The sequence below is a fragment of the Cricetulus griseus genome, chromosome 7, assembly GCF_003668045.3.
Source record: "Cricetulus griseus strain 17A/GY chromosome 7, alternate assembly CriGri-PICRH-1.0, whole genome shotgun sequence".
Taxonomy (NCBI): domain Eukaryota; kingdom Metazoa; phylum Chordata; class Mammalia; order Rodentia; family Cricetidae; genus Cricetulus; species Cricetulus griseus.
This window is the reverse complement of record NC_048600.1, coordinates 9,204,785-9,493,142: the sequence shown is the minus strand read 5'-3', so window position 1 is coordinate 9,493,142 and position 288,358 is coordinate 9,204,785. Positions and strand designations below refer to the sequence as shown.

At 40.6% G+C, this 288,358-nt stretch overlaps 7 protein-coding genes and 2 long non-coding RNA genes across 20 annotated transcripts; 5 read left to right on the top strand and 4 right to left on the bottom strand.

Annotated features, from left to right (window-relative positions):
• Positions 1-29,739: 29,739 nt before the first annotated feature.
• Memo1 (mediator of cell motility 1) lies at positions 29,740-126,844 on the bottom strand. 4 transcript variants are annotated; one of them, XM_027426098.2, is made up of 11 exons: positions 126,705-126,844; positions 126,025-126,102; positions 104,203-104,295; positions 83,293-83,374; positions 79,518-79,586; positions 67,453-67,565; positions 64,510-64,621; positions 53,416-53,558; positions 44,856-44,932; positions 34,639-34,743; positions 29,740-33,193 (listed from the first exon to the last, which is right to left on the bottom strand). In XM_027426098.2, exons 2-11 carry the CDS (start codon positions 126,083-126,085, stop codon positions 33,062-33,064), a joined length of 987 nt encoding a protein of 328 aa, XP_027281899.1. In that variant the 5' UTR covers positions 126,086-126,102; positions 126,705-126,844; the 3' UTR covers positions 29,740-33,061. The 4 variants fall into 4 exon arrangements, with proteins under 4 accessions (XP_027281899.1, XP_027281900.1, XP_035304234.1 ...); XM_027426099.2 differs by lacking the exon at positions 104,203-104,295 and having other exon boundaries at positions 126,705-126,841; XM_035448343.1 differs by lacking the exon at positions 126,705-126,844 and having other exon boundaries at positions 126,025-126,389.
• A 3,864-nt stretch (positions 126,845-130,708) lies between these two features.
• On the bottom strand, positions 130,709-142,252 carry Dpy30 (dpy-30 histone methyltransferase complex regulatory subunit). Its single transcript, XM_027426097.2, has 5 exons — positions 142,111-142,252; positions 141,816-141,888; positions 141,677-141,724; positions 137,414-137,556; positions 130,709-131,030 (listed from the first exon to the last, which is right to left on the bottom strand). The coding sequence occupies exons 2-5, from the start codon at positions 141,849-141,851 to the stop codon at positions 130,958-130,960; spliced, it is 300 nt and encodes a 99-aa protein (XP_027281898.1). The 5' UTR covers positions 141,852-141,888; positions 142,111-142,252; the 3' UTR covers positions 130,709-130,957.
• Positions 142,253-154,433: 12,181 nt separating this feature from the next.
• Spast (spastin) lies at positions 154,434-201,537 on the top strand. Of its 4 annotated transcripts, none has more exons than XM_027426089.2 (17): positions 154,434-155,158; positions 166,084-166,167; positions 167,630-167,713; positions 172,318-172,413; positions 177,772-177,959; positions 179,378-179,511; positions 180,293-180,386; positions 180,834-180,908; positions 181,878-181,949; positions 183,613-183,688; positions 183,885-183,976; positions 184,354-184,433; positions 187,937-187,979; positions 190,022-190,101; positions 192,796-192,866; positions 197,243-197,283; positions 198,536-201,537. In XM_027426089.2, the coding sequence occupies exons 1-17, from the start codon at positions 154,750-154,752 to the stop codon at positions 198,656-198,658; spliced, it is 1,842 nt and encodes a 613-aa protein (XP_027281890.1). In that variant the 5' UTR covers positions 154,434-154,749; the 3' UTR covers positions 198,659-201,537. The 4 variants fall into 4 exon arrangements, with proteins under 4 accessions (XP_027281890.1, XP_027281889.1, XP_027281892.1 ...); XM_027426088.2 differs by having other exon boundaries at positions 166,081-166,167; XM_027426091.2 differs by lacking the exon at positions 172,318-172,413.
• Positions 180,890-189,242, bottom strand: LOC118239127. Its single transcript, XR_004770690.1, has 3 exons — positions 188,119-189,242; positions 185,007-185,096; positions 180,890-181,768 (listed from the first exon to the last, which is right to left on the bottom strand). It is a non-coding gene; the product is annotated as an uncharacterized LOC118239127 (long non-coding RNA).
• Positions 201,538-207,800: 6,263 nt separating the features above from the next.
• On the top strand, positions 207,801-232,807 carry Slc30a6 (solute carrier family 30 member 6). 5 transcript variants are annotated; one of them, XM_027426092.2, is made up of 14 exons: positions 207,801-207,946; positions 213,972-214,058; positions 215,696-215,780; positions 217,885-217,927; positions 219,881-219,946; positions 222,152-222,232; positions 222,697-222,732; positions 223,455-223,549; positions 225,744-225,792; positions 226,078-226,197; positions 227,927-228,029; positions 228,972-229,019; positions 230,074-230,142; positions 232,154-232,807. In XM_027426092.2, the coding sequence occupies exons 1-14, from the start codon at positions 207,944-207,946 to the stop codon at positions 232,649-232,651; spliced, it is 1,383 nt and encodes a 460-aa protein (XP_027281893.1). In that variant the 5' UTR covers positions 207,801-207,943; the 3' UTR covers positions 232,652-232,807. The 5 variants fall into 5 exon arrangements, with proteins under 5 accessions (XP_027281893.1, XP_027281894.1, XP_027281897.1 ...); XM_027426093.2 differs by lacking the exon at positions 222,697-222,732 and having other exon boundaries at positions 232,154-232,651; XM_027426094.2 differs by lacking the exons at positions 207,801-207,946; positions 213,972-214,058; positions 217,885-217,927 and having other exon boundaries at positions 215,701-215,780; positions 232,154-232,651.
• Positions 215,787-216,632, top strand: LOC103163959 (guanine nucleotide-binding protein G(I)/G(S)/G(O) subunit gamma-5-like). The gene has a single exon (XM_035447300.1). The coding sequence runs from the start codon at positions 215,988-215,990 to the stop codon at positions 216,204-216,206; it is 219 nt and encodes a 72-aa protein (XP_035303191.1). The 5' UTR covers positions 215,787-215,987; the 3' UTR covers positions 216,207-216,632.
• Positions 232,808-235,418: 2,611 nt separating the features above from the next.
• Positions 235,419-259,200, bottom strand: Nlrc4 (NLR family CARD domain containing 4). The gene is made up of 8 exons (XM_035448303.1): positions 259,089-259,200; positions 254,914-255,174; positions 251,664-253,658; positions 250,998-251,090; positions 246,381-246,551; positions 244,103-244,195; positions 241,535-241,702; positions 235,419-235,838 (listed from the first exon to the last, which is right to left on the bottom strand). Coding segments are annotated over exons 1-8 (3,099 nt in total). The 5' UTR covers positions 259,090-259,200; the 3' UTR covers positions 235,419-235,521.
• A 9,261-nt stretch (positions 259,201-268,461) lies between these two features.
• Positions 268,462-280,999, top strand: Yipf4 (Yip1 domain family member 4). Of its 2 annotated transcripts, XM_027426081.2 has the most exons (6): positions 268,462-268,717; positions 270,834-270,993; positions 273,025-273,196; positions 275,280-275,357; positions 278,194-278,307; positions 279,821-280,999. In XM_027426081.2, the coding sequence occupies exons 1-6, from the start codon at positions 268,639-268,641 to the stop codon at positions 279,956-279,958; spliced, it is 741 nt and encodes a 246-aa protein (XP_027281882.1). In that variant the 5' UTR covers positions 268,462-268,638; the 3' UTR covers positions 279,959-280,999. The 2 variants fall into 2 exon arrangements, with proteins under 2 accessions (XP_027281882.1, XP_027281883.1); XM_027426082.2 differs by lacking the exon at positions 275,280-275,357.
• A 1,083-nt stretch (positions 281,000-282,082) lies between these two features.
• On the top strand, positions 282,083-284,519 carry LOC107979652. The gene is made up of 2 exons (XR_003487196.2): positions 282,083-283,510; positions 284,239-284,519. It is a non-coding gene; the product is annotated as an uncharacterized LOC107979652 (long non-coding RNA).
• Positions 284,520-288,358: the final 3,839 nt, after the last annotated feature.

Below are 288,358 nucleotides of genomic sequence, written 5' to 3'. Positions count from 1 at the left end.
TCTACAGCTGAAAGAGAGAGCGGGCAGTTTTCACACGAGGTAAAACAAATAAATCACCCTAAACTCAAAGCCCTGTGACTCACTGGGAATGCAGCACAGCACAATGCTGAGTCTGATAATGTGAACCAGACTGAGCCAATCTGGAACCCAATAGAAGTTTTGCCAAGAAGATGAATTTGATTTGAGGAAAGCCAAGTTAATCTAGGCATACTAGCCTGAACCATAGGCTTAGGAGTTCTGGAAGTATATGTGCTTTACTCGCCTATGAAAACACGTAACACTGTAGCTACCTGTTCTTCAAAGGTCGAGGTTCATCTTAAACCCTATATTGTGTGAGTGCTTGCATGTGTATGTGTATGTGTGTATCCATGGGCACTCTTTGATAGCTCGGCAAATAAATAAGCCACTTGCAGAGAAAATTGCTTTCTTGGATAGGGTTAAATGAACACACGTCAGTTAATTAGAATGGTGGGTGGGAATGAAGTGCTAGTAATGATTGGATTGTATACTTAGCTATATTAAAGATGCCGATGGCGTTGGTGCATTTAGTCCCAGCATTCGGGAGGCATAGGCAGGCGAATCTCTGTGAGTTTGAGGCCAGCCTGGTCTACAGAGCAAGTTCCAGGACAACCTGTCTCAAAAAATGGAAAAAAAAAAACCTGTAACGTTAGACACTAACAGCCACCTATTCTTTTTTAAAGTCTCTTCTTGGGATTCATGTTATTTCTTTCTACTCATTCCTTTCCCTTGTATTGCTCATCCTCTGGTCATTACTGTTTCTTACTCTTCATCATTCTTTTCAGTATTTACCAGACTGCTTTCCTTAGTAACTTTTCTCTGTATTCAAGTGATCAATCGTTCACATGACGTCAACAATCAACTCTGTAGGAACAGCCCAGTCTCTAAAGAGTAGCCATCATGGTGGCCACACTGGAGAAGGAAATGAGAGAAGAGAAGAACAATGGAGGTGGAGAGACCATTCACTCCTAAGCTCTTTTTCCCAGCTTTGCACCCCAGGTCCAGAACCCCCCTTTCCAGCCCTAAGCTGGAAATGCACCCCTAAAAAATTCACCCACACCTAAAATACTCCAACATGTTGTTGCAACTGTATCTTTTTTTTCCCCCAAAGTCTTCTTGAATTATTTATGTTCTCTAGAAGAGCGAACAGTTTGTGCTCTTAACCTCTGAGCTGTGCCTCCAGCCTGGCTTGTCTTATTACTGCTGAGCTTCAAGGGTCCTGTCCGTATTCTGCATCCAAGCCCTTTACAGTTGCTGAAGACTGATCTAGCCATCTTATTTTCTCACTCCCTGATTCAGCTGTTTGTTCTGTGAGATAGGCTCTCACATAATCCAAGATAGCTTGGAATTCATTATATACTCAGTGGTGACCCTAAACTCCTAATCTTCCCACCACAGCCTCCCAAGTGCTCAGATAACAGGCTTGCACTACCATGCCTGTTGCTTTTCATTCTTTCTCATTTTAAAAAGATTTGTGGCTTGTAGGAGGGCACCAGGTCATGATACAAATATGGATGTCAGAGGACAACTCCGTGGAGTCAGTACTTTCCTTTCCACTGTCATGTGGGTTCCAGGATTGAACTCAGGTTGTCAGTCTTGTGTGGCAAGTGCCTTTATCTACCTCCCCACCAACTCCCTCCTCCCCATCTTTCAACCTCCCCTCCCCCCCTCCACCTTCCCTCCTCTCCACTCCCCTTTCTTCCTCTCCTCTCTACCTCCCCTCCTCCCTACCTCCCCACTCCAGCTGTTTCCATGCTCCTAATGGTGTCTTTGAAGACAGAATTTTTAAATTTTGGTAAAGTCAAGTTTAACAATTTGGCCTTCTATTGATTATAATGTCAACATCTTATTTACAGGATAATCCCCTAACTCCAAGTTACCAAGATTTCTTTTCCTGATGTTCCTGCTAAGTTTTATACTTGAATATACGATCTACTCTGAATTAGTTCCCAAATTCATATTATATAGAGATGGCCAGTTGCTCCAATACCACTAGTTGAAAGTCTTTCTACACCTCAATGCTGCTGCACCATTGTAAAAAGCCAAATGTCCATGTATGTACTGGTTCATTCTAAAACTCTCTGCTCTATTCTTTTAATGTAATTATCTATTGTCGTTCCATTCCCACTGTCTTGACAAATACAGCAGCAAGCACAATATTTATATATTTATATTTAACCATTAGTAATAATGGTTAAAATCAGGTAGTAGAGCCTTCCAATTTACCTCCACTTAAAAGGCATCTTAAATTTGTTTTGTTTTGAGTTGTTCTGTTATTCTGGGTATTTTTGGAATTCTCATGTGTTATGATCACCTGGTTGGTCTCTCAACTGCAGAGATGTCACTGAGAGCCAGGTGTGGTGGCTCACAGCTAATTGTAGGACTCAGGAGGCAGAGACAGGAAAATCACAAGAGAGCTGTGCTGCATAGCAAGAGTGAGGCCAGTGCAGACATGAGGTGCCCTCTCAGCCTGAAGAAGAAACAGAAACTGAAAGACATGTCTGCTGGGCTTTTTACTGAGATTACACTGAATCTACAGATCACTCTGGGGAGAAATGTCAGCCATGCTGAGTCTTCCAGGCCAGGCACAAGGCCTATTTGTTCATTATTAAAGCCTTCTTTAATTTCTGTGGACAATACCTTGCAATTTCCTTCATCCCCTTATTCAAATGTGAAAGACAAGAGGCTAAAGAGTTAAAGGGCCATTGCTGCTCTCCCAGAGGAGTGGAGTTTCACTCCCAGTGCTCCACATCAGACGGCTCAAACCTGGCTGGAACTCTAGCTCCAGAACATCTTCTGGCCTCTGTAGGCACCTGCACATGTGACATATACACAGAGAAACACACACCCAAATGAAAAGAAAATAAATCTTGTAAAAATTTCTGAAGGCCACTGAATCTTTTCAGATTCAGCAGCCCCAAAGGGAGAATCCAATGGGGTCATTTGTTCATGCATCCATAATGTTCCATTTTGCTCAGAAAAACGATGAAGGAGAAAGAAGCACTAAAAAAACCTAATAGATACACAGAATTAAACAGTGGGCACATTTAGGGGAAGGTAGGACCCACTCACCTTTATAAGAAAGACAGTAAGGGTCAGAGAGAGGGGGCAAGGGGACATTCCAGCTCACATGGAGGATGACAGCATTTGGCTAGCTTCCCTTCTGTTTTTAGACATGAATCAGAGCAGAAAGCACATTTTATTTGGTTGGGTTTTTTTGTTTGTTTGTTTGATTGATTTGTTTTTTGTTTTTTGTTTTTTGTTTTTTTGCTTTTTGTTTTTGGTTTTTTCGAGACAGTTGTTAAGTAAGAGGAAGAAAGCTTCCACTTTCCACTTCCTGAGAAGACAATTATCCCATCTAACACTCAGGGATGTTAAAAAAGATGAAGAAGTTCCCCTTTCCTACTAATAGCAATTTAGACTGGAAAAGCAGTCACTTGAACCCCAAGCCATCATAGTAGTACAACTACTATGTTCAACAGGACACATCCAAACTATTTTTAAATTACACAGCATGTAAGAAATTAAATGCAGAATGTCTGTCATGCTAATAAAAGTTCTCTATTGTCTCTTTTTTTTACTCTGTATCAATATTGTTCTAAGCACTTTACTAATTTTTTAATTCATTTATTATGCTTCACAAGTATAGTAAATTGGGGCTATTATCAAGCCCAATTTACAGGTGAGATTATGTTTAAGACTTGCCTGCAACTATACAGGTAATGTGTGCTGGCTGTCATACCTACATTGTCTGAGGCAAGCAAGAGTCTGTTCTCTTGACTACCCTACTCAGTGTTCAAGCCACAATGCCGGTTACTGTATGGCAGCCTCCAAAGCTAAGTAGCTGATAAACTCCAGCAATAGCTGATTAAATAGTGCTAGGTCTTCTAAAAGTGTAAGAATGGAGATAGCTCAATGTTCAATCTAAGCATGGTCAGCAATAGGAAACATTATTTCCCAGGAAAAGTGGATTCCTACTTACTTATTATTATTAAAATATTTGAGTATACATGCATATTTTTATATACAGTTATATGGCCATATTGCATATGTAATCAGCAGAAAAAATAATCTCAGAGTTTCTATGTGGTTTTAAATTTCAACCCTATACCTCCTTCTGCTAGCAGAACCTGGTACCTCAGTATTAAAGGTCAAGATGAACTGAATGAAATCTTTGAAGGGGGAAAATTTTAAACTACAAGTGGGTAGTAGTCTGCTCATGTCCTAACCTGCATATCAGATATTTACATTATCATTCATAACAGTAGCAAAATTAATTACAAAGTAGCAAAAAAAAATGACTTTATGGTTGGGGTCAGCACAACATGAGGAACTGTATTAAAGGGTCACAGCATTGTGAATGCTGAGAACCACTGCTCTGGACAGTGGTGAAGTGAGCCTCTGGCTGTGGGGGATTGTCTTGATCATGTTAATTGAGGTGGGAAGATCCTCCCACTGTGGGTGGCACCATTATCTGGACTAAGATCCCAGTCTGCATAAACTGGAGAATGTGAGATGAGCAAATTCATCACTCTGCTTCCTTTATTTATCTATTTTAATGTGTTATTGTTATGTGTGTCATACATGTGTGAATTCAGGTGCACACATGCTCCTGCACACATATGGGGGTCAGAGGACAATTGTCAGGGGTCTAGTCTCTCCTTTTACCTTGGTTTCCAGGGGATCAAACTTAGATCATCAGGCCTGTACAGCAAGCGCTTTAACCAATGTGATGTCCCAATGTCTCACTCTATGCTTCCTAATTATAGCAACGACTTTGACTTCACTCTCTTGCTGTCTTGGCCTCCCACGCTCTACCAAGATGGATGGAACTTCAAACTGTGAAGTGACACACACCCTTCCTTCATTGTTCTGCTTTTGTCAAGGTGTTTTATTTTAACAGAAAAGTCACTAACCCAGCTTAGTGCAAATTAAAATTGTCTCTCTTTTTATTTTTTAATTTCCCTCTTCAGTTATCCAGCAGCTCCGAGCTCATCCAGCAAGCATTTATGGAGTAGCCATTATTATAAGTAAATGGATTTGGAGTCAGGGACTCGGGCTATAAGCCAGCAGTTCAATAAATGTTACCCGTGTCCTGTGTGCCCATTTCTACTCCCTTTGCCAGTTCTCACCCCTGCTTTGCATGGCTCCTGTTACTATTTGTGAACACACCAAGAAGCACTCCCTTCTCCAGATCCCCACAACTGTTGTTTTTGCTGCCTTCAATAATCCTCTTTTGAGGAACGATGCTCAAATATCTGCCCCCAATTCTTCTGTATAAAATAATACTTGCATATTCCCTACCTCCTTCATCCACTTTTCTGTCTGTCTCCTCCCCCCCCCCTTGTTTATTTGACCTATATTCTCAGTGTTGTCTTAGAACAAGGCATTGCAAAGTCTATTGAGGTGGGCATGGTGGTGCACACCTTTAGTCCCCAGCACGTGAGGCCAAGGCAGGCTGATCTCTGAGTCTGAGGCCAGCCTAGTTACAGGGCAAGTTCTAATCTATAGGCTAGCCTAGGCTACACAGAAAGACCCTATTTCAAAAAAAAAAAAAAAAAAAAAAGGCTGTTGACTAAACACAGTGAATTAATGAGCACTCCATACACACCTTCCCATCTAGTTTGTAAGGTTACAAAATTCAAATGAACATACAAAAGTTTTTGTGGAGTGCTACATAAATCAAATACTCTGTACTTTTAAATAATATTTATATGAAGATGCATTCTCTTCACAAAGCCAAATAATTTCAAGTCGAAAGAAATAACTGTATTTCATATTTTTCATATTTAATGCCTAGAATAGGAGCACTGACTAAGACATGAGAAGCCCATATAATACCAGCACTCAGAAGATTGGGGAGAAGGAGTCTGAGTTTGAGGTCATCTCAGGCTTCATAGTGAGAACCTATCTCAAAATAAAAAATAAGGAAATGAAAACTCAGTCACAATACCCCACAAAACTAAATATTTTAGAACACTTTCAGATCTCTAATATTAAGAATTAACTAGAGCCAGGTCTAGTGTTGCATGCCTTAGTCCCAGCACTCGGAAGGCAAAAGCAGGTGGAGCTCTGAGTTCGAGACCAGTCCAGTCTACAGATCAAGTTCTAAGACTACACAGACAAAATCTGTCTCAAAATCAAAAATCTTTTTTTAAAAAAAATGAAAGAATAAAAGAATTATTAGATATTTTTTCAGATCTTCAAACTATTAATGTTTCAAATTTTTTTGTTCTACTATAAAACAAACGCACAAGAAAACTCATCCTTGAATTAGTAATTTCTTGCTGGGTGGTGGAGGCTCACTCCTTTAATCCCAGCACTTGGGAGGCAGAGGCAGGCAGATCTCTGTGAATTTGAGGCCAGCCTGGTCTACAAAGTGAGTTCCAGGAAAGCCAAGGCTGTTACACAGAGAAACCCTCTCTGGAAAAACTAATAAAATAATAATAATAATAATAATAATAATAATAATAATAACAACAACAACTCACTATCCCTGGGGAGGAGTTGGGGGATGGGATGGTGGGAAACATGGGAGGATGGGAGGGTGAGGGAATGGAGGGGATGGATATGTAAATATGAGTAGTAATTAAAGAATTTAAATACAAAATAATAAATAATGATAATGCTTGCTCAAGCTGGTGGAGATGGTTCAGTGGGTGAAGACACTTCCTGCAGAAGCCTAGTGGCCCATGTTCTAGGAACTCATGGTAAGGAGGGAGGAAGGAACTGACTTGACAAAATTGTCCTATGACCTCCACATTTGTGCTATGGATTCTGCACACAAGCATTCACACCCAAAAAATAAATAATTTTTAATTAGCAATTTCTCACACCCCTCCCCTCAAGGCTTGGAGATCTATCCAGAAGAGAGACAAAAAGATGGTAAGAGTCTATGACACGACAGTGAATGACATCAAGGAAACAGACTCTTACCATGACAAAAATGACATTAGGAAACACTCTTACCATGACAGAGACGACATTAGGAAACACTCTTCCCATGACAGAGATGACATTAGGAAACACTTTTACCATGACAGAGATGACAGTAGGAAACACTCTTCCCATGACAGAGATGACAGTAGGAAACACTCTTCCCATGACAGAGATGACAGTAGGAAACACTCTTCCCATGACAGAGATGACAGTAGGAAACACTCTTACTATGACAAAGAAGACATCAAGGAAACAGTGTTTTCCAGACACAACAGTATTGTAGAATTTATTTTAACAGGGCAAAGATATACATTTGTTTATGCTGCACTCTTTTAATTATGAAAAGTTGTTTTTACCTTGCTTGCCTAAGGCACCAGATTGGTCCAATAAAGAGCTGAATGGCCAATAGCTGGGCAGAGAAAGCACAGGCTGGCTGGTGGGCAAAGAGAATAAATAGAAGGGGAAATCTAAACTTGAGAGAGAAAGGAGGAAGGAGGAGGAGAGGACAAGGAACATGCCTGGGGCCAGAAACCAGGCAGTCATCAGCCAGCCAGACATAGAGACAGCAAGAGAGTAGAAAAGGCAAAAAGCCTTGAAGCAAAACGTAGATAAAGAGAAACAGGTTAATTTAAGTTAAAAGAGCTGGCCAGAGTCATGCCTAAGCTAGGTGAAGCATTCAAAACTAGTAAGTCTCTGTGCCATGATTTGGAAGCTGGCTGGTGACCTAAAAGAAAAAGCCTGGCACCCAACAGGACAGGTGCACATACAAACTCACAGAGAGGCATAAGATTACACATGCTCAAGCCAGACAACGTTCCAGCATGAAGGCAAAGAAATGTGCACAAAGGCCCAGCCCTAGCCAAGAAGCTACTTCCCACTGACAGGTGCTGGGAGAGGGAAAATCCATTTTCTACACTGGAGTGACACTGGGTATATCAACCACACTGCAGGACAGACATGGTCTGGAACAGTTGGCCAATACAAATCAGATTCCACAGTTTTGGATTTGGTTTGGTTGGCTGGTTGAAGGATTTGTTTTGGTTTGTTTTTTAAGAACATGAACATGAAGTTAAGTGGGGAAGATTTGGGAGAAGTGGGGGGAGAGAAAAGAATCTAATTGAAATATATTGTAGCAGGAGCTAGAGAGATGGGTCAGTGGTTAAGAGCACTGACTGATCTTTCTCAGATGACCCTGCTTATTTCTGAACACACACATGACAGCTTACAACCGCCTGTAACTCCATTCCCAGGGTATCTGACACCCTCTTCTGGCCTCCTCAGGCATCAAGTATGCACACAGTGCACAGACATACATGCAGACAAAACACTCATACACACAATTACATATACAATATATACATACATATATATACATACATATATATATATATGTTCAAAGAAAAAATTAAAACATTAATTCCTCATTAAGATCAAAGTTACTTACCTGATTGGTATGTTTGAAGAGCAGGACCCCATGTTAATCAAATTCTTGTACTGGCAAATCATTTTTTATCACAACTCATCTTTAAAAGATTTAAAGGAGTGATGAAAGTTCTGAACAGCATCATTTTCTGTTAGGTGGATTAACAACTTTAAACCTCACCTCTTGACTTACTTCATCTATTTATTGGTTCTAGTCTTGTGCCAAGTAATTAGATGATCTAAGGAGTTCCTGCCTTTTTGTAAGAAATATTTCATTTTCTTTGACATTTTGAGATCTCTGGAAGAGTGTTGATGAGACTGAAGCCCTTGAAGTTGTTTCCAGTTCCTCTGGCTGCCAGGACTTATCTCAGTATGAAAGGTTAAGGACAACTGAATGACATCTTTCAAGGGAAACATTCAAATGAGCAAATAAGTAGGAGTTAGTCTTGTCTTTAAAGACCCTGTTGTTACCCAAGAGGTTTTCATAAATACAAGCCCAAAAGACAGCAAGCAAGTTGACATTCTGCTATTCTCAGCATACACTTCTAAAGCAACTATTACTATTCTCGGGAAGCAAAATTTGACTTCTTAGGCCAGTCTACCAAAGAACCTGTCAGAGTCTTACTATGTAGTCCTGGCTGACCTGGAACTCACTGCCTACCTCTGATTCCTGGGTGCTGGGACTAAAACGATGTGCCACCACACCTGGTCTCTTTCTCCAGTGTCTAGTATATAATGGATCCTCAAGAACTGGGATATACTTGTTGGCTTTCTTCACATGCAAGTTAAGATCCATGAGTCCACATAAAAAGGATGCTATGCTAAATATCAATGCAGCTAGGCCAAATACTCAACTTGATATTAATTTATTAATGATTGGCAGTCTATGTTAAAGAATTTAAAGGTTGGGGGATGGGGAGATGGCTCAGGGGTTAAGAGCTCTTGCTGCTCTTCCAGAGGACAGGGTTTAATTCTCAACACCAACATGACTGCTGGAGTCTGTTAACTCCAGCTCCAAGGTATTCAATACCCTCATATATCTGCTCTTTCTCAGATGACCAGTCTACCAAAGAACATGCATGTAGGCAAACACCAATGCACATATAAAAGAATAAACCATTAAAAAGAATTTAAAGGTGTTTTTTCTTCCATAATCACTCCATAAGCATTGTGAAATAGATGCATGTTTACTAAACTGAAGTTTAATCCTATTGTGGGATAGGATCTAAACAATGTTTAAATCATTTCAATCCATTCACTTTGTCTTATTCCTGGGAAATTTTATTTTTAAAAGTTGAGGCTTGGGGGGCTGGAGAGATGGCTCAGAGGTTAAGAGCACTGACTGTTCTACCAGAGGTCCTGAGTTCAATTCCCAACAACCACATGGTGGCTCACAACCATCCGTTATGAAATCTGGTGCCCTCTTCTGGTGTGCAGATATACATGGAAGCAGAGTGTTGTATACATAATAAATAAAATCTTTTAAAAAAAAAAGTTGAGGCTTGGGGCTAGGAGGCAGGTTCTGCCAGTCATGTGCTTGCTTCCCAAGCAGAAGGACCTGAGCCTGGCTCAGGTACCCATGTGCTGGGCACCTGTACTCGCAGCACTGGAGAGGCACAGGCCAGCAAGTCTGCTGATCGGTGAGCTCCAGGTTCAGTAAGAGATCCTGTTCCAAAAATTATGGGGAGAAGCAAATGAGTAAGACACCCAACTGGGGGGCTGAGGCACATGAGTGGGGCTGTGTGCCGGGCTGCGGAGCCCTGGAGAGTCACTGAAGAAGGGAAGAGGAGGTACACACTGGATGAGCTAAGTAATCTCAACACAGTAGAGAGAATGGGAGTGGAATTCAGAACATTCAGATGTGGAGTTACCGTGCGTCACTGCTGCCAGCCCCTGCTGCCAGTGATAGGTTCTGTGTTTTTCCAGTGGGAAACTCTGACCCACAGACTGATGCATGCGGACCAGCACTCCTCGAGCTTTGCTGCTTTTCTCCCGGTTGTAGCTTATTCTTTCAAACATCAGCTGACTGTACAAAGCCTCTGTGGAAGCAGATTTCAGAACAAAGGTGATCTGTGTAAGCAGCACGAGGACATACTAAAGAACTGTGCTACATTCCATAAGTGCCGGCTAAGCGGAAAGTTGGGATGGAGAAATTGGTGTATAGAACAGGGCATGTGTTCATGCAAACTAATAGTGGTTGTGACAGAGAATGGGAACTCTTCAAGCTCAAGCCAGACCACATCCCAGCATAGAGGAGGGAGTTGGCCATGGAGGTTGGTTACAGTCCATCATTAAGGAAAAACCAAGGAACTCCAGGCAGCAGCTTGTATGCGAATCCAGTGGAAATATGCTGCTTGCTAGCCTGCTCCTCGGGCTTGTTCAGCTACCTTTCTGATACAGTCTAGTCCCACATGCCCAGGGATGTCACCACCCACATTGGGCTGAGACCTCCTACATCACTTAGCAGTAAGAAAATGCCCCACAGACATGGCCACAGGCCAATTGGATAAGGCCAATTCCTTTAAAACAGAGGCTTTAAAATTCCTTCTTTGTACATATATCCAAGTTTCTATGAAGGTGACAAAAACTAACCATGACATTCACATTACCCAGAATTTTAAGACATAATTTGCATGCTGTAACTGCATAAGAAGTAATTGTAAGTAACAGTGTGCATTTCTTCTGTGTTGGTTTGACATGCCTAACTTTTGGCCTGAATTTAGCAATGTTATTCAGTTTGCTTTAAAATCGTCCTTTATCTTTTGCCATAAAAAAAAAAGACACCCAACTGGACCCCACAGGCACACCCACAAACATATACATGCAAACTATATACACACACAAAGGTGAAGCTTCAAGGGAAATGTGGTGGTACATGCCTCTATAATCCCGGCACTTAACTACGTAGTGAGTTCAAGTTTTCAGAGCAACTGAATTCTAAGTCAAATCTTCTCCCTCCTTTTTTCAGGTGTATGTGTGCACATGATGTGCATCCATGTGAGAGCAGAGGCACCTGCATGTGGAAACCCAAGGTTGGTATCAGCAGCCTTCTTCAATTGCTCTCCCAACTTATTCTTTGAGGCCAAAGTCTCTCAATCGAGTCCAAAGCCCCAGATACAGCAGTCTAGATAGTGAATTTGCAGGGGTGGGAGGGAAAAGGGCCCCCAGTCTCAGCCTTCCAAGGCTGAAATTAGAGGCGAGATGCCATACCCACCAGGCATTGCATGGGTGCTGAAGACCTAAACTTGTCATCGTCCTTGTGCAGTAAGCACTTTTTAACTCTTGAACCATCTCCCTAGCCCCTGCCTGCTTTTTCTTTTTAATGTTTTCCAAATATAGACTAGCATTTGTTTCAGGAAGGCTTTTTTCAAATGTGTAGTTTTTTGAACTGACATTCCAATAAGATGAACTCTACCACCTATTTGATAAGTAGTCAAGACGTGATTCAAACATTTCTCCCTAATGAGTGCCTGTAATACTTGAAATTTAAAGATGAGAAAAATGCTGGCACCCAAGACAAAGCTCAGTCTTAACTCCTGATCTGGTAGTGTCTAAAGACAGCACATGCCAAATGGGGTAGGAGGCTCATTTGCAACAAACAGCTGGTTTGGAAAACTAACTGGTGCTTAGTAGCCTAAGCCAAGACATTGCGGTGTCCTCCTTTCGAAGTTTTAGGTTTCTGATTTCCCAGCTCTACTTATTTTTCTATTCTATGCTACTTTGTCTTGGATGTGCTTTAAGTAAAATTAGAGTAGGCACTGAGCACTTTATAGGAAGCACAATGGTGACACCTAGTGTGGTCACTGATTTCCTTCCCTCCTGTCTTTTCCCTCCCACTGCTCCTGCCATCCTCCCTTGTTCTCCCCAGCCCTCCCCTTCTTCAAAGGCCCTTGGGGTGTAGTTCAGTAATAGTGAGTTTTTGTGGAGAACATACTCGCTAAGTACTGGGATCCCATTTTAAATCCATCAGCTTATTTCCAACTACCAATATCACTTTATCACATTGTTCTTTGTCATGAATAATAGGAGTCTTACAAAGAGTTTAATCAAACTTTATTTGGAGGAAACTAGAACTTAAATCCCAATCTACCTGATTTTGGTCTGATAATGATCTACACAATCATTATTTTTCAAGGTATCGACTATGGTCATGTTACTGGATAGCTTAGTTTGTATTTCTACAGACTTCAAAGTTGCAGATACGGCTTCAGGTAAATAAATACCAAAGACCTGAGGCATGTAGCTTTGAGCCACCCTCTCCTCCCTCTCTAGACAGGATGTGAGCCTTCAGAGTTCCCCAGGCTGTTTGCTTTTTCGTCCTCTCTCTGAAGGCAGAACAGTGTCCCTGGGAAGGTTATGGAAACATTTGTTAGCAATATATTTCAGAAGGTAGTTCTTGGAAGGGTTGGACAGTCATTCCCAGTGTTTCCTTGTTTGCTCTTTTTTTTTTTTTCCTTACAAAGGAAGACATTTAATTGAGTGGCTTACAGTTTCAGAGATTTGTTCCATTATCATCATGGTGGGACAATGCAGGATGCAGACAGATGTGCTGGAGGAGCTGAGAGTTCTATATCTTGATCCGTAGGCAACTGGAAGTGAGCTGTGTCACTGGGCATAGCTTGAGCATGGGAGACCTCAAAGACCACCCCATCAGTGACACATTTTCTCCAACAATACTGCACCTACTCTAACAAAGTCATACCTCTTAATAGTTCCATTCCTATGGGGGTCATTTTCTTTCAAACCACCTCATCCCACTCCCTCGCCCCCAAAAGCTTGTAGCAATATCATAATGCCAAAATGCATTCAGTTCAGTTTCAAAAGTCCCCATAGTCTATAACAGTCTCAAACTTATTTAAAAGTCAGTTCAAAGTCTCTTCTGAAATTCATGTAATCTCTTAACTGTAATCGCTGGTAAAATCAAAATAAAAAAGATCACATACTTCTAATATATAATGGCACAGCATATGCATTACTGATTCAAAACATAGGGAAGGGAGCATAGTTAGGAAATACTGGACCAAAGCAAGACCAAAAACCAGTTGGGCAAAGTCAAACTCTGTGTCTCTAATTCAAATCACTCTTTAGATCTCTAACTTCTTTCAGCTTTGTTGACTGCAACACAATTCTTTTTCTTGGGCTGGTTCCACTCCCTATTAGCAACTCTCCTAGCAAGTACCCTATGGCACTGACATCTCCAACACCTTGGTGTCTCCAAGGCAATCCAGGCTTCACCTTCACAGCTTCACACAATGGCCTCTCTAGGCCTGTTTGCTCTTTTAAATGAAATGCACTGGGATAGGCTGAGACTCTGTATTTATGTTATTGCCCTTGCACTCTACTTAAGATATGTGGTATGTGGGTTTCTAAGTTCAGCTGTTTACTACCTAATGCTGCCCAAAGCCCAAGTGGACTAATTAGCTTCTCTGTGAGAAAACAAGCCCTTCTCTGGGGCTTGACAGTGTCTCCCTGCCGACTCTACCCAAGAGCTCTTTCAAAAGGCACTTATTTCTCTTCTATAAAAACACGTATTAGTTAAGATAGAAAGGGGAGAGAACAAGTCTACAACATATTATTAATGTGATTAAGTGGCTGAGATCCTTTGAAGGCCCCTCTGAGCGTCCTTAGGTTGTCCTGTAATTAAATTCTTGTTCTCAAACCTTATGAACCTGTCAAAAATCCCTCTAGTTTTTACTGTCCATGTCTAGTTTGTAGTATACAATGGATTCTTAATGAATGAGATTTAATCTTGAGAGAAATAGTAGAAGGTAACACTCAACAAACATTTGGCATATGCAAATTCCACAGACAGTACATACATGTCTTTTCAGAACACAAAGGAAGTGTAACATACTATGAAAGATTCAGAGAAAATAGCTCATCCAAGATGAGGTTTCACATTAATATTGGGCTCTACACCAACACTTTTTACATACATGAATCCAAAGTTCCCAGAGAAGCCTTCTTCATGTTTCTTGGTTTGGAGAAGCAATTCTTTTCCAGGGATCCCCAGGACTACACTACAGTTTTGACATTATCCTCTTAATAACCAAATGCTTAGGAAGACTAAGTATATCACTATTCAATGAGGCTCAGGTAGGAATTCCCCTCAGAGCAGTGTTTCTCAGCCTGTGGGTTGTAACCCCTTTGGCAAACTTCTATCTCCCCCAAATATTGACATTATGATTCTTAACAGCAAAATCACAGCTATGAAGTAACAATGAAAATAATTTTATGGTTAGGGTAACCACAACATGAGGAATGATATTAAAGTGTCATAGCATTAAAAGGTTGAATCACTATCTACACAAAAGTCTCCCCTAACCTCAATATGGAGCATCTTGTGACCCCCTTCTCCAGAAAATGTATAATATGTTAACTCAAATTAAAATGTGACAATTGTTGTGTTTAATATATGGACTTTTATGGAAAGTGAAGGACATCCAGAGTTAATTTTAAATACTATATCTGAAAAAGTTGGATGAATCAATACTTAGAAATATGTGTCAGAGGGCTGTATAAAACAGAGAGATGACTCAGTAGTCAAGAGTGCACACTGCTCTTGCGGAAGACCAGAGCTCGATTCCCAGGCCCCACATCAGTTTAGTCATAACTGCCTGAAACTCCAGCTCCCAAGCATCCAATACCCTCTTCTAGTGGCGGCACACATCTGTACACATGTGCACACTGCCACAGACACCCCCACCCTGTGCATACACAAATTTTTAAAATAATGTCTTCAAAGAAGAAATAATACAGAAAGTCAGATTTGACTTTACATCAGGAACTTCTAAGTCTGCTCCAAGGAAGTAAATTCCATTGTCTGTTACTGCCCATGTTAGACACTCCATTCTGCGCCCAATTGAACACATTTTTCAACTTCTATAGTTCTCAAACTTTAATGTGCAAATTCACACAGGAAGCTTGCTGAAAGTTAGGATTTCAGAACAGTGAAACCCAATGTCTGTAGTTTTTGAGCTTAGAATATAGCAAGCATAAGTGCCAAATGGAATTCTGAAAGTGGTCCTTGAGTCACATTCTGAAATTCTTGGAATAAAATTCAAGTAAACATTTGAGAAATTTTTCTCAACAGTTAAGAAATATGGCCAAGAAAATGTAATTAAAAAAAAAAACTAGGTACATCACTACCCTTAAAATGAAAGTTTTGGTCACTTTATTCTGTCATTTAAAAGACTGGCCTACATAGCCTGGCATGATAATACAAGCCTTTAATCCCGGCACTTGGGAGGTAGAGGCAGGTGGATCTCTGTGAGTTTGAGGTCAGCCTGGTCTACATAATGAGTTACAGGACTGTCAAGGCTATGCATAGAGACACTATATATATATATATATATATATAGATAGATAGATAGATAGATAGATAGATAGATAGATAGATAGATATTAGGCAAGTCCATATATATATATTTTTTGGCCTAATTTTTAAGGCCAAGACATACAGCCAAGAGTCTGCTATGTCCTCAAAAACTTTGCAGAAATAGTGGCCAAATTATTTATGTGATTTATGTGAGCAAAATTTAGGACAAAAATATTGCATAATGACTTTTAAAGGGTTAGGATTGAAAAGAAGTGGGAAAGGGCATTGCCTGAAGATGGCCAGCCACCCTACGGTGTCTAAATGTCAGACACAGGGACAAGAAAATAGCTTCACTTTTAGGGCCCTTTCACTGAAAGCTCATAGTAAAAAAAATAAAATAAAATAAAAAATGTGCTTAATTTCTGCCGTGGACTCCCATTCTGACATTTTGGGGACAAAATGCCCCACAAGGAAGATGGATATGGAAAAAAACACCATTCAGATGAACCTGCTTGATATATTGGGAAAACTAATTCATAAATTCTTCAAGTAGAGAAATGCCAGGAGATTTAAGTAACAATAGCAAAAAAAAAAAAAAAAAAGAATCAAAAAATAACAAAACAAAACACTGAAATCAGAAATACGGTTGGTAAAGTATGGACCAGCTTTGGAGACAGGACTCTGATGTTACACAACAAAATTCACCATGGTTGCCAAGGGGCTCTCCATCTATGCCTGCCTTGAGATGAGCTATCTTTTAGCCAGAATTTCTCTAACTTGCTTAATCATTAGTCTTACCCAAGGGAGGTGCTGAGGAGAGGTGAGTTCATGTTCTCAGGCACAGCATTCAGCTAGGAGAGCCTGGAAACCAGAGGCAGCTCTATAAAAAGTTGTGGGAAATGAGGGCTTCACTGGTGTTCAGGTAAGAACGGGAAGTGGAAGCCTGAATGTCAAGTTTCTAACCAACTTTTTGGTGTGATAACTTCAGATTCAGACTCCAGTAACTCTCCTTTGTCTTATACTCCAGAGCTTCCCATATATCAACACTTTTTAACCTATAACCTTAAGTCCAGTGGGGGGAAATGCAAAGAATGTCTGGTCCATTATCTTTCTGACATCCTTTTATAAACTGCTAGTATAAACATAAACATGATTTCTTTGGGGGTTTTGTTTTGTTGTTTGTTTTGTTTTGGAGACAGGGTTTCTCTGTGTAGTCCTGACACTCAAGGAACTCGCTCTGTAGACCAGGCTGGCCTCGGGCTCAGAGATCTACCTGCCTCTGCCTCCAAGTGTTGGGATTAAAGGCATGCACCACTATGCCCAGCCAGAGTCTTTTAAGATAAATTTTGTCTTAATAATCTTTATATAAAAAACACAAGTAAAAAATGTTAAAAATGTTCCTAACTCCATGTCTCATTAACCCTTGGTATATCGTACCTGTCCTCTACTGCAAAACAGAACTATGTGTTACATGCTGTTCTGCTCCTACTTAGTATGCTGTAGTATTCTTAATACATAAAACCTTTACATATGTGCACACTGTATGAATGTGCCATAATTTATCCACTGCTCTGTTGTAGATTTTTACCTTTCCTATGACAAATCTCCAGTAACAGCCTTACAAAGTATCACACTTTCTTGGTCTTATCACTGTATACAATAAAAATAAAATTCTCTCCAATTGAAATTTTTCACTTCCATCTTGCTGCCTTCAAATAACATGATTCTTCTATTCAGAAAGCCCATTATTTATCTCTCTAAATATTTTACTCAGCAATAAAGAGCTTTCTTTTGATGGGTCAAAACTACACATCTACTCGTGTCAGGCCACGTCTGTTCTAACTTTCAAATGGACTGCCTCATCATACTACCTAAGCATCTGATGTGAAAAAAATCCATCTTCTCCTATGTGCCACAAAGCTGGCCAAATTATATGCTTTGGCACTTATTTCTCACCTGAAGGCCTTTTGTTCAAATTCTTCTAAAACATAACAAACTTTGTCGTCCTTTTCTCTGCCTCCTTCACACTTACTCACCTTCCTGCAAGAAAACATTTAAAACAAAAAACAAAACAAGCCAAACCTGACCTGACAGATCTCACAGATCTCATCACCTTCCTTCAACTAACCACACAGGGAAGTCCTTTCCTAACAATAAGGACACTAAGCTTTCTCTCACGTTTTTTAGGTGTGTAAGGTTTAGATCTACACTTCATTTTAGTACATATGATGGGAGGTTGTACCCAAGATAGTTCTTTTTTCTTTCTTCACATTAATGCTCAATCATTACAGAAACTGTTAGATAGGCATTGGCTCCAGGGAACTTTGGCACATTTGCTGAAAATCTAAAGTGTAAGTCTATTTCTCAGTCCCATTATAATTTTACAATATATTGACTAGTCTGGAATCAGGTAGAATGTGATCATTTTAATAAACATTGTTTTAACTATCCTGTCATTTTGGTCTCAATGCTGTGGAATCACCCTGTCAATTTCTATTTTTAATAGAAGGGCTGAAGTCTTGTCTAGTAATCACAGAACGCTTAGGTTTGAGGCCCATGACTATAAAAGCAGTTAACCAAGAAATCCATCCTGCTAGGGTACGAAGAATGCTTTGATTTGTACATAAACTTTGGTAGACTTAACATCTTTGTAATACCATCATCGAATCCAGTATTTTCGTGTGTGTGTGTGTGTGTGTGTGTGTGTGTGTGTGTGTGTGTCTGAATTTCTACAAGTTAAAAGCCATGTTCAGTGCAGAGGTTTTGCACCATCGACTTTACCACAAACATTTTGTAAAATAAAACATTTCATATTGACTTTGTGCCCTAAACATTTGGTAAACTGTTCATGGTAGTATTTTTCCCAAGATCTCTCTGGATTTTCCAGATGATTTGATTTACAGAGAAAGACAATCTCCCTCTTCCTTTGCAATCTGTATGTATTAACTCTCTGTCTTACTGCATCACTAAAAACAATGCACTAAAGAGACGGCGTTTCACTGTGCGTTAGTGGTGCATGCCTTTAATCCCAGCACTCAGGAGGAAGAGACAGGCTCCAAAGCAATGCAGAGAAACCCTGGAGAGAGACAGAGAGACAGAGAGAGCAGAGAGAGACAGAGAGAGAGAGAGAGAGAGAGAGAGAGAGAGAGAGAGAGAGAGAGAGAGACTTTCTATGCAGCCTAGGCTGATCTTAACAGCCTCTCCACTGTTGGAAATGCAGGTATCAGCAGATGCCCCCAGCTGTGGCCTGAGTTTCTTCAAAAGACTTGTCCCTTTTAACCTACCTCGACAACTTACTAGGATGAACTACTTGCATGCGCACACGCACGCGCGCGTACACACACATACACACACACATACACACACACACAAATTAACTATCAATCATAATTACATTTTAATATGGGGAAGTAGCCAGTCTAAAAAGGCTGCATACTGTACAGTTCCAGCTGGCACAGGGCCAAGTCTCATTACCTCAAATCATCAATCCTGCCATTCACTTCTGAACTTTTATTGTGTTTCTATGTATGGGATCCTAAACCAAGCACAAAACTGTTGACCGTGATAAATGGGCACCTTGCAAAACACTGACACCATGGCCATTTTCCCAATATACATATACTGCTGTATGATTAGCTCATGCAGTGGACAGCAATTAGCAAAGCTCCTCTGCAAAGGAGTTGCTTCTCTTTTGAGAACTGCTTTAAAAGTACATGAGTGACAATACATCACAGAGTACATCACATCCATCATAGTACATCAGTAATGTGACAGTACGTCAAAGTACATCACAGGCAGAGACAACCAACTAGTCATCAGTTCTAGAGTTCCAACAAATAACCTTGGTGGTCGGTCAAGGGACAGGGTCTAGCCAAAAGAAACATTTAAAACAAACATTGTTACTTAAAGGATAAGAGGACACAGTTATATTTCTTTGGATACAGAATAAAAGAAATCCACAAAGAAATACTGTTTTAGGCTCGAGAAATTTGTTGTAGCACACACAAAACAATCTCATTCAAAATAACTTTAAAATTATTTTATTAGTAATTATAGAGGTATACAACAGTTAACATGTTTATAAACATTCTACAAAAAATGTTCTTTAAAAAATTTGACAAAACATTAAAACATGATTTACTGTAAGGAATGAAACCCAGTATGAAAAAAAAAAAAAAAAAAAAAAAAAAAAAAACACTTTATTTCCTTGGGAGGCAGACATAGGTGGATTTCTGAGTTCAAGGCCAGCCTGAACTGTAGAGTGACAGACAGGGCTATACAGAGAAACCAAACTAAACAACAAAAAACCTCACATAATTTCTTCTTTATCTTATTTGTTAAATCCAATACTCTATCGGGTAGAGCTGTTTAAAATGACAGTGACGTATGGATGGCTTACACTGGAATGATGGATCAGGGGCTGTTCTGCCAGGAGAGAGTAAAGTCAGGAGTGCTAATTAAGAGCATGAAATTCAATTGCATACCTGAGTTTTTCTCTCTGCTGTATTTCAAAGAAAGAAAAGGGAGAAATAGAAACAGGAGTGAGAAGGAAAGGGGGAAGGAAGAGGTGTTTATTTGGGTGGAACAGGAAGCACAAAGCATCCTGGATCTCTACTACAGGGGAGAATGTACCACAAACTCTCACACACACAGAAAAGCCATGTATGATATCCTTATCTACTGTGCCCACTCAAGTAAGTCAATAAGGGCGGACACCAAACAGTGAGTGAGTTACCGATTCTCAGAAACTAGACTTGGAACTAGCTTTACAAGTGAAGACCCAGCTTAGATCATAAAAGCAGACTTCTGCTGTTGTTTCCACTGTCTTTCATATCCAAGGGGAAAATACAACAGAGAGGGAAGGAAAATAGAACGTGCTGTTAACAGGTAATATACTATTCTTCAAAGCATTTTAACCTGTGTAAATTAACTTAGGGGTGCTAAGATATATATCTTGATATTTATTGCATTAAATATAAAATCACTCAACTGTTGTTTTCCAAGGATATGTAATTCAATTGATCCTGCTTAAAAAAAAAAAAAACAAAACACAGCACTCGGGAGGCAGATGCAGGCAGATCTCTGTGAGTTTGAGACCAGCCTGTTCTAAGAGCTAGTTCCAGGACAGGCTCCAAAGCCACAGAGAAAGCCTGTCTCGAAAAAATAAAATAAAATAAAATATAAAACAAACAAACAAACAAAAAAAACCTCAACTGTTTCTATTGTTACTACAAAAGTGTTCCAAGGCTGGCAAATGAGTACACAACTTGGTAGAGGTTCATTTTATTTCCTTTGGGAATAGTCAATGTCATGGGGAAAGTAAAATGTCTCATCATAGTACTGTTCATCTTAGAAAGACTAAAACTTGCTGTTAAAAAGAAACAAACCCCCTCACTTTCAAAACTTGGTCTGAACTTGTAGACATGGCAATGGCAAGGCAGCCACCAACAACTGGAGACCGGGCAGTGGCAAGGCAGCCACCAACAACTGGAGACAGGGTTAGGAGATGGAAGGGATGCGAGGAAGAACAAGGTAGAAGCTGGAGGTGGGGAGAGCTACTGTTTTCAAACAGATAACGGCTTCTGTTATCATGAAGTACTAAAAATACTCTAAAATTTGTTAAGATGCATTTGTCTAAACCACTTTATTCTGTTATATTCAGTTGGCTCTTCAGTTAAAAGTTTAAAAAACATAATTTTACCATATAAAAGCTATTATATACTGAACCAAGCAAAGTGCCCTTCAAGTAAGACATTAATAATGGCTTAAATATTACATATATGTCTGTATTTCTATAACCGAAAATATTAAACATGCATTTAAAAATAGCATAAATTTTGAAAATTAAAAAAATTATAGCTGGACATTACAGCACATGACAATAACTCTAGCAACCGGAAGCTAAGGTGGGGGATCACAAGTTTAAGGCCAGCTTGGGTTTACAGAGTGAAAATACAACCCCCTCCCCCCCCAAAAAAAAGCAGTGGAAGAAACCTACTTGTAAATTGGGTAAATACCTCATTACACTTAAGATTCCATTTACAGTATAGCAATGCTGTCCTTTAGATGCAGGCACTAACTCCACATACAATGCCTTAAGTTTCAGTCTCATATCTCAGTAGCCGTCTTATATACAAATAATAAGAATGGTAAGAAATCTGCAAAACAACATCATTCACTACTGCCTCAAAAGAAAACAAAAACTACTTGGAATAAACCTAAGGAATCAAAAGAGTCCACAAAATCCTTACAACGCTGAAGGAAGAAACTGAAGGACACACTAGAAGATCGTAATCAGGTTAGAAGAATTAATGTTGTGAAAATTACTATACTACCAAAACCAATTTTCAGATTCAGTTCAATTTCCATCAAAACTATAATGCTAGTCACAGAAACAGAAACACACAAGCACACGCACACTCACATTGAAATGCAAATATCCCAGAGAGTAATTCTGAGCAAAATAACCATCCTGAAAGCGTTAGTACATCTCACTCCAAGTATACTGCAAAGCCACAGGAACAGATCAACAAGGCAGCTGCAGAAGACAGGTAAATGACCAATGGAGTAGACTAGAAGTCACAGCCACCAGATCTTTTACAAAGACAGCATCTTCAACAATGGGAATCTAAACACAGAATGAAATGAGACTTTTATCTCCCTAGGACCTCCACAGAAGCCTGGAAAGTCTGAGGCTAACAGGGAAATGGAAGAACAAGTGAGTGTGTACTGAATAGGAGGATTGCAGTTTCTCTGCAAATAATGAAGAGCAGCAAAAATGACACGAAGAAGCTTCTATATAGCAAAGGAAACAGTTAACTGAGTGAAGAGACATCTTTACATATACAACAGGAGAAAATCTTGGCTGGCTATACATGTGACTGAGGACTGACAGAATATTGCAAAGAACTCAAAAACCTAAATAACAAAAATATCAACCCAATCAATAAATGCTAAATGAGGGTGAGGAGATATCTCAACTGGTAAGGCACTTGCTTTGCAAACAGGACTTGAGCTAGATCCCCAGAAGTCACAGTTTAAAAATTAAAGCCCAGGACAAAGGGAGTCAAAGATACAAATTCCTGGGGCTCACTGTACAGCCTAGCTTAGTTGGCCGGGTTCCAGGCCAGTAAGAGAGTCCATCTTAAACAAGAAAAGTAAGGTCACCATCATCTGAAGAATGACACTAAGGTTGGTTACTGGCCTCCACAAGCACATACACATGAGACATGGGCTACTGAGCTGGGTGTGGTGACTCATGCCTTTAATCTTTAATCCCAGCATTCAGAAAGCAGGGACAGGCAGATCTCTTGGAGTCTGAGGCCAGTCCTGGAGAGGTGGGAGGGATGGGCTACTGAAACCAAAAACACAATCTCACAAAAATGGGCAATAAAAGTATTAAAAGGTCTTCAACCTCACTAGCCATCAGAGAAATAAAAATTAAAACTACAGTGAGATTCTACCTCACCTTTCAGAAAGGCAGTCATGAGGAAAACAAGCAACCAGCCTGGAGTGGGATCCATGCCAACAATCAACTTTGGAGGACCTGCCGAAGGTTTAAGGTTAGCCTGGTCTACATAGCAACTTCCAGGCCAGTTAGGGATAGATAGCAGGAAGCTGTCTAAAAAGGCGCAAAAAAAAAAAAAAAAAAAAAAAAAAAAAAAAACAACAACAAAAAAAAAAACACCAGAAAGACAAACAAATCAACAACAAAAGTTGGCAAGGATGGGTAGTCTCACATGGTGCCTGGGGCAATGTAAAGTAGTCTAGACACTAGGGAAATCAGTTAAGTTCTTAAAAAAACAAAAATAGATCCACTGTATGATCCAGCTATGCCATTTCTGGGCATTTAACCAAAGGACTCTAAATCTACATATCACAAAGACATCGTCACGTCAATGGTTACTGTAGCACTACTTACAAATGTTTACTTGTGGAATCAACCTAGGTGTTCAAAACAGATAAAAGAAATGAGGCATAAGGAATTTTTTCAAGTATAAAGAATGATTATCAGAGATAACTGTGCTAAGTGAATTAAGTCAGTCAAAAGAAGACAGAAAACCTATTCTCCCTCACTTCACTTCATTCACAGATTTTAAATACATGTATATATGCATGAAAGTGGGAAAGGAGGCAGACATACCCCTTGAAACACTATTATTCTGGGCTGCTTTTCAGAAGTCATCATCAGACTGGTCACATTTAAAACTTAACATTGTTGACACTTACCACTTAAAACCTTAGCTTCCTGATAAATTTTTAAAAGCCATTTCCTATTTTTAATGAATGGGTCTTAATATTTCCTTATAGAAAAGACTTTAGTGTTCAGACAATGGGCTAACCCTATAGATAAGTTTTTAAATTCATGTGTGGTTCTTATCAGATTTTTGTTTGTTTGTTTGTTTGTTTGTTTTGTTTTTTGAGACAGGGTTTCTCTGTGTAGCTTTGGAGCCTATCCTGGCACTCCCTCTGGAGACCAGGCTGGCCTCGAACTCACAGCGATCCGCCTGCCTCTGCCTCCCGAGTGCTGGGATTAAAGGCTTGCGCCACCAATGCCCTCTTATCAGATCTTTGCTGTCCCAAAATGGGATACTTGAAATGCCAAAATCCTTAACTATGAATTTTGCAATAAATCAAGTAGTTGCTTGGATTAAAAAATCTGAAAAGCAACAAGTTTTTTTTCTACTAAAGGTACAAAGAAGCAACGACTTTACCAAATCATAGGACTTATTCTAATGTGTCAATATGGGGGGGAGGGTGCTTTTTATTCTTTTTATTTTTAGCAGTGTGACATGTTCCAGAAGAAAAGCAGATTTCTTCCTTTAAAACTAGTTTGTTGCCAGGTGGTGGAGGCAGGTGGATCTCTGTGAACTGAAGGCCAAGCTGGTCTACAGAGTTGAGTTCCAGGACAGCCAGGGCTACACAGAGAAGCCAGGTCTGGAAAAAAACAAAACAAAAACTCATTGTTGTTCTCCCAAGTTGTATTACCTAGCTCATCTTTGATCATTTCTATCAAATACAACCTCAAAGTCAAGAAACATCCTGACTTTATTCAAAAGTATAGGACAGAATCTCAAAGGGGTCAAAAGGCAAATTAGCAGCATCTAATCAATATTTTCTGGTATTTCTGATGAGAGATTGACAGATGGAAAAACAGGTCTAACATGCCAGAAAAATCAATTAAGACATATTTACCAATGCTCTCTTATGGCTAAATTTGTGTTCAGACTCAATGGTCTATACATTGAACTAAATATTTACTTAAATTTCATCTATTATATTGATAATATATATTTAAAACTTTTTACATAAATTTTATAGTAAAAAGATTTAACTATGTATCTAACATAAATACAAACTTTCTACATATTCTTTCAATCACTATAAAAATCAACATTCTAACTTTTAAAAGATGCTATCAAAGAACTGTAAATGATGCAGGTAACAAGCAAAGGCAGTAAAAGACAGAACAGTACATTAAAAAACCTTAGAATTGACTCTTTTTTTGTACCTGAAATATTTCTGTAAGATTTATATGTATTTTATGTGCATAAATGTTTGTCTGCATGTCTATATGTACACCACATGCATGTCCAGTATCAATGGAGGCCAGAAGAGGGCACTGGATTCCCTACAGCCAGAATTACAGACAGCTGTGAGCTGCCACATGGTGCTAGAAACTGAGCCAAGTCCTCTATGACAGCAGCTGGTGACCTTATCTTACCCTTTAAGTCATCTCTCCACGCCCTTAAATAGCCTTTAAATTAAATATAGAGCTCACTAAATTTCTAAAACACATATTCCTTTTCTTTAATAAGCCTATAGAAAGTCTCATTCTAACTAAGATCACAGAATAATCTTTATAAAAACTGTTTAGGTACTAAACTCACCATCATAGTCAATGCTACACAAGGCCAGGCCTTGGTCCCTGGTTGTATATAGCAGTGAAAGATGTGAAAACTGGATCCAACTGCCACATTCTGTCTAACTGGGAACATACCAAGTTCTTTGTTCTACCTTCAATTTCTAGCAAACAATCCACTTTTGTCCACATTTATATAACCCCACAACACCCTTTGAAAAGCACAAGTAGAAAATTTTTTACTTTTGAGTTCTAAATTTGAGTCTTTTGCATTATAAAACTAAGGAAATTAAATTGAATATGCATGTGATAAACTAATTAAGATGTTTTAGATCTTTGTCCAATATAATTTTTTAACATAACCCATATACAATACAAACACTTTAAGTAAATCCCAGAAAATAAGACTCAGAAATACGAATTAAAAGATAAGAGGCTTGTTTGGGAGGTAATCCAGTAAATGCCCTTAAAGGAATGTAAGTATCAGAGGAGGAAAAAAAAAATAAGAATTTGTATTTGTTGTATTTAACAGTTTCTTGTTGTGAGCAATGAGGGCCAGTCCTCTTCTGTGAACTCTAGGAGGCGGCATGAAACAAGCCTCCAGACCACTCAGAGAGACAGAAAGTCTGGACAACTCATCCACCAATTCCCTTCCACCTCTGGCTAAGAGCTACTCATCTGACATTAATTTCCAAGGACTCTACTGTGCTCTGTAGGCAGCTGAGAAATTCCATAGAGTAGCAGGTGCTTGGAGAACACTTTATAAAGGGCCAGAATTGATGAGTTAAGCATCTGTTGTCATCTTACTGTCACCAAGACTAATATACACAATTTTTGTCATTGTCCCATTACAGAAAAGCGGCATGTCACACATAACCACTAGAGCACAATTCCAAAGTTGTAAAATAATCTCCCATTAGAGAATATAAATGTCTGCAGTTAAGGTATATGAGTCCACAAAAGAAATCTACTTTTATAAATTGAGAGGCATCTCTATAAATTATTTCATTAAATCTGCAAAACCCCTTGCTTTCTAAATGCAATAGCTTACAACAAACAGCCAGTGCTAAAACCAAAATATGGAATATGGTATAATATTCAAAATCACAGAACTAATGAAACAAAACCAAATTCTTGTCCTAGTCATGTCCTGGAAGTGGTACTCGTTGTCTAATGATTTGTTCCAGGAAACAAAGCAAGTCAACTGCAAAGCTGAAATGGACTCCAGTCAAATGCTTCTAGCACTCCAGTATCCTACCACAGACATAGCTGGTGGCCCTGGGCAAGCAGCCAAAGCTATCTTAACTAACTTTCAAAGTTTTTCCAATATCGTGAGATAAGATCAACACCATGGGATACTGTATAAAAGCAAAACAAACCAGTAATCACAAACCAAAGGTTCTGAATAAACCAGGACAATTAATTATCATTCACTCCACTTGGTATTACACACATTTAGCAAAATAAATTCTACCCTCCTTTGATTTAGTTAGGAACTTGATTCCCACATTAAAACCAAAAAATGGAAAAAGCTTCCAATTAAAAGGTTTGTACTCCATATTGTAGAAAACCCTTTACTGTATTCTTTTCTTCTTAATCCTTCAAAATTCAATTTACTATAACAGAACAACACCAACTGAATGTCTATTTTGTCCTATATTCAGATGAATAAATTCCAAATAAAAAATTCTCAAAAAGAATTCCATTTATAAAAGCTAAGTTTAAAATACCTTTTATTAAAACTGACTTTAGTTTTTAAGAATTTAATTTTAAAACACAAAACTCAGTCAATATATTCTACTTTGTCTCCATTGTGTTTTAGTTTTACTTAAATATATAACATCACACTGAGTGAGGAATTCAGAATATCAGTCAGTAAATTTTGAATATTTTCCAGAATTTTACATTGGCAGATTTAAAGATCAGCACTCATGCCTGCTTATATGGTTGAATATAGTTGGCCTTCAACTGCTTTTTAATAATGGCATTTATGTGTTCTTTGGTTTCATTATCTGGAATAACATACATGATCATATCAAACACAAATTTGACTTTACATTAAGAAATGTACACTTGAATATAACTTAGTAACAAAAAACTTAATTATACTATATTATCTATGGCTTTCAAAAGTAGAAGAACTTGTTTTAAATTTTTTCTCAATATTTTATAGGGCAATAGCCAAAACCTTGTATTGAAATGTAAAACACGCCCGCCAACCCATACACACACAGGAAGGAAAGGAAAATAGAAACACATAGACTCTAGATATAAACCAGTCTGAAATCACCAATGTACCCAAGAATAAATGCTACTGGAGACATTTGACCTCTTAACACAGTCTAAGAACTCAGGAAGATAAGGCTAGGCAAACAGAATTTATCCACAACAATTTTAAGGAAGCCAAGGTCTCAGGTACCAGCATTACTGGAGGGGCCATTTATAAAACAGAACGGTCTCTAGTAATAACATGCCATGCAATGTGATCTTATTTGCAGGTATATGCTGGCCATAATAGAAAATGAAAGGAAAATTTATCTGCCTGCTGCTGTTAGTTCCAATATTTTGACAGTGTTAGGTATAAAAAAGAGCAACCTCTCTCAGTTCAGTACACCACCCTGATATAGCTGCTCTTCATCAGTTTGACAAAGTACCTGTTTGAGAAAGCAGCCATTTAAAAAACAAGAAAACAACTTCAATGTGTATTAGGGACTGATAGAATTTTGCTTTGTAATGACATCTTTAAAGAATTAGCCAAAAGCTCTAAGCATCATTTTAACAATTCATAATCTGTTAAGTTAATATTGTTTAAAATCTACTTTGATTAAAAATAAAATCACACTTCATACAAACTTCTATTAAGTTATACTAATCCCACTGGCTTTTGTCCCTCTAAGGGGTGGGTGGGTGAGGGTGTGTGTGTGTGTGTGTGTGTGTGTGTGTGTGTGTGTGTGTTACATACACAATTATTCACAGAACGGTTTCAGTCGGTATCCCCACTACTTGGGAGAATTACTGATCTACTTGTTTGAATATTTCCAGTGATTTGATGAGAATAGAGCCAATTATCATCATCAAAAATTTTCACAATCACATTTAATGTGGACCAGAAATTTATGCTTCCTACTCCTCTTTTTTTGGAGATAGGGTCTTACTACTTTGTCCTGGCTAGCCTGGAACTTGCTACATACACCAAACTGGCTTCTAATTTATAGAGATCCAGTTGCCTCTGCCCTTCATGTGCTGGGATTAAAGGCAAAAACAAAAACAAAAACAAAAAAAAAAAAAAAAACACAACTTAGAACAATACAGAACAATTTTAGTCCTCTTGAGTGGCAGTCACAAAAAATATTTGAAGACCTCTTCTCCTTAAACATCCTCTTCAAAAATAAATGCTACCTATTCCTTTAACTACATCATGTTCCACACAGGTCTTTCTGTTTCTCCTGCTGTGTAGATCTTCAGATATAATCCAATGATGTACAATTCCCAGTCTAACACAGGAGCATGAATGTAGTTTATTAATTCTCCTCAGTACAGTTTCTAATAACTAGTTATTTTGGCAACTATAAACAACATTTTGAAAATGCCTAGGTCTGCAGGGCTGACAGTACCACCTGTGTTCTGTCTCAATAAAGAAATAGTAGTACAACTACAATTATTTGAATTAAATTTCTCTCATTTATTCTGAATTTATTAGAGGTCACTGTCTCAATAAAAGAGTGATAGAAAAGGGTACTTTTTTCAAGTCTTTACATGGCAAAAGTCAACAACATTTTTAAAGTATCTGTCTGTTATCCTGAAATGCGTATGTGAAACAGTTCACTTGTGACAGGCCTAGGGATGCATACCTGTAATACCAACTCTAGGGAGGTTGAGGACAACCTTAGCTACACAGCAAAGCAAACAGCAGCAAAATAAACCCAATGTACTTCTGCAAATACAAGGACTTCAAGGTGCTCTGACATTAATCTCTACGAGTTCCTAATTCTCCCTACTTCCCACTTACCTTTGTGGACATTCAGTAAGAAATCCAGCCACTGACACAGCATCAAATTAAAAGAAGGCTCACATGACAAAAATATATAACCACCTGTGGCAGACTATTGCTAGATTACTAGCCAATTACACCATCTAGGATAAGAAATGTTAAATTATGGTCTGCAGGCCAATTCCAGCATTCCATCTTAGTATAAATTAAATTTTATTAAACATATACACATTTGTTTGGTTACATGTTGTCTATGGCTGCTTTTGTTTTACAATGGCAGATCAGAGACCACTGTGGCATATAAAGTCAAAAATAATTATCTGGTTCCTCACAGAAAACATTTACCAACCCCTAATCTAGGGGAATGAACTACATGCTTCCAAAGCAAACTATGATAGCTATAATAAAACCATTAATTAGAGCTCAGGAAATAACATCCATACTGGAATATACAAATATAAGCACTGGACTTTCACTGGTTATTTGTTTTTTTTTATGCTGGCCTGTTATTTCCAGGGCAGAGTACTTTACTTACCTGCTCAATTAGCTTATTTCTAGAGTAACATTTCTTAAGGATTGACAAGTGGGAGAGAGGGGACTCCACAAATACACTTTTCTGTATGATCTAAGATAAATAAAAGCTTGCTGAAAATGATTCATAAGTTTTTAACAAAGGAACTGTATTATAGAACATGATAATTTCACATTTTATATTTGAAATACAAAACTTTAAAGGCACTTAAAATAGGAAGGCTAAGTCCAATAATTTAGATGGTATCATTATATTAATAGTCAATTAAATTCCGCTTTCTCTAAAATAACAAGGTTTTCACTTTCATTTTCATATGTAGAGATGAAATAAAAATATCTAAATCATATACCTATCTAGTGTGTTACACCAAAATCTATTAAAAACTAAAGTCGAAAAACCCAGCACTCTGAAACGAGAAGGTGCTTAAGAGACCATCTGCACACTGCACAGATGAGGGAGCTTCAGCAGGACAGGGAAAACCACTTCAGGAAACTGGTTAGTTATTGGCAGAGACAGAATTTGAACTGAACACAGTATCAGTTTACAACTATTTCTACTCCAAAAACAGGTAATAAAAAATTTTTTAAAAGACTGCTTATTCTAAGAATAGGCAAACTGATGCTGGAATATTCTGGTTTTCAAAATGCAGTACACGGTAGACCCAGTACTACACACCTGCAATCCCAGCACTTTGGAGGCTGAGGAAGGAGGCTCATACATGAGTCTGAGGCCATGTATGGTCTACACAGGCAAACCATGTCTCAAAGCAAATAAATGAGGAAACAAAAATGTACAGTATAACACACTTCTAAGACAGATATCTCTCTTATGTCATTTTTCAAAAACCACCCTAAATTTATAGAAAAACAATAAATTACTAACTAGAAAGAAACTCCTAAGAAAAAAGAAACAACCAATTATTTGTTTAACAATTTGTCAAAAATTAGAAAAAATGATGCTGATGAAGGGCACTGTTAATTTGGTGAAATTAGAAATGTAATTTGGCGTATTTTAAAGAGCCTAAGAAATTCTTACCATGTAAACCACTTATTTCATTTTCATGATTATATCCTAGAGAATGGGTCTAATAATAAGAGTTCAGATTTTACATAGAATGTACATCCATTATAAAATTGTGGAAGAATAGAAACTGCCTAACATTCAAAGAGAGAACTGATTATTTTCATACAGTGTAACACATTAGGCAGCCATTTTTAAATTGCATTTTCAAAGACATAGGTAGTAGGTACTTAGGATAACAGGGCATAATGCAACTGTATGAGCACTATAATCTCAATTCTGTTATTATGCACACACAAACACATACACACTCATAAACAACACAAGGACTAAAAATACAGAAAAACATTTAACAGTGTATCTCTGGGTAGTGAGATTATAGGTAATTTTTTTTCTTCTGACTTTTCAGTATTTTCAAATTTTATACTCAGAAAACATTATTTGAAAAATCACTATTGTCAATTCAGAAATTTTTATAATCTGTATTAAACAAAGAATATTTATATAGTACTCAAAAGCATATCTAAATAATGGAAAATAAATCATTGATATATAAGAGTATAATCCCTACATGTATAAGTAGGTAATTTAGAATCTAAAAGGTAGTATTTTCTCTCATTCTTGAGTATATAAAATTGGTATTTATTAAATAAGAAATGCAAATCTCCAAAGAAAATTGGTGCAAGGCATCTAAAAATTGTGCTACTTGGGCATAAGACTGGAGATATAAACACTGTCCAAAGTGATATAGACACCCAGTGTTACGTTAAAATAGGTATAATGGAGAACATGCATGATGGCTTAATGAATTACACTTTTTTTTTGCCAAAATGACTAGAATAAATCTATGATAAAGAAATACAACACCATACCATTATTTTAGTTGGAAGAGCCGCACCAAAAAATCATGCCCCCACCCCAAAAAAACAAATTTTGCAGGACTACTACAAGTCCAATAGGCCTTGTTACTGTTATTGTCAATGATTTCTTGCTAAAAATTCAAGTAAAAGAGTCAAATTGCTTAAAGCAGTAAAAAAACATAGTGGTGTATGGTCTGCAATGACTTGAAACACACTAATAACACTCTTCCATGTTTCTTCATTTGCAGACTATCAAACACAACATTTGAAGGACTAAATCTATTGTTTTTAAAGCATCCTTGAATTTATATTCTACTACAATATAATCATGACATGAGGGTATGTCAGACACAAAAAGGCAAATGACTATAATTCTGAAAGTTAAACTTTAAAATTATATGACTATAATTTGTGATAAAAAAAATCACATAAATGTAAAAATATAATCTAGTGTTCTTACATAGGAGCTGAGGCTTGCCATTTCAACAAAAATTCTGAGATGGAATTAATAAAAAAACAATTTCCATTTATACCACAAAGCAATAAGTTTAAATCAGACTATTTTGAGTTGTGTAGCCCTTTATTAGCAACTAAAATAGAAGGTATCTGTTGTACAACATGGGTAGTAATTGTCTATAACTGGAGATTTCTTATATTCTAATACAGATCATTTATAAATGCAATTTCTTTTATTAAAAAGCTTCCACCCTTTTTTGTCTGTGTACAATCTGCAAAACTATTCTGAAAGCGGAATATATGTGCATGAGTCTGCAAAGAGTGCAAATTTCAGATATGCTAAATGCTTTACAAGTCATTTTCAAAAACTGTATGCCAATTGGGCCTTTACATTGTCATCTTTTTTTTTTTTAAATCAAAATATTCTGATTCCAGCCTTCCTTCCACTGCCCCAAACTATAAAGCATTTTTAAATGAGTTGAAATTAAGGAGGACTACACCTACTAGAAAAGAAGATAAGAGAGTTCTATTAGTCTGAGGTTTCAGGATCCCCCCACACCAGAACCAACATCTTGGTAAAGGCTAGGCTGGACCCCGGACAGAGTGTGAGTCTGTGCAGGTGGCGTCCCTGAGGGTCGGAGCTTCAGTGGACCGTGAGTGCTCCAGCTGCATAACTCACTGAACTGTCTTGCCAGCTTCTACACTGGCTCGACTGGGCATAATTCAAGAAGGAAAAGCTCATATTCATTCCGTTCTTCTGGAGCTCTGTGATAGCCTAAAAAAAGAAAAAGTTGATTATGACACACATCATATAAAAAATGAACACTGTAAACGTTGGGAGCTTGACTTTACACATTTCACAATCAATTTGTATGACCCTTTCTTGAATGTCTGCTGCCTCAAACCAAATTGAGAAAAACTTTATTCACTCTCACAGAGTATGTCCTAATCTAGCTTCAAAATAATTGACATATGTTTTTCTCTATTCTCTAGATCTTGGCCACCCATCTTAATGTAATAAAGGCTTTTATTCATCTGACTGAGTCTGAAATGTCTATTTAACTCACAGATATAAAAGTATGGTATAATTTTTACTTTTAATTGTGTACTGGTTTGTAATTTCTTTCATACAAAAAAAAACTAAAATAACTATTTGATTCAATGCAAACTCTAGAAAATTAGTGCAGCATATGCTAACCTAAGTTCCAGAAATTAATTTAGGTCTTTGACTGGCTTTCTCTTCAATCAGTATGAACTACTTTAACAAGATAAAAAGGCTTCCTAAAAGTCCATAATATATATGCAACTATCAAATCATGCTAAAAGAACAGCTACTTCAAGCTTCTTGTTTCACCTGCTGGCTCCTCCTGTTCTATACCTTTCCAAACAAATTAAACGAGCACACCACATCTTCCTAAGAAGACATTTTCTCATTCTTCTTAAAGAGTGTTACATTTTCTTTAAGAAAATTCATATTTATTAGGAGGTAAACAAATGCAATTTGGCTTTCTAAAATCCAACTAAGCCAAAACTTCTCTCTTGGAATTCCTTTGTTTGTTTGTTTGTTTGTTTGTTTGTTTGTTTTGAGACAGGGTCTCAACTATGTAGCTTTGGCAGTTCTGGAACTCACTATCTATTCCAGGCTGGCCTCAAACTCACAGAGATCCATCAGCCTGCCTCTGCCTCCCCAGTGCTGGGATTAAAGATGTGTGCTATTATGCCTGGCTTCTCCTGATACTTTGTAAACAAAGTTAAGTTTTACCACTATAGTTTAAGAGAAAATGACACACATGATCTACTTTGCAGTATTAGATCATGAGGAGCATCCATTTAATTTCTCATAGTGTCTAGAACATTCATGTGTATATATATATGTACCTATATGTCTACAGACACACAAATCTGAAACTCAATCTTCTGAAAAAGAAAAGTGAGTATATCAGCATTGACTGAGTCAAGAGAAGATATGACAATCTTCAAAAAAAAAAAAAAACTGTTAACAGAAATTATTGTTCTGTATTCCAGTGATAAATTTATTCAAATAAACAAATAATAGAAACCTACAATTATATTAAGTTACCAGAAGAAACTGATTCTACATACACAAAGCCCATAATGATATTAGAGATATTAGAGATGTACTGAAATGGTAACAGTTTAGATATCTTGAAATAGGACAGCATCAGATATTAAAGGTCAAGGCTTCCTAAGGATACTCACATTTAATAATACCCCGATGGGATGTCTTCCACATATAGTATTATGATATTTCTTCAAATAATTGCTAAAAGATACAGGATCTAATTGTTCTATAATACTCATACCCTAAAAAAAGAAGAAATAAAAGACAAAATTTATTATTTCTTAATTATATTTTAAATTTACTTAAAAATTTTTCAATTAAAAACAAACTACATTAAACAATCCTTGGAAATTATCAAAATCATTCATGAAATACAATCTTATAATAATTAACCATTTGTAGAAAAGGTTCTACCTTATTTTCTAAGTTTAGATGCTTATAAATCACCTTTACCAGTGGTCATTTACCTCACAACACATTTTACAATGTTATATTTTCCCTGAATAAAGAATGGTTACAAAAGCAAATCTGAAAAATTTTCACACAAAATTATGAAAAAATTTGAAGCTGTTTAAAGCTGTAAGTTGATTTATAGCTGTGTAACATTTTAAACAGTCAGTGGTTATCTAGGTATCTGATATAAAACACAACAATCTAAGAAAATACTTAGCATATTTTATTCAGCATTCCTAAGGCTGATGAGGAGTTTAGTGACAGGTAAGTGTCTCTCTAAAACAGAGCTTTTCACTCTCTACTTTAAACCAGCATCTTGGAAGATTGTAATCAGGACATTTAGACAGTGCTGCTAAGCAAACCACCCTGAAGTGAACACTGCTCACACTCAATTTTGCAACCTCCAAAAGCAGCCGCATCATTTAGTTGTCTGATATTTACTTGTATGTGTGCATACATGCACAGGTAAAAAACTACAGCCGCTCACTTGCCACGGCACAAGTTAGAGACCAGGGGACAGTTTATGGGAGTCACTCTCTCCTTCCACCATGTGGGTTCCAGGGACTGAACTCAGGTGGGAAGACTAGGTTCCGACATCTTTACCCACTGAGTCATTTCACCAGATCATATAACATCTTTAATCCATTAAAACAGAGCAGCTTTGTTCACTGAAATAGCAAATCACTGAATCTAATTTGTACACCCAACCATACATTATTTTATCTAGATCAACCCCTTTCTATATTTGTATTCAATATACTAGATTAATGTCTTCTGAGAGAAATGTAAGTGGTCATTTCAGTGGCCTTAACTGACAAATTCTATGTGATTGCTACAGGCTACTCGTGCCTTAACAGTCTAAAAGCACAGAAAACACCAGACAAAGGACTAAATAAAGTCATCTGGAAATGGCAGTTGTTAATAAGTGACATAAAGCTTTATAGTAGAAACTTCAAAACCTTAACTGTACAAGAAACTTTTTCAAAATACCCACATCTTCCATAATCATTTTCCCTTCCATAATCATTATCTATTCCAGAATAAGACTTGAGAACATGAGTGTAGAATCACTTTGCTTATACACTAATTAGCCAATCCGTAACTAGTTTTTAATGCTATATTGGTTTTCTCCTGACAAGCAGGGGACTTTTTCAGGTCAGCAATAACATTTGGTACAAGCTTAAAGAAATACTAAAAGCTAAGCCTAAAATACACAATATGATGCAAAGAAACTGTAATTCTAAACCAGCAAGTAGCAATACTAAGATGGAATTATAACTCTTCCAGAAATATAGTCAAGATATAACTTTCCTATGCATGAAAATGGACATAAAAAGTTCCTAATCCTACACGCCATCTCAATAATAACTGGCTTTATCACAGTATAACAAATATTACACTAATGATTCTTCAAACATTGACATAACTACAACTGGTACATGAATTATGAGAAGTTTAATGCTCCTGAATGAAGGCTAGAACATCTATACATAAAAAGAACCACTTTTAAAAGCTCTAGGATGAGAAGTTCCAACATACAACTTTAGTAATAAAATCTCTGAGCACATTTGGAACAAGTATCATACTTATATACTGATATGAATTCTAAGAGAAGAAAATGAATTATATTTAAAGCAAGGAATCTAAGTAACTGACCAAGAAACCCTTAATGAAGAGATAAAATACTACAAATGTAGAGAAGATACCACTAAATAAGCTCAAAATAAAGATTAAACGGATAAAATTATAAAGACAAACAGGAAATTAAAAAAATGAAACCAATGGAAATCAAGAGGTAAAATGTATCAAAAATTTTAATTCTTTAAGTGTGTTAAATGTCTACTAGATAGAAATTAATTCCATTCCACTCAAACCTATGACAAACATGATGATTTAATCGCATGTCTTTATAAAGAGAAGATAGAGGGAATGGGAGCTTTTCTCATGAGTGAACCTCTCCAACACAGAAAATTTACAAAGTACATAAATAAAAGTATGAGGATAAAATTATAAAGTGGGACATCCAGTGACTACTACAGAATACTGACAAACATATCACATATAGTTGATAAGTGTAAAATTACAGGTACCAAGATTCCAAAAGGACAAAAATGTTAATCCAACACTATTATCCAAATTTCAAGACGTTGAAAAAACAAAATGCTTCCCAAATATGCCTAGGTAACTTGCCTATTCTTAACAACCCTGAAAGATCTGATTAGTGAGTTAAAAATCAGGCAATAGAAAGCTCCCTAGGGCTTCATATATTTAAAAACTTGACTATTTACAAAAACCCCATATGCAATGAAATGAGTCAACACATTTCAGCTTCAGGTTAGAAAGACGTACTAGAAACACAAAAGTATGTTCCCTCAAGAGTATAGAAATACTTCATAATTTACCAGTTTTTCTAGAAATCTGCAGAACACATGCTAAGGTCCTAACTTTGGGAGTGTATGTATCAAATTTATCATTTTGCTGACACTCCAAGCAATGGCTAAGAACCCAAAGGTCAATCTGAAACTGAACAGGTGATACTGAAAGAGCTGCAAATTCAGAATTCTGATAAGTACCTCTCCACTTTTAAAACAAAACAAATTTATCTACATTAAACAAAAAAGCTATTATAACACAAGTAAAACATATTAAAATAGCAAACACAAGAGTAACGTATATTTTACGTGCATTTATAAATAAGAAAAATCATGCCTTTTTAATAATGACCACATAATTAATCAACACATAAAGTATCAGAACTGTAATCCATTCATTTGAGGATAGATATATGTTAAGGAAAAGAAAATGTCCTAGTTTCCTGAAGAGAAATCAAAATAAAACTTTAACAGTATAAATAATCCCATGCCAAAAATAAACCAAAACAAAACCCTATCGTAAGGTAGCAATGTAGAACAGAGAATTCAGTCAATTAGTAAAGAAGATACGGTATAAATTCAAGAGAAAGAAGCATGACTTAGTAAATTGTAACTAACAATTTCTCCTTTCAACATAATAGGAAGGAAAGTAACTGCTTTTTGAATTAAAGTTATTAATAGCTTAATACAATGAATGGCTGCAATGGCATTTTCAGATTCTTTCTACCAAATAACTTGCCGGTATCAGTAATGAAAACTCCCAAAAAATAGCATAGTAAAAGTGATACCACATACTACATATTGAAAACACATGTGACTATGGCTAATATTTCAAGAAATCAAAAATTACAAGATCAGTGTCTTAAAATACATTCTACTTGTTGGCATAAACATTGAAATTACAAAATACTATTTACCAAAAAAAAAAAAGAAAACCAATAAAACCATAAGACTCCCAAAGTCTACAATTCTATACTATAGTTATTTTTATACTATAACATATATAAGACATAATTTTCCTATAAACATTCGTCTTTCTGTGTATTTTCATAATTAGTTTCTAGACATTCAAAGCTTACAGCTGTGAATATTTTTCAGAAAGAACAGATGTGTTCTTTTGCAACTTAAAAGCAGCTTACTTTCTAACATTTTAAGAATAGTAAGATTTTTTCCAATTAAAAACAAAACCAAACTTGATTAACTCAGTAATTCTGAAAAAATACAATTCAAAATCTTATAAACTTAAAGGCTTTTTAGCCTACTGACTTTGAATATGGATAGCTCTTATAGGTTGAACATGCTCTATTCAATATTTGACAACAGAAATGCTTCAGATATGTTTCTGATTGATTTTTTTTAAGTATTTGTATGTAAATAAAATATTCAGGGGATGGGCCCAAAGTCCTAAACGCAAAATTCATCAACACTTCATACATGCTTTACACATCTCACTGCCTGAGGTGACTTTATATAATTCTATTAGTACTCTTTTATATGTCACCTGTCACATGACCGCAGGTGTGCAATTTTCACTTGTGGTATCAAAAGTTTTGAATTTTGGAGCATTTAAGATTTTAGATTTTCAGATCATCAATACTCAACTTTTAGTATATTCAGAAATACTAAGGTTTTTATATTTTTAAACAAAAAGGCACTTGAGTTTATTGAGAGGTAACCATTATTTTTATTCATATATCCTAAAATTAGCTTATAAATCAAACTAACAATATGCTAATAAAGTAAGACACATTTATGAGCCTTTCAAAAATTCTACATATACTTCAGTAAGTGCACCACAAAAATCAATCCAAGTAAACATTACTACAAATACTAAGTTCAGGCACACCAACATACAACAAATACTCTATTTATTTTGATTTTTAAAAGAAAAGTTTCAAGTAAGGGTTTTGGTAATTGGTCATCTAATGGAAGGAAATCTGGGGCAGACTTAAAGTCAGCCTGGGCTTACTGGTTCTCTATATACAAGCACTCATGTAATAAACACAGCTCTCCTTTCTGAGCTACACAGGAAAAGTTCTAAGAAGCCTGCCCATGATCTACATCACCAGACCAGGGAGTTAACACAAACTCACCAACAGAGTTAGTGAGGAAGATGCTGAAACTCTAACACTACAGAAGGGGCGAGGATGGACAGCTCTATTCTCAGGGTCCCATGTGTAAATTCAGTGTAATGACAGGTTGTTTAACTATTCCCACCACAGGCCATCTCTTCTTAGCTGCAGCCTTACCATCATTCCCAAACTCACATCTCCCTGAGCTGCAACCAGTAGAGTCTATTAGCAAAGGTCCTCTGCCTCCTGCTCATAAATCTTATTTTGATCCATTTCTTTCCAACGCCACTGCCACCATCTCCAAGTTATCATATCTTCCCTAAAAATGCCAAATGGCCTGCTGTTTGCCACGCCTCATCTTGTAGAATCTGCTTTCTATACAACCAACAGAGTGATCTTCAAAACCATGTAAACTACATCAGTACACTGTACTTGACATAAACTTATACTGTAAATTACAACACAGGCATATAGATGATAGACAGACAGACAGACAGACAGACAGACAGACAGACAGACAGACAGATGATAGACACATGAGAGTCAGTCACCAAACAAAATAAAGAAATGGTAAGTCACATAGCAGAAGTATTAAAAATAGAAATAAGCCAGGCAAGCTGACATAGCTGTTCACAGGAAGACCATAAGCAAATATTATGAACATATTTTTGGCTGTCCCCAACACCAAGTAAGTTTTGGTAGGATCGAAAGATGCTGAAACAGTAAAATTTTATACACAAATAACTGCTTTCTACCTATAAGGCTTTAGACATGTAACTTAGGTAAAACTCCTAATTACCCGTACAATTTCTACCTTGTATAACAACAGGAAAAGTTTTGCATGGTTTTAATAAAGAATGAATTTTCTAGGGATGGAATCACCATCTAAAGTGAGGAAATATTGTAGTTTCTGTTATCTACTAGGAATTATTCACTTTTTGGGGGAAAACAATCAAGTCATCCAGCAATGCCAAATAGTAATTTGAGTAACAAAGGCATCAGCCATGTAGAAGTCTGTGTTTACTACTATTTTACTGATACTCTATATACACAAGAATCTAACTACTTCATTGTGCCTTCTAACATAGCTGTGTCTGAACACTGACATTTAAAACATTAATGTATTATAAATTACCTCCCTTTTATTTCACTTTAATATTAGTGTGTTCATTTTTTAATTGTGTATACAAGAAGATTATTATATTCATTCATTTTTAGAATATTTGAGTTTTTATGTTCTAATCACTATCCCAGGCCCTTTGGATACATCAGAGAAAGAAAAAAATTGACAGGAAATGTGGTTCTTACAAGTTAACAGTGAAACAGACTAAGGCAGTTAGGGAACAAATGCTGGAAGGATGAAGTGCAGGATATAAAACTAAACAAAGTGGGCCAGTAGACCCTACTAGAAGGATCAGGAGCTAGATAAGAAGCCAGGCATGGTGGGCATGCCTTTAATCCCAGTACTGGGAAAGCAGAAACAGAAGCAGAAGCAGGCGGATCTTCTCACATTCAAGGCTAGTCAAGGCTACATAATTAGACCCTGTTTTTAAAAAGCAAAATCTAAGCAAAGACTCAAGATATGATAAGCAATAGTTAAGTACAAAAAGAATCTGGAAACATGTGTGGCAGTTTCAACCATGGTCTGTCCACAGCAGAGTGAAAGAAGTGGAATAGAAAAGAGGAAGTAGGCTTGCAAATCATGTTGATCCCTTTAGGTCATTTGATGTAAACACATGGATTCTACTGAAATAGGACAATATTATAGATTTGGGCCAGAAGAATAATACAACCTGATATGAGTTTCCATGAATCTGTTTGTGGCCAGGAGGTGGTGGTGCACACCTTTAACACAGCCACTGGGGAGGCAGAGGCAGAGGAATCTCTGTGAGTTCAGGGCCAGTCTGGTCTACAGAGCAAGTTCCAGGATAGCCAGGGCTACACAGAGAAACCCTGGGGGGAGGGAGGTAATCTGTCTGGACTTTATTTCCAGCAATTTGAGACTGAAAATGATAATAGCAGCTGAAAAGGTGTAAGCTACCATCAAATGACTTAGAAAAGTCTGTAAAAAGAAACTTTTGTCAAGAGAAATCAGAAGTTTTAATTGTTGCCATGTTGAGTTTGAAAACTGTTTATATGACATTCCAGTGAAAATACTAACCTGGTGAATGAGGAGTTTGAAAGAACAGTACTGGATCAAGATATTTTACTTGTTTTGGTGCTAAAAGTACTATTTCATAAAATTAAATACAAACATACACACGCATTACACACACCCCTACCTTCCTACCTACTTCAAGGAAGGCTACTTGCTTTGGAACTTTTTGAGTGCTAAAGCACCTTTGAGCCTGATGTTGAGGCAGGGTGTTCTGGCATATACCAATCAGGATAGGGCCAGGAGCTTTGCAAGTCTGAGGTCAGCTTGGAAATAAACAAATGAAGACAATTCTAATGAAAAAGAAATCTCATGCATACCATTAACAATTAGTTCCTAATTCACACATGCAACAGTCATTCTTCCTTACAGATATCTATGGACAAAAGCACACACTTGAGCCTGTGCACACTAAGCATGTTGCTCTACTACTGAGCTACCAAACCCCAGCCCCTATATAGTCATTCCTAAATGAACAGAAGAAATGAAGAAATAAGCCTGGTGGATTGGGAACCACATGAGTGATTAACATTTTGAGAGTCAAAGATAGATAGATAGATAGATAGATAGATAGATAGATAGATAGATAGATAGATAGATAGATAGATAGATAGATTAAAAACCCCTCTGAGATTTAATGATTAATACTACCATGGATTTTGAAATGATCTCAAATTCCATCCTGATTTACAACACAAAGTTAGGTATGAGTGGAGATAAAGTTTTATATCACTTATATAAAGGGTGGGTATTGTCCAGTATATGAAGCAGGGAGAAAAGGGGAAAGACCAAGTTCTCCTCTGACTATGCTCAGCAGATCAGCTCATCCCAGCCGGTAACACTCAGGTAACACTCAAATATTGTTCCTCCGACAGAGAACATTCTTGCCAATTGGACACCCCCCTCTTTGTTCCAAATTGAACTTCTAACTTCTAATTCTTCTGAAACTATTTTACAAAGTTCTTAACTTGATAGTCTTGTCCCTGGTAGTTAAAAAGCTTTCTCCTCTCATCACTCATTCTTAGTGCCCCTAGGCAGAACCCTTACCGGCTTTCCTCTGACTTCCTCACCACTTATGCCAGTGTGTCCTCTGACCTAACTACCCTTTCCCTCCCCTCCATTCTCTCTGGACAATGGCAATATAGTAAGACCTACCTCTCAAAAGATCTTAAAGAAAAAAAATTTAAAGTTTACTACCATCCAGACATACCTTTGTGTTCTAACCCAGAAACGCACAATGAAAATATTATGTAGGCCATACATTTAATTTAAAATTTTTAGTGTCTGTATTAAAAGATAAAATGAAAGTGAAATTAATTGTAAAATATTTAACACAATCTATTACATTTTAATTTCATGAAACAATAAAGATAAAAAATCATTACTGAGGGAGTTTTGTTTGTTTCATTCTAAGTGAAATCAATGTATATTTTATGCTGCCAGTAATAGCAAGCCACATTACCCATACTTCAGTGCTCAACAAATATATGTGACTAATGGATACAGTTTTGAAAGGTATAATCCTATGCCATACCTACTCCTGTATGTATATTCAAACCAGATTCCTTACTTAAATATATTAATTGCTTTTGACCAAATTTATCCTCTACTAAAATGTGTAAAGCTGATAAAACAAAGCACAGATTTGCAAACACAGAGGCTCTAACAGTAACTTAGATATCTAGTCCAGGGTCTACTGTTGGAGACAAATGAGGACTAGAAAACTGAAATGACCTTAGAGATCACAGAGCAAATGAGTGACTGTCCTGCTACACTGAATATTCCTTATGTGACTTTTTAATAAAGAAATATCTCTTTAATAATAGTGCACATTCAGGTCTGACTAACGCTCAAAGAGGAACTAGCCTGGGATAGCTTTACTCACTGATACACTTTAAGGCTCCTGCATTCCACATACCCTACTACTATCCTTAAATCACTTTCAGGTCCTGGCCCCAGATCACACCGGGAACAATTTAATGGGGAAAGGAAACTGCAAGTCTAACCGCATAGGCAGAGGGGAGATTTATACCCCACAGATATTTTCAGAATCATTTCTCTGTTTTAATTTAAACTATAACTATCAATACTTTACGAAAAATAAGAATTGTGCTTTTTAATTTTGCATTTACAAATACAAGATAAAATTCAACATTGGGAAAGCCCAGTGGCCAAGAAAAAAAAAAAGTAATCTAAATAGCTACAAAAAAACAAGCAAAAGACAAAAGGGGAGAAAAGCAAATTATTGTACTTATCAAGTAATCCAGTTTTCTTAACATACTTTCAGTAGTTTCCTTAGTAGACACAGGCTAAAGACCACAGACATTTCAAGTTCAAGTTGAATATGATAAATGAGAAATGAAAATACAATTCAATATATAACAATAGGACTTACAAGAGGTTTTATAGAGATATACCAAAACTCAAATTACAACATTTTTAAGTTATTAATTTCACTATGGTAAATTCACTTTAGTAGGAGGTTTTTTTAAAAAATCTGTAATACACTATTAAATTCCTAACTAAATATTTCTAGAGTTTTAAAAACTTAATAACATTAAAATGATATAGTTGTAAAAATTCCTGTAGTCCAGCAGAAAAAAAAAATTAAGTTTGGTAAATTACTAAATCCTGTCACAATAAATATGCCGTCAGACTTGGAATGCAGCTTAGTGGGAGAGTAGTTGCCCTGAGTTTAAGGCATAGGAATGCAAAAACATAAAATGAAAGGGCTAGAATGTCATAACTTCCAGAAGAAAAAGAGTGATAACTGAAAAAACTGGAGTTTCAATCAGACACTTACAATTTTAGGTTATATATACTTTAGTTCATAAAATCTTTAGCATCACTCAAGAATAAGTTTAGCCTATTAAGAAACTATCTAAAAATTTAACACTAAGTAAGGTATTTAATAAATTTCAAAGAACAGTAACATAGTTCAAAAAGACTCAAAGTTACTTAAGATGGCCAGCAAGGAATTATAGCCATGTATGCCACCATCATCTACTGTTGCAGCTTAACAGAGTATGCTGCAGCCCCTTAAACCAAATACTTCTCCAAAAATATAATTAAAATCTCTACATGACTGCTCTTAAATATTCTCACTAATCAAACAGAAGTATGATAAAGGAAAGTTCTTAGAGGAATTATTCACTGGAGGACACACTGTGCAGTTTGTACTTTTAATTCAAGAAAGGGAACGAAATGTTAGCCCATTGTATATGTTAACATATTGAGTCTCAATTACTAATCTGGAATAAAGAAAAGATTTTAGACCATTAACCCACACCTGAAAGACTTACCATTTTATCTAGATGTTCAATGGATCTATAAATCTCCCCCTGGGATTCATCATAGTAACTGTAACGGAACCTTTGACCTTGAAACAAATATCATGTACAAAATAAAATAGGGAAAAATTAGAAGCTAAAAAGAAAGCAAGTGCTTACTAAATCATTTCAGTTCTCACAAAAGGCAAAGTACAGCTTAAGCCTCTGCAAGAATCAATTCCCAAGAGCCCTCAACATAAAAATAAGAGGCACATTTGGGAAGGTAATACAGAAATGACACATCACCAGAATTTTAAGATGTTAAAAACTATTTCATACTGCGGAAACTTTAAAATCATCAACAATACAAGAATAAGGAAACAAAAGAGCTTAAAATTAGAAGCATTGTTAAACATTCTAGCAGTCTATAATTGATGGTAAACCCAAAGACTAGGACTCAAGAAAATCTAAACTATGTGTGTAACAACTCAATGAGTTTATCACTGCCGCTCTTCCTGACAAAAGCTTGTGTGATTTTTATGGCCATTACTGTTTTAAGCAAAAGGATTGCTACATGGGTCTTATGCAACGTGAACAGACTTAACAAAACAATGAATCAACTGTCCTACACTGACATGAAATTCCAGCTAAGAGTAAAGCACAAAATAGTCAATGCTCAGCTGTTCTTCAAATAGCAGAGGTTAAAAAGAAATTAAAAGAAGAAAAAGAAAACAAAGATTTGGAAAATAAATTGCTTCCTACTGTAGTAATATGAAATTCAACTTTTAGTATCTATACCTAATTATAAATTATTTAACTATAGTATACTTGAGATACCTCTAATATAGCTTTCAGCAGTGCCATTCTTTACTTTTATGTTTCCTTTTTAAATTTTAATTATTTTATGTGTGTGGTTGTTTTGCCTGCATGTATGTCTGTTTACCACATGCATGTCTGGTGCTTGTAGAGGACAGAAGAAGGTGTCAGATCTCCTGGAACTGGAGTTACAGTTGGGTGTCAAACACCAACTGGGTGCTGGGACTCGAAGCTGGGTCCTCTGGAAGAGTAGCCACTGCTCTTAACAACTGAGCCACTTCAGCCCACATTTTCCTAATTTTTAAAGCTTTGCCAAAATGCATTTCTAGTGGTGTTAGATATATTCATCAGGTATACAAAACTATGCCTTAGGCATCATATCTAGAACTAATAATAAGTCAAACTTCTAGCCTCACAACTGAGAAAGCAGATTTGGTTGGATTATTATGTATTTTTAAGTTTCCTGTTCATCTTATTCAAAACAGGATCTTACATATATAATGGTCAGTTCAAAATTATGAAATTTTCTTTGATTTCCTTTTAAAAAAACATACCACAGAACTCAGCATTTCATCTGTTGGTGCTAATCTATTTTTTATGCATACCCTTCCATACCCCATATTCTTTAACTTTCATATTTTAACTGTTTACATTATCTTCTAATGCCGCTCAATATAATAACTGTTAACTTCCCACAGAGTTATTATTAAAGATCTCTTATAACTGGTATCCTAGAATTGAACAGGCTGTAAGCTACAGTCTGCTCTCTGAATGAAATGACAAAGGTGATGCATCAGCTAGCCATGGTATGATATCTACTATAGTCTCTGAACTAGAAGGATTCTTAGAGACAACAATGATCACCTATCACTCAATGCCTCTATATTTTAATTTATTTTTATGTAGGTACATGTTCAAGTGCATGCACATGCCACACTGTGTAAGTGAAGGTCAGAGGACCACTTGCAATGTCGGTTTTCTCCCACTTCCTGTGGTCCCAAGGACGGAACTCAGATTTCAGGCTTGTTGACAACCACTACTACTCATAAGGTCGTCTTGAGAGCCCTCAATGCCTTTTTAATAAATAATGCACCAAGTTTCTCGTTCACATCTTTTTAAAAGTAGTTATAGCTTTGCTTTTTTTCAAAGAATGTGTATTCCACACTTGCCAGGTAGTTGTAAGAAGACTACATAAAGCCAAATGTTCATCTCAGTCACCCTTGACTACTGACTCAATTCATTGCACTACATTCATATCTATTTCAAACTTCTTTTGATAAAACTGCACATCTCTTGTGAAATAATTAAATGCACACCTTAGACAAGGAAATTCTGCTTCCTTGCCACTATTCTAAAATAAATATTCTAGAAGAAATCAAAGCACTCTGCCTTAATTCTTTTAAACCTGGACTATTTCAGGTTTATACAACTGTAATCTCTTTTCCCTGCTTCTGGAAACAGCCATTCCTCTTAGCTCCTATCTGTAAACCTCGTGTCTGTAAAAGACTGCTATTTCTAAGTGTTTAATGACAGTTATTTGCTACTCCAAAGTCCTTGCTCACTTCCAAGTGAGGAACTGTTTTCGAGTAAAAACCCTGCCGGGAAAGCAAGAAAGGAGTGTAACAGTATGTTTATGTGACATTGTATCATACATATAACCTTCCAGCTAACTTTAAAGTATTTCTGAAGAAAGGCACAGATGTTTGAAATACTTTAGAATACTGGAATCATCACATAATTTAATGCAAATGAGAATATACACAGGAAACCAATTGGAACAAATGTTTAGTATTTTACTACCTGTTATTTTTTGTGACCAACTCACAGTAACATAAAAGTTAAATATAAAGATGAATAGCTCATATCAATAAAGAAACTCAATTTTCAGTACATGCAACTACTGAATATTTTACTCATAACATCTCATAATGTTTTCATGATAATTCTTAAAATTGTACAAATATTTTCAAATTATTTGATCAACCCATCCTAGTCAATAGAGAGATACAGCATCTAATCTGAAGTAGACAGTTGCTTTCATCTTACGTTAGCCTGAATGTGTATATATGGATGCATGCACACCAGCACATACATGCATGTGCATACACACACAAATAAATACACAAGTCAACCGCTGCTGGGAAACTGAGTCAAGATACTTATTTAAAAAATAATTTCTCAAGATTTTGTTCATTTGTAAAGGAAATGACAATATTAGCATAATACACTGATCAGAAATGCACTTTTATTTTTGAATTGTTCATTTAAAGTAAATTCTGATTGTATGTATCTCATAAGAAAATATATTTATTCTGAAATTTTTATATTTCTGACTTTCAGGGAAATTACGAAGCTGACTATAAACAAACAGCTGTCTCCATAACTGGAGGACGGGAACTGTATATCCTTTTCTAAGTATGAATAAAGCATATCACATAGTAGAGAAAATTACTTACCTGCAACTTATCCTTTCAGAAGGTACACTGGGAAAATGGATTCTTTGAGCCCCTGTTTCAACTTCAAGTATGAGCTTTCTAGCTTTAAGAGCCATGGACACCGCCCTAGGGGCAGGACAAGCTCTGGAACTCCCTAGCGAGTATGTCAGTGGGTTCTTCAGGTGCCTTCCCTCAGTTCTTTTCAAATTCAAAAGATGAGAGGAAAAATAACCCAAGGAAAAAAAATCCTGTAAAGCAGAAACCTTACTCTTTGAGGGAAGGAGGGTAGCTCATTTGTGAATCCATTCCAGAGCACGCTTTCTGAGAAAAAGAAATACAGGTAAGTAATTTTCCCATCTCCAAAGGTGACTGGTGATTAATGAGTGGATTCACAGAGTGTGGAGAGGAAGCTCCAAGGATGTCTGTTTAACACACAACAACCAACTAATGAGGACAAACAACAATGAATGTTTACAAGAACCAACACTATGTTTTAAGTATCTCAAAACAAAAAGAAAAAAATCAAATACCTCAACATTAAGCTATGCTGAAATATTGCTGAAATAAGCAATGACCTAACAAATGTTAATCTACAAAACCCCCAAAATATCAGTCAATAGGAAAGCCTTTCAGATATATGACCAATAAAAGCTGTTCTGTGTACATTTACTCATCAATCTGCTAATGGTGAGCCATTTTTCAAATGTTTAAACCCTTACACAAATCCTTTAGGGAGATTAGCAGGCCATTCTACAAGGGGGTTCTAAAGCTAGAACACCTATAACTGAAATCACTGTCAAAGAAAAAAACGTATTTCACAAAGAAAATACTATCTGTGATCTATCAAATAAGATCATCCTTTCTAACAAATAGATGCTATATCATCCATTCATCCTGGATTCTGTTACAATGCAAAAGTATCAGCCTTATCCCAACACTGCAAAAGGTCAAAAGCCTAAACCTGTGATGAAGATGTACAGAGACTTGAGAAAACAAATGTATAGGCTTCGAATAAGATACATTTTAGGAATTACCACTAAGAAACTTAACAGGAAAAAGAGTACATATGAATCATTTAATGAACAGTACAGAAGAAATCTGAACATAGTATAAATTTCATAAATACTTTGGATAAGGTCACTTTGAATAAGTAGCTCAAGCTGATAAAAAAAAAGAACTAATATAATTCTAAGCAAATTTTAAATTGCTGAAGAGACTACAGTAGATAATATTCATATTTTAACAAAACAGTGTCATAAATATTTACTTAGTAAATTTATTGGAACTGATTTGTAAAACCACCATGAAGGCAAATAGATCACTTCCAATTTTTTAAGTCTAATTTCGCTTAGAAGTTTGTTAATAGTTTGCTAAAAATTATGCTAATGAAAGCTATCAATCCGAATTTGGAAACAAATTTCTGTGAAGACATAAAACAAACAATAATAGTATATATGGGAAATATCAGAATTGAAACTTGGGAAACAGAATAAAAATTTACTAATTAGATAACTGAAAGAAGTACAGACAAGTCCCTCCTACATAGAACCATCCCCCAGGATGTAAAACCTGGTAAGTACATTATGTACCAATAGAACTTGGTTAAGTATATTAAGTATTAATAGAATTTGGTAAGTATGTTAAGATAAAAAAATCAAAAGCTAGTAGCTATGGTGAAGAGAAGATTACTATTATTATTATTATTATTATTATTATTATTATTATTGTTATTATTATATACTATGGTGCTGATGCATTTCTCTTACGTCTAATATGATGACAAGATTCAGCACAGAGACTAAAACAGAGTTACATTTTAGGGAACTCCACTGAGGAGACAGAAAGAACAAGATAACAGAATATAGGTTCTTGCCACTCACATGCCTTGTTTCGTTGCAAAAGAATACCAGAATATTTTAGTCTCTCTACTTTTATTCCTCTGATGTCTCTCTAAAGTTGAGTATCTATTAAAACAAAATATATTTTTATAGAAAGAACTCATTTTTATAAAGGGCACTGGCTGATAACAAGGAGACTACAGCTTCCCAAGCATCTGTGTGAGCAAGGCTGTCACTATTTCCACAAAGTTGGACAAGAAACAAAGAGAACAAACACCTAGGAAGAAAAAGGAGTCACTAACAGTTGCCTAATTCAATTAAAAAAGGTCCATTATGTATATCTAAGTAATTTGTGAAGTACACCATAATCAATGAAGTAATTTTACTTCAAAAACCAGCTACTTGAGATTATGAAGAGCCTAAAGCAACTAAATGTTTAAGGCCTATGTACTGAAGAGATGAATCATTCCTGTGAAATTATTGAGAATTCATCTATTATGATTGTTTTTTATGGTTTTAAATTTAAAAAATCAACATGTACCATATCTTTACAAGTAGGAAAAAAGCATGCTGCAGTGGTACATGCCTGTGATTGCACTTAGGGGGACTGAGGCAGAAGGATGCAAATTCAAAAGCAGCCTGAGGTGGCAAGATTCGACAAGAGGGGGAGAAAGGAGAAAAAACAAGAAAAAACACATCAACCTTCATGAAGAGCGAAAGCACTGACATGGAACATAAATTTGAAAAAACATGAAATATGATTCTTAAGATAGTTTAATTTGTAGTTTGCTAATGATCCAGCTTAATAAACATATAAAAACAGAAAGTGTTGCTTTACAAAGTGACAATTACTATTTCCTGTGATATCAATTTTCAAGTATTATCCATGTCACACTTCACACTGCTGGCCATGCTGCCAGCCAAATTACCCAGAAAGAAATCAGTGCTTCTGTAAGTTAAGTGAGCACTTAGTGAAATTCAGTGATGATTGTGCCGGCTAAATGCGGAACACTGGGAAAAGCTCCATCACTTAACCACTGAAGAACACACAGGCCTGATGGTCTTCACTGCTAGTGTTTACCAGCCTGAGAAATTTTTACAGGGTTTTGTTTTCTTTTTTTCAGTTATTGCCTGGAAATCCTATATTACAACTCAAATATTAATTTTTTTTAGAAAAGGAGAAAAAAACACCTTATAACTTTCTAAGAATCTTAATTAGCTATAATAAAAACAAATTAATTTTTCTCTCTCAATTGTAGAATAAGGTTTGTGTGCATTAAGAATTCCTTATTAGCCTGACGGTGGTGGTAGACTCCTTTAAGCCCAGCACTCAGGAGGCAGACGCAGGTGGGTCTCTCTGAGTTTGTGGCCAGCTTGGTCTACAGAGTGAATTCCAGGTCAGCCAAGGCTACAAGGAACGGCCCTGTTTGAAAACAACAGCATTTGGTGACAAATGCCTTTAATCCCAGCACTCAAAGGCAGAGGAAGACAGATTCTGAGTTTGAGGCCAGCCTGCTCTACACAGAGTTCTAGGACAGCCAGGGCTACACTATAAAAAACCCATCTCAAAAAAGAAAAAAAAAAAAAGATAATAATAATAATAATAATAATAATAATAATAATAATAATAATAATAATTTACTGGTGAGGTAAGAAGGATGATGACCCATACACATGTAAAGCAGGAATATTACATCTATTAACCAGGCATGGTAGCTCACACCTGCAATCTCAGCAGATGCAGGAAGACTATGAGTTTGGGCTAGCCTGGGTAACACAGTGAAAGCTTGTCATAAAACAAACAAAAAACCCCACATTTTATGCAGGTTTATGTTGTGGTTGCCTATGTTGCTAACAAGAACAATCTGGAGAACAGCATCAAGAGAACAGTAGCAAGTGATTCATAAGAGCCTTCAAAAGGAAAAAAGTAAAAATTACTTGCTTCAAAATTTTTATTTCCAAAACATGAGCACGTCTTGTTCCTGAGAGAAACTCAGAACACTGAGAAAAGCAGGGCTTTTTAATAACAGTACTCTTTACTTTCAAGATCAACTATGACTAAAGTTCTAATCATGAGACAGAATTGAATTCCCTTCTAAGACTCTACTTTAGCCCCAGCATCTAAGTAATGTAGTGACATGAATAAACAATTACTTCTGCCAGAAAGAATAATGCAAACTAGATAGTTGAATGAGTTACTCAAGAAACCAGAGAAAGTCTTCAGAAGGGAGCTCAGCAACCCTCACACCCTAACAATGGGTTTCTGACCTCAGCACTATCCACACTTTGAACCAGACATTTTTTTTCACTGGGTGGAGGTAGAGGATTGTTCTGTACACTCTAAGATGTTTAACAACTTCCCTGAACTTTACTTGTCTGCTAACAGAAGCCTCTTCATCCTTTAAATCCCTTCCCAGTTGTGACAATGAAATCTAAAAGGTCTCCTGGTATTTTCAAACTTTCCCTAGGAGGAAAATCATACTCGTGGAGAACTAGTGCAAACAGTGCTAATAGTTTACACAATCTAATAACTCTGTCATGGAAGATAGTTGAGTTTCTAATATACCTTAAGAATTCTATTCAGAGAAGGATGCAAGAGAGAAAGAACCCAAGCAAGGCAGATAAATGCTGACTCAATTCTCGAAAGAGAAAGCAAACAGCTCTCTAGATAACTCACTGAGGAGGTTTTACCTTAAAAAGTATGGTTTTATGTTTCCTTCTAATAAAAGCAGAAGAGAATGAACAAATGGGTATGACTTAAAATAGTGAAGAAATGAGTCAAAGAGATATCCTAAAATGAATGGAACTTAAGAAATATTCTGAGACAGTTAAGATAAATGAAAGCAAATAGCATTCAAAGAATGAATTATCAGTTTACTGGGAGACAAAATCCACAATGTATCACTTCTCAATGATCTAGTCACTGTAAAATATCCTTTCTCTTAATTTACAATAATCACAAAACCCACCTAGGAGACCTTATTTTTATAAAGTATTACCAATGAAAATCACAGTGCTAATAGCCTCTATCTATGTTCTAGCATTAGAGGGCAACTTAAAAAAACTGATAGAAATTGTGGAGAAAAAATATTCACCAATAAGAGAGAGACTAATTACAAAAAAGAAAGTCAGAGAAGGACTAGTACAGCACACAGTACTCTTCCACATTGTGAAGAATTTGTTCTATCTACCAAACCTGACCTCCAAGACCCTACACCATATGTATACACACAAATAAGGGGCTAACAGGTTTTAACTCCCACTATCAGAAGAATTCAAAGTAAGGATGCCCTCACAGTGTGAATCCAACTGTACCAGTCGCCTTTGGAAATGTGCCTATATCCCCTGCTGATGCTTTTTAAATGACCAAAAGGCTGCTTTATTCACTTTTAAACATGGCTACTACAAAGAGTGATAAAGAATTGAGAATCAGAGATTGAAACGAAAAGAACCTTTTAACCACAAATACATAGCATCCACTGTATGTTAAAATCTAGGACTTACCCCAGTGGCAGAAATCAGAAGAGACCACAAAGAGATTACTAGGATCCGCTAGATATTTACTGAAGAGTTTTCCGAATTCCTGTTCTTTTGACTCACTCAGAGCTCCAACCAGTACAGGAATAATGGTAAACTCATCTTTATGGCTTAAAGAAAACAGAAAAAATAAAAATAAAAACAAAAGTCATTTAAGTTGTTTAAAATTAAAAAAAAATATTTTTCTAATTGTGTTGTCATTAAAAAGTGGAACATTTATTAACAGTGATAACGATAACAGGTATAATATTTTATTGGTGAATCCTAAAAAAAATCTACAAAAGAAATTTTGAAGGAAGCCTATTTAAAAACAAGTACAGAATACTAAAAGTATCTATTTAAGTTACCAAAATGTATACTACTTTAAGTAAACAAAGCTATTGCACTGCCAGGTATAAAATATGTTCAAAAGTAAGTCCTTCAGACTATCCCCAATTACTCACAAAGGCTATAGCCGCCTATCCAGTCCTCCCATTTTCAGAGCATTAAAGTCTTCCTCTTCTACTTCAATTTGATCCTGTAAACACAGACCATTTCTGGCACTTATTCTATAAGCCTGCCAAGCACAAACTACAGAACTTGAATTTGGCTCCTGTGAGATTCGTCAACTGCACTCTTACAACTTAACCCTAACAGTCAGATACATGCCAGCTTCGATACAACTCAAATTTCATTGACATCCAGGGTAACAAAAGAAGTAAAGGATATATTCATCTCTAGCATACCCCATAAAAGACACACATGCCACCCATGTCATTTATGATATACCCAGTTCCATTTGACTGACAAATCTATTGAAAAGAAACAAAACAGATTAATAACTATGGTTTAAGTGGCTATGGTTTACTTCACTTTACAAAATACTCAAAATTTTAATAATGTATCAATGGTTCTATAGTTAGGAGTTTTAGAAGCATAAATTATGTTTGTTTAACTTGTTTTAAATAGGACTTTATGAATTCAACATTATAATTACTTTTTTTTTCCTTGGTTTTTCAAGACAGGGTTTCTCTGTGTAGCTTTGGAGCCTATCCTGGCACTCACTCTGGAGAACAGGCTGGCCTTGAACTCACAAAGATCTGCCTGCCTCTGCCTGCCTCTGCCTCCCAAGTGCTGGGATTAAAGGCATGTGCCACCAACACCCGGCTTATAATTACTTTTTAATGTTAAAAACCTGACACAGGACAAACAGACTTCATAAAAGGGTTTGTTTTGTTTTAATACTAAGTTTAAGTAATCTCAAACTAAATGCTGGCTAAGCTACATACCACTACTTCAGGGTACCCAAACACCTCCCCCAGAACAGCCCCCTTACCCTTGTCAACTGCGCAATTAACAGATCATACAGACCTCCAGTCCCTCTGCAATGCAGGGGCTTCTTGGGCAGAATCTGCATCTATGGTGTAAGGGAAAAAAAAAAAAAAAAAAAAAGCTGGCAGAGGAAGCTGCCATGGGACATCTCATTCTTTGATTCTTACTAGTTTGCTAAGTAACTACAAAGAGCAAACAAGAGCTTTTTTTAAAAAAAATCTGGTTAATTATCAATTGAAAGAATTTTGGCTTCTAATAAAAATTTGGTAACTGTCATGAATTATTCCAACCTCAAAAACTACCTCCAAAAATAAATACACAAAGATCAAAGAGATTGCAAATAATTATGATATAGTAGGGAAGCAGCTGTTATGCAAATTATAAGGAACAAAGGAAAGTGAGGGAGATGGGTTTGAGAACCATTCCTATAGCATTCAAAATGATTGTCCATATTTTTTTAGAAGGAACACACCTACAAGAGCTATTTGATGAAAGTTATCACATGGAGCATACAGTCATAAAGTGTCAACTACAGATGACTTGCTCTGCAAAAACCACAAATCTATTCTCCAAAGACCCACCAAACCTTCAAAAAATCTGACTGAGCATATAAATCTATCTCTACAAAGAAAACGTCCAGTCCTCCACAGAAACCAAAGGAGGGAATCATGGCTCTTCACTTCAGCCCTTCTTGCCATTTTTTAAAATTTACTTTTCTCTATCTCCATGAGCATGAATTAGGGGGGAGGAAACGAACATCTGACTTTGAAACATGAGTATTAGGACTAGAGAGATGGCTCAACAGTAAGAAAACTGGCTGCTATTCCAGAGGACCCAGGTTCAATTCCCAGAACCCACATGACAGCTAACAACTGTTTGTAACTCCAAAATCTGACACTCTCACACAGACATACATGCAGGCAAAACACCAATGCACATAAAATAAAAACAAATTACAAAAATAAAAAATAAGTACTTTTAGATTTTAAAATGCATGTTTGAAGCTAGGTTTTCCAGTAAAGTACAGAAAAAAATCATAAAAGTTGATAAAGCTTTTAAACAATGATTTTTTTTTTGCACATAAGTTGACTAAAGAGGAGGAAACCAGCAACAAGTGTCTTCATGACAGTTAACAACTTCCTGTTAAGATCAGTAGGCTATCTACATCTCTGCCCAGAGCCAGAAGCAGAGAAGACCAACCACAGCAGAATGCTGTAGATTGCCAAATTGGAAACAGAGAAGCCTACATGTTCCTTAGCCTCCAGTCAACTGAGCACACCAAAAGCCTCCAGAGACAGACCTTGGTGGTGCTTGCCTTTAATCCCAGCACTCAGGAGGCAGAGGCAGGCGGATCTCTGTGAGTTCAAGGCCAGCCTGGTCTACAGATTGAGTGGCAGGACAGCCTCCAAAACAATACAGAGAAATCCTATCTCGAAAAACAAACAAAAAAAGGCCTCCGGATTAGCCACAAACATAACAGGGAGATCCTAGCAATGGAAGGACCACACATTTAATAAATTGTCTTCAAATCCTAAGGGAAGGGACTTTCATCCTCCACATAACTTTGGCTGACTCAAAAGTTCAGAGCCTCTGAGTATGAGACAAGAAACTGGACATTTGAGGTGAAGCTAATCACATATGCTATGCTGCAAGACTGGGGCAGTGGCTCAGCTGTAGAGTACTCAGACAGGAAGACATAAGGCACCCCAAGAGAAAGTCAGAGGTGAACTAGAAACATACTGGGCTTGTTTGACTATGCTCTCCAAAGTATACGACACCTCCTAATAGACTGTGACAGCATCCTGGGCTCAGGATGTTTAGGTACAACCCATAGGCAATCATTTGCTAAATACTAGACTACAATCACTGATGAAGTCCTTGAAAGCCAACTGAAAACATAAGAATATTAATTTCTTAAAAGCTGAGAACTCTGAAGCACGGCATTGGTGGCACTCGCCTTTAATCCCAGCACTGGGGGGGGGGGCTGGGGGCTCTGAGAGGTCTGATCAATGGAAGTACATAGTGGGAAAACATCCTACAGCTGTAACACACATGAAATGCTAAATAATAAAGCCTGGAAGGAGAAAATGAAAACCAGAATTACTACAAGACTTCTTAAAATACACAGTTCAAGGAAAAAATATAACCCATGTTTAAAAAAACAGTAAACTATGACACTCTAGAAAAATAGCCCATAAATGTTAAGAGCAATGCTTAGATTTAGTAGATTTCAAACTTGTTATAAGAAATATAAACAGAGAATTAAAGGAAGTTATTTAAAACACTACTTTAAAAATGTGCATGTGTGTGTGTTTGATAAATAAATCAATAAGGAATATCCTAACTAGATTAAAGAGCAGATGAAGGTTTACAATTAAAAATGGAATCAAGAGGCGGGGTACGGTAGTGCACCAGCACGAGGAGGCTAAGACAAGAGGATCACGAGGCAAGACCAAGACCAGCCCAGGCCACATAAAAGACCTTGTCCTAAACTAAGGGGATAGGGAAAATACCGAAGAAATATGAAGAGAACTGGAGAATTTAAGACAATATGTAGCATCCAAACTAGCATCAGCCCCAAACAGACAAAAGAAAGAAGAACAGTTGCTGAAAATGTCCTAAATCTCATGGAAAACATTAACCAAACAAATCCAATAAAGCAGAATTAAAAAAGGGTCTTCATCTATTCATCCAACTAAAGACCAGCCCCCACCACTCACCCAAGAAATTTACAACTTCTGCCTCACACCAGTCACAAAAGTTAATTAACACTGAATCCAAGAATTTTAAGAGTTAAAACACAACTCAACTAATCCAATGGATCAGGAAACATATTTTCTCTTCTCCCCCTTCTCTGTTTTGCAAGAGACAGTTCTGGCTGTACTGGAACTCATAGAGCTCCACCTGCCTCTGCATCCCAAGTGATGTGATTAAAGGCATGGGCCACCACCGCCCAGCCGCAAACATCTTTTTAAAGAGTCCACAAAAAAGTTTAGGTTTTCTGGGCCATACATTATCCAGAACAAAAATATTCAGTATTAATTACAGAAGGACAGTGGCCAAAGACAATATACTAGTTAGTACCTAGGTGTGGCTGGTTGTCAATAAAATCCTACTTACAAAACAATGTATGTCGACACACAGACTTGTACAAGAAATGTTTATTAACATCATAAATAATAACCACAAATAACAGCCTTCACTATTTAAAAGGACCATGCAAAAATAGGGTTTTTATAAGAATCCCCAAAAAGTTATCAAATCCTAACCATGAAGAACTTTTAGGATTAGAAAGAGCTAATCAAAGCAGAGGGATAAAGAGCTAGGAACACTCTCCAACTTTTCCATGTCTAAAACATGGAATAACAAAACTAACACATGCTTTAAAAAACCTGAATATTTGATGACTTTTGTGTTTTGGTTTTGTTGGGAGACAAGTGCTGCTATGTCATTGTCTTTCTAATACTAGGATTTCAGGCACTCACACACAACCCCATGTCCAGTTATAAATGGTTTTTTTGTTCGTTTGAGTTTTTTTTCATCTTTATTTATTCTTATTTTATGTTCATGATGAGTGCTTTGCCTGCGTGAATGTGTACATAGCTTGAACATGACATGCCCATGGAAGCCAGAATAAGATGTTGGATCTTCAAACATTGGAGTACAGTTGTTTAAGGACACATAAGTGCTGGGAGCTGAACCCAAGTCTTCTGTAAGAGCAACAAGTGCTCTTAACTGTAAGCCAGTCCTCCAGCCTCAAAACACTCTGTTTTTCAATCAAATACTTTCAATGCTTCTTTTCTTATTTCTGCACATTTTTTTAAATTAAAAACTTTAAGTAAAAAATCCCAAATAAAGAAAAAAAGAGTAAATATGGAAAAAAAGGTGATCAAACTGTAAGCTACAAACTAACAAACTACCACCAATAACAAAACCACTCCCACAGGAATTATGATTTGATAATCTGAAGTTCATATTTTCAAGATATAATTCTTACATATCCTACTTCTCAAAATCAATTAACTGTGTTTGATAATGAAATTTATTATGAATTACACTACAAAAGAATGGGGAGATTGGGGCTGGTGAGATGGTTCAGAGGTTAAGAGCACTGGCTGCTCTTCCAGAGGTCCTGAGTTCAATTCCCAGCAACCACATGGTGGCTCACAACCATCTGTAATGAGATCTAGTGCCCTCTTCTGGTGTGCAGGCAAACATGCAGGCAGAACACTGTAAACATAATAAATAAAAAACAAAAGAAGAAAAGGAAGGGGAAAGGGGAACAAAACATGTAGGTTTATAATCATTACAAATTGATGGCTGGAATTAAAGTGGACAACAGCTATCCTGGGTTTGTTTGGTGACTATGATTTCAGAATTTCAGGTCTTGTTATATTGTGTACATTCAAAAGGAGAGAAAAATATATATAATAATCATTTTCACTTAACTAATTTTTATTTCCAGCAAGTAAATTAAAAATCTGCAATACTGCCTTGGAAATAAGATCCAACACAAAATATTCCTTCTTTCACTAATGGATAAGATGACAATAAAATCATTCCTGGTTTTTGTCACAGCAATCACCAGTTTCTCAAAGCATACTGTGAGCAGAATAGTGACATCCCACAAAATGTAGGTAACAGTGCAACAGTACCTGGACATGAAAAAGGCTCTCCTAATATTCCACATTCAAACTGAAGAGGAAAATTGAAATCTCTAATGAAGCTGCTGTGTGTATTTATGAGCATTAATGAAAAGAAACTGCTTGGATGGTTTACCAAAAATAAAAATAAAAAAAAAATAAAAAAATAAAAAAAATAAAAAAAAAATACTGGCTGGGAGGTGGTTGTAGTGCAGCATTCATGAGGCAAAGGCAGGCAGATACTCTGAGTTCCAGGATAGTCAGGGCCACACAGAGAAATCTGTCTCAAAAAACAAAACAAAACAAAACAAAACAAAACAAAACAAAAAAACCCAAAAGAGAAAAAAATCTATGTATATAAACTTATATTCACATGTTGGTGTATTCTTAACAATTTTCACTGGTTAGATATATAGGTTAGATGGGACCAGAGAGATTTCCACTGTTCATTTTATTCTTCATGATTCTATTTACAATTTCAAACCATGTATTTGTATTTTGTTAAATATCAGAGGAATAAGCTGAGCAATAGGATAAGTCACTTTATATTCTCTTCCTTATAGTTTTTTTCTAGCCAGTGTAGACTTGAACATACTAGGCAGACATTCTACTATTAGTCTGCAGCACAGACATCCAATGTCTTAAATGGCTCCAGGAAGGGCTACGGAGACAGCTTGGTCAGTGGAGTACTTGATACAAAGCACAAACACCTGAGTTTCATACCAAGTAAAAAGTCAGACATGTGACACACATCTGTGACCCTTGGTTCTGGGGAGACAAAGAGAACAACCCCTGAAGCTCACTGGCCAGCTAGTCTAGTCACACAGTGAATTCAAAACGAAAGCTGAAGAACAATCAAGAAAGACATCAGCCTTTATCCTCCATATCACATGCAAACACCTGTACAACACATGTATAGACACACACTAAACATGTAAAATAAACAAAAAGCTCTAATGGATTACAGGTTTTAAAAATTTAAGATAATAGAAGCAAGCCACTAGTAGGTAACTCATGCCTTTGATCCCAGCATTTAGGAGGCAGAGGCTGGTGGATCTCTGTGAGCTCCAGGACAGTCAAGGCTATGCAAAGAAACCCTGTCTTGAAAAACCAAAACCAAAACAAACTATATGAGACACAGAATTACAAATAATTAAAAAATGAAATAAAATTATAAGTAATACATTAAGATAGTCACTTTAAAAAAAATCATATAACATTTGTAATAGTAAAAACTGTGGGGAGTTAAAAGTTAAATGTTTAAAAAACTGATTTAGAGGCTGGAGAGATGGCTCAGCTATTAAGAGCACTGGCTGCTCTTCCAGAGGACCTGGGTTCAATTCCAGCACCCACATGGCAGCTTATAACTGTCTATAAATCCAGTTCCAGGAGATCTGGCATCTTTACACAGCCACACTTGCAGGCAAAACACCAATGCACATAAATAAAAATAAATGAATCTTCAATAGACTGATTTAAAAGCAAAAAAAAAAAAAAAAAAAAAAAAAAGCAGGTGTGGTAGCTTACACCTACAATCCCTGGAAGAGAACCATTCTGAGTTCCACGTCATCCTGTGGACAAGAAAATACCCCTGTCTCACAAAACAAAGACAAACACCAACAAAACTCACAAACATTATGGTTGTCCCCCCTCAGCCTCCCAAATGTTATGATCGCACGTATGTGTTGCTACCATAACTGTATACCAGTAACTCTTGTGTGATCACATGAGTAAGAAAATAACATGCATATACCTCATGATGTGAAAACCATTTTGAAAGAGCATTTGATTCTATATTTAAGTTAAAAGTCTTAAATCAATTAATAACTATCTATTTTCAATAGCTAATAACTAAAATTACTCAGGCCAGGGCTTATACTGGGCACAGGAGGTATGTTATAGACTAGTTGCTGTAAGCAGAGAACTTACTAGAGATCTATTATGGAAAACAGAATTATCGGTCATCCAAGTGCTTTCAGCTTTATCATCTGCAAAATATAGCCATTCAAAATGACTTCCACCTCCTGGTTCAAAGTCCTTCCCCCATCGGATGTGGAGACTGCATTCCCACTCCCTTGAATGCAGACTTGTAGACTGCTTTGAACAGTAAAACATGATGCAGGTAAAGCTGTGCCAGTCCCAGACCTAGATTTACTAAGTCTTGAAATACCAGCTCTGCATAACTGCTACCTTCAACTGCCAACTTAACAGAGTCCAAGACCAGGGTGAAGAGGAGGCCCAGGAGAGACACAAAGCCTGCAGAAGGAATGGCAGGTGGAAGCAGATGAAGACCAAGATGAGAACTGTGAGCGTTCAAAAGGTCCTCAGCACCACAGCTCCAAGTCAGGAGGGCATTCTGCAGCCTCAGCCAAAAAAGGAGCAGACAAATCATCCCAAAGCCTCTGACCAAACTCCTAACTCAAAAACAGTAAGAAGAAAGAAGACATGCTACCATGGGTCACTGTGCACAACAGACACAAGGGAAACACAGCTCTGATCTGGGTGTGGAGTTTAATTAAGATACTAAACATCCCACACAGGTCTTCAGCACAGAGCAAAAAGAAGCTGGAAGAAAAAACTGACTGTGGAAACTGAAGGAGCAGTATAAGAACTGCTACAGGAAGCTACCAGTGCAATGTACACTATACACTGGCAGAGTGACTCAAAACTGTCACATGAAGTAACTGAGAAGATTTTCCATTAAATATTCAAAGTGTTAGTAGCTTTTGTGGGGGAGAGGGGTTTCTCTGTGTAGCTTTGGAGCCTGGCCTGGCACTCATTCTGTAGACCAGGCTTGCCTTGAACTCACAGAGATCCGCCTGCCTCTGCCTCCCGAGTGCTGGGATTAAAAGCAAGCACCACCACTGCCACTTATTGGCTTTTTTTATGCGCACATACCAAAAGGTATAAAGGAAAATCATGAGCTTGGTAACCTGTTAGAATTCACAATCAGGGATCAATGAACTGGAAGAACTCATCACTAGCTTCTTTAGATGGCAGAAGACTAATACAGAAAACATCATAGAGGCATGAAGAGATGGTTCAGTGGGCAAAAGTACTCACTGAGCAAGCAGGAAAACCTGAGTTCAAATCCCCAGCACCCATGTCAAGAGTCAGGCACAATTTCATGTACTTGTAACCCTAGCCAAAATGGTGAGCTTCCAATTCAGTGAGAGAGCCTGCCTCGAGGATATAATAAACAGATGCAGAGAGGAAAACAGTATCCTCTCTGGCCTCCTCATGTGCACTGGTGGCATACATGCCTGCACACTCACATGCACACACCACATATACACAAAAAGAAGAAAAACTGGGTAGAAGGAGAAAGAGAGAAGGGGAGGGGAAGCAGGAGGAAGGGATGAAGGGAAAGGAAAGAAGAAAAGGGAAGGATAAAGATAAAAGGAAATGAGGTAGGGAGAACAAACAGCCAGCATGGAGACAAGGACTAAATGCAAAGAAGAGCAGTAAACAGAGTAGAGTTCCTGACCACCAAATGAAGTGCATCTATAAATTTCTTTCTTAAGAGCTGAGGAACACATGTTAGCATAGTCTTTCAGCCTCAAGAGTTTCCTGACAACCATAACTTAGAGTCCAAAGGAGAGAAAAGCCAGCCTCAAAAAGAATCTCAGGTGGCATTTATTCTTAATAGAATACAGTTCTTATTTGATATACAGAAAACCCATAAAGTACTTGATCAGTCTGAACTCAAAACAGTGAGTGAGGCCTGTAGGCTTTCAAACTAACACACAGTGAACCAAAATGAAACTCAGGTACAAAACAGAAATACATACATACATACATACATACATACATACATACACACACACACACACACACACACACACACACACACACCTTTTCTTTTTTCTACTTTTGTTCTTTTTCAATTTTCTGATTTGGAATTGTTTTTAATTTTTCTTTTTGTGGGGAACAGGGTCTCACTCTATTGTCCACACTGGCCTTAAACAATGATCCTCCTGCCTCAAGCCTTATAAATGCTAGGATTATAGACCTGTGCCATGCCAGGCCTGAAAGCCTATTCCACCCAGCCAAACAATTAAAAACAAACAAATGTGGCACCAAAAAAAAAGAAAATCCTAGAGACAGTTTATGCTTCATTTTACCAAACAAATCACCTCCTCTGTGTTGGGCAAAAGAGTGGGCACTGAAGCACATGGCGGAGAGCAAAGCAGATCCTGCCCCTCTCTCCTGTTACTTGTCATCCACGGCACCTTCCACGGGAAGACCCTTTGCAGGCTCTACATCATCATCCTCATCAGTGAAGTGCAAGAGCCACATGTACTGCTGGACAGTAGCAGGGCACGCCTTTAATCCCAGCACTCAGGAAGCAGAGGCAGGGGGATCTCTGTGAGTTCGAGACCAACCTGGTCTACAAAGTGAATTCCAGGACAGCCAGAGCTGTTTCTCAGAGAAACCCTGCCCTTGAAAAACCAAACCAAAACAACAACAACAAAAAAGAATCTCATGTACCTTTACAAAATTCTGAAGAGTGACTTTCAAAGATATTTCCAAATTTAAAGTTTTACAATTATAGCACAAAACGATGATTATCCTAAGACAATGAACTGTCTATTGGCTACCAAGCAAACCAAGAAATATCAACCCCAACAAACATAGTGGTGGTTGTTTTCATTTCCAACTAAAAAAAAATTTTTTTTAAATCTCATCAATTCCAATGTGCAACCTTAATAGGCAACTAGTTAAACATCAGTTTTAGTCCTTAAAAAGACATTGCAACCGCCAATTTTATTTCATTTTAAATAAGAAACTTTTAGGAGGGCCTAGGCCCGGCCCAGGATGATGTGGTGGACTTTGGGGAGGCCCTATTGAGGGCCCTATCCTCCCTGGGGAGTGGAGAGGAAATGGGGTGGGGGGGGGTAGGTAGGGAGTTGGGGGAAGGGGAGGGGGGAGGGGAGGGAGAGGGAGAAGGGATTGACATGTGAAGCAAGCTTGTTCCTAATTTGAACTAATAAAAAAGAAAGAAATTTTTAATCTTTTTGCTTCGACAAATTATCCCAGACTAAAATAATTCCAAAGACATTAAGATCTGTGTCTTCTCTGAGATTTCTTATATTAATCAATATACCTTTCCATGGCTTTAGCTGTATAAGGCAAATGCATTTCAATACTGTGTTCATCTTCATCTGTCTGCAGAGACATTCGTTCAAACATTCCTGTCTTCCATAGCTCTCCGTAAACTAAAGAGATTTCAAAATATATTAAAACAAATATTAATGCATACATGTATTTCATGAGCTTCCACCCAGCAACACAAAACTATAAGCTATAGCAAGAAGCACCACATACTCCATTTTTATTACAAGTAAAAGATACAACAGCTAATAAAATAATGCATGTAAAAGCTTACCATTTGGACAGTAACATAGCACATTTTTCATCAGTTCCTTTTAATATTTCTAAAATAAACTGAGTCTAGGCCATTCTTTGAATTTTAATATAAATGTTCTAGCCCAAACAGTTTATTAGAATTATTACTATAGCAGAAAAAAATTACCATCTATTTACATATAAGCTTAATAATATCTTTTTTTTTTAGGTTTGCTTTGTTTTTATACTAAATTGTGTGGTTTTATTATTTCACTTCATGTTTCTACCATACCAATAACATAAAATTCTCTTCCAATACTATTTTTCACAAACTTCAAACTGTGGCAGAAATCATAAATCCAGCATGGTATCATGCCAACTTAAAATGATCTAGCTATCTGGATATTTCTGATGAGCTATACTTAAACCTGAAGATTGCAGAGCAAGACATGAAATTTAGTATGTAAAAACAAAATGGAAAAATAACTCAGAGCCTGGTCTGATGGCAAACACCAATAACCCCAGCTATACAGAAGGCTAAAGCAGGATGATCACAGATTCAAGAGCAACCTGGGCTACAGGAGAGTCAAGGTCTGGTTGAGTTGATTTAGCAAAATACTTTCTCCCCACCCCACCCCCCCCAAAAAAAAAACAAAGAAAGAAGAAGAAAAGGGGGAGGGAGGGAGGGAAGGGGGAAGAGGGAAAGAAGAACAGAGAGAAAGAAACAAAAAGCAAAGGGGAAAAAAGGTAGTTAAGACCATTTTTACAAAATACCAAAATTACCCCATGTATTTGCTTGCACCAAACAAAGTGCTTAAAACTAAAGGGTGAGTGGGGCTTGACAGATGGCTCAGTGGTTGAGAGCACTTGTTCTTGCAGAGAACCAAGTCTCAATTCCCAGCACCCACATAGTGTCTCATAACCATCTACAGCTCCTGTTGCAGAGAATCCAAAGCCCTCTTCTGACCTCCTCAGGTACTAGGCAGGCACATAGTGCACAGAGGTGTATGTGAGTAAAACACTCATACCCATTAAATAAATCTTAAAAGAATGAAAAATAAGAAAAAAGGAAAGTGGGTCCCTTAAGTCATCTCAATCAGGAAGGCAATATTCTATTTTGATTAATAATAAATAATAGGTTGTCTATGAGACAACCTCAAATTATAAAAATTAAGGCTTAAAAGAGACCTAAAAGAGCTAACCATTTCTTTTACATTACGCCTCAGTCAATGTAAATTACTGCAAACTTTAACAAAACAATTGCATCCCTGATATACTTAAAATATAATTTAATGAGCTAAAGGATACACTCCCAAATTCATGAAAGGTGGTTATTATGCAGAGAGACAGAAGGGAAAATTTAATGTAAACTGTGAATAATGAATACATCAATATATTTATTGTTCTACTCTGGGTACTGTTTTGTACATTTTTATATTACATATATTGTATAAACAACTAAACAAAAACATGACATCTGGCAACTGGGAAGATGACTGCTCAGTAGATCAAATGTTTCTCAAGAAATGTTTCACAAATCCACCCAAGAAAGCTGACATGGTGGTGTTCACTTAGGATCCCACAAGAAAGACAGGATGATCCCTACGGCTCCTTGGCCGGCCAGCCAGCCTAGTCTTCTAGGGGAGTTCCAGGCCAATGAGACATAGTCTCAAAAGAAAAAAAAAAAATAGACAGCACAGAAAAAGGAACATACAGAACACAAACACGAAATATGCACTCACTCACAGACACACACACACACACACACACACACACACACACACACACACACACACACACACACACACCCCTCTGGAACCCTAAGAGGAAATTCAAAAAACAGACATGAGAACTGGGCAGATGTTGTAGCAGGTAAAATGCTTACCACACAAGCTTAACAGCTGGAATTTGGAGCTGAGGATCCATGTAAAAAGCTGGGAAGATATGGCATTCCAACTGTAACCTCAGTGCACAGAGACAGAAGGGAATCCCCAGATATATTCGTGCGTGCGTGCGTGCGTGCGTGCGTGCGTGCGTGCGTGCGTGCGTGCGTGCGTGCGTGCGTGCGTGCATCAAGACAGGTAAGCCAAAATAACAAGTTCTGAATTCAGCCAGAGACACTGCTCAGTATATCAGGTGAAGTGATCAAGGAAGACCCCTGACATTAGCCTTAGGCCTCCACATAGCACACACATGCATCTTTACACACACATGCCCACAGACATGCAAGCACATATGCATGCATACATACACATACACAAAAAACACATGTTAAAACAAAAGGTATTTAAGTTATACCACCTTTCAGAGCCTCAAAACCCATAGAATAGTTTTCCATAAAAACAATGAAAGGAAATGAAAGTATTATCACCACTATTTAAAGTGAAAAAAGTGATACATTATAAAGACGGTTAACCTGCAGAGTTTTCATCAGGTTGACATGCATACTAATTTCTTGCTTCATGGCATGACACAAAGTATTTCTCAAAATATAAGTGTACCACTATGGTATGGAGCCAACTGCCTTCAACAGATTTTTGTTGTTATGAGGAAAACACTACTTTTTCTGTCTGGATTATACAGATTAATTACAACAAAATTTAATTGAGATGCTATTTATGTTTTAAATTTTTTAATAAATTGCAATCTTTATTAAATGAGCTTTAGCTATTTAAAAACTACATGATTTCTATATACTTACTCTTTTGGTCAATACGAAGGTCATACAGAGGAGTCCTATATATATCCACACTGGAGAGCGCACATCGAGACAGGGGCACATGATGGGAAGGCCCAAGGATGAAAATTCTCCGGCTGGGAGATACACAACAGAAACACAGAACAAATGTACTTCTACACAAATCTTATTAAGAGGAAAAATAATTTTAAATTTTACTTGCTTTTCCATGCTGACTACCTACTTTTACTACATTCTATGAACATAAGAACTAAACTATGTTCTCACCAAAATTCATATACTGAAGCTCCAGCTTCTGATATCTATCTGACTGCCAATTTGGAGATAAATTTTTCAAGAGATAAAGAAGTTAGAATGAGGTCCTTATCAGTATGCTGATAGACTTCAAAGCCAGGAGTGGTGCCCCATATAATCCCAGAGCTTGGGAGCCCTGAGGCAAGAACTCCTGCAAGTTTGAAGCAAACCTGGGCTACATAGTAATTTCTAGCCAGCCAGGATTACATAACAAGATCCTGGGGTGGGAGATGGGGGACACATGGGACACGACCACAATACATGATTCCAAGGACATGCCTAACAGTCATGCATTATAGGAGGCCTAGTAGCCAAGAGAAAAGCCTCAAAGAAAGCAGCCCTACCCCACAGGCCATGACATCGGGCTCCACCCTCCCAGAGCTGTGAGGAAGTAAGTTTCTGTGAGCTAAAACTACACATCCTTGAAATTCCACAACAGAAACTGATTTGATGGTTTGCTCCTCAGTTTTCATCTGAATTTATGTCCAATAATTGGAAATACCAGTTGTACCTTTTTATAATAAACATGCTATACATAAAATCATTTCTACATGTACAACTAGACACATTTCAAAATGAGCTATTGGTTTAAATATTTTAGCTTTAAAAATTTAAAAATTCTAAATTTTTAATAAAACTAAGTATAGCTACAAATTTATAACTATGGCAAACAGTATTACAAAGAAGCATTCTGAAAAAGCTATTTTGATCTATGGTAGTAAAGAAATAAGACATCTTGTTGAAAAGAATTCTATGTAATCAACTCTATTTTCATTCAAATACAAGTCATTCTCAAACACAAAGAAACTTCATATTATATTACTTGCACTATAGACTAAAGAAAATAACTGGGCTAAATCCTAGCTACAATCTTCATAATACTTTTGTCTCAGCATCAAAAATAAAAGTAGCTAACTTTTATTTAATATTAAACATCCAAATTTGTTCCACAATTTAAATTCTAAAACTATGCGTTTTCTTTTCTAAAATTCAAATAAAACAATCTTACCATACCATATACAAACGTAAGTAAGTTACAGATCCAAAACATGCAAAACTGTGAGAAAGAAGGAAAGAGGCAATGGGCTTATGTACCTAGGAAAAACACCTAGTTCTTTCACTATCAGATATCTGGAGGACAAGGACTGTGAGCTGTAGCAATATACTGACAAAAGTCTATTACTGTACCAAGTGTGACACCATTCGCTACATTCCAACACTTAAGGATCTAGGATGACTGGGAATTCAAAGCCAGCTTGATCTACAAAAATCAGACCCTACCTACCTCTAAAAGAAAAACGATACCGGGTGTGGTAGATACATCATTAATCCTAGCACACAAGAGGCAAAGCAAATGGAGCCCTGCCATACACAGTGAGACAATGCCCATGAATGAATAAAAGGAAGGAAGGAAGGAAGGAAGGAAGGAAGGAAGGAAGGAAGGAAGGAAGGAAGGAAGGAAGGACCAAAATCTATTACTAAGGTAAGAAAATTAATTTTTTCTTTTTTAAGACATATCACTTAAAGTTGAGGAAGGAAGGAAAAAGACAAGGAAGTTTTAGATTGTTATTCTCAGAGTCCCCAAACTGGAAGAAATCACATAGGAAACTATTTTATCCTTAGGCCAATGTGGGAGAGAAATAATCTCTTCTAACATCTCTCTTCTCCATCTTTTTAAAAAGATTTTACTTATGCATTTTATGTATGAATGCTATGTCTAGCTGTATGCCTGCACAACAGAACACAGCACAGGATCCCATTATAAATGGTTGTAGATGCCATGTGGTGCTGGGAACTGATCTCAGGACCTCTGGAAGAGCAGCCAATGCTCCTAGCTGCTGAGCCATCTCTCCAGCCCCTTTCCTCCATCTTTTCAGCACTGTAATATGTATTTGTATCATCGCATATACCATCAGTATCATGGAGGAGGGTCAAATTCAGAATATTAAATGAACAAAAGCAAGACATACCATTGTTCTATCATAGCAGAATACAAATATTAATAAATTCTTTTATTAATGTCTAATATGAAATATTATAAAATGGTAAATTAGGAATGTTTAGATCACTTGATTAATGCCAGGGATTACATGAACTAAGAATCAATGATATTTAACCAGGCACAGTGGTGCACGTCTGTTGTCTACATACTCAGAAAGCTAAAGAAGAGGACTCAGTTGACAGCAGGAGCATAAGGCTAGACAAAGCAACACAGTAAGACCCCCCACTTACAAAAGAAAAAGGGAGAGGAAGAGAGGATGGGCAGGGAGGGAAAGGGAAAACTCAACACAAAGGGATGTGGTTCTCGTTGAGGAATCAGTTTCTACAAAAAAAAAAAAAAAAAAAAAAAAAGCTTTTGGAAAACTCTAGGTACATAGTTAAAATATAAGTGATATTTTTAAAATGTCAGTCTCAGGCTTGGCCTCGTAGCACACACCTTTAATCCCAGCACTCAGGAGGCAAAGCAAGCAGATCTCTGTAAGTTCCAGGCCAGCCTGGTCTACACACTGAGTTCCAGGACAGTCAGGGCTTTACAGAAAAACCCTGTCTCAGACACCACCATCTCTAAGTCAATCTGAAGGCATATATTAATCTAATAAGAAACAATGAGCACTGCTCCAGAAACGAAACAACGGTGATCTTCTGGGAGCCTAATGACCTTCAACTAAAGCCTGGGTACTTTCTTTGCTTACCTTTTATCAAGCCAGCCTATACAGAAGAGCCCCTCCCAATCAGAATTAGCCAGATGCTTTCCCAATAAATTCTTTCCAGTTCAGTAAAAATTCGCCCACAATCAATCTACTCCAGTTTCAGAACTGATTTACAGAAACAAGAAAAAACTGCATCATCAGCACAAAATCCTTAAAATTGGCATACACAAAACACAGAAGGATAGCTATTACTGAAACAGTGGGAAGGGGGAATACTAAGGTTATAGTGACCTCAAAATAGACCTCTGTGTTAGCTAAAGTGCTAACAAAAGATTAACAAGGCACCGAAGTTCATGTATTTACCCCTTGTTTCCTTGCTAGATCCATAAACAGCACAGCCACTACATTAGTTTGGAGTGAAATGAGGAAGCAAGCCTATGTCCCTTCCCTTTAATCAACAGCAAGGTGTTCTGCCTTTAAAGAAGTAACCTCAGTATTAGTATTCTGGCTGTTACTAGACAGGTAAAAGAAACCTTTAATACTAAATATCAGGGTGATGGTAGGGAGTCATATTTTCCTAGAAACATAGTCTTCACACTGAAGTTCCTGAGAAGTCACCTCTGCGAAATTACTGTAATGAATATGGTCTATGAGCACTTGCCCTCATATTTTTTCAACTACCTATTCCAACTAATGGAACATAAGTAACTGAAAACGATGTCTCACAGGGATGAAAAATACATTTAACTAAAGACTAAAACTGTCATGAGTTTTTACTCTTTTTGTCCTGCAAAGCTTTTTGAGAAATGTAAATTTAAGCTTCTAACTGCTAGTTGAATTTCAGATTTTAGTTACTAGTTTTGTTGGAAGCCAGGAAAGACTACAACTGTGGACATGAAAAGGAATTTAATGAAATGTCCCATTTTTAAAATTTTCTAACAGTCCAAAATAATCATTGAAACACAAATCTGATCATTTCACTTTCTCTTGCCTTTTTTTTTCCCTCCTGGTTTTGAAACATGGTTCCTCTGTGTAGCCATTGACTGTCCTAGAACTCGTAGACTAGGCTGTCCCTCGAACTCACTGCCTCCCAAGTGTTGAGATTAGAGGTGTGCACTACCTCACCCTTGCCCTTATTTAAAAATCCATCCTGAGCTGGGCTATGGTGGTGTACTCATCCCAGCACTCTCTAGGGAGGCAGAGGAAGGTATCACTGAGTGTGAGGACAGTCTGCCTTACAGGACAGCCAGGGCTACAGAGAAAAACAAACAAACAAACAAACAAACAAACAAAGTCCTTCCTGACTTTACATGGTTATGAAATCAAGTAAAACCCTTAAAAATAAGTGGGATTGTGGGGAGGGGGGATTAAGAGGCATAGATACAGAATGTAGGCTCATGTGGAAGCCAGAGTTTGACATCAGGTGTCTTTCACAGTAGCTCTCCACTTTATTTTTTGAGACAAGGTCTCCAAGCTGAAACTAGAGCTCACTGTTTAAACTGGACTATTTAACCCAGAGTCCAAAGGTCTTCCTGTCTCTGCCACTGCAACAAACACTACCCACTGAGCCATCTTCCTGTCTCTAAAATGGGTTTTAAAAGCTCAAATGAAGCTGGGCGTTGGTGGTGCACGCCTTTAATCCCAGCACTCAGGAGGCAGAGGCAGTCGGATCTCTATGAGTTCGAGACCAGCATGGTCTACAAGAGCTAGTTCCAAAGCCACAGGGAAACCCTGTCTCGAAAAAAAAAAAAAACTCAAATGAACTTGCTACTTCTGGTACTCCTTTTGCCTCCCCTTGATAACATTTTATGAATACACTCGTCTTACAGGTCCTGGATTAAGTAACAAGTTCATCTATACATTGTCATTCCCTTTGGTTGGTTCGTTGGTTTAACTTAAAAACCAGTTCCTCAGTGAGGTTTTCCCAATGCCTTTCCCATGCTTGAAATCAAATCACCCTTTCAGGTCTTATCAGCTGTCATAGTGTGATCTTAACAACATTCGAGACCGTGTAAAGGCATATACAATTCAAACTCATCTCCAAATAGTGAAAAGGGCTGTCCCTGTTTTCTCGATTGCTGATCTGCACCTAAGCTACAGAAATGAGGGTAAGAAAAACTGTTGGCATGACCTTCATGGCCGTCCACTGCTACTCTTCTTTTGTTTTGTTTTAAGGCCAATTCACCAGAATTGTTAACCCTTGAGAATACATCTTAATATTGCATGACAAAAGATATTCAAACATGGGAACAGACTCATAAAGTATTCTGCAGACAAACATTATATCTCAGGAAAAATCACCTGTGTGTTATGAGCTGATACATTTTTCATGGAATACAATTTTGACTTCAAAAAAATAACTATACAAATAGATATCTGGCAGAAACTCTCTCCAAAAAAAAAACAAAAACAAAAACAAAAAAAAAATAATAAGCCTGCCATTTCAAGCACAACAATTGACTTTTTTTTGGTTTTTCGAGACAGGGTTTCCCTGTGGCTTTGGAGGCTGTCCTGGAACTAGCTCTTGTAGACCAGGCTGGTCTCGAACTCACAGAGATCTGCCTGCCTCTCTGCCTCCTGAGTGCTGGGATTAAAGGCATGCGCCACCACTGCCCAGCAACATATTTGTTGTATAGAATAAAATTGAAGCTTTCAAGTGAAAATTAAGTCCAGTATACTTCAGATGGTGGTATGAACAAACCTAATTTTTAAGATTGTATAATGAAGCATCATTTGAAAGACTTGCATTGACCCTCAGGGAACTCTTTTTATTATGTTCTGGATTAGTATCAAAGAAAACATTTCCAGTTAATGGGAAAGGTGGTGGAGCTGCTCCCCCCTTTGAAACTATATACCTGTGTGAAAAAGAAAAAAAAAAAAAAACAGATCATAACAAACTGGATGCAGAAGTAGACATGAGCTACCTTCTACTGAATCAGATAGTAAACCAATGTCTGGCAAGGTAGCACACACCTATAATCCCAGTACTTCAGAGGCTGACGAAGAAAGATTGCTGCAAATTCAAGGCCATCCTAGGCTACAAATCCAGACTCTTGTCCCAAAACCAAAAACTAATAAAAGATGTATAGCAGATTTATATATAATGAACATAAATAAATTTAACATACTTTATAACATATAAGTAACATAAAACTGTATACATATATGTTTTGAGACACAATCACTCTGTGTAATCCTGGCTGTCCTGGAGCTCACTATCTAGACCAGGATGGCCTGGAACTCTCAGATATCCTCTTGCCTCTGCCTTCCCAGTGCTAGGATTAAAGTATGGGTCACCAAGCCAGGCTATATTTTGTATAAGAAATGTAAAAGCAATGCCTCTTTTCCCACTATCTTCCACTATGCTATGTAGAAATGTACTTAGCTCTCATTTGATGTTTCATTTAGCTCATGGTACTTGGGGACGAAGGATACACTTCTATTTAGGGGCCTTCTTAGCATGTCTAGGATCTGGATTTGATTTGGGGACAAAGGATACACTTCCATGGTAGAGGCTTTCTTAGCATGTCTAAGATCTTGGATTGGATTTGCATCCCTACATAGAAAAAGTCTCATCTGTTAATCCCAATGTTTTTGTTATTTTGATAGTTTGATTTTTTAATCTAATTTCTTTTTTAACTTCTTTATGTGTATGATTATTTTTGTCTGCATGTATGTATGTTCACCACCTGCATGCATGGTACCCTTGGAGGTCAGAAGAGGGCATCTGAGGTCAGAAGAGGGCATCAAATGCCTTGAAACTGGAGTTATAGACAGTTGTGAGCTGCCAAGTGGGAACTGGACCTGGGTCCTTCAAAGAGTAGCTACTGCTCTAACTGCTGAGCCATCTTCTAGTCCATACAATTATTTCTGCACCTAGAAATTTCTATTTTTCACCATGAAAATGATTTCACAATTCCTTTATAAATTTAATATTACTGTTAATAAAGTTTTATTTAAATTAAAAACATTCTTATTTTACATACATACCAATCCCAGTTCCCTCTCCCATGCCCCCCCCCCAATCAACCCCCATGGCCAATCCCCCATCCACTCCCCAGGGAGGGTGAGGCCTCCCATGAGGGATCATGAAAGTCTGACACATCATTTGGAGCAGGACCTAGGCCCTAGGTATCTAGGCTGAGACAATACCCCTCTAAGGGGAATGGGCTCCCAAAGTCGGTTCATACACTAGGGAAAAATACTGTTTCACTATCAGAGGCCCCATAGACTGCCTAAGCCTCCTTACTGACACCCACATACATGCAGGGGGCCTGGTTCAGAACTATGCTGGTTTCCCAGCTGTCAGTCTGGGGTCCATGAGCTCCCCCTTGTTCGGGGCAACTGTTTCTGTGGGTTTCCTGTGCCTTGTCTTTACCCCTTTGCTCATCACTCCTCCTTCTCTACAATTGGATTCCAGGAGTTTGGCTCAGTGCTTAGCTACGGGTCTGCTTCCACTTCCATCAGCTACTGGATAAAGGCATATAAGGTAGATGGCATATAAGGTAGACATCAACCTCATTACAGGGGAAGGGCATTTAAGGTAGCCTCTCCACTATTGCTTAGATTGTTAGTTGGGGTCATCCTTATAGATCTCTGGACATTTTCCTAGTGCTAGATTTCTCTTTAAACCTATAATGGCTCTCCCTCTATTATGGTATCTCTTATCTTGCTCTCCTCTATTCTTCCCCTGACTCAATCTTCCTGCTCCGTCATGTCCTCCTCTCTCCTCTTTCTCCTAAACTCCCTCTCCCCTCCCCCACCCCATACTCCAAATTTGCTCAGGATATCTTGTCCCTTTCCTCTTCTCCGGGGGACCCTATATGTCTCTCTTATGGTCCTCCTTGTTTCCTAGCTTCTCTGGTGGTATGGACTGTAGGCTAGTAATCCTTTGTTCTATATCTAATATCCATATATGAGTGAGTACATACCATGTTTGTCTTTCTGTGATTGGGTTACCTCACTCAGGATGGTTTCTTCTAGTTCCATACATTTGTCTGCAAATTTCAAGATTCCGTTTTTGTTTCTTTTTTTTTCTGCCGAGTAGTACTCCATTGTGTAAATGTACCACATTTTCTCTATCCATTCTTCAGTTGAGGTGTATCTAGGTTGCTTCCAGGTTCTGGCCATTACAAATAATGCTGCTATGAACATAGTTGAGCAGATGCCCTTGTCATATGAATGTGTATCTTTTGGGTATATGCCTAAGAGTGGAATTGCTGGATCTTGTGGTAGACTGATTCCCATGTTCCTGAGGAATCACCATACTGATTTCCAAAGTGACTGTACGAGTTTGCACTCCCACCACCAGTGGAGGAGTGTTTCCCTTTCTCCACGTCCAGCATAAACTGTCATTGGTGCTTTTGATTTTAGCCTTTTTGACAGGAACAACATGGTATCTCAGGGTTGTTTTGATTTGCATTTCCCTGATGGCTAAGGATGTTGAGCACTTTCTTAGGTGTCTTTCAGCCATTTTAGATTCCTCTATTAAGAATTCTCTATTTAGTTCTGTACCCTACTTTTTAATTGGATTCTTTGGTGTTTTGGTGACTAACTTCTTGAGTTTTAGTATATTTTGGTCAGATGTGGGGGTTGGTGAAGATCTTTTCCCACTCTGTGGGCTGCCGTTCTGTCTTGCTGACTGTGTCCTTTGCCTTACAGAAGCTTCTCAGTTTCAGGAGGTCCCATTTATTAATTGTCGATCTCAGTGCCTGTGCTACTGGTGTTATATTGAGGAAGCAGTCTCCTGTACCAATTGAACCTCTTCTAAGAGGTTCAATATGGCTGGATTTATGTTGGGGGTCTTTGATCCATTTGGACTTAAGTTTTGTGCGTGGTGATAGATATGGATCTATCTGCAGTCTCCTACATGTCAGCATCCAGCTATGCCAGCACCATTTGTTGAAGATGCTTTCTTTTTTCCATTGTGTAATTTTAGCTTCTTTGTCAAAATCAGGTGTTCGTAGGTGTGTGAATTAATATCAGGGCTTTCCATTGGTCTGCCTGTCTGTTTTTGTGCCAATACCAAGCTGTTTTCATTACTATAGCTCTGTAGTAGAGCTTGAAGTCAGGGATAGTGATGCCTCCAAAAGTTCCTTTATTATTATACAGGGTTGTTTTGGCTATTCTGGGTCTTTTGTTTTTCCATATAAAATTGAGTATTGTTCTTTCAAGGTCTGTGAAGAATTGTGCAAGGATTTTGATTTTGAAGATTACATTGAATCCGTAGATTACTTTAGGTAGGATTGCCATTTTTATTATGTTGATCCTACATATCCAAGAGCATGGGAGAGCTTTCCATTTTCTGGTACCTTCTTTAAAGACTCAAAGTTCTTGTCAGACAGGTCTTTCACTTGTTTGGTTAGAGTTACCCCAAGATATTTTATGTTGTTCATGGCTATTATAAAGGGTGATGTTTCTCTGATTTCTTTCTCAAACCATTTATTGTCTCTATAAAGTAGAGCTACTGATATTTTTGAGTTAATCCTGTATCCTGCCACTTTGCTGAAGGTGTTTATCAGCTATAGGAGTTCCTTGGTGGAATTTTTCAGGTCACATATGTAAACTATCATATCATCTGCAAATAGTGAAGGTTTGACGTCTTCCTTTCCAGTTTGTATCCCCTTGATTTCCTTTTGTTGTCTTATTGTTCTAGCTAGAACTTCGAGTACAATATTGAAGAGATATAGAGAGAGTGGACAGCCTTGTCTTGTTCCTGATTTTAAAGGAATCGCATTGAGTTTCTCTCCATTCAGTTTGATGTTGGCTGCTGGTTTACTATATATTGCTTTTATTATGTTTAGGTGTGTTATCCCTGATCTCTCCAAGACTTTATCATGAAGTGGTGTTGGATTTTGCTGAAGGCTTTTTCAGCATCTAGTGAGATGATCATGTGGTTTTCCCTTTAGTTTGTTTATATGGTAGACTACACTGATAGATTTTCATATGTTGAAACATCCCTGCATCTCTGGGATGAAGCCTACTTGATCATGGTGGATGACTTTTCTGATGTGTTCTTGGATTCGACTTGCCAGTATTTTATTGAGTATTTTTGCATCAATGTTCATGAGGGAGATTGATCTGTAGTTCTCTTTCTTAGTTATGACTTTGTGTGGTTTGGGTACTAAGTTAACTGTAGCCTTATAAAAAGAGTTTGGCAATGACCCTTCTGCTTCTATTGTGTGGAACACTTTGAGGAGTATTAGTATTAGCTCTTCTTTGAATTTCTGGTAGAATTCTGCACTGAAACCATCTGACTCTGAGCTTTTTTGTTTGTTTGTTTGTTTGTTAATTAAATATTATTGTTAAAAGGCTTACTTTTAACTCTAGTTCATTAAGATCTTTTTTAATTAAGATTTTTTTTATTCATTATATTCGGATCATGCACCTTCCTCTCCCCAACCCCTCCCAGATACTCCCCATATCTCTATCCACCCAACTTACGTTCTTCCTCTTGGGGGGGGGGGACGAAGAAAAGAAAGATACCAACAAAACACAGAAATGAAAATCAAAACAAAGAGGCAAATGACTAATAAGATAAAAATAATGTCATGGCAGTTGTTTTTAATATTTTATAAATTTGTTGAGAATGTCATACATTTTTATTACATCCACAACCCCCATTTCTCCCCAATTTGCCCATTCTTTATATAAAATAAAATACACAAACATCCACTATCCGAGGAGTATTATGGTTGTTATAGACCGATATTGATCTCAGGGAAGAAGCAATCATCCTCAGTGATATGATCACTGCTAAGTTACCACACACCAGCAAGTAAAACACCCTAGGTGTTTCATACAAACACCCTAGGTAAACTTAGTTACTAAAGAGAAGTGGCTTAGTAGGACTGGGGTAAGAGTACAAAATAAAGAGTGAATATGATCACAAGACCTTATATACATGTATAAAATCAAAGAATAAAAACCCTAAAGGAAAACAAACAATAGATCATCAGTCACTTCTTAAAAAATATTCTCATGAAAAATTTTACTTAATATAGTACATACTTTCTCAATTCTGCACAAATGTATATCCTCCTTTTAGTCTATGATGTAATATTTTCTAAAATTACTACAATGCCTCATAGTATATTTCATTATTGTATTTAATAATGGTCTCACAATGTAGCTCCAGCTGGCCCCAAACTTGTTATCTCTTAGCTCAGCCTCCTCACTGCTGGGATTACAGGTGTGCATCACCATGCCTGGCAATATTCATTTTCAATATCTATAAAATATTACATTAATTAAGCTGTCATATTTAATTCACTATTCAATATTGGATATTAAAACATAATGTTATTGTTGCAATCTTAAAGCACTTAACCTTATTTTTAGGACTCATTAAGATAGTCTTAGAACTTACTTAAAATTCAAGGCAATAGTTATATATTTGATTATTATTCAGTGTATACTGATCACTAAAATGATCTAATTGGTTGCTAAAATGCTAAAATACAATTAAATATCAATTAAACTTGTCTAAATACTTTAACTCCCTCCTCCTCTATGTCCTTTACTCTCAGGTTTCCCTTTATCCTTTTTTCCTCCTTTCCTTTCACTCTAACTTCCTATCAGTTTGCTTAAAACCCACTTTGTACTTACCCCAGCACAGACTCTATGCTTATTTACATATTCCTAAGCCAAACGGATTCTGAGGCATGCCTCTAGCATATAACACCATCAATAAAAATTCTACCAGAGAAAAGTTTAGAACAAAGTATTATTTCAAATAATCTTGATTATTGCTGACTTTCAGACCAAGGTCAAATAAAAAATCTTCTCAAATCCTCTCAATTTAATTTCTCTTTACTGCTAAAGAATTTTTGCTTTTAGTAATTACAAAGGAAACTTCATTTTTCTTTAAAATGTTCGAATCTCGGATTTTAAATGAAAACTAAAACTCAAATATTTAACTTTGTAGTAGTTTCAGAATGAAACATTTGACAACTAAAGACAAGGTAAAAGGCAAATGCTCAAAGAAAAGGTATTAAGGTATTTTGCAACCAACACAAGCTCTGACAGAATTCCTGAGAAGTCCAAGAAGAATGAATTATCACTTTTATGACAAAGCAACCACTATGACATTCCCAAGCCATTCGCAATTAACTGTTTACTTACGTAATAGCTGGATCCACTTGTTTATAAGCATGGGCAGCACAAGAGCCACAGTATGTGTATCCTGCATGGCTACAAACAAAACAGTTCTTAATTTAATCTCCAGGTTCAAAATCAAGGTAAGCCTAAAGAAAATAAAACTTTTAGAAAGAAATGTAAAAACTATGACACATGTAACAGACTTGAATATATAGATTAAAAAGCAATGTAATTAATGATGCAACTTCTAGAAGGTAATAGGAAACGCATAATTGTTTCATACTATATTCCAATTATAAACTTCCAAAGTATTTTTTGGTGTCAGTTATGTAGCTCAATGTTAGAGTAGCTGCTTAACATGTTTAAAGTCTTGTGTTTAATTCCAGCACCAATTTGGGGTGAGGAGAAGGGGGATCAAATGGGTGGGGAAAACATTTGTAGATAGTCAAGGGTCACTTAAGTTGCTAGTTTTTGATACTCCTCTGTAGTGACATTAGCAGAGTATTATATAACAGCATCAAAGCAAATATCCTACAATGATGGTCCTCCCCTCTGCCCTTAGCAGTAAAGAAACTGACGTAGCTTCTGTGTATTATGCTTCTCACTTTCTCTCCATATCTTTCTCTTTTCACCCTCTAGCTTCCATATTCAGTCAATTCTCTTATCACCTATAGAACAGCTTTGTTCTCTGATCATTTTTCTTTCTTGAATCACTCCTGCTACATGAGTCTAGACTCACTTCTTTAGGCAGTGTTACAGAAGGGCAAGAGGGACTCTAGGTAGCCCAAGCATAGCAAACATGGCTCTTGGCAGGCCTTGCCCTTCCTCCCCCATAACCTCTGTCCTCCTAAAAACCAGTAGATTACATTCCTAAAGCTAGACACCAAGGTCTATTCCCTTATTTGTCCACTTCCTCCTCCTGAGGCTGACTGACTACCACAGTCCAGCTATCAAAGTATTGAAGTCGAACACTCAAAAGCCGCTTTTGGCTACCTTAATTAACATCCCCAATTAAAATTAAATACTTCATCCTAACACCAGGTTTCACCTTGTACCTTTATAAACTGCCATGTGCCAACGGTGCACATGTCTACTAACTAGCCAGAGGTAGTCCTTTGTGTTCCCACTCCCACACCCTAATTCCATTCCCCTTCTTCATTGCCCTCTGTCTCATGTCTTTGTCTCTTACTCCCTGCCCTTTGTCCCTGTGAGGCAAATAAATCTCTTTTGTGCTGAGAACTTAGTCTTGGGGTGTCCTGAGCCAATATCAGTCCTTTTCAGGCACATCACATGGTAGACCATGAGGTAAGTGTTTTAACAACTAACTCTGAAAGAAGTGAAAACTGCGCATTCATATGTATATATGCTTTTATACAATGTTACTGAGATAAAACAGAAGTATCATAATTTATGTATAATGATAAAAATATGTAATCTCTATTATAAATTCCATATAGCCTACTGATTGTATGATCTCTGATATTATTTGCTGAACTCACATAAACAAGCTATGACTGCAATAATAAAGAACGGAGGACTGGGTGTGATGGCACATGCCATGAATCCAAGCACTACAGAGGCAGAAGGCAGGCAGATCTCTGGGTTAAAGGTCAGCCTGGTTACATAGTAAGTTACAGGCTATCCAGTACTACACAGTGAAAGCCTGCCTCAAAAAACAATAGAGAAAGAAACAGAAAAAGAACGGAACAAATCCAATAATCCCACATCTGGTGATTTAAATAAAAGATGGAAAACCAATATATCATAAGAAATGATTTGGCCAGGCTTTGGTGGCGCACGCCTTTAAACCAAGCACTCGGGAGCCAGAGGTAGGCGGATCTCTGTGAGTTCGAGGCCAGCCTGGTCTCCAGAGCGAGTGCCAAACCCTGTCTTGAAAAACCAAGAAAGAAAGAAAAAATAAAAAAAGAAATGTCTTATATTCATTTTCACTGCAGCACCACTCACAACCAAAGGAGGTTATGGAATCAACCTGGGTGTCAGTCAACAGATGAATCTATAAAGAAAACTTAATACACAGATATATTCTCCCTTAAAAAAGTCACAAAGACTTGCCAGATGGCTCAGTGGGTAAAGCTCATGTGTCCAACTGTAAGGACTTGAACCCTGATCCCAGAGCCTGTGCAAACCCAGTATAGTAGCACACACAATCCCAGGAGTTCAAAGCAAGTTTGCAGGTGGACACAGGAGAATCCCCAGGAGCTCCAGAACCAGGGGGCTCAAATATAAGCAGCAGCAAAAGAGACCCTATCTTAATGGACAGTCAGCCCAACAAGTAGGAATGTGTGTGAGGTAGTTTCTTTGTTAATGGCTGACTTGGCAGGGCCTCTAGGTTGAGTATGAAAGCAAACCGGTAAGCATGAGTTCCTGCCCTGACTCAGCTCAGTAATGGACTTTGGTGTAGAAATGCAAGACAAAAGAAACCTTTTCCCCTCCAAGTTGTTTTTGGTCACTGTTTTATCATAGCAACAGAAGAAAACAAACTAAGATACTATCCCACAACATACATGGATTTTTCTAAAACCACAGAACTCAACTATTGTAGAAGCATAGTTGCGGGGAAATAATAAAAGGGTAGCAAGGGTGCCAATGCCTCAGTCAAAGGACTATGTGATAAATATAGCAACAGTTGGATACTTTGTGTTTCAACTTCACTTAGGACAGACATTAAGTATTACCAATACAGACGTCAGATGTTAGAAGTGATGGATAGATTGACTGGCTTGGTCATCTCATGCTGCATTCAAAACTGTAACATTAGTCTACAACCCCCCCACAAATACATATCATTTGTCAACTTCAAACTTAAAAGTGAATGGTGCAGTGGAGACATACACATGAAGTTCAGTTGTTATAGACAATTTTGCTGATCAGATAATAGTTTTCCCACACTATAAAAACTTTGCCATGGACTAGAAATGTGGCTTGATGATTAAGAGAGATTGTTGTTCTTCTAAAGTACTGGAGTCTGGCTCCTAGCACCCACATGCCAACAGTTACAGAAGATCCAACACCCTCTTCTGACCTCTGAGTACATGGGTTTGATCCCAGCAACACAACAGGGTTTCTCTGTTTAGCCCTGGCTGTCCTAGAACTCACAGAGATCCTCCTGCCTCTGCCTCTTGAGTGTTGGAATTAAAGGTGTGTGCCACCACCAGCAGCCCCAGCAACACATATTTTAAAACATGAAATAAAATAAATTAAAAAAAAAAACCTTCAAGGAGGCATTAATTAGTACTGTATGAGGTGAAGATCAAGAGATTAAGAAACTTACATGATACAGCTTTTTAAGTGGTGGGTCTGGCATCAACTCAAAAATGTCAAAAATGTACAAAGTATTTGGTAGTAAAATACTTACATCCAAACATTAATCTGGGTTCTTTGTGTGGGGTGGGGCAGGTGTACATATAAGTGCATTCAAATGTGGAGGCCAAAGGTTGTCTTCCTCAATCACTACCCATTTTTTCGTAAAGACATATTAGTTCATTTTAGTGTGTGTGTGTGTGTGTGTGTGTGTGTGTGTGTGTGTGTGTGTGTGTGTATGTGTATTTGAGTGTGCACAGATGCTCATGAAGGCCATAAAAGGGTGTTGGACCCTTTTAATATAAGCACAACACAGGTGCTGAGAACCAAACAGACCCTCTGCAAAAAAAAGTTAGCAGTCCTAACCGGAGCCATCTCTCCAGTCCAACATTTGGCTTTTAACTTTTAGCCCAATATACACTCATTTTTTATCAATAATAAACATGCAAAATATCTGGCAAAAGACCTTAAAACTTACGGGGCAATAATGGCTCTAGCAGGTCTTTTCGTAGACTGAACTTGTGAAAGCCAACCTTCTAGCTGGGCATTCAGCTGAGGTCCTATGAAAGACAAGTGGAAAAAAGAATGTATTACAGATAACATACATGTTGCTCATGTTCATCTTCACTGAAACGCCATAGTAGTAAAATGACTCACTGGGCAATAACATCATCAATCCCAATGTTTAAAGTTTCGATTTATCATAAGTCACTAGCAAACCATATAATGGGGCTAAACACTGACAAAGTAAAATTTGCTTTTTCCATTTACTTCTTAGAAATATTCTTCTTCATAAAGATCAACAATTTATAATTTGAGGTGGCATTTAAACAAAATACAACGAGTAGAATAATCTTAAGTAAATGAAAAAAGTGTAATTAAGTGAATTTGTTTTTTCACAACACAAACCCTGACTTTACTTGATCACTGAAGCAACACCCATGTAGTTGGAAACTCCCACACTCAATGATCCACCCTCTTACTCCTCTATCAGTAACTAATAACTCCATCACCTCAAAAGCTCAATTTCCAACAACAACTCTCTTCACTTCCTATCTTTCCAGTTTACTACTCAAGGACTCCACTGACTTCAACAAATCTCAAGACTTTCTGCACATCCTTCATCCTCTTTGTTCACTTCTTGCCTTATCCAAGGTGAAACAGTCCATCACTATAGTCATCCACTTTTAGATGGAAGTGTAAATATAAATAATATAATACAAATGTAACAGTCAACTTCACTTAAAACAGATTATCTGCACAGCTGGAGAGACAAGTGCTTGCCACACTAGTGTGAAGAACCTGAGCACCAAGCGTAGGACCCACGAAAGAAAGCAGCAGTGCAGTCCTTCCCACTATCCATTCTCTTTTGAAGTGCTTTTTCTTTTTTCTTATGTGCATTTTCTTCAAGGTGTGTTTTGTTTACACACACACACACACACACACACACACACACTCACACACATCTCTCTCACATGACTGTTTGGAGCCCACAGAAGTGAGAAGATGGCATGGATCCCCTGGAACTGGAGTTACAGATGATTATGAGCCACTATGTAGATGCTGGGAATCAAACCCAGGTCCTCTGCAAGAGCAACAAATGCTCTTAACCTCTGAACCTTCTCTCCAGCCTCTTTTTAAACTTTTGAAATCAGTTTTACATATGCTAGATCTGTATTCTAGATAAGGCAATAGCAACAAAGCAATTGAGTTTTCTTGAATACACAAGTTACCAGTACTCAGAGAACAACTACCATCTGTCTTTAAAAGGCAAATCTATTTCAGCACCAACCCCATTACACTGCATTATGCTTGTGTTTTAAAGTATCTTTTGTTAAGAATTTTGGATGTTCTAACATTAAACCTAGCAAATTAACTGGACATGGTTGGTTTTCCTTTTACAGAATCCTAATTATTCTTCCCAAAATAGTCCAGAGATAGTCCACACATTAGAATCACCTGACTTGTTCACTTCAGAAAAATCTGTGGGTGTTGCCAGGGTTAAGTTGTCAGCATGACCTCTAGGGATGGTGCTAAAAAATGTTAACAAGCTCTCCAGGTGACTAACAGACATTGAAATACGAAACATTCTTCCAACAAAGAATTTATTTGCACATGCAACAATGACTTCATCTAAAATATCTGGACAGTTTATGGCTGAAATTTTTTACTATAAATCATAAATTACAGATCTTTTAAATTAACAATAAATTAGCACACACCTCTAAACTATGCTGAAGTCTGAAGTGACCTACACTAGTTCTCAAGATTTACATGTTCACTTTTTCTTTCCTCCTGAGACAGAATCTCACTATACAGCCCTGGCTGACGTGGTTTAAAAAAAAAAAAAAAAAAAAAAAAAAAGGTAAAATATTAATTAATAGGAGGAGGAAGAGTGGTCCAGGAATAGAGTGGTGAAAATTCCAAGTGCTTGTGAGAACACACAAGAAAACAAGAGTCTTGTGGACATCAGTTTCTTCAAAATGTGGAATTGATCTTGGAATCTGTTTTTGTGCTCCTCCTATCTGTAACAAGATAGGAGTGAGTTTACTTCAATCACTCATTATTGTTTGTGGTGTTATTCAATTAAATGTTTAAACTATCCTTTAAATGCCTTTATGGGAAAACACATTTGGCCACACACAGCTTTAACTCATGAGAACTTTTCGTAGGTGATTTAGTTTTTTAACCCTCAGAGTATACATCGTCTATGCTCTGAATAAAGCTGGCTACTGCATGAGACTCCAGTCGGGCTCATTTATCGGCCCAGTTCTCCCAGGTCCCATTAGTTGTAAATAATGTAAGACTAGTTGTAAACAATGATGTTGTAGACATTATCCACGCTAAGTTTGTTCTACAATAACAACTTTGGGACTGGAGAGATGGCTTAGTGGTTAAGAGCACTGGCTGCTCTTCCAGAGTTGGGTACCCAACACCCACACAGAAACTAAAAACTGTCTTCTAATACCAGCTGCAAGGGATCCAACACCTCATCCAGTTTCCATGGCACTGCAATCACATAATACACAGGCACACATGTAGGCAAAACATTAAAACACATAATAAAATAAAAAATAAATTTTAAAAAATAAAGGCCAGGTGTTGGTGGCACACACCTTTAATCCCAGCACTCCTGAGGCAGAGGCAGGCGGATATCTGTGAGTTCAAGGCCAACCTGGTCTACTAAGTGAGTTCCCAGAAAGCCAGGACTGTTAATATGAAGAAGCTCTGTCTCAAAAACCCAAACACTAAAATAAAATAAAATAAATTACAATACATAAATCTAAATGATGTTCTGGTAGTAAAAAGTAAGAATCTTTGGGACAGGAAAGGGAACTGAGAATGAACCAAAAACCTGAGAGTCATTTAAGGTGGTATGGTCAAGAGAATGGTTAAGTTGTGGATATACAGATGATAGCAGCACAAAGAAACTGAGCATCATAGCATGTGTCTGCAACCCTAGCATCAAGAAGGCCAAACAGAAGAATTATGGACTCAAAGCCAGCTTAGAGTACATAGAGTGATCCTGCTTCAGAAAGGGAAGGGAAGGAGAAGGAGGGGGTGGGGAGTGAAGGAGGGAGGGACAAGAAAGCATAAAAGATTGACACCTGGGCACAGAACCAAGAAGATGTGCCAATGAGGGAGGAAAATGATGTAGGAGACATGGGCAGAAGAAAGTAGGTCCAAAAAGCCTTGTTCAAAGCCTTATAAAATTAGCATATAAAAAAGAAAAAAAGAAAAAAAAAAAACAAGTAGGCAAAGAAACAACCTGGAAACCAACCTCAGATGACTAAAACTACCCAGTGATACAGATGAGAGGCACTCCAGTGTGTCCGAGGATGACCTTGACACACCCTTGAGTAGACAGTAGTAAGCTATGCAGGAAGTCATGCAAAGAACTGCAGGTAACAGCATGCACAGGAATAAAATTTTCATCAACTAATGAGCCAAAGCCCTGGCTAAGCTGGTACAAAGACACCAGCTCTGTACACTGGCGCCCTGGGAGCTGCTGGAATCTAGAATCTACCCCTGGCTTGACACACTTCCTCAGACACAGTAGTGTGATATACCTTGATTAACTGTGCCTGTGCTCAGCTCCTTGCTCAGAAACAACAGAATCTGGAACTCCTCTAGAAATGCATATCTGGGTTATCAGCTAATATTAAAAAGCAGCAATTCCAGAGATAAAGGGAAACACAGTACAAGCAAGGCAAAAATAAAAGATCTTCAGAAAGATTAAAAGCATTCAAAACTCTGTAATGAACAGCAACACAGCCAGGATTGGGGAGGGAGCATCACTCATCATGGATTTTGTGATTATGGAAAAATCGGTTAACTTTGCAGTGACTACTTTTAAGGATTAAAAGCTCTATGTGCTTTAATCCCAACACTTGGGAGGCAGAGGCAGGTGGATCTCTGTGAGTTCGAGGCCAGCATGGTCTACAGAGTGAGTTCCAGGACAGCCAGGGGTACACAGAGAACCCCTGCCTCCAAAAAAAAACAAAAAACAAAAACAAAAGCAAAAAAAACTTTGATAGGACTGGAGAGATGGCTCAGTGGTTAAGAACACTAACTGGTCTTCCAGAGGTCCTGAGTTCAATTCCCAGCAACCACATGATGGCTCATAACCATCTGTAATGAGATCCGGTGCCCTCTTCTGGCCTGCAGGGGTACATGCAGACAGAACATTACATACATACATACATACATACATACATACATACATACATACATACATACATAATAAATAAATAAATACTTAAAAAATAAACTTTGATGACTGCAACACTTCAGGTAGAACCCATGCCTTTAATCCCAGCACTCGGATCTCTGTGAGTTCGAGACCAGCCTGGTCTACAAGAGCTAGTTCCAGGATAGCCTCCAAAGCCAGAGAAACCCTGTCTTGAAAAAAAAAAAAAAAAAAAAAAAAAAAAAAAAAAAAGGAAGGAAGGAAGGAAGGAAGGAAGTGCCTTTACTTGCTAAGCCATCTCATCAGTTCCAAAATATAAAATCTTTAAAGATAAATTTTAGATATAATTATTCATCACTACATGTGGGAGTGGGCCAAGATCATTTAATAAAATTCAATGCCCATTCCTATTCAAAATTCTTTGAAGAGAAGGGAATGTCCTAAATAAGGTAAACACCTCTATGATAAATCTATAGCTACCACCATATTCAACAGTGGAAACCTAAATTCTATCATCCTAAGATCAAACAAGGATATCTACTCTCAACACTTCAGTTCATCTACCCATTGGTAAGCAAATGGATCTTGGATCTATGTTTAGAAATGATAAAAAGTGCATTTCTGACAGACAAGCACTTTCTATAATTTTCGCTACATATTCACATTAAGTTTGTATTACAGGCTAACAATCCTATAGTTAGCTCTACAGAACTCAAGCCAGTATTTCATGTTAAGGAGAGTATAATTACAAATACCAGCATTTGGTTTTAGTAGCAGTTTCCATCTATGGATATCAAAGTAGCTTTTAAACATATTAATTATGGCCTTTCTAAACTATGCTGTTTACTATTAACAGAATACAAGCATGAACATGATTCTACTTTACCAAGACTAGACACAAAATATAAAGTTAAACTGTGAAAGCCCATAATTAACGCTATTTTTTATGAAGTTCTGAGAGAGACCCAGCTTTCCCTGAGTACTGAGCAGTTAGTAAAACACTACAAAAAACAAAAACAAAAACAAAAAAACTTAAAATCACTACAAGTAGGGCCAAAGACGGAGCAATTGTTATGAGAACTTGTTTGTTCTTGCAGAGGACCCAGACAAAACACCCATACATATAAAATAAACCTTAAAAGAAAAAACTACTAGTATTATTAATGTTCTTTGTCTTCATACTATTAGTACAACACTTTCTGATGTTCATTTCCCTACAAATAAACAAGGACACTAGGGATGGGCGATTGGACTCCTTAATTAGCAGCTGCTGGACACTCCCTTTCTGCCCTGGCTGCCTTGAAAAAAAGATTATCAGTCTAACAGCCAGTTGGACTACTCTTTTGCCAGCACCAGCCATCCTGAACAGTCCATGGATACCTTGACACAATATGAAAAGACTGCAGCTGACTGCCCTGGTTCCTGAAGGAACAGCCCCAGCCAGCCACAACGGTGTGAAACAGTTTGCACCAAACTTTTCCTTTTACAATCCTGAATGAAATCTAGATGACCTTAAAATTATTTCCAGTTTGGCCAGAAGGGAAGCACTTCCCCCTCACAGAGGGACCAGAAGAAGCAAGCCATGATTGGTCTAACTCAATGACTATGACAGGTACTAAGAACTAATAACTAGCTCAAGCAAGTGGCTATGAACTGTCCAAAACAAATGGTTACAATCGGTCCAAACATCCCTTCTGGGGCTATATAAGGCAGGTCAGGCCAAGTGAGCTAGCTGGGAGACAGTCTCCTGTGCTGCTTTCAATAAAATGCTTCTTCTCTAAGTGGTCTTCTCTTACCTGCTTTCAGTAGTGTGTCTGACCCACAAAGAAGGAAATGGGAGCAGGAGAGCAGCAGCGAGCACACGGCACAGGCACCAGAAGGGCAGTGGGGGTGATAACTGAAAGCCTGAGGGATGAAGAGGCTTAAACTACAGCTGAAGAAGCAACTGCAGTCCTGCACGGTGGCTGTCCTGGGGGTGTGCTCTTGGCTCCAGTCTCCTGGCTTCTGAGGAACTCTCTCCCAAACAGCCCAGTTCACCCCCACCCTAGTTCATAAGCTACTCCCAACTAGCCCAACTTGCATGGGAGGTTTGGGTTTGGGTTTTGTTTTTGTTTTTGATTTTTTTTTTGGGGGGGGGGGCAGGGACAACTGAAGAAACAAATGAACAATTCAAACGGACAGGAAAGAAAGAAGAGAAGAAGAAACATAAGTGAGAAGAGAAAGTAGGGCATAAGGATAAAAGGTATGGAGGACTAAAAAAGAGATACTACAGGTTATCAGTTTTCACAGAGTTTTAAGTCTTCATAGTCCAACTGAGGATTGTATCAATGACGACTGAAGGGCTAAGGCCTACATGGGGACTGTAAAATTTATAGGGCTAAAGCCTCCAATACCCCTGCTGCTTCCTAACTGCCACAGTTTGCAAATGCAAAACACCAATGCAAACAAAAGCTGCTTAGAGACCAGCACCTGAAGAGTTTCCCTTTGCCTACACACAACTTCTATCTGGGTAGAGAGCAAAATACTCCTCTACCACTGGTGACAGCACTTTACTATGAAAAGGAAGACTGGTGGTATAGTCAACATCCTTGCTCAGCATACACAAGAGCACCACAAAATTAAACAATTAGGTAGCAAGGGCCTTCATAACAAAGCAGCATGACAGCTCAAACTTGTAACAGTGGGGCTTGAGCCGGGCGTTGGTGGTGCACTCCTTTAATCTCAGCACTTGGGAGGCAGAAGCAGGTGGATCACTGTGAGTTCGAGGCCAGCCTGGTCTCCAGAGCGAATGCCAGGATAGGCTCCAAAGCTCCACAGAGAAACCCTGTCTCAAAAAACCAAAAAAAAAAAAAAAAAAAAAAAAAAAACAGTGGGGCTTGAGAGCTGACAAAGGAAGAGTGCCCCAAATTCAAAGTCAGCTTGGGGTATACAATGAGATGAAGGCCAGCCTAAGGCATCAGCTAGACTACAAACTATAAAAGGGTGGGGGAGTAAAATCTTCTCAACTTAAAGGGCTGGACAACTGGCTCGATGGTTAAGAATGCTTGCTGTTCCCGCAGAGAACTAGAGCTGGGTTCTCAGCACCAAGTTCAATGGTTTACAACCACCAAAAACTCAAGCTATAAGGGATCAGACACCCTCTTCTGGCCTCAACAGGTACCAGCATTCACATGCTTATACCCTATGCAGACATACATTTTTGTTGTTGTTGTTGTTTTTTCTAGACAAGGTTTCTCTGTATTACCTTGGAGGTTGTTCTGGAACTCACTCTTAGACCAGGCTGGCCTCAAACTCACAGAGATCCACCTGCCTCTGTCTCCCACGTGCTGGGATTAAAGGCATGTGCCACCAATGCCCAGCCCAGACATGCATTTTTAAAAAGTATTTTTTAAAATCTCCTCAGTTTAAACTTCAGTAACTGTCATCCAGAAAAACTTGGAAAAGGACCAATTTTCTTAATTCTATTAGGTAAAAAAGTAGGCTACACAAATACTATGAACAAGTCATCAAATACAAAAACAAGCAAAGTATTTTTTTTCAACTAATTTAGATAGATCTGACATTCAAGAGTGCTAAAAGCAAAAAAAAAAAAAAAAAAAAAACTAAGTGGGAGTGAGGCAGACTACAAAGGCACAGAGAATAAGAGGCAAAACAAACCACAAGGTCTACAGGCCAATACAATCCAAAAACCACCCCAAAGTACCCGGGACCAGGCCAACAGAGATGACTAGCCCAATAAAACTGACATTCCCAGGATGAACCTGATGACATGGCATTATCTGTAAAACTTCACAGAAGGAGAAAGATGAGGGTAAACCCTATTCTTGGGAAAATCCCTATCCTTTCCTAGAATTACACACACACCCTCCTATTAGCTCTGAGTAAACACACATCCCCATTTAAGTATGTTCACAATCAACCACACCAAATCCCAACTCTCTAGTCAAGGTATCTCACCACCCAAAAAACAAGAATGTCAACACAATTAACTGCTTAAGGTCTTTCTCCCTTTTCAGCTATAGAACTTCCATTATTTAGTAATCTCACCAAATAATCAATTTGGTAAAGGAATATACAAACCCCTGTGCTTCCCCAGTGGCTTCTGAATTCCCATTATTATTTCATTCATAGCACCTCCAGAGCCATCTTTTAAACTTAAAAAGGGAAAGGAGCCAGGGGATTGCGTCACACGCCTTTGATCCCAGCGCTTGGGAGGCAGAGGCAAGCAGATCTCTGTAAGTTCAAGGCCACCATGGTCCACAGTGAGTTCCAGGACATCCAGGGCTACACAGAGAAACCATGTCTCAGATATAAAAAACAAAAGGAAAAGGAAAAGGAAGCCAATGAGATAGCTCAGTAGGGAAAGGTGCTTGTCACCAAGTCTGACAACCTGAGTCTAATCCTCAGGTTCCACATATGGTTAAAAAGAAGAGAATCAACTTCTATGAAAAGTCCTAGGGTCTCCAAATACACCTCAGGACATGCAACCACACACATACACATACGTACATACATACACACATATACATGCATGTAATTTTAAAGAGGAGGTGGGGAACAGATTATCATTTTTCTCCATTGAAGTTGGGCCAAGGCATCCAGACTCCTTACCAGAGGCTCACAATGTGTTCAAAACTGACCAGTTTCAGGACTGGAAAATGGCTCAGTGGAACTGCTGTTTTTGCAGAGGACCAGGCTTCAGTTCCCAGCACCTATATAAAGTGGCTCACAGACATCTGTAAATCCAGTTCCAATGGATCCACTGCCCTCCTCTAGCCTCTATGGGAACTGCACACATGTGATGAACTTACATACATGCAAGCAAAATACCCATACACAAAATTTTTATAATTTAAAAAACAAAAGATTAAGCTGGGCGGTAGTGGCTCATGCCTTTAATCCCAGCACTTGGGAGGCAGAAGCAGGCAGATCTCTGTGAGTTCAAGACCAGCCTGGTCTACAAAGAGCTAGTTCCAGGACAGCCTCTAAAGCCACAGAGAAACCCTGTCTTAAAAAACAAAAAACAAAAAACAAAACAAAACAAAAAAAAAACAAAAAACAAACAAACAAAAGACTGGGCTGAGAGATGGCTCAAAGGTTAAGAGCACGGGCTGCTCTTTCAGAGCACCGGGTTTTAATTCCCAGCACCCACATTAAAGCTCACAACTGTATGTAATTCCAGTTCCAGGGGATCTGGCATGCTCACACAGACATACATGTAAGCAAAGCACTAATGCACAGAAAATAAATAAATTAAAAAAAAAAAACTAACCAGTCTCAATAAAGATTACTTCAGGCTCCATCCAGTTCCTCTAAGATCCTTAAAAGGCCAGTGGGGAAGGCAGCATTGGTACTCCTCCTTTGGAACCTCTCCCATCCTGATTTTTCTCCATTTAACAAATGTATTCTGCTCATTCCTTGTCCAAATTCTCCTTAATGATGAAATAATGAATTTGGAAGCCACTGACCCAGGGTGGATTAGAGGCCACTGATCACTTCGCACCCTAGCTGAACAAGTTAAGCTCACCAAGAGCCAAGAAAGGCCTGTCATTCTTTAAAATAAATAAGCAGATAAATAAATAAATAAATAAATAGGTTAAAGAATAATTGGAAATGTTGTAACCTTTTGCTATTCTGTCTTAGGAAGCAAAGCCACATTTATTCTATCTTTCTTTCTGAACACTTCTTTCTCCTTAGCCATCCATCACACATGAGACCATATCATATCTTTAATATAATTCCCAACTCTATTTCATTATGCTGGCTAGATCTGAAATTATTTTTAGCATTGTAGCCAAAATTCAGTTTTGTATAAACTAAGGTCCAAAGGATTAAGGAACTCCTCAGGCTGCAAGGGATAACAGCATGAGTTATGTCTCTGTCCCCTCGTGTTTAGCAAATTAACAGTAACACATGATTTCCTCAAGGTTGTGTAGCTGATAAATAACAACTATGAGATGTTGAGCAATGTCGGTGTGTCTCTGAACTGTGGTACACCCACTACTAACAATGACCACGAGGCAAGTGACCCAGGTTCTAGTCCTTGCCCATTAAGCAGATGAGTGATTCTCTGCTATAATTTATTAAGAGGCAGAATTGTTTAGGTTGATATTGGGAAGAAGGGACATGCAGCAAAGTTCAATTAAGGGAAAAACCAAGTCCTTTTAGTCCTGGTCCTTTGAGTTTCCTTACTCTTTCTCTAAAGGTTCCTTCCTACCATGTGACTGATCTCCATGAGAGCTTACCTCAAATGCTAGAGCTGTTCCCTTCTCTTCCCTATTCTCCTCCCCCAGACAGTTGCAGAGATATACAGCTTGCCTGCCTGATGTTTTTCTTTTTAAGCTCTTATTAAAAACTGTCCTTAAGCTCCCATTTGAATCTATTTTAAAGTTATTTTTACTAATGAAATTAATAATCTGAAGATAGAGCCAGTTAGTGTTGGCATACACCGTTAATCCCCACACTTGGGAGGCAGAGGCAGGCAGATCTCTGTGAGTTCGAGGCCAGCCTGATCTACAGAGCTATACAGAGAAACCCTGTCTCAAAAAAACAAGCAAACAAAAAGACTCTGAAGATAGGATTCTAATTTCCCTGACATCATCTAGCAACCCCTCTGGATACCCTTTCACTAGGAGTCTGCTTCTCTACTTGGAATTGTCACTTTGAATAAACGTTAGCACTGCTTGACTTTCAAATTTTTCATGCCTTTGATTGAATTCAATCAGTGGAGAAAATGAACCTAGAAGCATAAGTATAATAATTATGTGTGTATGTACATATCTTTTCTAGATAATTCCATGTCACTATTACTAAGAAAGCTGCCTAGGGTGATCTAGTTGGATTTTTACCACACCCTAATCTTATCTATCTTAGGGGTGAAAATGCCTGTAGGCCATTTCAGGTAGGCTTGTCACAACTGTTTAAACTAAAATACCAGAGTGACTGCCAGACCACTTCTAACTTCATTATAACTCCATCTCCATGATAAACAATACAGCCACCCACTGTTCTGACAGTTGACAACTGCCAGGGCAACCACTGGGGGGGGGGAAGGAAAGGGAAAGGAAGAGGGAGAGAGGGATGGGGGGGGTTGGACCCTGTATCCCTGGAAATTTTCCAACCATTTCCAGAAAAAAAATATATTCCTGCCATTTATTAACCTATCCCTCCCCTTCATTTTTCACTTGGCATTTATAGCCTCTCAATCCCCAAGAGCAAAAAAGTTGATTTGCAAATTTATCTCCCATTTTGTGGTCAAGAAAAAAAATTCTACTTGCCTATGCAACTGGTGCCCAGTTATGTTACTGATTCCACAATTCTGAGAGGGAATAAAAGGGCTCAGTTTGAAGGCAAAACTGGTAACAAATGATTCTCTCAAGCTATATTAGAAACTAAGAAATACCATCATGGCAGTAACAGGTATACATATAGAGCAGGAAAAACTGGCTTCAAGTGAGAAAAGATGTAACAACATTGCCACTTTAGATATTCTAATGACTTTCATGTAAAAAAAAAAAAAAAACCTTAAGCAACCATTCTGACATAAAGCTTTGAAAAGTACTGATTTCAAAGTGTTTCATCATGAAAATACACCAAGCGATACTTCGTGATTTTCAAAATTGAGACTTTTGTTTTTTTAATGTACAGTGATGTTTTGCCATGGAACTGGAGTTACAGACAATTGTGAGTTACTATGTAGGTGTTGGGAATTGAACCTAGGTCCTCTGGAAGAGCAGTCAGTGCTCTTAAGTGCTGAGCCATCTCTTCAGCCTAAGACTTTTTTTTTTTTTTTTTTTTTTTTTTTTAGTAGTAAAAATGAAGAGTTGCTTGGAAAAATGATAGATTATGTATCTATGACAGAAAATATACAAAATGAGCCCGGTACATTTAACTGGAAGTGACAGCTAATTTTTTATATAAACTGTCTAGACCACCCAGTATATCCAGTATTTGATCAAGCATTATTCAAAATCTAGCTTCAAGGGTGTTTCTGGATGAGGCTAAAATGCTCTTCCTAAAAAGTGAGTGACCTCCAACCAATTAGGTCTACACAGAACAGTGGTTCTCAACCTGTGGGTTACAACCCCTGTGGGGCTTGAATATCACATATCCTGCATATCAGATATTAACATTACGATTCATGACAGTGACAAACTACAGTTATGAACTGTAAAAAAGTAATTTTATGGCTGGAGGTCACCACAACATGAGGAACTTATTAAATCATCACAGCATTAAGAAAGTTGAGGACCATTAATATACAACAAAAATGTTGGCCTTCCTCAAAGTAAGAGATTTCTCTAGCATAAGTGCCAAAAAGCTGGAGCATCAGATTTTTCCTACCTACAATCAACTGAAACAACCATGGAGATATATATATATCAAGACAGGGTTTCTCTGTGAGCTTAGGAGCCTATCAAGCACTGGGATTAAAGGCGTGCACCACCAACACCCAGCTACAACCATGGATCTTCCAAGCCTGAGTTAACCAGTCTTTGGACTAGAGCTACATGATGAGCACTCCTGGGCTCTTCCATTCTCAAGGACTCTGACTCAGGCTAAAGCAACCATTGGCTATTCTGGGTATCCAGCTGGCTGACTACAGACCTTAAGAGTTGTCAGCCTCAATAATTCTTTATCTCAATGATTATCCATAGATAGCTTTGGGGCTCTTTTCCTTCTGTTGGTCTGTCTTTTTTAATTTTATTTATTCATTTATTTATTATGTAGACAGTGTTCTGCCTTCATGTACCCCTGCATGCCAGACTAGGGCACAAGACCTCATTACAGGTGGTTATTACCCACCATGTAGGTGCTGGGAATTGAACTCAGGACCTCTTAACCACTGAGCCATCTCTCCTGCCCCCCCAATTGCTCTGCCTTGTACAACTTCAATGTGACAGTTTTTGTTTTATCTTATATTTTATTTTGTTATATTTTAATATTAAAAAAAAGAAACACCAATCTTCTTCCAGAGGACCTAGGTTCAGTTCCGGGCATCCACATTGACAGCTAACAACCTGGAACTCTGCAGGCACCCAGTATGCGCAAGTGATGTATAGACATGCATACAGAAAGCATCAACTCAAGAACATAAATTAAAAACCACACAAGAAATTCTTAAGTCATGTCAAACTCAGAGACAACTTAAAAGGTTTCAATTGGTTAACGATGACACAATTATCAAATCTTAAATCAGTGAGTTTACAGAACACTAGGAAAAGTATTCTCAGCCAGACATATTAGACAAACATTTAATACCAGGGATTAATTATACTCAGGAGGCAGAGGCAAGTGGCTCCCTGCTACTTTGAGGCTAGCCTAGTCTACATAGCAAGTTCCAGGATAGTCAGAGCTATATAATGAGACCCTATCAGAGAGACAGTCACAATTATTCAGACTATCAGTAAGGATATTTCTGGACAAGATTAACATTTAAATTGCTCTCTCTAAAGTAAGTGGCCCTCATCCAAATAGGTCTAAATAAAACAAGATTGATCCTCTTCAAAGTAAGAGAAACCTTAACAGAGAGATAGACTGACAGATAAATTAAAAAACCTACATAGCAAAGCAAACAATTAAGTAACAGGATAGCATTTGGAAAAATCTTCACTAGCTATACTTTTTCATATCTACTTACTCATAAGGAAAAGCTTATAGTGCCATAGCATGCAAAGAAATTACAACAAAAAGTTTAAATACCAAACAAATTGATGAGTTTATCATCTTATTTAATCTTAAATAAATGTTTATTTATTTGTGATTTTACATTAATTTTAGAGATAATTTAATTTTCCTAGAACAGCCATTCTCTTGTATCAGAAAAGTTACTAGGCCCAGTTAATCAATTAATAAAACTATATTAGATACACAAACTTTCTAGCAATATTCCTAATCTCTAACATTTAAACTGCAAGTTGCACATTAGACTTACTGTTAAGTGAATAGGCAAGCTACCAAGCTATATATAGAATGATCGAAAGTTTATACACAGACACAGAAAATTATAGGCATCATGTTTACCTATATTCTATAAATCTATAATGTGGGTTACTTTTTATATTTTTAATATTAATAAATTATAGGCAGTTACAAAATGGTTAAGAATCGGCCCCATGTGTCCTTTGCCAGTTTCTCCAGTGGCAACATTTACATAAGTATACAACATTAACAGCAGGAAACTGACATTGGTCCAATGACTATGGGGACATGTGCCACCTATGTACATGTAGGTCCAGCTGAGTAAGACACAGGACTCCTCTACCACAGAAACCTTCATCATGCCCCTTCAGGTTACACCTGTTCTCCCTGCTCCCTTATCACTAATACCTAACAACCAGGTCTGTTCTCAGTCACCATAATTTTGTTATTTGGAGACTATTCTTAAGTAAAATCATAGAAAATGTTGACTTTTTTGGGGGTGGGGGTTCAAGACAGGGTTTCTCTGTGTAGCCCTAGTTGTCCTGGAACTCACTTTGTAAAGCAGCTGGTCTGAACTCACAAGAGATCCACCTGCCTCTGCCTACTAAATGTTGGGATTAAAGGTGCTCACCACCACCTCCAGCTAGAATGTGAACTTTAAAATTGCCCTTTTATACTCAACATATGGGAGCTTTTTTGTTGTTGTTGTTGTTGTTTGTTTTTCAAGACAGAGTTTCTGTTTTGGTGTCCTGGAACTAAAGTTTCTGGGTATCCAAATGTTAAAAATCACTTAACATGTGATTTCTGGCTATATTTAGCCTCATTTTCTAACACTGTGTTACCTATCAATTTTGTATTCAAGTTCCAAATATTTTTCCTTGTTTTTAAAAATGATTTATTTATTTTTAATGTGCATTGGTGTTTTGCCTATATGTCTGTCTGTGTGAAGGTGTCAGATCCCCTGGAACTGAAGTTACAAACAGTTGTTGGATCCCATGGGGGAGCTGGGAATTGAACTTTGGTCCTCTGGAAGTGCAGACAGATGAGCCATCTCTCCAGCCCCTTTACTTCTTTTTTTTTTTTTAATTTGGGAATCTCACATCATGCACTCCAGTCTACGCCCCCCCTTCCCCCCCCCAAAAAAAAAATAAGAAAAAATTTCATTTTTTGTTGTCCATTGGAGCATGGTCAAACTCCTAATGGCAGCCCCCCAAGGAAAGGTGTGTCTTTCTCCACCTGCACCCCACCAGAAACCAGCAACTGTGGAGAGCTCTACATCTGGATCAACAAGCAGCAGGAAGAGGTAGAGACACTGGGCCTGGCTTGAGCCCACCCCCAAATGACACACTCCCTCCAACAAGGCCACACATCCTAACAGTGCCATTCCCTACCCATGCAAATATGAGTCTGAGGGGCCGTTCTTACTCAAACCACCACGGGCAAACAGCCACATTACCTGATTTATATTTAAGTTTTACAATATAAATTTATGAGACAAGTACAGTAAGAAAACATGATTTAATACATAAACTAGCAGTAACTTTTGCTATCACTTATTCAGAAAATTGTTATCAGACAAATAGCATCTAGTCAGATGAGTCACTGTCATTCACGAAGCATTCTGTGAACTCTTGCTCTGTGCAGAAGATGCTACAGGCGCTGGGAATACAAAATTCATAGTGGTGATGTAACCTTCTACTCTGAGCAGTAAATCTTTAAAAAATAATAACCATGACCTCATCTTCTACTCTCAATAGTCCAGCTTTCTTCCTTGAGGCTCAAAGCAGTACACAGACATCTAACTAACTGTGCTGTGTACTACAACTATTTTTGAGTTTTTCTTCAAAAGCTATCTGGGTCTCACCTTTATATAATTCTACTTCAACAGGTTTCTGATAATTCTTTACCTCAAGAAGCTAGGAAATACATCAAAATCTGCTGTGACATAAATTACTCTTCCTACAACCCCCTTGAGAATTACATCAAAATAAGTCACTGTAATTAATGGAAAGGATATGTAGGAACTTGCACAGGATATGCTGAGGAGGGAGGTACAGAGAGAAAGATTAAAACTGATAACCATGGGCTGGAGAGAGAGCTCAGCAGTAAGAAACACTGCTATTCAAGGACCCAAGTTTGATTGCTACCACCAATATCAGGCAGCTTACTAGTGCCTGGAACTCCAGCTGAGGGAAACCAACATATTCATGTGCATATACCCACACACAGATACACATAATTAATTTTTATTTAAATACCTAAAAAAAAACAAACCTGGTAACCACTACTATAATAAAGAGCTCTAGCCGGGTGCAGTGGAGCATGGTTTTAGTCCCAGCACTTGAGAAGCAAAGGCAGACGAATCTGAGTTGGAAAACAGCCTAGAATCCCAGAAAAGTAAATTCCACAACAGCCAGAACTACAAAGAGAGACCCTGTCATATTAATTGGTTGTAATTTGATGGCAAGCTGCTGCCTTTGAATGGGTTTCAATGAGAGATGTCCCCCATAGTCTCAAATATATGAACACTTGGTCCCCTAGTTAATGTGCTATTTGGGGAAGATTATGGGACCCTTAGAAGCTATAGCCTTCCTAGAGAAAGCATGTCACTAGGGGTGGGCTTTGAGAGTATACACCTCACTCCACTTCTAGTTCTTTCTCTCTGCTTCATATCTAAGGTTCAAAGTGTGAAAATCTCCTGCTGCAATGTCAAACCCCAAACCCCACCATTATAACTTCTCCCTCTGGACTCATAAGCTAAAGTATTTTTTTTTTATTTCATAAGTTGCTTTAGGTCTCAGTGTTTTATGACAGCCAAAAAAAAAAAAAAAAAACCAACTAATACACCTATTATGGATAAGGCCCTAGATCCAATCCTTAGCACTCAAGAAAGAAAATGCTAGGAATGGTGACATGCTTTTGTAATCCCAGCACTCTAGAAGCTGAGGCAGGAGAATTACCAAGAGGTCAAGGCTCAAAGTCAGCCTGGGTTACACAGCAAGACTTGTGTGAAAATAAAAAGAAAGGGTTTGGGTTGTTGCTATTGTTGTTGTTTGCAATGATGGATTAACCCATGTCTCACACATTCTAGACAAGCATGCCACCACTGAAGAGTATCCCTAACCCAGCTTTCCTTCTGTGTAACTGCCAATAAAGAAGTAAGCTTTTTTTTTTTGGGGGGGGGTGTTCAAGACAGTTTCTCAGTATAACACTCTGCAGACCAGGCTGGCCTATAACTCACAGATATCAACCTGTTTCTGCGTCCAGAATGCTACAATCACAGGCGTGTGCCACCACCACCCAGCTCAGAAGTAAGCATTTTTAAAGCTCAGAGGACATCTCTTCATGATCCCCAAGACCCTTTTACAAAGCACAACTTTTGTAATTATACTAATGTCAATTTTTTCATAATACTGAAACATTGTTTGCTGCCTTCACTGGACTGGTATTTCCCCTGATGTTTCCTTGACAACCTTGGAGGACATATGAACTTCAGATGCCCCATTAGCAGATGCAAAACTGTAGTAGCACTCACTGCATCCTTCACCACTCCACCTTCAACTAAAAGTTCATACAGAAAATGTCCTTGGCAAAACTGTAACTATTACACAATAAATCTCAATCCTTGGGTGCCCAGCTTTTCATACTCTGCACACTAAAATAGGTGATGGCTATGTCAATGAAGCGCATGACTGAGCTGCAAGAGAACTAACCACTTACAAACAGAACACCATTTTTCTTGAGAAAACAACTGGCAAATAATGATTACTTAATCTTGGGTATTTAGCAGACATTTCCTTGGAAATGAACAATGAACTTGTCACATCAAAGGCAAAGCTGACAATATTTATTGCTAAATTATATATTTCAGGCTTTTCAATTTTGCAAAACTTGCTTCTACCACTACAGTTTAACAGCTTCCTAAGTCAAAAAAAAAAAAAAAATGTTCTGAAGAGAATGGTGATATTAAAAAGAGTGGATCTTTGACAATGAACAATGAAATGTGCAAACAATTAGTAGATCTTATAACTCAAGGAATAAATATTTTCCAAATGACTAATGCATGGTGTTTAGTACAATTTTTAAAGGAAAACTACCATTTGTTGAGTTTCAGGGTGGCATCAAAAAACACCTGTAAGTATCTGAAGTCTCTGAACATGCTTTGCCTTTTCCAAACACTTACTTACATGGAGCCAGATACTACTGACATGCCTCAAGAAAAACATATATCACCAGAGGGTCAACATAGCAGAAGATACAAGAATCCAGATGTTTTTTATTGAACAACACATTAAGGATATTTGTAAAAATATAAATTAGGCTGGGCGGTGGTGACACATGCTTTTAATCCCAGCACTAGGGAGGCAGAGGCAGGTGGATTTCTGTGAGTTTGAGGCCAGCCTGATCTACAAGAGCTAGTTCCAGGACAGCCAATTCTCTGAACCAATTCTCTGGCCCCTAGAATACATTTTTTTAACTTTTATATCTTATTCTGGTTTCAGACAAACAAAGGGTATAAATCTTCCGCTTTTGTAGGATATGATGCAGAACTCCAGTGCTAGCAACTTAATACTTACAGCAGAAAAGGGCTGGTCAATCTGAGTTCTAAGGCAAAAGGGAGAATATTTTGTTCTGTTTTTGAGCCAGGGTCTCACGTATTAAAAGCCAGCCTGAAACTCTATGCTAAGAACTTCTGATTCTCTAGTTGCCACCTCCCAAGCATTGGGAGTCCAGAACCTTGCGTATGCATGCACTCTAAAAACTGAACTACTTTGCACAGCCACACAAGGAAAAAAATTAATTATATCATAAATCAGTCATGAAAAGCTCAACACATTATAAATTAAACAGTAACTGACAAAATAAGAAAAGTGGTAAGACGAAAGATTTTTATTAACTTTTACTTTTTAAAGTTGTACTTTTAAAGTTGTAGAGAGCGGGGGCTGGAGAGATGGCTCAGAGGTTAAGAGCACCGACTGTTCTTCCAGAGGTCTCGAGTTCAATTCCCAGCAACCACATGGTGGCTCACAACCATCTGTAATGAGATCTGGTGTCCTCTTCTGGTGTGCAGGCATACATGGAAGCAGAATGTTGTATACATGATAAATAAAATCTTCAAAAAAAAAAAAAGTTGTAGAGAGCACTTGTCTAGCAAGAACCAGGCCCTGTGTTCTATTCCTAAGCACCATGAAGAGAGGAAACTACATTGTGCTCTGTGCCTTCAGTCACAAAAAACTTCATCTCTGACCACTTTCAGATGAAGCTTGCATAATATAAGTTTTCACATCTTTCTCTCAAAGTTACAATTAATTTAATTCTTAAAATCTTCTGTCACCTTTCTTAGTAATACAATTTTAAAGGGTATTATTTCTTTCCATAATGATTAACATCCCATACTAAGAGATATTGTTATTGCTGTACCTTTTTTTGCAAATAAAGTTTTATTGAAAAACTGCCACCTATTCATTTACATAATAACCACAACTATTTTCATGATGCAAAGATAGAACTGAATAGGTACAAAGGCATATATAACACAGCCTGCAAAACCAATGTATTGACAATCTGAACCTTTAGAAAACACTTAAAATTTTAATTTCGCCGGGCAGTGGTGGCACATGCCTCCCAGCACTAGTTGAGTTCGAGACCAGCTTGGTCTACAAGAGCTAGTTCCAGGACAGCCTCCAAAGCCACAGGGAAACCCTTCTCAAAAAATAATAATAATAATAATAATAATAATAATAATTTCAACTCAAGATGAAAACCCCAGGACAGATCTTCTCACTGCTTAGAGCAGTGTTTTCTCAATCTTCCTAACCATTTAGTACAGTTCCTCATTTTGTGCTGAGCCCCTCAACCATAAAATTATTTTCATTGCTACCGTTATGAATCATAATGTAAACATCTGTTTTCCCATGGTCTTGTGACCCAAGGTGTCATGACCCACAGTTAGAGAACAACTGGCTTAGAGTGAAAATTATACCTTGCTCTTCATTCTCACTCTAGAGGGAGGGAAAATAGTAGAGAAAAAAGAAAACAAATTCCCTTAGAAAAACCTTAGGGTCCACTCATAAGTTATTATCTCTGGGAAATTGAGAGAGAGAGAGAGAGGCTGTCCCTAAATCAGATATAGAATCAAAAAAGGTTATTACAGGGCTAGTGACCTGAGTTCAACCCAAGACTTCCATGGTAGGAGAGAATAGATTGCTGCAAAGTATCCTCTGATCTCCACAAAAGTACTTTGGCACATGCACACACACCCATAAATACATACTTTTACACACACGAAAATAAATGCAATAAAATTTAAAAAGAATGGCTATATAGTCTATGTAAACAAAAGCCCTGTTACAAATAACAGATGAACATAAAAGCAAATCCATTACTATCATTATCACCGTTAAACATTACTCTCCAGGTAGGTACTAACCAATACTATTGGAGAAGAAAATAATTAAAAACTAAAGGCAAAAAACTTGGTAAATAAGCCGGGCATTGGTGGCACATGCCTTTAGACCCAGCACTTAGGAGGCAGAGGCAGGCGGATCTCTGTGAGTTCGGGGCCAGCCTGTTCTACAAAGCGAGTTCCAAAGCAATACAGAGAAACTCTGTTTCAAAAAAATCAAAAAACAAACAAAAACCCAAAATCGTGTTAAATAAGTAAAATTATCAGTGAATGCAAATATGACTATATTCCTAGAAAAGTAACAAACAAATACACACACCAAAAGCTTCTATGCATGCAACAATTCAGGAAACCTAATAAAGAAAACTGACCATGTAAGTAAGCAATACTGAAGGGCTGGCAATCTTGCCCAGTGATGGAGTGCTTCCCTAGTACACCCAAAGCCACGGGTTTAATCCCCAGCACTGAAAAAAAAAAAAAACCAATTAGGAAATCAAACATCTGTAAACGAGAGAAGGGAGAGGGAAACTTTAAAAATACAATTTCTCTCAAAGTTTCTTTATAAACTAAGTAAAATATGAGTAAAAGAAACCTTCAACAGGGGGCTGAAAAGATGGCTCAGCAGTTAAGAGCACTGGCTGTTCTTCTAGAGGACCCAGGCTCAATTCTCAGCAACCACGTGGTGGCTCACAATTGTCTGTAACTCCAGTTCCAGGAGACATGACAGCCCCACACAGATATATAAGCAGGCAAAACACCAATGCACATAAAATAAAAATAAATAAAAACAACACATCAACAGTGCTTTCATTTGGGTTTTAGTTTTAGTAAGTAGAAAGCCTAATTTTAAATTCATATGTAAAATAAGCAACCAATAATTAAGCTCATAAAACAAGTACACAGGGAATAATTGCAAGGCATATTGTTGTACGTCTGATGAACCCCGTATGCAGTAAGTAAATAAATGGAAAGTATCCAGGAAATTCCTGAAACAGAAGAGAAGTAATAGTAACTCTAAAACTATTATAATAAAAACTGTATTAACAGACACAAGAATGAGTCAACGAAATCAAATTGGCTGTCTGTCTAGAATACTAGAATTCAATATAATCATAAACCTAAATTTTTATATTATGTTCAAAATAGAATATAAAAGGGATATTATAGTAATGGCAATAAAGTAGGTTCATATCTCAAATTTAATTATCATAAACTCAAAATGGATAAAAGATGGAAATGTAAAAAAGTGAATGAAACAATTAGAAGCATACACTGGGAAGAAAGCCAAAAGCACATAATGAGAGCAATTCATACAGCAGCAATGAAAAAAACATTACTGAACATCACAAACTTCTTAGAGTCAGGCATCTTTGCCCATGTCTGCCCTAGAACTCAGGAGACTGAGGCAGAAGGCTCACTTCAAATACAAGGCCAGTTCCAGGTGAGCCAGCAACACAGTAAGAACTCACAAAACCAGGAGGCTGGAAAGAGGGTTCAGCATGTTCTTCCAGATGAACTGAGTTCAGATCCCAGCACTCACTCAGGTGGTTCACAACCACCAGGGGAGCCAACACCCTCTTCTGCCTCAGGTACTGAACTAAGGCGCCCAAATTCATTCATAGACAAACATATGCACATAAGTACAATATTTTAAATGAATTTAAATGAAAAGGGAAGGCCAGGCGTTGGTGGCACACGCCTTTAATCCCAGCACTCGGGAGGCAGAGGCAAGTGGATCTCTCTGTGAGTTTGAGGCCAGCCTGGTCTCCAGAGAGAGCGCCAGGATAGGCTCCAAAGCTACACAGAGAAACCCTGTCTCGAAAAACCAAAAAAAAAAAAAAAAAAAAAAGAAGAAGAAGAAGAAGAAGAAGAAGAAAAGAAAAAGGGAAGCCAGCAGTGGTGGCTAGATGAAGTCCATCTAGTCTTCAGGAGGCAGGAGCAGGACTGGTGAAGTGATTCAGTGGGTAAAGACACTTGCTGCCAAGCATCATAACTTGAACTCAATCCCCAGCACCCATGTGGTAGAAGAAAAAGACAACCAATCTCCAAGTTGTCTCCTGAGTGCTGCCACACATATGCCATGGCATACACAATAACACAGACAGACAGACAGACAGACAGACAGACAGACAGACAGACAGACACAGACACAGACACAGACACAGACACAGACACACACACACAAACCAAACTTCCAAAAATGTTTAGAAAATTTAAGGCCAAGATTGGTACTGTACTTTAATCCCAGCACTCAGAGGCAGAAGCAAGAGGATCTCTCTGAACTCATATTCAGTCTACATAGTGCTTGAGTTCCAGGCCAGCCAAGAGTACATAGTGAGACTCTCCCCCCACCCCACCCACCCCCAAGCAACGTATTTTCAAGAGACACAGTAACACAGTCAAGAAGACCACTCCAGTGGGCATGGTAACATATACCTTTATTCTCTAACACTCAGGAGGCAAAGGCAGGTGGAACTCTGTGAGTTCAAGGACAGCCTGATCTATATAGCAAGTTCCAGACTAGCTAGAGTTATGTGGTGAGATTAAAAAAGAACATTCCTGCAAGGTGGAGGCACAAGCCTTTAATCCCAGCCCTAGGGAGGCAGAGGCAAGGGCCAGCCTGGTAACAACATGGCCAGGGCTACACAGAGAAACACCTGTATTGAGGGGAGGGAAAAAAAAAAAAAAAAAAAACACTCCAAGATGGAGGCCAACCTGCTGGTTTATATATTGAGTTCCAGTCCACAGACCCAAAGTAAAAATAAAATAAAAATCCTGACTCGAAAAACCAAAATAAATAAAATAAAATGGAGCTGAGATTACAGCACAAGCAAGAATGTGCTTAAAAATTAAAATGTACTGTCTGGAGATGGGTCAGCAGTTAAGTATGAAACTTAAGAAACTTGAGCAGGTAAGACTGAAAGAGCATGTCAGGTGGTGGTGTCACACACCTTTAATCCCAGGCAGAGGCAGGTGGATCTCAGTGAGGTCAAGGCGAGCCTGGTCTACAGAGCGAGTTCCAGGACAGCCAGGACTACACAGAGAAAGCCTGTCTCTAAAACAGAAACAAACAAAAAAGACTGAAAGAACAGTTAAGAGCTCTTGCAAAGGACCCAAATTTGGTTCCCAACATCCACATAAGGAAGTTCACAACTGCCTGTAATTTCAGCTCCAAGGGGATGCCACGCCTTGCCCTCCCCAGGCACCTGGACTCACTTTGGGTCCAATCCCCAGTATCCTTGCCCAATACTCCTACTTGAGTTATTGTTTCCTTAAGCAGGCACAGAGTGTAACATCCAGGGGCTGGAACAAGACTCAGTGATTAAGAGCACTGGTGGCTCTAACAGAGGACCCAGGTTCAATTCCAGTGCCCACATGGTGGGTCACAACCCTTTATAACTCCAGTTCAGTGGCCACCAGGCACACAATATGCACAAATATATATACAGACAAAACACCCATACATACAAGCACATATAATAACTTTTTTAAAAAGTGTGACATTCCACAAAGCAAAACAAGGAACAACTTCTGTAAAAGAATAATTTCCAGTCCTCAAAGGCTATAAATCCCTGAAGCTACTACACTTCAAGGCAGAAATACCTCACTCGCCGGGCGGTGGTGGTGCTCACCTTTAGTCCCAGCACTCGGGAGGCAGAGGCAGGTGGATCTCTGTGAATTTCAGACCAACAAGAGCTAGTTCCAGGACAGCCTCCAAAGCCACAGAGAAACCCTGTCTTGAAAAACCAAAAATACCTCACTCATATTATGTGTCATTCAAAAAAAAAAAAAAAAAAAACCCAAAACATAATATTTGATAGAATTAAACAGATCGGGGGAAAAATTCAAATAGGAAACCCAATGTGGTAGGTAGTACATGCCTAAATCCCATCGTTCAGTAGGTGGAGGCAGGATTATTGTGAGTTCAAAGTCATTCACCCACAGAGCAAATTCTAGGTTAGTCTGGGATACATAAGACTGTTTCTATTTTTCTTTATTTTAATTTTTTAAATGTAGATGTGGATGCAGTTAGTTCAGTGATAGGCCCTGGGTTCAAGGCCCATCATTAGAGAGAGAGAGAGAGAGAGAGAAAGAGAGAGAATGAATCATGACCCACGGCAGGAGAAAAATTATTATACCGAAGCTCAGCTACCATTAAAAAGACATGATTAGGATATGAAAACAAAAGAAAAGCAACTGGAGGGGCTGGGAAGATGGCTCAGTCGGTAAAGGGCTTGCTGCACAAGCAGGAGGACCTGAGTTCAATCCCTATAGCTGTCATTAAAAGCCTGGCATAGTGGCGCAGCTCTGGGGAGGCAGACAGGTGGATCCTTGGGGTTTACTGGCCAGCCATCAAGCGTAATTAGCAAGCACCAAGCAGTCAGAGACTCTCAAAAATACAAAGTAGACAGCCTCTGAGGAATGGCATCAAAGCTGACTTTCTGGACACCATGTACGTGTACACACACACACACACACACACACACACACACACACACACACACACACACACAGAGGCAGGCGAGCTGGAGAGCACTATAGTTAAGAGACATTGCTAGTCTTGCAGAGAATTGAGTTAGGCAGCACACAGCTACCTTTAACTCCAGCTCCAGGAGATCATTTCCACTCTCCAGCATAGGCACCTATGTAGGGAGTAACCCTAGCCCCGCCCAATAGTCCTGGGGCAGGTACCAGGTGGACCTGGGGACTCGCCCATAAGGGTGGGGTGAAGGAAAGCCGGCATGACGTAAAGGGGGCTTCTTAAAGGACTGCACGTGGGGACCGGGCTCTTTGTTCTGGCCGCGCTGGCTGGGTTCTTAACCTAGCTCTGGCCTGTGTTTCACCCGGTTGTGCTTGGAAATAAAGAGACCTTAATCCAATACACCTACACTCACAAACATACATACATGTAATCAAAAATAATTAAAATAACCTGGGTGGTGGTGGCACACACCTTTGATCCCAGCACTGTGAGTTAGAAGCCAACCTAGTCTACAGAGCTAGTTTTGAGACAGGCTTCAAAGCTACAGAGAAACCCTGTCTCGAGAAGAGGAAAAGAAAAAAGAAAAAAAGCATGCACACACACAAAAAAAAAAAAAAAAAGAAAGAAAATAACATATTTAACCACAGCACTGGAAGTAGATCTCTTTGAGTTTGAGGCCAGCCTAGTCTACAAAGTGAGTACCAGGCCACCCAGGGCTACAAAGAAGGCCCTGTCTCTAATAACAATTATTATCATTATTATTAATTAATCTTCCAAGGCAAGATGTGCTCACTGGTACAATAACATGGCTGTTATAGGAGCAATCAACCCCTTTCTGACTAAATAGGTGGCCTGCTACACTCAGCCTTCTGATGTTCCTTGACTCCAAACTTTCCTAAATAAAGGCAAAGCACCCCAATCAGAACTTTGGGAAAAAACAAAAAACAAAGAGAAGCCCCTACTGTTGTTGTTTGGGCAAAATGAACTGGTGTCCAGCTGTGCCCTCCATTTTTCATGTTTACAGTCATGAGTTAGTGCTACTCTCAGCCTTGACCAGAGAGGCTTCTGTTTGCAGCGGCAGCAGTTCATTCAGAGTCATGACTGAGAGTCAGTGACTGCTGAGTGCTCAGCCCAGAACAGGGCACCTAGATCGCCCCTTATAAGGCTCAGAGAACATCACAAAAGGTGGTGGGGCGAAAAGTATTAGGCAGAAGATAGTAGAAGTGATAAGAAACACTAGCTTCTGGACTTGACATGGCCACTGTCCTCATGAACTTACAGCAAGTGTGGTTATCTGCACTCAGTGGGGCCAGTCAACCTCCCATCATGGATGGGGAGGGACTCCTTGACAATTATTGGCTGCTAGTTCAAGCAGTCATTTTCTTCAATGATAAAGCCACCAGTATTAAGCTGCCCAGTCTCCAGTAAATAACACCCCGCCCACACCCTTTCAAGGAACTCTAATTAAACTCAGTGGATCACAAAACAAACAAATAAAACAATAGGCATGAAAATAAGAGTTAGGAGCTGCAGAGGTGGCTCAGTCATTGGGAGCACTGGCTGCTCTTCCAGAGGACCTGGGTTCAATTTCCAGGCCCCACAGGGCAGCTCACAACTGTCTGTAACTCCAGTTCCAGAGGATCTGACACCTTTACACAGACATACATGCAGGCAAAACACCAATCCACATGAAATAAATGAATTTGTTTTTTTAAAAAAGAGGCATTTGTTGGGAATAGGCTCAGGGTGAGTGAGATGAGAGAAGGTAATGGGAAATGAAAATTACCAAAATACACAATATTCATGTATGAAGTTGTTCTTAAAATATTTAAGTGAAGGAAGTTCTCGGTGTGCTACAATATGGGTAGATTTGAAAAGCACTATACTAAATGAAATATAACAAAAAACAGAGTAATTGCTGGGCTGGGGAGAACAGGAAGTCCTTGTTTAAAGGACAGTGTCTTTCACCTGAGGAAGGAAAGCCCATGTGGAGGTGGATGAGGCAATGGCCACAACAATGTGCATATATTAAACACCACAGAACTTCACTCAGGTACTGTTGACAATGGTAAAAGTTAGATTACACATACTTCCCCAAATTAAAAAAAAAAAAAAGTATCTTTTTATACCTAGGGCCTTAACAGTTTTTTGCCATCAATGTGATTTTACAGTGAACTCATTTTTATTTTAAAGGTATGTTGAACCATAATGTACCACCCTGAGGGGTGGAAGGGAGTGGGTAAATGAATTGTTCTTTCAGGTAGATGAGCCCCCACCTACCTGAGTAAACTCCAGTAAACATTTTTTTAAGATTTTTATTTATTTATTATGTTTATAACATTCTACTTTCATGTAAATATGCACACCAGAAGAAGGCACCAGATCTCATAACAGATGGTTGTTAGCCACCATGTGGTTGCTGGGAATTGAACTCAGGACCTCTGGAAGAGCAGCCAGTGCTCTCAACCTCTGAGCCATCTCTCCAGCCCCCTCCAGTAAACATTTAAATACCAACATCTAGATGAGTTTCCCTGGATGGCAGTACTTCATACATGTCACATACCACAGTAGAGGAAAGGATAGCAGACTCCATCTGATTGTCCTGGGCACCACCCCATGAGATTTTTTTTCCCCTCTGCTAATTTTAATCTATATCTTTTCTCTATAGTAAATCATAACCTTAAATATAACCACTTTTCTGAATTCTTTGGTCCTTCTATCCAATCATCACATCCTAGGCTAATCTTAGTGACCCTACAGACAGCAAAACATGAATTATTGTCCTAGGTAGCCTTAACTGTCAACCTGACAGCCTGGAGTCATCTGAAAGAACCCTCAACTGAGGGACTGTCTAGCTCAAATTGGCCTATGGGCATGTCTGGGGGTGGGGGTTGACTACTAATTGATATAGGAAGGTGCAGATGACGTGCCACCACTGGTCCTTGGTTCTACAAGCAAGCTGAGCAAACCAGAAATGCAAAGCAGCATTCCTCATGTCTGCTTTAGTTCATCCTGAGTCGCTGCCCTGACTCCACTCAGTCATGACCAATACCGAAAAATGTGAGATGAAATAAGCCTTAGGCAGGGATCCTGGGCTAAATAAGAAAACATGAATCCGGGAGAACCCAGAGAATGAGCCAGAAGGCAGCATTTCTCCATGCTCTCTGCTTCAGGTTACTTTATGAGTTCCTCCTGCCCTGACTTGTCTCAATGACATACTTGAATAAAGTCTTTCTTCTTCTCCTAAGCTGCTTCTGGTCAAAGTGTTTTGTCACAGCAACTGAAGAAACTGAGAATAGAATAAACCATAAGTATTAACCATAAGAAAGCTGAACTGGTAACAGGCCACATCACCCAGAGCACACCTGCTCCCATCTGATCTCAGAAGCTATGCAGGGGTGCCCCACACCTCAGGCATAAACTTATTCTGGAAAACAGTAAGTGAAACCAAGGTGGGGGGGGCAAGCCCCAAGTATACTTGGAAATTTCAACAGAGCTTCAGAAATACTTAGAAATAGTAAAGAAAATCAACACACATCTAACAATCCAACTTTATCTAATTAGAGAGCATCCAACCACACAATTAAAGAAAAGATACATTGTTTCCAAAAGAATATGGCAGACTCACATAACCAAATGTGGTGACCCATGCCTGTAATTCCTGAACCCAGAATGTGGACGTGGGAGGGTCAGAAGGCCAAAGTCACCCTCAGTTACACAGTCAGCTGAAGGCTATTCTGGGCTAAATGAGACCCTGTCTCAAAACACAGGGAGCTGGAGGGTCAAATGGCTCAGGTGGTACAGGTGCTTGCTGCAAACCTGACAACCAGAGTTCAATCCCAGGACTCAGAGTGGAAGGAAAAAACCAACTCCTCCTTCAAGTTGTCATCTGACCCCAGCAAGTTCTCTATGGTGCTAAAAAAAGGTTTTGTTTTGTTTTGTTTTTATTTTTGTCAATACTTATCTGAATAACATTCAGCAAGTATGGTATGCTTTCATATCCTCTCTCATCTTTGATACTTTGTAATTCAAGATAATTACTTTACAACTATAAAAATACTTTTAAAATCATTTTCTTTATAGTTATAAAGATGCATATTAGCTGGACAGCGGTGACATACACCTTTAATCCCAGCACTCGGGAGGCAGAGGCAGGTGGATCTCTGTGAGTTCAAGGCCAGCCTGGTCTACAAAGTGAGTTCCACAACAGCCAGGGCTACACAGAGAAACCCTGTCTTGGGGGGAAAATGATGATGATGATGATGATGATGATGATGATGATGATGATGATGATAATAATAATAGGGCTGGAGAGATGGCTCAGAGGTTAAGAGCACTGGCTGCTCTTCCAGGGGTCCTGAGTTCAATTCCCAGCAACCACATGGTGGCTCACAACCATCTGTAATGAGATCTGGTGTCCTCTTCTGGCCTGCAGGCATACATGCAGGCAGAACACTGTATACACGATAAATAAATAAATCTTTAAAATAATAATAACGATGATGTAGGTAGGTAAATAAAGATGCTTACTGATTCCAAATAGTTCAAACCCCTAAGCTCATATTTCTCTAAGTGTGACTCATAAAATGAAGTCCCCTCCAGTTTCTCAGCTATAAACTGGCAGGATGGGAGTGATCAAAGGCCTGTCTACTGTCATATACCTAGCAACAAGATTAGTTAAAATTAACATATAAGCAAGCATGTTTTATAAGCTATAAAAATGATACATAAGTATAAGCTAGGTACTCACAATATCCTGTGGAACTATTTGAAATGGAAAAGAGAATTTTCAGTGTTGGGGCACCTAGCTCAGCAAAGCTCTCCGGCCCTAACATTAAATTCTACTTTTATAGTCAAACCGGCTCTTCCACTTAATTACACCTTAAACAAGTTACTCAATCTCTCTGAGTCATATCTATAAATGGAAATAACAGCAACTTATTGTCATTGGTTAGAGATTATACACAAATACATGTATGTAGTGTACCAGTAAAATAAATCTAATGAAGGATTTTTTTTTTTTAAGATTATTTCACTGATTTTAATTTTCCCCGTGAAGACCAGGAGTGAATGGGAATCAGAATCTGGTCTTCTGGAAGAGCAGTACACATTCCTCACCCTGAACTATCCCTCCAAGGTTTACTTTAATGTGTATATGTATGCGCCTGTGTAAGTTTAAGCACACTCCTGAAACTGGAGTGGCAGGAAGTGTGAACAGCCCAATATAGGGACTAACTGTCCTCTTCAAGAGCAGTATGTGATGCCCGGCTTTGGGGGGGTGGGGGCACACCTTTAATCCTAGCAGGCAGGGCTGCTGTAATTTAAGAAAATCGGCTCTGGAGAGAAAGACGCCTTGGGGCAGGGTTCAAGCAGAGGGGTTTTTCTATTGGGGAAAGGGAAGGGGGGAAAACAGGCCTCTAGGGACAGGAGGAGCAGGAGAAAGGAGAGAGGAGAAAGGGGGAAGAGGGAGCGAGGGAGGGAGGGAGGGAGGGAGGGAGGAGGGAGGGGAGAGACAAAAGGATGGGAGGTGGGCAGGGCCCTTTTAAAAGGGAACATAGTGAATGTGCACAGGAGATGCTCAGTGGCTGCAGCTGAGGGCATATCCTGTTAGAACCCCCAGGACAGCCAGTACAGATGCCTGAATACTGACAAGAGCTACACAGAGAAACCCTGCATCAAGAAAGGAAACAACAAAAAAAGCAGTAGTGTGTGTGGTCTTAACTGCTGAACCATCTCCCCAGTCCCATGAGGAATTCTTTTAAATATTTGTTTTAACTGCATGTAAACAAGTGTACTAGGTACATGCCTGGTGCCTGTAGAGGCCAGAAGAGGGTGTTAGATCCCCTGGAACTATAGTTACCACCATATAGCCACCAAAGTGGGTGCCAGAAACCAAACCAAGGTCCTCTACAGGAGCAGTGAATACTCAGCCACTGAGCCATCTCTCCAGCCCCAAGGACATTTTTAATTACTTTTATTTTTATTTTGTGTATGGATGTTTTGCTTACATGCATAGGTATGCAAACCATGTGCATGCTTGGAGTCCACAGAGCCAAGAAGACATTAGATCAGCAGAAACTAAAGTTTCAATGGCTATGTGCCATCATGTAGGTGCTATGACTCAAATCCAGGCCCTCTGGAAAAGTAACAAATGTTCTTAACTGTCAATCCCTCTCTCCGACCCCAAGGACACTTTTTTTGTTTTTGTTTTTGTTTTTCAAGATAGGGTTTCTATGGCCCTTGCTGTCCTGGCACTCACTCTGTAGACCAGGCTTGCCTCTGCCTCCCAGTGCTGGGATTAAAGATTAGCACCACCACCGGCCAGCAGACATTTTGATTTTTATTTTGTTGTCATTTACATTTTCTTACATTTTCTTCAAACTGACAAAAGTGCAGAAGCAGATAAATACAAGCCACACCACTGAGGCAGAAACGACTATGTTCACTTAGAAACTGCAAGTGAAAGGATAAGAAGAGAAATAACTAGCAATAACCAAGCAGCAACAGGAGTTTGACTATTACATTTGTTCTTGTTTGCCTGCTTTCTTCTAAGGTGAAATAATAGGATGAAATGGTGGGGGGGGGGGGTCAGCATACAAGAGTTCACTTTGGGGCTAGAAAGATGGCTCAGCAGTTAAAAGAACTAATTGGTCTTCTACAGGACATGGGTTTGATTCCCAGCACCAACAAGGGAATCAAACCATCTGTAACTCCAGTTTCAGGGAATCCAGTGCCCTCTTCTGAATTCTGTGGGCCCTAGGCACAAAGTGCATACATATATATATAGACAAAACACCCATACACATAAAACAAGAAAAGATTGTCTGCCAGGCAATGGTGGTACACACCTTTAATTGCAGCACTGGGAGGCAGGCAGATCTGAGTTTGAAGCCAGCCTAGCCTACAGAATGAGTTCCCAGGGCTACACAGAAAAACTCGGTCTCAAAAATCCAGAAAGAAAAAAAAGAGAATAATAATTAAGAGCCAGGTATCATGGCACACACATTTAATCCCAGCACTTAGGAAAAAAATGAGTATTTTTTTAAAAATACAAATTTTTAAAATATGATTTTTAAAAAAAATTTTAGAAGTTCACTTTAAAACTGAACATTTGGCCAAGTGGTAACAGCACACACCTTTAATCCCAACACTTGGAAGGCAGAGGTAGGCAGATCTTGGTGAGTTCAGGGCCAGCCTGGTCTACAGAGCAAGTTCCAGGACAGGTTCCAGAGCTATACAGAGAAACTGTCTCTGAGGAGGAAAAAACAGTATTTGTCCTTTCAAAGAAAAAAATTAAAGTTCAAAAAAGAAAAAAATTAGGACATCAAAAAATCTAAGTCAGGCATGGTCCTGTATGTCTTAATTCCAACATTAGAATTTGAGAGAGGAGGCCTACATAGTCAGTTCATGGCTAGTCTAGCCTACCAAGTGAGACCCTGTTTCAGAAAAAAAAAAAAAAAAAAAAAAAAAAAAAAAAAAACAACCTAAAAACCCAACCAACAAAAAAGGTATTTTAGGAACTAGAGTCATGGCTCAGCAATTAAGAGCACTTGTTACCTAATCAGGACTGAAGGTCTGATCCCAGTACCCACAAAACAAGAAGGGTGTCTTGTGCTTCAAGGAGGACAGGGACAGTAAGACTGCTGGCCTGGCTGGCTTCCAGCCTAGCTGGGAAAGCACAACCCTGGACTTCAAGGACTGATCCTGCCTCAAAGAAACAGGTAGGGAGTGATAGGGGAGTCACCCAGTGCCTTCTTTTGGCCTCCATGAGCACACCAAACACATGTACCTGCACCCACACGTGTGTATACAAACACTAAACACATACACAAACAAATCTTTTTTAAAAAACATATTATGAGGGCTGGAGAGTTGGCCCAGAGTTTAAGAGCATCAGTCTTGCTCTCCCAGATGATCCAAGTTCAAGTCCCAGCATCCACATTAAGCAGTTCACAACCACCTGTACCTTTAGGTCTAGAGAGAGCCAATATCTCTATGGGTATCCACATTCACATGCACAGACACACACAATTAAAAATAATAAAAGTCAAAGTACACAATTGTGATACTCTACAATGAAAGGGAAATGCCCAAAAACTATAGAACTCTGATATAATTTTGTTTTTAAATTATTTCATTTCATGTGTATGACTCTTTACCTGTATGTATGTCTATGAATCAAAGATCTCTGCAAGAGCAAAGGGTGCTCTTAATCCCTGATATAACTTTTATTGTATCTAGCCCCCTGATATAATTTTATTCAAATATGTTTTAAAACATAGCAGAATGAAAGAACTTAAAATTTAAACCTAACCAAACATGGTGGAAAACACATTAATCCTAACACTTGGGATGCAGAGGCAGGGGGATCTCTGAGTTTGAGGCCAGTCTGGTCTACAAAGTTCCAGGCTATATAGAGAAAACCCTGTCTGGAAAAAATGAAAAAAAAAAAAAAAAAAAGAGTTAACCTCATTCAAAACATGGATCATAGGCCAGGCATGGTAGTTCAGTGTTCAGAAGGCTAAGACAGTAGGCTGGCCATGACTTTGAGGTTACACAGAGTTTCCAAGTCAGCTGGGAGTTGGTGGCGCACGCCTTTAATCCTAGCATTCGGGAGACAGAGGCAGGCAGATCTCTGTGAGTTCGAGGCCAGCCTGGACTCCAGGGCGAGTGCCAGGATAGGCTCCAAAGCTACACAAAGAAACCCTGTCTCGGAAAAAAAAAAAAGAGAGAGAGAGAGAGAGAGAAAGAAAAAGACATTCCTGCCTCTACCTCAGGTGCTCAGATTGCAGTGGCATGCCACTGCTGTCAATTTTGACCAATCCCAGGGGTTCTCTATCAAAATCAGCATCGAAAATTGTTTATTGTAATAATACACCGCACACATACATATAAAGTGACCAATCAGATAAATCAGATATCTGAATATGACATATAAAAACACTCTTAGAAAAAAGAAAAAGGAACCCTGTAACATTGAGGTAAGTTGAGATAAACTAAAAACAAATGGACTTGTGTAAAGTTAAGAAATGATTCACCTAGACATAGAGCCTCCAACCAAGAGAAGATACTTGCAACATATATAATAAGAGACTGACTGTATTTACAACAAAGATACAAAATCAACATGGAAAAAACTAAACAACCCAGGAGGAAGGGGGGGGAGAGATTGACATTTCAAAACATCAGAAATGCAAGGGACAGTCAAGTTGGGGTCCCTAACCTGAAAAAAAGGTGTGCAATCTGATTAGTCATTAGAGAAATACAATTGAAATTACAATGAAATGTCACTACCCTTCTATAACTGAAAATAAGCCAGACAGTGGTGGCACACCACTTGGGGAGGCAAAGGCAGGCAGATCTCAGTGAGTTCGAGGACAGTCAAAGCTACAGAGAAACTGTCTCAGAAAAACAAACAAAACACCCATTGAAAATAAAAGGCCAACAATACTGTCTTAGGTGTACTATTGCTATGATGGAATACCACCACCAAAAGCAACTGGGAGTTTATTGGCTTACATATCCTGAATTGTGACTATGGTCCACTGAGAGAAGCCAAGGCAGGAACTTAAACAGGGCAGGAATCTGCTGGCAGGAACTGATAAGAGGCCATGGAGGAGTGCTTCCCATGGCTTGCTCAGCCTGCTTTCTTAGAGAATTCATGACTACCAGCCCAGGGATGACACCATCCACAGTGGTCTGGGCCCTCCTCCATTAATCACTAATTTTAAAAATGCCCTATAGGCTCCCCTACATCCGAATCTTCTGGGGGCATTTCCCAATTGATGTTCCTATCTCTCCATGGACTCGAGCCTGTGTCACGTTGATATCAAAGTAGCCAGCACTGTGGCCGGCTTTCTTAAATCATGAGACTTTTCGAGACAGGGTTTCTCTATGTAACAGCCCTAGCTGTCCTGGAACTCCCTATGTAAACCAGGCTTGTTTCTAGCTAACCTGAAGCTCGATTACCTCACATAGGTACCTCCATCCTGCTTTCCTGCTTCTTCGATGTGTGGCTGGCTGCCTCCACTCCTCCCCCATCCACAAGCCCCACCTGTCCTTCTTCTGTCTGGTTATTGGCAGTTCAGCTTTTTATTAAACCAATCAGGTGCCTTAGGCAAGCAAAGTGAAACAGCAACACATCTTTACATAGTTAAACAAATATTCTATCCCACAACACAACACAAATACAAGCATCTAGAACAACAAACTCTCACTCAGTACTGACAGGAGTGCAAATTTGCTTCAGAGAGATCTACTAAAACACTATGTATACACCATTGCCTAGTAATTCTCTCAATTATATAACCAGGAACTCACATACACATCCAGTCAAAGCAAATACAAAAGTATAAAAACATACAGAGGGGGGCTGGAGAGATGGCTCAGAGGTTAAGAGCATTGGCCGCTCTTCCAGAGGTCCTGAGTTCAATTCCCAGCAACCACATGGTGGCTCACAACCATCCGTTATGAGATCTGGTGCCCTCTTCTAGTGTGCAGATATACATGGAAGCAGAAGTTTGTATACATAATAAATAAATAAAATATTAAAAAATCATTTCAAAAAAAGACATACAGAGCAGGAAAACTATTTAAAAATGAAATCTCCATCAGTAATAGAATGGATAAAACATATTTGCTGGGTGTTGGTGGTGCATGCCTTTATTCCCAGCACTCAGGAGGAAGAGGCAGGTGGATCTCTATGAGTTCCAGGCCAGACTGATCTACAGAGCAAGTTCCAGGACAGCCTCCAAACCAATACAGAGAAATCCTGTCTTGAGGGGGAAAAAAAAAGGCATATTCACATAATGCAGTAATGAGAATGAATTTATCTATCTTTCAAATGCAAAGTACAGCAATTTCAATGAAGTACTACATCCGTGTTGGAGCCTTCATGAAGCCCCAGCTGTCCTTTTGTCCTTCTCCTGGGTATTATCCTGACTTTAGTCTAGTCTTCAACCTGTGGTGGCTTTCAGATGGTTCAAGTCCACCAGGCCCCCAAGGAGGCCCCTGCCACCTCTTCATCCTCACCCTCAAAGGCAGAGTTAGCCTCCTGGGTTGAAGTAGGCTCAACTTGGGATGAAGTACTTAGCCTGAGTATGAAATGAAGCTGTCTGTTTGTGACTCACTAACCACTTAGAGCCTCCCTGTTCTCTCTCCCTGGGCTTGTGATCTCACCCTTATGGTATCCTCACTGCCATCCTGAGAAGGCCTTCCCTCCCTTAGAATACCAATTGCCATTGCCACTGCCACTGGGCTGCTTCTGCCATACACAGGGCACAGAGAGGACAAGGAACCACTAGAGAAGCAGTGTCCAAAACTGGATTTGAAGCTGCTTTCTGGCTGGTAGTCATGCCCCAAAGTGGGGTGTACCATTCTGAGAAGTGCTGTGGGCCAAGAGACTAGAATGAACTGGAAGGACTGGCCATGTTCTTCCCATGTCTGCTAGAGCTGCACTAGCATACAGTGCGCCCCACTGCCCACGCTGGGCCCTGGCCCACAAGGTCCGCAAGGTGTGTACCTGCAGAACAGGCCTCTGGTACAAGTTCACAGTAAGGTGAACCCCACTTGTTTCCAGCCCTAGGGAGTCCTTGTGCTAGTGAAGGGGACCCCTTAGATCCCAAGTATGAGGAACCCATCAGAGCAGCTGGTACCAACACAGAGCAGATGACTATTTCAGAATGCTGGCATGGGCCCTTTGCAGCCTGCCTCACCCCTGATCCACCTGACAAGTCCACCCACCCCCTGCCTCACCCCTGGTCCACCTCACAAGTCCACTCCCTGCCTCACCCCCTGGTCCACAGGCTCCTTTGTAAGGGGCTCCCTGGCAGGAAATAAAATTTCAAGTAAAAAAAGAAAAAAAATTTTTTTGAAGAAAAGAAACTCAATGAACATGTTACAATAATGTAAATAACATGGGTAAACTAATGTTTCCTGTGCTAGGTGCAGGTTAGACTGTGTCTGTTTTCAGAGAGCTCACCTAGCTGTACATTATTCTACTTTCCTTCACATATGTCACACATTTTGGGAAGGGGTTTGAGATGGGGTCTCACTATGTAGCTCTGATTGTTCTGGAACTTGCTCTGTAGACCCTGCTGGCCTCAAACACAGAAATCCACCTGCCTCTGCCCCCCAAATCACTGGGCTTAAAGGTGTGCAACACTATGCCCAGCCATAATTTTTGTTACATTTAACACTAAATGGGTCTACAACTGGTATCAAGATTTCTATGCCAGGCGTTGGTGCCGCACGCCTTTAATCCCAGCACTCAAGAGGCAGAGGCAGGTGGATCTCTGTGAGTTCCAGGCCAGCCTGGTCTACAGAGTGAGTGCCAGGATAGGCTCCTAAGCCACACAGAGAAACCCTGTCTCGAAAAAAACAAAAAAACAAAAAACAAAACCTGTGCTTCAGGACACTGACACGGCTCCAAAGGTAAAGGTACAGCCAAATTTGTCAACTTGAGTTTGGTCCCAGGACACACACACGGTAGAAAGAATGAACTCCCACAAGCTGTCCTCTGCCTCCCTCCCTCCCCACACTCTTCATGGCATGCATGCCTACACAAATGCACACACCTGCACACACACTAAATAAAATGTAATAATTAAATAAAAAAAAACTGTGCTAGGTTATTTGTAGAATCAAAAATGAAAACAATTTCCTAGCTTCAAAGAGTCAATAATCTTATATATAAATAATAACAGAAAAGCACAAAGAAACTCCCTTGGTGCTACAGGGACAAAAATATCAAAAAAAGGCAAGGCATAAAGTAGGGGTGAAGGATGAGTAGGGACTATCCTGTTAAGGGCATTTCCACAGAGGGAACCATCTGAGCAAAAGGCACAAGCTAAGATACAGCATGCTATTATTTCAGGAAGCAATGAACAGCTGCTAATTGTTGCTTGAGGCTAGTAACACCAAGATGGGCCAGAGTGAGGTGAGCTGTCAAGGCAGGGAAAGAAGACTAGTAATCAAAGGGCTTTAGCTTCATCCAAAGGACATAGATCAGCAAGGAAATGATCAAAGGAAATGATTCTGTCAAAAGATTATTCAGGAAGCAATGTAGCGGGTAGAATTAAAGGGTAACCCTAGAAAAAAAAGAAGTCTAGCTAGAAAGCAATGTTAACTGTCCTGACAGACTAACACAAAAGCCATACCCAGATGGGTGTGGATTCCAGTGCTCAGGAGGCGGAGGCAGGACTGTCTCTGTGAGTTTCCAGACCAACTTGGTCTACATAGCAAGTTCCAGGACAGCCAGGGCTACTACATAGCCACCCTGTCTCAAATGGGGGTGAGGGGGAGAACCACATACCTAACCTGAAGGAAAACTATATATATATATATATTACAGTATTTTATATATATATGTGTGTATATATATACACATATATATATATAATACTGTTGCCTTCAATCCCAGCACTCGGGAGGCAGAGACAGATGAATCTCTGAGTTTGAGGCCAGCCTGGTCTACAGGACAGCCAGATACCCTAGAATAAGCAGATTTTCTTTTTATAAGGGACCAAACAGTAAATATTTCAGCTTTATGTTCCACATATAATCTTACTCTTGTTTGTTTTGTTGTAAGACAGGGTTCCTCTGTGTAGCCAGCCCTGGCTATCCAGGAACTCGGTATGAAAACCAGGCTGGCCTAGAACTCACAGAGATCCAACTGCCTCTCTGTAGGGAGACACCGTAACCACGCCTCCTAAGTGCTGGCTACTGGTATGCCTGACCAAGCCTGTCAAGGCGTGGTCAAGGTGAGTTCAGAGTGAGGCAGCATGGGCTCTTAAGGACCGCAAGCACATGGAACCCTCTCTTCTTCTACTGCTCCCTGGCCTCACTGCTCTGGCTTGCATTTGGCTGGTATTTATCTGAATAAAAGGTATCTTGAATCTACAAGCCTTCCCCTTCACCTCTCTCACACACATCTCTCGTCTTTTTGTTTTTTACAAAACCACTTAAATATTAAAACATCCAGTTACAGGGGGGATTCAATGCCTCTAGTTTCAGAGGGCACATGCACTCACGTGCACACAGTCCCACACAGACACACAATCAGTCCTTTTTAAAATAACATTTAGCTAATGAACTCTTTTTCTTTAAGGTTTACAGGGTGCACTTGGGTGTGAGCCAGTTAGTTTGTTGACCCTTGTTGCACCCTGGTAAGGAAATGAGGATTAACCTTCCTATGAGATTAGTCTTCCTAAAATGACACCGGCACCACATTAATACCCTACTCTAAAACCTCCACCAGTCCTCGCTATCATGTGCTAGCATTTACAGGTATCTCCAGCTCCTATCTACTACCCCAGACTTCCATCTGTACCCTAAGAACTGCCCATTCCTATTAAACTGAACTACTTACACTTACCTGCTTTTCTCTCTGTGTGTGTGTGTGTTGTTTCCTAGCCCAATGCTCCTTCCTTCTGCTCCTAACTTGACTAAATATCCTTCCTTAAGAGAACAACTCAAATCCTACCTCTGCATGACTCAGCCCTCCTCAGAACTTCTAAATGCACCTTCTCAACAGATATTTAATTGCTGCTCTGAAGTTGTAATTTACTTCAAATAAACGCTACATTTGTTGAAGGCAGGCAGCAGTTTACACCACCCTCAGTCAATGGATATAACAACATATAACAAGGGTAAATAAGATAAAGATACATGTGTATGGATGTATGTAATAAGTGTACAACAACTTTTTTTCTGAACTAGCTAGTTAACTGAAGACAATGTGGTTTTACCCTTATTTCTCTCAATAACTGAATACTTTAGTTCTGGGTACACAACCTGAATACTAGACAAGACACAAAATGACAATCAACAAACACATTTCCTCAGCTCTTTTGTTTTTTGTTAGTTTTGTTTATTGAGACAAAGTTTCTCTTCATAGCCTTGGCTATCCTGGAACTCACTCTGTAGACCAGGCTGGCCTCAGACTCAGATCTGCCTGCCCCTGCCTCTCAAGTGCTGGGATTAAATTCCTCAGTGGTGTGGTGTGGTGTGGTGTGGTGTGGTGTGGTGTGGTGTGGTGTGGTGTGGTGTGGTGTGGTGTGGTTTTTTTCAAGACAGTGTTTCTCTGTGCAGTCCTGGGTGTCCTGGAACTGGCTTTGTAGACCAGACTGGCCTCTAACTCACTGAGATCCACACATCTCTGCCCTGCCTCCCCAATTCTGGGATTAAAGGCAGGTAATTTCCTCGGTTCTTTTTTTTTTTTTTTTTTTTTTTTTTTGAGACAGGGTTTCTCTGTGGCTTTGGAGGCTGTCCTGGAACTAGCTCTTGTAGTCCAGGCTGGTCTCGAACTCACAGAGATCCGTCTGCCTCTGCCTCCCCAGTGCTGGGATTAAAGGCGTACGCCACCACCGCCCGGCTCCTCAGTTCTTTATGGACGAGCTGCCTAGAGAAACAATAGTAGAATACAAATAAAAACTCCCCAACAGTAGATCAGTATTTCAACACAGTACATTGTCTTTACACTGCAGGTACAAGTGATCAGAACAATTTACATTACATTCCTATAATTTTGCTTCATTCATTTTTAGGATACAAATTAAGCTTCTAAAACTAAACAGCTTTAAGTTTTCCCTGAATTTCCTCAATATTAGTCAAATTAAAAAAAAAAAGTCTCAGCCAGGCACTGGTGGCACACGATTTTAATCCCAGCACTCAGGAGGCAGAGGCAGGTGGATCTCTGTGAGTTCGAAGCCAGCCTAATCTACAGAGTAAGTTCCAGGATAGGTTCCAAAGCAATACAGAGAAACCCTGTCTCGAAAAACCAAAAAAAAAGAAAAAGTCTCACACACCCCAAAAAGTCATACGTCTGAATTCCAGTAAGGTAGTTCACTCAGATTTTAGAGAAGAATATAATTACTACTAATAAGTATCTATAGTCAAGATTTTTTTGAACCAAATTAAAGGCTACAACTTGTGTTTGAACTCTAAGGAATTCTAAAACCAAAAGTGTCAATTGTGTCCAACTTTACTACCTGTATAAATATTTAACAATCTAAAAGATTCTCTCCAGGACATTTGCACACATTTCAATGTAAACTACAACGAAAGTTTAAAACATTTGTAACAAATGTAAACTGGGCAGTGGTAGCACTGGCCTTTGTCCTTTGATCCCAGAGGTGGAGAGGCAGAGGCAGGTAGATCTCTATGAGTTTGAGGCCAGCCTGATCTACAGAGCTCAACTAGAGCTACACAGAAAAAACAAAACAAAAAGTATAGAAATACCACAATAAATAAATGCCAAAAGACAACCATGATATGAAAAAAAAGTGTGACTGTAATTCTCCAAAACGTACTGGGGGGGGGGGGCGGCACACTTATTTACAAGCCTGCTATTTAGCAATGAATAATATTAATAGTGCATTGATTTAGAAAGGGAAAATTCAGGCTTGTTCGATTCCTATTTCACCTCTGGCCTAGTCTTGGGTGCGGCACTAAAATTTTGTTTCCCCATATACTGACACAAGAATAACTTAACTGACATTTTCAGGTTGTGAGAACTGATTAAAAGTCTATGAAGTACTTCAGGACCACAAAGGGAACAACACTTTAGGCAAAAAAAAAAAAAAAAAGGCATACTTATCTAAGGCAAGAAACTACAGCTACCTGTTAGCAGTAGATCCAAAACCCAACCATAATTCCTTTGTGTCTTAGTAGGGCGAATCCACTGTGAGCCTGTAAGGTACATGTATTTTCAAGAGCTGGTGGAACAATCTCAGAAAACACACTAACTGCCTTCCACATTTTCTGTTTTCTAAAAAAAAAAAAAACAAAAAACAAAAACAAAAACAAAAAACTAGTACTTGCAAAGGAACACATGAAGTTTAGGGCCAGTTGTTTATAAGCCAAGCTGGACTAGAAACCAACAGGAATCACAGAGGAACTTTTCCTTTGTTACCATACCAGAAATGTGACCCCTGAAAATCTCAAAAAGCAATCCTTGCCACGAGAGTTGGACTAAAGGGAAACGGCCCTAGCCTTTCTTACCTAAAGAACTCCACATGGTTTTTAAGAGAGTGCAGACAAGAAGGCAGAATTCTCTCAAAACGTAAGCTAACTGGACAGGTAGTCCAGCACTCGGTGCTGAGCGCTGGGTACTTTAGAGGTTGCTGGGGAAAAGTGCTGATGCCATCTCCAGCTGCCCCTGGATGACAGTAACAATGCAAACACTGACAAAAGAGCTAGGAGGCTACCCATAGCCCCTGCCTGGCAGCACCTCTGCCAGAGCCTCCACATACAAAGCGACAAATCCCCGAGAGGCCCTCGGCTGACAGATCTTTCAAGCGAGACCTAGAGTGGCAACATGAAGTGGGGGACAAAAGTAAGGCTTGTCACTCCTTCCAGGGGCGCGAGGTGCCTCGAAGATGAGGGCAAAGGCTGCTGTGCTTTCGACCAGTCCCTAGCACGAGGACCGCACCGACTCGTCCTTCCCCGCGGCAGCCGCTGTCCGCGAAGCCCCGCAGCCCGCGCTCGCCCTGGCCCTGCCCGGCCCCGGCCCGACCCGGCCGGCAACTCCTCGGCCAACTCCGCGGGCGCCAGGCGGCCAGCCCGAGCGCCGGGTTGGGGGAGGCGACACGGCCCGGCCCGGCCCGCTCCCTCGGCACGCGGTCGCGCCGCCGCCCGCGCCCGCCGCCCGCGTCCCCGCCCGCCGGGCCCCGGCTGCTCAGCTCGACCGCCTGGCGGCCTGGATCCCTACCTGAGGCGGTGTACCAGCTCCCGGCGTGGCTGGCTTCCCGGCAGACCACTCGGTTGGACATCTTGGTGCCTGTGCCGCCTATGGTGCACGAGGATGAATGAGGAGGCGGCGGCGGCGGCGGCTCCGCGAGGGACGAGACGCGCGGGCCCAGAGGAGGAGGCGGCCGCGGGGAGGGGACCGGCCCGGCCCAGGAGGAGGAGGAGGAGATGGCAGCCGGGGCGGGGGCAGTAACAATCACCACAAACTCCGCCGGCCGCCCGGCAGATGGGGCCCCACGGCGGCTTGGCCCGAGCCGCGCGGCCGCCAAGTCGCCGCCGCTGCCCTGACCGGGCTGCTTCCGCGAGCCGCCCCCGGCCCTGCAGCGCGCGGCCTGTCGAGCCTCCCGCTGACCCCACCCCCGTGACTCCGCGCCCGCCCCTCCCCACCCGCCCCGGGCGCCCCGCCCCGCCCCCACCGCCAGGCCTCCCCCCCCCCCCCGCCTCGCGCCCGCCGGCCCCGCCCCGCGCCTCCGCCCGCCGTGCGGCGCGCTCAACGGCGGAAGCGGGACGGGCCCCGCGCCATCCGGGGTCGGGCGGCCGCGGGCGAGGTGGCGGCGGTCGGTGCCACTCTCTCACCCCTCCACCTCCCCCCACCACAGCCCGGGGCCGGGGCCTGAACCCGGGGAGCCCACGCGTCCTTACTCTCCGCTCTACCGGGTCCTGCCCACTGAGCATGCCCAGCGCCGCGGCCGGGCCCGCCGAGGCTCAGCGTGCACGCTCCGCTCTCCGGGGTTTAGCGCCAGCAGAGGCTGGGGGCAGGGCGCGGGGCGCAGGACGCAGCCGCGAGGCGGGGAGAGCCCCTTCCCTCCCGCCCCCCCCCAGCCGCCTGGCTTGTCCCCGCGCGCCACCGGCTCAGCGCGCACACGAGGTCTAGGCTCGCCCTGCCCGGCCGGGGTTCCCCCTGCCACCGCGTCCTTGGTGGATTCCCACCTCGGGGTGTCGCCCAGGAATGCAAGTCTGGGGCGGCGCCGCAAGTTTCATTTGCAGAAACTCGAGCGCGGCGAAGCGTACGGGTGGAGTGGGGGGGATGGAGGAGGGGCGCTGTAGCCGTCGCTTTCCAGACTGGTCCCTACCTCCTAATAGTGTCGCTTTGACACAGTTATGTTAACTTATTGTATCATAGCTGTAACTGCAGTGTGGCAAAGATCGTCTCAGTTATTTCCTGTGTAAAATGGGAGGGGGGGTGACATTCCGGAGAGAGGGGTACCTAATGCTTTCGAGGAGCCGGACAAGGTAAGGCATACTACAAATGTCACCCTTCACTTGCCTCATTAAATCTCACGTAAGTATCGGCAGCAAAGAATTCCTTTACAAGTTGGGAAGAGTCACAAAGGAAGTGAGTTTGGCTTTAAATTGCAGGATTCCAAAACTAGGAAGTGTAACAGTGGCGCATCTCCTAGAAAAATATTTGGGGCCGAAGTCACACAACGGGTATATCTTAGTTTCACTTTAAACTACGTCCAAAGTAGATGTCTAGCTGTCTAATACCGAAATGCTGTGTTCCTTAATGCCATAACAATATACTTTTTGTTTGCTTGGGGTTTTTGGTTTTGGTTTTTTTTGTTTGTTTTTTGTTTTTTTTTGCCAAGTTCTCAAGTGTTGTTATGAAGAAAGCTCTGTGGTTAATGTCAATGACAAGAAAAAAAGAAGGTAAATTGTTTCTCCCAAGAACTTGTGTCTCTTACCAAACTTAGCGAAGACCACACTGATGAATAAAATACGGGCTGTTGGGCTAAAGAAATGGCTCAGAAGTTAAAAATATGTACTGTTCTTGCAGAGGACCTGAGTCGAGTTACAGCACCCACATTGGACAGCTCCCAAACATGTTAGTCCCGCTCCAGATCTGACGCCCTCTTCTGGCCCCTTCAGGCACCTACGATTCCGTGCACATACCCACACACAAATATACAATTAAATCTGTTTTTAAAGATCTCCAGAATGCTTTCAAGTATAGACGTTTCCTTTTTAAGACCAAATTTCACTATGTAGCTCTGACTGACCTAGATGAAACACCCAATGTAAACCTGGCTGTGTTCGAACTTACCTGACCCTGCTTTTGCAGGGATAAGTGGGAAGGCAGATGTCACCACAGCAGCTGTTTGAGACAGGATCTCCCTATATATCCCTGTCTGGCCTAGGACTGTGTATGTAGACCAGGCTGGCCTTGAACTTGCTGGGAAACCACCCACATCCTCTTGAAAGAAGTCAATTGAACCTGTTCACTTCCACCTCCCCTAAATGCTAACTTTGGCTCGGCTCTGCGCTGGTGGTGCACACCTTTAAACCCAGCACTTGGGAGGCAGAGGCAAGCAGATCTTTGTGAGTTTCAGCCCAGCCTTCCACAGAGTTAGTCCCAGGACAGCCAGAGCCGTTACACAGAGAAACCCTGTCTCAAAAACAAAAAATGAAAACGAAAAACCTAATTTTGTACTCCAGAAGTTTATTAGACATATTATACAATTTCCATTTTTATTTATTATAGTTTATAATTATTATTGACAATCTTGGTTATATACACTATTGTTTGTGTTTGACATTCTGTAAAGGTTATTCACAGTAGAGGGCAAGGAAAAAGTTAATAGTCCATATGAAGCACAGAACAGAAACTGTCCCAGCACCTAACACTAGTGCATACAGCTTCCAAAACAGTGTATCTGATCTTTGTTGTTGTAACTAAAAACAATACTGCCCACTGTTATAAGACTTATATTTGGTTTGATTTGGTTTGAGACAGGGTCTTTCTAACCCTGGTTTTTCTGGCCACAGATCTGCCTTCCAAATGTTGGGAGTAAAGGCATTGTCACTACACCCAGCCATCTTCCCTTTATTTAAGACAGGATCTCTCACTCCAACTAGGATTTGCTGCTTAGCCTCAATGGTCCAGGCAAGCCCCTAAGATGCTCCTCTGCCTCCTCAGCATTAGGATTATAGGAAACACTTGTTTTACATAGATGCTGACTACCTCAATTCAGGAATTCATGCTTCCAAAGCAAGCAATTCACGGACTGAGCCATCTCCCCAGCCCCGTGGAGGTTGTTTTGATCGTGCATATGTATGTGTTTGTAGCACATGGATGTAGGTGCCTGCAGAGTACATAAGCTTCGGATCCCATGTGGGTGCTGGAAATAAAACCCAAGTCTTCTGAGTGCTCTTAACTTTGCAACCATCTCTCCAGGCCCTGGTTCTTTAGATATAAATGAAAACTACGATATTACTTACACATCAATGAAATTCTTTAATCCCAGTATCAAGGGGCATAGGCAGAAGGATCTCTCTGTGAGCTTGAGGCCAACCTGGTCTACAGAGTTCCAGGATAGCAAAAGCTGTGTTGAGATCTCAAAAAAAGAATGAATGAATGAATTGGTGATGTGGCTCTGGTTGGCCTTGAACTCATGAAGATCCACCGGCTTCTGCCTCCCAGTGTTGGGATTAAGAGTATGCACCAGCCAGGCATTGATGGCGCATGCATGCCTTTCATCCCAGCACTTGGGAGGCAGAGGCAGGTGGATCTCTGAGTTCAAAGCTAGCCTGGTCTAGAACAGTAAGTTCCAGGACAGCCTTCAAAACTACAGATAAACCCTGTCTTGAAAAAAAAAAAAAAGTATGTACCACTGTGCATGACCCTCAAGGAGAGTTAAAAGGTCTTAACATTACCTTTGAAAAGGCTTTTAACCTAAAGACAAGATTAATATGCTTCCAGTACATGGTTTCTCAACGTTAATATTACTTTTAGTTTGAACTGGGTGACTCAGCGGAAGCAATGGGTAAATACACTGTCCAGTACCATCTTAGATACTAAATATCCCCTGCTCCACCCTGAGGACAGCAGAATGTCACCTCATTCATTGTCCATTTGCCAACAACTGTTCTAGTGAATTGTGTTCCCTAACGTTCATCAAATTTTATCAGAGCCAGTGAGCTATCTCAATTTCTTCATAGAGGACACTAGGAATACATGCAAAACAAAAATACTACATATTTTAAGTTTTATATGTATAAATGTTTTGGCTGAATATACGTTATGTGTATCTTGTGTATGCCTAGTCAGAAGAGGGGGTCAGATCCCCTGAACTGGAGTTACAGACAGTTGTGAGCCACTATGTGGGTGCTGGGAATCAAACCTGGGTTCTCTGAAAAAGCAACAAGTACTCTAAGATGTCACCTCTTCAGCCCCCTATTGTTATGCAAAGATACAACAATACTATGCAGCTTGTACTTGTTGCTTAGCTCTTAGAACATTGGTGGGACTGGGTTGAATGCCCATCTCCACTTATCAGCAGTGCTGTCCTAAGCAGCTTTTTAACCTCTGCAGGCTGTCTTCTTGTCTGCAAAATGGAGAAAAGAGCTCAACAGAGTTCAATTTCAGAGATCATTTAAGGAAAAACTGCAAATTTGGTGGCTATTAAGTGATTACTACAAGGCCATCGCATTCAAAGCCTCAAGCAGTTCATGGAAACAAACATAAAAACTGTAAACTAGCCGGGAGTTGGTGGCGCAAGCCTTTAATCCCAGCACTCAGGAGGCAGAGGCAGGTGGATCTCTGTGAGTTCAAGGCCAGCCTGGTCTCCAGAGCGAGTTCCAGGATAGGCTCCAAAGATACACAGAGAAACCCTGTCTCGAAAACCAAAAACAAAACTGTAAACTAATGGTGTTTAAACAGTTTATTTTGAAGGTCTTTTTAAAAACAAAGTAAAAGACAATCTGAGAAAAAAATTGCACAGATGATACTCATTAAATAAGTCTGGTTGATTAAATCAGACAAGGGGATGTGTTCTCTTCTGCAACTCCAGAAGTCAGTGAAGGTTCCAGAGGGGGAGGGAATCACGGCAATGAGAGCTGCCTCGTAATCGTGTAAATCTACAGTAGCAACCAAGTGTGTCTTTCTTCCCAAGTAATCAATTTCTATCTTCAAACTGTGCCTTATTTTTTAAAAGATAAGATGCTAGAAACTCAATGGGATTTGGAGGTCTGTAAGGGAAAAGAAATGCAAAGGTTAGAGAGATGTTCTGTACATACATAAATTTAAACATACCATTTTTAAAAATGCATGTTTGACTTTCATTTCACACTGAAAGGCTATTTGTAATAAATATGGTAAATGAGACGACAAGCTCAGAAACCAAAACTACAGTTTAAAAGGACTTAAACTGTTTTATAACTTAAAACCAGCTATACACTCAATTCTAAAAACACAAGGGTTCTTGTTTACTCTTTTCTTACTATTATCGCATGTATGCATGGGGGGAACAGATGTCTCACTCACATGGAGGCCAGAAGACAACTCTGAAGCCCATTCTTTCCTAGCATCTTCACGTGGGTTCTCGGTACTGAACTTAGGTAACCAAATTTACTCTGCTCGGCAAATGCCTTTCTTTACCTACTGAGCCCAAAAACACAAGCTGAGGAAATGAAATTCTGCTTGCCTCAGGGAGACTTCTAGGATACGAGCAGTGGTCAGCTTTATGACCTTAGTGCACATAGCACAGGTGTTTACTTTCAAGTTGGCCCATAATGGTGACAGTTTTAATTCCCAGCAGTCTATATGGCCAGTTGTAGGCCAGCCAGAGCTACACAGTGAGAACCTTTATAAAAACAAAAACAAACTCATCAAGCTGTGTGCCTAGAGCAGGTGTAGGTTCCCAAGTATTACCCTTCAGGAAAAATAAGTAATGGAACTGCCATTAGCAACATTAGCACACATGACCTCACCGAAGACTCATCAAAGGCATCAAGATTCATTTAGACAACCTGTTCCTTTTTAAACAGACACTTCAATTTTTCTTTGAGTCTTTCATTGCATTCATTTTGTGGGAGGCATGGCACTTGTGTGGAAGTCAGAGGGCAATTCATTCTACTATGTGGGGTCATGGGGAATCAAACTCAGGCTTGGTGGCAAGCCTCAACTCACTAAGCTACCTCAACAGTCCAAATCTTTTAAATTAGTATTATGCTACAACCAGGAACTCACACCTGAGAAAAACACTGATAAATTTAAAATATTTATCACTTTTATGCAAGTTATTCTTGAGGAAAATCTGTCTAAATATTAAAAATAAAGGAAATATCTCAATTTTGGTTTTGTTGTTGTTGTTGTTTTTTCAAGACAGGGTTTCTCTGTGGCTTTGGAGGCTGTCCTGGAACTAGTTCTTGGAGACCAGGCTGATCTAGAACACACGGATCCACCTGCCTCTGCCTCCCAAGTGCTGGGACTAAAGGTGTGCGCCACCACTGCCCAACACTAAAAACTGAACACAGTGACATGTATGTAATCCTAGCTCCAAACCAGCCAGACTTATGTATCAAGTTCAAAACCAACCAGTACAAAACAGCAAAATTTTCCCTCCCAAACCATCCCACAACAGCATACTGAATGGGGAGTGATTACCTGTGACCAGTAATCCCAGGATTAGGGAGACAAAAGCAAAAGGGTAACATCGAGGGCAGAGGCAGCCTCCACAGAGATCGGAGCTGCGGCTCATGTGTGTAATCCCAGCACCCAGCACTATTTTATATAGTAAATCTGAGGCCAGCCTGGACTACACAAAGACACACTATCTCAAAAAAAAAGCCAAGTAAAAAGATGGGAAGTCAGCAGAGAGCGTGCCTAGCATGAACACATACAAGGGTCAAGCCCCAGCACTGCACACACTGGACAAGATGGCCTCACCAGTATCCCATTTCACAGGGGAAGCAGAGGCCACCAGGGATCGGACAGTAGGACAGAGAGGAAAGGGAAGAAGGGAGGTTAGGTGGAAAAGAAAGACAGAATGGGGCCAGACACGGTAGCATATTGCTATAATCTCAGTACTTAGAAGTCAGAGGTAAGCAGATCTCTTGAGTTCTATACCAGACTCTTGAGTTCTATACCAGTTCTATACATAGCAAATTCCCGGCCAGCCAAAGGAACATGGTGAGACCCTACTCCAAAAGGCGGGGTTCGGGAAAAGAGGAAAGGAAGTCAGGCAAGTGAGCATACGGAAAATTGATTTACCATAGTTAAAAAACATATATTCTCCTGTTCTAGGCATGATAGCACATGCTTGGGGGGGGTGTTAATCAGTGGTACATTGGTCTTTAGTTCTAGCACTGGGGAGGCAGAGGCAGGAGGATCTCTGTGAGTTTGAGGCTAGTCTGGTCTATAAAGTGAATTCTAGGATAGCCAGGACTACACACAGAAAAACCCTATCAAAAAAAGAAAAAGGTTGGTGGTGGTGCACTCCTTTAATCCCAGCACTTGTGAGGCAGAAACGGGGGGCTCTCTATGATTTTGAAGCCTGTCTAGTCTACAAAGAGAGTTCCAGAACAGGCTGCAAAGCTAGACAGAAAACCTGTCTCAAAAGATTTATTTATTTATGCATCATACACACACACACACACACACACACACACACACACACACACACACACACACACACACCACACACACACACACACACAGAGTCTGCATGTACACCTGCATGCCAGAAGAGGGCATCTGGTTGGGTTGCTAGAAGTGAAACCAGAATCCCTGAAAGGGCAGCTGGTGCTCTCTTTTTTTTGGTTTGTTTGTTGATTTTTCAGCTGGAACTCTTAACTGCTAAGCCATCTCTCTAGGATTTGCCTTTTTGCTTGTTTTTTGAGACAGGGTAGCCCCTGGCTATCCTGGAACTTGCTCTGTAGACCAGGCTGCAGGCACTAGGAAGGAAGAAACAGGCAGAACTCTGTAAGTTCCAAGATAGCCAGGGCTATGTAGAGAAACCCTGTCTGAAAAAATAAATTTTAAAAAGTTTCCCTTTGCACTTTAAACAACATGCAAGGCAAGCACTCTACCACTAAGCTACAGCTACCTCAGCCCTAACCCTTTTTCTTTTCTATCTCTTGAGAAAGGTAATAATTACATAAACAGGGCTGGAGAGATGGCTAAGAGCACTGTCTGCTCTTCCAGGTTTTGAGTTCAAGTCCCAGCAACCACATGGTGGCTCGCAACCATCTGTAATGAGATCTGGTGCCCTCTCTGACCTGCAGGGATACATGCAGACAGAACACTGTATACATACATACATACATACACACATACATACATACAAGCAATAATTACATAAACCAGTCCACCAGCAACTCTCATTCCTCTGGCCTCAGCCTCCCAACTGCTCACACCAACACACCGTACGAGTATAATCTTCTGAGCTGCCTATAGACACCACTTTCACCAACTAATTAGGCTAACCTTATGACTGACTTTACAAAAACTCTTTGCTTATATTTACAAACATAATAGTAGTTAAAATTGCCCTATTTTTTTTTCTTCTAGCATTTAACAGTAGTATTTAGAATTTTAATCAGGCATGGTTGTGAGCACCTATTATCCTAGCACTCAGGGAGCAGAGGCAGAGGATCAGAAGTTCAAGGTCATCCTAGCTACAAAGGAAGGTTGAAATCAATTTAGGCTACATGAGACCCTTTTCAAATAAAACAATAGTAATGATTTAAATTTTAAATTAAATAGAATTTCTAACATACCAGCCTTCTTGGGAAAAAATGAAAATATATAAAAGATTACCTTTTTGGGGTGGTGCTGGAAACTGAACCTGGGACCTCAGGCCTGCCAGGGCAGCACCTAACCATTAAGCTCTTACTCCAGTCCAACCACATTGCAGTCATCAACAGCAGAGATGTTGATAAACTTCATAAACATAACCAAGCAAAAAAATATATTTATTGCATTCATTTATTAACAGCCTTGTGTATTCCAAGCACAGGCTTTAATGGGTACCGTGTGGGGGGGGGGTGTGGTGTGGTGTGGTGTGTGGTGTGTGGTATATATGTATGTGAGTGGTGTGTGTCTATTTTTTTAAGCCATGTATGGGTATTCTGCCTACATGTATGTTTATATCAAAAGGCCAAAAGAGGGCGTCAGATGGCTTGGAACCAGAATGACAGATGGCTGTGAGCCTCCATGTAGGTGTTAAGAAACAAACGCAGGTCCTCTGCAAGAGCAGCCAATGCTGAGTCATCTTAAAGACAGTGTCTCACCACATAACCCTGGCTGGCCTGAGACTCCACCACCTGAACCAGAAGATCTGCCTGCCTCTGCCTGTGAGATGGGACTGAAGGTGTGTGCCACCACAATCAGGACATGTGACTTTTATATAAACTAACATATCAATCTCACACCATCCATTAGAATGACTTATCAAGGAAGACCACTGCCACCACGCCTGACACCTAAATTCAGTCCCTATAACCCACATGTAAAAAAGAGAAAACCCACTCCCCAAAGTTGTCCTCTGACCTCCACACACACCTACGCCTACATACACATGCACACACCCTGGGATACACACACACACACACACACACACACACACACACACACACACAAAACTAAATGTAACAAAACTTAATCTATGTCCGTCTACTACAGAGATTATTACTGTCCGAGGTTTCAAACATAACACACACCTAATAGAAACTAATAGTTTACAAAACAAATTTACTTATTTGTTTACACAAAAAAAAAGTACTTGGGACACAAAGTATGCAAAACTGTGGAGTCCAAAGCCTTCTTCAGCTACATGGCTAATTCAGTCAGCAAGAACTAAATATGCCCCTCCTTTGGAAAATAAATAAATACAGCTAGAGAGATGGCTCAGTGGTTAAGGACACTGGCTGTTCTTTCAGAACCAAGTGTAACTCAAGTTGCAAGGGATCCCATGCCATCTTCTGGTCTCTAAGGGTGGGATCTGGGGATCCACATGGTGCACAAACACACATGCAGGTGAAAACACACACACACACACACATTAAAAAATAAAACAAAACACAAAAAAAGAATTCATGTAAAGATTATGGAGATACATGTAGGAATAAGAGAACTGCTCCCGAAGGAAGAAATAACTGCTAAAAAACAAATGTACTGGCAAGAAGAGCCCTTTATAATACCTGGGAACAGCTTAGTGATGGTATGCTTGCCTATAGTGAGCAGTTTGAAGCCCAGCCACTATCAAAAAGAGTTTATAATAATCCTGTACTTGAAACTACAATGACACTAGGAAAATTTAAGGAACAAATTTTTAGACAGAAATACAAATTTCAGCAAATACCACAATATGGCAAATACTATATATAGAGTCAAACTACATTAAACTAGAAAACTAATCCTTGATAATTTGCCATTAAAAAAATAAGCAAGCACGGGCAAAAAGGTACGAAGTAGATAAATTATAATAACAAAGGAAAATGGACCTAATGTTCAACAATATGGAAAACGGATCTGGGTGAAACCTAACTGTAATCCTAGCACTTAGGAGTTAGAAGCGAAAGGATCAGAGTTCAGGTCAGCCTGAGCCTGAGACTGTCTCAACAACAAAAAGAAGGATATAACTGAGCAGGCAGAGTGATTATACAGCATACTCAAGGCCCTAGACTCAATCCCAAAACCCACATAAGCCAGATATGGTATCATACTTCCTGTAATCCAAACACTGGACTGGAAATTCAAGGTCATCCTTGGATACACAGTGAGTTCAAAGCCAGCCTAGGCTACAAGTTTAAAAAAGAGCAATGGTAAATAGGCTAAGTTTACTGTGGTAGTATTATAATTTCAATTATAATAATTAGTTGAGCAGTGGTGACATAAACCTTTAATCCCAGCACTCAGGAGGCAGAGGCAGGTGGGTCTCTGAGATATATATGTATCAATGAAGACTACCTAGAACAATGTTATCCTTAAGTAAAAACTTTACAATATTACCTGCAGACTATGATTCCAAGTCTGTACACAGGAGTTCAAATCCCAGCATCCCCCCAACATGATGGCTCACACCCATCTGTGTAACTGCAATCTGGATGCAACACCCTCTTTTGGCCCACGTGGTGCACACACACACACCCAGAATAAATACCCACACACGTAAAATGAACAAACAAATAATTTTTAAAAAGTAAAAATTTTGGGGAGCCAGAGGCAGGTGGATCTCTGAGTTCGAGGCCAGCCTGGTTTATAGAGCAAGTTCCAGGATAGCCAGGGTTACAGAGAAACCCTGTCTCAAAAAAATAAGTAAATAAAATGAAAATCTAACAGCAATGGGCCAGTAAGATGACTCAGCAGGTAAAGGTGCTTGATACTAAGCCTGATGACCTGAGTTCAATCCCTGACTGGAACTGGATGTCCAAAACCTTAACTCCATAAGTCTATCACAGAATATACACACACACATGCATGCACATCATATATAAATATAAAAATAAAATGTCAAGCATGACATCGTTGAACACAAAAATTATAGCAAAGAACCACCACACACAACTGATGTTATTTGGGGTGTGGAGGTCCCACTGTGTACCTCCACTCACAGACAACTTTATCTCACCTTTCCTTTGCAAGCACAGCAAGACCCTGTAGTAAGATAGGCACAACAGTCTGATCCAGGTAGGCACGGGTTGGCAAAGACTGCAGATCCACCTTCTGTTTTGATGATTTTTCTGCATTAATCTTCTCATTTTCGACTATCCGCTAGTGATGTTAAAAAAAGAAAAAGAAAAAAAGCATGAATATCCCAAAGTAAAGTTTATTTTGAAAGCAAACAAAAACTAATAGGAAAAGAACACTAAAAGGAAAGCAAATCATGACCACAATGACACCAGATGGCAAACCTCTCCACCAAAAGAAATTCAAGCCAATCCCTAAATTCCTTTTTTTAATTCTCTTCTAGATTTTATTATTTCATGGGCATGAGTATTTTGCCTACATAGATTTATGTAAACCATGCGCCCAAGAAGGCCAGAAGGCGGCATCAGATCCCCTGAAACTGGAATTACAAGATAGTTGTAAACTGCTATGAAGGTGCTGGAAATCCAACCCCAGTCCTCTGCAAAAACAAGTGCTCTAAACACTTGCCACCTCTCCAGCCCCAAACCCTAATTTTATGGTTTTTCAGGACAGGGTTTCTCCATGTGGCCCTGGCTGTCCTGTAACTCACTCTGTAGACCAGACTGGCCTTCAACACAGAGATCTGCCTGCCTCTGCATCCTGAGTGCTGGGATTAAAAGCATGGGCCACCAGCATCCAGCAACAAATTCTTCCTTTATTTTTAAAAATTATTTCTTTTTATTTCATGTGCACTTGTGTTATGCATGCATGTATATGTGTGAAAGTGTCAGATCACCCAAAACTGGAGTTAGAGGCAGTTGTGAGCTACCCTTGGGTGCTGAGAAGTAAACCTGCATCCTCTGGAAGAGCCACCCAGTGCTCTTAATCACTGAGCCATCTCTCCAGCCTAACAAATTCATCTTAATCATAGTAAAGAGCACAATCCTAACTTACCAGTTTGTATATTAAAAAAAAAAAAAAAAAGGTTGCTCATTTACATGGTATTGCAATGCCTCCAAAATAAGGAACATTAATTCCAGGGAGAGAGTGTGTGTTTGTGTGTATACACATATATATGCGTGTTTATGTGTATATATATGCATATATACATATACATACATACATATGTGATGCCATAGGTAAGTACTTACCTAGGATGCTTGAAGTCCTGGGTTCAGCCCTAGCATTAACTGGGTATGGTAGTGCATACCTGTGATCCCAGCACTTGGAAGGTAGAAGCACAAGTATCAGGAATTCAAAATCATTCTCCACTACATTATGAGTTCAAACCCAGCCTGAGCTACAAGTAACTATCTTTTAAAGGGAGGACTGAGCTAGGCTCTCTTCAACATCAGCCCTCAGCAGGCAGAGGTAACCACATCTCTATGAATTCCAGGAATACATAGAGAGACCATCTCAAAAAAATTAATATACAACTTAAGAGGGCTGGAGAAATGACTTGGTGATTAAGAATGAGTACTCCTGGCCGGGCGTTGGTGGTGTACGCTTTTAATCCCAGCACTCAGGAGGCAGAGGCAGGTGGATCTCTGTGAGTGCCAGGATAAGCTCCAATGCTACACAGAGAAACCCTGTCTCAAAAGTAAAAAAAAAAATTTTTTAAATGAATGAATACTCCTACCAGGCAGTGGTGGCACACACCTTTAATCCCAGCAGTTGGGAGGCAGAGGCAGGTGGATCTCTGTGAATCTGAGGCAGTGAGGTCTACAGAGTTCCAGGACAGCCAGTGCTGTTGCACAGAGAATCCCTGTCTGGACAAACAACGAGCATTCCTCTTCCAGGACTAGAATTCAATCCCAACACCCACACCAGGCGGCTCACAATGCCTGTTATTCCAGCCCCTAGAAAGCCTGACACCCCTATAGGAACCTATACTCCATGCACATACACATACATACAATTAAACTGTTTTAAATAAATCATTACCAAAAGAAACAATTCCTATACTACCCTCCTTAAGTAATATCACTCATGCACGTGCCAATTGCTAAGCTTCATTTTAAGTCAATGTGCCAGTTAATAATATTGGTAATCAACTTGACACAATCGAGAATCCTGTAGGATTAAGACTCTAAGCACACCTGTAAAGGATTACCTGATTAAGTTATCCTCTAGGCAAGCCTGTGAGGGATTATCTTTCTTAGGTCAATGGGGGAGGAAAAGCCCACCATAAAGGAGGGCAGGGCAGCATCCTTCACATAGCTTCTGTCCTGGACCAATGAAAACTGGAGGGGCTGGAGAGGTGGCTCAGTGGTTAAGAGCACTGGCTGCTCTTCCAGAGGACCAGGGTTCGATTCCCAGCACCCACATGGCAGCTCACAACTGTCTGTAACTCCAGTTCCAAGAGATCTGACACCTTCACACTAATGCACATAAAATAAATAAGTTAAATAAATGAATGAAAGAAAGAAGGAAAATTGGCTGGGTGGGAGCATTGGTTGTGCTTTTCTACCTGACTGTTGACACAGGTGACCAGCTGCTTCAAGCTCCCCTACTCTCTCCCTACACATAACAACAGCAAAAGGGAGAGAACTGAGGTGACATTAATGAGTAAAAACACAAAAGAGTTATTACAGTGGTAACACATACCTTTGATCCCAGCACTGGGGAGACAGAGGCAGGTGGAAGTCTATGAGTTCAAGGCCAGCTTGGTCTACAAAGCTAGTTCCAGGATACAGCCAAGGATACACAGAGAAACCCTGTTTCAGGATGGGGGGAGGGGATATATTATTACAATGTACTAGTTACAACAAAAGGGGGACATAGCTGAGGCCCACCCTGATTGCTCCCTGCTTGCTACCTAGAAAACTCACAGGATACAGCCTCAAAGGGGACTTAGCAGTCACCCTGAATTGAGAAGACGGGTGTTAGAAAATTGTGAGAAACTAAAATAGCTCCAATTTACACAGCAGAGTACTACAAGGAAAAAGTTGTGTGGACAGGAGGGATACACAGAAATCGACAGTTGAGGCTCTTTCGGGTCTAGATGAATACAGTTGCCAAAGACCACAAGGAAAATCACCTGGTAGTCACAGGGGTACTTCTGCAGCTCACACACACTGGGAACACTTGGTGTTCCCATGATCCAGAGCAGCAGACACTCAAAAATAAACAGAAAGAACCAGTAGCTCTTGCAAAAGACCCAGATTCAATTCCCATCACACACGGTAGCTGACAACTGTCTTAAGTCAAGTTCCAGGAGCTCTGTCATCATCTTGTCATGAACAAACACATAGGCAAAACACCCATATACATAAAATGAAGTATTAAAAAGTAAATACATAAGCCGGGCATGGTGGCACATGCTTTTAATCCCAACACTCAGTATGCAGACCTAAAAGTGGATCTCTGTGAATTCAAAACCAGCCTGCTCTATCTACATAGTGAGTTCCAGGACACAGAACAGTCCTAGTGAAATCCTATCTCAAAAAAAAAAAAAAAAAAAAAAGCAAAGAAACATACACATTGAGAGAGATCATACAAATACAATACAATCCTTTTGCAAAAAAAAAAAAAAAAAAAAGGTCAATCTGACAACAGTGAAACACAGAGCTCTAGGTTAGATAAGATGGTTCAGTGGGTAAGGTGCTTGCTATATCAAGCCTGATGAGCTTCATCTCCAGAAACCACCAAAGGGTGGAAGGAGAAAACCAACTCTGTAAGGTTGCCCTGACTTCCACACACGTCCACATCCCCGTCGCCACACACACACACACACACACACACACACACACACACACACACACACAAAGAAAATACATTAAATTAAAAAAAAAAAAAAACAGCACTTGCTAGTGTCCTTGAGCAAGTTACTGAATTTTAAGCATTCTGGGGCTGAAGATATATTCAAATTGCTCGGGTGTGTATCACACAGACAGCAAAGCGATGAATAAATATCAACACCAGTTTGTACAACTGCTTGGAAACTCTCCAGCCCTCTTTTTTTTTTTTTTTTTTTTTTTTTAACCCAAACTTAATCCCTCGAGTCTCCTATTCACACACAAATTCCCTCCAGGAAGCCTCTATTTTCCTAAGCAAGCCTACAAAGCTCTGGTTCCGGGATTTAGTCATTCATTTACAAAGTACCTTTAGTTTTAGGCAAGTATTGGCAAGCTAGTAAAAGAAACCGCGTATAATCTGATACTACAGAGATCACGGCAGCCAAGTGTTCCCTCGTGCTTCCCTCGTAAGTTTTCTCCAGCTCTCGAGAGACCCATAGATGGGGCAGAGGAACTGGGCAAATTACCTCAACGTTGTCTGTGAGGCCGTACTCGGAGTGAGGGTTTTCTGCAACCTAGAAAACAAAAATACAGTCAGAGGGACATCCGCCCGTCCGCGCTGCCTCCCTGCACACCGCCACTCTGGATCCAAGGGCCTCCTGGTACCTGCGTCTGTCCCTCCAGCATCTGCTCTGACTCCATGGCGGACCCTGCAAACCGCAATCAACCGGATACCAGTCTTGCAAAACAAGAAGAGCCGCGAGTTAGTTACCCGGGAGATTTCAAGTGGAAGACGCCAGGATGCGGTGCAGCCCAGCCCGGGACCCCGCCCCTCACCCCCGCGGGCGGCAGACGCGCGGGCTGGGACGGTCCACGGACTGGCGGTCCGCGTCGCATCGCGAAGCTCGGAGGTCGTCCCGAGGATCTAGCAGTGGGAGGAGGAGGACAGGGAGCTGATTACCCGCGCCAATGCTGTCGGTTCCTAAGTGCCCTGCACCGCGCAACACCGACTCCCAGCGCGAACCGCTTCGGCCGTAAGTGAGGGACGTCGCGCTGCGGCCGCGCCTGCGCAGAGCAGCACCGCTGGCAGGAGTGCCGGAGCCCGCCCGAGAAGGGCCTGCGCCGCTACGGTGCGGCGTGCCTGGCCACCTGCCGGCTCCTCCCTGCTGCAGGCCTCCTGGAAGCAGTCCCTGGTGCCGCCTGAAAGTGTCTGTTCCCGGGGAACCGGGAACATTCCCTTGCTGAGTGACTCTTACTAGGAAATCGTACGCCCAGGCTTTTCATCAAAGCCCAAGAGGAGCTGGAGAAACCGCCCAGGGGTTGAGGACTTGCTGCGTTTGTTTGGTTCCCAGCACCCACGTGGTGGCTCACAACAATTACAACTCCAGTTCCAGGGGTCTGATGCTTTCTTTTGACCTACGCAGGCACGAGGCACGCAAGTGCTTCACATACATGCAGGCAAAACACGCACCAAAGAGAAGGAGCAGTGTTTGGGGATTCTTGAACGGAAATCTATGAAGAGACCACGCTCAACTCTACGTTTATGTCTACGTTAGCACAAAGAAATAGACTTCCCAGGGTTAAGGGACACGGCTCAGTGGTAGAGCACTTGCCTGAAATGATCAAGGAAATGAACAAGGACTTTAGTTGAATTTCCAGAAAAGAAGTTAAAATAGCTTTTCAGGATATGGTACTAGGGGAAACCATTCTGGGTTTTGTTTGTTTTTACATTTTAAAGCCAGGTGTGGTGGCTCGCGGCTGAAATCCCAGCATTTGGGTGGCTGAGATAGGGACCGTAGTATACCAGCCTGAGCTTCCGGAATGTGAGTTCCAAGAAAACCTGAGATCCTGAAAAGAAGCTGTGACTACGAAGGCTGATTATTGATTGAGTAGGATTTCTTTTTATCCATATAAGTGCTCTATTTGCATGTATGTTTTTATTCCTGAAGAGGGTATCAGAATCCACTGTATGATGGGGACTGGAGAGATGGCTCTGGCTGCTCTTCCAGAGGTCCCAACACCCACTTGGCAGCTCAGAGCTGTCTAAAACTCCAGTTCCAGGGGATCTGATGCTTTCACACCAATACACATAAAATAAAGTTAAATGAATTTAAAAAAAAAAAGAATCCACTGTAGATGATTGTGAGCCACCATGTGGTTGCTAAGAATTAAGTGTATGTTAGTGTGGTATATGTGCGCCTGTGTGAACATCCAGAGAGGACAGAGGATATTGGGCATCCTCCTCTATCACTTCTCAGACTTGTTCCTTTGAGGCAGGGTCTCTCTTTCAACCTGGAGCTCAAGATCAAGATTCTCAGGCTGGTAGCCAGGATTCCCCAGTGATCATCCTCTCTGCTCCCTCTGGTTCTGGAGTTACATCCATGCATGAGACCAACACTGACCTGTTATGTGGGTGCTTCCATCTGAACTCCTGTCTTCATAATTATACAAGGGTGCTTTTAAAGACCTCTGAGCCCTTTGGGTCAGTAGTGGCGCCCACCTTTGATCCCAGTACTTGGGGAGGAAGAGACAAGTGGATCTCTGTGAGTTCAAGGCTAGCCTGGTCTAAAAAAACAACTTCCAGGACAGGCTCCAAAGCTACAGAGAAACCCTGTCTCAAAACAACAACAACAACAACAAAATCTCTTCAGACCCTGATTTACATTTTCTTTTCTGTTTTGGGGGAGGTGAGGTGGGTTTTGTTTTTTTTTTTTTTTTTTTAAAAAAAAAAAAAAAAAAAAAAAAAAAAACAAGGTTTCTCTGCAGACCAGACTGGTTGCAAATTTAGGGACCTGTATGACTCAGCATCCAGAGTGCTGGGATTAAAGGCATGGGCCACTACTGGCAGTCTCCACCTTAGTTTTTGAAATGAAGTCTCTTGTTGGCACTTGGTTGGGGGTCACCAAGTAGGCTAGGCTGCCTGACCATCAAGCTACAGGGATCCCTTGATTCTCTTCCTCCCCAGAACTGTGATTACAAATGTTCCTATTTGTATACATTTTTGTATAGTGTTGGTTGATTTGCCCTGTAGTGGAATTTGATATTTATTCATCAATACTAGTGATGAAGAATAAGGGTATTTTGTTATTTTGTTTGGTTTTTGTTTTGTTTTGTGAATTATTTTGGTTTTTTTTTTTTTTTTTTTTTGCTTGTTTGTTTTGGTTTTTGGTTTTTCAAGACAACGTTCTGTGTAACGTTCTTGGCTGTCTGAAACTCACTTTGTAGACCAGGCTATACTTGAACTCACTGAAATCTGCATGCCTCTGCTTCCCAGGTGCTGGGATTAAAGGCATACACCACCACTGCCCAGCTTAGTGATGAAAGTAAATAAACAACAAAAATATTAAAAATAAATAGCCAGGCATGATGATAAATGCATACCTTTAATCCCAGCACTCAGGAAGCAGAGGTAGGTGGATCTCTGTAATTTCAAATAAACCCTGTGATACACAGTGAGACATTGTCTAAAAAACAAAAAAGTAGGAAATTAGGTAAGATGATTCTTGTAATCTTGTAATTTCAGCACATGGGAGAAAATTGCCATGAGTTCAAAATCAGTCTAGGCTAGAGTGAGACACAAACAAAGAAAATGTGTGTGTGTGTGTGTGTGTGTGTGTGTGTGTGTGTGTGTGTGTGTGTGTGTCTGTATGTGCATGTATTGGATTCATGAGTGGAGGCCAAATGTCAATATTAGTTACTTTTCTATCTTCATCTAGCTCTCAATCTTATTTTTTAAAGATTTTTAAATGTTTTATTATTTTTGTTTTGTTGTTATTATTTTATGTATGTGGTATCTAGTCTGCATGTATGTCTGTGTGACTACTTGCATGCCTGGTGCCTGTAAAGGCCAGAAGAGGGCATTGGATTCACTGAAACTGGACAGTTAGTTATGAGCTACCATGTGGGGGGTTGAGTATCCAACCTGGGTCCTCTGGAAGAGCATCCAGTAATCTGAACCATTAAGCCATTGCTCCAGACCCTCAACTTTATTTTTTTTTTAATATTATTTCTGTTGATCATTTGAAGGCCAGAAGAGGGCATTAGCTCCTTCAGAAGTAGACTTAAGGCTTTTGTGGATCCCCAGCTTGTTAGATACATTCTAATCCAACCTCTGCTTCTCATGCATGCACACCAAGTGCTCTTAACTACTGAACAATCTCTCTAGCCCCTCCACCACATTCTTTTGAAACAAGGTCTTTTACTGAATCTAGAACTTACCAATTGTTGAGACAGGCTGGCCAGCAAGCCCCTAGGATCTCTCCCAACCTGTCTCAGCCTTGCATCATGCCATCATACTAGGCTTTCTACATAGCTACCGGGAGACTGAGGTTGGGTCCACATGGTTGTACAGCACACTTTACTATCTGAGCCATCTGCCCAGCCCAGACCATTAACTCTTACTTAGATTTGAGGCTCCAGGATTTGTTCAAAAGTAACCCTTCATCTGCCTGGAACAAATCCTATAGTGGCACCTACCCCATTTTGTCTTCTATTTTCTTGATGGTTAAACACAATTAAATTTTGAGTTCTTTGAAGGCAAAGCTCATATCATTATCTTTGTGTTTGTCTGATTCTTATATTCAGCAGATATGGTTAGAAGGGGGATGAATTCCTAGAGAAAACAAACACTTCCACAAAAGTAATTCTCTCTACAGTCAGAGATTCTAGAACTAGAATCATGGAATTCAAATAATAAAGAAGGCCTTCAATGTTGTGGTGGTTTGAAAGAAAATGGACCCCCAAAGGAGTGACACTATTAGGAAATGTGGCCTTGTTGGAGGAAGTGTGTCACTGTGGGGGTGGACTTTGGGGTCTCTTCTCTCAAGCTTTCCTCAGTGAGTCAACTTCTTGTTGCCTCAGAGTCAAGATGTAGGCCTCTCAGCTCCAGCACCACATCTGCCTGCACACCACCATGCTCCCCATCCCGATGATAATGGACTGAACCTCTGAAACTATGAGAAAGCCACCTCAATTAAATGTTTTTATTGATAAGAGTTGCTGTGATCATGGTGTCTCTTCACAGCAATAAGAAACACTAACTAGACATATGTTTAGGGGTTGGAGAAATGGCTCAGTGGTTAAGAGCACTGACTGCTCTTCAGGAGGTCCAGGGTTCAATCCCCAGCACTCATATGGCAGCTCACAACTGTCTGTAACTCCTGTTTCAAGGGACCTGACAAAACACCAATGCTCATAAAATAATAAATAAATTTAAAAAAATGATCAAACAAGATAATAAAAACTGCTTTGAAAATGAGATTATATAAACATAAATGAAATTAGTCTTGTATTATCTTCACCTAAGAACTTCAGTAGTGCCGGGCAGTGGTGGTGCAAACCTTTAGTCCCAGCACTCGGGAGGCAGACGCAGGTGGATCTCTGTGAGTTCGAGACCAGCATGGTCTACAAGAGCTAGTTCCAAGACAGCCTCCAAAGCCGCAGAGAAAGCCTATCTTGAAAAACAACAAACAAACAAACTAAAAAGAACTTCATTAGTACAGTAATGTTCTATTTGGGGAGAGAAAGGGAGCTATTGCTGCTTTTAAGGAATTTGATGGAAGAAAAGTGACCAGAGTGCTGCACAACTTGAAGTCAGGTCCCCTGGCATTCTCCTCTCCCCCAAATCTATTGTGTTTATAACCTTGGGGGTGGGGTAGGACGTGTGAATCTTGTAACTTTCCAGAGCCTAATAAATTATGTAATCTTGGTGGGAAGGGAAGTTTCAACTCAGAGGACACAGCTACCTGTCAAAGGGTATCTAAAGGACACAAGTGCAAAAACCCTGGATGATGACTCAGGCCTGTGACCTTAGAACTAGGGAGACCAAGGCAGGAGGATGAAGATGAAGGTGATCTTCAGATCAAGTTCAAGGACAGCCTGGACTACACAAGACCCTGTCCCGAGAGAGGGGGGGTTGTTTTTTGTGGTTGTCATAATACAGATAGGATTAATGAAAAAAAAGCTGAGTTTATTTATTTATTTATTTATTTATTTATTTATTTATTTATTTATTTTGAGACAGGGTCTCACTATGTCCTAGAACCTACTCTGTAGACCAGGCAGGCCTCAAAACTTATCTTTCATTTTAAACATTTTTTTTCATGCTTTACAGCTTCTCTCTGGAATACAAATGTTTGAAGTAGGTCATGGATTACTAAAAGGCATGAAAAAATAACTTTGAAATCTCAATTTTAAGATGTCCCAGGCCAGTGAGATGGCACAGGAGCTAAAACTGTTTGTCATCCAGCCTGACTACTTGGGTTGGATGCCCGCCCGAGATTCCCCACTGTGGAAGGAGAGAACCAGCTCCCACAAGTTGTCCTCTAATCTTCATATGTGCACCCACACACATAAATATATGTAACTTTAAAATAGAAAGATGCCCAGAGCTATTCTGTTATGTAGAAACTAGTTTTCCTTTTTGTAAGATTTATTATTTAATGTTCATGGGCATGATGTGTGTGCAGTGCCCGCAGAGGCCAGAAGAGGGCGTCAGATCCCCTGGAAGTGGAGCTACAGATGGTTGTCAGCAATAAAATATAAATTGAATTACATCACCTAATTTTAAGGGAATAGTTTTTAAAGCTTTTACTGAATGAAGCTTTATTATTCTTTCATCATTGTGGCTATGATCCTTCTACAATTAATTCTGACAGCAGAAAGTATAGACAAATTTTTCCATATGACTGATATATTTTTATTATATCTTTGAAAATATTTTAAATTTATTTGACATTCTTAATTCCTCTCTGCATAGATTTTATAGTTTTTATTACAGAATCATATACTTTTTTCACTATACTTACTTGGGTTTTTATGCTTAGGGATTTTATATACATTTAATATATATATATATATATATATATATATATATATATGCTTTTAAAGTGGCACCAAAAATTACCCATACTTATGGCTACTATGATGTTTAAATCTCCATTGTCAACTTGATAGGATTTGCAGTCTACATGGAAACAAGTCTCTGGGCATATCTATGAGAGAGTTTCTACATAGGGTTAATTAAGCTGGGAAGACCTGCCCTGAATAAAAAGGAGACAGGACACTGAGCACCACAGTATGTGACCTGTGACCATCCACAGCTCTCCATCATGGCTTCCTCATCATGAAAGAAAGTTCCCTGAGACTTCCTTCCTTAAGTTGCTTTTGTCAAGAATTTTCCTCCTCCTATGTAGAAAGTAGCTAATGCACTTTCTACCATGTGGCAAGTTTTGTTTCCTTGTTTATTTATGTATTATTTGTTTGAGACAGGGTCTCTCTGTGTAGCTCTGACTAGTCTAGAACTATGTAAATAAGGTTGACCTTGAACTCACAGAGATCTGCCTGATTAAAGGTGTGTGTCACCATGCCCCAGCCCATGTGATGTTTTAATACATGTATACATTCTATTTTTTTTTTTTCTTGAGACAGGGATTCTCTGTGGCCTTGGAGGCTGTCCTGGAACTCACTTTGTAGACCAGGCTGGCCTGGAACTCAGAGATCCACCTGCCTCTGCATCCCCTCTTCTGGGATTAAAGATGTGAGTCATTATCAACCAGTTTACATTCCATAATATTCAAATCAGGGCACAAATAAGTTTGGTTTGGTTTTACGAAACAGTATTTCTCTGTGTAGCCTTGGCTGTCCTAGAACTCACTCTGTAAACAGGCTGGCCTCCAATTCACAGAGATTCCCCCTCCTCTGCCTCATGAGTGCTGGAATTATATATAACTTGGCGCCCATTGACCACTTTCCCCAACCCTTACTTTGCATGTGGAGTATATAAGCTCATTATGGCATAAATATAGAAATGTAAGAATACACTTAGATACCCACAGTCTTCTTTTGTGTGTTTTGCAGTGCTGGGGAGTGAACTCAGGACCTTTTGTATGCTAGGCAAGTACATTACACCACTAGACTTATCTAGTTGACCATGCCCTTTTGTAATATAGTTTAAAATTCTGTACTAGCTGGCTACTGTGTTTTCATGGCATCATAAATTCAAAAATCAAGTCAAGCAGGTCAGGTAACAGTTTATACTGACGCCTACTATTCAAAACCCTGAGCTCATTTACTTTCATTGAAATGACAGATCAAGTGCAAAGAAAAACTGGTGACTCACTGTTTTATTTTTGGTTACTGGCTGATTGGTTTCTGATTTTTGGTGTGTGTGTATGCATGTATTGCTGGAAATTGAACCTAGGGCACTTTATCACTGATTTATATCCCCAACTCTTTTTGTTTTGCTTTTGTTTTTCAAGACAGGGTTTCTCCTGAGGGTTTGGAGGTTGTTCTGGAACTAGCTCTTGTAGACCAGGCTGATCTCAAACTCACAGAGATCCACCGGTTTCTGCCTCCCGAGTGCTGGGACTAAAGGTGTGGGCCACCACAGCCTGTTATCCCTAACTCTTGAGCTCATGTTTCTCTCTTTATGTCTCTCTGTCTTTCTCTTTGTCTATGATTCTTTGCTTGCATGTATGTCTGTGTACATGAATGCCTGGTGCCCACAGAGGTCAGAAGAGAACATCAGATATCCTGGACCAGAGTTACAGATGGTTTTGAACCACCATGTGGCTGCTGGGAATTGAACCTGGGTTCTCTGAAAGAGCAGCCAAAGCTCTTCATGGATCAGCCATCTCTCCAGCTACCACCTCCCCAGTTCTCTTTTTACTTTTGTTTTTGTGTTTTGTTTTGTTTTTTCAAGACGGGGTTTCTCTGTATTGCTTTGGAGCCTGTCGTGGCACTCACTCTGTAGACCAGGCTGGCCTCGAACTCACAGAGATCCATCTGCCTCTGCCTCCTGAGTGCTGGGATTAAAGGTGTGTGCTACCAACACCAGGCTTTTTTTTTTTTTTTTTTTTTTTTTTTCATTTTGAGATAGACTCTCCTTAAGATGTCTAAGTTTACCTTGAACTTACTCTTTAAACCAGGCAACCTTGAACTTCCAACCAATTCTCCTGTTTTGGCTACCCAAGTAGTTGGGGTTAGAGACCTGTACTCCAAGACCTAGTAGGATTGGTTTCTTTCTCTTTTTTTGAACTAGTATCTCACAGAAAATAGGCTCCACATCAAATCTTGCATTATTGGCTAGCAAGATGGTTCAGCAGGTAAAGGTACTCACTACCACACTGCCTGTTTGCAGAACTTACATGTATATGCCACTCTAGCTATTTGAGATTTTAGCCACTGTATTAGATTATAAATTTAACCTGTTCTCTGCTATAATCTTGGTACCTTCCTCAGCACCTAATATATTGTCAATGCATAACATGTTAAGCAGATGAGTGAATATGTACCATATTCTAGGTACCATTTAAGGACATGATTGCATGTCTGCTCATTAACAGAGTGATAGGGCCATGGTTCCTTAATTGTGACATCATTCCTTTCCTCCCTCCTCTGTGTCCATACCTGGTTTTCCTCTGCCTTTTTCCGTCTTTTTAATATATATATATATATTTTCTGTATGAGTGTTTGCTTGCATGTATGTCTGTGCACCAAAAGGCCAGAAAGTGTTGAACCCCCTGGAGCTAGAATTATAGACAGATGTGAGCCACCATATGGGTGCTAGGAATCGAACCCAGGTTCTCTGCAGGAAGAGCTGGTGCTCTTAACTGCAGAACCATCTCTCCAGCTTCATCGTCCTTTTTCAGAACCCAATCTTCTCCCCCTGTAACTCTAAGTACCTTACTGTATTTATATTTTAGTTGAAAAGATATCCTTAACAGCTGCCGCCCGTCTCTACTTCAAATAATCTAAAGTTAAAGTTCGGAGACTTCCTCAATAGGTACATACAGCAGGGGGAAAAGCAAGCAACAAAAACAACCCCAAATCCAACACACAAACAAAAGACCCATCTGCTGGTAGGCACTTGGGTGAACAGAGTAATGGGTTAAAGTGACAAGGTGACTGGGTGTCCAGGCTTAGTTCTCAGCTCCTCCTTCATGTCCTGGGGAAACTGTTCCAGATTCAATTTGAGATTAAGTGTCCTGAAACTTTTCATAACCTAAAAACTGGGAGGCTGTCACACTGGCTAAAAAGGCTTAAGGTCTTCAGTCCAGGCAGATGTGTTAGGTCCAAAGGAAACTCTAATTCCCTAAATTCCAGATATCCAGAAACAGCTCAGACTTGGAAGAACTCAGAATTTTAACAAGACAAAAGGGAATATTGTGGCACTGTTTTTCTCAAGAAAAATTTAGGAACATATTAATTCACAAATTGAGTATAATTCCAAGCACAGAAGTTATGAGTTAAGATTATTAGAAAGTAAGATATCTGGGCTAGAGAGATGGCTCAGTGGTTAAGCATACTAGCTGTTTTTCCAGAGGACACAGGTTCAATTCGCAGCACCACATGGTAGCTCAGAACTGTCTATAACTTCAGTTCCAGGGGATCTGACACCTTCATACTAATGCACATAAAATAAAGTTAAATATTTTTTTAAGTAAGATATCATGCTGGGCGTTGGTGGCACACACCTTTAGTCCCAGCACTTGGGAAGCAGAAGCAGGTGGATCTCAGTGAGTTCAAGGCCAGTTTGGTCTACAGAGTGAGTTCCAGGACAGCCAGGACTGTTATACAGAGAAACACTGTCTCGAAAAACAGCAAACAATAAAAAATCAAGATATCTACAGATGTCTACAGAGTTATAAATCTGGGCAGTCACTGTAGATAAAGGGGGAAATGTATTCAGTCTTGCTATATCATAAAAAATATTCTGTGGAGGTTTTAAATGGATTCTTTAATTTGGCTATTATTATACCTATTTTATTTAACTGATTAAGAGCTTACTACATAGCCAGGCCATGGTGCCACATGCCTTTAGTCCCAGCACTGGGAAGGCAGAGGCAGTCGGATCTCCGTGAGTTCAAGACCAGCATCGTCTATAAGAGCTAGTTCCAGGACAGCCTCCAAAACCCACAGACCAACCCTATCACAACCCCCCCCCAAAGAGCTTACTACATATCTTATTCTATACCACTAATAAATGATAGAAGAATTTACGGGCAATCCTAGTCTTGATTATCAATCCCATATTTATTTATTGGTTTTTCAAGGTAGTTCCAGGACAGCCTCCAAAGCCACAGGGAAACTGTCTCTCGGAAAAAAAAAAAAAAATCAACATAGATTTAAGACTTCTACCTTGCCAATAGCCAGTCACAGAAACAACAATGTAATATTATATATAAATGCTTGAGAAAAGGAAATCTAAGCGGGGTGGTGGTGGTGCATGTCTTTTTAGTCCCAGCACTCGGAGGCAGAGGCAGGCAGATCTCTGTGAGTTCGAGACCAGCCTGTTCTACAAGAGTTAGTTCCAGGACAGCCTCCAAAGCCACAGAGAAAACCTGGGGGGCGGGGTGGGGGGTGGGAGAATTAAATACTGAAACATTTTAACTTGAGGTGTTAAGGGAGGGATTTTTTTTTTTCTTTTTTGAGACAGGGTTTCTCTGCGTAGCCTTGGCTCTCCTGGAACTCACAAACTCAAGAATTCCACCTGCCTCTGCCTCCTGAATGCTAGGGTCAAAGGTGTGTGCCACCACCACCCTTTGGGAGGGATTTATCAAGAAGGTGATGTCAGAAAAAAACCTAGAAAGACTTTGGTAGTGAGGCGGAAAGAGAGAACATTCCAAGAAAAAGAAAATGACCTAAAACCATCAGGCACAAAAAAAAAAGTTTTATCAAAAGACAGGACAAGCACAGGAGGGATTATTACAGCAGTCGAGATAGTAGCTTCCTCTACAGTTAGAGAAAAGACACAGTTTGCTATCTTCCTCAGACTGTACATATAGGTTGTATACATCTTATTTTTACTTGACAATACACACACTCACACACACACACACACACACACACACACACACACACACACACGATTTCACACAACCACTACTGTGTGGTTCAAAAGAGAAGTAGGGTTTCCTGGAGAAAAGGGATTGAAAGGAATACAAATTCCAAAGAAAGATGAGATTATAGAATCAGGACGTAGGCAAAAAAGGAAGGCAGCAGGTAGGAAACAGTGAGGGTCATTTTTGCCACAACCCAGGATATTTTATATTGGTAGGGAATCGCCTCAGCAGAATGTGGGGATTCTTGGATGTTCTCATAGATTTGTATGCCTCTCACTGTAAACAATAGGGACTTTGTATTAGTAGTCACTGATTTAGGCAACAAGAAACAATTGTGGCTAACTGAAATAAAGGGGGGAGGTTTGTTTTTATTTGTTTGTTTTTAAAGACTGAGAGGGGGGAGGGGATAGCGGGAGGGGGAGAAAGTGAGAAGACTGACTCATTTACTGGATAGGCTACATAGTCTAGTGACCAGTCTAGGGCCTCAAAAGATCTGGGAATGGGATCCACCAGCTCTTAGAGCTTTGGATTTCAACCACCCTCTGTTTTAGATGCTAGTTCCCAGGAGTCTCATCAGTCTACTGTTTTCTCTTGTATGATCTGGGATCTGTGCTTGCTGCTCATTATAATATGGGAAACACACAGATGATAGGTAGTCTACCAAAAGAATAAAGGGACAATGGAGACATACACACTCACACACTCGGACACTTGCACCCGCAGGGCGTAGGGATTCCTTAGTAAATTACAGGATGGTAACTGCAAACAAAACCCAAGAATGACTTCATTCACATAATTAATCCTGAGATTACGCACCTAGGCATGTAATAGATTAGTTAAAGTAGGACTGTAGTCTTCGTGGTAGTAAAGTCTTTCATTTAGGATGTCATGAAGTTTGTCCTGCAACTGCTGCCTTCTCAGATAATAATACCCAAATTGCTGCACACTGCCTCTGACATGAACTCAGATGAGGCATCCTTTGCGAAAGACTTAAAGCTCAACTTGCAGAAAATAAAGATATATAAGAAAATAGCTGGAAGCAATGCTGCACACCTGCTTTGTAGGCAGAGGATTAGGAGTTCGAGGCCTTCCTCAGCTACTGAACGAGTTGGAGGCCAGCACTGACTAGATGAGTCCCTTTCTTTAACAAAGGCAAACAACCGCACTGCGAGATAGGAGACCTGAGGACTAGTCAAGCCGCCCACGCCGCAACCCCCACTCGTAAATTGACTACCAAAGCTCTCTTAGAATCTGAATCCTCGGAAGTCGGAAAAAATTTGCCGAGCAGCGACGAACCCCTGAGACCCTGAGCGTGGAGAACCGCACCTACGGAACTGTAGTTCCCGGAGAAAGGGACAGAGAAGGGGGGGGGGGAGATGGCGCATGCACATGCGCACAAGCTCCCAGGTCAACAAAGACGGCGGCGTGCGCGCGCGCGCACAGGAGCCGGACCCCGAGGACGTGCGCGTGCACGGCCGCCGCGGAGAGGTGCGGGCGGGCCGGAGGACAGAGGGAAAGGAGGCGGGCAGGAGCCTCCGGCCGCGGGAGGAGGTGGAGAAGGGGTTGTGCTCCTGGCCAGCGGAGGACGGAGGGGCGGGGCCGGCGAGCGGCGCGTGCAGGTGCCGGGCTCCCGGGCTCTGCGGGCGGGCGCGCGAGCGGCTCCGTGGGCCCCGGCGCCGCAGTGGCCGCCGCCGCCGCTTGGTCGCCGTCGGTCTGGGGGAGGCGGGTTATGGCGGCGGCGGCAGTGGGAGCTGTGAATGAGTTCTCCGGCCGGACGACGGAAAAAGAAAGGCTCCGGCGGCGCGAGCCCGGCGCCCGCCAGGCCTCCGCCCCCCGCCGCGGTCCCCGCCCCTGTCGCCGGCCCGGCCCCTGCGCCGGGCTCGCCGCCTGAGCGGAACCTGCCTCACTTCTCCTACCCTCTGGCCGTCGGCTTCGCCCTGCTGCGCCTGCTCGCCTGCCACCTGGGGCTCCTCTTTGCGTGGCTCTGCCAGCGCTTCTCCCGCGCCCTCATGGCCGCCAAGAGGAGCTCCGGGACCGCGCCGGCGCCCGCCTCGCCCTCACCCCCAGCTCCCGGGCCCGGTGGCGAGGCCGAGAGCGTCCGCGTCTTTCACAAGCAGGCCTTCGAGTACATCTCCATTGCCCTGCGCATCGACGAGGAAGAGAAAGGTACTCTGGGGGCTGGCGGGAGGCGGCGGCGGCGGCCGAGAGGCCGGCCCGCGGGGAGGGGGCGCCACCTGCGTCCCTTTCCTGCACCCTCTCCCCCGACTTGATCTACCCCGGAGTCCGAGTCCCCACTGGCAGACCCTGCCCTGTGACGCCTAAGTCAGCTGGACCTGGCCCCTTTGGGGTGTCCTAGCTCTCGACTTTGTTTCAGCACCCCCACGCTGGTGCATTATCCGAGTCCCCGAGAGACACGCAGACGTGCTGGTGACAGTGACAGTTGGCCTAGAGTGACCACACGGGATTCTTGCTAACACTATAAACAGTGTGGCATTCTCTGAGCTTGGCTTCCAGAAGGTTTTGGTGTCAAATAAGCTGTGTATAAACTTAGTGAAAAGAGTTCTGTAGTGTCTGGGGAGGAAAAAAAAAAAAGAACAAGTGTTGAATTTGAAAAGGATAGTTGCTAATAATTGGTGCCGAATTTGCGTTATTCTGAAGTTCCATCAGTTATTTTTATCAATATAGTGAGTCTTGCATATTTTTTCTGTGAAGTTGTATTTCAGCCCCTAGTTGCTTTTCTTTTTTCTAAATCTGTATTTCAAGGCGGTCTCTTAAGTTTCTAAATTTAAATGTTAAATGAACAAGTTGGGTAAACACGCGTATCATTGTACCATGGAACCTAAAACAAAGGCTCGTGCTTCTCAATGAAGGCAGGGGAACTGCATACTTAGGTTTCTTTCAAGCAACATCGTTTAGTCTTTTCTGTGTGCCAGGCATTGTGCGATTAGTTTTGCATGTGTCCCTTGGTCCCCATGATAATCTGACGTGAGTGCTGTCAGTACAGGTGTTTTCCAGATGAAATCACTACTGACAAGATTGAAGCAGGTGGCAGCAATCTAGGATAATAGCTAATTTTAAACTTCTTTGGAAAACGTTAAGTGGAGTTAGAAAGTCTTGGTTATTCTCTCCTTTTATTGTCACCTGCATTCTTCTCCAAAGCAGCCCAGGTACGCCCATCAACATTGTCCACTGTGGAAAATGAACAGTCTGTAGTTGTTTGCCGTGTTGTTTCCACTCTGAGCACCAGAGACTGACTGTTCTAGTGTTTCAGCCTTAGAGAAACACTTCCTTTGCTGCAGGGCCCAAGAATAAAAGGGGAATATAGTGATTTGGGAGTCCAGAGACAGTGGAGATTTAGTTCAGGATACTAATAGACACAGTGAAGAATATTTTGTGTTTATGAGAGCAACCTTTTTTGCTCATTGCTCAATTCTTACTCCCTCTCAGGAAAATGCAACGAACACTTGGGGAAGATGGAGAACAGCATTCTTCCTTCGGGATATGATGTTGTATGACAGTATTTTATAGTTGTAGGATTCCCTGAGTTTTTGTTTGCTTGCTTTTTGTTTATCAAGACTGTTTTGCTGTGTAACAGTCCTAGCTGTCCTGAGACTCACTTTGTAGACCAGACTTACCTCGAACTCACTGAGATTTGCTTTTCTCTAAAAGGTGTGTACCATCACCGCCCAGCAGATCCCTGGTTTTTCAAATAGTGGGACTATAAGTGAGAGTAGATTTTTTAAAGGGGCTTGAGGATGTAATTCTGTGATAAAAAGCTTTTGCCCAGTGTGCTTTAGAGAGAGCATTTGGTTCTCAGTGCTTCAGAAACAAAGACAACAAACAAAAATTAAAACAAATTAGTTACATTCGTTTTCCTTTAGAAAGAAATAAAGCTGGAAGTAACCTCTGCACTTGGGAAACTGAAGACTGCCTTGAGTTCAAGGCCAGCTAGGCTACATAGTGCGACCTTGTTTCAAAACAAAGCAAAAAAGTAAACTGAACCTGAGCCTGGTCTACAGAGCTAATTCCAGGATAGCCAAGCTGACACAGTGAAACCTTGCCTCAAAAAATCCAATACATAAATAAGTAAAATAAATATAAAATAAACTGAATCTGTGTTTTCAAGTATATCCTAGTTTTTCCTCTCGGCATATTTGTAGCCTAACTTTAATTCTATAATTGAAAAAAGTTCACATTTGAAGTCTATCAGCCTTTTAGCTATACTTGACAACTCAGAACTTAACTTCCAAGAGAATTTCTCTTTTTACTGCATAAAAATATGTGAACAGATAGACTGAATTGAGTATATAGTCTTCAGAGGCTCTTTGATTCTTGTACACTGTCGAGAGGGTGGCAGTGTCTTACATTGCCACCCATTAGAAACATAACACACCACATGTGTACAGTGCCCATGGAGGTCCGAAGAGGTGTGGTATCCCCTGGGACTGCAGTTAGAAACAGGTGTGAGCCACCATGTGAGTCCAGTCAGGTCTCCCAAAAGAGCAGCCCCTACGACCCCTAGCCACTGAGCCATGCATCTCTCCAGCTCTGAATTTTTGTAGGTATTTTAATGGTTGAACTTCTTTGAAAGAGTGATAATCTGTGACATCCGTTTATATATTAAGAAACAAATTAAAGAGTGGGCTCAAAGGAGCATAAGTGGGAACAGAGTTAGGTGACCAGACAATATAAAATCATTGTTTTTATATATTTTGGGGATTATACTATAATTACAACATTCTCTTCCCTTTCCTCCCTCCAAACTCCCCTATAGATCCCTCCTTGCTCTCTGTCAAACTTATGACCTCTTTTTTCATTCATGGTTATATGTATATATGATTTTATACTGGACAGTGTTTCTCTTCTTTTAATGCTGGTAAAGAGTCAGTCAGAATACTTGGGAGGAAAAGTTGTATTAGTGGTTCTTTGGATTAACTAGAACATGATCTAGCATGTTTTGTGTGATGTCTATAGATAGATAAGTGTGTGAGCTCCTAGACAATACTAAGGTGGAGGTTCAGAAGGTGTGGTTTGATTTCTCAGGTTGGTAGTACCTAGCAGTACAGGCCACAGTGTGCTGTGTGAAAGAAAGTGAACCAGTTTTTCAGGATGTTGTAGGGCTGAAGTGTCTGGCATCAAGAACAGAAAGTGTCTAAATGAAACAGTCCTCATAAATTAGATTTTTTTCACAATTTTATTTATTAATTTTTCTTTTGTGTGTGTCTGTGTTTCTGTGTGTGTACATGGATGCACATGTGCCATGAAGTACATGTGAAGGTCAGAGAATGATCTGTGCTGGATGGTTCCTTCCTGTCACATGGGACCCCCAAATCAAAATCAGATTGTCAGGTTAGCAGGTTCAGCCCTCTAGTCAGTCAGGTAGGGGTGTGTGTGTGTGTGTGTGTGTGTGTGTGTGTGTGTGTGTGTGTGTGTGTGTGTGTTTACAGTTCTAGAGAGCTGAGTCCATCACCGTCATGTCAGGGAGGTGTGGCAGCAGGCATGCATGTGGCTGGAGCAGCAAGCTGAGAGCTCACATCTTGAACCATAAGCAAAAAAGCAGGGGAAATGAAATAAGAGGAAATGGCCAGTCTTTAAACTCTGAAAGCCCGAGCCCAGTGGCACCCTTGCTCCCACAAGGCCACACCTCTTAAACCTCACAAATAATTCCAAACAGGACCAGGTATTCAAATACCTGAGTGTACAGGAACATCCTCAGTCAAACTACCTCACCATATAACTTTCACATTTTGTTTGTTTCTTTTTGATACAGAGTCTCTACATAGCCTTGGCTGTCCTCAAGCTCAGAGATCTACCTGCTTCTTCCTCCTGAGTGCTGGGATTAAAGGTGTGCACCTCCACTTCCGGCAGTGAATTTTCTAGTTTTGTACGATTCAGCATTGTACATTAATTTAAAACGCACAAAAACCTGTTCACATCTGTTTTCATAAGATGAGGGTAGAGAGTAGAAATCAGAAGTAATTGCTTTCAGTCCTGAAGTGTACATTTACCTCTTAGAAAGAATTGATTTCAGACTAAATTTCCTTTTGCTGGGGAACTCCACTTAAGGGCTGTGGAGGTTCACACCTCTTCCCAGCACTCAAGAAGCTGAGGCAGGATGATTAAACAGAGTTTGAAGCCAGCGTGAGTGACAGTGAGTTCTAGAAGACCCTGTTTCAAAAAACTGAAAGAAAAGAGATTGTTTTGAAATTCCTCTTGCTTAGAGGTAAAACACAAGGGTCACCACAACTGGAAGGCCATTGTGGTCTATGTAGGGAGTTGTAGGTCACACAGGGCTGCCTGATGGGACTCTACTACAAAGAACCCACAGGTCCCCCGATTCGAATGAGGAAAGGATAGTACAAGGAAATTAGGCCTTTTGCAAAAGCATTCCCTTTCTTCTTACTGACTGCTCAATATTTAGTGTTGTTTGCACAAAGAGATCTACAGCCAGCCACTGTTGGATACTATGCCTTGTTTGGTTTCTGTTTTGTTTTAAAACAATTTTTTAAAATTATTTTATATGTATGGATGTTTTGCCTGCATGTATGTGTGTGCACCAGTATGTGCCTGGTACCCACAGAAGTCAGAATGGATAGTATTGAGTTCCTCTGAACTGGAGTTACAGGTTGTGAGTCACCATGTGGGTGCTGGGAATTGAACAAGGATTCTGTGGAAGATCAGTGGCTACTCTTAACTGCTGAGCCATCTCTCCAGCCCCTTGTTTTGTTTTTTAAAATCACAATTTATGTGGCTAAAGTTAGTAGCTGAAGGTATTGCCAATAGGCTTAATAACATGGGAATGAATTACTACTGTCTTTACCCGCTTAATGGTACCAGTTTGTATTAGGACCAACAAACATGACATTTTGGTCCATTGCTTTTTGTATTTGATTGTTTGGGGTTTTTTGGTGATGGTGGTGTGGTTTTTTTTTGTTTGTTTTGTTTTTTGTTTGTTTGTTTTTTGTTTGTTTTGGTGGTGGTAGTTTCTTAGTCACTGTTCTATTTCTTTGAGGAGACCCTATGACCAAGGCAACTCTTATAAATTAGAGCATTTAATTACAGTTTCAAAGGGTTCCTCATGGTGGGGGCATGTTGGGAGCATGGCAGCAATCATGGTGCTGGAGTCATAGCTGAGAGCTACATCCTGATCCACTTGCAGAGATCAAGAGATGGCCTGGCATGGGTCAGTGACACACTTCCTCCAGCAAGGCCATACCTACTCCAGCAAAGGCACACTTCCTAATCCTTCTACTCCCTGGTGGATAAGCATTCAAACATAGGAGCCTGGGGGGGGGGGGCATTCTTATTCACACTACCACAGTTGGCTTGGTTTTCTGTTTTTAGGTTTAGGTCTGTAGTGGCAGCTTACTGACTGACTTTCTTAGTTTGGATGATAGGGATTGAATGAACCCTAGGGCCTGGTGCTGGCCTGGAAAGCACTCCACCGCTGAGCTATGGCTCTAGACCTCGTTTTTCTTTAAAAGGATTATTTATTTTGTGTGTTTGTTTATGGTGGAGATGGGGGAGTGGAGTGGGGAGTGCATGCCCCAGTGTGTGACAGCGGAGGTCTGCTTGCAGGAGTCAGTTCTCTTTCCATCCTGTGGGTCCCAGGGATCAAACCCTGGGTGGTCAGCCTTGGCCGAAAGTGCCTTTACACACTGGCCCTCACTTTAGTTTTTGAAACCAGGTCTCCATAAGTTTGCAGTATTGTTCTTGAACTGGGGATCCTCTGCCCCTCTGCCTCTGAGCAGCTGGGATCACAGCCTATGCTGCCTGGCTGTCGACATGGTTTTAATTTGTATTCTCTGGCAAGTGATGGCTTCTTTACCATTTATGTATGGTCTGTGGGACTGTGCACAGGTTGTTTCATTTTCCCCACTTGGGGATTTGAGATTGAAACCAAGGCTTTGCACATGCCAAGCCCATGTTTGACAACCAAATTGCCCTAAGGTGTTTGGTCATTTCTATCACTGCTTAATGAGAATCCTTTGAATATTCTGGGGCTCTGTAGATCAGACTGACCTTGAACTCACAGAGGTCCACCTGCCTCTGCCTCCCAAGTGCTGGGATCAAAGGCATGTACAGCTCTTACTTTGTTTTTCGAGACAGGATTTCTAGCTGCTCTGGAGCTCTCTCTGTAAACCAGGCCTGCCTCAAACTCAGAAATCTGCCTGCCTCTGCCTCAGAAGTGCTGGGATTAAAGGTGTGCATTACCACTGCCCAGAGCAAGTCCATTGTGAAACATTCTGTTTTTTGAATTTTTGAAAGCCTGTTTGGTGTCTTTTTTTGTCTTTACAACTCTGGCATTGAAAGAGAAAGAGTTTAAATTTAGCAAGGTTTATTTTATCAGTGGTCCCATGGCTTTTGCTTTTGTGTTGTCTCAGAATTCTCTAATTCAGGCCCTGAGTTTTACACACTAAGAAAGGGCTGGCAAGGTGACTCTTTTGCTTCAAAGCCTGATAGCCTGAATTTGTCCTGAAACCCTCATAAAGGTGGAAAAAGAGAGTCACCCCACAAGGTTGTCCTCTGACTTCTGCACTTGTGCTATGCCCCATCCCTCCCCTGCCCCGTGTTTATACACATATGCATATAATAAATTTCATTATTTTAAATTTAATTTTAAAATAAGAAATTAGATGATATGTAAGTGACAAGCAAGTATTTATTAGAATGCTGCCAGTGGGCCAGGGAGATGGCTGAGTAGGTTAAGGCTCTTGCTGCCAAGCCTATTTAATCCTCAGGACCACACAGGAAGGAGAGAACAGTCCCCTGAAAGTTGTCCTTGGAGTTATAGTAGCACACACAGAGAGACAAAATTAAATAAATATGGGTCGTGTAAACTTTTTTAGATTTCTTTCATCTTATGTATATGAATGTTTTGCCTGTACATATGTGTGGGCACTATGTTTGTGCTTGCTGCCTAGGCAGGTCAAAAAGAAGAAATCAGGTCTCCTGGAATTGGAGTTAAGGGGGATTGTGGGTTCTGAGAATTGAATATGGGTCCTCTGCAAAAGCAAGAGGTCCTAACTGCTCAGCCATCTTAAAAATTAAAAAAGAATGTTGCCAATGAGAACTCTCATATTGGCTTTAAGAGTTTAGATTGGTGCGCCAGGGAGATGGCTTAGCAGGTGAAAATCTCTTGACACTCAAGCCTTGAATTCAGTCCTTATAACTCACCGTTGAAAGAGATAGCCAACTGCCTAAAGTTGTCCTCTGACTTCTACATAGGCACTGAGGCACTCACACATCATACACACACACACAATAATAATAGTAACAACAACAAATTTTCATTTTTCAAGACAGGGTTTCTCTCTCTCCCTCTCCCCCCCCCCCTTTTTCTGAGACAGGGTTTCTCTGTGTAGCTTTGGAGCCTATCCTGCACTCGCTCTGGAGACCAGGCTAGCCTCAAACTCACAGAGATCCGCCTGCCTCTGCCTCCCGAGTGCTGGGATTAAAGGCATGCGCCACCAACGCCCAGCCAGGATTTCTCTTTATAGCCTTGACTGTCCTGGAACTTACTCTGTAGACCACGCTGGCCTTGAACTCCCAGAGATCTGCCTGCCTCTGTAACTCTAGTGTTGGGATTAAAGGCATGTGCCACTACCACTCAGCAAAATAAAAAATCTTTAAATCATAAAAAGACAAAAAGCATAGTTTTGGTCTTCGGATATAGCTTAGTGATAAAGTACTTGCCGAACACTAATCCAAGGCCCTGGGTTTCAAGTCCAGTACCACAAAAAGGGAGGCGACTGGCTCAGCAGTACACACTGCTCTCCTCCAGAGGACCCAAGTTCATTTGCCAGCACCCAGGTCAAATGGCTCACATCTACCTGTAGCTCCAGCTCCAGGGGCATCTGACACCTCTGACCTCTTTCACACAGCCACTTCATTTAAAATAGTAAAAGTTAAAATTAAAGAAGTAAAGGCAAAGGGTCCAGCGAGATAGTTTAGTGGGCAAAGGTGCCTGCCAGTGAGCTTGATGGCCTTCTCTACATGGTAGAGAGAATTGACTTTTTCCACATGGGTGCTGTAGTAGGTGAGCAACTGCATGCATGCAATACACACTAAACAGATAAATAAATGTAATTAAGTGTAACTAGTAATAAGAACGTACATAATTAGAAAAGCTCTTAAGAGTTAGTTCATGTGGCGAGTGGAGAAATGTGACTGCCCGTTGTTTTACTTGTTCCGTGTACAGCAGAGACACTGCAGATGGGTGTTGAGGACAGATTGTTCACCACAGCACTATTTGACATTAAAAAAAAAAAAAAAAAAAAAAAAAAGGGCTGAGAACATTGTTTGTTTTCTTTTGGGGGAAAGAGCTGAGGATTGAACTCAGGGCCTTGAACATGTTAGAGAAGTGTTCTACCGCTGAGCTCCAGGCAAGCCCTTAATTTTTAGTGTGTTTTGGAACATTTTCGAGACAGGGTTTCTCTGTGTAGCTTTGGAGCCTATCGTGACACTCGATCTATAGACCAGGCTAGCCTCGAACTCACATAGATCCTCCTGCCTCTGCCTCCCAAGTACTGGGATTAAAGGTGTGCACCACCACTGCCTAGCACATTTATATTTTAAAAACTATTTTCTGTATCTGAGTGTTGGCCTGCAAGTATGCATGTGCACCATGAGTGTTTCTGGCACTCTAGAGGTTAAAGGAGGCTATGACATCTCCTGGACTGGTGTTACAGACAGCTGTGAGCTACTGTGTGGGTGATGGACATAGAACTCTGGTCCTCTCCAAGGACAAGTGCTCTAACCCCTGGGCTAACTCTCCAGTATCTTTTCTTTCAGTGTTTTACCTTTCTTTGTGGAGCTGGGGACTAATAGTCTACCACTGAACTGTATGTTCTCAGTCATTCAGTACCTTTGAAGACAATTGTTAAAATACCAAAGTAAAAACCTTCATTTGCAGGGAATTGGTGGTGCACGCCTTTAATCCCAGCACTCGGGAGGCAGAGGCAGGCGGATCTCTGTGAGTTCGAGGCCAGCCTGGTCTCCAGAGTGAGTGCCAGGATAGGCTCCAAAGCTACAGAGAGAAACCCTGTCTCGAAAAACCAAAAAAAAAAAAAAAAAAAAACTTCATTTATTTCTTTTGTGTATTGCCATGGTGCAGGTTTGGAAGTTAGAGAAAAACTAACTTCCTGGGGATCAGTTCTTTCCTTCTACCATGTGAGTCCTGGGCATCAGACTCAAGTCCTCAGGTTCAGCAGCATGAACTTTACCCACTGCTCTGCCTGTCTCACCAGCCAGCCCTTCAATAGCTTTTGGTTTGGTTTTTCCAGACAGGGTTTCTCTGTAGCCTTGGCTGTCCTGGAGCTCACTCTGTAGACCAGGCTGACCTCAAACTCAGAGATCCACCTGCTTCTGTCTCCCCAGTGTTGCAATTAAAGGCATGCACCACCACTGCTCTGCTCAATAGCTTTTAATATAGGAAATAGGTAAATTACCAGGTAATGAATGAAATATATATACACATTAACATATACATATATGTATATCAATTGCATATGTGAATTAAAAAAAATAAAATAGGGCTGTGGAGCTGGGTCAGCAGGTAAATGCTTGTTACGAAAGCGTAAAGACCTGACTTCAGGTCTCCTGTACCCATGCGAAAGAAAGCCAGGTGTGGTTGACATCTGTTATCCCAGCGCTGGAGTGCTTAGAGACTGGTGGCTCCTTTGACTTCCACGTATGTGTTTGATACATGTACCCATGCCCCCACCTCATGTGATGATAAATCAGGTGGAGTCAGGAGCAGTAGGAGATACTAGACATCAGCCTCTGTCTTTCATATGCACATGCAAGGGCTGATGCACCTGCACACACATGCACACACAAATGTAAATGAAAGGTGGAAATGGTGGTACCCCTTTCATCCAGCACGCTGGAGGCAGAGGCAGCCATATCTCTGGGTTCAAGGCCAGCGTGATCTACATAGTGAGTTCCAGAATAGCCAAGGCTTCGTAGTGAGACCCTATCTCAAAAAAAAAAACCAAAACAAAACAAAAAAACAAAAAATTAAATAATACAAATATTGGTGAATATAGTAGAAAAGTCTGTACTATAAAGACATGTATTGAGATCATGATAGTGACTTCTTGGAAGGGAAGACCATGCGAATGAGAAGAGGTTCTGTAAAGGAACTCTCATGTTTGCTAGGATATTGTCACTTTGGTAGAGTAAGAACTATACACATGTAAGACATTGCTGGCCACATTCTCATCACTCAGAATGTAAATGTCATAATACTATTTGTTTTTCTTCTTTTCAAGTAAAAATACCCAGAAATGCATATGAACAGGTATTTTCTTATTGAAAATGTAACTATAAAGCCAGGCTAGCACTCGGAGGGTCAGTATTTCAAGGGCATTCCCAGCTGTGTATATTTTGTGAGACCTGCCTGGACTATATGAGCCTCCACGTCAAAAAAAAAGAAAACAGGAAAATCAAAGTTTCTGTTGGTCTACAATAAAGTAAGGAAGGATCTTGTAGCCTAGGCTAGCCTCAAACTTGCTCTGTAGCTGAGGAAGACCTGAGACTTTTGATCTTCTTGCCACTGTGTCCAGGTTGACTTACAGCAAGCACTTAACAATTTCTTCAGGTGACATTATCAGGTACTTTTTCAATGCTTACTCTTCACTGGGCACAGCGAAAACTGTGATATTGAGAGAAGTAAAACATTGCCAAATATATGATGCATGCCTTTAATCCCAGCACTTGGGAGGCAGAGGCAGGCCTGGTCTACAGAGTGAGTGAGTTCTAGGCCCCCAGGGCTATATACAACCTATGTTAAAGGGGGGCTATGGAGGAATAGGGGATAAACATTTCTTAGTTGTTATATGGTATCTATAAAAAGACCATTCTATTTTGTGATCATGGCAGTTGTGATTAAGTTTTTATTTTGACAAATCAAATAATAATGATATGGAAATTTTTGATTATGTATATGTATAATGTTTCTTAGACTTACTGATCACAGCCTTTTCATGTGCCATTTATCAGTATGATACATGGGCCAGTGAATGCTACATTTTTCATACTCATGTTATATACAAATAAGGTTCCTTTTTTTTTTTTTTTTAAAGCAGGACAGAAGGAACAAGCTGTGGAATGGTACAAGAAAGGTATCGAAGAACTAGAAAAAGGAATTGCTGTTATAGTAACAGGCCAAGGTGGGTTTTATGTATAGTTTCTATTGCCACCTCAAATTCTATAGTAATTCCCTCCTTCCAGAGCCCTTATCCATAAAGAACCTTCCAGGGCTCCTCATGGACTAAACTGTAAGGAGTGGCCAGCCCTAGACGTTATAACTAATAACCAGGATGGCTGCCGAGTGACTACAGGACAGCAGTACGTATTGTGGATATTTTGGACAAATGGAAAATTCATGATGTGGTTGGGGTAGATCAGGTAAAGGTGAAATTTTATTAATACCATGCAGCTCAATATCTATAACTTGGTTTTTTTGTTTCTTTTTTTTTGTAATTCTCCATTTAATTATTTTGGAATGTAAGTGATCACAGGTAACTGAAAATTCTGAAAACAGATTTGCAGAAGTGGGGTTAGTGACTGAATTTACATAATTCCTCTCTTTTTAAATCTTATTTACCTCAGTAAATGCATTTTATTTCTTGATGTCATTGTATTTTGCTTATTTTTTAATTATTTATTTTCATTTCATGTGAATTGGCGTTTTTGCCTGAATATATGTCCATATGAGGGCATTGGATCCCCTAGAACTGGAGTTATAGATAGTTGTGAGCTGCCATGGGGCTGCTAGAAATTGAACCCAGGTCCTCTGGTAGAGCAGCCAGTGCTTTTAACCACCGAGCCATCTCTCCAGCCCTTTTTGATGTCATTGTTAATATTTGTGCATGTATGGTATTGGCTGTTCTAAAAGTGAAACTCAGGTCTCAAACCTGATTTCCCATAGCAGACAGGCAATAACTAATACACTATAGCCTTAAAGTCATCCAAGGATCAATAAGTGATCAGTGGGTAATCAGTCACATGTGTTTTCCCTGTTTGTTGTGTGTAAGTAATCTTTTGTTGTTGTTAGGTATTATTAGGTCTTACACACTAGGTAAGTGTCCTATCCCTGAGTTACATTTTCAGCCTGGTAATATTTATTTATTTATTTATTTATTTATTTATTTATTTATTTATTTATTGTACATGTTAGAATAGAAACCAGGTACACAGCTTTAATCCCAGGATTTAGGAGGCAGAGGCAGGTGGATCTCTGTGAGTTTAAAGTTAGTCTGGGGTAAACAGTGCAGCCTTGTCTAAAAAAAAATAAAGTAAATTGGGAATTTCTTTTTCTTTCTTTTTTTTTGTTTTGTTTTTGTTTTTGTGTTTGTTTTCCAAGACTGGGTTTCTCTGTGTAGCTTTGGCACCTATCCTGGCACTCTCTCTGGAGATCAGGCTGGCCTCAAACTCACAGATCCTCCTGCCTCTGCCTCCCAAGTGCTGGGATTAAAGGCGTGCGTCACCAACGCCCAGCCCAACCTTAAATTTCTTTATGAAGACAGATTCTGATTATCCATGAAGGTACTGGAGCAACACTTACCTTGAAACACTGTTGGTAGGGAAATGTAGATATTTTAGCTAATTCTTCCTTTTTTTTTCATTTAGGTGAACAGTGTGAAAGAGCTAGACGCCTTCAAGCCAAAATGATGACTAATTTGGTTATGGCCAAGGATCGTTTACAGCTTCTAGGTATCAACTTCTCTAATTAGTTATGAAAAACACTTAAAATGTTTAATAATCATTAATGGTAAGGGCCGGGCACATAGTTCAGTGGTAGAGCATTTACATAGCATGTACAGGCCCTGTGCTCAGTCTCCAGTGTGAATTCAGTCTTTACCAGTAGTAGATCAATAATTTCAAATTTTATGTGTGTGCCTGAGTGTTTATATGTGCACAGCATGCATAAAGATGCCTATGAAGACCAGAAGAGAGCATCAGATTCTCTGGAACTAGCGTTCCAGGTGTTTGTGAGCTACTTAATATGGGTGCTGGGAAGTGAACCTTGGTCCTCTGCAAGAGCTCCAATGCTCTTAACCATTGCTCGCTCCTTCCTTCCTTCCTTCCTTCCTTCCTTCCTTCCTTCCTTCTTTTCTTCCTTCTTTCCTTCCTTCCCTCCCTCCCTCCCTCCTCCCTCCCTCCCTTCCTTCCTTCCTTTGTTTTCTGGCTTGTTTTTTGTTTGTTTGTTTTGTTTTAGGATTTCAAGACAGGGTTTCTCTGTGCAACAGTCCTGGCTGTCCTGGAACTTGATTTGTAGGCCAGGTTGGTCTAGAACTCACAAGCAGAGATCCTTCTGCCTCTGCCTCCCAGTGCTGGGATTAAAGGCGTGCGTCATCACTGCCCAGCTAACAACAGTTACATATTACTGGAAGGGCCACAAGCTCTTCTCCCCAGAGATTAGAATGTCTTCCTCTTTAGCCATCAGGAACTTTCCTCAAGTCCCTGAGACAATGGGGACTTTTATTTAAATGCCTGACCTTGGGAAAAGGACTTTCTCAGGGGACCAAACATTCCAATATAGAATATGCCAATTTTTTGTATGGCTTAGTTTATCCAAATAGCTAAAACTTAAAGTGAGCAAAAATGAAATTAGACAAATACTACTGTTAACCTGAATAGACCTTAGGAATTTATAAACCTTCATTATCAAATATACCTTATTTATCAGACAAATCTTATTTATCAAATACACCTTGTTTATCAAGTACATGTTATCTACATTTTCTAACAGCTTGGTGTTAACATATATGGGAGTAGGCAGAGTTATCATGCTCTACATGGTTCCATGGTAGCACAAATTTTTTTCTTAAGAATTACTTTGTTAGCTGGGCGTTGGTGGCACACGCCTTTAATTCCAGCACTTGGGAGGCAGAGGCAGGAGGATCTCTGTGAGTTCGAGACCAGCCTGGTCTACAAGAGCTAGTTCTAGGACAGTCTCCAAAGCCACAGAAAAACCCTGTCTCGAAAAACTGAAGAAAAAAAAAATTACTTTGTTTAAAGAGGCTGCCATTTTATACATTTTCATCCTTCAAAGCCTATATAAAATTTCCCAAAGGAAAAGGCATAAGGGAGCTCCCATAACACATAGTGAGAGTCATTAAAAAATGAAAGTAAAGTGGGGCTGGAGAATTGTGATCTGCAAAGTCAAAATGCTGGAACTTTGTCAAGCAGGAATGCTCACTGTGGGATCCATACCACTATGTAGACCAGGCTGGCCTGGAATTTGCAGAGATCCACCTGCCTCTGCCTCCCAAATGCTATGATCAAAGTATGTGATAACCACAACCAACTAGAAGGTTTTAAGTAGAGCTGTATGGTATGATTTTTCTGTAAAGTACATCAGTGAGGTGGTCCGTTTGGGATTAGATGTGAGGAGCTTAGGGAAGCATGGCTGTTGTAGTTTAGGTAGCTGTATTAGTCTGTATTACCTCAGTCATTTAAAAAACCAGCATTAGTGTCTTTCAGTTGTTGTGGCAGGAATAGAATCCAGGGCCTTGTACATACCACCTGAGTTCTCTACCACTGAGCTTCATCCTCAGTTACTGTTTTGTTAATAGGGATTAACTGAAATATGGTCACTGTGTGTGTGTGTGTGTGAGTCTGTGTGTGTCTGTGTGTGTTTATACAGGTAGAACTGTAAACTCTACATACTTAAAACTTTTTATCCCCAGTAATCAAAAAATTAAGATTTTAATTTCTGCTTGTCATTACTGTATAATGCATGTTTCTGGTTACTTTTTGTGTTAATAAAAAAGAATTTTTCTAACTTCTGTTTTCACCAACACAAGTAATTTGTGTCTCAGTATTTTGATTTAAAGAGCATTATCTTTGAGAAAAATCAGATGACCTACCTCCAGTTAACCAAAGTAAATAGAAAGGATCCAAGGTATATTGTATCAGCCACTTCTAGGACACAGAAGCTGCACACTGCTTTGTGCTTTGTATACAAAGGGTAGCTGCTATTTAACCTGTCCCAGAGGCATGTGATACTGCACCGTAAACCAAGCATGGTGCCTCCTTGTCTGCTTTAGGAATATAAGTCTAAGAGTTATATGTATGTTCTGCTTTCTTTGTTTTGTTTGTTGGTTGGGTGCTAATAATTAAAGCTTATGTTAACCGCATATTTCACACTGAGCCACATATGCCTAGGCCCAGTGCTGCATTTATACATGGATTCAGTGGCTTTCTAATATAGAAGAAAACAAACTGACTTCAGCCAGACATTTTTGGGAAAAGGTGATCATCCCTTATTTGGATGAGACAGATAGGTATGTCACCTTAGGAGCATGTCTGACAGCCTGCATGCAGATGACTACCAAGTGGGGGAGGAGAGCTGCAGCCTTACTCCAGAAGGGAAAGTAGCAACCCTTCTGCCCCAGACAGCAAGCTGACTCAGTCTATGGAGGGTTGTTATTTGAGGTGGGGTAGGGTTGGAACAAATCTTTTCATTGATGAGCTACATCTCTGTCTTTCTGTTTGTTTGTTTTTCTCTTTTCTTTTTTTTGTTTTTTTGTTTCTCGAGACAGGGTATTTCTGTATTGCTTTGGAGGTTTTCCTGGAACTTTTAACTGTAGACCAGGCTGGCCTCAAACTCACAAGAGATCTGCCTGCCTCTGCCTCTTGAGTGCTGTGGTTAAAGGTGTGCACCACCAACACCCGGCTGATTAGTTACATTTTTAGTTACATTTTATATGTCATGTCACAATTTCAAAGTATGATTGCCATCCCTCCTACTGTATCCAAATGACCCATTCCCCTCCCAAGAGGCAGCTGTACTGGATCTATTAAGAAGTGCTAACTGTGTGTGTGTGTGTGTGTGTGTGTGTGTGTGTGTGTGTGTGTGTGTGTGTGTGTGTGTCTGTGTGTGTCTGTGTGTGTCTGTGTGTGTCTGTGTGTGTGTGTCACACACAGTAGTTACACTGCACACACAGTTCATCATGCTGGTCCCCTTGCCTTGTGGCATGCATTTATTTATTTATTTATTATTTCGCTTGACTTCAGCTAATAGAGCCAATGGCCTTTCTTAGAAACTCCTTGTTGTTGTTTCTTTCTGTGCCGTTTTTAAGTGTGATTTCCTCTCACAATTTCCTTTTGATCTTAGGGAGACCATGCTGTACTTCCTCTGTAAAGCCTTTTCTTTCTTTTTTTTTATGATTTATTTTTTATCTGTGTACATTGGTCTTTTCCCTGTGTGTATGCCTGTAGGAGGGTGCTGGATCCCCTAAAATTGAAGTTACAGACCATTGTGAGCTGCCATGTGGGTGCTCGGAACTGAATCTGGGTCTTCTGGAACAGCAGCCAGTGCTTTTAACTGCTGAGTCATTTCTCCAGTCCTCCAGTCTTGTAAAGCCTTTTGTTTGGTTTTGTTGTGTTGTGTTTTGTTGTTTTAAACACAGGGTTTCTCTGTGTAACCCTGGCTGTCCTGGAACTCACTCTGTAGACCAGGCTGACTCAGATCAGCCTGTCTCTGCCTCCCTGAGTGCTACAATTAAAGGCGTTTGCCCCCATCACCACCACCAACTACCACTCAGCTCTGTAAAGCTTTTCAATAGGCTTTTTGTACTATACAGTCTTTTAAAAATACAGTTATGTTGAACTGGATGTCATAATACAGGTCTTGTTTTGTTTTGGTTTGGTTTTGGGGACAGGGTTTCTCTGTGTACCCTCAGTTGCCCTGGAACTTGCACTGTAGACCACGCCGGCCTCAAACTTCCAGAGATCCACCTGCCTCTGCCTCTCCAGTGCTGGGTCTAAAGAAGTGTGCCACTGCTGCTTGGCTGATAGTTCAGGTCTTTAATCCCAGCAGATCTCTGAGTTCAGGGCTGGCTTGGTCTGCATAGTGAGTTTTACGATAGCCAAGGCTACATAGACAGACCCTTTCTCTAATAATAACAACAACAATAATGATAATAATAAGGACTAATACAGTTATGCTCTAAATTACCAATTATATTTGATAACAACCATTCACTTTTTATCCGAGTATCACTATGTTAACTTAGGGATTTGAGTATATGATAGGCAGCCAATCACTTGCTGTTGTTAATAGTATTAAGTAACTGTCTTAGATTACCAGCCTGGATAAGGTATATTTTCAAGATAGCCTTCTACATGTTAACTTCTGTACTTTTAATATAAGTTCTAACTAATTAATTATATATTAGAGAATATTTCATATATGTGCAAAAACTTCGCTGATGGCTTTGTAACAATAATTTCCCATTTTCCACATGCCTTTTATTTGTTTATTTTCTTTCTGTTTATTTTGTTCTTTTTTAACCTCCTCTATTGCATAGAGAAGCTGCAACCCGTTTTGCAATTTTCCAAGTCACAAACGGAAGTCTATAATGACAGTACTAACCTGACTTGCCGAAATGGACATCTCCAGTCAGGTAGGTTTAGGCTAACTAACATAAACTAAAGCTTGCATGGAAAATGAACTCTTGCTTACCCTATAGTGTTGATTTAGCTGTATAGAAGGATATCTGTTTAGTTTTCACAGGGTTAGTGGAGCATACAGTATCCTTATTCTGTGTCTGAACATATGACAGACATAGTAGAGCCATTCTAAATGTACCACGTGTTTTCTAACTTCTTACTTAAGAAGTATAAAGTATGGGGATGTGGTACTTTCATTACTGTCTAGACTACTGGCTCCTAAATTGTACTCAATAAACTTGTTCTTTTAGGTAAAAGTCACACACACACACACACGTATATGTGTTTGTGTATGTATATATGTGTACGTGAACATATTTGGAGGTCAGAGGACAACTGAAAGAAGGGATTCTCTTTACTACCAGTATGTCCTTGGGATTAAACTCAGGTTAGCAAACTTGGTAGCAAGTGCCTTTCCCCACTGAGCCATCTCAAAAAACCTGATTTGATCTTTTTGTTGTTGTTAATGTTTTTTTGTCATTTGGGACAGGGTCTTACTATAGCCCTGCGTGGCTTGGAACTTATTATATATTCCGGGTGCCCTTTAACTTCCAAAATCCCAGTATTGGAAATATGAACATATTGTACCATATCTGTACATAATCTTATTAATTTTTGTTTATTAATTTTTGAGCCAGGGTCTCACTGTGTGTCCCTGACTGGCTTGGAACTCAGATTAGGCTGGTTTCAACTCAGAGATCTGTCTGCCTCTGCATCAAATACTAGGATTAAAGTTGTGTACCACCATACCCAGTTCCTTCAAATAAAAATATTTTCATTTCTGTTGTATTTTAAGTGTTTGTGGGATTTTCCTCTTTTTTGTTTTTAACATGGAAATTTTAATATTTTGTCAAACATCAGTTTTTACTGTTTATCAGTTTTCATATATACTATATGAATCACTTGTTAGAAATTGAAGCTTCGCCAGGCGGTGGTGGCACATGCCTTTAATCCCAGTACTCGGGAGGAAGAGGCAGGTGGATCTCTGTGAGTTCGAGACCAGCCTGGTCTACAAGAGCTAGTTCCAGGACAGGTTCCAAAGCTACACAGAGAAACCCTGTCTCGAAAAAACCAAAAATAAATAAATAAATAAATAAAAATAGAAATTGAAGCTTCACATACAAGAAGATACATTTTAATAGTACTACTACTATAGAGGACATCTTTCTCATAACTTTTGTTTATCCAGTCCTTTTAGAATGTTAAATACAGAAAAAAAGAATTAAATGCCTTTTACATTGTTCCAGTGGAAGAAACTTCATTTTCTAGGCTTTCCCAGTCTCGTTTAGTTTTTGTTTGATTTTGATAGTGATGATGTCCAGGCCTTCATGCGAGCTACAAAAGTGTCCTGGACTCCCTGTACCTCAGGTAGTTTGCTTTGTTGCTGGTTCAGTTTTTTGTTGTTGTTTGTTTTATTTTGGTTTGTTTTTTTTTCAGCAGTGGTTTCGTGTCCAGGGTAGTTGGTTGGGGTTTTTTGTTTGTTTGTTTTTTGAGACAGTGTTATAATCCATAGCCCAGTCTGGGAGGTACGGTGTAGCCCAGGCTGCTGTGGACTGCTAGGCTCAATGCTCCTGTCTCAGACTCCTGAATAACTGCTTACAGGCATGTGCCACTTTACCCAGGTTTATACTTAAATTTTATTCGAGCAACTATACCTTCAAATTGTCATATAAACTTTAGGTCAGGCAATGAAGCAGCTGCTGGTTTTGTGTGTTTGTTTTGATTTGTTTGGGTTTTGTTTTGTTTTGTTTTGTTTTTGAGACAGGGCTCTGGGTAATAGTTCTGGCTCTGTTAGACCATGCTGGCCTTGATCTTACAGAAATATGCCTGCTTCTAGCTTCCAAGTGCTAGGATTAAAGGCATGTGCCACCACTGCCCAACTTGTTTTTTAATTTTTTTAAAAATTTTTTTGTTTTTTTTTTTTTTCGAGACAGGGTTTCTCTGTGGCTTTGGAGGCTGTCCTGGAACTAGCTCTTGTAGATCAGGCTGGTCTCGAACTCACCTGCCTCTTGTTTTTTAATTTTTAATGATTTATTTACTGCCTGTATATATGTGTACCATGTATATGTCTGGTGCTCTTGGAGGTCAGAAGAGGGTGTAAGACCGCCAGGAATTATAGTTATGGATGGTGTGAGCTGCAAGTATTGGAAACCAAACTCAAGTTCTCTGCAGGAGTAACAAGTGGTATTAACTACTGAATTGTCTCTCTAACCCCTTCCCTGTTCTTATTTTTTAAAGGAAAATTATTATAAGTGTTATGCCTGTGTTCGTTGTATATTTAATGACCATATAAGTCTGAAGAAGGTGTCAGATCCTCCAGAACTGGAGTTACAGATGGTTATGATGTGCCATGTAGGTGAAGGGAACTGACCCAGGTCCTCTGAAAGAGCAACAAGTGTTCTCAACCACCGAACTATCTCTTAGCCCCTTGTTTTATTAATATTAATTATGTGTACAAGTGTGAGTATGCCCAGGTGTTTGGGGTTGCCAGCAGAGGCCAGAGGGGTCAACCACCCCTCCCCACCAGTTACAGTAAGCCACTCAGTGTGAGTACCAGTATAAACTTGGGTCCTCTGCAAGAATAGTCAGTGTTCTTAACTGCTGAGCCATCACTCCAGTCCTGTGGTTGACAGTTTAGTGAGTCAATCTTTCCTCTTAAAACCTTTGGAAAGATAGCAGTAGTTTCAGCCTCCGTTATGACTAAAATAATTCTAGCAATCATAGTCTTTTATATTCTAGGATAATGATCCAAGGCAATCCATACCAAGTTTACTATAATCTCCCTGATTGTCATAAATTTGATTATCACAATATAATCAAATGACTGTGTTGGTCTAGTATTTAGGTTGTCTATTCTCCTTGTCTTAAAGGTCCTCTTATTAGCTCTCCAGTGGCAGTTTAACAGTTTAGTTCTCCAAATAAACAGTTTCCTTTAAAGGTATTCAAAAGCAAAACAACGACTTCTGTCTCTTGAACAGTCTAATTTACTGTCTAGTTTTACATTTTTCTCCTTCTCTCCCCCATCCTTTTGAGAGGATCTTTTTGTTCATTTGTTTGTTTGGTTGGTTGGTTTTTGGGTGCTCCCCACCTCCCTCAAGACAGTCTCTCTGTGTAGCCCTGGTTGTACTGGAACTCAATCTGTAGAGCAGGTTGGCCTCAAACTCACAAGAGATCCACCTGCCTTTGCCTCCCGGATGCTGGGAATAAAGATGTGCACCACCACTGCCAGGCACAAGAGGGTCTTGTTATGTAAGTTTTGTCTGGTTTAGAACTTGGTAGGTAGACCAGGTCCTCCTGGAATTTGCAGTGATCCTCATGTCTCTGCTTGCTAAGTGTTAGGATTATGGGATTGTATGTCTCACCATGACCAGCATTTTTTGTTTGTTTGTCCTTCTGTTTTGTTTTGTTTTGTTTTGATATTTTTGAGGCATGGGGTACAACACCACCTGGCTTCTGTCTGTCTTTTGAGACAGGATCCCTCTATTATGTAGCTCTGGCTGTCTTGGAACTGACTCTGCAGAACAAGCTGTCCTGGAATTTACAGACATTCACTTGCCTCTGCCTCCCAAGTGCTGGGATTAAAGACATGCACCACTATACCCAGCTTTCTTTTTCTTTCTTGAACATGGTTTCATACTTTGTAGTCCTGGCTGGCCCAGGTTATTGTTGAACTCACAGAAATCTTCCCTGGCTCAGCCACTATACTTGCCTGGCTTTAGAGTTGTCTTTACAATAAACAGCATTTTTTTTTTTTTTTTTAAGATTTTATTTATTTATTATGTATACAGTCTTGTGCCTGCATGCCAGCAGAGGGCACCAGATCTCATTCAAGGTGGTTGTGAGCCACCGTGTGGTTGCTGGGAATTGAACTCAGGACCTCTGGAAGGACAGCCAGTGCTCTTAACCACTGAGCCATCTCTCCAGCCCATAAACATCATTATTAATAAGCACTGGTTTCTGTTTTATAGGAATATAGTTATATGTTACAAGTTGTGATTGTTGAGCATTTAAAAGCCTATAACTTTCTCATTTATTTACTTAGATTGATATATATATATATATCACATAAAATACTTGGCATACTAAAGGCTATAACTTTATATTTTTTCAATTAAAATCGGTTAATCAAAACAAAACTTTAGTGGTAATGAGTTGTGGTCTTTCATATTTCATAGCCATAAAGGTTTGCAGTTATGGACTAGGGCAATAACTCAGTCAGTGAAGTGCCGGTCACACAAGCATGAGTACCTGAATTAGGTCCTTAGCGCCCACATAAAAGCCAGATATGGCAGTACAGGACTGTAAGCCCAGAAGTGGGGTGAGGTGCCAGGAGCTCACTGCCAGTTGATGAGCTCCAGGTTCAGTGCGTCTGTGAGGCTGAGAGTTACTGAGGGAGTTACATGACATCAAATTGGCCTCTATATGCACATAGCCACACAGTATGTATACTGCAGACACGAAAGTGGACAGTCAAGTCGTGGGTGTTGCTGTTTTCTCCTTTGTGTAGTGTATTCCTAGTGCTTTCACTGCATTCTATTTTTTAGTTGTTTGGGAGCTTTATTTGCTTGATATCTTTTTTTTTTTTTTATGTCTTATCTTCCCTCACAAATTGTTTTTCCAAGTGCATTTCTTCATAAGAAAATTAGAATCTACAACAGGGGAGAGCAAACCTCATAACCAAATCTCTCTTCCTAGTAACCATTCCCATGACATCCTGGTTTATTTTCTGAGTTGGATCTTATTTTGAAATACTACTGGATTTAAAAACCTTTGTTAGCTGGGTGTTGGTGGCACATGCCTTTAATCCCAGCACTCGGGAGGCAGAGGCAGAGGCAGGCTGATCTCTGTGAGTTCGAGACCAGCCTGGTCTACAAGAGCTAGTTCCAGGGCAGCCTCCAAAGCCTCCAAACCCTGTCTCAAAAAACAAAAATAAAAAATTTAAAAACTAAAAATAAAAACCTTTGTTGAGGGCCAGTGAGATGGCTCAGCAGATAAAGGCCCTTACTGTATGCACAAGCTTGATGGCCTGGGTTTGACTCCTGGGACCCACATGGTAGGAAATGAGAACCAAAGTCAGAAAGTTGTCTTCTGACTTCTGCACATGTGCCGTAACATATGTGCACCCACACTCGTACATACATCATATACATACACACACAACAGTAATAGATACAAATTGTAAACTGCTGGTACCTTGTTTTGCAAATTTGTTAGTATCTTTATTGTTGTAAATATTATAAATTATTACTATTAATTTTTATACGCATAGTCAAAGTTTCTAATCATGATGGCTGTATTTTTTTCCTTGATAGAAAGTGGAGCAGTTCCGAAGAGAAAAGATCCCCTAACACATGCTAGTAATTCATTGCCTCGATCAAAAACAGTCATGAAAAGTGGATCCACGGGCCTTTCAGGTCACCACAGGGCTCCTAGTTGCAGTGGTTTATCCATGGTTTCTGGAGGAAGACAGGGACCTGGTTCTGCAGCTGCTGCACATAAGGTACTCTAGACAGAGGGTGTAATTGTGCATTGCAAATACAAAACTTTGTTGTTCTTGCTTTAGTGTATTAGTTATGCTTTATAGAATTGATTGGTTTCCACAAAGTTAAATTTAATCTTTAATTTACATAAACTATTTGCTATTAAAATCTTAGTTCCTTTTAGATTAGGAATTTTATATTGTTTACTTACCAAGTCTTTTCAGTATAATATATGTCATTTTAATTCTAGTTTTAGAATTATTTCAAATTATGTAAATTTTATTATTTATTTGTTTTGGTTTTTCAAGACAGGGTTTCTATGTGTAGCCTTGGCTTTCCTGGAACTCATTCTTTTGAACAGGCTAGCATTAAACTCACAGAGATCCTCATGCTTCTGCCTCCTGAGTACTGGGATTAAAAGCATGCACCAACAACAACCAGCTAGAGTTTGCAAATTTTAGAACATTAACATACCTAGATTTCTGTTGTAATTCTAACAGAAGTCAAAGAAAGATGATATTTCTTTTAAACTTTGTGTTGGGGGTGGGGTGCCTGCAGTTGAAGTACAGAGAGGGTGCTAGGTGTCTTATTTCTTTGAAGAAGAATCCACCCTTGAACCTAGAGCTTGTTTGTCATTGTCTGGAAGCCTGTGGGTCCTGATGGTCATCTGGTTTCCATTGCCTTCAGAACTGGGGTTACAGGCATGTACAGAATGACTGGCATGTTATGTGAATGCTGACATCCAAACTCCATTTCTCGTGATTTTCCAGTGAAAGCTCTCAACTGCCTTGCCTCTTTGTCTTTTTATTTTGTTTTGTTTGTTTGTTTTTTGAGACAGGGTTTCTCTGTGGCTTTGGAGCCTATCCTGGCACTCACTCTTGTAGACCAGGCTGGTCATGAACCACAGAGATCTGCCTGCCTCTGCCTCCCGAGTGCTGGGGTTAAAGGCGTGCAGTGGCTGCTTCTTTGTCTTTTATGATAACTGAATGTCTGGATAAAATCTTTTAGTCCTCTTCATGTCAAATGTCTTTCTATAGTGAATGTCATTTTGGGTTAAATACTCAGTCTTTGTAGTCTTAGGTTTTTTTCTTTGTGTTTACCCGTGTGTGGAGACCAAAAGTAGACCTCAGATAAACTTCTCATCACTTTGCACCTGGAGCTCACACACACTGCTTAGAATAGCTGATCTGTGTGCCTCAGGGAGCTGCCTGTCCTGCCCCTGCCTCTGCAAGCTGAGTTACAGATGATCACAGGGCTGGCTTACACAAGTGCCCAGGACCCGAACTCCAGTTCTCACTGCTGTGTAGCAAGCATTTCACTAACTGAGCATCTCCCCAGCTTCCTGTTTCCCTGTTTCTATTAAAATCTACTGACCTTTATGGTGATTTGTGAGAGAAAAGTCTAGGTTATTTCACATTAGATTTTTGTGTCCTTCAAGGGTACTCCAAAACCAAACAGAACCAACAAACCTTCTACACCCACAACGGCTGTTCGTAAAAAGAAAGACTTGAAAAATTTTAGGAATGTGGACAGCAACCTGGCGAACCTCATAATGAATGAAATTGTTGACAAGTAAGTTTTGCCAAGCATTTCAGTTTCTACTTTTTATTTTTATTTATAAAACAGATATGTGTGAGCCAGGCGGTGGTGACGCATGCCTTTAATCCCAGCATTCCCGAGGCAGAGACTAGTGGATCTCTGTGATTTCGAGGCCAGCCTGGTCTTCAAAGAGAGTTTCAGTACAGTCTCCAAACCCTGTCTCAAAAACAAACAAACAAAAAATATGTATTATATAACAACTATTTTGTTTACTTTCGTCCTTAATTTTTTATGGTAGTTTTGAAGATTTTGTTTTGTTTTGTTGTTTTGTTTTTTCCAGAGAAGACTTCTCTTTGTAGCTTTGGAGCCTGTCCTGGAACTCTAGGAACTGGATCTGTAGACCAGGCTGGCCCTGAACTCAAGAGATCTGCCTGCCTCTGCCTCCCAAGTGCTGGGATTAAATGCATGCACCACCACTGCCTGGCTATGACAACAGTTTTTTTGTCTGTTCATTTTTGCTTTGTTTTGAATTCATGTGCATTGGTGTTTTGCCATGGGTGATGGGTCCCTTGGAGCTGAAATTACAGACAGTTGTCGACTGCCATGTAGGTGCTGGGAATTGAAACTGGGCACTCTGGAAGAGCAATCAGTGCTCTTAACCACTGAGCCATCTCTCCAGGCCCAGTTTTGAAGATTTTTGCGAACAATCAAGTTTGGTAGTTAACATAAAGATGACTATGTTAGGCTTATACACCGAATTGAAGTCACTGAACCATATTTCTGTTGTGAAATTAACTGGTGTTCTATTTTTTAGTGGGACAGCTGTTAAATTTGATGATATAGCTGGTCAGGAATTGGCAAAACAAGCACTGCAAGAAATTGTTATTCTTCCTTCTCTACGGCCTGAAGTAAGGATTTTATGTTACCAAATGAATTATATTAAATAATTCCAAGTTCAGTATTTTAAAAAATACCAACATTAAAGTCTAGGGATGTACCAAGCATCCAGCTGAAGAGGCTGAGGCAGGAGGCCCTTGAGCTTGACGCTAGTGTGGGTTCCACTGTGAATTCTGGACCAGCCTGGGCCATAATAACATGTCTGACACCTCTCACAAAAGACTTTCTCATTTGCTATTGGTAGCTTGTTATAGGAGATGAGAATGAATGTAAGAAATTCTGAATCCATTTTAACTTTCATGAGAAAGGTAGAAAATTGTATGATACATAGTGAGACCCTATCACATCCCATCTCACTCCCCAAAGAAAGATATTTTTAGATAACAAATGGTAAATACTTGACATGTCTGGATCAGCTTTCTAGAATCATGGCTGTAACCGATGTGCATTTTGTAAAGTTGTTCACAGGGCTCAGAGCTCCTGCCAGAGGGTTGTTGCTCTTTGGTCCACCTGGAAACGGAAAAACGATGCTGGTAAGAATGCTATCAAGGTGGGGTTTCTATTGAGATTATAGGAATCACATGAGAAAAGAAGCTTTATATTTGTTCACGAACCTATTATTTATGACTTATTGTTGTAATATATCTCTTGACTTTTTAAAGTAGTTTTCATGCGAAAATAAATGTAAAAGCATGTATTACTCTCAGTAGCATGTTTTTGGCTTTGTTTTGCAGAAGAGCTTATCTTACTATTATGAGGATTTGTCTAATGACACTCAGAATTTTTCCATCGTAACAAGTTTGCTTGACCACTTAGTTTGCTGTTGGTTTCCTTGATTGTCCTTTGTCCAGACATTTTTTTAACCAGAATCTGAATACCTCTGTCTGCATCATTCTTCTGAGCTGTAAAAACAAATAGATATTAAAGGCATGGTGGCACTGAGGGGAAGAGGCAGGAGGATCTCACTGAGTCCAAGGCCAGCCTAGTCTGTGCAATAAGTTCCAGGCTAGCCATGACTATGTAGTGAGATGTGGTCTCAAACAACAAAACCCAACAGGAAAAGAGTGAACTTCCCCTTGCCTGTGTCTCTGGCCAGCATCTTCCTGCCAAGAGAAGAGAATTCCTCCCTAGCCTTTTCCTTGGGAAAGAAGTGTAGTTTGTAGACTTGTCATAGCTGATATATGCAGAGATTAGCGTCACGCCTTCTGCCCTGGTACTTCTTTGATGAGATGCAGCTGTCCTAAAAGATCAGGACATTCAGGCTGGAGAGATGGCTCAGAGGTAAAGAGCACTGAGCACTCACGCTGCTCTTCTAGATGTCATGAGTTCAATTTTCATCAACCACATGGTAGCTCACAACCATCTGTAGTGAGATCTGGTGCCCTCTTCTGGCCTGCAGGCATACATTCAGTCAGAACAATGTATACATAATAAATAAATAAATTAAAAAAAAAAAAAGATCAGGACATTCAACTAACATATTTACTCTTCTGATCTCAAAGGCTAAAGCAGTAGCTGCAGAATCTAATGCCACCTTTTTCAATATAAGTGCTGCAAGTTTAACTTCAAAATATGTAAGTGTTCTTTTCCCCATATTGTAATGTTTTTAAATTACTGTCTTAAATGTAATGAATATAGCTCTTCAAGGTACAAAAGTTAAGTGTACTTTTTAGCTATCTTAAAGTTAGAATTACATTTTTGAATACTGTCATGGTTTGGAAGGCCCTGGCTAACACAGTCCTGAGGCTGACAGAATCAAACCCCAGAAATGTATTGTACAAGTAAATAGGATGTGGGAATACATTCTTAGGAGACTGGAGGTGCAAGATCTGAGTGTTAGCAGAGGTAATACCTTTTGGGAGCCACAGCAGTGGATGTGTCACGGGTCTCCTTAGTTTCTGGTGTGCTGACAATCCCTGGCAGTTCTTGACTTACAGATGCATCTTCCTATATTATCACATGACGATCTCTTTGTAATATCCGGGCTCACCCTATTGACCTTAGCTTAATTTGACCATCTATAAGGATGATATTTCCAAATAGAGTCTTCATTTATCGACACTATAGCTAGGGCTCCAATGTGTTTGGGGACAATATATAATTTAAGTTGTAAATTTCTACTTAAGCTCCCTAATGTGGCTATCTAGAGAGGTATGTGTGAGAACAGGACTTACAGTAAATTGAATATTCCCTGATCTTTGGCTCTAAATTATTTTGACATAAGGCTTCTCCTGGGTTTTTTGTTTTTTTTGTTTTGTTTTGTTTTGTTTTGTTTTCATTTTTTAAGATAGGGTCTCTATATGTAGCCCTGGCTGTTCTGAAACTCACTCTGTAGACCAGGCTGGCCTCAAACTCACAGAGATCTGCCTGCCTCTGCCCTGACTGCTGGGATTAAAAGCATATGGCACTATGCTTGGCTTTCCTGTTTTGTTTTATTGTTTTATATCACAGTTTAGATTTCCTTTCTAATTTTCCTTCCTGACTCCAGTGGTATTCAATTAGGGAGTAGCGCAGCCATACCTGCAGAGTAGTATAAGGAGAGCTGGGACCTATCTCAGTCAAAAATGTTCTTGCTAGGCAAGCATGAGGATCAGTTTGAGCTCTGGAAGCCACACTAAAAAAACTGGGCATGGTAGCCTGTCCTTGTGATTCCATCTGGGGAGATGGAGACAGCCAAATTTCTAGAATTTATAGGTCAGCCCAGCCTAGCCGACTTACTGAACTCTAGGCCACTGAGAGAACCTGTCTCATAAAGAGAGAGCACCAAGATGATGGTAGTATATGCATGTGCAACAAACACACACACACACACACACACACACACACACACACACAGAATAGTTCTGTCTTGTATGTTTATAACTAGTATGAATGGAACTAAGACCATGAAATATGTCACATTAACCCTTAATTTGAGAAAGTGAATAGTGTTTTTTTCTAAAATTATATGTTCTGTGACACCATTGGAATATATCATGAGATCATTAAGTTAAATTTTAAATCATGCTAAAAACTGGAATACTGGCCGGGCATGCCTTTAATCCCAGCACTTGGGAGTGGGAGGCAGAGGCAGGCAGATCTCTGTGAGTTTGAGACCAGCCTAGTCTATAAGAGCAAGTGCCAGGATAGCCTCAAAGCCACAGAGAAACCCTGTCTTGAAAAACCAGGAAAAAAAAAAAAAAAAGAAACTGGAATACTGTTGCATTTATATGTGTTAAGAATGCATCATACTTGTAGGTGGGAGAAGGAGAAAAACTGGTGAGAGCTCTCTTTGCTGTGGCTCGAGAACTTCAACCATCTATAATTTTTATAGGTAAGTACTTTCCCAACTAAGTTGAGCATTTAAGAAATTCTACTTTTCAAGTATGAGAAGTTTGCTCAAAAAGCTTTTCAGAAGGATTAGCATTTTTGAAAAGTGAATTCAGTAGGACTATTAATAAGTACAAACTAGATGAATATTAGATGATTTACCTAGATTGGTCTTAAAAACCTCTTTCCATTTCCTCTAGATGAAGTTGATAGTCTTTTGTGTGAAAGAAGAGAAGGGGAGCATGATGCTAGTAGACGACTAAAAACTGAATTTTTAATAGAATTTGATGGTGTAAGTATTGATAATCTATATGTGCATATACATATTTTTAAGATTTGAAATTATCAAATGTGTTTGTGTATTTGCCTGCATGAGTTTTTGTGCACCATATGTATTTAGGAGCCTACTGAAGCCAGAAGAGTGCATAAGAACCCCTAAAATTAGTTACACGTGGTTGTGAGCTGCCATGAAACCCAAGTCTTCTGTAAGAGCAACAAGAGCTCTCTTAACCACTGAGCCATCTTTCTAACCACTGATTATATTTTTTACTATGGCAGTATTTTAATATGTATACTTTGCTACTAAATGACCCAAACTATATAAATATGTGTATGTATATTCCGTTTTTATTTTTATCTAAAACACTGACAAAATGTTTTGGCTTACAGGTGCAATCTGCTGGAGATGACAGAGTACTTGTAATGGGTGCAACTAATAGACCCCAAGAGCTTGATGAAGCCGTTCTCAGGTAGTGAGATTCATTTTTGACAGATTCATTTCTTGTGTTCATCTCTCTCTCTCTCTCTCTCTCTCTCTCTCTCTTTTGGAGGGGAGGGTGTCAAGGTTTCACTATGTATTCCTGGCTGGCCTGGAACTTAGATCTTCCTGCTTCTGCCTTCGTAGTACTAGAACTAAAGGAGTGTGTGCCACCACACCCAGGGTCTTCTCACCTACCTCTTATATTCTGTATTGTCAGCGTTAAAACCAAATGATTTGTCCTCCATTTGTTGTGTGCTGTCCTGGTGATGCCAACTATAACAAATGAGGTCAAGCCAAGGACATTATTAAAACTATTCTCTACAGACTACATTTAGATGAATCCTTTCTTTTACATTGCATTACATTAACTTTAAAGTCTGAAATCACTCCTTACCATTCTTGTTTCCCCTTCAAGACAGGTTCTTTGTGTAGTCCTGGCTGTCCTGGAACTCACTGTGTAGACCAGGCTGGCCTCGAACTCACAGAGATCTGCCTGCCACTGCCTCCCAAGTGCTGTGATTAAAGACAGGCGCCACCACCACCACCTGACAGCAGTCCTTACCATCTTACTGGGCTTTGTAGGAAGCTGATCAAAGCAGAATTCCTGAGAACAGCTCTCAGCGCTCGTGTGTTTGGGCAAATTAACTCTGTGCTGGAAGAAAAAAATCTTTGACCCAGTATTCAGTTCTCTCTTTCTCTCTTCCCCCCTCTCTCCCTCCCTCCCTCCCCCCCCCTCTCTCTCTCTCTCTCTCTCTTCTCTCTCTCTCTCTCTCTCTCTCTCTCTTTCTGTTTTTCGAGACAGGGTCTCTCTATGGCTTTGGAGGCTGTCCTGGAACTAGCTCTTGTAGACCAGGCTGATCTGGAACTCACAGAGATCCGCCTGCCTCTGCCTTCCGAGTGCTGGGACTAAAGGTGTGCGCCACCAACACCCAGCCCATGTTGATTTTCTTTTTCATGGCCCCATATTCTCTAATTATTGTCACACACACACACAGCACCTACTAAGTTCACACAATGTTGCTCACATGTATGTGTTTAAGGCTGACTGCATGGGATTGGAGAACCTATTTGTTAGAGGGCACTGTCCCTGAAGAAGACTGTTTCTCCCTCTTTCATCAGGTATTAATTCTTGTAGCTCTTCATTTAGGCATGGGGCCTTGTGAGATTTTTCCCATCCATGTTTCATGCCAATTGGTGGTGTCATTTTTCAGGTCTCATTTTAGGCAATCATACTGAAATTTCCTGGGTGCATCTTCCCTGCCATTCTTTTTTTTTTTTTTTTTTTTAGATTTTATTTATTATGTGTACAGTCTTCTGTCTGCATGCCAGCAGAGGGCACCAGATCTCATCCAGGGTGGTTGTGAGTCACCATGTGCTTGCCAGGAATTGAACTCAGGACCTCTGGAAGAACAGTCACTGCTCTTAACCTCTGAGCCATCTCTCCAGCCTCCCTGCCATTCTTTTTTTAATTGCATTTATTTGGGTAGGAAATGCACATGCATATGAGTATGTGCACAGAAATTAAGGACATCTTCCCAAAGTCTTCTAGGTCTTTCCACCACATGATGTAGTAAGGTCACCAGGCTTGATGCCAAACTTTTACTCATTGACCATCAGCCCAGATTTTTTGTTTTGTTTTGCTTTTGGAGTTTGGGGAGGTTTTGTTTGTTTGTTTGTTTGTTTGTTTTGGTTTTGTTTTGGTTTGGTTTGGTTTGGTTTGGTTTTTTGAGACAGGGTTTCTCTGTATCCCTTTGGAGCCTGTCCTGGAACTTGATCTATAGATCAGGCTAGCCTTGAACTCAGAGATCCACCTTTCTCTGCCACCACTGCCTGACTTTTTTGTTGTTGTTGTTGTTGTTGTTATTTATTTTTGAGGTATGTTTTGTTTGTTTGTTTGTTTTGAGACAGGATCTCTCTATGTATCCCTGGCTATTCTGGAACTCTCTCTATAGACCTGACTGGCCTTAAGTCAAAGCTCCACCTGCCTCTGCCTCCTGAGTGCTGCCTGCCATGGTGATGATATTGTTGTTGTTATTATTATTAATATATCTTTGGATTTTTGAAATAGGATTTCATATAGCCCAGGTTACACTTGAGCTCACTGTTGTAGTCAAAGCCTTAAACTCTATTTCCTAAATGCTGGGACCATAGGTACACACCTCCACACACATTTCCATACTTTTTTCCCATTATTTAATTTTTCGACCCTGTCATCACCATGCTGTGCCACCCAGTTGTTAAGTGGCTATGATCAATGTCCACCCCATAAACTTCCACCCCATTGTAGCAACTGTGGGCAGCTGGTAACAAGGTTGTGGCTGCCTTGGGGTTATACTTAAGTTGCCTTTATTTAAACATTATGAAGTACTATGGGTTAATATGTAACTCCGATGTATTTGACAATAATAATTAAACTCTTTTTAGTAGTAAAAATAAATGTACAGTTGTAAAAGAGTAAAAATAAGTCCAAAGTGCCTATTCCAGTTCATAAAATCATAGCTTTGGTGAGAACCAGATTCCATACTGTGTGAGCTCTGCTCAGCTCTTCCACATAGTAAAGCTTTGTAAATTAAAACCTAGATGAAATGAACATTTCTGCTTCTGTAATTTTGCCCCCCCCCCTTTTTTTTTTTTTTTTTGGTTTTTCGAGACAAGGTTTCTCTGTGGCTTTGGAGGCTGTCCTGGAACTAGCTCTTGTAGACCAAGCTGTTCTTGAACTCACAGAGATCCACCTGACTCTGCCCCCCGAGTGCTGGGATTAAAGGCTTGCGCCATCAACGCCCAGCATCTTTGTCCTTTTTTAGTTGTTTTCTAGAAGACTTTTTGTTGTTGTTGTTTTTATGACAGGGGTTCTCTGTGAAGCAGTATTGACTGTCCTGGAACTCTCTCTGTAGACCAGGCTGGCCTCAAACTCACAGAGCTCTTCCTGCTTCTACCTTCTGAGTGCTGGGATTAAAGGCGTGCACCACCAGCACCCAGCTAGACTAATTATTCTGCTCATTGTGCCAGATATTATTTGTTGCCATTAAAGTACACATAAAAAGTGACAGACTTAATCCTACCATTTATTGAATTAAAGATTTTTAAGCATTAACTAGAGAGTTTGAAAAAAATGACTTCATAACCAAGCCTGGAGGCACAACCCTATGATCCAAGTTATTTGGAAGACTGAGGCTGGAGGATCACAAGTTCAAGACCTTCCTTTACTAGAGTGAGGTCAGGGCCAACATGGGCAACTTAATGAAAATATGTCTTAAGATAAAATATGAAAGAAGGGCAGCAGAAAAGGGGTTGTCTAGCATGTATGAGGTCATAGGTTCAATTGTAGGTAAACCACCCACACTAAAAAAAGTAAAAATACCTTTTTGTAGTAATGACCAGAAAGAGCTTTAGGTTGCCTAAGATATGATACTTCCAGCTTTTTCCTATCAGTTGTCATTTGAGCTGAGTTGCCTATAACTTCAAATTTATATTTCTAAATTGATTTTTCAGGCGTTTCATTAAACGGGTATATGTGTCTTTACCAAATGAGGAGGTAAGTTTATTCATATTCCTATTTTTTATTAACGTAAAAGTACTGTCCTGACAATATTGTATTTGCAACTCTGTGGTATAGCCATTTGAAAAAAGTTTGTTGTGGTTGGAGAAATGGCTCAGCAGTTAAGAGTACTTACTGGCTGTTCTTCCAGAGGACAGGGTTCAATTCCCAGTACCCACTGGGGGTTCACAACTGTGAATCTAGTTTCAGAAGATCCAACACTGTCTTCTAGCCTTCATGAGCAGTGCATGCATGTGGTGTACATACATACATCTAAGTGCAAAATAAGATAAAAATAAATCTTAAAAAGAAAGCTTGTCAGTTTCTTAAAACAATAACCACAAACTTAGAGAAGACCCAGCAATTTCTGAGCATTTATCTAAGAGAAGTGGAAACTTCTCCATAGTAGGAAGACATGGTCAACAGTATTAGAGCATCTGTCTTAACAACAGCCTCAACCTGCAAAAAAAGTTCATCAGATGCTTAATGGATAAACAGATGTGGCATACCCAGTTAATGAGTACTATTTAGTTAAAAAATTATTACTTTATTATCTAGGGTTTGGGATGTAGCTTAGAAATAGGACATTTGCCCAGCATATATAGGGCCCTGGGCTTGATCCACAGGACTGAAAGAAAAGTCTCATCTGTACATATTACATTCACTAATATGAACAAAATTCCAAAACAGTATATTAAGGGAGAGGAACCATATACAAACTAACTACATATGATTGTACTTTATTGTTTTATTTACCTACTTTTCTTTAAAATTTTGTGTGTAGGTGTTTTACCTGCTATCTATCTGTTACCACTTGTGTATTTGGGCCCCAGACAGGCCAGAAGAGGGGATCAGATTCCCTGAAACTCGAGTTACAGATAGTTATGAGCTGCCATGTAGGTACTAGGAATCAAGCCTGGGTTCTCTGGATGAGCTGTCTCTCTTGCCCCAGTTTTATTCCTTTTAAATGAAATATTTAGAAAAGCAGATTTCTAGAAATACCATCAGATAGGTGATTAGATAGGAAAGGAGGTAAGAATGGGGATTAATTGCGAACAGGCATGAGTGAACTTCCAGGGGTGACAGATGTACTAAAATTTTATTATAGTAATGGTTTTATAGTTCTGTATGATTGAAAGTCATTTGAATTATATTCTATTATATATGAAATTCTCACTATTTAAAATCATATGTCAGCCAGGTTGCGGTGGTGCACGCCTTTAGTCCCAGCACTCGGGAGGCAGAGGCAAGTGGATATTTGTGAGTTCAAGGCCAGCCTGATCTACAAGAGCTAGTTCCAGGACCGCCTCCAAAGCCACAGAGAAACCCTGTCTCAAGAAACAAAAAAAAAAAAAAACCAAACAAAACAAAAAATAAAATCATATGTCAATAAACCATTTTGAAAACATTGTAAGCAGGGCGTTGGTGGTGCAAGCCTTTAATCCCAGCACTTGGGAGGCAGAGGCAGGTGGATCTCTGTGAGTTTGAGGCCACCTGGTCTACAGAGAGAGTTCCAGGACAATCTCCAAAGCAGTACAGAGAAACCCTGTCTCGAAACCCCCCTCCCCAAAAAAAAGAAAGCATTGTATTTCTTGGAGGTGGACCAATGGTTCAGTGGTTGAGAGCACTTATAGCTCTTGCCATGTGGGCTTGGTTACCAGAACCCACATGGCAGCTCACAACCATTCATAATTCCACTTTCAGAGGATCAGACACCCTTCTTTGGCTTCTGTCGGCACAGGACACAAGTGTACACATACATACATTTGGGCAAATACTCATACATATAAAATAAAAATACATAAATCTTTGTAAAAAGCTGTAGCTTTCTAGGTCAGGCCCTTAGCATGTTTGATAGTAACAGCAGCCACTTCCTTGGTTCTGAATCTGGACAGTCTTTGGAAATTCCCTCACTAATTCTCACAAGTAGTTTTTGTTATATTTAACAGACAGAAATAATCAGGAATGACACTGATAGGTTTTTATAATTCTCTTTTGAAGTTGGGCCTTACTAATCATTCTTTCATACTTATTTTCAGACAAGACTGCTTCTACTTAAAAACCTGTTATGTAAGCAAGGAAGTCCACTGACCCAAAAAGAACTTGCACAACTTGCTAGGTGAGTGGTATCATTCATCTGATTCATCTGTCTTATGGCATCTGTTTTATTTGTAAAGATTTCTCTTCCTTTACTGTTTGAAATGAGCTAATATAAAAATTGTTTGAGTAAAACAAGCTTTTAAAAGAATTGAATAGTTCATTTACCGTAAAACTTCTTCTCTTTTGCTTCCTTTATTTTCTTACCTCCTCTTCCTGATACAGAATTTCAATTTCTGTCTTATACTAGACCAGAAATAAGTACCTAATGACAACATTATAGTCTTTCTTTAAATAAAGCTTGCAAATAATATTAAAATAATTTGAAAAGTAAAATCCCTTCATATTTCAGAGCAACACAGATATTTTCATGTATACTTGCTCTTTTGTGGTAGGTGGACTCACATTAACTTGTTCATCTGAAAACATACCTTTAAATATAATAAGGAAGCTGAGTGTGGTAAAGCGCACCTTATTCCAAACACTCAGGAGGTAGAGGCAGTAGAATCAAGGCCAACTTGGGCTACATATAGAGACCCCATCTCAAAGCCAAGAAGGCCATGACATAGCAGCTATCACTACAGTGTCTTGCAGTGAAGGCCAGAGACTCGTGGCTACTCTGACCACATCACAATGGTTTTATGTGTGGCTGGGGGAATAACTGGGTGTTTCTTCAGAAGACTCAGCACACAGGCCTCTGAAGACCATCCCGAGGGCCTTTGCTTTTTCATTCCCTGGTAAGAAGGCTCCACCTTCCCTTAAGTCTCCCTTCATGCTGCCTTATCCATCTCTCTTCTCCTCTGTACCCTATCCTGGCCTTGAGGCCTGTTCTCTCAGGAGAGGTGACTGGTGGCAGCATCCTTTCCCAAACAGTGCGGCTGCTTCACTGCCACCTTATTACTGCATTTGCTAGATGTACACTTAAAAGAAACACTGGGTCAAGGATTCTTACAGAAGGCTGGTAGCACTGTTAGATCAGAAGCCAGTCAGATACCAAAGACTTGAGACTTGTAGTGAGCCCACTCAGAACAGTATTCTTTATTTGAACTGCAGTAAGGCTGAAGAGAGGGTAAGGGGAGGGGAGTTGAGCCTGATAAATGCTAGACTATATATAAAACACTTTTTCAGTGTACTTGAGTAGACACTGGCTGTAGGCAGGAAAATAGTTCAGGTAGCTAAAGAATCAGTTCAACATTATCCTTGCTTGCTACATAGCAAGTTTGAGGCCAGTCTGGATATGAGTATAAAACAAAATGAGTCGTTTTCTCAGTGAGGTCTTTTCTAGGAACTCCATTTAAATGATAGTGTCTCACTAATATGTAGCTTATAGCCCAGCAATAGAGTGTTTTCCTCCCTACCCCCCCACCCCCACTCACCCAGACAATGTTTCTTGGAGTAACAGCCCTGGCTCTCCTGTAACTTGCTCTATAGACCAGGCTGACCTCAAACTCACAGAGATCCACCTGCCTCTGCCTCCCTAGTGCTGGGAGCTACACAGAGAAACTCTGTCTCAAACAAACAAACAAACAAACAAAAAACTCAAACTCAAACCCTTAAGTAGTTGAGCAGTAATTTCATAAGAATATCGAGCTCCTAAATGCCCATTAAAAAAAAGGAGCATCTACTGGCTATTCCATCTCCTGAGACATCCTATTCAGGTGTGCCTCCTTTTTACAACTGTTTTTTATGCCAAACACTTCTTTTGTCTTTTCTGCCCTCGTTTAAAGAAATTCACATTTTACATTTTAGGTCTCACCTCATTAAGGGGGTGTTCTTTGCCAGTTAAGAGACTAATTAACTTACCAAACAAGTAATTGTGGCTGTATATAGTAGCATATTCCTTTAATCCCAGCACTTGGGAGGTAGTGTGCTGCATAATAAGCCCCTTTCTTAGAAAAAGAAAAAAGTAATTGTGGTTATGTGTTGATTTGCTACTAATGGCTTATAAATTTGACCTTCCCAGGTGATGTGTTTATAACTACCTGACCTGCCTCAGAGTATACCTTATCTTAAAGCAGAGGTGTCCTGTATTTTGACATTTGTATTTTGTATTTGTATATGACATAATCATCTATAAGTGTGTTGGGCCTCATTCATAGCTGTCTGCAGATGCACGTAGGCTTCAGTTTGGACTGATGTAAAGGAATGGTTCTCTAACCCTGAAAATTTGAGGTGCTATAAGGAGTGAACATTAGACTGTGCTGTTCTCAAATGGGCCTTTCTCTGTCTTCAAAAAATTAAATCATGGCACTGGAGAGATAACTGAGTAGTTAAGAGCACTGACTACTGTTGCAAAAGACGTAGGTTCAGTTCCCTGAACCCACAACCACCTGTAACTCCAGCCCCAGGGGATCTATGCCTTCTGGCCTCTGTGGCCATGTGCACACACAATTCTGTTCATACATACAAGCATACAAGCAGGCACACATACACATAAAATAAACAAATATATTTTAGAAGAATGAAAAATCAAACTGTGTTAGCTTAACTCTCATGTAGGGATTTTTGTTTGTTTGTTTTTGTTTTTTTGTTTTTGTTTTGTTTGTTTGTTTGAGACTGGGTTTCTCTGTGTAGCTTTGGAGCCTATCCTGGCACTCACTCTGGAGACCAGGCTGGCCTCAAACTCACAGAGATCCGCCTGCCTCTGCCTCCCAAGTGCTGGGAGGTTTTAATCTGCAAGGAAGATAACTTGCTATCTTCTGCTTCTACTGTTCAGAATGACTGATGGATACTCTGGAAGTGATCTAACAGCTTTGGCAAAAGATGCAGCCCTGGGCCCTATCCGAGGTAAGTATGAAAGCATTTCAAACACTAGAACTATGAATGGTATCATATTATAAGTCTAGCCTCTTGAGACAGACATAGTTTTACATTTTATTTTATGCATATGAGAGTTTTGCCTTTGTTTGTTTCTCTGTGTAATAGCCATGGCTATTGTGGAACTTGATTTGTAGACCAGGCTGGCCTCAAACTCACAGAGATCTGCCTGCCTCTGCCTCCCAAATGCTGGGTGGGATCAAAGGCTCCACTATACTTTTGCCTTATATTTATTTGTATCATATGTATGGGGTGCCTACATGAAGTCAAACCAGGGCATCAGATACCCTAGAACTAGAGTTACAGCAAATTGTGAACTGCCATGTGGGTGCTGGGAATGGAACCCAGGTCCTCTTGTAAGAGCAGCCAGTGCTGTTATCCACGGAGTCATTAGTATAAAAGAAGTGAAGTTGTATTAGTACAAAGCTTGATACAAAACATTATCTTTCATTGAGCAAGGGAGAATAATGGGTATGGCCAGCCCTGGTAAATTTGAGGGTTTTGGTGTGTGTGTGGTTTTTCTGTTTTGTTTTGTTTTTTATGTTTTTGTTTTTGTTTTTTCCGAGACAGGGTTTCTCTGTGGCTTTTGAGGCTGTCTTGGAATTAGCTCTTATAGACCAGGCTGGTCTGGAACTCACAGAGATCTGCCTGCCTCTGTCTCCTGAATGCTGGGACTAGAGGCGTGCACCACCACTGCCCGGATACAAAACATTATCTAGAGTACAAGTCAGTAGACATTTTTTGTGAAATGTATCAAAGGAAATAGTTCAGGCTTTTTGGAAAAGGTGTTCTCTGTTGCATGCTCCTCATCTTTTCTTTATTAATAACCTTTAAAATGTAAAACTAGGTAGACTAAATGGCTCAACTGTTAAGAGAACCTGAGTCCAGTTCCCAGCTCCCATGTCAGATGACTCACAATTGCCAGTAACTCCAGCTCCAGGGGACACAATGGCTCTAACTTCCCTGTTACCTCTCCTACTTGTACAGCTCCCCACACACATATAATGATTAATTATAATAATAAAACTTTAAAATGTAAAGCAGTCTACAGAACATGTGAAAATGGCCCACAAGCATTTCACCCTGCCCCTTTTATAAAACCTTTTCTTGCTTTCTAAAACCTTTCATCACCATCCAGACCTAAGTTTGGATATGATCTCTCTGTTGGAGATTTACACAGCAATCTCTAGATTGAAGAACTGCTGTAGTAGACCTCTTAATAAGTTTTAAGAACAGTGATAGTGATTACAAATAGTCTTGCTACCTGGTATGTAAGTGCATATCATGGGTATGCAAACAAAACAACACTAAGTCAAAACAAATTGATACAAACTAGGCTTTATTTTTTTTTATCATTTTTTTATTTGAATTAGAAACAAGATTGTTTTACATGACAATCCCAGTTTCCTTCTCCCTCCCTTCCTCCCCTACCACCCCCCCCAACTAAAACTCTACCTATCACATACCCTTTCTTCTATTCTTCCCCCTGATTCAACCTTTCTGCTCCCTCATGACCTCTGCATCCCTCCTCTTCCCTTCTCATTCTAGTAGCTCCCTCCCCCCTCTTCCCACGCTCTCAATTTGCTCAGGAGATCGTGACCCTTTCCCCTTCTCCAGGGGACCATGTTTGTCTCTCTTAGGGTCATCCTTGTTTACTAGCATCTCTGGCAGTGTAGATTGTAGGCTGGTAATCCTTTACTCTATGTCTAAAATCCACATATGAGTGAGTACATATCATGTTTGTCTTTTTGTAACTGGATTACCTCACTCAGAATGTTTCTTCTAGTTCCATCCATTTTCCTGCAAATTTCAAGATTCCATTGTTTTTTTCTGCTGAGTAGTACTCCATTGTGTAAATGTACCACATTTTCTCTATCCATTCTTCGGTTGAGGGGCATCTAGTCTTCTTCCAGTTTCTGGCTATTACAAATAGTGGTGCTATGAACATCGTTGAACAGATGTCTTTGTTGTATGAATGTACTTCTTTTGGGTATATGCCTAGAGTGGACTTGCTGGATCTTGTGATAGACTGATTCCCATTTTCTTGAGGAATCTCCATACTGATTTCCAAAGTGGCTGTATAAGTTGGCACTCCCACCAGCAGTGGAGAAGTGTTGCCCCTTTCTCCACATCCTCTCCAGCATAAATTGTCATTGTTTTTGATTTTGGCCATTCTGACAGGAGTAAGATGGTTTCTCAGAGTTGTTTTGATTTGTATTTCCCTGATGGCTAAGGATGTTGAACACTTTCTTATGTGTCTTTCAGCCATTTTAGATTCCTCTATTGAGAATTGTCTATTTAGTTCTGTACCCCACTTTTTAATTGGATTGTTTGGTGTTTTGGAGACTAGCTTCTTGAGTTCTTTGTATATTTTGGAGATCAGCCCTCTGTCAGATGTGGGGTTGGTGAATATCTTTTCCCAGTCTGTGGGCTGCCGTTTTGTCTTGCTGACTGTGTCCTTTGCCTTACAGAAGCTTCTCAATTTCAGGAGGTCCCATTTATCAATTGTTGCTCTCAGTGTCTGTGCTACTGGTGTAATGTTTAGGAAGCTGTCTCCTGTACCAATTAATTCAAGGTTATTTCCCACTTTGTCTTCTAATAGGGTTAGTGTGGCTGGGTTTATGTTGAGGTCTTTGATCCATTTTGACTTAAGTTTTGTGCATGGCAATAGGTTTGGGTCTATCTGTAGTCTTCTACATGTCTGCATCCAGTTATGCCAGCACCATTTGTTGAAGATGTTCTCTTTGTTCCAGTGTATAAATTTGGATTGACAAACTTGGCTTTAAATGGAAAGGCTTCCCAAATGGTTAGGTTTCCCCCGTCTGAATTGTACTTAAAAAATGCAGCAGCAATCACAAAAATTACATCTTTTATTTCATATGTAGGCATCCATATACAGTCCATATTATATAAAAGAAAACACTACTTATGTTGCATATATTGAGTTTGGTTTTACTTGTTTGTTTATTTGTTTGAGGCAGAGTCTTTCTATGTAGTCTTGACTATCCAGGAACTCACTGTGTGGAGCAGGCTGGTCTCAAACTCATAAAGATCTACCTGCCTCCCAAGTGCTAGGATTAAAGGTATGTGCCACCACCCCCAGCTGTTACAAGACACATAGCATATGGAGCACTCATATGTATATATTCACATCTCTTATGGATATATGGGGTATTAAATATAGTATAATCATAATAATGCTCATGTAACTAGACTTCTAAGGTAATAGTTTAAAAGATTTTACAGCTAGGTATAGTGGCAAGTGCCTTTAATGCTAGCACTAGGGAGGCAGAGGCAGGTAAATCTCTGGAAATTTAAAGTCAGCCAGTAAGGGCTGCGTAGTGAGTCTGTCTCAAGAAAGAGGAGGGGAACAGGGGAAGATACCTGAGTTAAGAGCACTGGCTTTCTCTTAAGAGGACTGGGGTTTAATTCCTAGAGCCGCATTTTAACTCCAGTTCTAGGAATCTAGCCTACTCTTCTGGCCTCTGCAGGAACTAGGCACTTATCTGATAAACAAGACATGCATCTAGGCAAAACACCCATACATAAAATAGAAATAAAATGAGACTTTAAAATGGATCGTAGATGGCTCAGGGGTTAAGAGCACTGACTGTTCTTCCAGAGGTTCTGAGTTCATAAATCTTAAATTATATATATATATATATATATATATATATATATATATAATTTAAATTATATATATATAATAATTATATATATAATTAATATATATATATATATATATATATTTAAATTATATATATATAATTTAAATTTATATATATAATATATATATATAATATATATATATATAATATATATATATATATATAGAGAGAGAGAGAGAGAGAGAGAGAGAGAGAGAGAGAGAAAATAATCCTAGCACTCGGGAGGCAGAAACAGGCGGATCTCAACTGAGCAATTCCAGGACAGCCTCCAAAGCTACAGAGAAACCTGAGTGCTGTAATCTCAGCACTCAGGAGGCAGAAGCAGGTGGATCTCTGAGTTCATGGCCAGCCTAGTCTACAGAGTGAGTTCCAGTATAGCCAAGGCTACACAGAGAAACTGTCTCAAAAATCAAAACAACACAACAACAAGATGTTTTATAACCAACAAGTTGCATCCTTTTTAGTTCTGTTTCAAGTTTGTAAACTTGTTTGGGGCATATGCAAGAAATTGAGTGCTTACATCTCCTCCTTTGTAGTTTTATGAGCTCTCTATGTGAATCTCTCTTGGCTTTAATGATTTGTACTACACAGGCACTATTAGATCATTGTACTTATATTTGCCAAAAAGAAATTTAAACTTCAAAACTTTTTTTTAAATACCTAATTTATGTTTTACAGAACTGAAACCAGAGCAGGTGAAGAATATGTCTGCCAGTGAGGTATATACTATTTTATAATCATTTTTCTTCATTTGAATCCTCTATAAGACTCTAATTTTTTTCTAGTCCATTTCATTAGAAACAAGGCAATAATAACTTTGTTTCATTTCAATATATAAGGCTTATAAAATCAGTTACTGTGCTGTATTTAGTAATGGTCAAAAAATGTACAGAGGTGAGTGTAGTGGCACACGCCTTTAGTCCCAGTGAGTTGGAGGTCAGTCTGGTCTACAAAGCGAGTTCCCAGACAGCCAGGACTGTTACACAGAGAAACCCTGTCTCAAAAAAAAAAAAAAAAAAGCATTGTAATTTCTCTTACCAAGTTGTGTAAGCACTGAATGAGAAGTTAGGAGGATCCCTAGGGGGAGATCTCAGTGGAGAGTGTGCCTTGCATGTGTAAGGACTGGTGTTGGGACCTCAGCAGTGCTAATAGGAGGAAGCTTCATGTGCAAGCATCTGACATGAGCAGCAGTCCCTCTCACGTTTATTGTGACCATCCCTTTTCCTTGGCGACGAACCTGGCACCAACTTAGCAGATATGTTTGTGGTAAATAGAAGGCAACTAATGTGCAGTCTTACAGAACTATGGAGAGAAAAACCAGAAGTATCATAAGTTCGAGACCAACCTGGTCTACAAGAGCTAGTTCCAGGACAGCCTCCAAAGCCACAGAGAAACCCTGCCTCGAACCCCCCCCCCCCAAAAAAAAAAAAAGGTTTGGGTTGTTGTCTTAGTTACTTTCCTATTGTAACAATACATCATGAGCAAGGTCACTTAGAAAACTAGCAATGTGACTAGCGTGGTGGCAGGCAAGCACAGTACTGAAGCAGAAGTTGAGTGCTCATGTCTTTTATCAGCAAGTAGCAGGCTGAAAGAGAAATACTGGACTTGGCATGGGCTCATTTAAGTTTGAAACCTCAAAGAGCACCCCCAGTGACACACTTCCTTCTATGAGGAGCAGTTCCACCAACTTCAGATCAAACATTCAAATTATATTAGGGTGGGGGGACATTCTCATTTAAACTAACACACTTACACATCCCAGTGGTCAAATTTAAGTATTTAGTAACGACAATGCATTAGCATACATTTTTATTATATAGCAAACTTGCCTAATATGTAATATAAAAATATATTTAGATGATTAGCATGATTTTCTAAAAATGTATCTGTATCTTATAAAATTAACAAAGTTCCATTTTAATCCATTGTTTGTGTATTCATCATTTCATGTCACTTTTTTTTTAAATCTAGATGAGAAATATTCGATTATCTGACTTCACAGAATCCTTAAAAAAGATCAAACGCAGTGTGAGTCCTCAAACCCTAGAAGCATACATACGCTGGAACAAGGACTTTGGAGACACCACTGTTTAAAGGAATGCCTTTGTAAGCCCACAGAACATTATACTTAACAAGAGACATGAGCTTCAGAGAAGTTATCACCTGCAGGAACTCAGACTTCGTTTACAGGACTTTTTAAGAGTTCCTTTTTGTGCACCAAACTTGAAGAGGAACAAGACAGACCTAAATAAAATATGCAATGTGAATGGAGTTTTTGTTTAAGGCCTTCTTGCCTGGTGGTCATGGTTTTCTCAGTGGGCACTGTTAGTTAGAGCACAGCAGAAATAGATTCTGGTTCTTTATTGATAGTAATCATTATGTAAATAATAATTTGTATATTGTGTTCAGGTAAAAGTATTCCAGAGACAGCGACTGGAAGACACAGAGAGCTGGCTGTTGTCTGTCTTAACACTATTTTCTGGTTTCCTTTCTGCTGTTACCTTAGCTCCCTGTGATTGGAATAACAAGTACTTGGAGTTCTTTCTGCTTTTCTTACCAACTCCAGTGTGCCAAATGGAAACCTTTTCCCATCTGTAGTAAGGAAGAGCTAACTAAAGCTTTTTCAACCTAGATATACAAACAGTAAACAGCTAATACCTTCTTTTCATGTTCTGTTTTTCTGTTTTATTGCCTTGCCACCAAACAGCTTAGAAAGCAATATAATAGCCACAGAGAAAATCTGGCATGACAAAGGTTTGAAGGTTTTGAGTCACTCTGTCATGTAACATGTAGATCAGTCCTTGTCTGCCCTGCAGTATTTTTTTCTAATATGTCAGAAATCCATTATAGACTTAACTTATTCCAGCTGAAATTCATTTTTTGTGTTGGACTTATTCTGGTATTTTAGAGAGCCACTTTCAACTGCTATAATTTGCACCAATATGAGAGAAGGGACATATTAGGAAGAAAGACATTTCTAGCTTATTGCTTACTACTTTCTTAATAGGATAATTACTAAATGCCAGTGGCACCACCATCTTTTTACTAATTACTGTCCCTTCCACAAAATTGAAAATACCGAATTTTTCTACACGGCATATATTTTATAGGTTTCCTGTGCTTACTTTTTAACTAAAAAGCTCTAGTCTGTTGATCTACCTTTTGTTTCCATAAATGTATAATAATTCTTTGTTGTTTGTATAAATATGGCTGGACTTTTATTATAAAAATGCATTATAGGAAGTAGAGGCTCATGTGTGGCCTTTTAAGAATTGTATCAAGGCAAATGGATATTTGCCCTTAGTTTACTGGTTAAAAGTTTGTTTACAGAATTTTTCTTTGGTGCTTAAATGATGCAGTGTAAATTATCATGGGTAGAAAGAATAATGTTGTGGTAGTAACACCAACCCTTCTTGTAAGAAAGATGTTTGAGAAAACACATTAAAACACTTGCCCTATCCCTGGATAAAAATTTTATGATAAAGACATACATCCTCAGTTTTACTCTTTGTCTTGTTAAAGATTTACCTAAGCATAGAAGATGTATTATTTCTTTGAAGTATATGCCATTTATAGCTGCAATTTAAGTCATGTCTCAATCATGATTTTAGACATCACTGAATGATAAAGATGAAAAGTTTAGATGAATAGGAAAACAAATTTAAACCACAGCTGTTTGGTTTTGGCTAAGTGTCTATTCTCAGATGTCAGAGCCTTAGTTACAAATACTGATGACAGGATCCTGTGACGAGAATTGCAGCAGTCCTAACCCAAAACGTCAACAATAGAGCTCTTAAAGTTCAGTTTGGTTTCATTTAGGAAGAGAATAATATCACCACTATTTATGTATTGAGATAGGCTTCAGCTCATTTTAAAAATAGAACGGCCATATACTTAGTTTATGATTCTTTGGGAAGGGTTTTAAGAGGTAACAAAATTTTCATGTGTCTAAAAGATAGAAAAGTCAAGTTAACCTAAATTGCTGAATCAGAGGTATTACTGTGTGACTGTCAGTGCGTATTAGCTCCTTTGTTCATCAGGTAGGAGGTTCAGCAAGTGAGAATACTTTGTTATGTCTTAGGACCCAGGTTTATTTTATCCTTTTTGTTGTTGTTTTTAAAACAGGGTCTCATGGAGCCTAAGCTGGCCTAGAACTCAATGAGTAGCCTAGGAATACCTTCAACTGATCTTTCTCCTCCACTTCCCAAGTGCTGGAGTGCCCATGTGCACCGCACACTGGGAGGGTTTTTCTTTTTCAGTAAGGATAGACGGTTTCCAAATTAATATTAGATATTATTCAATATTAATTTTAGATTTTTGCATTGAGCTCTGTTTACTGTTCAAGATGTTTAAAAAGGAAGGATTGGAGCTGGGCAGTGGTGGTGCACATAGAGGCAATCGGATCTCCCGAGTTCGAGGCCAGCCTGGTCTACAGACAACTGTCAGGACAGGCTCCAAAACTACACAGACAAACCCTGTCTGGAAACCCCCCTCCCCAAAAAAGGAAGGATTGGTATGCTCTTCATGTTAACATGACAAGAGTCCTTGCATGCTCGGTGAACTTACTGATTACCTAACTGAGCCAAAGGAAAGCCTCATACCATCTTTCTAGATCTGCTAAGGCTACAAAGCTTTTCTGAGACTAGAAGCCAATTGAATTTATTTTTTGTCCTTTTGTGCTTACAGTGTAACAGGATAAACAGAATTTTAAGTTAAATATATGTGGCATTCTCTGTTGATAATGTAAACTGTTTATGTGTCCCACAAAATTAACTTTTTGTAGAATGAATTTACACTTTGCTTTTTGGATCCTTAAGGCAGAAGATTTTCCTTTAAATGTTTGTCTCAATTTTAGTCTTAACTTTTTACTTCTATAAAAGAAATGACTTTAAGGGGATACACAGCTGCATAAAGTGGGTTTTTATCCTAATTAATTTTATTGTAAATAAATGACAAACTTTGTTTTGCCTTAATTTTTATAGTTTGAATCTTTGATATTTCAGAAGTTGCAATTTGCTGGACTATTTGTAACACTTGTGTTAATAAACTGAACAAAATATACAAAGCAATGAATAGAAAGCTCTGGAGAACAACACAAAGTAATCAGAAGTGACAAAAGTGCATGTGTTTGAAGAGCTCTCTTACATGTCAGTTTCCAGCTTGTGCAATTCATTTGAAAATAAAAATTCAAGCAGAATGTAGCTGACTTGTTTAGATGAAGAGGTATTTCAGGCTTCTGAGGCAGCTGGAAATAAGGAAGGAAATCTTGGAAAGGCACGTGATAGGTAAGTCCACATCATCAGCAGGTTCTGATTCCTTTCAAGTCCTTGGTACTTTCCAAAATTTTACCTGTCTGGCAGGATTTTCAAAGCATCCCAGCAGATAGCAAAGGCGAAAGAATTGACCAAACTGAGCATAATCCTGTAATCCCAGCCCTTGGGTGGCTGAAGGAGGGTGAGGACTACTGGGAATTCAAGCCCAACTTTGATACATAGTAGTTTCCAGTCCAGCCTGAGTTTCTTAGACCCTGTCCCATAAAACAAATAATAAACCTGTCATGATGGTGAATGTCTTTAATCCCTGCATCTAAGAGTCAGAAGTGGGCAGACTTGAGTTCTGCAAAGAGAGTTCAGGCCATCCAGGGAGGGCTATCCACTAGACCAGTCTCAAAAACCAAAAGTAACAAAGAGTTTATGATGAGGAATGTTATTCTGTGTATATGTTTGTCTTATTGGTTGATGAATATAACTGATTGACCAGGCAGGATAATAGGTAGGACTAGGAGACAAAGGGGATTCTGGGAAGTGTAGGCAAAGAGGAGTTGTCATGTGATCCCAGGAAGTGACATAGCTGTGCAGAAACTACCACTAGCTAACCATAGAGGTCTGGAGGTTTGTACAGACAGGAAGTGATGTAGCTGAGCCGAATCAGAATATAAGCAGAGACAAACAGAAAAATCACTCTCTTCTCTGCATGTCCATCCTTCCCCGGAAGCCAAGACCACGTGGAAATACATAGATTAGTAGTTATGGGTTAATAATTAAGACAGAACTAGCCAATAAGAAGCCATAGTCACAGGCCAATAGTTTGATAATATAGCATCTGTGTGCTTCTTTGGGGCAGAGAAGGGTGGTAGGACCTGCCAAGCCAGAAACATTCACATTACAAGTACACAAGAAACCTGCTGTTTGAGGGTAGTGTTTTGAAACTGAAAATTGAAGCCTGGCAGTGGTAGGACATGCCTTTAATCCCAGCACTTGGGAGGCAGAGGCAGGTGGAGGATCTCTGTGAGTTCGAGGCCAGCCTGGTCTCCTGAGCGAGTCCAGAAACCTTGTCTCAAAAAACAAAACAAAACAAAAAGTTAAAATCCAGAATAGACAACATTCTCTGGAAGAAAATAGAATCCAAGTTTTTGGTTTTTTTTTTAAGTATTTATTATGTACACAACATTCTGCTTCCATGTATATCTGCACACCAGAAGAGGGCACCAGATCTCATAACAGATGGTTGTGAGCCACCATGCGGAAGCTGGGAATTGAACTCAGGACCTCTGGAAGAGCAGTCGGTGCTCTTAACCTCTGAGCCATCTCTCCAGCCCGAATCCAAGTATTTAAAGGAAAGTTATGTGATCTACAATCAAAATACATGGAAACAGATGCACATATCACACACTTGGGAGATGAACAGTAGATTGCCTTGAAAATGTTAATTAACCTACAGAATAGATTTTTTTTTTTTTTTTTTTTTTTTTTTTTTTTTTTTTTGGTTTTTCCAGACAGGGTTTCTCTGTAGCTTTGGAGCCTATCCTGGCACTCGCTCTGGAGACCAGGCTGGCCTCGAACTCAGAGATCTGCCTGTCTCTGCCTCCCGAGTGCTGGGATTAAAGGTGTACACCACTAACGCCTGGCTAGATCCTAATTTTCAACAGAGAAATAGAACTTACCAAATCAAAGGGAAACCTGGCAACAAAAAGTAACTTAAATAAAGCATAACAAATATTTTTTGGTTTTTTGAGACAGGATTTCCTTGTGTAATCCTGGTTGCCCTAGAACTCACTCTGTAGACTCAGAGATCTGCCTGCCTCTATCTTCTGAGTGCTGGGATAAGAAGCATGCATCACAACTGGGTTTTTTTTTTTTTTAATCTTTATCCATTTATTTTTGCTATCAAATGTTCTTTCCAGATTTTAGTACATGTGCTGCCAAAGCGAGCACTGTCAAATGTTATTAATGGTAAACCAGTCATAGAGAAGGCAGATCAAGGATCCAGGGAAGGTTTGAGACAGTGGATGGTATCAGTACTTGGTCTTTTGTCCTGGAACAAGCTCTTACAGATGGGGCTGGTCTCAAACTCACAAAGATCTGCCTGCCTCTGCCTCCTGAGTGCTGGGACTAACGGTGTGCACCACCACTGCCTGGCTGATACCAGTACTTGTGACTTGAAGTACAGAGGAGAAAAATAATATATGTGAGAAACAGGTAAAATGTAATGCCTGAATTTCCTCCCAAATAGACAAAAGATACCAACACATTTAAGAAGTTCAGGGAGCCACAGAATCTGTAAAATGCAGATTTTTAAATTATTGTTCCTAACTGTAGCACTTTTTAAAAAATAATTTATTTTTATTTCATTGCATTGATATTTTGCATGCATGCATGTATGTCTCTGTGAGGTTGTCACATCTTCAAATTACAGACAGGTGTGAGCTTCCATGTGTGTCCTGGGAATTGAACCCAGGTCCTCAGGAAGAGCAGCCAGTGCTCTTAACTGCTGAGTCATCTCTCCAGCCCTAGAATGCAGATTTTAGGACTCCTCACCTGTGTTTAATTTCTCCAGCAACAGAAAGCATTTGTTAGGAAATATGTAGGAGTGAAATTGCTTTAAATCTACATTTACAGACCAACCAAGGGCTGTCTTGAAAGCAAGACCTTGGGATAACAGTCGGGGGCCTGCTGATTTATTTTGAGCTGGAGTTCAAACCATTGTTCCTGTGGTAACCCAGAGTTGGGTGTCAGACCAAGTGGCTGGAGGAGGTCATGTAAAATTATGGCCCATTTAATATGGGCAATCAGTCAAGAATCAGGAAATTAAGGCTGGAGAGATGGCTCAGAGGTTAAGAGCACCGACTGCTCTTCCAGAGGTCCTGAGTTCAATTCCCAGCAACCACATGGTGGCTCACAACCATCCGTTATGAGATCTGGTGCCCTAGTCTGGTGTGCAAATATATATGGAAGCAGAATGTTGTACACATAAATAAAATCTTTAAAAAAGAATCAGGAAATTAGTCCACAGTGGGGTGGACAGAAGTGCACAGGACTGTGAAATAGAACTGTGGAAAGAAGTTTTTTTTTTGTTTTTTTTTTTTTTTTCCCCGAAGCAGGCTTTCTCTGTGGCTTTGGCGGCTGTCCTGGAACTAGCTCTTGTGGACCAGGCTGGTCTCGAACTCACAGAGATCCGCCTCCCTCTGCCTCCCGAGTGCTGGCATTAAAGGCGTGCACCACCACCAGGCTAGAAGTCTGTTTTATTCACTAACTGGATTTCAATCTAAGGGGACCCATTAAGGACCTATGATTTGCTTGGGATGGAGTTTCATTGGATTTTTTCTTCTACTTGTTTTTCTGTGGCACATACCCTTGAAAAAAATTTAGTGGGCTGTGTTTGTATTTTCCAGTAATCCCAAGGAAGAGGTAGAAAGATCAAGGCCATCAACTCCATAGTGACTTCAGGGCCAGCCTGGACTAAGACATGTTCTCATTAAAAATGACTTTACAATTATGTAAATCAACAATACATATTGTGGTGAAGTCACCTTTCAGATCTCAAAGTACACCATTTAACGAGACACTTGCTTTAGTTTATTCTGCCTGGGGGGAAAAATCATTTTTGGTGCTCGCCTTTAATCCCAGCACTCGGGAGGCAGAGGCAGGCAGATCTTTCAGAGTTTGAGGCCAGCCTGGTCGACAGAGCAAGTGCCAGGATAGGCTCCAAAGCTATGGAGAAACCCTGTCTCGAAAAAAACAAAACAAAATTTTCTTTGAATACTTATCATTCACATATTAATCTCACCTCCCTGAAAAAGCTCTTCTGAAGGACTAGAGAGATGGTTCAGTGGTTACAAACTACTTCCTATCCAACCAAGAAGACAGTTCAAATCCCTGAGCCCACATTTGGTGACCCACAGAGGCCTTTTAACTCTAGCTCCAAGGCTTCTAATCCCCTCTTCTAGCCTTTGCAGACATCTGAACACACAAATAAAATACTTGAAAAAGCTTTTCTGACCACTATGAATTAACCACCTAGTCAATCTTTAATAATATACCCCTCCTTTTTTTTTTTAACATAGGTTATCACTGTGCAGCTCTGGCTGGACTGTAACTCACAGAAATCTGCTTGTCTCTGCCTACAACTATTAGGATTAAAGGCATGAGCCACTACACCTAACATATTACCCTACTTTTGATATACTATGTACAAATAGCTTTACATTTTTTCTTCCTGTATTTTTCTCTTAATTTCCCTAAGACCAGTGCATAACAGATAAGGCCTCCAAATACAGTCTTTATGTACTATTGTCTTACTTTTCTCTAATTTTATTGTGTACAAAGCCACAGTCATTTAAAAGTACGTTAGCGCATGAGCCAGAGTATGTTAAGTTCAAGATCAGGTATTGTGAGTTCCACACCAGTGTGTGAAACAGATATGACATAAGCCATGTTTCAGTTTTTAAACTATTTTGTTCTTGGACAGTTTCCTAGTGTACAATGAATTTTAGTTCTTTTTACATGCTACATTGTCTTATCCTCTCCTCCCACTGAAACTGTTCTTCCCAACAAATGGCTCTACTTGAATGTTTTTTGTTATTTTCGGTAGTGAAATGTGACTTGAACTCATTCTCCTGCCACACAGCCTCCCAAGGATGGCACCACACTGAGTGTGTAATATTTTTTTGTTTTGTTTTATATTGCTGAGATGGAACCCAGCTACAGCCCCTTAATTTCTCCTTAAATTTGAGATGGTCTCACTAAATTGGAGAGGCTGATGGAGCCTCATTATTCCTACCTCAGCCACCAACTCTTATCTATAGGGTCACAAGTCTACACCCAGTTTAGGCAATTAAACCCGGGTGTCTCACTTGTGCCACATAAGGGCTCTACTAGGTTGGTTTTTTTTTTTGGTTTTTGGTTTTTTGTTTTTTTTTTTTTGAGGCAGGGTGTCTCCGTGAAGCAGTTCTGGTTGTCCTGGAATTCCCTCTATAGTCCAGGCTGGCCTCAAATTCACGGAGATCCGCCTGCCACTTCCTCCCCCGTGCTGAGATTAAAGGCGTGCACCATCACCTGGCATACCTGATCCTCTTAAACTGGAGTTACAAACGGTTGTGAGCAGTCTTGTGGATGCTGGGAATCAAACCCAGAGCCTCAGGAAGGGCCGTGTGTGCTCTTAATCGCTGAGCCATCTCTTCAGCCCCCTCTTGTGGTGTTGGTTATTTTCTGTTTTGGTTTTGACCCAGAGTGTGGCTGTGTAATGCAGCCGCCATGTCTCAGTCTCCAGCTTTAGAATCGCACGCGGGCGATGTACCCTGACTAGTGAAGTGCATGTGGTGGTCAGAGGACAACCTGGTACCTAAGGCTGACGCCCGCCTTGGCTTTTGAAACAGGGTCACTGAGTCCTGGGACCTTGCGGTCCCCAGGGATATGCCTGTATCTGCTTTCTGAGTGCTGGGATCAAGCAGGCTTGGCCACCACTACTGCGAGGCTTCTGCGGATTTAACTCCAGTCCTTATGTTCTGAAGACAAGCGTTTACTGTGACATTATTTTTAATGAAACCGTGCTGAGAATTTAGTTTTCGTTATCCCAGACAGGGGTTCTCTGTGTAGACCTGGCTGCCCTCGAATTTACAGAGATCCGCCCGCGTCTGCCTTCCCAGTGCTGGGACTAAAGGCCACCGCCCGGCTCCGTACTGGCAATCTGACAAGTGTATTTTAATATAGGCTGAGTCTACGTAGGGTAGGCTGGCCTCGAACTCACCGATGTCTGCCCGGCTGTAATTACAGTGACATTTCTTAAATCTTCCTGCTTCTTCGTTTTTAAAACAGGAATACTAGCGTGATAAAGCCACACACAGGTAGAAGCATGAACAGTCCTCAAAGTTCCCCCACCAAGCGACAACAGCCGACCCGCTCCCTCCTCAAACTGCTCGGCGAGAGCGACCGAAACCTGCCACCCACCTCTTGAACACGCTGAGGTAGCCGGAAGAGGCGGGACTTTAGGCCCCTGCGCAGTTCCGCCCTCGCAGCCCTGTGGCTCCGACGACCCGCCCCTTCCGCTCGGGAGAGCAAACTCCCAGAGCGTCTTCCGGCGGGAGCAGTTCGGCTCCTTACCATGGTGAGTTGGCCGTGGGGCGTGCGGGTTTGGTGCGGGTGCTTCCTCCTGCTTCCTCGCCGGAGCGTCCCGCTGTGCCGCAGCTTCTCGGAGATGCGCCGTCCGGGCTGTGCTGGGCAGGGAGCGGCTGCTCGCACACGGGTACCCCGAGCTCCGGTCCTTCAGGGTTCCTGCCCCGTGCCTCTGCAGCCGGGGATCCGAGATTCGCCTGATGGCCAAATAAACTTCTGTGTGGAAACGAGTCAACATCATCAACGACTAGAGTAGCGGTGCTTGAGCGGGGTGTCAGGGCGAATGTTCCCGCGTTGGTTGCATTTGAGTGTTTAGCTTGACACTGCACCCTCCGTTAGAACCAGCGTTTACAGAGAGTGAAGGGTTAGTGGAGCAACTAGTGAAAGGCGCTGGCATCCGCTGTGGTTTGTGGAACGTCGTCTTTTCCCTAAAAATTAGTAGGTTAATTAGTTGTCATATTAAATTGAGTGTACTGGCACATGCCTGTGACCTACAAGTCAGGAAGCTGAGGCAGGAGGGTTGCGATTTGAAGGCTATCCTGGTTTACACAGAAACCCTCCCTACCTGAAGCAAAAAAGAAATCTAAAAACAGACAACAAGACAGAAGTCAAACACCAGTCTCTCAATTTTATGTAGAGGTGAGCAGATGGTTGTGTTTTCAAATGTCAGAGTGCTAGCCACCCTGTGGAACCGTCACAAAAACTCATTGATCTCTTATTGGTAGTTTACATACAACAATGGCACGTTTTTTGTTCTCTTATTGTTACCACTGTAAATTTTTCTTCTTTGGATATTAAAAAAATTATATTAAAATATTTTTCAAATTATATTTTTAAAAATTTAATGAAGATCTTTTAAAGACTTTATTATTTTAAATTGTGTGGGCATGTGCACATTAGTGTAGATGTCAGAGGAAGCCAGAGACATTAGATCCCCTGGGGATGGAGTTTCGGGCAATTGTGATCATATGTGGGTGCTAGAAATCGAACCTGGGTCCTCTGGAAGATCATTAAGTATTCTTAAGAACTGAGCCATTTCTCCAGTCCCAAGATTATTATTTTTTAATTTTGTATATGGATGTTGTGTCTGCATGTATGTTGGTTCATGAAGTACATGCTTGGTGTCTTGGGAGCTTGGATCTCCTGGAACGTGGAGTTATAGATGATTGTGAGTACCTTGTGGGCACAAGAAACAGAATACCTGTCCTCTGTAAGACAGGGAGTGCTCTTAACTCTTCCATAAAATCTCAGTAACCCTTTGCATACAGAAGATGGGCAAAACTTTACCCCCTGTGGGGAGTGACAGCAACCAGAAAGCCTTCACTCTTTCTGGCTTTTTAAACAAATAAACATACCCAACATCCATATTCTTACAACAGTGAACAGCTTCAAACTGTGTTGTGTGAATTGGACCTTTGACCTAATTTGCATACGCTGTTCCATCTGCCTGGGTTCTCCATTTCCTACTCTCATCCTTATCAATCTAACCCTTACCTATTATTCACTCATTGGGTATGTGTGTGCAGGTATGTGTAGAGGTCAGAGGTCGATGTCAGGTGTTTTATTTTTTGTGGTTCTGGGGGTTGAACCTACAAGCTTCAAACATTTAAGACACATTCTCTGCCACTGAGCTATAGCTACAACCCTAGGGGTCTTAGTAGTTCTGCCTTCCTGGTCCTAGGATTACAAGCTCTTTACCTGGATGCTGAACCAGAGGTGTGGCAAGCACTTGACCAGCAGGGCCACCAGCCCTCATAATCACATATCTACATATCTCAGTATCCGGGCTTTTTTTTTTTTTTTTTTAATTCTTTGTCCTCCCTGTGGAATTTGGGTGAGGGGAGTGACAGTCTTGTATTATTATTATTACTTGTTTGTTTTTTGAGGCAGGATTTCTCTGTGTAGCCCTGGCTGCCCTGGAACTCGCTCTGTAGACCAAGCTGGCCTCTAACTCACAGAGATCCGCCTGCCTCTGCCTCCTGAGTGCTGAGATTAATGGCAGTGCTGAGATTAATGGTGTGCGCAACCAACACCCAGCCAGGAAATGGTTTTATGACTTGCATGTTCTAATGAAGAAAATGCTCTGTGTAAGAATATGGTGCTTTCACAGGGCGTTGGTGGTGCACGCCTTTAATCCCAGCATTCGGGAGGCAGAGGCAGGCGGATCTCTGTGAGTTCAAGGCCAGCCTGGTCTCCAGAGCGAGTGCCAGGATAGACTCCAAAGCTATACAGAGAAACCCTGTCTCGAAAAAACCAAAAAAAAAAAAAAAAAAGAATATGGTGCTTTCTTAAAAGACTCAAAGAAAATATAACTATTAGCATTAGTAAAGTTACAAAGAATAACTTATGACACAAGGTGACAGGATGATGATTGTCCTATACCATAAAAGCACTATGGTTTGGAATAATAATAATATAAGAAGACTACATTTCAAAGGTGAAACATGAAACAGTCCTTTGTAACTTCCTCACACATTTTCTCCCTTTCTCATGCACTCTGTGTATGCATATGTTTTGTGGGTGGGTGGATGCATGTGGAGGACAGAGGTCAGTGTTGGGTGTCAATGAAGACTCTCCACATTATTGTGTATAATGTGATATGTGTACCTATTGATATATGTGTAAGCCAGAGCTGGACATTGGTATCTTCCTTGATCACCCTTCACCTATTCATTTTTTTCTGTATTTATTTATTCATTACTTATTTTGAGGCAGGGACTTACTGTGTAGTCAGACCATGTTTACCTCAAACTCAAAGATCCTCCTGCCCCTATCTTGCTAGTGCTGGGATTAAAGGCGTCTACCTTGTGTCTTCACATTTTTGGGACATGAGTTCATTGACCCAGATAGGCTTGCTTAACAAAGAGCTTTAAGTAGGCTTGGAGAGATGATTCCAAAGGACCCAGGTTCAATTCTCAGCACTGACATGGTGGCTCATATCCACCTGTAACTCTAGTTCCGGGGGACCCAATTCCCCTTCTGGTCTCCATGGGCAACAAACACATATGTGGTGCACAGATTATATGTGTAGGCAAAACATCCATACACATAAAAAATAATAAAATGTTCAGTGTTTTAAAAGCTCCAACTGGGCATAGAGGTGCATGCCTTTGATTCCAGCACTTGAGAGGCAGAGGCAGGCACAAGCTCTGTGAGTTCCTCAGGTGAATCCCTGTGAGCCAGTCTGGTCTACATAGTGAGTTCCAGGAAGCCAGAGCTACATGAGAAACCTTGTCTCAAAAAGACATAAGCAAACAAATAAGAGCTCCAGGATCTCACTTCTCTCTGCCCCTACCTCCCCACCACTGGGGTTGTAGTTTCCATCATACTTTGCACTTACCTGGATGCTAGGATAGGATGCACACTCAGACCTAATGCCTTTTTTGACAACAAGGACTGTATCAACTGCCAGCATCTCCACAATATTAGGATGGCACCAGAAGTGACCCTCTGCCTTTTAAAAAACAGTTGACCCCAACCTAACAAAGTAATGAAGGTCCATAGATGAATTGGGGCCCGGAGAGATGAGTGGCCATGCACAAAAGAGGGTTTTCTGTTAACAACCTAGAACTCCAATTCTGAGAACCGGCTGCCTCCTGTCCTCCACAGGCATCCACACACAAGTGGCACACACTTAAACAGACACACATACATGCACATAAATTCCTAAAAGAGTTTTCCTTAATGGGCTGAGGCCAAATAGATATCCAAGAATCACTGTTTTTGTTGGTTTTTGAGACAGGGTCTCCCTACAGAGCTGGCTATACTGGAACTCACTATGTACCAGGCTGGCCTCAAACACAGGAAGATCCTCCTGCCTTTGCTCCCCCAGTGCTGGGAATAAAGGTGGGCACTACCACACCTGGCTTAAGGCTCAAACTGGTAAGCAGCATTTTTTAAAGTTTCATTGTATATATCCTTTGAACTGTGTTACAAAAGGACATTTTCACACAAAATATATTTGTAGTTTGAGCCGTTGTCCATGATCGACCTCTCCTTTTTCCCTACCTTTCTCCATTCCAAGTCCCCTTTGCTCCCCTACACGGTTTGATGAAGCAACATTTGTTTTGGGGTGAAAATATTCCATACCTTTTGTTGTTATTGTTGTTTTGGTTTGGTTTTTTGAGACAGAGTCTCTTTGTAGCTTTGGCTGTCCCAGAACTCATTCTGTAGATCAGCCTGGCCTTGAACTCACAGAGTTCTGCCTGCCTCTGTTGTTTGTTTTACTGTTTTATTACTTTTTATGAAAAACTTCAAGATTCAAACATACAAAAGGGCTTGCTAGCTTTCATCAACAACTTTAAAAAAAAAATGCTGTGTAGCCAATGACACCCCCCTCCCCATGAACTTCTGTTTCTCCCTTGTCCATCTCCCAGGTGCTGAGATTATGTGCCTGGCTTCCATCATTCTCACACCAGCTGTTGCTGCTGCTGCTTTCCCTTCCTCTCAGTGTAATGACACTAATGTCACCTCTAAGATCAGTTACACCTTCCTGTAGCTACTGGGGTGTCTGTTGACACCAGGAGGAGTATGTCTGCTGCAGTTCAGTCTGCAGGGTTTACAGTCTTTTTGTTTGGGTTTTGTTGAGACAGAGTCTCACTGTGATCCCTTTACAGAAATGCCTCCCCACTGCAGCATTTACTTCATTATTTTTTATCAATAAAAACTTGGGAGTCAGATGTTGGGGTAATAATTTGATTGATCCAAGAAGCAACCAGTGACCTCCTCTGCTTCCTCAATCCAAAAGGGTCTGCGAATCTTTCTGAGTCCCTCTCTCCTACTTCCTGTGTCTCTATATGTTCTGGGTCCTCCAAAACCTCTATGGATAATTCTGGTCAGCTAGTAGCTAGCCTCACCCTCTTATTCAAGGTAAACTTTATTGTCAGTCTCGGGAGTGTCAGAGTACAGTCAAAATATCCCATAACACCCGCCCCTCCCCCATGCTGGGATTAAAGGCTTGTGCCACTACATCCAGCCACACTCACAACCCAGGGCCAGGGTTTTTTGGCTGCATCAGTATTTGACTCAAACCTTAGTGAAGTAGAAATGTAGATTGGTTGTTATATTGATCCTGCCTTTGGTGTTTAAGAAAGTACTCTTGAATCTGGCAGTGGTAGTGCACGCCTTTAATCCTAGCACTCAGGAGGCAGGCAGATCTCTGTGAGTTTGAGGTCAGCCTGGTCAACACATCAAGTTCTAGGGCAGGCTCCAAAGCTATAGAGAAACCCTGTCTCAAGAAACAAACAGACAAACAAACCAAAAATATTTAGCATAGCAGTGATGGTGCATGCCTTTAATCCCAGCACTCAGGAGACAGAAGCAGGTGGATCTCTGAGTTCTAGGCCAGCCTCATCTACAGAATGAGTTCCAGGACAGCCAGAGTTGCACAGGGAAGCCCTTTCTCCAAAAACAAAACAGAACACCCAAAATCTTTAATTAAATGTGCATGTCAGCAATCAAATTATGACACAAGGCTCTTTGATGATCAAGAAAGAGCTCTCTCCCCTCCCACATAATTACTTTTGGAATAACAACACCCACAGACACCCCCACCCCCGCCCATAGGAGCATATATTTTCAGCACACAGAAAGTGGGGTCTTTATGAGTGTTAGCAGAACATTTGGTGACTGCGCTACCCCTGTGCTGTCTTAGTACAGGTGCCTTGAGTGAATGCCTGAAAGAGAACAGAGGGGTTGTATTGTATGACCTCTTAGCTTCATTAGAGTGAATGTAATATTTTGCGGGGGGGGGGGGTGCTTATCCAGAGCTAAAATGTCTACATCTGAATTCCTAATTAGCTGTTGGCTAGCTTTGAGACTTTGGAGAACTTATCAAAAATGATTTGCTTCTCATATGGTTATTTGGGCATTAAATCAGTAAATGCAAGTAAGTTGTGCAGTGTAAGTGCTTGGCGTGTGGAATACTCAATGAGTTAGTACACTTCAAATCACAGGATCTTTGAAGATTATCAGATATTCAAGGCTGATTTGTTATTTTTTGTGTGTTTGTCTTAAAGGGGACAATTCATCTCTTTCGAAAGCCACAGCGGTCCTTTTTTGGAAAGTTACTCCAGGAATTTAGACTTGTAGCAGCTGACCGCAGGGTAAGTCCTTCTTTGATCATGGTTTGAGTTATTGCAAAGCCGTATGTGGAGGTCAGAGGGCAACCTGGGAATCACTTGTCTCTTTCTACCATGTGAATCCCAGAGATCAAACTCTGGTCCTCGGGCAGGGCAACAATACCGTTACCCTTTGAGCCATGTTGCTGGCCCTGTAATTGATAGGTTCTAATCCAGCGGTGTCTGTTAATCTGTGTTACCATCCTCATTTCTCATCTTTCTTGACCTTTTCACCATAGTTGACAAGAATTGGTCACTTCTGCTTAAAAGCATCATATAAATTGTGAAACAGTCTTTGGCTTTCTTCCTACTGACTTATTCATTATCGTTCAGTTGTTTTCACCATTTTTCTTACTAGTGCACTTTGGAGTATGAGTTCCAACCTGTAAGATTTTGCACATCTAGAAAGGTTGTCGGCTGAATGGTTGTCGTTACTCCCTGTGTACGGATGACTCCATGTTTAAATCTCAAGCCCTAAATCTCCCACTCCCACTTCCTTTATGGAATTTGGACTCTTCAGTGTCTCAACTGGAAACTGGACCTTAATCCTCACTCACTCGCATATTAACTGGATAGTCTTCCAGATTAGCAGAAAAGTTGAAATCATTTTCCTTCTTGTTTGTCCCTCATTCCTCACATGGGTGTTTTCAGCAAACGTACCAGCTCTCTCTTTAATGTAGTGTGCAGCATCTGACCCTTAGCACACCCTCTTACCACTCTTAAGCCATGGAGTAGCCAGAATGATCTTTTGCTTTCTTTAGGCAGGGAGAGGTTGAAAGTCTCACCATGTAGCTTAGGCTAGCCTCAGACTTGCTGTGTAGCCCATGCTGGCCTTCAGCTGCCATCCTCTTACCTGTGAACCCTGAGTGCTGTGATCGCAAATGTACCCCCACATGCCCAGGAGAATGCTCTTTAGGGAATTTGAGACAGACTCAGCCACTGTTTCCTGGCATTCAAAATGTCACGTGCTGTTGCCTTAGACCCCCCTCTCTTGTGGTCTCTCAGATTCTGTTTTCTGTGACTTTACTGCAAAGCCTTTCTGATGAGCTCATCTGGAAAAGAACACTCTTCAGGCCTTTCTCCCATTTCTGTTTCCTTAGCCCTTTTTTTTTTTTTTCCTTTTCAAACAGAAAAAGTGTAGCCTTGGCCATCCTGGAACTCCACTCTGTAGAGCAATCTGGGCTTGAACTCACCGATCTGACTGCCTACTTTTTATTTTTTCCTTGAACTTATTACCATTATCCTAAATACTTGTTTATTGTCACTCTGCCTACATTGTAGGGCCATGTTTTGTTCTCTTCGGTACTCATTCTTAAAATAATGCCTGGCACAGATACATGTTGAGTAAATAACTTGATTCAGAGTTACCGTTAAATTTACATTCTTGGGTTGTTTCTGACAGGGTTTTGCTCTGTTGCCTTGGCTACTCTAAATGATCCTCCTGTTTCACTGTGGTGACTTGGTCGATGATGATTCTAGTTGATGTAGAAAATGGGACACACTTTTTAGAAGTTGTGTTTATTTCATGCTTTCTATCAGTGTGAATGAGGCAGCTTGAACAGAACAGAGTTCTGCTGAACTCCGTCAACACTGTATGAATGGAGTGCTTTTCCTTCCCACAGTCCTGGAAGATCCTTCTCTTTGGTGCAGTCAACGTGCTGTGCACTGGCTTCCTGCTCATGTGGTGCAGCTCTACAAACAGCATAGGTATGTCACCCTTTGGGATTTTATCAGCTCAGTTTCACTTTTGCTCCTGACTTTAAATAAAGATGCATGTGCTGGCTAGTCTTATGTCAACTCCACACAAGCTCTGGTCATCTGAAAGGAGGGAACCTCAAGTAAGAAAATGCCTCCGTAAGATTGGTCTGTAGGAGGCCCATCACTTGGACTGACAAGTCGGCTTTCCTGAGCACCATGTCGGGTTCTTCTAGTGTCACCGCCATGAAGAAGGTGGTTCAGCAGCTCCGGCTGGAGGCCGGGTTCAACCGAGAGAATGTTTCCCAGGCAGCTGTAGACTTGAAACAGTTCTGTCTGCAGAATGCCCAACATGACCCTCTGCTGACTGGAGTGTCTTCAAGTAGAAATCCCTTCAGACCCCAGAAAGTCTGCTCCTTTTTGAGTCAAGTATCTTAAGGTTTCTCAAACCACTTTTCATGAACCAGTAACTGTTTAAGAGAACTACATCTTGAAGTCTGTACAAAAGCCTGTAACACATGCCATAACATACAATCTTCTGCTTGTCAGTTCTTAACATCTGCCTCTCTGAATCTTCATGGATTTCTGTCTCACAAGGTTGAATTATTTTATATACGATGGCTGTAGCATACAATAAAACAGCATACAAAAAAAAAAAAATTGGTCTGTAGGCAGGCCAGTAATAAAGTGTTTCAGAATTAGTGATCAATGGAGGAGGGCATTGTGGATGCTGCCACTCTGGGTTGGTAGTTCTGGGTTCTACAAGAAAGCAGGCCTAATGGAGTCATTTGGCTCATGCCTTTAATCCTAGCACTCTGGAAGCAGGGGCAGGTGGATCTCTTGAGAGTTTGAGGCCAGCCTGGTCTACATAGAGAGTTGCAGGACAGCCAGGGCTACACAGAGAGACCTTGCTTCCAAGGGAAAAAAAGTCGTTTTAGGGGCTGGAGAGATGGCTCAGTGCTTAAAAGCACTGCTTGTTCTTCAAAGGATCTGGGTTCAATTCCCAGCACCCACATGGTAACTAGCAACTGTTTGTTTGTAGTTCCATAGCCCAAGATTCCAATGTCCTTTTCTGTGGGACTGCAGGCATATGTGGTGTATAGACATGCATGAAAGGGAAGCAGCCGTACAAATAAAAATAAGTAAATCTTAAAAAATAAGGAAAGAAAGCAGGTCAAGCAAACCAGTAAGCAGCACTCCTCCATGGCCTCTGCATCATATTTGCTACCCTTTTTGAGTTCCTGCTTTGGCTTTCCTCATTGGACTGTGATTTAGGATATGTAAGCCAGATAAACCCTTTCCTTCCCAAATGCATTTGGTCATGATATTTTATCATAGCAACAATAACCCTATGACAGCATATTTCCCTTTATATAGTATGTGTTCTTCTGGAATGTGCCTTGTATTTGTTTGTTTATTGAGTGCTTTGATGTTTTGCCTTCAAGTATGTTTGAATGAGGGGGTCAGAGCCCATGGAACTGGACTTACAGTGGGTGCTGGCAATTGAACCTGGGTCCTTTGTAACAGCAGCCAATGCTCTTAACCACTTAACCATCTCTCCCACCTCCAACTGCTTTCTTTTAAAAAACAAATATTAAGTTTGATTTATTTATTTGTGGGTGGAAGGCATGTATGGACCTCAGAGGATAATGGAAGAGACTTATACCCGCTGAGCCATCTTGTAGGCCCAGTATTGATTTTTTTTTTTTTTTTTTTAACGAGGATATATTTAAATATCCCTGTAAACAGTAAAGCTTAGTTATTTGATGCTGGGTCCTTCGGCAGTCAGGGCTGTAGGAAGGGTCTGTCCAGCCAGTCACTTCCTGGGGTCTGAGCAGGATGGGGAGTGTTGATGACTCAGACTCCCTCCTTGTCACTGGAGAGAACCAGTAGTTAAGAATGCTTGCCAGTCTTGCAGAGGACCTGAGTCCAGTTCTTAGCACCCCTATCAACCATCTGTAACTCTGCTTCCAGGGATCAACCCTCTGGCCTTCTCAGGCTCCTGCATGTACATATTGTTTATAAGCTCACAGGGGCCACACATCCACATGTAAAGATAATAATAATAAAAGTGCACTAAGCAGCATTTTAATGAGCGTTTCTGTTGTTTCTGCAGCTTTAACTGCTTATACTTACCTCACTATCTTTGACCTTTTTAGGTAAGTTTTTTAAAAAATATCATTTAAATTTTAGTTTTGGAGGTTTTGTTTGTTTCTTTGTTTCTTTGTTTTTGGAGACAGGGTTTCTTGGTGTAGTCCTGATTGTCCTGGAACTCTCTCTGTATACCAGGCTGGCCTGGAACTCACAGATGTCTGCCTGCCTCTGCCTCATTTAAATTATAAAGACAACAGACAAGGATTTTGTCTTGTTTATTTTTGTTTCAAGACAGAGTTTCTCTGTGTAACAATCCTGGCTGTCCTGGAACTCACTTTGTAGACTAGGCTGGCCTTGAACTCATTGAGATCAGCCTGCCTCTGCCTCCAAAGTGCTGAGATCAAAGGTGTGCACCACCACCTAGCTTCAAACAAGGATTTATTACACTGATTTACTAAGCTTTCTTTGCTTAAAAGAAAGTAACTAGCTAAATAAGTAAATATATCATAGAAGTAGACAGCACCTACTGTCATAATAAGAAAATATTGCACCTGTAGAAGAACGGAAAGGTTAATACCTAGGCATAAATTTAGGATGTACACATGCTGAAGAAAAGTGGAGAATTCCAGAAATAAACAATTTCTCCTTAAGTTTTTTTGTTTTTTGTTTGTTTTTTTGTTTGTTTGTTTGTTTGTTTTTGAGACAGAGTTTCTCCGTGGCTTTGGAGGCTGTCCTAGACCTAGCTCTTGTAGACCAGGCTGGTCTGGAACTCACAGAGATCCACCTGCCTCTGCCTCCCAAGTGCTGGAACTAAAGGTGTGCACTACCACCACCCGCCTTTGTAGTATTTTTTCTTAACTGGTGGTTGATGTGGGGGTGGGGATATGTGGGGGTGACTGTGTGGGCAGTTAGTTCTGGGACGATTAAGAAATCCAGTTGAGGGCTGGAGAGATGGCTCAGAGGTTAAGAGCACTGACTGCTCTTCCAGAGGTCCTGAGTTCAATTCCCAGCAACCATATGGTGGCTCACAACAATCTGTTATGAGATCTGGTGCCCTCTTCTGGTGTGCAGATATACATGGAAGCAGAATGTTGTATGCATAATAAATAAATAAAATCTTAAAAAAAAAAGAAAGAAAGAAATCCAGTTGAGCGAGTCATGGAGAGCAAGCCAGTAGGCAGCACCCTCCATCGCCCCTGCATCAGCTCCTTCCTCCAGGTTCCTGCCCAGAATGAGTTCTGCTGGGATGTCCCTCCTCAGTGATGGTCTGTAACCTGAGAGCTGTAAGCTGAGGTTAACTCTTTCCTCCCCAGAATGTTTATGGTCATGGTGTTGGATCTCAGTAGTAGAAACCCTACCCAAGCTCAGTACCATACCCTTTACCTCACCTCTTGTCATGGACACTGTAGCAGCATATGCCATAAGGAAAAGGAGGTGGAGAAGAGTACATTTTGAGTGGAGGGGGAGATGGCCCAGAGTTAGTAGAGAGTCTGCCACAGATGAATGTGGATGGAAGTTCTGTTTAGCTGACTTACAGTGAATTACAATTTGACTTTGTTTCTTCACATCAAAACTGTTGTCATCCAGAGATGCCATGTGTTACGAGGATCATTGAGGTTAATTTAGAACTATCATAATTTATTTTTAATCTAGTATATATGAACAATTCTCAACAACCAAGGATTTCTGAAAATTTAATTTGTTGGGAACTAGAGAGATAGTTCTGTGCTTGCTGCTCTTGCAGTGGACCCAAGTAAGCTTCTAGGACTCAGGTCCTCAGCTCAGAAGATCTAGCACCATCTACACACACACAGTAAAATAAACCCTTATTAAAAAAAAAAAAAAAAAAAAAAAACACTTCATAGGCCAGCCTGGTCTACATATGAGTTCCAGGATAGCTAGAGTTATACAGAGAAACCCTGTCTCAAAAAAACAAAAACAAAGCCCACTTAATTTGTCTCTGCATGTCTTCCTATTTCTACTTTCTAATGTTCCAATACAAACTTTGTTTTCTTTAGTTTAATAACATGTTTAATAAGCTACTGGGTAATGATGAGGAAGCCTAGCCCTGCCTATTCATTTGGGTAAGTTCAGATTATTTTATTTTCTGGTAAAATATTGCTGGTAACATAATAATGGTAGAGAGCTGCCTATAGTATTTCTGGAAAATAAAAATAAATAAATGTCACCTGCTTCATGACATGGTGATAATCAGTGAATGTACATATCAAATATTTTCTCAGAAGAGTCTAGAAGTGACAGTGACAGATCATAAAGACAGTAATTATATTAAAATATTCATATTCAGTTTTATATTTTATGAAAGAAATACAAACATAAATTGATTTCAGTAAGCTCTTTAATATTTTTGGATGGTATTTTAGTCATAGAAAGTATGAAGAATTCTAACAAGTAAATTTTATAAGTGCTATGATATATTTCAACATTTTGCATTGATGGAGATGTATTTCTGTAGTAAGACTTTGGATTTAGCAATGAGCTAATGAGACTTTGAAGCTTCTGTTTCTATAGTTACAGAAATCACTGAGAGTTGAAAGATGCACTTTTCATAATAGAGGAGGCTCTCATGATGTGTCAGAAAACATGAAGTGACCCTCATAATGGCTTGTGCTGTTTATTCTTACATTGCTATGACAACATACCTGGCCAAATAACCTGGGAAGGGAAGGGGTTGTTTTGGCTCACTGTTTCAGAGAGTTCATGGTCTCTTGGCCAAATGTGGTTGAGCACAGTATCATTAAAGTGGAAGAGGATAGAAGATGGCTGTTTGTACTGTGGAGGACAGAGGCATACAGGAAGTAGTGACCAGATCACAGTGTGACCCCCGGGCAAGCCACTCACTGTTTTCACCAGCTAGTCCCCATCTCTTACTTCTTGCCCCCTCCCAGTTAAGACTCCCATGTTAGCCGGGCGTTGGTGGCTCATGCTTTTAATCCCAGCACTTGAGAGGCAGAGACAGGTGGATCTCTGTGAGTTCAAGTCCAGCCTGGTCTACAAGAGCTAGTTCCAGGACAGGTTCCAAAGCCACAGAGAAACCCTGTCTCGAAAAACCAAAAAAAAAAAAAAAAGACTCCCATGTTATGACTGTCAAAATACTAATGCATTCATTACCTTAGAGCCCTCATTGTCTAATTACTTCTGGAAACCACCACAGACTCACCCAGAGGTACGCTTCACTAGTCTTGTAGGTGTTTCTTTATTCAATTAATGTGAGCCTTTCAGTACTTAAGGTTTAATTGAAATAATATGTTAAGCACTGACTAGCGTCCAATACAAAATGGGTCACTTAAGTGTCAGCTCTTATAATAATGGTTGTTTCTACAAAAATAATAGCCATAAATGGTTATAGAGACAGGTATAAAGTAGATACTGTTATTTCAGTTTTTGTTGTTGTATTATCTTTGGAAACTTGTTTGCAGGTTCTACAACGAGGTACAGTTAGTTTATGCCCTTGATTGAAGAACAGCCCTCTTCTATAGGGGAAGATCATTGCGGAATATTAGTTTAAAATGTGTTACATTCGTTTATGCTGTGGAATATGTCTTTAAAATGCAAAGATGTGTTGCATTCATTTACGTTGTATTTGTTAAACTCTGTAAAGCTGTGTTGCTTTGCCTGTCCAAAACACCTGATTGGTCTAATAAAGAGCTGAACATCCACTAGCTAGGCAGGAGAGAGGGATTGGCAGAGCTGGTAGGAAGATACCTAGGCTCTAGAGAAGAGAAAAAGGAGGGGCGAGAAAAGAAGGAGAGGAGGACACCAGCACACAGCCATACAGCCAGCCACGGAGGAAGAAGGAAAGAAAGATATATAGAATAAAGAAAGGATAAAAAGCCAAGAGGCAAAATGTAGTTAAAGAGAAACGGGATGATATAAGTTAGAAAAGCTGGCTAGAAACAAGCCAAGCTAAGGCCAGGCATTCATAAGTAAGAATAAGTCTCCATGTATTTATTTGGGGGCCGGGTGGCAGGCCACAAAAACCTACAGAAGATAATCCTTTCAAACTGCATAGCTCCAGGAAGGACACACATGAACGATCAACCCTGACAGTCGGGTAAGTGGCAGATGTCACAACCCTGTCCTCCTTTTACCCATTGTGTTGATACACTATTCTACAATTTCTATAGTCTAATATCTGGCTAACAGTAGACTGCCCATACATACATTGTGCCAGTAAATATTTGAGTGTATATATGTTCTAGGAAGACTGGTTTATTACTGGTTTATTAATTGAACAATTTTGTCATTCAAACTATATCTGATTTCAGGTTTGAACGATTAGAAGTCTTGGCTGTGTTTGCTTCTACGGTCTTGGCACAATTGGGAGCCCTCTTTATACTAAAAGAAAGGTACATTTTTGTATGTATTATGATCAGTCTCACCTATGATTCTTAGAAATATGAGAGAATCCAGTGATGGTTTGAATGATATACAAATTATTATGGACATTGTTGGAGCTCTGAGTATAATTTCTTATTTCAGACCCCTTCTCCTCCTTTTCCACTTCTAGTTCTTTCTTTGGTAGTACTAAATTCAGTCATAGGTGAATCTGAATGGTGACACACAGTCTGACATGTGTTTGACTTCCTTTCCAACCATGTGAAGTGGGCGTGGTAGAGGAATGTTGGCATTGCATATTTAGGGTAACCTACCTGTTAGTGTCCTGGCATCATCTCCACTAAACATACTAAGAGATTTTCATGAACTTTAGTGTAGGTTAACTATATATTTATAATGTATAACCATATATTTAATATGGATTTTTAGGTTTATAATTTATAGAACTTATTTGATATAGTTTTCTTTCTTTTAGTGCAGAACGCTTTTTGGATCAGCCTGAGATACACACGTAAGATGGGTTTTTTATTTATTTATCACAACTATGGAGACCAGTCTCAATTGTAGGGTTTCATGCATATCTCCAGCCAAAGATTTTTATTTTAGGGGTAATTTACTGTTAATTTTGATCCCAATTACTGGTTGTTCCATTATTACTTTGTTCAGCATTAGAATTCAAAGTATGGCCATTTGTCTTATCACTGGCATCTCGGGAAGAGAACGTCCAAATCCCAAGACTCCCTTTAACAGTCCCAGCCCCTGGGCTTGTAATGGCACAGGAAGGATTTTTAACTTCAGGCCTAGGTCAGCACACTAAACCAGCTCCCTTCTAGTGTTCTGTAACTTCACATTTAACCCCAAACACTTTCCCGGCAGCCTTTAGAAAAGATTGTATTTATCATCCACCTACTCGACAACTCAGTAGGCCTCTTACTAGTAAACCAAGGAACATCTGACTCGTCTAGCATGTTGGCACAAATTCTCTTAAGATTTGTATAAATCTATAGTGGTAACTATCCACAAGAAAACATTGTGATGGTGAGAAACCTTTCATGTCCTTTGTAAATAAAGCAGCAGCATTGTCGGGCTAGAAAACAAGTGTGGATTCTGGTTGGTAAACCATTAAAATGGGTCCCTCTACCCTTCCTTTCCCTTACTCTCTCCACATACTGAAATTACAGATTGGAATTACTGTGGAAAAAAAATTAAAGGTGAATGTTTTGTTCTTTTTAGGGGAAGATTATTAGTTGGTACTTTTGTGGCTCTTTCTTTCAACCTGTTCACGATGCTTTCTATTCGGAATAAACCTTTTGCTTATGTCTCTGAAGGTATGTCTTTTGTTACTATTAATTTTAAAAAATTAATTTTTTAGAAAAACTGGTGGGTTTCTTTCCCTTTTTTGGGGGGGGGGATTTCAAGACAGGGTTTCTCTGTGTAGCCCTGGCTGTCCTGGAGCTTACTTTGTAGACCAGGCTGGCCTCAAATTCAGAGATCCACCTGCCTCTCCCTCCCCAGCTGCTGGGATCAAAGGTGTGCACTACCACTACTGGGCAGTTTCTTTTTACATTAACTTGTAGATCTATGAGAGTTATGTTCAGCAGAGAAACAAGAGCTAGCCCAAAACTTCTCAAGTCTTTATATGGAAGATTATACAGAATTTCATCTCTAGCACAAACTGAAAATAATATATAAAAGCCAGTGAACTAGCTTTGAACTAAGTGATAGTCTGACAAAAGAAACTACAGGTTTGTCTAGGCATGGTAGCACATACCTAAAATCCCAGAACATGGGAGGATGAGGCAGGATGATTGCAATTAGTTTGAGACCAATTTGTACCATGCAGTGAATACCCAGTTAGCCAGGGCTGCATAGTGAGAACCTGTCTCTCAACAAAACAGGTAAAAAGATTTCCAAAGTCTTCACAAGTTTAGGTAGTTTTTCTGCTTCATATGTGTATTACTGGTCATTTTTAAAACTTTCAGTGTTTTGAAATCTCATTAACCAGGAAAGGTTTAGCCATTACTGATGGAGAAGTGAATGGATACACAAAGCCTCTGCTCTGAAACAGAGAACACAGATAGATGAGTTTTTTTTAGGCCTTTGAACTTGAACAAGACAGACAGCGATGAGAGCTTCTTCAAGTGCTCCTTTGTGTCCCAGCAAGCTCACAGGTTCACAGGTGTTAGGAAGACAAATGATATGTTTACCCATCAGAAGTTAAGGATGCAAAAAAAAAAAAAAAGTTAGCTGGGGGGTGGTGGCTACACCTTTAATCCCAGCACTTGGGAGCCAGAGACAGAAAGATCTATGTGAGTTTGAGGCCAGCTTGTTCTACAAGAGTTAGTTCCAGGACAGCCTCCAAAGCCACAGAAAAACCTTGTCTCAAAGGAAAAAAAAAAAAAGAAGAAGAAGTTAAGGATGACAAGTAGTAATTCTCTCCATAGCCATTGAGGCAGATACTTTATCATCCTCACTTTACACTTGGGCCTTCAAAGATGAAATAAATCATTTGTGAAAGCACACTCCTGATGACAGACAGGTTAAGCTAGAACTTGAAAGCTCACACTCTGGTGTGTCACTGCCTTCTCTTTAGTGCTGGACCAGGCTTTTATAGAGAGTTTGCCAAGCTCTCTACAATATGGTTACATCATAAAATGAGTGTCAGTAGCACACTGGGATGAATGCTGTTTGATTTTGGAGGCTATTTGTCAAGGGACAGTCCTAGTCAGTATCTTTTGGTGACTTTAGATGAACTCTTGGCTTTCTGAGAGTCAAAGGAATTAATAATTGACATGATCAATTATTAATTGACATGGAACCCATTCTTTATATAAATATATTTTTAACTGTATAAAAAATTTTATTTATTTATTATGTATACAACATTCTGCTTCTATATATATCTGCACACCAGAAGAGAGCACCAGATCTCATTACGGATGGTTGTAAGCCACCATGTGGTTGCTGGGAATTGAACTCAGAACCTCTGGAAGAGCAGTTGGTGCTCTTAACCTCTGAGCCATCTCTCCAGCCCCAACTTTTTTTCTTTTTTGTGGTTTTTCCAAGACAGGGTTTCTCTGTGTTGCCTTGATTGTCCTGGAACTAAACTTGTTAAAATATATTTACTTACTTGAGGGGAGGGCTGCATGAAAGTCAGGGAACAACTAAGGAAGTCAGTTCTTTCTTTCCATCGTGTGGATCTCAAGGCTCACACTAGGGTCATCAGGCTGAGCCAACTTGCCATTCCTGAAAGTCTACATTGAAAACACCAGCAGTGTGTCAAGTCCTCTAACTCCTTCAGCTGCTCATGGAAGTTGAAGCTGCTTTAGACTTAATGTCTGGTCAAGACAAGGGGAGAATCTGTAGATGGAGGAGAAGTATTACCCTTTGTCATGTTACTTGAACACTGTCAAAGTAGTTTTTAAAATGAAAGAACTCATTTTTCTAGTATATAGATACTATATAGATAATTTAAGTATTTTATTCTTCTATATAGATAATTTAAATATTTTCTCCTTAAAGCTGCTAGTACGAGCTGGCTTCAAGAGCATGTGGCAGACCTTAGTCGAAGGTAAGATGCTGTGGAACTTCATGACTTCCATAATGTAACAAGAATCCCCAAGAAGTGTGTCCATCATGGAAGCTTAGATTTGCAGCTGAATTCACTGCATGAGCTGCTCTCTGTTGAGTTCTCATTCTCCCTTGGCTTTCTAATTGATGGTGCAGAAGAGTTCTCTACTGTGGCAGGGCTTTGTCCCGAGTCCTCTGTAAGAAGTAAAATGCACCTTATCTGTTTCAGTGTTCTTTTTGATATTGCTGAATTCTTCTAATGAAAACTCTGTCTGGTCTTTCATAGCGTGTGTGGGATTATACCAGGACTCAGCAGTATCTTCCTGCCCCGCATGAATCCATTTGTCCTCATTGACCTTGCTGGGGCGTTTGCTCTGTGTATAACATACATGCTGATTGAAATTAAGTGAGTATACTGTATTGCTATCAGATGGGTTTTGATTCCTAGGACCTGATTTTTTTTTTAAAGATTTTATTTATTATGTATACAACATTCTGCTTCCATGTATATCTGCACACCAGAAGAGGGGACCAGATCTCATAACGGATGGTTGTGAGCCACCATGTGGTTGCTGGGAATTGAACTCAGGACCTCTGGAAGAACAGTTGGTGCTCTTAACCTCTGAGCCATCTCTCCAGCCCTGGGACCTGATTTCTAAGGGCATCCACAAGATGAATTTGGGGCCGTATATCTAGCATTTTTGCTAGTGACCTGTATAACTTGGTCATGTCTTATCCTCAAGTATTTCCATCTGAAAAACTAAGGTAATCAGACTTCTGGGATGCTCCTATCCCTGCCTCCCATGTCACTGTGGGAATACTGGGATTACAGTACAGTTGTGGGTCACATATCCAGCTTGTTACTTGAACTCTAGTGAGCCAACTCAGGGCATCAGGCTTGAGAGAGGCACGCGCTCAAACTCACTAAGCCATCTTCCCAGTCCTGATGTTCTTTTTATTCTTATTTTAACCATTTTATAACATATAGTTAACCACATTCACAGTTTGACAGTCATCAACCCTAACTGAAGTTCTATGCCCATTTAAATAATACCTCCATATTTTCCCCTTCTCAGAAGCCCTGGTAACCACCATTCCACATTCTGCCTCTCATTTTAACTATAGTATAAGTAAAGTCATACAGTCATGTTTTGTGACTGGCTTGTTTCATATAGCAGTGTTTTCTTTCTTTTTTTAAGATTTATTTATTTATTATGATATATTATGTGTACAGTGTTCTGTCTGAATGTTGCCTGCAGAACAGAGGAAGGCACCAGATCTCATTACATATGGTTGTGAGCCACCATGTGGTTGCTGGGAATTGAACTCAGGACCTTTGGAAGAACAAGCAGTGCTCTTAACCACTGAGCCATCTCTCCAGCCCCCAACAGTAATAGTTCATCCATGTTGTGTGTATTTGTATTTCCTTCCTTTTTGAGGCTAAATCCCACATTGTATTTACCCATTCATCTGCCAGTGCACATTTGAATTGATTTCCACCTTTTGGCTGCTAAGAATGGGCTGAGGTATGCAGTTACCCATTTCAGTTCCTGCTTCCAGTTCTTGTTGGTGTCTACCCAGGAGTAGATTTGCTGTAGCATGTGTGTTTTGTAGGAACCTCAGTGCATTGTTCAGTGCCTGCCTTATCTTCTTCTTTGCTGAGTCTTCCTCAAGCCAAATCTAATTGATCATGAGACATACTGTCTTTTCTTAATATGTATTTGTCTCCTCTTAGCCATTGTCATCATCACTATCTTCAAATGGTCTCTTGGTCCTCTGTTTCCATCCTCACCATCTCTAGTCATTTTCCACTCATGTGGTCGTCATCTCTCCCAGTCACCAGTAGGATTTCCCTCTTTCAAATCTCTCCATTTTAGCATGGCCTCCTGTGCAGTCAGCCCTCTGTAAGCCTTACCAACCACCACCGATCTGGACCTGTGTCTGTTTCTGCATCTGTTTCAGCCCCTTTCATCCTGTCTCGAAAAACAAACAAACAAACAAACAAAAATTCTAAAAGCTAATTTTTTGGTTTTTGGTTTTCTCTGAGGTACTCTCTTGACAGTAGTAGCTATTTGTGATTTTTAAATTGTGAGATGAACTATACATTTAAGAATAAGAATTGTTTTTTCTTGCAGTAATTATTTTGCTGTAGACACTGCATCTGCAATAGCCATTGCCCTGATGACATTTGGCACCATGTATCCAATGAGTGTGTACAGTGGGAAAGTTCTTCTCCAGGTGAGGCTCTTATTTTCATTAGGTACTAGTGTGAGCTGTGTTCTCTTCTTTTTTCTTTGCTTTCTTTCTTTCTTTTTTTTTTCCCTTGTTTTTTTGAGCCAGGGGTTTCTCTGTGTAGCTTTGGAGCCTGTCCTGAAACTTGCTCTGTAGACCAACCAGGCTGGCCTCAAACTCACAGAGATCCACCTGCCTCTACCTCCCGAGGGCTGGGATTACAGGTATAAGCCGGCCATGCCCAGCCAGCTGCTTTAAGTGTGTGTACCCAAGTATCTGTGTGCACCTTGTGCAGACATGAGTCCTCAGATGTTACAAGAGAGCTCAGGTGCTGGGGTACCCTGGAACTGGAATTGTGAGCCTCCAGCTGGGTGCTGGGAACCAAGCTGTGGTCCTCTGTAAGAGCAGTAGGCATTCTTTTGTCATTGTTTTTGGTTTTTTGAGACAAGGTCTTCTTTCATTGCCCTGGCTGCCCTGGAACTCACTGTGTAAAGCAGGTTTACACAGTGTCTCTGTCACAGAGATCATTCTAAGGTGTGTCTCACCACACCTCAAAGTGGTAAGGGCACTCTTGACTGCTAAGCCATCATCACTCAGCCCCTGGCTGGTTGGTTCCTTAAGTCTCCTGGGATTCTAGAGAGAGCATCTTCTTCTTGAGAAAAAGAGTATGGTGTCTTCTTCCCTGGGAGCCCCTCCCAGTTCTTTCCTTAATCTCATTTTGCTCAAAAACAAACAAACAAAAAACCCAAAACACCACAAATGAGTGTGGGCCCATTAGTGATGTCACCCTACTGAGCCAGTGAGACCTCTTCCCTAAATCGTAATAGGACACATGTCAAGCATCAAAGCCTGGTTTGAAATCTGTTTGTAGGTGTAGAGGAGGCTTAACAATGGTTACTGCAAAATTATTTTCTCCCTAGCCTATTCATATTTATTTTATTTTTCTAGACTACACCACCTCATGTTATTGGTCAGTTGGACAAGCTGATCAGGGAGGTAAGATGGAATAATACATAAATCTTTTTATTGGGGTGGGGGCTGTTTTTTTGTTTTGTTTTGGTTTTTTTGAGACAGGGTTTCCTTGTGAGGCTCTGGAGCCTGTCCTGGAACTCACACTATAGACCAGGCTGACCTCGAACTAACAGAGATCCACCTATCTCTGCCTCCCGAGTGCTGGGATTAAAGGTATGCACCACTACTGCTCAGTGAATAAGCCTTTTTTTTTTTTTTTTTTAATGTTAGGGAAACAAAGGGGTGGGAATAATATATTCAACTCCAGAATTTTATTCCGGGGGGAGTTGTGTGTTACGCTAACAGTAGAAACTGTAACACAGGGACAAAAAATGGAAAAACTTGAGGAACTGCTTAGTTTGGAAGCTAAATTGACTGAGTACATATGGAAGGTGGTGGTCTGATTTTTCTTGTTCTGTTTTCAGGGTTTGACCAAAGGCAAACGTCCATTTCTCCATGCTAATCCACCTAACTTCTTAGTTTGTAGGTTATTTTCTTTTGTAAGGAAGTCCCACCTGCTAATGATGAAGAAATGCCATTTCTCAGTTCTTGTTGTCAGCATACCAAAGGTTACTTTTTCCAACACATGTCTCAGACTGAATCCTGGCCCTGAGTATGTCTTTGTTGTCACTGTCCCCATGGCTGTATATCTGGCCCTGGAATTTACTGATAGCCTACAGTCAAACAGAGGTTTGCTAGAAGAGGGGCCAGGCAAAGAAACAACTAGGATACACACACTAGAAAAGAAACCTGGTACCACAAATAAATAAATGCTTGTCATAAACATATCTACCTTGTTCAAAAACAAAACCATAGCAATGTAAAGCTCTGAGCAGTCTGCACCTGGTTCAAAGTGTGGGGCAGCCTGAGTCAGGACTGAACAAACAGGAAATATCTGTGACCTCTGATAACTAATGTGTGTCCTTGGGCAGAATTTAGCTGTTCCATTTCTAGACATCCAGCAAGTCTGTAATGTGATTGGACTACACTGTTCTGTCAGATGCAGGTAACTGATAAACTGTTCTGTGCTTTTGATTAGGTATCTACCTTGGATGGGGTCTTAGAAGTCCGAAATGAACACTTTTGGACCCTTGGATTTGGCTCATTGGTATGTTTTCTACAAGTTAGTTTAGTGTAATTAAAACGTGTTTAAAAAAAAAAACTTAAAGTAGAAATAAAAACTCTCCTAGTATGTATGTATGTTTGTTTGTTTGTTTTGAGACAGCATCTCATTCTGTAGGCTAGGCTGTTCTGGAACCCACTTTTGTAGTCCAGGATAGCCTTGAGCTCACAAGACTTTTCCCAGCCTTCTGAATACTGAGATTCTTGGCGTGCACCATCACATTTAGCTAACATGTCCTTTTGTTTGTTCTTTTTGTGACAGGTTTCTCTGTGTAGCCTGGGTTATCCTGGAACTCACTGTGTAGACCAGGCTGGCCTTGAACTCACAGAGATCCACCTGCCTCTGCTTTTGAGTGCTGAGATTAAAGAAGTAGCTTCTGTTGCTTGTCCTTTTTTTTTTTTTTTTTATGTATATGAGTATTCTGTCTGCATGTATGATACATGGTTTTATGCCAGAAGAGGGCATCAGATCCCACTATGGGTGGTTGTAAGCTACCATGTGGTTGCTGGGAATTGAATTCAGGACCTCTGGAAGAGCAGCCAGTGCTCTTGACCACTGAGGCATCTGTCCAGTCCCATAAAAACCTCGTTTTTCTTTTTGTTCTTTTTTTGTTTTGTTTTATTTTTTAAGACAGGCTTTCTCTTTGTATCCCAGACTGTCCTGGAACTCTCTGTGTAGACCAGGCTGGCCTCAACTTCACAGAGATCCGCCTGCCTCAGCCTCCCGAGTGCTGGGATTAAAGGCGTGTGTCACCACCACCAGGCACTGTTGCTTGTCTTTAAAATGAGGAGCAGCTTACTTGGGGCAGTATTTGCAAACTCATGGGGGTCTGATGAGGAAGTGTCTTTCTTCTGACTCTGCTCCCTTTGGCCTAACCTCCCTGCCCACTGTCTCTGCTGTGCTCAGTTTGGTTTCTCTTCCAAGTTGTTCTTCTTCATGAGTATTCAGCCTTCATGCACAAGAAGAGGGAATCAGATCCCGGTATAGGTAGTTGTGAGCCATCATGTGGTTGCTGGGAATTTAACTCATGACCATCTTGAAAAGCAGCCAGTGCTCTTAACCTCTCTCCAGCCTCAAAAAATTAGTTTTTAGAAGTGAGTTATGTGAGTTACAGAATAATCAGATTTTTTACAGCTTTTAATACAAATTATCAAATTGCCTTGCAGAACGGCTGTGCCACCTAACCCTCTCCTAGAGTGTATTTTCATGTGAATGTATATGTGTGTTGTGTGTGTGGACAGGTGTGTAGAGTCCTCGGGTTGATGTCAGGTATCTTTCTTATCACTCCCTAACTTACACATTGAGGCAGAGTCTCTCAGTTGAACCCAGGCTGGTCTCAGACTCACAGAGATCCTCCTGCTTCTGTCTCTCAGTGCTGGGACTAAAAGCCTGTGCCTCCACATCCAGCCTCTTTTTGTACTCTTTGAAATTCTATTTTATTATCGTCTCTGGGTCAGGTGCAGTTGTCTTCTCAAATATGCAACAACTGCAATGAAATCCTAGCTTTTCTGCATTTCCATGCTATACCTTCCCAAGTGCTGGGATCTCAGATGTTCACCACTGTGCCTGGTTTATGCAGGGGTTGGGATCGAACCCAGGACTCTTGCATGCATTCAGTAAACTGGGCTGCATCTCTAGTCCATCTTTTAAAGGGTCACAAATCATTTCATTAACCTTTTACATTGATAAGTACCAGTAGTAAATAGCAAGATGATGTTTTTTCTTATTTTAAAGAAAACATCAACAGGCCTTGTGGTGCACACCTTTAACCCTAGTCCTGGGGAGGCAGAGGCAGGCGGATCTCTGTGAGTTCGAGGCCAGCCTGGTCTCAAGAGCGAGTTCCAGAACAACCTCCAAAGCAATACAGAGAAACCCTGTTTCAAAAACCAGCCCCCCACAAAAAAAAGAAAACATCAAGTACCAATCAAGTTATGAATAAAGCAGAAGTGTCTGTATTATAATTCTTACCAGTCTTTTATGATTTTCCCCCTTTTAGGCTGGATCAGTACATGTAAGAATTCGACGCGATGCAAATGAGCAAATGGTCCTTGCTCATGTGACCAACAGATTGTATACACTTGTGTCTACTCTGACTGTTCAGATTTTCAAGGATGACTGGATCAGGCCTGCCTTACTGTCTGGGCCTGTTGCATCCAATGCCCTAAACTTCTCAGACCATCACATAATCCCAATGCCTCTTCTAAAGAATGTTGATGATAGGATCCCTGTCACATCAACACCTGCCAAACCTAGCAGCCCTCCTCCAGAGTTTTCATTTAATACCCCCGGGAAAAACGTGAGCCCAGTTATTCTTCTGAACACACAGACAAGGCCTTATGGTTTGGGTCTTAGTCGTGGACACACACCATACAGCAGTGTGCTTGGCCAAGGACTTGCAGTTCCAGGAGTTGGAGCAGGCCAGGGATTGAGGCCCACCTTCCCACATGTACCAAGTAGGTATGGAAACAACAGGACAGGACAGCCAAGACCTTGAAGGACTTTAACTTATTTTTATGAGGAATGTCGACTCCTTGGTTCCCAGTGCATTTAGTAATCCAATTTGCATTGACTGTTAACCATTTAAGTGTCAGATTGTTGCAGGCTTGTTCATATTTCATGAAACCTATAAACTATATTTTTGTAAAATGTTCTTGTGGCAGTGAGGTCTTTGAAAATGTCACGAATCAAGCCGGGCGTTGGTGGCGCACGCCTTTAATCCTAACGCTCGGGAGGCAGAGGTAGGCAGATCTCTGTGAGTTCGAGGCCAGCCAGGTCTCCAGAGCGAGTGCCATGGATAGGCTCCAAAGCTACACAGAGAAACCCTGTCTCGAAAAACCAAAAAAAAAAAAAAGAAAAGAAAAGAAAGAAAGAAAATGTCATGCATCTTAAGTAGGCTTCCTTCAAAAAAGCCCATTTCTCTAAGCTTGAACATCAGCTGTTTTGTAGCCGCCCAGTGTGGTGTGACCTGAACTCTGCTAGAAAAACCATGTAGGGCGTGCCTCTGCCCTTACTAAGAATACTGCATTCCTTCAGTACCTCATATATGCTGCCCATCTTAGAAAATGAAAACTAAGTGTCCATTTGAAAAGCAAAAGTCTCTTTTATAGCTTTTCTAAGCTTCCTGAATCATTTCTTATTTTTAAAAAATCAGAGGTTTATTGGCACTTTGAGACATATTCTAGTTCAATAATAGTTCTTATTACTAGTCTTTGGAAGCAGAGTCTTGCTGTATAGACCAAGCTGGCTTCAAACCCATAATCCTCCTACCTCAGTCTCCCAAGTGCTGGGATTGTAGGTTTTGATGCACCATAAGGGTATATTCTAAATTTGTAAGTAACAGGTTTTGAGTAAAGTTTTTTTTCATTTACAAAACACATTTGTTAATAGTCCACTATTCTCAATGTTTTATTTTAGTTACAAATACCAAACCTTTGGTAAAATGGAATGAGTTTAAAAAAAAAACTGGTTTTCTATATTACATTTTGTCAATTGTCCATTGACCTACATGGCCATACTTTGGTTTTGTTTTGATTTGTTTTATTTTTTTGTTTTTTCGAGACAGGGTTTCTCTGTGTAGCTTTGGAGTCTATCCTGGCACTCGCTCTGGAGACCAGGATGGCCTCGAACTCACAGAGATCTGCTGCCTCTGCCTCCCGAGTGCTGGGATTAAAGGCGTGTGCCATCAACACCCTGCCATACTTTGGTTTTGAATGAGTAAATTTATTATTAAGTATATAGCAAGTCAAGGTAAAAGAATAAGCAGCACGAGCTAGGAAGGCGGATAACAGGGCATCGTCAACTGGGCGCTCAAAACACCCAGCAGAAACCTGCTGGGGCAGGTCCAGTAAGGTGGCCGATGGAGGTCTTGTAGAGTCTCGCTGGATGTCCCTTCTGGTGAGGCATCCAACAGAGATGAAATCATCTACAGAGACCAACTGGGGAAGGTAAGGGGGCCAGAAGGTAAGGTGGCCAGCGACAGTTCCTGATTGAGCTTGCCACGCCTGAATGTGCAGCTTCTCTCTCCTCCTCTGGCATTTCTGTATCACGAGACAAACAGTTGTAACCTCTCTTGGAAATGGCTCACCTTCTAGCTATTCTCAAAGGCACGCTCTAACCTTGGGTGGTTTCCTGTTCTCTTCCTTTCCTGTCACAATGTTAGGAGCCAGTCCATCCCTAATGGGCCATTGGAGGACGCTTTGACACAAATGTATTTGCGTCTGAAATGGGAGCAGGGGCAACCCCACTTCCACAGCAGCTTCTTAGTGACATGAAACAAACACATGGCAATTGATTGATACAATATACATTCCATAAACAATAATGGGATTTTTGACTCATTTTAATAAACTAGCTTTAAAATTTTTCATTTTATCAACAAAACATCTCGTATCTACACACACACACACACACACACACACACACACACACACACCTATTGGGGGGGGTGGTTTCGAGACAGGATTCCTCTGTGTGTAGCCCTGGCTATCATGGAACTTGCTCAAGGTAGCCTTGAACTCAGAGATCCACCTGCCTCTGCCTCCGAAGTGCTGGGATTAAAGTTATGTACAACCATCACCCACCCCAGTTCAAATACATTTTTATTGTAGAATTGGAAATTTGTTTTTTTTGTGTGTGTGTGTTTGTTTGTTTGTTTTTTCGAGACAGGGTTTCTCTGTGTAGCTTTGGAGTCTATCCTGGCACTCGCTCTGGAGACCAGGCTGGCCTCCAACTTCACAGAGATCCGCCTGCCTCTGCCTCCCAAATGCTGGGATTAAAGGCATGCGCCACCACTGCCTGGAGTCCAAAATGTCTTAATGAAACCAGTTGAATTAAACAACACATAAGAAGTTTGTTCTCTAGACAATTTTAGATCATTTATTAGTAATTTAGTTGTCACATATTCACCCAGTATTCAATGAGTCTGTATAGGCAAGGTGTTGTACTTAGTACAGAGGAACACGGTATATCAAGTTTTTGTGACCCAGTATTCTTAGGGCCAGGTAACACAAACATGAACAACAGCAGAAGAGATGAAGCCAAACCCGTTTCTCAAACTCCTTCCCCTTTGTCATGTTTGACTTCCTTCTCAAGTTTTTTTTAAAGTATTTTTAAAGTTTCTTTTACGTGTATGAGTGTTTTTTCCTGCATGTTTATGTGTGTCACTTGCCTGCCTGGTACCCATGGAGGTAGAAGACAGTGTTGGATCCCTGGAGCTGGAGTTACAGATGGTTGGGAGCCTCCTTGTGAGTGCTGGGAATCAAACCCAGGTCCTCTGGAAGAGCAGCCAGTGCTTCTAACCACTGAACCATCTCTCCAGCCCCCTTCTCCAAGATTTTCAATGATCCACTGAAAGTAATGGAGTCTCTAAAGTACTTGCTGGCTTTGGGTACCTTTAATTACTAGCTTAAAGGTGCCTTTGATGACACTAATGTCATAGTCGTCAAACTCCCACCCAATGAGCCTAGCTTCTTGCAGATAAGTTAACTTTGATAACACTTGACTAAGTTTTCTCACCAGTGATGCATCTGGTAAAAACTCTTTAGTACTAAAGTCGAAAAATACTAATTGTTTAAGCTTCTCAAATACATTCATGAAGGAAAGCCATCCATCACTGCTCACACAGTTTCCGGCTAAATCCAACTGCTGCAAGTCTCTCAGAGGATTTTTCTCAAAAAATGCACCTGGGTGAAGAAATAAGTATGTTAATTGGAAGAAAGCCACAATGAAAATGAAATAAGTTCTGTACACACACATGAACCATTTTCCATCTTAAAATGACTGAGTTCTAGACCAACCTGGTCTCCAGGATAGCCTCCAAAGCCACAGAGAAACCCTATCTTAGGGAGAAAAAGAGAAGAAAAAAAAAAAAAAACCGAACTGTGTTTAGACCAGTGATGTGCCCCGGGGAGAAAGATTTCCTACAGCAGCCTGTGACTATGCCCGTTATCTTTACAAATTCTGTTTCCCAAATAAGATCACCAATGACAGAAGAGTACCAAAGGCAAATGTAAGTGATGTGTGTGTTTTACTTTGGTCCTGATTCCTCCTGCACATGGAAAGTTGTTTAAACATTGAGGCCTGAGAGATGCTATGAGATATCAAGGAGCGGTTTTTAAAATTGGAGTCAAACAGGCAATATTAATTTACTTCCATGTTTGTGGAAGTAAAGCTGAACAGGTTTATATTTGGGTGTAGGATATCCCTGCCTAGAAACTTCGGTAACCGAGAGTCATTCTGTATCTAGAGAGGGCTTTGTTGTTCAGCCTTCCTAGCCTCTTCAAGGAGATCCTCAACTCCCCATAAATAGAGTACCCCAAAGGGCCTCCTACATGGAGGGAGGGGGATGTCTGCCCTGCTGACTCACAGGACACCACAGGCCTCCTTGGGGCTCATTCCTTATTCCTCTATGCCCTGTAAACCTCCTCAGATAAACCCTGCTGTATGGAAAAATAAATAAACCTTTCACCATACACAGTCACACACACACACACACACCTCTGATCCCAGGACTTAAGAGGCAGGGACTGAAAAATCGGGAATTTATCAAAGCTACCTAGAAAAAACATTGTCATAAATAAGAAAAGCAAGAAACAAAAGGAAGACGTTCCTTTTGTTTGTGGGGGTGGTGTTTTGAGACAAGGTTTGGCTAAATGGCCCAGCTATCCTCAAACTCACTGCAATCTGCCTGCCTCAGCCTCCCACAATGCTATTCATAGGCTTGAGTGAACACATTTGGCCTCTCCCAGTAGCATCGCCTGCACTGGGCATGGAGGGGTTTGTTAGATGCTAAACTGTGGTTGCTTGGAAGATGCATGTTACAACCTTGCAGAATGAGTGTTCAAGGTTCAGTTTGGGCTTTTGTTTTTGTTTTGTTTTTGAGACAGAGTTTCTCTGTGCATCCCTGGCTGTCCTGGAACTAGCTCTTGTAGACCAGGCTGGTCTCAAACTCACAGAGATCCACCTGCCTCTCCCTCCTGGGTGCTGGGAGTAAAGGTATGTACTACTACCACCTGCTTCACTTTGGACTCTTTTTTTTTTAAGATTATTTATTATGTATACAGCGTTCTGGTGTATGTTTACACACCAGAAGAGGACACCAGATCTCATAATAGATGGTTGTGAGCCACCATGTGGTTGCTGGGAATTGAACTCAGGACCTCTGGAAGAGCAGTCAAGTGCTCTTAACCTCTGAGCCATCTCTCCAGCCCCACTTTGGACTCTTAAGTAGGAAGAGATGCTCCTTGGAAAAGACACTGTAAAGGTCCCCTCTCCATAATCTTCCTACAGAAGCCTATTGTCCCCACAGACAAAACACCAGAGCTCTGTAATGGCGCAAGTCTGTGATTACAGAACTCTGGAACCTGAGGCAAGGGGACTCCAAGTTCAGGTAAGCCTGGGCTATGTAGTGCTAACCCATTCTCAAAAACAAACAAACAAAAAACCCAAGTCATGGCCACAACAAAGGTGAGCAAACAAGTAAGAAAAGTTGTTGCCATCAGTTATTAGGCCTGCAAATTTACAATGGTGTCTTGTGTAACCAGCCTGTGTGGGCTGAGGCTTACCCAAGTATGCACTGAGCCATTAGAGCCTCTGTCAGGAAGTGTGTTGACCAGCTCCCCAGGAAGGAGGTCTGAGAGTTAATTGGCAGATATCATTGTGTGGCCTGTGGAGTTTGCTAAGGGTAAGTATGTGATGCAGCACCCAGTGCTCACTTCAGAGTGTCTTCAGTCAATATCAGCCAGAACTTTCATCACCTTTACAAGTTTTAATCTAGAAAGTTCCTTAGGGTCTTCATTACAAATGCCTGATATAGGCCGGGCGTTGGTGGTGCACGCCTTTAATCCCAGCACTCGGGAGACAGAGGCAGGCAGATCTCTGTGAGTTTGAGGCCAGCCTGGTCTCCAGAGCAAGTGCCAGGATAGGCTCCAAAGCTACACAGAGAAACCCTGTCTCGAAAAACCAAAAAAAAAAAAAAAAAAAAAAAACCAAAAACAAACAAACAAAAAAAACAAATGTCTGATGTAAAGGTATGGCTACCTGTCCATACATAAACAAGAGAGAAGGGGAGGAAGTGGTGATGGGGTGTGTGTGGGACCAGGCAGTACAGAAACTTCCATCTACAGAGTGGGTAAATCCAGGTGAAGAGGGTGGCTCCCAGGCCTCTACCGTCATCTTTCATATCTGTGCCACCCTCTGCTGAGACCATCCTTGGGCCCTGTTTTCTATGCTTTAACTTCCTTAGAAGCCAAACTGCTAATCTGGAATTGTGAACATTTGTAAGAACAATACACCTGGATGACCCCACCCCCAACGACGGGCATGCACCCACCTTGCATTGCGACCTGTGAGGACTCTTGTGCAGGTGCAAAACCCCAGTGTGCATACGAAACCTCCCCTTTAAAAGGTCCTGCCTCCTATCTCTCCTCCCTTCTTTTTGGCTTCTCTCGGGTTGGCTGACTACCCATCCCCGATCTCCCCCCCTTTCTGGTAAATAAACTCCACTTGGGTTGTTCATCCATTGTTCCTTTCTTTATATCAGCAGCTGCAGCTTAAACAAAAGAATAACACTGTATTCCACTCCCACTTGCTTTTTTTTTGAAAGCAAACCAGACAACCCTTTATTGGGAGCAGAGAGCTGCACAACACGATGACCAACCCTGCACAGCATCCTTCAAGATAGGCTCTTTACTAGCAAAGCTCACTGGGAAATAGATTCCTTGGGGCAGCTTCCCATCCTCTCAGGTGGGGGGAATTCATTAACTTCCCTGAAGGCAACCGTGGTCATTCTGCGTTCCCTCACAACATATGTACTAAGACTGTGGCACAACTTACTGTTAAATGTATCTAAATTTCTACCAAGGAAATGAAAGCAGAAGTAAGGTGTTCCATGTCACTTTGAAAAGGCTTGACATGGCCACATGACAATAGCTATGACTATGAAGTTAAAAATAAAACTAAGGAATGAAGGAGTCAAAACAACAGCTGTCTGTACTGCACATTTGTGGATGACAAGCTCCAGTCAGCCATAGTCCAGCCAGGTCTTTGCTGATCTTTAGTCTGTGCCCAGCTTAACAGGCACACTGGTCCTCACCTTTCTAAGAATGCTTCTCTCTCCAGGCCTTCACAATTCATGCTCCTATTGTGCCACCCCTATGTGATTTCAGCATTGCAGGAACTCCAAGTGGTTTTGGTTTTGTTTCTATTTTCCAGTTTGTAGACTTTCTCCCCAAAGAGCAACTTCTTTTCACTACCCAGGAGGAGTTTAGAAAAGCCAAAACCCATTCCACGATAAGAACATGAACTGTTTCTGTGGCTCTCCATTTATTTCAGTTTGAGGATCTCAGCTGAGTTTCCTGGGTGATTATCAGAGTGTGTGCAAGCACAGGAATGAAAGAACAAGCAGCAATTTCCATGGCCTGGGGACATGCTTTCTGCTGACTGAATCTGGATCAAACTGGATCCAATAGGAAGAGACTCTGGGCATCTGTGGGCTGTGGAGAATGCAAATGGCCAAATTTCATGTGCTTCTGGTAGACATCTCTAACATCGCTCTTCAGTTCACCTGAGTCAGTGTCCGATCACCTAGTCTTAACTGTCAACTTGACCAAATCTAGAATCACCTGCAAGAGGGGTCTCTAGGCATGTCTGTGGCGGGGGGGGGGGGGGGGGGCGTTATCTTGATTGCATTAACTGAGGCGGTGAGGCCTGCCCACTGTTCCCTGACTGGAGGAAAAAGACTGAAGAGCTTGCATGCATTCATCCACTGTTCCCTGTTCCTGATGATGGAAGTGTGACCACATCCACAAGCTCCTGCCCATGATTTCCCCTCGATGATAGGCAGGAACCTGGAAACTAGAGCCCTAAAATAGGTCCTAAGTAATAAACAGTGGCACCATTCATGTATTCAGCCAGCATTTGAGCATCTACTGTTTAACAGCGACTGAGCATAGTCCTTGTCACTTGGGGCTTATTGCACAGCATGAAGACACCTGATAACTAGATGACAGGTAGGGGGTACTGTGAGAGGAGACCTGAGAGCAAGCACACCCAAGTAGTAGGCATTCCAACTCCACCTTGTTCCCAGGACACTAGTAATTTGTCTTGTATGCTGGAGGAGAAAGACTGGAAGGTTCTTAGGAGAAACTCAAGTGCCTCCAATAAGCAAAGACATTTTGCATGCCTGGCTCCCTGCCCCCACCCCGTAGTGAAGCTAGCCAATCAAAAGTCATCTCTGGGGCTGGAGCTATGGATTGGAGTAAGGGCATTAAATGCTCTTGCAGAAGATCTGGATTAGGTTCCCAGCACCCACATGATATCCACACTACCTATAAGTCCAACACCAGGGGGTCCAACCACCTCCTCTGGCTGTATGTTCACATACACATAGGCAAGCAAACACTCATAAAGTAATGTTTTGTTTTGTTTTGTTTTTTTCTGAGACAGGGTTTCTCTGTGGCTTTGGAGGCTGTCCTGGACCTAGCTTTTGTAGACCAGGCTGGTCTCAAACTCATAGAGATCCACCTGCCTCTGCCTCCCAAGTGCTGGGATTAAAGGCATACGCCACCACTGCCAGAAATAAAGTAATGTTTTAAGTCCTCTTCTCACTTAGACACAGAGTCTTCTCAGCGTGTACCTCACTCTAAAATATGAGAAGAGTCAGCTGAGAGCAGACTCCAACAAAGAAGACTGAGTTTCATCTCATTACCCACAGAAGAGGGACTACCCAGGGAAAGGGGTGTTATTAGTCTGTTTTGTGTTGCTGTAACACAATACCACTGGCTGGTAAACAAACAGAAATGACTTGTAGTCGAGGTTGAGGGACTAACATGTGGCAAGGCCTCCTCCTTATCTCTCCCCATGGCAGAAGGAGGAGAGAGAAAAAAAAAAACAAAACAAGCATGAGCTCAACTCCCAGTCTCAAGGCCCTTCTACGGTTTGCATTACTCCTCTGGGAGGGTGGGCAGATGACCTAAACACCTCTGAGTTCCCACCCCAAGCACCTCGGCAATGGATCTCGTTTTATGCATGTGGTTTTAGGAACCACATTCAAACTATAACATAAGGCAAAATAGGAAACAAGAAGGGAAAAAAAAAACTTCAAAAATAATATTTTTTCAGAGATTAATATTCAATAGAAATAAGATCCTAGTAAATAAGAAAGAGAAACAAAGCTGGGTGGTTGTGGTACACGCCTATAGTCCCAGCACTTAGGAGGCAGAGGCAGGTGAATCTCTGTGACTTTGAGGCCAGCCTGATCTACAGAGTGAGTTCCAAGACACCCAAGGCTACACAGAGAAAGCCTGTCTCAAGGATGGGGTGGGGTAAGCTTTGTTTAAAGTCAGCCTTTCTTCTCTCCGCTTTGTTTGGATGTACCTACCTAAACTTCTAATTTCTGCATCCATGAGTTTCCAGTTTTTCAGTCCAAGCTTGAGAAGCCCTGGGACCATCTCCAGTTGCTTTAACAGGTTGGGCAGGCAGATGATCACATTACTGCACCAAGGCAGCATCAATGTGGTTAGATGTTCCAGAACGCCGAGCCTGCCAACTTGAAACAGAAAACAATTCAGGAATGATGTCAACTCAAAATCTGTGCTATGCAGGAAGCAGATGAAGGAATGATCTTTAAATTTGGTGGCCCTGTATGCTACTTAATCTTTAATAAGAATCTACTTGTTTTTTGGTTATTTCTATAGAAAATATTCAAATATATAAACACTGTATTAATAGTGAAACTATTACAAGCAATCCAACCTTCAGTAAACAACAAATCATAAGCTAGATTGCTTAATCCTGACCAGACTCATATATTTTTCTGAAGTGACATATATCAGTCATTTTGTCATAACCACATGCCACTGTAGCACCTCTGTAATGAGCATTCTTCCCTCCAGCCTGGTCCCAGAGCTACATCAGTCCCAAATACAAATGCTGTATTATTTATGAAACTGTTGGCCAATTGGCTAAGGTTTCTTATTTGCTAGCTCAGTCTTAAACATTAACCCATTTTCTATAAATCCATGTATTTCCACGAGGTCTTATCTTATAGGAGAAAGGTCCAGGGACCTCTTAGTCCTCTAACATCCTAAATCTTGACTGTTCAGCATCTCTGCAGAGAAGAGAAGAGAGAAGAGAGTGATTTACTGTTTGTCCCTGCTTATAATCTGATTCTTCCCAGATACATCACTTCTTGCCTGGTCAATCAGCCAATCAGTGTTTTATTCATTAACTAATAAGAGAAACATATACACCGAAGGACTTCCACCATCACACCTCAAAAATCTTAATCACTCCCAGTGAAATTTAAAGAGGAAATAACTTCAGAACAAAAACAAAAAGATGAAACAGAACTGCAAGGACCACCTGGGGAGAAATGGTTATTTAGGTAACTGGTAAAGCAGTTTTGTAAAAAGAAAAATGCCCTAACCCTTGCCCCTATACACACCCCTCTCTTTTCTTTGAAATATATCCCTGGCTGGCTTGGCACTCACTATGTAGATCAGGCTGGCCTCAAGGGTATAGAAATCTACTTGCCTATTCAAGCACTGGGGTCAAAAGCATGCACCCCCATTTCCAGCTTGAATTTCTTGTTTTTATCTTTGCCGTCTGGCCTTGATAGACGCTTAAGCCCACCAATGATGTAATAGAGACAATTCTGAAAAGTCTATATATACCGTAAACTTTGTCCAGTTAGTTGCTCAGAGTCACAAAGAGAAGTCCACAAAGCCTGCCATGCTCAGCTTTTCCTGATCCACCACTGCATTTCTGGTGTCTGTTTGAGCAAGGTGGCTTCCCTGCCTCATTTTCCTATAACAACATTATCAGAACAAACATCCTTTTGATGCCAGTACTTAAGAGGCAGAGGCAGATGGATCTCTATGATTTCAAGGACATCCTGTCTACTTAGAGAGTTCCAGGCTGAACCCATCCATCTCCAAATGTTTCGCTCATCTGAGAGCTCATGCACAGTCCCTTGAGCAACCAGACAGCATAAGAATATTGCAGTCCTTGGATGACTAAGTTGATACAATATGTGTATAAGCCAATCTTATGAGCCTGGGGGTGGAAAAGCCGTATTACTAACTCCTTAAGCAAATTTGTCATCAGCATCAAACACTAGCTTCCTTGTTGTTGGCAGATTGGAAGAGCCTCAGGTACAATGAAGATATACAAACTGATGACTCAAAAGATACAGGCTTGGGCTTGGAGAAATGGGTCAACAGTTAAGAGCATGCACTACTCTTGTAGAGGACCTGAATTCCATTCCTAGACCCCACAGCAAATGGCTCATAATGCTTATAACTTAAGAGCTCCAGCTCTAGGAGATCCAATATGCTCTTCTGGCCTCTGCAGGTCTACTCACACAGATAACTTTTTCGTTATTTTTTGCATATGAGTATTTCCCCTGCATTTATGTATGTGTTCCCATCTGTGCCTGGTACCCACAGAACCCATAAGATAGTATCAGATTCCCTGGGACAAGAGTTACAAGTGTCTGTGAGATGTCATGTGAATGCTGGGAACCAAACTTGAATCCTCTGCAATAGCATCAATTGTTCTTTTTTTAAAGATTTATTTATTTATTATGTATACAGCATTCTGCTTCCATGTATATCTGAACACCTGAAGAGGGCACCAGAGCTCATAATGGATGGTTGTGAGTCACCATGTGGTTGCTGGGAATTGAACTCAGGACCTCTGGAAGAGCAGTCAGTACTCTTAACCTCTGAGCCATCTCTCCAGCTCCCAAATTAAATAAACATTTAAAAGAAGAAGACATGGCCCTGTGTTCCTTAATGGCAGTTTAAGAAAGCGCTGAACATTTTCCCTAAGAAAGATGACTTAGTAGGGTGCACATGGGCACAGAGGCCAAGGAGCAGGCTGTAGTTTTCTAACCACCCAGCACACACACTAAAAAGCACATTGTTGTTAGAGCCATCGTTCTTACTCAGTTCCTGTACAGCTTCATTTCCATCCTTTTCCAGATAATTTTCTGATATGTCAAGAATGCTCAGTTTGACCAAATTGTGAAGATTCTGTGCTAGAAGAAAAAAAGTGAAAAGAAACCATATATTTTTCCAGTATCTTTAGAATTCTGCATCCTTGTTGTCTTTGCTGATGACAATACACACTGTTGTTTGGCTTATGGGGGGAACTCCTCTGTTTTCATGACTTTGACTGAATGGACAGGTATTTCCTAGTCCCAGATTAGACTGTTAAATCCATGTCACATGGAGCCTGAAGCTGCACGAAATATAGTGTTTGTAATTCTAGACGGGACATTGTAGTTTATTCTTTACTGACCTCTGTTGTTTGTTCGTTTGCTTGTTTATTAAGATAGGGTCTCACTATGTAGCCTTGTGGCTTTGAACTCTCAAACTCACAGAACTCCCCATGCCACTGCCACCTGCATGCTGGGATTGGAGTTGTTCATCACCACACCTGGACATTTTTGACATATTTTAGAAGAGATAAACTGTCTCACACAGCTGTTTAAAAGGAGACAGATTTCAATCTTCAGCGATGTTCTCTGCCTCAAACAACTGAGAACATGGTTCTTGATGGGTTTGCTCACACAGTTGCAGGGTCAGAGGTCTCCTAGGTCATAGGCCCTGGTGGGCTGAGGCAGGTAGTGGGTAGGCATTAGGGATATGAAAAGTAAGATACCATTACTAAAATGGTACTTCATATCAAAGTGAAATAGATTTTGGTAAAATAGGCAAGTAAAGTTTTTCATCAATATGTATATTTTCTCTTTTCCCTTATAGAGTTTATAAGTGAAAGTGGAGACATGAAGGCATGCTCTCATCATTTTATGTTCCCACTATCGGTCTAGCCTTTCCCAACCATTGGCTTTCTTAGCTATAAATTTATATCAATGTAAAAATAATCATCTTTATATATTCCCAGAACTTTTATAGTTTTACTTTTCATTTATTTTTATTTGAAATGTGTGTGTGTGTGTGTTTCCATGTGAGGGTATATGCAAGTGAGTGCAATTGTCCATGAAGGTCAGAAGGAGGCATCAAATCAGGAGTTTGTGAGTTGCCAAATGTGGGTTCTGAGAACCAGTTGGGTCCAATGCAAGAGGAAGCAGCAAGTTCTCTTGACCTCCAAGTCATCTCTCCAGCCCCTGTAGACTGATTTTCAGAAGGTTAGGACAGGTGTGATGGTGCACACCTTTAATCCAGCATTCATGAGGCAGGGGTATTTCTATAAGCTCCAGGCTAGACTGATCTACATAGCAAGTTCCAGACCAGGCAGAGATACATAGTGAGACCCTGTCTCAAAAAACAAATGAATAAAATTAAAAGGTTATACCATGCATTTTCCAAAGTCTAGGTTTTTAAAAATTGCTTCATGCGTGGATATCTTGCCTGCATGGATATTTATGTACCACATGTGTGCCTGGTGCCCTCAGGGGCCAGAAGAGAGCATTGGATCCCCTAGGACTGAAGTTACAGATGGTTGTGAGCTGCTGTGGGGGTGCCTGGAGTGAAACCCAAGTCTTTTGGAAGAACAGTCAGTGCTCTTAACTGCTGATCCATCTCTCCAGCCCCAAACTCTAAATTTTAAGACAAGTCTGAACTTATTCAGAAGTATGCTGATGTTTCTCTATAATCGCTATGCATGACACTTGGGAACTCAAGAGACTGAATTATTGCATCACTGTATTCTAAGTCCATCTTCACAGAGCAAAAGGAAGGATAAGTAGCCTAGTAACACTGGGGCAACCCTCTTTCTCCATCATTTCTTTGCCCATCTACCCAAGGAATTATTAGATGGTAACACTATGACAAAAACGGTGCATATTTGGGAGGGCATGTTCCGAGACACAGAGAATTTTTTTCAATCTCACTTTTCACTTTCTCACTTTCTCTCTCTCTCTCTCTCTCTCTCTCTCTCTCTCTCTCTCTCTCTCTCTTTGGTTTTTCGAGACAGGGTTTCTCTGTGGTTTTGGATGCTGTCCTGGAACTAGCTCTTATAGACCAGACTGGTCTCGAACTCACAGAGATCCACCTGCCTCTGCCTCCCGAGTGTTGGGATTAAAGGTGTGCGCCACCAACACCCGGCTTTCACTTTCTCTTAAGGTTATGATATTGTCAAGTATTCTGCAACCCCCTCTTATTGCCACCAATAATTTTAATTCTGACTTGGACAAAGTTCATTAATGTAAAAAAGGTCAAATGTTTTGTTGTGCATCAGCGAGTGGAAGTGAGGGTTACCTAGGGTTTTCACGGAATTTGCCGTCAGACAGCAGGCCACCAACTTCATCTCTTGTAGGTCACAGGGTTCTCCTGATAGAGACTCAATTATGGAATCCATGCCCTCCCCAATGTCAGATAAATTAATCAGATGAATTAAGCACATCTTCTTCAGGTTTCCCAGGCCTTTGGCTACAAGGAAACAGAAAAGGAATACATGAGCAGACCATGTTTATCTGGTTAAAACAGGATTTGTGGAATGGAAAGAATGAGGAAATAGGTTTGTGTTCTTTTTTTCCTTTTAAAAAATATTTATGTTCTGGGCAGTGGTGTTGCATGCCTTTAATCCCAGCACTCAAGAGGCAGAGGCAGGCAGATTGCTGTGAATTTGAGGCCAGCTTGGTTTACAGAGCAAGTTCCAGGACAGGCTCCAAAGCTACACAGAGAAGCCCTGTACCGAAAAAATAAAAACAATGTATGCATTTCTTTGTTTTCTACATAAGGAGGCTCTTGCTATCCAGCCCAAGCCGGCCTTAAATTCAGGAGCCTCCTGCCTAGGCTGCCCTACTTCTGGATTCCAGACATGTTCTTTCTTCCTGGTTTTCATTTCTCTCAAGAGGCTGAGTCCAGAGGGGCAGCAGGTGCTCCAGCTCTGTGGAGGGTTAGTGCAACTGCACAGCTCCAAGACCCCATGCTCTGGACTATGTGACATAAGTCCAGAGGGACTCCTTTCAACAAACACTATACCCACGGTGGCATGTTCAGCCAGTGTCAGTGTACACTTCCACCCACAGTACAGCTGAAGGCGTTCCAGAGCACCCCTCATTCTTAGCCCTGGTGTTGCTGTGATGTTCAAGGAATGATTAGGTGCAACTAAATCATCAATATAGTTATCCTGAGTCAATGGTACACATGAAAGAAATACACAGTGACTTTCTGGATCCTGTCTGTCTCCTCCACTTCTCTGGTATTGGAGCTTTTACCCAGGTGTTGCACTTGATAGGTAAGTGCTCTACCATTGAGGCGCATCCCTCAGATCATGAGTTTATGAATCCCTTGTTTTGGAGCTTAGGGGAGATTGCAAATAATGTATGCGAAGCAGTCACTAGGTGTAACAAACACAGTAAGTGCTGACTAATGTAATCGGAGGTGTATACATGAGCTTTGTGGTCCTTCAGATTTCTAGATTCACACTATACCATACTTTATAAACTGGGACAAGTGATTCAACATTTCAGCTGTGGCTTTAGGGGGTCATTAGTCCTACATACTAGGGCTGTTGTGAATATTTGATGAGATAAAGTGTGAACTCTATGTAAAGTAGTTGCTGACCTAGTATGCAGCAACTCTTCAGTACATAGTAATTATTACTAAAATCATCATACTGGTTTCTTTTTTGTTTTGTTTTGTTTTGAGACGGGGTTTCTCTACTCACTCTGTAGATCCAGCTGGCCTTGAACTCAGAGACCTGAGTGCCTCTGCCTCCCAAGTGCTGAGGTTAGAGGTTCACACTACCACCGTCCAGCTATACTGGTTTCTTCACAATCAGATTTTGATTACTTTTTTTTAATTTAAAAATATTTTTTATGGGGCTGGAGAGATGGCTTAGTGGCTAAGAGTACTGGCTGCTCTTCCAGAGGACCCAGGTTCAATTCCCAGCATCCACAAAGCAGCTCACAACTGACTTTAGTTCTAGTTCCCTCTGATCTGACATCCTCAAGCCAATGCACATAAAATAAAGTTAAAGCCGGGCGTTGGTGGCACACGCCTTTAATCCCAGCACTCGGGAGGCAGAGACAGGCGGATCTCTGTGAGTTCGAGGCCAGCCTGGTCTTGAGTGCCAGGATAGGCTTCAAAGCTACACAGCGAAACCCTGTCTCAAAAAACCAAAAAGAAGAAAAAAAACAAGTTAAATAAATTATTTAAAAATATTTTTATTTCTGGGCATTGGTGGTGCACGACTTTAATCACAGCACTCAGGAGGCAGAGGCAGGCAGATGTCTGTGTGTTAGAGGCCAGCCTGGTCTACAGAGAGTTCCAGGACAGGTTCCAAAGCAATATAGAGAAACCCTGTCTTGAACCCCCACCCCAAATTTTTTTTATTCTATTTATTTATTTGCATGGGGGAGCATGCATGTCACAGCACTGGAGAAGAACCCAGGACAACTTGCAGGAGATGACTCTTTCCTCCCCCCATGTTGGGCCTGGAGATTCACCCCAGGCTTGGTTGCAAGTGCTGCTATCCTCAGAGCCACCTCAGAGGATAAAGCTATCTCTGGGTTCTGTTTTTGTTTGTTTGGCTGATTTTTGTTTTGTTTTCTTAAGACAAGGTCTTACTATGTAGCCCTGGCTGGTCTGGAATTCAATATATAGTCTAGGATAGCCTTGAATTCACAGAGAGCCACTTGCTTTTGCCTCTGAGGGTGGGAGTAAAGGCGTGTATCACCACATCTGGCAGGTTTTGACTGTTTTTTGTTTGTTTGTTTGTTTTTAGAGTTCTAATTTTGCCCAAGTTTGCCTGGAACTCACTCTGTAGCCAAGGCTAGCCCCAAACTCCTGATCCTCCCCCTTCCACCTCCCAGGAGCAGAGAAAACAGGAGTTTATCATCACACCTGGCTACACTTGGATTCTTTAATAATGCAAGCACGCTGTCCTGGGGAGTACTCCTGAGACCCTGGGGAAATCGGAACAGGTGACTTTCTACAAGGTGACTGCACTGAAGCAGATTTGCTGAGGCCCTTTCCAGCTCTGACAGTCTGTGGAACCCATAGGTATGCACTGTGTATTCACTGAATTCTAGATTAATTTGATTATTATATAAGAAAAAGGAGGTCAGCCACATTTTAGTTATTGCACAGAGTTATAGTTGGGTAAGAAGTGAAGAACAAGGCTGAACAAAGAGAGGAACATTTTATGGAGGGCTCAGGAGGGAAGAGAGAAAAGAATGAAGATGAAAATAAGAAGAAGAAAGAGAAAGGAAGCCGGGCGTTGGTGGCGCACACCTTTAATCCCAGCACTCAGGAGGCAGAGGCAGAGGCAGGCAGATCTCTGTGAGTTCAAGACCAGCTTGGTCTACAAGAGCTAGTTCCAGGACAGCCTCCAAAGCCTCAGAGAAACCCTGTCTCGAAAAACCAAAATGAGAGAGAGAGAGAGAGAGAGAGAGAGAGAGAGAGAGAGAGAGAGAGAGAGAGAAAGGAAAGAAGCAGGGACATTGCAGAAACCTGGCTTCCGTTCAACTTCCCTGTTTTTGATGCCCTGGGTTCTGTGGCAAGCCATTAGTTCTGTTTTTGTTCCTGGGTTCATGCTTTCCTGCATCTCATTTCTCTTTTAAAGTTTTGTTAATGAGATAACTCTAAACTTTTAATCATCAAGGGAAATTAAACACTTAATGACTTTCTCTCTAAAAAAAGGTCACACATAAATGTGAATGAACGAATTGAATGAAATGCTCTGAGGGCTTGTCCTAGATTACTGGGACCCGGGCTGTGGTGGCACACACCTTTAATCCAGCACAGGGAGGCAGAGACAGCTGATTTCTGTGAGTTCAAGGCCAGCCTGGACTACAGAGTGAGTTCCAGGACTGGCTCCATAGCTACTTAGAAATCCTGTCTAGAAACAAACAAACAAACAAAAAGATTACTAGGGCCCTGGAGATGGCTCAGTGAATACATTCAAGCACAGGCACAAAGACCTAAATTCAAATCCCCAGAACTCAGAGTTAAGCATGTGGCATACATCTTTAATCCCAGTGTTCCTACAGTGAGTGGCAGGTGGAGACAAGGGAATCCCCAGGAGCTTGTGGGCCATCAAGCTACGTATACAAAGTACAGCAATGGACAACAAAAAGACACCATCTCAAACGAAGTAGAAGGCGAGGACAGACTCCATAGTTATCCTCTGGCCTCCTTAGTCATTGTCCTATTGCTGTGAAGAGACACTATGACCATGGCAACTCTTACAAAGGAAAGCATTTAATTGGGGCTGGCTTACTGTTACAGAAGCTTGCTTTAGTAGTCCCTTATCAACATGGTGGGGAGCATGGCAGCACACAGGCAGACATTGTGCTGGAGAAGGAGCTGAGAGTTCTCCATTGTGATCCACAGGCAGCAGGGAGAGAAAGACTGGGCCTGCCATGAGCTTTTGAAACCTCAAAGCCTACCCCCAGTGACATACCTCCTCCAACAAAGCCACACTTCCCGATCCTTCTAATCCTTTCAAAGAGTTCCACTCCCTGGTGACTAAGCATTCAAACATATGAGCCTATGGGGGATGTTCTTATTCAAACCACCACACATGCCATGCAGATGCCCCCCCCACATACACACATAAGGATCTTGCCTTCAACAAATGCAGCCAGCGCCAAATAATCTTAAACTAACCATTCTTATCATCATACCAACACCAATAACAATATTAAGAAGGGACTAGAGATATGGCTCAGCAGTTAAAAGCACTGACACTTCTTCCAGAGGATCCAGGTTCAATTCCCAGCACCCACATGGCATCTCACAACTGTCTGTAACTCCAATTTTAGGGCACCTGACACCCTCACACATACACACAGGCAAAACATCAATGTACATAAAATTAAAAAATAAATAATTAAGCAAAGAATATTAAAGAAACAAAAATCTCACCTAGGTTTTTAGCATCTTTCTCATTCATCCTAATGTTTTCCAGTACAAGCTTCATGAGGTTCTTCAGATTACCCAAGCTGTCAGTCAGACCACCTGCCAAAAGAAAACAGAACAGCATGTGTCCCTCTCTGGTGCTGTCATTGTTTACTGTCACTGACATTCCTATTACCAATGGGAATGTTTTAGTTATCATAAAGGGCACCAAGTGCTCACGATATTCACATAAGTGTAGATATTTTGTCAGAAATGGTGGTGGGCTCATCTATAAACATGCTGTTCAAATATAATGGAATTAAACAGAAAAATAAAACGTAGCAGGATGTGGTGTACATGCCTATAATCCCAGCACTTGGAAGGCTGAAGCAGGGGAGGGCAGGGGAGAAGAGAGGAGAGTAGGGAAGGGGAGGGCAGGGGAGGGGAGAGGAGACATAAAATAAGTAAATCTTTGGCACCTGAACACTTTCAGATTGCAGTTGGAGGCAGGAACCACAGGGAGGCTCAAGGCAGCTGAAATGAAGGACAGAGGAAATACAGAGAAGGTAAGCCAGACTCAGGGATGCACCCAGGAGGCAAAAAGCATTAGAACTGGTTCTAGAAGCCTCTGTGCCATCTAGCAGGTGCAGAGCACCATCCAGTCATGATTGCACACTTCGGACACACTGGTACCTGGCAGCCGTTGGGTGTGCAGGTTGTGAATGCTCAAGTTCTGGAGGTTTGTAACGGACGTGACGTGCTGTTCATCATCTATGGTGAGGGGACTGGCTTCCACCGTGAGGGAATGGATGTTCTTACAGGTCCTGAGGACTGAGCTGAGGCTTCCAGTCACAGCCACGCATCTCTTGATGTGCAGCCGGAGGTTTGTGGCGGAGCTGAATATCTTCCCCAGATATTTGATATCTTGTTTATCCAGCTTGCTGATATTCCGGAGTGTGACATCTAGAGTCTTGAATTCCTGCTTCCAATTGAAGAACAAAGACACAGCCCTGCTGGGAATGTAGGTTTCAGAGGGGCCTTCCATGTGGACTCCAGGACTGTTCTCTGCAGCTTTGTCCTGTGAAGCAGTGGCTCTCCCATGGAAGATCAGCTTGACAAAGTCCAGTGCGCTTACACAATTAGGCAAGTGTTCAAAGAAGTCAAATAAGTAATCGGGGATGTTCTCTGAGTCTATGTGTAAACTTTTACCACTAAAGAAAGCTTCAAATTCTTGACTCAGGGCTGATTCAGATATGCTCTCCAAGAACAGGTTGATGCCACACTCTACAAAAGAGTTTGTGTTGATGGCTTTCAGATCATCTTGCTCAGTGGTGTTTCTCATGCTCTGTACAGATTCTTGCCTCCAGAGTGGTCTCTTGGTGACAGAAAGCCCTTGTAAGCTGCCATGCTCATGCACCAATGCAAGGTGCCTCATGACAGCCCTGGTCGCCTCTGGGGATGAACCACATGTGTACAGGAGCAGATTGCCATACAGGGATGTGATGTCTGAGATGGAAACCATTTTCTTCAAGTAGTCATTCCCCTTGCTTACCTCCTCTGGTTCTCTGGAAATCAACAAACTGCTAAGTCTTCGTCCCGCTGTGTACTCCTGGAAGGATTTATGAAAGAATTTATACTTGGGTGTCAGCCTCTGAGCTGTGTACTTACAGAGGAGCCCAGTTGTCACCAGGACATCCTCATTCATGCTGGACAGGTCCTCGGGTTCAAAAGCAAACCTGTGGGAGAACATGCCCTCCAGGGCCAGGTCTCCACAGCGGTCTAGGCTCCTGAGAAAATCACTGTCAGCCCCGCCTCTGTGTCTGTGCTTGTTTTTCTTTATCAGGAGGTCGTAGAGGGTTCGGAACAATGTGGTTTGTGTGTGATCTTTGAATTCCTTCCTGCCCATCTGGATTGCACAGGTGATCACCACGAAGAGAGGGGTCTTCATCAGATTCCTCAAGCACTTGGACACCTGGATCTGGGAGAGCAGGCCTTCAGCCAGCTCCTTTATCAGCACTTGTCGGATGAGCACCTGGGCGCTGTCTTCTGTCATATCCCCCACCTCCGCAGTCAGGGCGCCAACATGTCTGATATGTCTCAGGCACTCTGTGGTGGTCGTGACAATGACCATGTTCTTGAAACGATGGTTTTGCTTTATCAGGTCTTCGATTTCTGGGCAGTTCTGGGGCTGGAATTCATTGTAACCATCGAGAAGAAAGAGGACTTCCTGCTGCAGTTTCAGCAGCATAGCCATGAACCCTTGCTTGCTAGTGGAGTCGGGTACATTCAGGAGCTGATCACACACTGTTTCAAACAGTCCATGCTCTGCACTGCTCAGGCGGACAAAGAAGACCAATTTGAACCTGTTCAGAGCCTTGCACTCCCCAGAGGCCCAGAGCATGGCAATTCTCTGCAGCAGGGTGGACTTCCCTTTGCCAGACTCCCCTTCAATGAGGCAGGGGCTCTCAAGAGCCTCCAACAGACTGCCCAGGGTTAGCTGCTCCATGCGATGATAACGATGGTCCTTCCTCCATAGGACGGGTTCTGTGAAGGTGATCTTCAGATTGAAAATGATGTCAATATCTTTACCCAGGGGATAGAAGTTCAGAAATGTGGGGCTGTTGTATAAGTATTTTAAATTCTGAGCCAAGACATCCAAGTCTTCTTCTGTGTTCTGATGAAAAATACCTGTTAGAGAAGAGATGCTGTTACAGAGGACTTGACTCTGCATTGCCTCTGCAGTGGCTGGTTTTGTGTCAAGTTGACACAAACTAGAGTCTTCAGAGAGGAAGGAGCCTCTGCTGAGGAAATGCCTCTATGAGATCCAGCTGTAAGGCATTTGCTTATTTAGTGATCAATGGGGGAGGGCCCAGCTTATGGTGAGTAGGGCCATCCCTGGGCTGTTGGTCCTGGGTTCTATAAGAAAGCAGACTGAGCAAGGCAGGGGGAAGCAAGTCAGTGAACAGCACTCCTCTATAGCCTCTCTGTCAGGTCTTACCTCCTGGATCCTGTCCTGACTTCTTTCAGTAATGAACAGTGATATGGAAGCATAAGCCAAATAAACCATCTCCTCCCCAACATGCTCTTTGGTCATGGTGTTTTGTCAAATAATAGAAACCCTAATCAAGACATCTCTGAAGCCCAGGGCTCAGGGGGATGAACAGCAGAGTTGCCGAGAATGGCAGCTGGGGGTGACTTTGACTTTCTTCCTAGTTCTTAGATACCACACAGGCTCCAAATTCCCATCGATTTCCCTTGGCCTTTCCACTCATTCCCTCTTCTCTACATTCCATTTCTTTTTTCTCACAATCAAATCTTACAGCAGCAGATTGGAAATGAGAGGAGCCATCATCTTAGTTAAGGAAAGTGAAAGATTTCCCTCAGAATGTGTGATGGAGTAAAATTCAACCAATTACGCAATTTAGTCACTTAATTAAAATGAGGAGTTGGAGGTATAGCTTGATGATGATGAAATTACTGCTGCTTGGAAAGTAGAGTGGTCACTTTTCCAAGACACTGCAACATGAGATAGACAGTCGGCAGGACCACTCACCCACAGATGACTAAGGATTGCTGGCTTCATCTATTTGTGTTCTAGCTAAACATTTTTTTTGACAGAGTCTTTATATATTTCCATCCCAGGCTGGCTTCAATCTCCCAATCCACCTGCCTCAGTCTCCCCAAAGAGCCCAGGGTAGCCAATTACGCACACCCAGAATTCCAGTTGTACTTTGAAGTGTGACTATACTTAACTCATTTCTTGCCCAGCTCTGAGATTACTTATATAAGCTTCACTGTCAAGTGTCTACTGTAAATGACTCAAAGTCCCTGGCCAGCCACACAAGGGTAGAGGACAAGCTGAAATTCCACAGAAGGGACTGTAGGTATTCTGAATGGTTTGTGTTCTTAATGGTGGGACAGAGGTGAGCAAAGCAATACTTACTTTGTCCAGTTAAGTCCTGATACATAGTATAGTCACACTTCTCAAGACACTTAAGAAAGAGGTTACAGGCCTCTGAGCCCTTCTTCAGAATCATATGAATGATCGCTCGTGCAGCATCCTGTTCCACCTTCTCACAGCAAATGTTGGCCTTTTCTTCATAGTTGAGAACATTCCATGCAAAAAGCTCATCTGTGATTTGCTTGATAACTGTGATGCCCATCCTTTGAATAAGAGCTTGACTGTTTTCCTTTATGAAGTTCACTGAGGAGACACAGGGAAACATTTGTTTATTATTTATTATTTAGGTTTTTCGAGACAGGGTTTCTCTGTGGCTTTGGAGGCTGTCCTGGAACTAGCTCCAGTAGACCAGGCTGGTCTTAAACTCACAGAGATCTGCCTGCCTCTGCCTCCCGAGTGGTAGGATTAAAGGTGTGTGCCACCACTGCCCGGCCATTTTTTTTATTTTAGCCAACAAGAAATACATGTATCTGTCACCAGCGCATCAGACTGCATTTGTTTTCCTTAGGCCCATCTTGAATTATTGAGACACCAGATGCTTGACATTCAGGTCCTCAAGAAAGTGCTCTGCAAGCCAGGAGGTGGTTTGCACACCTTTAATCTCAGTACTTGGGAGGCAGAGGCAGGGGGATCTCTTTGAGTTTGAGGCCAGTCTGATATACAGAGTGAGTTTCCAGACAGCCAGGGCATTTACACAGAGAAACCTCATCTCATAAAACAAACAACAAAAACAAAAGTGCTCTGCAAAACTCTGCAGCCCTAACTTTGCTCAGTGAGCAAGGCAGTTTAAGGTGATGAAGTTAGGTGGGTGATTTGTCCACTGATACAAGAGTCTCTCTAGTGAGCACCAGGTGTGGTGGTGCACACCTTTAATCCCAGCATTCAGGAGGCAGAGGCAGGCAGATCTCTGTGAGTTTGAGGCTAGTCTGGTCTACAGAGTGAATTTCAGCACAGCCAGGGCCACATAGTGAGACCCTGTCTCCAAAAGTGGGGGAGGAGAAAATCTCCAGTGAAGTCACAGTAGTGAAAACATGGGCCCAAGAGCCATTACCATCTTAATCAGAGCAAGAGACCCTCACAATATTGTACCTGTCGACATTCTTCCTTAGGAGGAGGAGTTAAAGGGAGCATTAGGCCCTCGACTGAGTTCCCAGCTTTTCTCCTCTATGTCTCCCTCCCAGCCATCCTGCCTCAACTTCAACCTGACGTGGGAGGTGCTAGAATAGAGGGTGCAAGGTTAGCTGGATGTGGGGGACCGAATATTGGGTCCCAGGCTCTGGCGGCGAGAGGAGAACAAAGAGAGAAATGGTTGCCTTGTAGTATTAGCAGGATGGTTAAGAGACACCAGAAAAGATGGCCAATAAAGAAATGACTCTAGTTCCACAACGTGGAACTGAGAGCTCTCTGAAGATGACAAGATGCCTGTGTTTGGTCTTTATCGCCATTGGGTTCCTCGAACCTTCCAGGTCCACACACCCCCACTCAGGTAGAACCCCATGGACTAAGGCTGAGACATTCTGGGTCACGACAGCTGGAGGAGGGACTCTACGTATGCATACACAGCTAGTCATCATCCATGCTTGATATAGGGCCTTGTGGGGATGTGTGTATTTGTGGTTACCCTTTACCTGGGCTCCAATAAGCAAGACCAACAAACCTACTGATTCAACAAACTAGATAGGTGGAATGGTTGCTTTAGTCTCTTATCTGAGGCTCTACCTGGGGTGACTAGGTGTTTGCTTACACTTCCCCCAGGTAGGTAACATTACTGTAACAGCATAGGATCTGCCACTTGCTAGCATCTGTAACCTTTGGCAACTCTCTTTTGAATCTGAAATACTGCCAACTATGTAACAGCCAGGATCTCTGGTGACAGAATATCCCTTTCATAGCATTTACTGAGCCCAGGAAGGGATTCGATATTTTCACCATGGCCAATTTCAAGATAGCCATATGTTGACTGGGAAACAAAAATCTGAAAAGTCAACAGTTCACCAAACCCTTCTATAGCACATAGTCTGTATACCCTGGGTAGTTGTTAGGAGAATTCATGTCTGTCATCACACACAAAGTAATATGCCAACATGCTCAGTTCTCACTTTCCTGTCACAACTCAAAGAAATAGGTGTTTTATGTTTCACAAGTTTTAGTCTTTTCCAAAAATGATCACTACAAAGTATTAGACAGTATCCAGTCTAAGCTCTCTCACTTCTCCCAGTCTCTAAGAAGGCCTCATCGTGTGTGTGTGTGTGTGTGTGTGTGTGTGTGTGTGTGTGTGTGTGTGTGTGCCTCTGCAATATCTTAATCTGTTTGGGGGTTTGGTTTGGTTGGCAGTCCTGGGGACTTATTGAACCTACAACCTCAAGCTTGGGAGGCCAACTCTCTACCACTAAATTACAGCCCCAATCCTGGGCCTAACTCTTAAATACAGGCAAAACTGTGCCTTGGTACTATAGTTCACTGTCTCTGTGACAGCTTAAAGGTATGTACCCCTGGTCTTATACTCTCAGCCTGCAAGTTTGCTTTGTACAGTAGGCTACCTAAGGCTTTTCCATCTCTTGTGACCAATTTAAAAGTGAAGACATTCTTCGAAAAGCCACCAAGTCCTCTCTGGCCTAAAATGCACCATCAGGAAGTCCAACCCGCGGGGGTCTCACTCAAGCTCCCCTCCTCACCATTGCAGATCCCCACTGCTAACCTCAACAGAGCCACTCTCTACAAGTCCTGTGAGGGAGCCCCATTGCTCTCCCTGTGGGGTCTCATCTGTATTCTTGGCATCTGCATCCTTCTTATAAAGAAAACTGACTCTGGGCATTTGGTGGTGCACGCTTTTAAGTCCAGCACTCGGGAGGCAGAGGCAGGTGGATCTCTGTGAGTTCAAGGCCAGCCTGGTCTCCAGAGTGAGTGCCATGGATAGGCTCCAAAGCTACACAGAGAAACCCTGCTTTGAAACCCCCCCCCAAAAAAAGAAAACTACTAAATCTATGTTTACTGATTTTTATTTTATGGCAGAAGACACTTAAGTGTCAGATAGGTCTGCAGTCCCACATCTATTTGTGTGAACTGTCTCTGAAGCTAGATATCTTCCCACTTTAAATGAAGACACCAAGTTCTCTTAGTACTCAAAAACTTTGTGATATTGAAAAAAGATGCACTGGATGTGGTGGTATCACGCCTTTAATCCCAGCACTCAGGAGGCAGAGGCCAGCCTGGTCAACATAGTGAGTTCCAAGACAGCCAGAACTATTTAGAACAACCTTTCTGAAACAGGAAAAGAAAAAATAAAAAGACATGTAAAAACTATCCATATACATATGTGTGTATTTTAGTGTTTAAAAAGTATACTATATAATTATATGTATACTATGATATTCTAAATATAAGATAATACTATTATTTGCCATGGATTATCTCCATGCTATATAACCTAACCATGGAGCTTTAAGATACAGCCATGACCCATGACTAACCGGGCTGTAACTATCAGATGGATAGTTGTTTCTATATTATTAGTAATATTATGTTTTTCTCTCCTCCTCCTCCTCCTCCTCATCCTCCTCCTCCTCCTCCTCCTCCTCCTCCTCCTCCTCCTTCTCCAACAGGTCTCTCTATGTAGCTGTGGCTATCCTAGAACTCACTCTGTAGACCAGACTGGCTTTGAACTCACAGAGATCCATTTGCGTTTGCCTCCCAAATGCTGGTATTAAAGATGTGCAACTCTGTGTCCTTATGTGCAACAGGGTTTGCAGTAAATTAATTTTTAATGTTTCAATTCATAGTTAAATAGCCCCAAGAGGCTAGTGGATAACACACTGGTATCAAAATCAAGCCAGTTAATTTGGGTACCATTTAGGTCTGCTTCATTTCTCTGAAGTGACTGGATATAGAGTTCTGAAGTCTAGAGGGAAGATTATGACTGAACAGGTGATGTCCAGAACTAATAGTTTAAAGTACAGCTGGGTCACTCTTTAAGTCTTGCCCCATCTATCATCTTTTTCCCATAGGCTTGCCATACTTTTTAATAAATTCTTAAGACAACGTAAGAGTATTTAGTTGAGAATCCCACAGACGAATAGTCAGGTGAAAGCATGGACTGCTTTTCCATTTAGTACCATCAATAGACATAACTAGACAGATATTGTTTGTAGGGTACTTACTTGTTCCGAGTCAAAGCTCTCCACTTTCCTAGATCTCAGTAGAAGATACCTTCCTTCTTTCCAAATGGAAATGCCAAACACTTCACTTTCCCATGAAGCCAGTGTTCATCCTAAGAACCTAGCAAAAAAAAAAAAAAAAAAAATGGAAATGATCCAACGGAAGGACTGAAGTTGCTTCTTCTCAAATGAGAAAATGAGAAAATGACAATGGCTCAAAATATGCAAATATGCTCAGGGATGACTCAAGTCCTTGCTGTAGAAGGGTGAGGACCTGATTTCTATCCCCAGCAACCATGCAAAATCTGTCCCTAGTTTTGAAGACAGCTAGAATCAGGCTCACTGGAAAGCCAGTTTCCCTAATTAACTAGTGGTACCAGGTTTAGCAAAAGACTCTGTTAGGAACAAAAAGGTAGAGAGTAATTGAGGAAGACACCTGGCATTGGCCTCTGGATTCTCCACGTGTGTGTATACACACATACATACATACATACATACATACATACATACATACATACATACATACATAACATATACATATACACAGACACAAACACACATGCATACACAAACAGAGAGACACAGACATACACACAGAAGACACAGACACACACACAGACACAGTCATATACACACAGAGACATACACAGAGACACAGACACACACATACACACACACACACACACACACACTTAAAATAATCTTGGGGTTTTTTCGTTTGTTTGTTTTTGAGACAAGGTTTCTCTGTGCAACAGCTCTGTCTGTCCTGGAACTTGCTCTGTAGACCAGGCTGGCCTCGAGCTCACAGAGATACAGAGATCAACCCACCTGTGCCTCCTGAGTGCTGGGATTAAAGACCTGTGCCACCACTGCCCGGCTAAAACAATCTTTATTTGTGGGGGAGGTTTCGAGACAGGGTTTATCTGTGACTTTGGAGGCTGTTCTGGAACTAGCTCTGTAGACCAGGCTGGTCTCCAACTCACAGAGATCCGCCTGCCTCTGACACCTGAGCGTGGGACTAAAATAGTGCATCACACCGCCAGGCCTAAGTTAATTCTTTTTTAAAAAATTCAACAAAACCCCCCCACAGGGCTGTAGCCAGTTTGACCACCTAGACTTGGGCTCATGCGCTGAAAACCCTCCCTCCCAGCAAGCCATCCTAAGAATAACAGTGGAATAATGATGATGGTGATGGCAATGGTGGTGATGTGGAAGAGATCCTTTTCTTATGGTTATACCTTGGCAAATAATACTTTCTTCTTTGAAACAAGACTTGTCTTACTACATAGCCAAGTCTGGCCTGGGACTCACTGTGTAGTTCAGTCTATTCCCACACTCATGCTAACCCTGTGGCCTCAGCCTTCTCATTATTAAAATTATAGGCCTGAGTTACCATATCCTGCTTAAATGCTAATGTTCTTACACATCACTACATAGCTTTCTCAGAGAACTGAAATTCCCCTTGACCCATGTCTATGGAGTCATTCACACAACTCATGGCTGAAATCAGGGAAATAACTATATATTATTGGGAGCAGACAGACAGCACATGGAACCAGCATGTGTGTGTATTCAGGTTTGTCATTGCAAGCTTCAATTTGAACCCTCATTCTTAGTTTACTAGATGGCTGCTTCTAGGTGTGTTATTTGATCTGCCTGGGATATGCTTTCGGGCATTGTAATGTTTTTTACAGCGACTGGTGTGTGTGTGTGTGTGTGTGTGTGTGTGTGTATGCCACAACATTTGTGTAGAGATGAGAGAACAACTTGTCAAATCCGTTCTCTCCTTCTGGAATAGTACGTGGGTCCCGGGGATCAAACTCTGTCAGTGAGCTTAGAGATAAGTGCCCCTCCTCCATGAGCCTCTCCCTAGCCTCTGGATTATGCTTTCTTTACTGAAATATTAGCACTCAAATTATCTGCCCCAAGCCTAGGACTGTTGTGACGATTAAACACAGAAACAGGTGGAGCAGAGGTCAAGTCAAGTCATCGTGATTTGTCTACTGTTCTAGTAAAATATGCTTTAACCTAACATGTTCTTAGGTCTCCTTTGGCCTCCAACAGTCTCACTGAGTATGGCTAATGCCATGCAAATAAAGTATGCATGTCACTGTCAGTCACGAAAACAGAAGTGAAACTGTCTAGGGGCACAAGTAGGACTAATGGGACCCCAGAGGAACACAAAATGGGAGGCTAGGAGGGCATAGGAGTGGGTAATACTCAAAACACATTATACACGTATATGAAAATGTCCCGGTATTGTTTACAATGAGTACCCAACAATTAAAGCCAACATGTAAAAGCCATGAACAGTATGACCGAAGTGTGCTGAGCTGTTAGGAGCAGGGGCAGCAGACCAGGTTAGATTCCAGGTTCTCTAGCTGATTACCATCTGAGCACAGCCCGTCTTTTTCACAGTTTTCACTCTACACTGGTTTACTAAGGTTACTGAGATAATGACCGGAAACACCTCATCACACAGTGGGGTCTGTAAAGCACTTTCTATAAACACTGGCCCACAAACCGGGATTTCTCCCTCCCTGCCAGCTCTGGGTTTCCTTTCCACAGTGCCAAAAAGCATTTTCAAACTCTTTGTCACAAAACAAATATAAATGCACCCTATAGGGTACTTTAAACTTCAACTCAGAAAATCCCAGTTCAACTCCGGGGGACCCACTTGCCACTCCCACCCCCAAGTTTCCCTTTGGGCAAACCATCCACTGCAGGAGAACCTCATAGATACAAGGTTTCAATGAACCTAAACCCAAATTTCAGTAACTGGCTCTAAAAGTGACTTAAAACCCATTCCCTCTCCCTAAGGTACCTGATCAAGCAATTCAGTTACCTTCCTCTTGAAGGATGAAGGAAAGTCATTTTAAAAACTTTCTTCCTTCCTTTCTTTCTTAATCTACGTGAAGATTGTCAGCAAGGCTGTTCAGTGTTGATCCAAACTTCTTGGTTCAGCCAGAGGAGACAATACAAAAAAGAGGAAGTGGCTAATGGGGTTTTCCTTTTTTACAAAGCATAGTAAAGGTGGTTAGGACACACATTCTAACAAGAAAAAGGAGTTACAGAGCAGCCAGGAAATGAGACTTTGACCTTACACATCTGTGTGTTTCCTGCTTATTCATAAGGCAAAGATTTAACAACTATTGAGTTCTTCTAAGCAAAGGGAATGAGAGAGTTTTATTGGAGCTAATTATGAGTGAACACAGCCCAGGAAAACAGGGTACCTGGAGTTCCAAAGTGGTAACTGTTAGACCCCCGGAAAACTCAGGTATCCAGGGTCCCAGGCCACGACCGAGGTCACCCCAATCACCAGGCAGATTCGAGAGCTTGCTGCAAACTGCATGAGGCTTTATTGTTGTTTAACGAGCTAACCCCATGTTAACTCGGGTCTTTCACCCACCCGCCTTGGCGGATGGCTGGAAAAAGACAGCTTGAACCGGCTGCAGAGAGAGATCTTGTAGGGCAGTGTAAGGGGAGTGTCTAGGGGTACGCACAGGCTCAGGATTGGTGTGCCTCCAGGCTTGGAGGGCTTGCCCTGTGTTGATTGGTCAACTGGTTGTTATGGCCCATAGGCCCTCCCAGGGTGGTTGCTATGCTCTGTGCGTCATTGCTGTGCGCTTGTCTGTAAAGTACACCCAGGGTCATAAAGCATAGTGCCACCAGCTAACTTCTGATTGGTTCCTTGTCACAAGGAAGACATCTGACCTCCTAGTGACTAAGGCAAGGTCAGACAAGCATGTGTTCAGCTGTTATGGTTGCCGAAATGGAGGGCTGGTCCCTTCAGTAACTGTTACATGAAAGTTTTTTTTGTTTTGTTTTGTTTTGTTTGGTCTTGGTGTGTATGCTTTTTGTTTTGTTTTTTGAGACAGACTGTATGTAGCCCTGTGTGTGTGTGTGTGTGTGTGTGTGTGTGTGTGTGTGTGTGTTGTTTTTTTGAAACACACTCTCTCTAGCCCTGGCTGTCCTTGTACTCCCTACATAGACCAAGCTGGTCTCAGACTCACAGAGATTTGCCTGCCTCTTCTTCCCGGGTGCTGGGATTAGAGTGCACCACTATGCCCAGCTTAGTTTCAGGAAGTTTTTATATTAACAGAACAATAAAAGTCATAAATCAGCATAATTTAAAATATGTTGGTGGAAACATCAGGTAAGTAGATCACAGCAAAGAAACCCCTGGGAAAAGCTTCAGATCAGAAGCGAAATTTAGCTTCTGGGTTGTTAGGAACTAACAGCTTTGCTAATATATCCCAAAGGTTTTGCCTGATAGGACCTTTTGGGTCAGACACTGAAGTGGGTAATAAATGGCTTCTAAAGTTCTTTAGGGAGGTTTCAAGACATGTTTTCTTTGTATGGCTTTGGAGGCTGTTCAGGAATTCTCTGTAAACCAGGATGGCTTAGAACTCACAGAGATCTGGGCCTGCCTCTGCCTCCCAAGTGCTGGGATTAAAGGCATGTGTAACAACCACTGCCCAGTGGCTTCTAAAGTTCTAATCAGCCAATCAGCTTCTGTCTGGGATCCTTAGCTCATGTGTTTTAGATATTCAGTAAGATTTTGGTTTGTTTTCTTTTTGTTTTGTTTTGAGACAGGGTCTTGTATTGCCGAGAATGGCCCTGGGCTTTTGAGTCTCCTGCCTCTGCCTTCTGAGAGCTAGGATTATGGGCATGAGCCACCATGCCTCCCTCTTTTGCATGACAGAGACATAAAGAATGAGGAGTGAAACGAGCTGGTTTGGATGGTTAAAGCATATTTTCACTGAGGACAAGGGTGAACATATCTCTGCATCTTGATTTCTATGAGGCTCCCAGCAAACCTGTACTCTCAGTCACTGGGGTCATAGCCCAGTGACCAGCAGGATAGCCAAGCAGGATAGCCAAGGCTAGACATATCACCTCTATTAGTTTTCACTATTGATAACGCACAAAAGATCCTCCTGAATACACAGGCTCACATTGGCACACACAGACTCAATATCACTGGTTACACCAGAAAGCTAAGACACACTTGGCTTGGCATAGAGAAGTCTTTGCGCTTCCGTCAACTGTGTTCTTGCACACCCTTTCCTCTGTCTTTGCACAAACTACTGGAGAGTTTATTTTTTTAAAAAAAATGCACAACTACTTGTTTCAAAAAGAGCTTTCTAGCCGGGCGTTGGTGGCGCACGCCTTTAATCCCAGCATTCGGGAGGCAGAGGCAGGTGGATCTCTGTGAGTTCGAGGCCAGCCTGGTCTCCAGAGTGAGTGCCAGGATAGGCTCCAAAGCTACACAGAGAAACCTGTCTCGAAAAAAAAAAAAAAAAAAAAAAAAAAAAAAAAAAAAAAGAGCTTTCTGAGCAGGGCCCGGTGATACACACCTATAATAGCGGCATTCTGGAGAAGAGGCAGCCAGATGTATGTGAGTTCGAGGCCAGCCTGGTCTACAGAGTGAGTGCCAGGACAGGCTCCAAAGCCATACAGAGAAACCCTGTATCAAAAAACAAAAACAAAAACAAAATTTGTCCCAAGTGAGTTCCTGCACTCTATCTAGCTCAGTGGTTCTCAACTTGTAGGTCACGACCCTTCTGGGGGTCAATTATCAGATATCCTGCATATCAGATATTTACATTACAATTTTATAACAATAGCAAGATTATAATTATGAAGCAGCAACAGAAATGATTTTATGGTCGGGGGTCACCACAACATAAGGAACTGTAATTTTTTGGGGGGGAGGGATTAGAGATAGGGTTTCTTTGTGGCTTTGGAGGCTGTCCTGGCACTCACTCTATATACCACGCTGGTCTGGAACTCACAGAGATCCCCCCTGCCTCTGCCTCCCGAGTGCTGAGACTAAAGGCATGGGCCACCAACACCCAGCTAAGGAACTGTATTAAAGGGTCGCAGCATCAGGGAGGTTGAGAACCACTGTAGCAGATTTGCAGTGGTGTGTCAGTATGTGTAGCTTCTCTAAAGTCAGATAAAGGACCATGCTGTCAGCTGAACTCTTTGACTTTTAAAAGCTCTGTGTGTACATGTAAGATGTACTGTGTTCATGTGTGTGTGTGTGTGTTCATGTGTGTAGGCTTAGGTGCTCCCATGTCACAGCATACATGTGGCAGTCTAAGGACAACTACAGATGTCAGCATTTGCTTCGCCTTTGTTTGAAAGTTTTAGTTACCTCTCTTTTTTATAATTTTTAAAATTTATTTTTATTTTCTTTGCATTCATATTTTGCCTACATGTATGTCTGTGTGAGGGTGTCAGATCTTTGATTTACAGACAGTTGTGAGCTGCCATGTAGGTGCTGGGAATTGAACCCTGGTCTTCTGGAAGAGCAGCCAGTGCTCTTAACTGCTGAGCCATCTCCCCAGTCCCTTAGTTACCTCTTCTAATATTGCTGTGGCTCTGTCTTCTTTCCTTTCCTTCCAAAACTTCACTTAGACACACATGAGTAACACACACAGACACCACACACCACTCACACACACACACATACACACACATATAGTCACACATACACACACACACCACACACACACACACACACACACACACACACACACACACACACACCACACACACATACACACACACACACACACACACACACACACACACACACACACACGCATAAGCTTTACAGTAAGTAGTTTACATTCATCTGTTCAGTCATCACAAGAACCCCATAAAGTAGGAATTTGTATTCTTCTCAGAACTCCTTACAGATAAGGAACAGGAAATAGAGGGAGGGGGGAATACTTGTCAAAGGTCACAGAGATAGCAAGTAGAAGCAATAGGATATGAACCCTGCAAATCTGGTTCCATGATCCCAACACTAATGCTTTGAAATCTCACTGCAAAGTATTTTCCCCCTGGGCTTGATGCGTATGGGGGCCAGGCCTGGGGTTTTTCTATTGTTGTTAATTGTTTATTCATCTCTGTATAAGCCAAGCAGGATTTTTCAGACCATTGATTTTGTTTCTGGAATCTTGTTCTATTTGGCCCTTTGCACAGTAGGTTCATTGACTTTAAAGGAGTGGTGCATGTGCTATATTTAACTTGCTAATTTCATTTTTTTCTTGTAAATATTGGTTTCCAGGACTGACCTATTTGGACTAAACTTGATAATAATCATTGAAACTACCTCAATCCTATGTCAGAACCCTACAACTTGTTTTCATTATTTGGAGGCAGGATCTCATTATGAAGACTTGGGCTAATTATGTTTCTGAATTAGCTCCTTCCCATTGTAAAAGGTTTACCTGATCAAGGTTGAGAGCAGGACTAATCTATGTGTTGTTGTTGTTGCTTTAAAACAAAGTTTCTGCTGGGCGGTGATGGCACATACCTTTAATCCCAGCACTCAGGATGCAGAGGCAGGCGGATCTCTGTGAGTTCCAGGCCAGCCTGGTCTACAAAGTGAGTGCTGGGACAGCTAGAGCTACACAGAGAAACCCTGTTTTGTAAAACAAAAAACAAACAACCAAAAATAGGCAAGGTTTCTCTATGTGTAACCCTGGCTGGCCTGGAATGCACTCTGTAGACCAGGCTGGCCTCGAACTCATAGAGATTTCCCTCTGCCTCTACAGTGTTGGGATTAAAGGTGTGCACCATCATACTCTGCCTTGCTGCTGCTATTATATTATATGACTGGGGTTGGGGATTTAGCTCAGTGGTAGAGCACTTGCCTAGAAAGTACAAGGTCCTGGGTCCATCCTCAGCCCTGAGGGGGAAAAAAAAGACAAAATGACAAAAAACTCCATGACTTCCAGTTTCCAAAGTCCAGTAAACCAGAACACGTACACTTTTATTTATTTTTGTGTAAATTTCCATTCATCCTTTGAATACCTGTATCAAAATGTCCCTGAATCCCTTTTAAGATAGTTCAGGCTATGCCTTTCCTTTGCTCCACTACAGATTCAATGTACATCTTTGCACGTGTTTTACAATAGACCTTAGAACACCCCAAATTGGAAGCCACTTTTATGTACCTTGAAAATTAAATTTAATTATATTTATTTGAACATTTAAAAACATAGGTAGACGCTGGGCATTGGTGCCTCACGTCTTTAATCCCAGCACTCGGGAGGCAGAGGCAGGCGGATCTCTGTGAGTTCGAGGCCAGCTTGGTCTACAGAGAGAGTTCTAGAAAAGGCTCCAAAGCTACAGAGAAACTCTCACTCGGAAAATTAAAAAAAAAACAACATAAATAGGGACCAAAGAGACGGCTCATATAGTAGATCCCATTCTTCTCTTGCAGAGGCCCCCAAGTTCTGTTCCCAGCATCCCTGTCAGGTCGCTCACCACTGCTTGTGACTCCATTTCCAGGGGATCTGATACTGTCTTCTAACCTCACAGGAACCTGCACTCATGTGTATACACATTTACATAATTAAAAATAATAAAATGTACATTTTAAGACTATAAACATACCGGGGGTGGGGCTGGAAAGATGGCTCAGAGGTTAAGAGCACTTGCTGTGTTTGCAGACTTGAATTTGGATTCCCTGTACCCACTCAGGTGGTGCAAATCTGCCATAATTCCAGTACTAGGGGATCTGAAGCCCTCTTGTGGCTTCCTGCAGGCACCTGCACCCGTGTGGTGCACATAAAGACTCTCAGGCACACCCACACACAAAATAAAACTTTAAAAATAAAAATTTAGATGAGTTTGTAAGCTTTGGGACAGATGAAACCAGCAATGGGTAGACGCAAGGGGACTTACACGTACTAATTTATCCTCGCTGGCCTGTTGCCTTCCTCATAAAGGAATTTGGCTAGACTATGCCTAGAGTGTAGGTAGCAATTTACAGCCGTACTATGCCAGTCCTCCAATCTAGCCCCCTTTGTATCACAGGTGAGGCAACCAAGTCTTGAAACAACATACAACGAAGTCAACATTCTACACAATTAATTAGTAAAGGTAGCAGAGATGAGGGATTGAAGTCTTGAAACTTAAGTAGTTTTCGTGGGTTTGCTTTTGTTTTGAGATAGAGGCTCACTTCATAGTCAAAGCTGGTCACGCACTCGCAGTCATTCTCCTGCCTCAGCCTCCACAGTGCTGGGAATACAAGCGTGAACCATTCCCACACGACTAACCTCTCAAATTGTTTGACAACAACGAAAATGACGTGTTTATAAAACCTGAAGATGGGGAACCAGATGGAGTAGACTATTTAAGCAAACAGCAGAGGGCGGAACAGAGATTTCTGAGGCAACTTCCGGTGCGAGGTCGATTTCCGTAATCAACAACAGGAAGGGCCAATCAGAACCCTTCCCCGGGAGCCAATGGAAGAGCAGATTACAAACAGCCAATCCAGGCGGCGCTGTCACTGTTATGGTCCTGTCAGGGCCGGGCGTCGTGGTGCTTGGGCGCTTGCCACCGGCAGGAGTCCTGTGCGACCTCGTCAGGAGCTGCCGGCTGGCCTGGCGCGCTCGTCCCTGCCCTCGGTCCTGCCCGCGCCTCCAGGCTCGCAGGCCGCCCGGTAGCACGAGCGTGCGGGTCGTCCCGGAGCGAGGCCCGGGCCCAGCCGTGCTTCAGCACCGCCGTGGGCTCCGAGGCCGGCGGGATGCAGCCTCCGGGCCCGCCCCCGGCCTATGCGCCTGCTAACGGGGACTTCACCTTTGTCTCCTCGGCGGACGCGGAAGGTGAGACCCGGCCTGGCGGGGCTGCGGGGCAGGGATGGCGGAGTGGGGACTCCGCCCCCTGTGCCTGCCGGGCCTTCCCCGAGGAGGCCGCGGGTGACTCGGGAGGGTGCGGGGCGCGGGCTCCGCCTCTGGGCCTCCCCGCCCCGGCTGCGGGCCGGGTCTCTGTGCGGCTCATTCACAAGTGACCCGCCGATCGGACAGGGTTTTCTTTTCGAAATGTACTGCTCGAAATTACTCAAGAGTGAGGGGTCAAAGAATGAGAACAAAGTGGGGCCGTGTTCCTCTGCTATTAATAGAAAAGCCTCCCCCCACCCCTTTCTCCTGAGGTTACTTTTGGCAGGTTAAGGAAAACTTCCTTCAAAGGAGTCTTGATTTTTATTGAATTTCATTTCTTTTTTGATTGTTCGTTTGTTTTGGATTTTTGAGACAAGATTTCTCAGTGTACCTTTAAACCAAGCTGGCCTTGAACTCACAGAGTCCTTCTGCCTCTGCCTCCCGGGTACTGGGATCTTCCCTGCCTGAATTTGATTTCTTGCCCAGATCCCGGTATCCACACAGTTTGCAGTGCTTGACCACAATATTCAGCAAACTGGGTTTAGAAGCATTTAAAAGTTCAGGAATTCAGTTCCGTGTCCCCAGCAGCCTCTACAGACTTGGCTTCTATTGTTTTGATCAAGTGATTGTGCTGGGAAGATTTTTCTGCTGCATGGGCTTTTCCCCCTCTGCGTTGGACTCTTTGTAACCTGACTCTTCATCGGCTTGTAATTTTTGGGTTTCTCTCTAGTTTTATTTACTTTCCAGGGACCAGTTTTAACTGCCCAATGTGAAAAATTAAGTCAATTACGATTTAGAAATTCAGCCTAAGAGACTAGGGTGTGATGAATGGTGAACCCCAGGGATCCCAGCTCTTGAAAGGCAGAAGGCACAGGTAGATCTTTGAGTTTAAGGCCAGCCTGGACGAGTTACTGAGACGTTATTTCAACAAAGGAGAAAGAAAATGTCTAGAGATGAACATAGATTTTCTTTGAAAACTGATTTCTATAAGTATGTTTTGTTTCCTCCTTTAGAAATTATTTTGGAGCCAGGTGGTAGTGGTGGGGCACTCCTTTAATCCCAATCAAACTAAGTTGCTCATATTGGACTTGAACTCAATAGGTAGCCAATATTGCCTTGAATGTGTGATCTTGCCTCAGCCTCCAGAGTAGCTGGGTGTTATTTGATGTCACACAAATAGATAATTCTGTATCTGCTTTATGTCTGCAGTCCAGTAGAATCAACATTACCTGGCACATAGGTATAATCTCCCCTAATCTGGATTTATGTTTTATCATGATCCCTGGGTAATTCATAAGCACAGTAACATTTTTTGAGAAGCACTGGCTTAGAATTTCTTAAGATTAAAAGAGGAGGGAATTATTCCTAACTAGATCAGAGAAACCCAAGCAAGGTAGATCACATCTGTAATCCCTGCTCTTGAGAGGCTGAGACCAGCCTAGACTAGAGTGAGGCTTTGTTTTAGACAAAACTACCTCAGAAGTCAGGAAATTTTTATGGAGGTGGTATTTTACAAGATGTAGCCTATCAGGGAAAAAAAAAGATATAGCCTGTCAGATAATTAACTGATAAGAAAGGGGCAGAATTTTGGTGGGATGATATGTGCTATAACATGTATGGTCTAGGACTGAGGTAGGAGCTTAGTTGGTAGTAGGAATGAGGCTCTGAGTTTAATCTCCAGCACTGTATATAGGAGGTGTGGTGACAATCCTAGCATTTGGGAAGTGGGAGCAGGAAGACCAAAAATTCAAGATCATCCTTGTCTGTGTATTGAATTTGAGGCCAACCTGGGCCTTCGCCTCCTGAGTGCTAAGACTAAAGGAATGTACCATTGTACCTAGCTTGCCGTTCACCTCTTCGTTTTTTTGTTTTTTCTAATTATAAAATGAAAAGTAGTACAAAGTCTGTCATTGATAAAATTTGAAGATTATATAGAATAGCAAATAATCGTAAGAATTGGCAAATTATAATTATTTGAATATACATGTATATACATATACACACATTTTTGTTCAAATTCACATATTTCACTCTGGTTTACAGTTTTGTCTTCTTTCCTAAGATCTCAGTGGTTCTATAGCAGCTCCAGATGTCAAATTAAACCTTGGTGGAGGTGGAGAATTTATCAAAGAATCTACAGCTACTACATTTCTGAGACAAAGAGGGTATGGCTGGCTTTTGGAAGTTGAAGATGAGGACCCTGAAGATAACAAGCCACTTTTGTATGTAAAGAAATATGTCATTTTTGATTTTAAGACGTTTTGTGGGATGCTTATGTTCTTTGATTTTGTTGTTGTTGTTTTGAGACAGTTTCTCCGTGTAACAGTCCAGGCTCTGTAGACCAGGCTGGCCTCAAACTCTTAAGATATCCAACTGCCTCTGCCTCCCAAGTGCTGGGATTAAAGTTGTGTGCCACCAGTGCCCAGCATTCTTAAAGAGAGATGAGGAAAATGTTAACCTTTTGGGTGAAAAACAATAGCAGGGGCTGCAGAGATGGCTCAGCAGTTACGAGTGATTCCCGATCTTTCAGAGAACTTGAGTTTAGTGCCATCATCATCCATCTTAGGCAACACAGCTGCCTGTAGCTCCAGTTTGTGGCAGTCTGACACTGTCTTCTGCCCTTTGGGGCACCCATGTATGCATGACATTCACTTACACAAACACATACACATAAACAAGTCTTTAAAAACAGTTGCTGTTTTCAATTTTACTAGTACTTAAAAACTTTTTCCAATAAGGAAAGAATGTTTCAACCTGTTGAATGTGGATGTCAGGAGGTTTTAAAATGGGGACTGGGGAAATGGCACAGTGGTTAAGAGTACTTGCTGCTCTTGTAGAGGACTGGGTTTTTGTTTCCAGTATCCACATGGTGGCTCACAACTGCTTGTAACTCCAGTTCTAGGGGATCCCATTCTCCCTTCTAACTTCTGAGGGCACCAGGCACTCATGTATTACACAGACATACATGCAAATAAAACACTTATTGAAAAAAGATAATCTCTTTAAAATTTTTAAAGCTGGAAGCCAGGCTTTGTACTACATGCTTGTAATCTCAGTATTTAAGAGATAGAGGTAGAAACAAAAACATCTGGAGTTAAGCCAAGAAAACCTGAGCGGTAGGTTCGGGGAGAGACCCTATTTCAAAAGGATTGTATGGAGAATGATAGAGAATAGTATCCGCTTCTTCTGGCCTCAGTGAATGTGTACAGGCACTTTCACCCACACATAGACCTTCCTGTTCATGTACTCACACAGGTTCACACTCACCTTAATAAACAAGTGAATCTTTAAAAGAAGCATTGCCAGTGGTGGTGGTGTACTCCTTTAATCCCAGCACTCGGGAGGCAAAGGCAGGCGGATCTCTGTGAGTTCGAGATCAGCCTGGTCTACAAGAGCAACTTCCAGGACAGCCTCCAAAGCCACAGAGAAACCCTGTCTCGAAAAACAAAACAACAAAAAAACACAAACAAGCAAAAAAAGATATAGATCCACTCTGCTGGCACCCCTTAATCCCAACATTCTGGGGAAAGAGACAGGTGGTCTTTTTTAGTTCCAGGCCATCGAGGGTACTTGGTAAGACTTTGTAAAAGAAAGAAAGGAAAGAAAGACACACATACACGCCGGGCAGTGGTGGCACACGCCTTTAATCCCAGGGCTGGGGAGGCAGAGAGGGGTGGATCTATGTGAGTTCAAGACCAGCCTTGTCTATAAGAGCTAGTTCCAGGACAGCCTCCAAGGCCATAGAGAAACCCTGTCTCAGAAACCCTAAATAAAGAAAGAAAGAAATAAAGAAATAAAGAAGTAAAGAAATAAATCTTAATTGTCGGCCAGGCAAGGTGGCACATACCTGTATCTAGTACTCAGAGGCAGATTTTGGAAGCACTTTGTGAGATGGTGAGTTGTTTCAGCGTTTCTAAAATTGAGATATTTTACCATGGAATGAGTCTAATATTTACTTCAAATGCGGATGTTGACTATGCACATCGTACTGTCTAGTTTAAATATACAGTTCTTTAAACCTGCTGTACTATTTAAAATTGCATGTTTTTTTTGTTTTTGTTTTTGTTTTTGTTTTTTTTGTGTGTGTGTTTTGGTTTTTCGAGACAGGGTTTCTCTGTGTAGCTTTGGAGCCTATCCTGGCCCTCGCTCCGGAGACCAGGCTGGCCTCGAACTCACAGAGATTTGGGATTAAAGGCATGCGCCAACGCCCCGAAAATTGCATGTTGTTTAAGAATCTTATTTTAAAATTACAGGGAAGAATTGGACATTGACCTAAAGGATATTTACTACAAAATTCGTTGTGTTTTGATGCCAATGCCATCGCTTGGTTTTAATAGACAAGTGGTGAGAGACAATCCTGACTTTTGGGGTCCACTGGCTGTTGTCCTTTTCTTTTCAATGATATCATTATATGGACAGTTTAGGGTAAGTATACCTTATTTTATACAAATGTTAAATCTTTTTATGAGACTCAGAAACTAGGTATAATCACATATTTACTATAAAAATATTTCAGAGAAGTTTTCCATTTGTCCATTTTCTCCTTATTTGTTCATTCCTGAAGTTGTTTCATAATGGATTAATTAAGGAGTAAGTACCTGGGATTAGTTCTCAGTTTATTCACATTTTATTTTAGATTTTTATTTATTTAGTTATTGGTTTTTCGAGACAGGGTTTCTCTGTGGCTTTGGAGGCTGAGATTCACCTGCCTCTGGTGCTCTGCTTTTATTAGTTATTTTTAATGATTAATTTAATTATTTGTAATTATGTGTATGTATGAGGTAGAGGTCTACATAGCAAGGGCCTGTTTCAAAAAAAAATGTATGTATGTATGTATGTATATGTGTGCGGGTATGTGTATGTGTAGGAGAAATTCTAACTGGTTTTAATAATATTAAGGGGTGAAAGCTGAAAGATCAGAGAAGCAGAACAGCCAGCTACTAGAGTTCTTACCTCTACTAAATCTCCAGACTAAAAAGAGGTCAAGCTTTGTCTCCTGCCTTATATTCCTCTCTCCGTCTAGCCATATCATTTGCATTCTATCTGTACAGACCTCCAGACCAATATGGTTAACTAGTGGCTAGTTCTGCCCACTGATCTTAAGGCAAGATTTGTTAAGAGTACAAACAAGGTATCACCACATGCAAGGAGTGTGGTACTTGGGAAAGTCAGAGGTTTTGAATTCTGTAGGAGTCAAAGTCATACCCAGTGTGAGTTACACCTGGGGCTGGCCAGTTAAGCTAGGTTCTGAGTCCACTTTCCCAGTGCCTGGACTACAAGTGTATGCCACTTCACCCAGCTCTTTGTGTGGGTCATCAGAATCAAAGACTTACGCTTGTCTGCAAGCAGTTTATCAGCTGGGCTGTTTCCTGCCACCACATTGCATACTTTTGAGTATGCCTTTCTTTTAAGTCCGCAGGCACTTATAAACTGTTTGCCTGGGAAGCAGTCAGTTCTAGTGAGGGAATATAAGAAACCAAAATCTGGAAGGTGGGTATAGTGGGAGACTGAGGCATGAAGACTGCTGTAGGTTTGAAGCCATCCCAAACTGCACAGTGAGTTTGAAGCCAGCCTGTACTACAACATGAGGCCTTGTTCACAATGAAGGAGGAAACCAAGATCTAGCAATGGTTATGTTTCTTTATATATGTTTATGTTTCTTCCCTTTTTTTTGGTGTAGAGACAGGTTTCTTTATGTAGCCCTGGCTATCCTGGAACTCCCTCTGTAAACCAGGCTGGCCCTGAACTCAGCGATTCACCTGCCTTGCCTCCTGAGTGCTGGGATTAAAGGCGTGTGCCACCACTATTTGGCCCAACATGTTTATGTTTCTAATGGACTATTATTTGCAGACTTTCCTAGGTATTAAATATATATAAATGTATGTAGTATATACTACATATGTATTTGCATGTATATATGTATATATGTATATATATATATATATATATATATAATGAGGAGTTAAAATTACAAACATGTCTATCATATTCAGTAATTACATGAATGTATAATAATACAACTTTTAAAAACTTCTTAGGAAGATTAACAACTTATTTTGGAATGGATTTTGTTTGAAATATGTGATAAGCCAGGGTCTAATAGTAAACATTTTATCTTCTTTAAAGTTATCACTGGTCCAGTGCCTTTGGGAGGCATAGGCAGGCGGATCTCTGAGTTCAAGGTCAGCCTGTTCTCAGAGGAGCTCCTTGACAGCCAGGCAGAGAAACCCTGTCTCAAAAAGCCAAAACAAAAAAACCTTTTATGTTGTATCTTGAAATACTACAGTTTCTAAAAGCAATTAGTAATTGTTAAACTTTCAGTTTGGTTTTAAGTTTGTATTACACCTTGTATTTGTAAGTTTGGAAATGTGCTTGAGTACCAATAGAACATCTGACCTGAAATGGGGCTTGCTAAGCTGTCTGAAGTAGTAGAGAGTTCAATTTCTGAAAACTTAGTAGTTTCATTAGAATTTTTTTTAATTAATGATTTTTTGTTTTCCTTGTTAAGGTGGTCTCATGGATTATAACCATTTGGATATTTGGTTCACTGACAATTTTCTTACTGGCTAGAGTTCTTGGTGGAGAAGTAAGTACTTTATTTTTTGGTTTTTTGAGGCAGTGTTTCTCTGTGTAGCTTTGGAACCTGGAACTAGCTCTTGTAGACCAAGCTGGCCTCAAACTCAAGAGATTCACCTGCCTTTGTCTCCTGAGTTCTGGGATTAAAGGCATATACCACCAACTCCCATCAAGTACTTAATTTTGAAAGGTAGCTTCTTTAGTGTTTGTTTTTGTTCTGTTTGTTTTCTAGGCAGCTCACTATATAGCCCTGGAACTCACTTGTGTAGACTAGACTGGCCTTGAACTCACAAAAATTTGCCAGCTTCTGCTTCCTTAGTTCTGAGGTTAAAGGGTAGGGAATGTACAAATGAGTGCAGGTGTCCATAGATTCCAGAAGAGGGCATCAGACCTTGTCCAGGTGGAGTTGGGCAGGTATTGGGAACTAAACTCAGGTGTGCTGCAAGAGCAGAACATGCTTATGACTGCTGAACCCTCTCACCAGCCTCTTTGTTATTTGTCTGTTTATTTTGTAGACAGTGTCACTATGTGGCCCTGAATAACCTAGAACTTGCTATGTAGATGAAACTAGCCTCAAACAGGTGAGACTGCCATACCTGGCTAGTAAATTAACCTTACCTGGCTAATTCTTTTTGTTGTGGTTTTTATTTTTGATACAGTGTCTGTCTACATAGCCCTGGTTGTCTTGGAACTCACTATGTTGGCCAAGCTGGCCTTGAACTCATGGATTTCCACCTGCCTTTGTTTCCCAGGTGCTGAAATTAAAGGCATATGCCACCATGCCCAGCCATGACAATAAATGGTTCTTGATCCTGGAATTGTCTTTAATTTATACTAGTTCCTTTCAGATGATTGATATAGATATTAAATCTACCTGATAAATACAAGGAATGAAGAGAAGAAGAAAGATCACTTCCCACTATCAAATATACAGCTATATAGCTCTTTGAAGAAGCATAGCGTTGACAACAGTTCTCAAACCAGTTCTCAGTTGCCATAGAGATTTCCTTATATTTATCAGTAATTACCCTATTAGAAAATAGATTGTGTTTTTGAGACAAGGTCTTGCATAGCTAAGCTAAGGGCTATATTTTTTCAGAACAGGAATGTCAGAAGAGTAGCTTTAACACATGATTTTATGGAAGCCAGCTTTTAAGACTGGCTTTCTTTAGCAGTGCCCTATGATGTCTAGTTTTTGTTAAAGTGAATGAAGAAAGCAAGACTTCACATGGCTGAACAGCTGGAATATAGGGTATTTTCATTAGCTTTTTTCAGATGAGTGTACATATTATTCCTAGATACTATTCCAAAGCTCAGTGAGTGGTAGTTTTGTAAAAGTTTGTTCCAGTTAGGAATTTCTGTACATATACATGCAATTGTCATTAAAAAAATTACTCCGGGGCCAGGCGTTGGTGGTGCACACATTTAATCTCAGCACTCAGGAGGCAGAGGCTGGAGGACCTCTGTGATTTCGAGGCCAGCCTGGTCTACAAAACGAGTTCCAGAGAGTTGGCTCAGTAGAATTTAGAGCACTTGGATTTTGTTTTGTTTTGTTTTGTTTTTGTTTTTCTCGAGACAGGGTTTCTCTGTGTAGCTTTGGAGCCTATCCTGGCACTCACCCTGGAGACCAGGCTGGCCTCGAACTCACAGAGATCCGCCTGCCTCTGCCTCCCAAGTGCCGGGATTAAAGGCATGTGCCACCAACACCCGGCGAGCACTTGTTCTTGTAAAGGCTCTGGGTTCTATTTTCACCACCCACATGAAGGCTCAGCATGTGTCCAGGCACCAGGCATGCATGTGGTTCACAGACACGGTGAAACCCTGTCTCGAAAAACCAACAAAATAAATAAATAAATTGCTCTCAGTAGATATTTTTATTCCATGCAATTACTTTGCAACATCACACATTTAGAAAACATTACTTTTGCCAGGTGTGGTGTGTGTGTTTAATTCCAGTACTCAGGAGTAAGAGGTAGGTAGAGCTCTGTGAGTTTGAGGCCAGCCTGGTCTACATAGTGAGTTCCAGGGTAGTCAGGGCTACATAGATACATCCTGTCTCAAAGAAGCAAGAAAACGTTAGTTCTGTGTATAATGTTACTACCTTGAACATGACAGTCTTGTTTGGTCTTGAAACTTCAGTATGGTGGGGCTTGATTAGTTCTTGAATGAGAGAAAGTTCTGGTGATCTTTAAATGTTTACTTGAAGACTGTGGTATAGCTCAAATCTGGAGGCCTTAGTTAAATTCCTAGCATTGTCAAAAGTGAAAATTGGGAGGAGGGATGGGGGTGAGGGGAGGGAGAGGGAAAAGGGATTTACATGTGAAACAAGCTTGTTCCCAACTTGAACTAATAAAAAAAATGTAAAAAAAAAAAAAAAAAAGTGAAAATTATAAGTGGTTAAACATAATCCTCAAGTTAGAGACTAGGGCTGGAATAAGGATTTTGAATACCAAGAAACTGAAGCATGTTGAAAATACAGTGGTAAGAAGCCAGGTGTTGCCGGGTGTTGGTGGCACACACCTTTAATCCCAGCACTCAGGAGGCAGAGGCTGGCGGATCTCTGTGAGTTCGAAGCCAGCCTGGTCTATAGAGCAAGTTCCAGGACGGGCTCCAAAACAATACAGAGAAATCCTGTCTCAAAAAACCGAGGGAGAGGGAGAGGGAGAGAAAGAGGAGAATGCTGTGGTAAAAAGGCCCTGAAATAAGACAAGGTGACAATTTGAAATACATTGGGTATAATTTCTTAATTCTCATGCTTATGTCAGTACAACAAAAAAAATTATATTGAGAAGTGATTAAGTATTCTGATTTCTATGATATTTATTTACCATTTTAAACATTCACAGGTTGCATATGGCCAAGTGCTTGGAGTGATAGGATATTCATTACTCCCTCTCATTGTAATAGCCCCGGTACTTTTGGTGGTTGGATCTTTTGAAATGGTGTCTACACTTATAAAAGTAAGTTATATAGTATGAATTATACAGCTGACTGTTTTCTGTATGAAAGTATGCTGGTCTTAACCTAGAGCTTCCTAAGACAGTGGTATTTGGAAACAGACACTTACCAATTTGCTTTTGTTCTTGATCTCCATCCCCCCACCTCCTATCACCAGAAATTATGAAATCTGTAGGCATTTCAGGGAGACTGGAGACCAAATAAAATTTCAGAATAATATAATCATACTTTAAATTTTTTTGAATATATCTTCTTAGTACTATTAAGAATTCATGAGACAGATTTTCGAGGGGTATGTATATTTAAAATTTGACTAAAACCAAGTATGGCAGCACACACCTTTAATCCTAGCACTTGGAAGATAAAGATAAAGACAGGAGGACCAGAAACTCAAAGTTACCCTCAGAAACATGGATAGTTTGAAGTTAGTCTTCACTAAAGTACAGCCTGGTGTGCCTCCTCCTCAGCCTAGGAAAACAGTGATGATAATAATGTATACAGTTGTAACTGAAGTTGTGAACTCTGTTTCAGGGATCATTTTATTCAGCAGTTTGGCAGAAATAGTTGTTTTTTTTTCAAAGCTGCCAGATCATTAATAGGGTGTGGTGTCTCTGGGAATTTATACTTATAGCACTCAGGCAGCTGAGGCAAGTGGTGTAGATTGAAAAACAAGCGTGAGCCAAGTAATGATTTCCAGGACAGTGGAATACTGAATGAAACAATGTTTCAAAAAAAATAATATTATAATCACTAGGGACACTTGTTTAAAAGACTGAACACTTTTGTTCTTGATCTCCATCCCCCCACCTCCTATCACCAGAAATTATGAAATCTGTAGGCATTTCAGGGAGGCATTTAGAAACTCTTAAATTTAATCTGGGCATGATGGCATAGCACTTTAATCCTAACATTCAGGAAACAGCTGTAGTTCAGTCTCTGAGTTTGGGGTCAGCTTGGTGTACATAAGTAAGTTTCATTTATTTGTGTGCTGTATGAATGGACTACATCCAGGTCACATGGGTATGGCCTTTTAAAAGATTTTGTGTTGTGTATGTGTGTTGTATTTTAGATTGCTACTGTTTTTGTTTTTGAACAGTCTGACACTGTAGTCACGGCTGGCCATGAACCTCACTATAGTCCAGGCTAGCCTTAAGTTTAGGTGGTAGGTGAGTGCCACTATGCCTGACTGAAGTGTCTCCTTAGAGTGATTGTTACAATTAGGGTTTCTTTTTAATTACAGAAGTTAGGGAACAGAGTAAGGGGAATATTCTTAAAAATGAACCTGGTATGGTGGGGCTCACGCCTTTAATCTCAGCACTGGGGAGACAGAGGCAGTTGGATCTCTGTAAATTTGAGGCCAGCCAGGTCTACAAAGCAAGTTCGAGGACAAACCCTCCCACCCCCCCCAAAAAAAAGTCTCATTTGGGGATTTATTTCTTAAAACATTGTAAATGTTCTCTGTGATACCCAAGATATTGATTGATTTGCTAACACGCTCCTGTTTTCTTTTTTAAGCTGTTTGGTGTGTTTTGGGCTGCCTACAGTGCTGCCTCATTACTCGTAGGTGAAGAATTCAAGACCAAAAAGCCTCTCCTCATTTATCCAATCTTTTTATTGTACATTTATTTTTTGTCCTTGTATACTGGGGTGTGATCCAAGTTGTACATGAATTGAAAGATGGTGTTACAATTGTATTAAGCTGGGAATTCTTGCTGAAGGGGTTGGAAAAAACAAAACTAGTGAAATTTTATACATTCCAAATAGAAAGGCAGGTTTAAAATCTTTTTAAAACAATATTTTTTGTATTTAAGTAATTGCAGTTATCTGGGATTTTTTTGGTCAATTCTGAATTCTGTTTGGTTCTTCATATTTCGCAAATAAACATGTTTTTTCAGATTGTGTCAATATTCACCTGAACACTTGTGCCAAAAGCACCTAGATAATTGTATCTCACTTGAAGTATAAATTTGACAACATCCTGAAAAATATGAAAGTGCAATTTTTTTCTTTAAAGAATTTCCTCCTGCACCACAGATTCTGTAGATACCTATTTATATTTATACATATATATTTATGAAATAATTCTTATTCACAAAATATATTTCTGAATAGCCTAAAAATTAAGATACTAAATCTGATGCTAAACTTTCCTTAATTTGGCCACTAATGTCTTTTATTTAAAATTTAAAATTTGTTTTTAAATTGTGTAATTTTTGAAATAATAGTTGTGATATGGATTTGATTTGTGTGTATGTGTTCTTAAAAACAGTTTTGAATGTCTAAACATTTGATTTAAAGTTTCTGTTTATCTTTTTGACCAAAGGAGCAAGAGATATAATTGATATGGCATTCATTAAAATCATTAATATATAGGAAAAATAATATTTATAGCATCAGTAAATATTTTTTAAGTGGTACCTTTAAATCATAAAACGTTTTGGGAAAGATACCTTTGAAGTCGTGTGGTCTGGAACAATGTTATATGAAGTAGAAAATAAAGTGTTTTCCAGCTGTGTGCTTTGTTTTACAATGATGCAAATGACATCTCTTGACATTTGACAGTTAAAATTTGTATAGTAACACATATGAGCTCATCTCTCTTTGTGCTGACACCGTGGAATTATTCCTTCTTGTTTGGTTTGCTACTTGGGTTTCCATTCCTAGGTCAAATACACTGTATGTTCCAACAATTGATCTGAGATGCATGATCTCTTGGGGACTTGTGCCCTGGTGGCATATGTGTTTATGTTATTGGGCTGAGCTAACCACAAGCAAAAGGTAAGCATGTGGTTCATTGCCGTTTTGACTGGTGACATTATCAAAATGGAACAAACTGACTTGGCCACCATTGTGATTAGTGATATCAAGATGAAGACAGCCACATGACATGCTACCTTGTGGCTAGTGATGCAGTGAAGATGGCAAAGGACGTATGACTTCATCACAGTCTTGGTTAATGCTACCACATGGCATAAACCAAAATGGTATCCATAAAACTTCTAATACCACTGAACCTTCAGGATTGTCACGCTGTTTTGGTATTCATATTCCTAGATGCCTAATGGGATCATGGAAACGGGAGGCTCTAATTATATGGCCTGTTTCTGAGTATTAAAGGTCAATGCATTTTTATAGCAGACCTTCATGTTAGATTTTTGTTGTTGTTGTTGTTGTTTTTAAATGACAAATGTTTTGCTTAATTATGTTTATTGGTTTCTAGAGGAGACTTAAGAGTTAGCCATGTATGTGTCTGTAGCACTAGCTAGTTGCCAGAGGGAGATGACACTTGGAATTGGCCAGACCTGGAAATTTCCTGTGAATTTGCAGCATCCCAGAACCAAGTCTGGAAAAGCATAGATTCCCAAGCAGGACCCAGACAACCAGAATACCTGGTGCTTTAAAAGCTGTTTCCAGCAGGCAGCTACAACAGCTGGAGACAGAAATCACCACACCTGTGCAGAACACTGGAGTGTGGGTCCCTCTGGGTCTTAAGTGCCTGCTGTTTCTTGTTGGTGTCTCCAAGCCTCTTTTCTCGATGACATAGCTGCTAAAGACCCCTTTGCTTCATGTGTATGTGTGGTGCCCAAGGAGGTCAGAAAAGGTTACCAGAAGCCTGTCGTTGGTGGCGCACGCCTTTAGTCCCAGCACTCAGGAGGCAGAGGCAGGCGGATCTCTGTGAGTTCGAAGCCAGCCTGGTCTCCAGAGCAAGTGCCAGGATAGGCTCCAAAGCTACACAGAGAAACCCTGTCTTGAAAAACCAAAAAAAAAAAAAAAAAAAGAAAAAGAAAAAAAAGAGAAAAGGTTACCAGATCCCTTATAACTGGAGTTACAGATGGCTGTGAACCACTATGTCCTAGGAATTGAAGGAAATCATGTGTAAGACCACACAGGTGGACAAATCAACTCAGGAAATGATTCCAAGCAAAACCAGTCAACAAGGCTGGGAGTGCCAAAGGTTCCTCTTAAGTCCAAGAGACTCCTGATGTCTAGATCCTTAGCTGGCCTAGACAGTACAAAATGATTAACTTTGATTTGGGCCACCTGCATGGTCCAACAAAAAACAAACACCTAAAAAGTATTGGTTTGTTTAATGGTCCAAGAGATCACACTCCCCAAACACTGGACTTAAATCTATATATTTAAACAACTATTGCTGGGCGTTGGTGGCGCACGCCTTTAATCCCAGCACTCGGGAGGCAGAGGCAGGCAGATCTCTGTGAGTTCGAGGCCAGCCTGGTCTCTAGAGCGAGTGCCAGGATAGACTCCAAAGCTACACAGAGAAACCCTGTCTTGAAAAACCAAAAAAAAAAAAAAAATCTATATATTTAGACAGCTATTCTCAGTAGTGATCCTTATCACCTTTTTTGATACAGGGTCTCACTATGTAGCTCTGGCTAGCCTAGAACTCACTGTAGAGTAGGCTGGCCTTGAACCTGCTGAGATTTGCCAGCCTTTGCCTCCCATGTGCCAGGATTAAAAGCATGCATAACTATGCTCAGCATGATTTTCTTCCTGATAAGTAAAATGACATCCAGAGATAATACTTCAGACTGTCACTGCAGCATCTGCCTGTAGTCGGAAATAACATGCTTACTATAGTTTTAACCAAAAGTGGCCGATAAGATGGTTGAATGGTTAAGAGCATTTGTTGCTCTTGGAAAAGACACAGTTCAATTCTGAGGACATAGTGGTTCACAGCCATCTGTAACTCCAGTTCCAGGGGGTCTGATGTCCCCTTCTAATCTCCTTGGGTACCATACATGCACATACATATATGCAGGCAAAACATACACAAAAGTAAATGGAATAGGTATTGTTTTAACATAAAATTAAATGATGGCTATTATCTCTCCTCCTATCTATAAGTTATATGGGAGGTACCTCAAATGAATCCTAGCCACTCCAACTACTTTTAAAGGACCTATTGGAGACTAGTTTGGAGGCCAAAGGATAAGAAGGCCCACAGTGGATGGAGGCACTCTGAGCACATCCAGAACTTCTAATGGACTTGAATTTGAACATTTAAAGAATACTGTTATTCTAGCCTTGTACTTGGAATGCTCCTAACTTTTCCCTTCCTTCTTTCTTCACATCTCCTAGAAAGCAGTTGAGGACTTTTCTTTTCTCCACCTGTTTGTTACTCAAATGATTCTAGGATTACCTCTTGGAGAGTGGGGAGAATAGGGACCTTGATGAAACCAGAAGGTAAGATTTGGATCTAAGCTGTGTAGGGTTAAAAGGTCCCAAAGAAAAGTAACCAGTTTCCTAACAGGCCAAAACCCAAATATCTGGGCCTGTTGGCTAAGATAGATATAAGGCTCTGTTAAGACAAAACTCCTTCTGGTCCCAGGAATAGAATTTCTGGCCTGAGAGAGAACCTACCTTCTAGCTGGGCCAGGTCTAGCACTAGATCAAGGAATCACTCGTAGGAAGCCAAGACCTTAAATAAGGCTTAATCCACCACTTATAACAATAATTTACTGTTACTAGAGATTTCAAAGGGGCATCATATGCTGCCTAAGTTGGAAAAAAATGTATAATCATTGGTTTTGGGTGGTAGAGAGAGTACAGCAAGCATGATGACCTGAGTTTGAATACCTAGCATCCATGTCAAAAGCTAGGGATAGTTATGCAGGGACCCGTAGCCAGAGTACTATGAAGGCCAAAGACAGGAATTGCTTAAATTTGCCGGCCTAGGTTAAACAAGAGACCTTATTGTACCGATATTTTGCCTGAGAACCTGTAACAATGGCCATGCCTTTTGGGCGAGGTTATAGGTGTGGACAAAAGGTGTGTGTGTGAGGGGACTAGAGCCCCTTGGGTCGCAGAGAGCATGGGAGAAGCAGTGTCTACATCCTTGTAGCAGAGACACTGACAGTCACTCACTGTTACCTGTGTAAGTCCATTGTAACGTCAGTTTTCTGTCCCGGCAGGTCCCTCCTCCCTTCTGTGCCCCAAAGAAACACACAGACGCTATATTAGTATAAGTATGTTGGCTGGCGACTTGGGCTTCTTAGTCCAGCTACATCACTTCCTGGGATTACATGATGATTCCTCTCTGTCTACACTTCCCTGAATCCTCCTTGTCTCCTAGTCCTACCGGTCTTCCTACCTGGCCAATCAGTGTTTTATTCATCAACCAATAAGACAAAAATATTCACAGAAGAACATTTCCCCATCAGTCCATCCCCAATAAAACACCACTTATCATTTATACTGGGTCTGGTGAATTCATAATTTCCACACCTACACCTTTTCTCAAAGGAATAAGGCAGAAAATGATAGAGTATCTTCCACATGCACAAGCAAGCACACATGAGCACACACGTGCACAAATGGTTACCATTAGTATAATTTTTTTTATGCTGTCATTTCCACAATTAAAAGTAATGTCTTAGCTGGATGTAGTGGCACATGCATGTAACCCAGCACTGGTAGGGGCAAGCAGGAAGATCAAGAGTTCAAGGGCGCCTCTTGACTTTAGATAACAGGGTTTCTTTGAGTATCCCTGGGATGGCCTGTAATTAGCTTTGGATACCTGGATGGCTTCAAACTCACAGAGATCTGCCTGCCTCTGTCTCCCAAGTGCCGGGATTAAAGGTATGTGCCTTCACTGCCCAACCAGCCAACCAGTCTTTTTTTTTTTTAAGTAATTTATTTTTTTTAATCTTATGTGCATTGGTGTTTTTGCTTGCATGTCTGTCTGTGTTAGGTTGTTGGATCCCTTGCAACTGGAGTTACAGACAGCTGTGAACTGCCATGTAGGTGTTGGGAATTGAATCCTGGTCTTCTGGAAGAGCACCTAGTGCTCTTACATGCTGAGTCACCTCTCCAGCCCTTTAGCCAATCTTAAAACAACAACAACAAAAAAAAATGTGTGTCCTGATGTGTTCAGCATACTTCTTTTTGCTAGTGAAAAACCTTCCATACTAATACTTGTGGTCTCAGAATAAATTGACCCATCTTCTCAGAATTAAATTTGGCTTATAAATCATTCTTACTATTTTTTCTCCCTCAAAGCAACATACTTATAAGCAAGAAAAATGTTCTCTGGACAGATGGTATTAAAGTTATTCCAATGTCAAACTCTTGATTGATTGATTCACTTACTTATGTATTGATGCTGAGAATCAGTTTCTAGGGTCTTACACATGTAAAGTATGTGCACATCCCCTGAACTATAACCCAGTCCTGAAGGATTTCTACATTAATTTTAAAGGAATATGTTCCTTTTATTCTAATCATCCACAGTCTGGACTGGGTGTGTACCTCATTGGCAGAGTGCTTGCCTAGCATGCCTGAATCCCTAGGCCTGATCCCCAAGATCACACAGTTCAGGTAGGGTGGTTCAGATGTGTAAGATCTGAAGCCCCATATTAGAGGATGGAGAGATGTTTCAGGAATTCAGACCACTGGCTGATCTTCCAGAGGACCCAGGTTTGATTCCCAGTACCCACATAGCAGTTTACACTCATCTGTAACTCCAGTTCCAGCAGATCTTGTAGCATAAATAATAAAAACCCAGAGAAAGATATTGGGGTTCAAGCTGAAGATTAGAAAAGCAAAGCAGCCAACCCACCAGAGAGCTTTTACCGCTCCCAAGCTGGGGCGTTCCTGTCCTCAATGTGGTTGGAGACTAATTGCCTGCTCTCAGACCCTGCTCCTGTCTTATATGCCTCTTTAGTAATGGGATTAAAGATGTGAGCTCTGTTTCTCTTTTAGACAGATTTCACTCTCATGTAGCCTTGGGTGGCCTTGAACTCAGAGATCCATCTGGCTCTGTCTCCTGAGTCCTGGGATTAAAAGTGTGCACCACCACTGCCTGGCCTCTATGGCTGTGGCTAGGTTTGCATTCTGATCTCCAGACAAGCTTTACTGGATCATAAACAATGCATCGCCATAAGATCCAAAGCCCTGCTCTGGGCCTCCTTGGACACAGCACATATGTGATGAACAAGCATGCAAAGTTATCCTAAGGTACATAGTTTGAGACCAGCTTTGGCTACATGAGGCCCTGTGTAAAAATAGACACTCATAATAATTTTCTTCTTCTTTTTTTTTTTTTTTTTTTTTTGGTTTTTCAAGACAGGGTTTTTCTGTGGCTTTGGAGACTGTCCTGGAACTAGCTCTTGTAGACCAGGCTGGTCTTGAACTCACAGAGATCCTCCTGCCTCTGCCTCCATAGTGCTGAGACTAAAGGTGTGTGCCACCACCGCCGAGCTTAGATACTCATAATAATTTTCATTTTCTACTTGAATACGAATCTCCTTGCTTCACATAAGTACTTTGATGTTTGGGCCACAGAAGAATATGGAGCATCAGCTTAGCCTGAGGTGAATTCCAATTATATGCAATGAATTGTTAGGCAGACTCAACATAAGTCTGTTTCCACAAAGGCCTAGAAATCTTTACAGGGCTTAAAGTCATCCTTCAGGCAAGAGACAGACACAGAAAGTCTGCTTCAACTGCAAATCTTGAACCTTCCAAACGGGGTGGGGGGGGGACACAGACAATTTTTGTCCAGTCTCTCACTTGGATTGAGTCCCAGGTCAGCAGTATAGTACATTCCTTGCTCCCTTCCTCTCCAGGTGGAAAACAGGATATGACTTTAAAGCTAAAGTACTCAATAGGAATTTTGAGGCATAGTCTTTTTCTTAACTTTTTTCAAAAAATATTTTATTTTATGCATGTGTCTTTATGAATGTATGCTATATGTGGGAGTGCCCATCAAGGCCAGGAGAGTGTTTCTAACACCTCTGCAGTTACAAGCAGTAACTCCATAAATAAGCCACCCTGAGGGTGCTGGGATTGAAGCCGAGTCCTCTAGACAAGCAGCAAGTATCCTTCACCATTGAACCCTCTCTCCAACCCCCTCCTTAACTGTTTTACTTTTTCAATATTTATGTTTAATGGGTAGGCCTGGGACAAGACTGGTCAGCCTCCCTGCTTACCCAATAGACCTTTGACCAGTTACTTAATTTCTCCTGAACCTCAAAACTACATAGCAATTATATAACTATAATATAGAAGAGGAGAATGATAAAAGTAGATCAGAGAATAAGAGAGAATAAGAGTGCTTGCCACTTTTGCAAAGGGTTCACCTGGTCTACATAGCAAGTTCCAATCCAGCTGGAGCTGTGTAGTAAGATCTTGTCTCAAAAACAAAACAAAAAAGTAAAACACTTAAATACATATTAAAGAATTTAGAATTCGGCCTGGCACATAACAAGGAGTGTATGTGTGTTTTCTGTTGTGGAGTGGAAGCCAAGGTTAAGTAAAGATATTGGAAGATGAGGATTAAAAGCAATAAAGTAGATGGCATTTCCCTTAAATTTATCACAAGACTTGTGGTAGTTTAGTGTCTCATGGACCCTGCATTTTTAATTTGAAAGAGTCTAAAAGCATATAATTTTAAACTGGAAAGTAAAAAAATAGCTTTTTATTTAAAAGGAGTGGAAAGACTTCGTAGGCAGATCATAAGCGCACCATCTGGTTAGCTCCAGTGAAATCCTAAGAGCTTAGATTTCACATATTTATCAGCCATGTGTGGTTCAAGACAAAACTCCCGGAGCTAAAAATATAGAGCTGTATTTGTTCTGCTATTCGTAAGAGAGTTGGAAATGCTGCTCTGCTTCGATTCTTAAAGATCCATTATCCTGAGAACCAGAATCCACTGGGATTTACATTTCTCAAGATCAAATGTTCAACAGCATGCTAGACAAATTCATCACATAAAATATGGAAATTTTTGACACGGTAGTAATAAACTTGAAAATATATTACTTTCACAGTGATTCTCAGCCAGCAACAGTCTTGTCCTGCCTCCCACCCCACCCCAAAGGGGAATTCTCAATGTCTGAAGACATTGTTACAGCTGCTGTGTGTGATAGGGTTGGTGGTACTGGCATCTTGTGTTAGAAACCAGGAATGGAGTCTGGCAGTGGTGGCACATGCCTTTAATCCTAGCACTTGGGAGGCAGAGGCAGGCAGATCTCTGTGAGTTCAAGACCAGTCTGGTCTACAAGAGGTAGTTCCAGGACAGCCTCCAAAGCC

Excerpts from the sequence above, each read along its gene's own strand:
- Memo1 (XM_027426098.2), bottom strand. The coding sequence starts at position 126,085 with ATGTCCAACCGAGTGGTCTGCCGGGAAGCCAGCCACGCCGGGAGCTGG. Across the intron at positions 67,566-79,517 it reads CAAGTGGATCCAGCTATTAC|CCGGAGAATTTTCATCCTTG; the intron begins GTAAGTAAACAG and ends TGTATCTCCCAG. Across the intron at positions 34,744-44,855 it reads TTGAACATCTAGATAAAATG|GGTATGAGTATTATAGAACA; the intron begins GTAAGTCTTTCA and ends TTCTTTTTTTAG.
- Dpy30 (XM_027426097.2), bottom strand. The coding sequence starts at position 141,851 with ATGGAGTCAGAGCAGATGCTGGAGGGACAGACGCAG. Across the intron at positions 141,725-141,815 it reads TGCTGGAGGGACAGACGCAG|GTTGCAGAAAACCCTCACTC; the intron begins GTACCAGGAGGC and ends TTTGTTTTCTAG. Across the intron at positions 131,031-137,413 it reads GCTGTGCTTGCAAAGGAAAG|ACCTCCAAATCCCATTGAGT; the intron begins GTGAGATAAAGT and ends TTTCCCTTACAG.
- Spast (XM_027426088.2), top strand. The coding sequence starts at position 154,750 with ATGAGTTCTCCGGCCGGACGACGGAAAAAGAAAGGCTCCGGCGGCGCG. Across the intron at positions 181,950-183,612 it reads CAAGTTTAACTTCAAAATAT|GTGGGAGAAGGAGAAAAACT; the intron begins GTAAGTGTTCTT and ends TCATACTTGTAG. Across the intron at positions 187,980-190,021 it reads TGTCTTTACCAAATGAGGAG|ACAAGACTGCTTCTACTTAA; the intron begins GTAAGTTTATTC and ends ACTTATTTTCAG.
- Slc30a6 (XM_027426092.2), top strand. Across the intron at positions 214,059-215,695 it reads TTGTAGCAGCTGACCGCAGG|TCCTGGAAGATCCTTCTCTT; the intron begins GTAAGTCCTTCT and ends TCCTTCCCACAG. Across the intron at positions 217,928-219,880 it reads ACTATCTTTGACCTTTTTAG|TTTAATAACATGTTTAATAA; the intron begins GTAAGTTTTTTA and ends TGTTTTCTTTAG.
- LOC103163959 (XM_035447300.1), top strand. The coding sequence starts at position 215,988 with ATGTCGGGTTCTTCTAGTGTCACCGCCATGAAGAAGGTGGTTCAGCAG.
- Nlrc4 (XM_035448303.1), bottom strand. Across the intron at positions 253,659-254,913 it reads TCAGGACTTAACTGGACAAA|GTATTTTTCATCAGAACACA; the intron begins GTAAGTATTGCT and ends CTTCTCTAACAG. Across the intron at positions 251,091-251,663 it reads GCACACCCAACGGCTGCCAG|GTGGTCTGACTGACAGCTTG; the intron begins GTACCAGTGTGT and ends TTCTTTTGGCAG.
- Yipf4 (XM_027426081.2), top strand. The coding sequence starts at position 268,639 with ATGCAGCCTCCGGGCCCGCCCCCGGCCTATGCGCCTGCTAACGGGGAC. Across the intron at positions 268,718-270,833 it reads CTCCTCGGCGGACGCGGAAG|ATCTCAGTGGTTCTATAGCA; the intron begins GTGAGACCCGGC and ends TTCTTTCCTAAG. Across the intron at positions 275,358-278,193 it reads CTAGAGTTCTTGGTGGAGAA|GTTGCATATGGCCAAGTGCT; the intron begins GTAAGTACTTTA and ends AAACATTCACAG.